General features: G+C 44.5%; 1 protein-coding gene across 36 annotated transcripts; it reads left to right on the plus strand.

Moving 5' to 3' along the window:
* Positions 1-45,615: 45,615 nt before the first annotated feature.
* On the plus strand, positions 45,616-217,086 carry EPB41 (erythrocyte membrane protein band 4.1). 36 transcript variants are annotated; one of them, XM_075909091.2, is made up of 25 exons: positions 45,616-46,299; positions 117,293-117,767; positions 120,282-120,497; positions 124,769-124,873; positions 128,663-128,705; positions 131,993-132,068; positions 134,008-134,226; positions 139,342-139,429; positions 139,944-140,096; positions 141,176-141,273; positions 143,071-143,243; positions 144,185-144,298; positions 145,987-146,112; positions 156,464-156,589; positions 158,062-158,276; positions 165,598-165,654; positions 165,785-165,826; positions 166,668-166,730; positions 171,236-171,415; positions 195,799-196,260; positions 197,518-197,646; positions 204,059-204,160; positions 208,536-208,616; positions 211,241-211,348; positions 214,134-217,086. In XM_075909091.2, exons 2-24 carry the CDS (start codon positions 117,300-117,302, stop codon positions 211,337-211,339), a joined length of 3,435 nt encoding a protein of 1,144 aa, XP_075765206.2. In that variant the 5' UTR covers positions 45,616-46,299; positions 117,293-117,299; the 3' UTR covers positions 211,340-211,348; positions 214,134-217,086. The 36 variants fall into 36 exon arrangements, with proteins under 36 accessions (XP_075765206.2, XP_075765205.2, XP_089629657.1 ...); XM_075909090.2 differs by lacking the exon at positions 45,616-46,299 and adding an exon at positions 46,320-46,464; XM_089773531.1 differs by lacking the exons at positions 45,616-46,299; positions 195,799-196,260 and adding exons at positions 65,891-66,048; positions 173,418-173,468.
* The last annotated feature ends 13,099 nt before the right edge of the window (positions 217,087-230,185 follow it).

Here is a 230,185-nt window from a genome sequence, read left to right on the forward strand (position 1 = left end):
CAGCCAACAGATCTGCCCCTGTATCATCTGAGTCCCAGCTATAAACTTTACTGCGGGAAAATGAGTATTTCCAACTTTTCACCTCTCTTACCACTTCAGAGCCAGCGGGAGAGGGGACTGGCTTCTCTTCTGGCTCATGCATCAGCAACAGAATTGCAAACTAACTTTCAGTGGTAGAATCTATTTCTGGTGCTGATCGAGCAGGAAGAACCCAGCTCAGCTCAGATCCAGGGGGAATTTTTTTCTTTTCTTTTCAGCACCTTCATCTTTAACTGTAAACTGAGCAGATTTAATCTGGAGTTACTGAGACAACAACATGGAAAGCTCTGATTGGGGCCCAGTGTGACAGCCATAGGCTGCATCCCTTGCTGCAGAACTATGCTTCATACTCCCAGCTTGTTGCTAGCCCTCATGACTGCAAACAAAAATCTTAAAATTGAAGCCCAAGTGTAACTAATAGCGAGGTATCTACCTAAGTTCAACCAGCCTGAAGCAATAATTTGGAGAGGTGTGAACGGCCCCAGTCCCTCAGTGGATGTTAACTCTGAAGATTAATGATGGTTACTTCACTATGTAGCACCTGCTCATTACAGCAGACACTCTCTGCCAGTGGGCTGATCCCACAGTGTCTAGTGCAGCTGTCTCTACTCTTTAATTGGTCTGAAGCCAAGGCAGAATTCAGAACGAAGGGCCCTTGCTGCAGAGCCGAGATCCAGCTGGTGGCAAAGGTGGGAACCTTGCCTCTGCTGCCATTGGTTGCTGGATTTCAGAGCACAGCTTCCTTTCAAATAACATCCCCAGGCAGTTAGTGAAGGCCGCCCTTCGCTTATAGGCTTTGAAGCATCGTCCCAGGGTATAAAACATCACCCCTTCCCCCCACAACTGCAGCAGCATCACCCCCGGCACAGCCACTCCTGCAGCTTCGGCCTCCTGTTGTTGGATTCAGACCGTTAGCGCCGTGTGTGCTGTTTCTGTGTCGCTCGGTCAGATATCCACGTCAAGGGCCTTTCCAGGCTGTCAACTCTGCTCCCGCCGTCTCTTTGGTGCAGCTCACCAGGGCCGGGGCCTGTTCTGCCTCCTGGCGACCTGGCTTCGGCGTGTAAAACTAAAATGACGGTTGCACTTTACCTGAGAACAATAAAGGTCTTTTTATTTTGTATACAACCCCCTCACCTGGACTCTGGTGTACTGAATGGTCCCCAGAGGGCCACTGGCAGCATTGAGTGGGGGACGGGTCAAAGCAAGGAGTGGAGCTCCCAGCTGAACAGGGGCAAGTCTCGCTGTAGGACCAATCACCAACTACTTTCAAACCCAAGGGTCTCTGCCATTGGTCCATGCTGGAATCCTCAAAGCCCCAAGATCTCTGCCATTGGTCCATGTTGGAGTCCTCAAAGCCCCAAGATCTCTGCCATTGGTCAGTGCTGGAGTCCTCTAAACAGATTCATTGTTCCCCCCAAAGGAATGCTGTCAATAAATAGTGTCCCTCCAACATCTCATTTACTCTAAATGAGAGGGAAGGAGACCATAGGAGTTCAGTGGTGCTCTGGCAGGAAGGAGAGGTGCAGGGAGAGAGAGGGCACTGGCCCAGCCCATCCCCACTGAAATCTGGCCAGGATGCTGGGCCAACACGCTTCTTGACCGTCAGTGGCTGCATCCTGTGTCACCCCCCAGCTGGAGTCGAGGAGCAACACGCTGGGTGGCTCCGGCTCCTGGCTACCAAGCTACTCGCAGGGGGTGAAGAGCTAGTCTCTGCGCTCAGTGCACGTCGGGCGAGCACGCAGAGACCAGCAGGTGGGCACCACACCATGAAATGAGAGAAATCGGCACCATCTGCTTCTTCTGAGTTGGGTCTCCTGGGAAACAAGCTCCTCCCCTGGCAGGGGAAGGCAGCTGAGGAGGATGGAGGAGGAAGACGGATGAACGGAGAGGGGCTGGCTCATTGGAAACCGCTGGGGTCACCCCCCATAATGTCTCTTAGTTCCCATTCTCTAGTGTGTGCAGCCTTCGGCCTCTAGATGGCAGCAGACACCTCACTCCCTGGGACTTGGGCTCTCCTGTTAGGTGAGCAGGGGGCCGAGACGGGGGCACGGTCCCTTTATGTCGCTGCCTTCCCTGTTCTGAAGCAGCGTTGGCTTTCAGGTGAGAGGCCTCTTGGGATGCAGGCGCCAGGGTAGGGCCTGGACAAGTCAGGTTCCCCAGTCACTGCGGCAGAGCCCTGGGTGCGGTGGGGCCCCTGGGTGGGATGCAAGCTCTGCAAGGGTATGTCTACACTACCCCGCTAGTTCGAACTAGCTGTACTCCTCGTGGAATGAGGAGCAACGGTAGTTTGAATTAGGAAGCCTAGTTCGAACTACCTAGTTCGTGCCGCGTGTAGCTGCGCTGCACGGGGTTCGAATGAGCGGGGATTTAAAAATGGTGGCGCCCCGCTTATGCAAATGAAGCCCGGAAAATTCAAATCCCGGGCTTCATTTGCAATTGCTGTATGCCTACATTACCCCGCTAGTTCGAACTAGCGGGGTAGTGTAGACATACCCCAAAGGATCAGCCCGACATGACCCTTTCAAGGCCAGGCACCTGCTTTTTCCACAGCTTTGCCAGTCGAGTGGTCACCAAGCAACCTCCATGTGCCTGACAGCCAGGCCATCCCCTCGGGCAGCACCTGAGCAAGAACTGCCCTCCCCACAAGGTGCTGCTGATGTTTCAAAAGGCATCCATTTGGAAACACTCCGGCTGTGTCTAGACTGGCAAGTTTTTCTGCAAAATCATCTGCTTTTGCGGAAAATCTTGCCAGCTGTCTACACTGGGCGCTTGAATTTCCACAAAAGCACCGACGATCTCATGTAAGATTGTCAGTGCTTTTGCGGAAATACTGTGCTGCTCCCGTTCGGGCAAAAGTCTTTTTCTGAAAAACTTTTGCGCAAAAGGGCCAGTGTAGACAGCAGAGATTTCTTTTCCGCAAAAAAGCCCCGATCGCGAAAATGGCGATCGGGGCTTTTTTGTGGAAAAGCGCGTCTAGATTGGCCACGGATGCTTTTCCGCACAAAGTGCTTTTGCGGAAAAGCGTCCGTGCCAATCTAGACGCTCTTTTCCGAAAATGCTTTTAACGGAAAACTTTTCCGTTAAAAGCATTTCTGGAAAATCATGCCAGTCTAGACGTAGCCTCGGAGGAGAGGAACACTCACTAAGCTGGGTGGCATTTTAATTTTTTCTGAGCGGCTGCACAAGCCCCCAGCTTACAGGGAACTCTGGTCCTGGGGCCAGTTTTGTTCAACATCTTCATTAATGGGCTGGATGGTGGGTCGGTTTGCACCCTCTGCAGAATTGAGGATGACACTAAGGTGGGGGGAGAGGTAGATGCCCTGAAGGGAATCGATGGAGGTGGATGGTATAAAACGAGCTGGACTGAGAAGGGAATCAAGCCTGGTTATACACAGTCAATTGGGGGTGGGTGAAAAGGGATTTGTCCCCACTGCTGTCTTACTTGTTGTGTTCCCACAGAGGCCATAGTCTGAGCCTTCCACCAAAAGAGATGGGGGAGTGTGACGGACCTGGTGGGGTTCGCACTAGCCATGGGGAAGGGCCCCTCCTCTCGACTGGGGAAACGGCCGCCGCGGGCGGCGGCGGGGCTGGCTCGGCACTGCCGGAGCCCGAACGCAGGGCAGTGCGGGTGAACACGTGCTGAGGGAAGCGGGGGCGGGCTCGAGCCGCGGAGCGGCATCCTGCTGGGGCGCCACGGCCCGCCCAAGGGGCGGAGCCCCGGGCACGCCTCAGGGGAGGCACGGAGGGGGAGGCATCGGGGGGGTGGGGCTAACCACCCTGACGTCATTCCCCGGGGACTTCAAATGTGGCGGCCGTACACCAAGGCGGGGGGGAGCGAGGAAGCAGCCACCCTGGCGTCCAGAGGTTCCAAGACTCCTGCCCCCCACGCAACCAGGAAGGACAGCGTCAGTAGCTGGCGGATCGTGCTGGGACGAACCAGGCATCTCTGACGGGGTGAGTGACTTGAACCGCGGCCTGCCGAGGGAGCCGACGGGTGGGGAGTGGAAGGAGCCCGGGGCGGGGCCTTTCTGGCGCCCGTGGGCAGACAAGTTTAGGGCACCGGCCCCGTCTGCCATGGAGAGGGGCCTATAGGCGCCACACTCCACTTAGGGCTCCGGGCTGGGACCCAGAGGAGAGGGTGGGCCCGGGTCCCCCACGCCCCATGCACCCCAACCCCGAAGCGATCCCCAGGAACCCAAAACCCAAGCGACGAGGGCACTGCGAGGACGGTGTCGCAACCCAGCCCTAAGGATGCCCACCCGCTCCTTGAGGGGCAAGAAAGGGGGCCAGAACCCCAAGGCCTGCAGGAGTGCAGGGCCCCTCCCAGCCCATCGGGGGAAGAGGGACACCGCGGTGGAGGGTATGCTGACCCCCCCCGCCGACTAGGGCAGAGGGGTGATCGCACCCATCCTTTGAGCCGCGAACAGACCTGCTAGGGACTGACCAGACAGAGCTAAGGCGGAGGGTTCGCGGAGCCCCCCCCCCCCCCGCTCCCCGGGGAGGGGAGTTAGGGGAGTGGGGCTCGCACCCCCAAAACCCGCCACAGGGAGGGTCAAAGCTTAGAGGACAGGAAGGGACCTCTCCTCTGCCCGAGCCAGCATCATGTGAGATGCACAGAAGGAAGAGTCCAGAGTGACCTAGACAAATTGGAGGATTGGGCCAAAACGAATCAGATGAGGTTCCACAAGGACAAATTCGAAGTCCTGCACTTGGGACGGAAGAATCCCAAGTACTGGTACAGGCTAGGAACCGACTGGCTAAGTGGCACTTCTGCAGAAAAGGACCTGGGGATTCCAGTGAATGAGAAGCTGGATATGAATCAACAGTGCGTCCTTGCAGCCAAGAAGGCTAATGACATATTAGGGGGCATTAGGAGGAGCATTGCCAGTAGATCTAGAGAAGTGATTGTTCCCATTTATTCTGCCCTGGTGAGGCCACATCAGATGTAGTATGGCTGGTTTTGGGCCCCCAACCAAAGGATGTGGACAAAGTGGGGACAGTCCAGTGAAGGGCAACAAAAAATGATTAGGAGGCTGGAGCACATGACAGCCAGGGAGGCAACAGCGCCACCCAGAGGGAACAGCCAGCATTTCAGCATTACAGAGTCACAGACATTGGGCTACTATATATATATATGATTCTATGAGCCCCAGGCCTGGACCATAGGCACAATGGCTAGAGGCTGGCAATCCCTGGACTAGAGACAGTCACAGTGTTTCTGGCTACCTGTATTTGTATTACTCTAGTGCCCGAGTGCCACTGAAGCCAGAAAGTTTTGCAGAGCTGCACTGGTTTTGCCTGTTTGTGATGGGAAGGTTTCTGCACTCCAGTGTGGGCTGTCCCGGCACTTCTAACCAAGGGGAGAGGAATGAAAAACCTTGGACCCCAAAATGGCCGACTCGACATAATTCTGCTGCACAGTCATTTTTGGCTTGTTCCAACCTCAAACCCTCATGTCTGCTCCAGCAGTCCCGCTTGTGCCCAGTGAGACTGTGGCATCTCTGCTGAGGCAGTCAGGGGTCCCAGTGCCCTGAACCCTGGCAGAGTTCAGAAGGCCGGGTGAGAGGTTCAAGAGTCCAGTCCAAATAGCCCTGCCGGCAACGTCTTTAGCAGCATGGACAGCCGCAAAAACGGAGCAAAGCGGGTGCAGCGTCTCAGTGCACGCTCACAGTGCGAGATGCCGTCTGCTGGGCAGTCCAGCCCATGCCCTTGTCCACACAGGGGAGTTACTCTGGGACAAGGTAGGGTGCGAACTGTTCTGTAATACCAATGCCCAGCTGGAGGATCGCTCTGCAAAAGCTGCACACAAGCTCCCAGTTCCTCCCTCCCACCCTTTGGAATACAGGGAAATATTACCAGCAGGATAATGGGCAGTTTGGCTCTGAGCGGAACATGCGCATGGGATGTGTTTCTGGGGCTCGCTTTGGACTGAGTGCTGCCGCCCTCCCCCGCCTTGCTGACCTTATCGCGCTAACCCAAACCACGTTCCCGCAGTGTGTGTGGGGTGATAGCCTGGGTGTGTTGCCAAGGCCCTGGCTAGGGATAAGGAAGCTGGCAGAGTGGCCAGGTGTTCTCCCCTGTGCTCTTCGCCCCGCACAGCCGGTCCCTTATCAGCCTGCCACACTCTTCCCCGGAGCGGTATCACTCTCCCTTGCAGCCTGACGCTCAGTGGAGCTGCAAACAGGCGCTGGGCTCTTGCCTTTGCCCTCCCACCGGGGTTTTCAGGAGGGAGCTGTGCAAACACTCATAAAAACGCCTGCCCCTTCAAGACAAGCTGCTCTCCCGTCAGCCTGGCCAGAGGTGGGGGGGACTGTTTGTATCCCCTGGAGAGGAGGGAGATAGTCTGCCTGACTCTACTGGCTCCAGGAATAATAACAGTCCATGCTGGGTATCACACACCTAGGCTACGTCAACACTGAAGCGCTATTTGCTCTCCCACGTCTTCACGGCAAACCCGTTATTGCAAAATATACCAGGCTCGCAGGCCTGATGTCCCTGCAGACCTCATCCACGAGGAGTAAGGGACGTTCCGGAATAGCGCTCTGTTTCAAAATGAACTCGAAATAAGCTGCGCAAATTGCGTAGCTCAAATTGTGTCGCTTATTTCGAGCTACAGGTGCAGTGTTGATGCATAGAGCTCTACATGCACACGGTACCAACTAGCATCCCTCCCGCCCCTTGGAATACAGGGAAATATTACAGTCAGGTCACCTGTAATGTGGTATCCTCTGAGCTCTGCTGGACAGAATCTAAGCAGCTCAGTGGTGCACCATAAATCCTACACTGCTGGCAGCTTGTGGAGGATCTCTGTTAGCTCCAACCTGAGCCTGCTGAGTTCTATCCATGCGGCTGTTGCGGCACCCCAAGTAGCTGCGATGTGCAGCACGTTGACAGCTGTGGCGTCCTCGCTGATGATGATTAGTCTTTTGAAGAGAGAACAACGCCTCGCTCAGCAGGAATACGTGGTGAAGCGAGGACAGGCCTGCACATAGTCATTGCTCTTGCTATTTCTGAGCCTGCAGCTGGCAAAGGATGCGCAGCTGGCTAGAACGTCGTGTCATCGGTGACCCTGACATCTTGGGAGCCCAGCAGCAGAGACTAATATTAGTCATTATAGCTGAAGACGGTCTGACAGTTCTATAGCACCTTTCAGTCCATATGGCTCTGGGGTCGGATTCACTGCACCCAGCCCCTGAAATGCAGCCACCTCGGGAGTGGAGCACAGATGTTTAGGCCAGGAAATGGGGAATACTGAATTCAGTTAAAACTGTCAGGGGGATTTCAGAGAGACAGTGCAATTACCCAGTAGAATAGTGGTCACCAACCAGTAGATCAGGATTTACTGGTAGATCTTGGAGCCTCTGACGGGGGATCCTGACTGGTTTGGCCAGGAAGCCCTCAAGTTCTAGCACTTCAGTTGCCCCTCCACCCACTGTCATGCACTGCCCACTGCCTTGGAGCTGCCCCCCTGGAGGGAAAAGAGGGGGGTTCTGATGTCAGCGTGTACCTCCTCCCCCCACTCCTGTACCCTGTCTCCACACAGAGAAGGGATGGAGGGAGCTTGACAATGCAAATCTGTTACTCTCACACAACGTGTGCGTCTCTGCCATTCTCGCAAACACACTGTCCCACGCTCAGCTGTCCAGCACGTATCTGGGGATCGTTGTTACTACTTTTACTGCTTGCTAAGTGTTTTCTTTGGGGGCTTTGACTGGTCTGTGCATTTCATAACTTTCATTTCACTCTTATGCTTAAATTGAATTGAGTTCTAAAATGCCTAACCTGTTGTGGCTGGAGCAATTACCCCGTGGGAATTGTTGCTCCTGGAGGTGGCTGGCACGTCCCTGCAGCCCTGAGAAAGGCAGAGCAGGGGTCTGCACACACTGTCGTTGCCTGCAGGCACCGCTCCTGCAGCTCCCAGTGATCAGTAACGGGGAACCGTGATCAGTAGAAGCTGTGGGCTCAGTGCTGGTAGATGAGGGGCAACATATGGTACCATGGAGCCATTGCTGTACATGCCAGCTGCTTTCAGGAGCAGTGCAGGGCCAGGGCAGAAGTAAGCCTGCCTTAACCCCACTGCTCCACCACCCAGAAGCCATCTTAAACAGTCCCTAGCCAGAGCCTGCTTCCTGAAGCCCTGTCCCAGCCCTGAACCGCCTCCTGCACCCAACCTCCTGCCCCAGACGTGAGTCCCCCTGCACCCAAACTCCTTCCCAGAGCTTGCACCCCAATCCTCCACCGTGGGCTAAGCCCGGAGCCCCTCCCACACTCTAAACTCCTTGGCTACGTCTACACTGGCATGATTTTCCGGAAATGCTTTTAACGGAAAACTTTTCCATTAAAAGCATTTTCGGAAAAGTGCGTCTAGATTGGTAGGACGCTTTTCCGGAAAAGCCCCGATCGTCATTTTTGCGATCGGGGCTTTTTTGTGGAAAACACTACTGTGCTGTCTACACTGGCCCTTTTCCGGAACAGTTTTCCAGAAAAAGACTTTTGCCCGAATGGGAGCAGCATAGTTTTTCCAGAAAAACACTGATGATTTTACATTAGATCGTCAGTGCTTTTCCGGAAATTCAAGTGGCCAGTGTAGACAGCTGGCAAGTTTTTCCGGAAAAGCGGCTGATTTTCCGGAATAACTTGCCAGTATAGACACAGCCCTTGGCTGAAGACCAGAGTCTGCACTCTAACCCCCTATCCCAGCCTGGTGAAAGCGAATGAGATTTGGGGAGGAAGAGGGATGGAGTGAGCAGGGTGAGGCCTCTGAGAAGACATGGAGCAGTGGTAGGGCCTCAAAGCCGGGCCAGGGTATTTGGGTTTGAGGCAGATCTTACATTGCATTTACATTGAAAAAGTGATCTTGTGGTTAAAAAGGTTGGAGACCCCTGCATTAGAATTTGGCCTGGATACCACAGCTAGTGTTCCAGCAGTTGTGAAAAATACCATGGACTCTTTCGTGACGACAAGTGGTCAGGACCTCTTGTTATCCAGCAGCATTCCAGCAGCACCGCACCACACCGCACCCCTTCCTGGGAGCACCAGCTCTGCCCTGATTCAGAGGGAAACACACTTTGATGGGTTCAGTCACAGAGATGCCCTTGAGACTGGCACTTGGTGTATTGAAACTACCTCTGAGCCTGTCTACCTGCCCTCTGGGCCACCCCACCATCCCGTCCTGCCGAGCCAGAAGCTCTGGTTTCCTGCAGCAAAGGCACAGAGTTGTGGTTGCAACCCACCGCAGAGCAACACAGACACTGACAGCAACTCAACTCTAAGAAGGCAAAGCTTCCAGAAGCACGACCCTAATGAGATCAACACTCCAGATAAATCTGTCTGACTCTGCATGAAAGTTTGACACAGAGAAAGCTCATCAAAGAGCAATGCAGAGCTGTTGTCCCCACATCCAGGTAACAATTATTTACACTGGGTTTGATAATAAACAACAGTGATTTTACTATATATAAAAAGTGGGATTTAAGAGATTGCAAATGATGACAGACGGAGCAAAGTAAGTTACTAAGCAAAATAAAACAAGACACGCCAACCAAACTTAATGCTCTAAGACACTTGTTACATGCAATTTCTTATCCTAACAGTTGCTCAAATCACCTTCTCGTATAAACTAGGCAGCCTCCTAGCTCTAGACTCATCCTTCCCCCTGTTCAGTCTTAGAAGTTTATAGAAGCCTTTTTAGGTGGTATCTGGCAGCTGCCCCGATTGTTTGTTTTCATGCTTTTCTATAGATTGCCCAAGGCAGGAATCCTTTGGCTACGTCTACATTGGCAAGATTTTGCGCAAATACTTTTAATGCAAGAGTTTTTGTGTTAAAGTATTTGTGCAAGAGAGCATCTACACTGGCATGTGCTTTTGCACAAAAGCATCCATGCCAGTGTAGACGCTCTCTTGCACAAGAAAGCTCTGATGGCCATTTTAACCATAGGGCTTTCTTGTGCAAGAAATTCATGTTGCCTGTCTACACTGGCCTCTTGCGCAAGAACAGTTGCACAAGAGGGCTTTTTCCTGAGCAGGAGCATCATAGTTCTTGCACAAGAAGCACTGATTTCACACATTAGAATGTCAGTGTTCTTGGGCAAGAACTCCCCGCCAGTGTAGACAGGCAGCATGTTTTTGTGCAAAAGCAGCTGCTTTTGCGCAAAATCATGCCAATGTAGACGTAGCCTTTGTGTTCAGCTCAAACTTGTGGAAAAGTACAGTGTCCAAAATGGTTTCCAGCATGATGAGGTCTGGTCATGTGTTTTTGTAGGACTAACCATAGTCCAGGCTTATAGGAGAAGCAAGATTGTTCACTGATCATAGTCAGTGTTCCCTCTATTTTTTTCATTCGTGTGTGGAATAAATTTTGTAATGTGCACCAAGGCAGGTGTGGACGTGTACTACCAGTAGGCAGACGCTGCCAACTGTGAGTAGCTGTGGGCACTCTGCTAATCAGCTGGGCGGCATCTGAATCTCTCATTGGCAGTCACCCAAGTGCTCAGCTAATAGGGAACACTGAATTTGCATATCTCCTTCCGATCGCTTTTTCTAAAGCATTTTTTTCAAAAGTGAAAGCAGTTTAGAGGGGGTTTTTCCAATAGAACCCCCCTTTTTTAAAGAACCCTGTACACCTCATTTTTTAAGGCAGAAGGGCTCTTTGGAAAAAGGGGGGTTCTATTGGAAAACCCCCCTCTAAACTGCTTTCACTTTCGAAAAAAACACTTTTGAAAAAGCGATTGGAAGATACGCAAATAAAATTAGCACCGAATTTGCATAACTCCTTTCGGAACCCCCCCCCCCCCCCCATAATCTAGATGAACCCGAGGTGGCCAGAGCTGTTGTTGCTGCTGTTATTTCTCTGATCCTGTTTCATCTCAGGAGGTGGCTGGGATTCAGCTGGAGCCAGTGGAGGTGGGGAGGGCATCTGGGTACCTCTCACTGGCCCACCCTGATCTGGAAATTGATTTGTTTAAAGAAGAGCCAGGATTCCAGGAGCAAGGGCGCCATTTTGGGGGCGGTGGAGGGGGGGTAGCAGCCGTGCGGATGTAGCTGGCTTTTCATCCTGTTCCCTGGCTGCTAAGGGAGTGAGGGGAAAGGGCTTGCATTCCTCTCACACATGAGCTCCCTTCACCAGCCAGGTGTGAGAGACATGCACGGAATGCAAGCCCTTTCCCCTCACTCCTTTAGCGGCTGAGGAACGGGGTGAAAAGCCAGCCACGTCCTGGAGCACATGGCTGCTGCCTGCACTATGTGCCTGAAATGGCGTCCTTGCCCAGGAAATGTGGGGGCACCAGCCATGATGGTGCAGTGTGCTCCAGAACCCATAGTGACTGATCCTGTGAGGGGAGGGGGTTCAGGAAGGGCCACCCAGAGGAACTGGGAGGGGTCATGAAGAGGGATCCCCTCATTTAGCAACCATAATTTTGGCAGGGGCACGGGGGGCAGTTCACCTCCTGGGTGCTGCCCTGAATTGCCTCTATGCCTGTACCCACTTTCCCCTCTCTTTCTTGAAGGACCCCAAAAGGAAGCGATGGATGGACTAGCCCATGCCTTCATCATTTTGTTCACAACTTAGGCCTAGTTTCTGATTCACCAATTTTGGTTCACTGATTTCTGGTTCCACACTGTTCTCATTTACCACACGTGATCTCAACACAGTCCTTGAGTTATATCAGGAAGCCGTTCTGTTTGGACTAACTCTGCCTTTCTGTCTCCCTTTCATACCCTTTCCCATCAACATTGGCTGCTGTGGGTTATTGGGACATCTCATGAACTTTCACTTCCTCCCTCCAGCTAAATTCACAATCAGGGTAAATTTGTAGGCTCAGTTATCACAGCGAGACAGCCAGTCCTGTAGTGACTTGCCCTGCCCCTATTGGGTGCTAATCTTGTCCCTTCTCCCCCGCTGAGGGGCTGTGTCTGCAAACTGCACCGTGCCACTGTCCGTGTCCTTTATTCCAGGGGTGCAAGGGAACACTGACCCAGTCTAGTTATTCAGGTTCCAAAGCAACTGGGATAATGAGCTAATAACCTATGGCTCATGGAGAGCTCAGGGCCAACATCTGTGATCTTAGGAGCCAGATTTTAGCCCAATAAGCAAATGTTATTGCTGTGTGGGGCAGTAGAGGCTGTTCTAGAAAGAAAGAAAGAAAGAAAGAAAGAAAGAAAGAAAGAAAGAAAGAAAGAAAGAAAGAAAGAAAGAAAGAAAGAAAGAAAGAAAGAAAGAAAGAAGTGAGGCTACACTAAGTGTGGTTTGTAAAATGATTAAAGACCCTTGAATGAAAAGGTCTCTAGACAAGACGTTATTAGTGTGTCCAACCATCTGGAGCAATAACAGCACATCCAGCTGCATTCGCTTATGGCAGTGATGTCTGAGTCTGTCACCCATTTATCTCCCTTGGTTCCTGCTCCACCCGGGGGTGACTGCATTCCACATGCGGTGCGGGAGAGCTGCTCTCTGTCAGCACTGCATTGCATCTGGCCGGGGAGCTGAGCCAGCCTCTTTGTGGCTCGTATATGAAACAGCTGCCCCGCTTTCAAATGCTGCAGTCCACAGAGGGTTAATGGCTCTGCCAGGCCGGCCACACGCCCCTGCTTGCACCTGCACCCGAATTTGTTTGATTTCCCGAGTGACTGCTTTGTGACTGAGCCACAGCAACGGGAGCCCTTTGTGGTCCTCCAGCCAGACGGTCCCAGATGGTCCCATCAACATTCAGGCAGCGTTGCAGAGGCCAAAGGGCCTGTTCCCTTCCAGACGGGCTATTTGTGGAGATACCCCGGGTGACTGGGGGTCACTTGCTGTGAGAGCTGGGAGCTGTCCACAGCCACCGCGTAGCATCTGGGTCTGAGCTCCGGGACTCCCAGCAAAGAGATCTCCCCTTAGGCTTTTCCACTCCATGTGCTGTTCCCTGTCAGGAGCTCCCCTTATTTGCCGCATGGCCGGCTTTGGAGGACACCTCTGGGAGGGATAATTCATGGCTGGAAATGTGATGAGCTGGGAATTGATTTCTTTCAAACACTGCAGGTGAGTGAAGCGCCTGTCGAAGCCAGACAGCAATGGTGCAAGCCGGTGCTGTATGAGCATCCTGGTCCTGCGCTGCAGCCCCAAACTCCCTACATGGCTCTGCCACTGCCCCTTAATCCTGACCCACAGCCTCCCCTTGCTATTCCAGCCCTGGGCCCCCTGGCACAGCTTGGCCACGGCTCCTCACTCCTGGCTGGCAGGCCCCAGGCTCTTCCACTTCTGGAAACTCTCCTGCTAGCCCCATTATGGCTCTCACCGGCAAACACAATGCCAACTCATCTCTGGGACTCACGCCAAGTTTCTCTTGCCCCATCTTATTCTCCAGGCCGCACGCCAAGTCATGATGCAGCTTTTCTCTCAGCTAGACAGACTAACCCAGCCTGTCAGATGCAAAGGGAGTAGTCTGATGCAGGCCCTTGCACCCTCCTTTCTAAATCCTCTGTTCTTGCCAGACCGGGTAAGCGGGTCTGAAACAGAAGCGGCAGCAGCAGGGCACCATGTCACACACACATGGCAAAGCAAATAAGAAAGAGGGGAGGTGGTTTCTATAGCTAAGATCACCTCCAGTGGGAGAAACAGCCCCCAATGGGATCGTCCTGCAGGGATGATCTAGACGGTGCTTGATCCTGCCAAGAAGGCAGGGGATTGGACTCGTTGATCTCTCGAGGTCCCTTCCAGTTCTATGATTCCCACCTGTCACCTGCTCCCATGGACAGGAGCAAAAGGGGACTAAGGAACAGGCTGTTATGGTGTCAGAGTGTGTGTTGGGCGCAGTAGACCTGCCGGACTCCCAAGGACTGATTCTTGTTTCCATTACGCTGGTGCAAATCCAGAGTAACTCCATTATTTGGTGGAGTTGCTCTGCATTAACACTCGTACACACATAGGTCAGGATTTTGTCCTGGTGCCAAGCAGATACAGCTCCATTGATCTGCACAGGCGTTGCACCTCATTACGCTTAAGTAAAGCTTGGGCCCCCAGTGTTTCAGTGGATTTCCTTGTGGATGCTGGACAAAAGTTAGCTGGAGATTTGCTCCCTGTGTTTTCTCTCTGCATTGCTCCTCTTTCACTCATGTCTTCGCCCACATGAGCTCCAGCTAGCACTGCAGGCAGGCAAACAGCTGCTTCTGCAGAGCAGACACATACCCCTGGCCAATTAATCATCTGCTGGTGCTGAGGGCCCCCTGCTGCTGCTATGGTGGGTAGGGGGGACCCTCTTCTGTGTGGGCAGCCCACATGCATCTAGCAAGCTTCCCGTACCTTGGGCTGTGCAAGGGAGGCCAGAGGGATTACTCTGTCTGCCCTGCAGGGCTAAGTGCTTCTGAAAATTTGCTATAATTAACAGAGGCTCCTAAAGCTGGTACAGGGGCCGGTGCCAAGAATCCCACCAGGGCCCTGCTGTCACACTGACAACATCTGCTGTATTGATTACACAGCCCTCTGCCAACAACTCTCCTCCCCCGGGACCTTCACCTCCTCCCCCTCCACTAGCAGCCAAATGGGGCTCAGCAGTTCTCAGGAACTCGAGCATTGGCCCTGCCCGCAGCCCAGCTGCTGTTCTGCTCACACCAGGATCAGCTCAAAATCCAGCTTCTGGGATCCAGCTGAGAGGCCCCGCCCACTGGGTAGCATACATATCGCCGCCCTCCTGGTGGCTTTATAAATCACATGACCTCCTTGCTAGCCAATAGAAGTTCAGGATTGCCAATTGTGCTTTAGAACTCTGTTTTGCTCAGCCACACCATGTGAATGTCATGCAGTGATGGGAAACCCTGCCTGGCGACTGAGGGGTGCCGTGTCCTCCCGGCGGATTATCAAAAGAGAGAATATTCTCTCATCACAATGAGAATATTGACTCTTACAATGAGGCTGTGTCTACACTGGCACGATCTTGCACAAAAGCGGCCGCTTTTGCGCAAAAACTTGCTGCCTGTCTACACTGGCGGGGAGTTCTTGTGCAAGTACACTGACGTTCTAATGTGTGAAATCAGTGCTTCTTGTGCAAGAACTCTGATGCTCCCGCTCAGAAATAAGCCCTTGTGCACAACTGTTCTTGCGCAAGAGGCCAGTGTAGACAGGCAACATGAATTTCTTGCGCAAGAAAGCCCTATGGTTAAAATGGCCATCAGAGCTTTCTTGCACAAGAGAGCGTCTACACTTTCATGGATGCTCTTGCGCAAAAGCACATCTCTTGCGCAAACGCACATGCCAGTGCAGACGCTCTCTTCTGGAAGAGTTTTTGCACAAGAACTCTTCGGCAAAAGAGTTCTTGCACAAGATCATGCCAGTGTAGACGTAGCCTGAGAGTGAAAGACGGAGCACAAAGCTACTGACTAGCGTGAGTGCTTCTCTTTGTTCTATGGGTCTCTGGCCCACGTGGCTCACAAGGGGACCTGGATTCCTTCAGCGGTACTGCCAGTGAGAGACAGTCATTTGTCCAGTCAAACAGGAGTGCTGTCTTCTGGTGCAATGCAACATCTGTGTTATCTTCACATCAGTGCCAAGGACTCATTTTTTACTCCTCTATAAAGTTTTTCATGACACTTCTGCAGTGAAAGATGCCACCCAGAAAAACATACTTTATCCTCTTCTCATGCCCTCAGCTAGGGAACTCAGAGTCCTTTTATCAGTACAGAGGACTGGCACCTCTCTCCAAGTGCTTCCTTCTTGTCTGGCAACTCAGCTTTCTTTTCTTTTCTTTTCTTTTCTTTTCTTTTCTTTTCTTTTCTTTTCTTTTCTTTTCTTTTCTTTTCTTTTCTTTTCTTTTCTTTTCTTTTCTTTTCTTTTCCAAATAAAAAGTCAAACATGTGACCTGGATGTGAGGGAGGCAGAGAGATTTGCTTGAGTTTGCAGAGCTGTATAAACTCTTGCATTCATCTCAGTGAGGGGTTAACTCTGATCATGTGCAGTGGTGATCACAGAGATGCTACCATTGTTAACTATTTCATTCCTCATGTTGCAAAGAAGAGGACGGGTTACAGATCTGTATTGCTTATGGGGAGTGATGGCTCATTCTGGTGCCACAAGCTGGATAGTGTTTGGGAGATGCCCCTACTTTTTTTTTTAACCTCCCGTCAAGAAGGCCCCTGACCTGAGGAGCCCAACAGAGCCCAGTGGGTTACTGAGGCCCCTTTGAAGGGAAGCCAGGCTCACAGCACCAGAGAGTTGCGGGATCACATACTTTAGAGAACCCTACAATCTACATTGAGCATCATCTCTTTCTGGCAACTCACGTGAGCTGATCTCACTTTGTGGGAGGAGTGTGGACAAGTACCTCCCCTCCCGGTTTAACACCTGCTTAACAAACGTTAATTAATCTCACAGCCACCATAAAGAAGGAAATATTTTAAGGCCTGGCCAGTATTTGTGCATCTCTGCATTCTAATGTTCCAAAGTGGAACTGCTCAGCCACATCTCATGGTCCCTATTTGGCTAACAGCTAATGAAGACTGTCCCTTAATAGGCCTAGGCTATTGAAGCAAGAAAGTCTGAGTTCTGACCCTCTGTCGCTGTCATGGCCCAGCTGAATGACAAATGTGACATCCTCAGTGACTGTGGATATGTCATTGTATCACCCCTATTTTACACATGGAGAGGTCACAGAGTGGAGAGGAAAAGGGACAGGCTGAGGTGACCCGGGGAATCAGTAGCAGAGCCTGGAACAGGGGCCAGGGTTTATTCATGACTTTAATCACTAGGCAACACTGCAGCATGATGAAAGCTTTTTTGCTCGGAGCCCTGCTCTCAAAACTACTGAGTAGCTGAGGAAGGATACTAAGAGCATTGTGCTGGGTCAACTGAATTGGGCCAAACCCTGTTGACCTGCCGCTCACAAGCTCACCCCGTTTGTGTTTGTTTTGTTCTCAGCGTAAGCCCTTTCCCCGCTCTGTCAGCAGAGCCGTTCGCTGAGCAGCCAGGACTCAGCTGGCTGGAAAATTCATGCACAAAGCTGATAAGTCCAGAGGCCGCTGCAGCAAGTACCATGCCAGCTTCACTCTCATAAAGCGGGCCTTGCGGGTAAGCGGCTGCACAGGCCCCGTTCCACACACGGTATGCAGGGCTACCAGCCACACACAGAACAATTTGCCATCATCACCCTCAAGGCAGAAGGTGGACAAGTTCTAATATGGCGTCTGCTGGGCAGGCCAGGAGAGTTGCTTCTAACGCAGTTATTAGAACCCCGTAGTTCTACTGGGCCAAGCGAGAGCAGGAGCGGTGCCATTATGCCATTTCCCATTGCAATCCTCTCGCAGTCGGGCGTGTTCCAGTGGCCAGGGCGGCGTGGAAGTTGTCGCCAGGAGCAGAACAGCTGCTCTACTTGCTTACTCGGCGTGTGACTGTCCTTTCATCTTGGCTGGTTTTGTAACGTCCCGGCTTCACCGGGCGCTGCCAGGCACATGGCACATTTAAACAGCAGGCCACTTCTCGGTATATTCTTAGAGCCTAATGGACACCCCCATTTCTTAACATCTTGGCTTCTGGAATCAAATCCTGTTCTTCCCCAGGAAACTGGCTTTCATTTTCCAGCATTTCACTTCCCCAAGCCGCCTGTGTTTTCCTCAGAGAAACTTTCCTGGGGAGCGAGGTCCCCTGAGTTCTTCCCCTCACCCAGCCACTCACTCCCGGTGTTGCCACTGACAAGTCATTTCACATCTCGGGCCCCATTTCCCTGCCTGCCAGAGGGAGATAAATATCGTTATTTACGTCACAGGGAGGCTGGGAGGTGTAATTCTGTCCGATTTGGAAGGCCCTTTGAGATCTTACATAGAACATGCTGTAGAAGGGAAAATGATTATTGGAAATCCAGGGAGAGCCTCAGATGAGGAAGCAGCAGCGAGGTCCATTAAACTGGGTCATTGAGGGAACGAGACAGCAGGTGCAGCAAGAACCCTTGACCTGAGGGGCGAGGTAAGGGGAGTGTGTGTGTGTATAGTGGGACAACTAATTTATTTGCCTTTTGACTGCCCTCCTGTTAGATGCTACCATGGTTGTTGTGTCAGTGTCATGCCCGCCCTGTCTATGGTTTTGGGACAGATGCTGACCAGTCTTTCCCTAGGACAGGGGCTGTGTGTCCACATAGCTCCAGCCATCCTGCAAGATAACTTAGCAAATGACTGTGGCAGGCCGTATCTGGCTCTTGCTATGCCAGACCTCCTTTGGTCAGGACATTTACCGCTGGCTGATATTAACAAGGGGCACATCTAAGGTCCTGTCCGCACACAAAAGGAAGCACATAAGGGCTTGTCTATACATGGGACTGATTTCAAGCCCTGTGCCACAGTGGCATGTTTTGTGCAGGTGTCCCTTGTGGCTGGTTGGCGTGGAGAGGGCTGCCCAGGATAGAACTGGAGCTGGGAGAAATTTGGAATGTCCATCCTGCAAGAAATGCCATTTGTTTTCTTCCCCAAGCCAGGATGCAACAATGAAATGACAAAGACTTTTCCAAACATTTCCACTCAGCGATGCCCAAGTGTTTCATTTCAATGCTGTTGATCACAAGGGCTGTGTCTAGACTGGCAAGTTTTTCCGCAAAAGCATCTGCTTTTGCGGAAAAACTTGTCAGCTGTCTACACTGGCCACTTGAATTTCCGCAAGAACACTGACGATCTCATGTAAGATTGTCAGTGTTCTTGCGGAAATACTATGCTGCTCCCGTTCGGGCAAAAGCCCTCTTGCGCAAATGCCAGTGTAGGGCCAGTGTAGACAACGTGGTATTGTTTTGCACAAAAAAGCCCCGATTGCAAAAATGGCGATCGGGGCTTTCTTGCACAAAACCGCGTCTAGATTGGCACGGACGCTTTTCCGCAAAAAGTGCTTTTGCAGAAAAGCGTCTGTGCCAATCTAGACGCTCTTTTCCGCAAATGCTTTTAACGGAAAAACTTTTCCGTTAAAAGCATTTGCGGAAAATCATGCCAGTCTAGACGTAGCCAAGATGTCTCATGTGCATGGTGAAGTTACTAATGTTGTAACATGGTTGCCTAGGATAGTTGTTCCTACATTGCACATGAAGTTTAATGCAACAACAGGGATAGAATCGGGGCAAAAACTAAACATGACTAAACTAAACTTGGACTCCAGCCACAATTCAGGTCCTTCCCCTTGTGACCTCAAAATCATAGAATTATGGAACCCTAGAGTTGGAAGGGACTGCAGGGGTCAGCTAGACTGAGATGCAGGGTTGTTGTTCTAAACCAGGGGTGGAGAACCTAAGGCCTGGGGGCCAGATGTGGCTCCCGGCTTGCCTGGATCCGGCCCCCCGAAGTTTGGGCTCTCCCCCAGCATTGGGGAGTCTGCACTGGTGCTCCATCATCCTGCTGTCCTCCCATGGGGCAGGAGCACACAAAATCTACTAGCCTGGGCCCTCAAAGGTTCTGGTGCGGGTGGGGAATATGGGGAGTGTTTTTCTCCTGCTCAGTTGGGGACGATCTCAGCGATGATTTTGTTTTGTTTTGTTTCTCACTTGTGTGCAAACCCCGACTGATTTTTCTGTGGGTCATTGTCCCTGACCCAAAAAGGTTCCTCCCCCCTGTTCTAAACCACGCGGATGGTTATCCAACTTCCTTCTGAACCTCCAGCGAAAAAGCTTTTCACAGGACCACAATGAGATGCTCATTGTGCTACTCACCATCAGTTGTGTGAAGCTTCACAATGTGACTGTCTCTCTCCTTTCTTGCATGCTTTGGCCAACCATCACATTTTTAACAATACTGGCATTTACATGGCCACTAAAGGACTTCAGAGTCCGCTGCCTCTTCTCTTACAGCTACTGTGCTAAGCTGTCAGCAGACTCAGGCAGCTCTTACTCTTTGGTTTACACTTGTTTAGTTTCACAGGGCTGGAGATGTAAGGCCTGATCCATCACTTGGTTGCACCAGCAAAGCCATCATCACAGAGTAGTGAATCTGGCTATACAGACCCAAATGAAAGTTTCGCTTCTGAATCACAAGAGGCAGCCAGGAGAAGAAAGGGCAGTTCAGCCCCAGGGCAGGACTCAGATATTTCCACTCCAAAACACATGCCCAACATTCCACTTGAGCTAGCAAAAAATCTGTTATCTGTTAACAGTTCAGGGTCATAGTTTGGATGAGATCAGCTGCTATTTAAGTACAAAAACAAGTGGGCAAATTTTCCCAGAAAGGTCAGCATGTGGGGTGCCCGCTGGAAGCAGAGGTTTTTGGAAAATCTGGGCCCAGTTATTGGTACTGAGAATGTAACACTCTAGCCATGAGGTCTTCTGAAAAAAAATCCAACACTTACAAGATCCGTGGGACATTTCTGATTCCATCTTACTGAAAACCATGCTGAACACACAGTAAGGAGTAAGAACTTCAGAGTATCTTATAGTTCTACCTTGCCTTTTCTTCTGGAGATTCCAGAGCACTTTATAAATAACATTAACTACACAAATGTAAGTCAGTTATTCTGTAGTTTCATAAATGGGACCATAACTCTAAACCTAGTACAGAACATGTGCTAAACACAATTCTCTGTTACTTATTGACAGATTTTTTTTCAATATGAAAAGATACAACTTAATTTATTATGTGTTTATGATTTTTTAAAAAGTTATTACAGCAGAAAAATACATTTTGTGTCCTTAAGTAACTCAAAGGCAAGTGAATGGTTTTTGCTCTGTTTTATAGATATAATAATCTCTGATTTGAAAATAGACATGGAAACTTCCAGGCCCAAATGTGAAACTTTTCAGAAAGTTAGAAGTAACTGGAGCTCAACTACAGCATCTACCACAAAGTAATAAAACAAGACGACAGGAATCCAGCCACCTCTGAGAAAGGTGGCAACAAACAGCACAACGGCCAGTGAGGGTGGCAGGAGCAGGATATATCTGTGAAGAGGACAGTGGCACGATGTCCTTGGGAAGAGCTCATGAACTCTTCAATATTTGCACAGAACAAATAGAAGCTTGGTGGAAGGTCTCATATGAATGACTTGCATGGAAGTGGAAGGTGGAGAGTTTCTTGCTGGTAAAGGAATTGCTGATTCCAAGAAGTGGCAGTGTTTTAAAGCTGCATTTTAGCCCACTAGGCCATCCCCTCTAACAAGTCTCTGATAGCACAATGCTCGGGCAGGGGGTACCATTTAAACAATTAGCCCCCATCTGGGACATCTCTTTATGCAGTGACACTGGAACACTTCTAATAGTGAGGGTGCTGAAAGCCTACCCCCTTGCCGCTGTCCACCCTGCTCCCACTCCGAGCTGGGGCCACAGCTGGGGGTGGGCGCCTGGCCAGCAGCTGGGACCCTGGGCGCACGACCCTGTGTGTGGGGTAGCAGCCAGGACTCTAGGCATGGGACCAGCCACGGAGCCCCAGGGCGTGTAGCCAGGAGCAGTGCCCCGGCATTGGGCTGCAGCACCTCCACATCCCTAATTCCCACACCCATGCTCTTATGGACAATTCACCACAGTGTCATGCAATAAAGGTTGACACGCGATAGCATAAATCAGTGCTAGCGCAGCAACACTGCTGCAGAGAACTGCGGTGTCCTTCTATTGAAGGGTGGCCACCGAAACAGACTTCCAGAGTACTCAAAGGACGGTCCTGCCAGGCCTTTTCATTCTGGCTACGTCTAGACTGGCATGATTTTCCGCAAATGCTTTCAACGGAAAAGTTTTCCGTTAAAAGCATTTGCAGAAAAGAGTGTCTAGATTGGCACGGACGCTTTTCCGCAAAAGCACTTTTTGCGGAAAAGCGTCCGTGCCAATCTAGACGCGCTTTTGCACAAAAAAGCCCCGATCACCATTTTCGCAATTGGGGCTTTTTTGCACAAAACAAATCTAAGCTGTCTACACTGGCCCTTTTGCGCAAAAGCTTTTGCACAAAAGAACTTTTGCCCGAACGGGAGCAGCATAGTATTTCTGCAAGAAGCACTGATTTCTTACATAAGATTGTCCGTGCTTTTGCAGAAATTCAAGCGGCCAGTGTAGACAGCTGGCAAGTTTTTCCGCAAAAGCAGCTGCATTTGAGGAAAAACTTGCCAGTCTAGACACAGCCTCTGTGTTCCAGGGGGATACTGGGTGATGGCGCGGCATCCAGATGTTACAATGTGAGAAACTTCATCCTCCTGGGGGGAGGGGAGGTTGACAGGTAGGAAAAGAGATTCCAGACACGTGCCATTTCCTCTCAGTGCAATTCCTGCCTCCTGCTAGCCTCGAGGGGTGGCCAGGATACAGTCTCCTCTGGCACGGTCTGGACCCACAGTTGTCAGCTGAGTCCCTAGGTTAGAGATGCTCCCGGATTCCTCACTGACACTAAGCTCTCACTAGGCCCGTCAACAGCAATTCCAGACCCCAGGACAGGACAGTTAATGGGCCCCCATGTACACACAAGCCACACCCGTGTGGACGTAGTCTGCCTGACATGTGCCAGTGCTGTGCCTGTGGCCTGTGCTGGCTGGTGCCCAGAGAGCTGCCAGCTGCACTGCTTGGAGTGCTCTTCTGGCATGGCCAGGGCTTCTATATGACCTGTCCTGTCGGGCTGCCAGCTGTCTAATGGTGCCCCTTGCTCTGCCCCTTCCCTGAGGCCACGCCCCCATCCTGCTCCTTCTCTGAGGCCCTGCCCCATCTCACTCCATTCCCCCCTCCCTCTGTTGCTTGTTCTCCCCCACCCTCACTACCTTTTACTAGGCTGGTTGGAGTGTAGGAGGGGGTGTGGATGGGGGTGCAGGCTTTAGGCTGGGCAGGGGGTTACGTTATGGGAGAGGGGGTGGGGTGCAGGCCGTGGGAAGGAGTTTGGGTATGGAAGGGAGTGTGGGATCAGGCTCTGGAATGGACTTTGAGCGTGGGAGAGGATGGGGGGGTCAAGCCCTGGGAGAGTGTTTAGGCATTGCCTCTGGGCTGGGGCAGGCAGTTAGGGTGCCGGAGGGGGTGCAGGTCGGGGTGTGGACTCTAGGCTGGGGCAGGAGGCTGGAGTGTGGGGTGCAGGCACTGGGAGGGAGTTTGGGTGGGGGCTCTAGGCTGGGGAAGGAGGTTGGTGTGCAAGAAGGGTCAGAGAGGTGGTGTTTAGGTCAGGCCGCTCCCCTCTTGCAGTGGCTTTTTACAGGGGATCTGTACAAGGGTCACAAACGCCGTGCCCGTTCTCCGGAATGTGGCTTTATTGTGATTCACCTGTTCCCCCCCCCCCCCCCGCATTACATCGATTTTCACATTGCATCCCCGTGAGTCCTGTTTATATCCACGAATCGTGCCCGAGGCACTAAGAGGGCGGAGTAGGGGGACTCGGGCTCACCCTCATTCCTGAGTCCCGACCCAGGGCCCTAAGACAGGGAGAGAGCTCCCCACCCAGCAGGTAGGGTAGTTACCCCTAAACTCGGGTTATACGGCTCTGGGTTATACGGCCCTGCCCTGGGCCGCTTCCTACTCTGCCAGTCCCATAACCCAAGTTACCTCACTTGGCGCTGGCCTTTTTGTCCCTGGTCCGTGTCCTTTCTGGAACGCAGTCCTCCTTGCCCTCTTCCCCTCTCGGGACCTCCCCTTTTGAAGCCCGGATCACTCTGCGTGGGACGTCATCCCCGGCGTCCCTCTCCATCGCGTCTGTCCTGGCATCATCCCCCGGTGCCACCAGGGCACATCGCGCAGCCGTGACATCACTGCCCGGCACCGGCTGGGTGATGCCGCCGGCGTCCTCTGCGTCCGAGCCTGGCTGCTTGCGGGTGTTTTTCGCCCATGGCCCCTGCGCGGCGGCTCTGGCCGCCTCCCCGCGGATCCCTTTCCCCTGGCCTCTCCCGCCAACTCCTGTGTGCAGGGTTGCGCCACCCCGCTACAGGATCCACAGGCACCGCCCCTGCAGCGCTCATTGACTGCAGTTCCCGGTCAATGGGAGCTGCAGTCGATGCTCAAAGCAGCGGCAGTGCACGGAGACCCCTCAGGGCTGCAGTGACATGCCTGCCAGCCACTTCCAGGACCAGCGCAGGGCAAGGAGCAGCAGGAAGCCTGCCTGAGTCCTGCTGCACTGCCGACTGTGGTTGGGGGGGCTCTCTGTCCTTTTAAATTGCTCGGCCCCTGGGCAATAGCCTCCTTTGCCCTTTACCAGTAGGCTTGGCTCTTACATCTTACGAGTAATGCTTTCTAGCATTTCTGGCCCACTTCGAGACACCATCCCATCCTGTCAGATGATGACCTGGCCTTGGTCACCTCCCTTCTAGACGACAGCAATGCAATACGGAGGGATGTGCAGCTATTGGTCCTTGGGGAGTACAGAAGGTTGCATAACACATCCTCACCAAAATAGGCACCATGAATCCATCAGACCTGTTGTCCACTCTGTGCTGGCTTCCCATAGTCAAATATAGGATTTTGGGGCTTGTTATCAAGGAACTCAATTGCACGGTCTTGGAAAATCCAAAAGAACCTAAAGCTTTGGGATGATGAGCATCATAGCTGGTGGCTCCACTCCTCAGGCACAATGCAACAGCCTATCACAAATCACAACAACCGTACAGGAAACCCACGATTGGAAGGGCCTGGTCCATGACAGTCCAGTGAAATCCCACAGGTACCAACTATCACAAACCTTCATGCCTCCAAATGTCAGGAGCAAACCAGCACAGATCTGCATTAAATCACCCCATCAAAACAAAACACTCCCTGCACACATATTTTTCCTCTGGGGAGAGAATGAGCAAGATTGACCCAGGAAAGGAGTTAGCCAGGGTGCTAACTCAGGACTGTGGGAAGGTGCTGAGATCTGAAGGCGAGGGGAAGTAAGACTCTAGGGCTGTGTCCAGACTCAGGGTTTTTTTCGGGAAAAGTAGCCTTTTTCCGAAAAAACTTCCCCTGCGTCCAGACTCAAGCCGCGTTCTTTCGAAATTAAATCGAAAGAACGCGGCTTTTCTTTCGATGGCGGTAAACCTCACTTCACGAGGAAGAACGCCTTCTTTCGAAAGTTCCTCTTTCGAAAGAAGGCGTTCTTCAATGTAAATAGGGCTTCTTCGAAAGAGAGCATCCAGACTCACTGGATGCTTTCTTTCGAAAAAGCAAGCCGCTTTTTCGAAAGTTCAACATGCAGTCTAGACGCTCTCTTTCGAAAGAGGCTTGCAGTCTAGACATAGCCTAGCAGAACAGAAGTGACAGGTGCAGGAACAGCTTGTGGGTAGCCTGCCCACCGCACCCCCATGATAAAGGTGGGTCAAGGTGTCCCTGCCGGGCACAGCGATGCCATCCTTGAGCCGTGGCCACTGGGCACTAGACTGTTGCTAGCCAAGCCGATGGTGCTGTTGCTCCTGCCGGACACTGACTGAGGGGCTGGAGGAATATCCAGAGGAGGCAGGAGAAATCTGGAGCCCCAGACTATCCTGTGCTCTGGGGCCCTGCCTGCTTCCACTTCACCCAGGGACCCAGGCTCTGTCCCCGCACAGCTGCCCCTCCCCCAGCACGGGCAAAACCAGCCCCTCGCTGGGGTGGAAACTCTGCTCCTGCCTGGCTGGGCACCTGGCCGAAGTGGCCTGTCTTTGGCCCCGCCCACGCCCGACGTCGCATCTCCACCTGCCTGCCCCGCCCACTGCAGCGGCCTCTCCTAGACCCCGCCCACTCGGCTGATAGGCGGCGCCGGTCGCCAATGGCGACTCCCGGGGTGGGGCCAGGGCGATGCCGAGACGTCAGAAGCGGGGGGGGCGAGTTCCAGCCGGGCAGGTGGAGGGGCTCTCGGAGCGGCTGCTAGGAGAGGCGCCTCCGGCAGGGTGAGGCCAAGGGGGCTGGCTGCGGGGTGCGCGGCCCCGCCCCGCGGCAGGTAAGCAGCTGGGGGGAGGGGCAGAGGGGCTGGGAGAAGTGCAGGGGGGCTGGCACCGGACCCCTGGGGTAGGGAGAAGTGCAAGGGGGGCGGTGGGATGAAAGGGGGGGTAGGGAAAAGTGCAAGGGGGCGGTGGGATGGAAAGGGGGGTAGGGAAAAGTGCAAGGGGGCAGTGGGATAAAAGGGGGTAGGGAAAAGTGCAAGGTGGCAGTGACCCTGGGGGGCAGTGGGATGGAAAGGGGGGCAGGGAAAAGTGCAAGGGGGCAGTGACCCTGGGGGGCAGTGGGATGGAAAGGGGGTAGGAAGACGTGCAAGAGGGAGCTGGGACCTCTGCGGGGAGACAGAGACTCCTGGGGGTAGGGAAAAGTGCAAGGGGGGGCAGGGATCCCCAGGGGGTCAGTGGGATGGAAAGGGGGCCTGGTTTTTCAGAGGAGAAGGGAATTCTACAGATCAGCTCCCTAATTTCTGGGAGACCAACAGGGTGATGTGGGGGTGACCCCGGGGGTTGGGGAGGAGAGTTAGAGGGGTGCAGGAGAGAGATGGGGGTGCTCAAAAGTGAGGCAAGAGGGTACCTGAGGCAATCTAGGGCACACTTATGGGGTTGCCAAGGGGAGAATACCTAGGGGAGGTGGGCAGGGGAAGGAACCTAGAGCGCTTGCCAGGCCTGCAAAGGAATAATTTGCCCTCTGGCCTTCCTACTCTCCTTATTTTCCTAGCAGTGTGGGGGTGATCGGACGGAGGGGGGGGATGTGCCACCAGCGCCACTTGTTGCCTCATCTGGGGTATCCCAAACACGCTGATGGTTCTGGGAAGGCTTTAGGACTCGAATGACTTTGCATCTCTGGTATTTTGGCTATGTGACATTTGCCATTACTCAGCAGTCACAGGGAATTGCTGTGCCCTGTAAGCAAGGCACTTAGTTTTTAACTTGCAGACAGGACCTTATCTTTATATGTTCAGCTTAGTCAGGATATTTACTAGTTTCCCCAACTTTATGCACAGGGGTCTGCAAAGTTCCTGCTTCAGTTTATGGGCAGCCTAGCAGATCTCTAGTTTTCTTTCTCTCCTCTTTCTGCACCCTCCCTCTCCCCACATGCCATAATTCTCTTTGCCTATGTACTAATGTTAAAATGCACTATGAGTTTGCAGCCTTAGCAGGACAGGGAAGGAGTCAGCTGCTGAGCAGGGGTGTGCAGGAGACCAGATTGCTGTGTAGGGAGGCACGCCAGGGCAGCACTGCGGAATTTCTCCCTGTCTGTCTCTTGGAGAACAAACACCCCTCCTTCTGGCTGCTTGCAGACTTAAACCAACCCAACTTCAAGTACTGAAATCTAACAGCCTCTGGAGAGGATCGCATAATCCTGGCACAGGTTGCAAAGCAAATTCTGCTAAGAATGCAATATTTTATATTTAGCTCTGAGTCAATTCAGAAAGGCTGACAAATAAGATGTGGCTGAGCTATTGATAAACAGGTCTGTAAAAAACTTCATTTTTGGTGAAAATTCTGGGAGCAAATTCTGGGAGCAATGTATTCAGCTTTGGATCAAGGAGGTTTTTATAAAAGGTAAATAACCACTTAATGGAGCCATTGGATAATACCTTCCCTCTCTTGCTGTACCTGTGACAAGGACAGCAAGCAAATTGCTTGGATGGGAAAGGAATATTTAAAATACCTTCCTACGTATTTTCAGCCTCACTAATGTGATTGGCCTGCTGGAGATGTGGCGGAGGCGAAGCCAGCACCATATGATTAACCGTGGGTCTCTAGGGCCACCAGCAATTGCTCCTTGCCTTGCGGCTTGGGAAGCTGTGCTAGGCAGTGTAGGTATCTGTACCTTGATGGGACAGTGACTGGATGTGTTGCAAATACCTATGGCTAGTTTAAATGGCATATCGGTCTATTTTTAGGTTGAGGGGATATTTGGAAAGTGCAGAGAGATTCCATGTAGCCTCCACTGAAAGATGCACACTGCCTATTAATGGTATATTAATACTTTACTCCAGGGATTCTCAAACTTGTGATACCATGACCCCCTTCTCAGTTGATCGTGACCCCCCCTCCATTGCTGCAACCAGCCTCTCAGTTGCTCACGACCCCCCTCTAATTTGTTTGCGCTACCCCTCTAAGTTGCTCGTGACCCCCCGGGGGGTCAGGACCCACAGTTTGAGAAATGCTGCTTTACACATTGGAAGCTGGTTAGCTGAAGTCTCCTAACAAGGGGCCCTGCTTTTCCCCCCAGAGGTGTTGAGAGCTTGCTCCTTTTTCATGAGTTGTGGCTGTGAACTTATGAAATTGGGCTCAAAGTGGGGTTTTTTCCCAGCTACTGCATTATTTCCCCTTTTGCCCAGTCCTAGTGGGAAAGGCTCTGGGTAGTTTCCTTACTCAGCTATTAAGACAGGAGAGACACGCATGGCAAATGTGATTTAAAGAGGCTGTTGAATTGCACAATTTTGTCCTCATGTAAGTTGCTGCTCAGAGAGGTCTGGAAAGATGAATCCCATTGCCAGGAAACAGAAGAAAAGGAAACCTCTGGCCTTCCCCAGACCTCACCTATGCATGGAACGTCCACCCCAGTCCTGCAGTACTAACATCAGTCTTGCAATAGTGGAAGCAGCAATGAGCACTTGCCTAAAGACAATGGCTCTTCTGCACGGATACCAGGCTGCAGTGGAGCAGGGTAGTGCACTGCTGTGGGAAAACTTCACTTGGAACGTATGGTGGAGGAGTGCGTGTGTGTGTCTTGAAACTGCACTGCTGCCTTTGTAACCCAGGCCTTGACCTTATAAACCCTTTAATGGAATGCAGCAGGGTGTGCGAGGTTGCTCGGCTCCAGCAGGGGGGTGAGTGGATGCTGCATATAGGAGAAAACTAGGTTTAGTGCTAACAGTAATCCTTCAAATTGGAGTTCTGATCCCCCTTCTTGGCGGCTGCTGCTGAGCTGGTGAGGGGTTTTTTAAGGGCAGGGTCAGGTCTGGAGAGGCACAGGGTCAGAGGCACGCCTCTTTGTGCCAGTGAGATGTTTGTTGCACCGCTGTTAAGAGCCTGTGGCTGGTCCATGCCAGCTGACTCAGGTGGGCTAAAGGGCTGTTTAACTGGGGTGTAGATGTTTGGGCTCAGGCTGGGGACCTGGGAGGGGGGGGGGCAGCCTTCAAGACCCTGTGAGGTGGGAGGGTCCCGGAGATGGCGCTTGAGTGTCTAAACCAATCAAACAGCCCAGCAGCCTGAGCACTGGGAGCCCATGGCACGGGCCAACTGTGGGTGTCCAATTGCAGTGTAGACCAGCCCTCTGTTACTTGATCCCCCTCCTAGTCCTCATTTCTGCTCCTGGGGAGGAGTAACTTGGCAAGCAGACAGCAATGTCTGTAATGCAGGACTGAGGTTCCCTGCTCTGCTCAGTGCTATTTATCCAGCCTTTCCTTTATATGCTGCTCTGGGCAGGATTGTGCCCATTAGGGGAGAATACTGGAGACCTGTGGGCAGGTTGAGAATCTCCTTCTGCTTATTTCCGTGTTTGCTCGTCTCAAACGCCACGTTTGGTATCGGTAGCAAAAATGCAGGGCTACTCCATGGACAGTCATTGAACTCCATTATAGTTCTTCCTCACCCAGTTTCTTTCAAGCTTGGCAACTCCCTGACAGTCTTCACAAAGGGCCAGGCACATGCCGCTACTAGACTGTAACGCTGAGTTACCCAAGGAGTCTCGATTTCTCAAAGCATGAAATGACTCTCTTGTGTGTTGATTATTTGGCCATGTTTTGAATTGTTACTTTCTCCTGCTCTCCTCTGCCTCTTGGTTAAATGAAACTTCAGCTCCGTGGCCAGTCTTTCTAGCAAGGGCTTGAAAGTATTGGCTTAGAATGAAAGTACTTTCTGCTCTGTGGCTTTAGCTGCTTGCCTGATGCCTCTTGGAGCTGGGCCAGACAGACATGGCGGTGTCTAGAAGCAGTCGCTGGTCACGTTACGTTAGCCAAAGCTCAAGGTGTGCCTGGGTCAGTCAGCGTCTTCGTTTGATGGCTGATGATAGAGCTGGGGTCTCAAACTCATGGGCCATCTGCTGCCCAAGCAGTTCCACATTCTGGCCCGCATGTGAGTCGCTGCAGCCCTGAGGGGGGTGTCTGTATCCTTCCCCCAAGTCCAGCCCCTGCTCTGCCCCTTTTCCGCCATTGCGCCCCTTCCCTCAAGTTGCCTTCTCCCCTGAGGAATGTGGCCTCAGGGGTTACCGGTGGGATAGCAATAGGGGTCTGGCCCCCTGCACTCACCGTGGCAGCAGGAGCTCCAGGAAAGCGATGCAGCAGCCTTTGCTCAGCCACCACCTCCCAGGCCAGCCCAGTTGCTCTGCTCCACCACGATGGCAAGAAGTGGAGCCCCCCAAGCCCAGTGCACCCAGGGCTCCCCCAGGCTAACCTGAGTATGGGAGGCCATCCCATCCATAGGGGTGGCCACCATGGAGCCCCTCAAAGCGCTGGGGCAGCCACGCTGAACCGATCTATGGATGGGACGCCTCGGCACACACCTCCCCCAAGCCTCAGGGATGGGCCAGCAGCGATGGGCACAGAGTTAGCAGTTAGAAATTGCTCTAGCCTCTCTGTGCTATGGGGAGTGGCACTGCGGGGGTGGCAGGTGGTTCTGGGGACATATGGGGGGGAGACTTCCCCTCCCCTGGAGCTCTGCTGGAGAGGTGTGCCTTGCTGGTCCACTAGGAGGATTTGAAGACTGGCTCTGGCTCTAAAGTTAATTGTGTTTGAGAGCCTGGATAGAGATAGTGGTGATCGTCTTCTACTACAGGGGTCGGCAACCTTTCCAAAGTGACGTGCCAAGATTTAACCCACCTGCCCAGGCCCGTACCACTCTCCCAGGAGAGGGGGAGGGGCTCTCTCCACCATGCACCCCACTTGGTTTCCTGTCCTGGACTCTGCTCCAGCTTTTCCTGTGGGGAGGAGAGGAGCAGTGTATGCATGCTTCCCTGCGAGCTGGATCTGGCGCGGAGCCTCGGGGCTTCCTCACCTGCACGAAGCAGGCGCTGGCTCCAATCTTGCAGGGGCGCGATGCTGGATTGCCAGCACGGGCTCCCTGTTGCGGGTGGGAGAGGAAGGAGGAGCCCGTTCATTGCGCTTGCCACTCAAGGCATGTGTGCCGTACATAGCTGACCCCTGTTCTGCTACATGGCACTTTTGAAGCTGATGTGTAACTAACCAGTTGTTCTTTGGCACTTGTGATGCCTGACTTGCACTTACTGCCCGACTGGCTATTCACCAGAGGAGGAAGGTGCTGGTGCGTGAAACTAGCCTTCCCTCTTCTGGTATCAAACCAGCCATGTTCTGCAGATCTACAGCTAGCTTCACATTTCAGACAGCACTTTCACTCTGCCGTGCACCACCAGTTGTGGGAGAAAAAAGGGGAAAGCTTTGGTCACAAAGTTCAGGAACTGAAGAGGTTACTGAACCGCCCATGGAAGGCGCTGAAAAGTGACTCTAAAAAGGCACCGTGGGGTTTCATGTCTGGTTCTCAGTGATCTGCCTCTAAAATATGGGAGTTTGTTAGTTTTGGGGTAATATTCTCTTCCGTGAGAGCTCACCCAGAACTGTGTGCTGCAGGCTGGGTTAGGTAGACAGACGGCTATCAATGGTGACTTGTACTGGCATAACTGGTTTTAAGCAGGAATCAGCTGGGCCTTGGTAGATGGCAGTTAATCCTTTTCACACTAGGAGTTAGTGTTGGTGGATCTGTGCTTGGGGCTGGGCTCAAGGCAAGTTTTCAGTAAATCGTTCTGTTGATGTGTTGGCTCTGCAGGGGCTGGACTGCAGATTCAGTCAGATGATCTGCGGTGCGTTGTCAGGCCTGCTGAGTGAAAAGGTGCCATTCTCACAGTCACTCCTGGGAGAAGCAGCACTTCTAACAGTAACGGTAAACCAGCGGACGGTGTCCAAGGCCGATTCTGCATGGAAAAACTGCCAAAGATGCATGGGGCCCTGGGAGCCCTTTCTGCTGTGCACACATACCTGAAATTGAATTCCTGGTCACAAGTCCCCAGTGTGGTGCCCTGACCAGTATCTTGCTTTGGTAGACAGCACAGCTGGTGCCGAGAACCTCTGAAGACTACAAAATCAGATACTGAGTCTAGCCGGGTGCCTTGGTCCCTTATCAATGCAGCATGGTCCTAGTAGCTAGCAGACCCTGCCATATCACTAACACACGTGTGCCCATGGCAAGGAACTCAGCTCAGTCAGTGGTGGGAGTTTCCACTGCCCCCTCAGCTAGATAAACACAACCCCTCAGATTCCTCTCTATACACAAACAAGATCCACATCACTCCTGCGGTATCGGGGTGCTTCCTAGTATCTTGTACCTGCTGGTTTGATCAAGGCATCCTCCTTCATCATACTGGCCTCCTGACTCTATCCTCCGCATGGGTCACTATTGTTGTTTATAGGGAGTGTTCTGGTATTGGGGTGCTCTGGTATTCACTTGGGTTTATCCATGTGTTATCCCATCCGTATCCTGGGTCACTCTGTCACTATCTGTGAGTGCAGGGGTGGGGTGTGTGTTTCTGGTACCATTCCTCTGGAATGTGTGTATGGCCTGTGCCTAGTAATACTTCGGTATCGGTGTTTCTGCCATATTGGCCCTGTTCTTGCCAAATTCTGCAAGCGAAGCCTGCCTCTTACTCACAGCTTCACGTTACTGTGTACATAGGGCCCTACCAATTTTGTGGCTGTGAAAAATGCATCATGACAGTGAAATCTGACGTCTCCTTGTTCCTAGGAGAGCCCCATCAAAGGGAGCCTCCTACCTCCAACTGGACAGGGGAAGGACAGGATCTGTTCCCTCCTCTGCAAACGGTTCTGGCAGTGGAGAGAGGGACCGGACCCATCTCTACTTCTTGGAACCACCTGTGGCTGCAGGAAGCTCTGTAGTTGTTGCCTTCAGAGTCCAGCTCTGAAAGCACAGAAGTGGGGGTGGCAATCCCATGACCTTCCCCCCCCCCCCCCAACAGGCTTGACCCCTCATCTCCTTTTGGCTCTGGACCCCATGATTACAAACCTGTGACTTTTCAGGTTTGACATTTTCCAATTTTCAAATCCTGTGGCTGTGAAATTGGCCATAATGGACCATTAAGGTTGAACCTTTCTAATCTGGACTTCCCCAGTCCCGCATCTTCAGGGACCTCATGGAGCTCTCGGGGGAAGAACTGGCAGTCTGAGGCCAGGAGTGTTGCTGGATTAGGGAAGCCCCTGGCAGGCTGGAGCTCCCGAGTCCCAGTACCAAAACCAGCAGAGCCCTGGGGGGCGGCCAATGGCCAGGAGTGGAGGGGGCAAGAATTGACTTCTCTCTGGTCTGGCAAATTCCCTGGTTGGGTGCTGGACCAAGGAGGTTCAACCTCTATTAGCAAAGTCTTGGCCATTGTTGTCTCGGTCTCAGGCCCACTCAAGGCCTATTATATGTCAGCTTATGTTTTAGACTCTCTTCTAAACTGCACCTGTTCTCGTCCTGAGCTGCTGCTTTTTGTGCCAATGAGGCGCTAGTTACAGTGCAGTTAGAATCTGGCTGTTTTAACCTTGTGCCTGGTTTCCTCAGTTAGGTTTCCTGCTGATCTGTGCCCTGGGTTTCTCTCCTAGGGAGCTAGAAAAGAGGACATGGGGCTCTCTCTCTCTTCTTTGCCCACTAGAGGTTGCTGATGGAACAGGCTGATGGAGCGACGTGCCTCTAGTTTGACTTGTGAAGTCAGGGTCTCTTTCCTCTGCGCTCTGAACAGGAGCTGCTTCCACAGAACGTCTGGGTGCTTACAGCCGCTCTCCGAGTTAAAATGAGTTATGGACCAACACTTGGTCCGTAACTCGGATCCCATAGAGTTACATGGTGACTGCGCTGTTGGTAAGTGCGGATCGCCGTTCGTAACTCAGATCCGCATTTACGACTGCTTTGGTCATAAGTGTGGATTGGCCGTAAGTCGGGGTGCGGCTGTATTCCCCAGGAGTTCTTCACTCTTATAACCAAGGAGCCAGCAGGGGAGTGCCCAACAGCAGAATGAGGGAGTATGGGCACATCTGGTCTCTCTCCAGACTGCATGAGAACCCTCCACCTCATTACAGTTCAGTTGGAAAAATGCAGGGGACTTGACCTTCAGCAAAAGCATATTGCTAAGGGGAATTGGTTTAGAGGCTTGGCAATGGAATATGGGGGAGGGGGGGTCTCAAACTGGATGCCTGCTCAAATCCAGCCCAGGGTAGCAGTGACTGAAAGATGTGAAATGAGTTTGTTGGCATCTCCTTTAATTTCCTAGCAGACAGATGTGCAGATCACAACAACTGGCTGACGCTAATTGGGCACTCATGGTAGAAAAGCCAAGGGCTTTAGGATGGGCTCTGGGGACAAAAAAGAATAAATGTTTTATGCCCCAAGTGGTCTCCCTATAGGCTAGGGGGTGGAACATACAGAGATGGCAGTGTGGAGGAAGCAGTTGTACCCTGTGTTCTACTTGTCTGTGCATACATAAGGGACTGTCATCTGGGTGCCTATTCCAGTGTACAAGTCATACCACTTTTTAAAATTTATTTTAATAGTAACTTTTTACTCTAATCTGGGAAGACAATTTAAATAGCAATAACGTAAATAGCTATTCCACTGCTGCTTCGTGGTAAGTGCAGTTTTAGAGTCACTGGCAGCGAGTTCACACAGCAGCTCTTGGTACAAAACAGCAGGCTGACTTTGTTTAAAAAGAGCTGCACTGCATGTATCCCAGCCCTGGGGTAACAGTAGCATGACCTCTGCCAGCTGGCATTGGGGTTTGCAAAACAAGCTCTCAGGCTTGGCAAATCCTGTTTTTTGTTGTTGTCACTGCTTAAAGTTTACTGTGCTTCCTGGGTTCACTCCCAGCTCTAATTTCAAGATGCAAAGAGCTCAGTCAGTCCATTGTACGTGGCGTCGAGTCCATCGCCCTTCTCCGGAGGAAACCATTTGAATGTTTCATAAGAGATTTTGAGCAGCTTGACAGGGTTTGGCCTCCGTTCTCAAGACTCTTCCTTGATCCAATTAGTGGTGTTTGTCTTTAGCCGCTCTGATACCCCATAGAAAATCCTGAAACATCATTTATGTGTGTGTTCGGGAGGATGAGGGGTGAGTTTCATCATATGGACTCCGGTCCTGAATGCATGATCGAATTCAGAAAGTGCCAAATAAAAACTGGCCCTGATTCTCAGCCCCTTTCAATCTGTGAAGATGGCATTTATATAAACTTAAGTTCCCTGTAGTGTGGGCCTTGTAAGGGGCAGTCTGGCCCCAGGTGTAAGTTACAGCAGTCCTAGATGGTGGTGATTCTAAAAGGCTGCACTGATTGTCTGCTCCTACCTACTCTGGGGGATGGTGGGGAATCCTAGATCAGTCTGATCTGGTAGGTGTAGGCTGGCTGGGAATCCCTTTTAACACCTGGCTGTTCCCTGGGGGGCCAGTGTAGCATAAAGAGGCTGAGGTGTGAGAGAACTGGGCTTCCGAATTTAAAAATTATCTGAGTGGAGCAACTTTCTGGAGTGCATGCCACTGTCAAACACCTTTTTGATTCTTAGCTGGTTATTTCAAATTCTGATAACTACTATTTACACATGTAGCTCTCCCCTCAGATGAAAGGAAACCTCAGATGTTTTATAAACACTAAACAAGCCACCCAACATCCTATTAAATCAGTTAAATAGATGAACCTTATTAAAATGTTCTTTCCTTCTGCTTGTACTTTTAAAATAGTAATTAGGAAATAACTTCTCCCTTTCTGTTCTCAAACAAGCCCAATTCTGGGTACCAGCAAACGTTTTTTCCTGCTCTACTCCTGTTCATCCCTGGTATGTAGCAAGGTAAAACTGGGAACCCAGGCATCCTGAAAACATGCTTACGTGACATGAATAAGTGATTCTTATAGGTGACTTAACTCCTTTCATACAGTCTACTTAGATAGTATTTACTTTTTGCCACAACTGATTTGAGCCAGATTTGAACAAGAGGCATATGCTTTTACAACCCTCTGAGCCATCTCATACCTCCAACTGCCTTGGTTCCTCAATGGGGTTGGGCTAATTGAGGATGTTCTGTTAAGTTTTTTTTCAGATGTAGAAGAATCTCGTAGGTTTAAGAGACCATTGCAGCCCAGTGATGAATCTGATACCTGTGCTGGCTTCTGCAGAATACCAGATCTGCCTGGTATAGGATATGGCCATGTGGATCGATGGCCTGAAACACTGCGACAGGCATTAGTTGCATTGTTAATGCACTAATGTATTTCCCTACTTCTAATGACTCCTGACCAAAAAGTCAGAGATAATGGCTCTCTACATTGAGGCAGATGGCAGCTGATAAAACGAGAGGGAAAACGATTACTTAAGGCAGGCAGCGTTGCCTAACGTAGCCTGACTCCTGGGTTCTGTTCCTATCTTGCTTGTGACCTCACTTAACTGCCTTGTGCCTTTTGTTTCTTCCTCTGCAAATGCTGCTCTTTTGCCTCTGAGCTCCCTGGGAGGATCAGTGAATGGGTGTTTAAGGGCTTTGCATTTCTATAGCCTCCTTTATCTTAGAATCTTAGTGGCGTTGCATTTTAAGTTAGCATTTAAAATGTCAGCAAAAGAACCCTTCCGAAATTAGGCTCCTTCGATAATAATGATATAAGTCTCAGATAGGGCCAGGTTCTACCCTAAATGGCGCCTATACAACCTCCAAACTTCAGCGCTTGGTGCAGGGATAAATGAGGGCAGAAGCTGACCCACTCTTCAGCCACGTTGCTCAGTAACGTGACTTTCCCTAGCACTGTTGATGTTGTGGTAAATGCACATGTCGGTGACGTGGAGGTAAACCTCTCTCGGATGGTACAGATTGTCCTCGCCCAATCTGCAGGCTTGTGAGTAGCCTAATTCCAGGCTGGCAGATGGGGTCAGTGCTGCTTGGGGATTTCCTCAGATGTAGGAGGAGGCTTGAAATAAGACACAATTGTTTGTAGTGAGCTGCATAATGTGAAATCACCTTCTTGCAAACGTTGGTTCTAGGCGAGTGAGACACTTTCTATCCAAAAGAAGCTTATGAAAAATCACAAGTGATACAAAACAGGGCTTGAAAAATCAAGCTGTAGTGGTGCTTTTGTGAGTTGGTACGTGATGATTTTGGGAAGGATTCTTCCCCAAGTAACCACCAATGATTTTTGGGTACTATCATGAGACCCCTTGAAGAGGCCTGATTTTTCCAAAGTGATAGATTCTGCATTCTGACAATCTGATCCTAATCTAAGGGGTCTCCTCTTGGGCAGGACACCCAGTATCATTAAAGACTCTTGAATATCTTGGCTCCTGTGTGATGGCCTAATTTAGTCTTCAAGTAAAGCAGGCATGACCGCACCAGTTAGTGCTAGCTCCTTGCAGCCCCTACTTCCCTTTTCCTCAGCTCTGCCACTCCACTTAAGTCCTTAGCTGTATGGTTGAATCCTAGCAGAATCTGCATAGTTGTGATCTGGGCAGAAAATTGGTGGTAGGTGCCTATTTCGGAGTAGCTGACTGTTCACTTGTGATGAGTGTCTGTTGTGTCCTGTACTTCTAAAGAGCACCAGAATGTACATGTGGGAATTGATAGAAATCCTACTAAGCATGCAGTTTACAAGGGAGAAAAAAAATCTTACAGCCAAGAATCAAGCCACAATTTGCCAGGCATCTTCTCTAGCATCACTCCCCCCTCCCCCCCCCCCCCAAAACAACAACAACAACAACCTGCTAGTATCTTGCTTCTATAGGGAAAACCGTAATGAGAACTATTGTAACTGACACTGGGAAAGCTGACTCGCCAGGAATCTATCAACCACGACTCTAACACAGAGGAGAAGACTATTTTAGGAGTGAACTTTTTTTATTGTTAAGTGAGCAAAACATGGGCAGCTTGACCAACACGGGAGATGAAAATCCAGTCTCTTCCCTTGCTCAGTCAGTACTAGTCAGGCTTCGTTTCTTTCTTACTGTAGCTACTGCATGTTTCTGCCACCTAAATGCCTGTAAGTGATTACTGAAAATGCTAAAGAAATGAGAACAAATGCTGTGTGTACAGTAGCGAACTCTCCCTTATAGCATCCACCCTGCCTTCCTTTTCTAAGCACGTCCCCATGCTCTGTAATTCAAGTTAGTTACAGCCTTGAGCACAACAAATAATGATCCTGTGCAGGTGCGATTGGCAATGCCGGGATTGGAAGACACAGCTCATTTGCACAGGGCAGTTAATTCCCTGCATGTTTTAATCTCTGAGACCATCTGCGTCCTTGCCTAGGCTGGGGAGATGATAGAACTCTCGGGATTTATTCCAGGAGGGGAACGTGAAGCGTACTGCCTGCAGATAACTTCCCTGGGTCAGGGGAGGACAGCCTCATTAGCTTTGGAAATAGCCGCTCACATTGTAGGCAGGCAGGGAGCTTTGTAGCTCAGAAGTGCCTCTAGGATATAGGCTTTCAAAAAGCCACTGTGCTGAAAATAAGTGGGAGAAACACACACACATCTAGGCCCTTGTTAGCACCTTCCACCCAAGAATCTCACAGGGCTTTGCTGGACAATGAACGAAGCCTCATGACAGGGCAAATTGCGTAGCTTATTTTGAAATAAAGAGCTGTTCTGAAATGTCCCATAACCCCCGTGGAACGAGGGTTACAGGGATGCCGGAATAGCACGTCTGTTATTTCAAAAACATGGGCATGCTCAAAAGATGCAGAATAGCTATTTTGGGAGACTTCAGGTCTAGATCAGTGGTCACCAATCAGTAGATTGGGATCTACCAGTAGATATTGGAGCCTGACAGGGGATCCTGACTGATTTGGGTGGGAAGCTATCAAGTGCTGGCACTTCAGTTGCCCCTGCACCTACTGTCATGCTGCTCCTGCCCTCGCCTTGGAGCTGCCCGTTGGGAGCCTCTTGCTTGCTGTGCAGGGTGTGGGAGGGAGAAGAGGGGAGGTGCTGATGTCAGGGTGTCCCTCCTCCCTCCACTCCTGTACCCTGTCTCCACACAGAGAGAAGGGGATGGAGGGAGCTTGACAATGCAAATCTCTGTCACTTTCACACAGTGGCTGCGTCTAGACTGGCAAGTTTTTCTGCAAAAGCAGCCGCTTTTCTGGAAAAACTTGCCAGCTGTCTACACTGGTCGCTTGAATTTGCGCAAGAACACTGATGATCTAATGTAAGATTGTCAGTGTTCTTGCGCAAATACTATGCTGCTCCCGTTCGGGGGCGGGGGGGAAAGCCCTCTTGCGCAAATACATTTGCATACATAAATATATTTGCGCAAGAGGGCCAGTGTAGACAGCTAAAAACTGTTTTACTCAAATAAGCCCTGATGGCAAAAATGGCGATCGGGGCTTTCTTGCGCAAAACCACGTCTAGATTGGCACGGATGCTTTTCCGCAAAAAATGTTTTTGCTCAAAAGCGTCCGTGCCAATCTAGACGCTCTTTTCCACAAATGCTTTTAACGGAAAAACTTTTTCCATTAAAAGCATTTGCAGAAAATCATGCCAATCTAGACGCAGCCGGTGTGTATGTCTTTCATTCTCACAAACACACTGTCCCTTCCCTCTTCTCTCCTGACCCAATAGGTACATGGGGCATTGTTACTACTTTTACTGCTTGCAAAGTGGGTTAGTTTAGTTTTAGTTTTTGACTGGTCAGTGCATTTCATAACTTTCATTTCTCTCTCTCACTTAATTTAATTCTTTGAGTAGTGAGTTCTAACATGCCTAACCTGTCATGTCTGGATTAATTATCCCTGTGGCAATTGTGCTCCTGGAAGTGGCTGGCATGTCCCCTGAGAAAATCCAAGCAGGGGATGCAGTCCTTGCCTGCAGACACTGCTCCTGCAGCTCCCATTAAACAACAGTGGAGAGAAAACTGTGTCCAGTAGAGGCTGTGGGGTTGGAACCTGTAGAGGAGGAGCATCTCATGGAGCCACTGCTGTACGTGCTAGCTGCTGCTTCCAGGAGTGGTGCAGTGCAGGCCATGACCAGGGCATGAGTAAGCCTGCCTTGACTCGGCTCTTCCATCCCTGGGGCAGGCAGCTGTCTGGCTGCTCTGCTCATGGGGTGAGTGGGACTTGAGCCCACAGTCCTGCCCTCCTCCAGGCCACTCCACCTCCCTATCTTCTGAGGGTCCCTTATCCTGCTTTCCTAATGTGGGAGCTAGCTCCGTGCCTGGAGCAGCCTGTGTTGGCTCTCCAGATGCTCCCAGGGTGGGTGGGACGGATTTGAACCCACCACCCTGTGCTCCCCCACAGGAATGCTGTATCCCCTAATCCATTCCAGGACCCATCCCACCTTCTTGCCTTTGGAGGGTCCCTTATATTAGGTGGGCTATCTGGTCATTTCTAGAATGGACAGAGGCAGGGAGAGGACTTGAACCTGCAATCCTGTGGTCCCCAGTGGAATGCCTATTGCCTAGTCCACTCCAGAAACCACTCCCTAAGGGTATGTCTACACTAGCCCCCTAGTTCAAACTAGGGTGGCTAATGTAGGTGTTCGAACTTGCAAATGAAGCCCGGGACTTAAATATCCTGGGCTTCATTTGCATGTTCCCAGGTGGGTGCCATTTTTAAATACCCTTAGTTTGAACTGCCTGCTCGCGGCTACACGCGGCAGTCTGAAGTTAATCCAAACTAAGTCTTTAGTTCGAATTAACTGTTACACCTCCTGCAATGAGGTGTAACAGTTAATCCGAACTAAGGACTTCGTTCAGATTAATTTCTGACTGCTGCGTGTAGCCGCGAGCAGGCAGTCAGTTCGAACTAAGGGGATTTAAAAATGGCGCCCACCTGGGAACATGCAAATGAAGCCCGGGATATTTAAGTCCCGGGCTTCATTTGCAAGTTCGAACACCTACATTAGCCACCCTAGTTTGAACTAGGGGGCTCGTGTAGACATACCCTAATGCATGAGTCAGCCCCATCTGTGGGGCAAGTAATGTTGACTGCCAGACCGCTGCCTGAGTGAGGGCTGTGGGGTATTCCACCCCTACCCCAGCCTGGTAAAAATGAATGATATTTGGGGAGGAAAGGGAATGGAATAAGCAGGGTGAGGTCTCTGAGAAGGCTTGGAGCAGGGCGGGGCCTCAGAGAAGGGGCGGGAAGGAAGCCGAGGTATTTGGCTTTGAGGCAGATCTTACATTGCACTTACATTGAAAAAGTGATCTTGTAGTTAAAAAGGTTGGAGACCCCTGGTCTAGATGTTCCCTTTGAGGGGAAACTGAAGTGAAATGACACGTCTAGGGTTGAAGAGCAAGTGTGTGACTAGGACCCTGGGGCCTGTCTCCCAATCCCTCGCTCTGCCTATTAGAAGCACTGCTTTCCTCACTGCTAGTGTGCCACCATGATTTTACCGGAGAGAGAACAGATGGCCTTAGAGGAAGCAAGGATGGGAATTAAACAACTGTATGAGTGAGACCAGCCCTTCACTAGCTAAGCATCTGGCCTTTAAGGTTGCCAGGTGTCCGGTTTTGAACCGGACAGTCCAGTATTTAAGCTTTCTGTTCGGGGAAAAATTGAGAAAATAGAAATGTCCGGTATTTTCTAAATGAGCTGTAACACAGATTGTGATGTCATGTCGAGTGTGTCCGGTATTTTTGTTGAAACCATCTGGCAACCCTACAGTGACCTTTACTGCTGCTGCCAGGGAGCAAAGGGCTAGGATCGCCTTGCTCGTGCTTGAGTGCTCCTGGCAGATGGCTCTTGGTGTGATGCTGGCCTCAGAGAAGGCAGTGCCCAGCAAGGAGGTGCAAATCCTGGAGGAAGGTGCCTCTGTTAACAAGCCAGAGGCAATCTACTAAGGGCTTGTTGTAATACAGGCGAGGCTGCTGTTCTTTGGGGTCTATACCTGGATTTCTCCATTACAGCTATTCCATTGATCTAATCTGTAGACATGTGCTTTGCAGTGCTCACGTGCCCAAATACTACTCTTCATCAGATTACAGATTAACAGGCGCTTTGTGCAGCAAAGCACTGGGGTTGTGTGGGGTCTCAGCCTTTACAAGGCTCAGGGAAGCTTCTCTCCCTTGTTTCCTTTACTTTACGACAGAGGTTTCAAACTTCACTGCATTGCAACCCCTTTCTGACAACAAAATTATTACATGACCCTGGGATGGGGCACCAATGCCTGAACCCTGCTGCTTTGGCCCTGGACATGGGGCTTGGGTTTCAGGCCTGAGCTCCAGCAATGCTCTGGTGACCCTTTTGGGGTCCCCACCCCCCAGTTTGAGAACCATTGCTTTAGGGACTTAGTTTCCCTTCCTCAATAGTTGATAAAAATGAGGATTCACCAGGCAGGGAATCTCAGCGGGGGTCAGTAGTTGGAAACTGGGCCTGCAGAGGAATCACTTGATGTCTTAGCCCTCCAGCTAGTAGATGAAGGCGGAGCAGCACCTGAGGGGAAGAAGAGTGTCACGTCACCTGTCTTTGGCAAAGATTTGCTCCCTCTACAGCTCCTCCTGTACCCATGGGCTGTGTCTAGACTGGCCAGTTTTTCCGGAAAATCAGCCGCTTTTCTGGAAAAACTTGCCAGCTGTCTCCACTGTACGCTTGAATTTCTGCAAGAACACTGACTTCCTACTGTAAGAAATCAGTGCTTCTTGCAGAAATACTATTCTGCTCCCGTTCAGGCAAAAGTCCCTTTTGCGCAAAGCTTTTGCACAAAAGGGCCAGTGTAGACAGCTCAGATTTGTTTTCCGCAAAAAAGCCCCGATCGCGAAAATGGCCATCGGGGTTTTTTTGCGGAAAAGCGCGTCTAGATTGGCACGGACGCTTTTCCGCAAAAAGTGCTTTTGCGGAAAAGCATTTGTGCCAATCTAGATGCTCTGTTCCGAAAATGCTTTTAACAGAAAACTTTTCCGTTAAAAGCATTTCCGGAAAATCATGCCAGTCTAGACGCAGCCATGGAGTAAAGGTCCCAGGGGCAGAAATTATGACACATCAGCTGTCTCCCTCCCCAGTGCCTTGTAGTAACATGGAGTGGGGCTGATTGTAGGATAGGGAATGGTGATTTGGATGGGAGCAATGGGGAAGTGCTAAGGTCTGTGTGTTTGAGGGAGGAAGGGGAGCATTGGAGGAAGAAGCAGCTAATCCCAGGTAAAACTTGGCAGTGCCCCTCATGCCTGGTCTCTGATTTACGGGCAGGTATCTGTTGGGGGAGCGGGAAGATGTTTATGTTATAGATACAAAACCGGCCCCTGCATTGCCTGCACCCTGGATTTTATAATGAGACTGTGATATCCCCACTGGGGAGGGACACTAAGACTACGTCTACACTGGCATGATTTTCCGAAAATGCTTTTAACGGAAAAGTTTTCCGTTAAAAGCATTTTCGGAAAAGCACGTCTAGATTGGCAGGATGCTTTTCCGCAAAGCACTTTTTGCGGAAAAGCGTCCGTGCCAATCTAGACGCGCTTTTCCGCAAAAAAACCCTGATTGCCATTTTCGCGATCGGGGCTTTTTTGCGGAAAACAGTACTGTGCTGTCTACACTGGCCCTTTTGGGCAAAAGTCTTTCGGAAAAAGACTTTTGCCCGAACGGGAGCAGCATAGTATTTCCGGAAAAGCACTGACAATCTTACATAAGATCGTCAGTGCTTTTGCAGAAATTCAAGTGGCCAGTGTAGACAGCTGGCAAGTTTTTCCGGAAAAGCGGCTGATTTTTCCGGGAAAACTTGCCAGTCTAGACACAGCCTAAGTGGATAGAGACAGCGTGTATCGAAGTGCCTCTTAGCTTGAGGATGTCTGAGTCTCTCTTCCCCCATGGGTTGAGCTCGCTGCTTGTGGCCTGCTTCACTTGGAGGATGGTAGCCCTGGAACTAGTCACAATCTTCAGATCTGTAAGTAAGGCCAGGACTGTACTAGACCTGAAAGGTCGGCTTAGGGTGCGCAGCTGAGCTTGGCGCCATTTCCACAGCAGGAGGTCAGCGGGAGCATTTGCTTCCCTCGTCTTTTCGTACACCTCATGAGGAGTAGGAGTACCAGCGCCGACAGGGAGCACCTTCAGCATTTGATTTAGCAGGTCCTTGCTCGCTAAATTGAACACCAGAAGATTGATCTCCAGTGCGGCAAGTGGAGATGTGACCACAGGGCTGGCTTTAGGCCAATGCACCCGATTCGGGCCCTGCGCCTAAAAGGGCCCCATGCCCTAAACCTGGAAGCATGCCGGGTGCGCTGTGGGAAGGGAAGTCAGCCCCGGAGGTGGAGCGTGGCGGCTTTTGTGTGCTGTGGGAGGGGGAGTTGGCCTGTGGGTTTGGCTGGAAGGTGGGACTCTGCCCTATAGCTGGGGATTTAAAGGGGCTGTGAGTTGTTTGTGTGCTGGGGTTTTGTGTGTGTGTGTGTGTGTGTGTGTGTGTGTGTGTGTGTGTGTGTGTGTGTCTGTGTCTCTCTCTCTCTCACACTCTCTCTCACACTCTCTCTCTCAACCCTAACCCTTTTGGTTTGAATAGGGCCCTGCACTTCCTAAAGCTGGCCCTGTGTGGCCTACAAGCTTGTCTACGCAGTTAAGTTTCACGACCTCTCTTGCTGTGCGCTATCAACCGCACACCATCTTGCCACATGGCAGTCCCCCATATGGATACTGCTATGCGGTATAAATCATGGAGTTTGGCTTGGTTTGCTTTGATGTAGTGGTACATCTGGTGGACTGCAGATGAGCCCTTCAGAACATCGGAGATTGTAAACTTGGAGGTAGAGACCACCTCTCTAACATGTACATAAAGCACCTGAGTAAGAAGGAGCTGGCACTTCTGAGCTACCACAATACAAATAATGCTCATGGGTGCTTCAGAAGAGGGTTGAAAACCCTCTGAGCTGTGTGCAGTGAAAAATGGAAGTTTGGTACCTGCCTGCTTTTATTTCTGGGTTATGATGCCTGTAACAAGTAGCTACAGAAAGGCCTGCCTCTTTATGTACAGGTTCTTGCAAAAGCAGGTCAAGGTTCCACAGCTTATTAAAGCAGCTGTGACCAGTATCCAGGTTACAGATTGCAGTAGCAGACTTCCATCAGTAGAACAGATGGGAGCCTATCCTTGCTGCAGGCTGCTTCTGAGCCTGACTCCTAGCTACTAATGTCACATCTGGTACTGGAGGGCTGAGTTCCTTGTGCTAAGACTCCCCCAAAAGTTGTGCAGCCCCGAAGAACACTTTTACATTGTGATTAAAATATTTTGTAATCCTGGTCGTCATAGTAATGAGCAGCTTTATAGACCCTGGTCTAAGCAGCCTTACTGCCTCGGTGGTTAGCTTCCTAATATAACTTAGGAATTCAAACCACGTCCACGCAGTTAGGCTTCAGAGTGACCTGCAAAGGGAGGAAAAATGGATGTTTCTTTTTGGGCTGTTTTGTGGTGGGTAACACAACTGGAATTCTCTTAGGTTCGTTTGAAAGGGTCTCTTCCCAGCTGTTTACCACCTCTGGAATATTAGGCCATATCCTCACCGTGGGTAAATCAGTATGTCACTGCCAGATAGTGCTGGGATAGGATGTGGCCCATCAGTTCTTGTCTTCCCTTATTTATTCTGGCAGAGCCAGAGAACTAAAGTAGGAGCTTTCTCAGCTGAAGGATGGAGAGATTTATTTTGGTGGCCCCCTCAGGGGCCTTAGACTCCTGGCTGAGAACTGCTGGCCTAAATGACAGCTAGACAAATGTACTGAGCACTAGGCATCCTGAATCCTCGCCCTGAAGAGCATACAGACAAAGCACGCAGGAAGGAGAGCAGGTAGCTTGTGTGTGGAGAGGGTTAGGGTTTAGAGGTGTTTGGAAAAAGTGTTAATTGATTTTAAAGTGTGTGTGTGGGGGGAGGAGAGGTGGGTGTTTAATGCCCACTAGGGAGCTCAGTCAAAACCCATGTGGATGTGAGCTGGAGACTCCCTCAGTCTCTCCACCCCTGTGCCTGGGAGTTTGCCTTTACAGAACTGATATTTTTCAGGCTTCTCCAGACCTAGCATGAAGGGAAGTGAGCCATGCCTCAATTCTCAGTGCCCAAATCCAATGCCAATGTTTCTCTAGCTCAGTTATGCTCTTGACACTTTAGTCTTTTTTTTATTTTCATATTCACAACCTCTGTTCTGTGGACGTGTGGGAGATGATCATCCGAGGTACTCATGCATATCATTAGCTGTGATTTAAAATATAGGACTCTGCATCCCTGTATGCAGTATTATCTGAATTAATTAATAGGACTGTTTTTTTCCCCCCTATACCTTTGCACACTAACAAGAAATATTCCAGATGAATATTGGTATGAACTCTGGTTCAGCCATCTGTTCCAGTCCTGAAAAAGTCAAGTAAACACTCTTGGAGAGTATATATAAACACATAAGTAGGAGCACTTGGCTATGTGTCTTGAGATTTTTGTGGGTGTTGTCGTTTGAAAAGCTGGAACTCCTTATTAACTGATGCCTTTTCTCTCTCTCCTTTGTTTTCATGGCCTGCCCTCCAATGGATTATCGCACCTCACCTGCGGGCTTCATCTGATTGGCTCATCTGTGGGTGAGTACATGCTTCGTTAGGCTGCTGGAGAGCAGAAATAATGATCCATATGCCTTTTCAAAAAAACTGATCAGTTTCAAGGAAACTGGGTTGGCTCTCCTGGCTTAGCCTTCTGATGCATTGTTTGTTATGCAACTGCAGGCTTCCCGTATGGAGTGTGTGATGGTGAGGAACTAGGAGGTGAAGTAAAAAGTGTGTTTTAGGATAATGAGTGTGTTTATGTAGCTATTTCTGGATTTTGTTTTTATTAAAGCGTCTTTATCAGCAGGCAATTCTTGATAGCTAGGATTGCTTTGTATTCTGGCCATCGAGGTAGAACGCATCCTTTCAGTTTTCACAATTCTCCTGAGAATTGTTTTGAACTGGGAAAAGAGAATCCTTCCTCCTGAAAATGGTGGTGTGAAACTGTGCTGTGGTTCTGTAGGAGAGCCCCCTGCCAGGACATGTCGGGTTGGAGGGGAAGCCACCTCAGGATCTGCAGTCCCAGATCTACAGACCGGTGAAGATCACTTCGCTGTAAATGTAACAAACGAGCACACCTTCCAGTCTCTGCTGCTGCTTATTGAATAGTTTAGGTCAAGTCTTGCACTAATTTTGTACTGAACCATAAACAATGTTATGAGCCTCTCTAACTTCTTATGGGTCTGACTCCTCCGTTGGCTTCAGCAACTACATGTGAAATCTGACCCTGCATTCCTCAAGATTGAGCAGTCTGGAACAACTGTTGTTAACTTAGGAAAGCCCCTTGTAAAGAGACTCTCTCTTTGGTTACAGCACAGGACTGGAGGTTTTGGTGCTAGGTGATGTTTTGTCTGATTATTTGGATTTCTGTTCTTCTGAAGCATTAGACAAGATCTGTGGCCAGTAAAGATTGCTCTCTTCTACCAGGAAATGGGATGTAGGGAAGCAGAAATCCAAACTGCTGCATGTCTGGGTGTTTACTGATGCAGAAATGCCAGTCACTGAAGAAGCATTTGAGGGGGAAAGCAAAGGCATATGGGAGCAGATTTGGTTTAATAACCAGGCAAGTGATTTTTACAGGCTTTTTTCAAATGACAAGATCAAGAGGGTTCGTGACTTGGGATAGGGTATAATGGGTAGCTCCTAGTAAACAAAATCTAAATAGTGGCCGCTGGTTATAATCGAGGATATAATTTTTTTGTTTGGATTGTTGGAATTGGTGGGAGCTGAGCACCTCTGAAGGTCAGGGCCACAGCCAACTGATCACTAGCTCTGAACTTGTTTTTATTAGAGCATCTCTTTCTCTCTTGTACACACAACCCTAGTTCATTCACAACAGAATCAACCTTCTTAGAGTGTGCAGTACAACTGCAGGAAAAAGTTCTTTGCTGTTACATGTGCTAGAGAGAAAATTGGCATGTGCAGTGGAATAAGGTTGTTCACTGAAGGCATGTCTACGCTAGGAAATTATTTCAAAATAGCATGCCCACACTATAGGGAAGCCTCGAAATTAGTCCAAGGAAGGCTCCCTTAATGTGGGCACCCTATCTTGACTTAGAGCCCCAGGAAGCACTAGAGTGTAATTACTTCGAATAACTCTGGAGAGTAGTTATTTCAAAATAGCAGCAGTGGAGCATCCGCACTACTACTATTTCAAAACAAGCATTATTCCTTGTGGAAAGCAGTTGTTGTTATTTCAAAATAACATGCTTGGTAGTGTGGATGCTCTGTCATTTTGAATTCATAAGGAAGTTATTTTGAAATAATTTCCTTGTGTAGACCAGGGACTGATGTAGTATTCAATGATGTACATGCGTCTCCTGAAGATATCAAGCAAACTTCCTGCACAGGATGTGTCTAGGAGTTCCAGCTATTTAGAGCCTGCCTGTTTAGGTCTACACTGCAACGCTATTTCAGGATACCAGTGTATCCCAAAATGCTATCCTGTGTTTTAACAACAAGCCCGTTATTTCGGGCTCGCTATTCCAATGTCCCTGTAAACCTCATTCTACGAGAAGTAAGGGACATTTGGAATAGCGCTTTATTTTGTATTTTGAAATAAGCAGTTTGCATAGCTTAAATTATGTATCTTATTTCGAGTCACGGTGCAGTGTAGACATACGCTTAGAGGACCTCTGCTTAGTACAGTATTCGGTTGCAGCATTTAACAATCTGTTGGGATGCTTTTGCTTCTGGGGTTTGCACTCCGGAAATGGTGGCTGGACTTCTTCGTGTGACTAACTCCCCATATTTGTGACTCTTTTCTTGATATCCTCCCCAGGTCTTGGATGTACTTGCCTTTAGGGCCAGAGGGAGGGAAGTTTTCATTTGGTTTTTATCAGTGGGTTAATTTTGTGTCATGTGTGGGGGAGGAGTTTGGTGGTGGGTTTTTTGGCTCTCTCCTGTGCTTTTGTTACCTATTTTGGCCATCTTGTGGCTTATTTTCTAGCTGTACTGTGTCCTAGCAATACTGGTGTACGCAGTACTGTGCAAAATGTGCAGTGTGCCCAATAGGCCCCTGCCTAGGAAGCATATTGGGTACAAAACAAAGGCATGCATGGTAGCGCATGCACACCCCGTCACAGGTGTGAGGATGCCACCTGCTTGGCTTCAGAGTCGTCAGCTAGCTCTACAGTCTGTACATTTTCCCTTCTCAGGGGAGCACAGAGACGGTAAGCAGCCCTTGTCTCAGGACAGTGTGGCCTAAAGGCCAAAGTCAGCAGGATTGAGGACTAGCACCCCGGTAGGGGGATCTGGGCCCACCCTGTTCCATCAGGTCCTGGCCCAGGGCGCTGAGAGCAGCAGATCCGTCTCCCACTCTCTTGGCGGGGAATCCATCTGAAACATGCTGAGTATACCTGGGTGGGAGAGGCTGCTTCTACACCCTTTGGGTCGCTTCCTACTGGTGCTGTTGGGGCATCATCCCACATAGTGGCTGGGTCTCTTGGTTCCCTGGCAGCGGTTTCTTGCTGGGGCCGTGTAGCAGCAGGCTCCTGGAACTTAGATTACCGCTATCTGGGTCGGTGGCTGTTGCAGCTTGGGAGCTCTTGCTGGAGGTCCTTCCCCCTTCGCTGGCTAGCCCAGACTGAGCTGCTCTCCTGCCTTTTATACTCTCCCAGCACTTGGAGCATGCCCAGTCTCGTTGAAGGGGCGGGACTTTCTCCACCCACAGGGTTTTTACCCCTCCTGCTGTAGTGTGGGGTGTGCACACCCTGTCACAGCCATGGGAGAACATGGTGTTTTAAAAGATGTGTTTAGAAAACTGTGGGGCTGATTCCATTCTTGCTTGTACCTCTGCATGCTTGTGGATGTAAATGAAAGTTAAATCTTATGTTGGCCTGCACTGAAGGGACTTTCACTTGAAAAGAATTTAGTCTGAATAAGGCCACTGGTTCATCTGCTTGTATAGGAATGTATATTAGTCACTTCTGCTCGCGAGCATGGTGATAGGTACATGTGCCAGATGGCACAATGTGTAGCAATTTGAACATTAATGATTAACACTCATTTCTCAGGAGGTGACGCATGCAAACAGCTTGCTGACTTGCTTTTGCTGGTAATAGAAAAGATGTCACTGAATGTGGTGGGTCTTAATCTTGGCCAAGTAAGAAGCTTAGAAGGCTAAGTGGTATCTTGTTAATGATGGAAAAGATAAAAACACATGTGGCAAAAATTTCACTGGAACGGGGAGAGTACTGACCTCACCTAGGAGGGAAACAGGACCGTTCCTGTTATCTTTCCTTCTATAAACCTTGCTCATTTTTGTATTTATATCTTAGAACTCCATCTAAAAAAGAATAGGAATTGCTGCAGTAAACTAATCTCCACCTTGCCCTCCCTTTCTCCTTAGTAGATATAATGGAGTTTTCTCCAACTCCACGCTTCTGGTTACACAGTTTCTGAGGTCTCAGAATGCTTCACTCTTATTTGTATTCCCATAGCTCCTAGAAGTCTCAGCAATGGAGTAGGACCTCCTTATGCTATGAACTGTACAAACAGTCCAAAAATATGGTTCCAGCTTCAGGGATCTTACAGAGTATAAAAGACAACAGGTGGATACACACTGACGAGGGAGTATGAGGAAACAATGGAACAAAATTGGTCCCTATGATGAGTAGTGGTCTCTGCACACTAGCACCCAATGGTTGATTTCTCCCCCCCCCTTTTTTTTTTAAATGCATCATCGCAGCAAAGGAGATTTCTGAGGGCTGTGAGAGGACAGTGAAGTAGCTATGCAGCTGTGTGTGGGACACGCAAAGTGTTTAACCATGTAACTGATCGAATTTCAATCGGTTACACGGTTACTGTTTTTAAAAAAAGTTAGCATCCCTAGCATGAGACAGTATGGGGGAAGCATGAAGTTGGTGGTTTGAAAATATAATAAGTAGGGGACGGAGGCAGTGGCAACCGTTCAGTACTGAATGAGAAGCTGCGGACTGGTTGGATGAAATGTTGGGTTCGTAAGGTGATGTAAAAATGGAGGAGCGGGGCATAAATTGAGACTGGTGAGGCAGAAGATGAAGAAGCAACATCAGTCAGGGATTGAATTCCTTTTCCCAGTCTCCCCAGTAATGGCACACCAGGCCCAGATAATGAAGCATTCAGTGGAGGCAGGGGATTACAGAAGAGACCCTGACCAGCAGGTAGTGAATCTCAAGAACCTCCTCCAGAAAACTTCCTCCAGATGTGAATATACTCCTTCGGTGCACTGAGGACTATTGAAATTACAAGCCATCACTTAAAGATGGGGTGCCAGATGGTTTCAACAAAAATACCGGACACACCTGACATTACATCACAATCTACATTACATCTTATTTAGAAAATACCGGACATTTCTATTTTCTCAATTCTATTTTCCTGAACAGAGAGCTCAAATACTGGACTGTCCGGTTCAAAGCCGGACGCCTGACAACCCTTCTTAAAGAGCATGCTGCATGGGGAGAGAGGGTCCTTCTGGTCCTACTTGCAGGCTAGGAGGATCTATAGCAACATGTGATCAAAGTTAGTCTAGAAAGCACCATTTTAATGCAAAGTGGGGAAAGTTGTGCCTCTCTGCCTTAGACTACCAGCTTTTTCCTCTCTCTGTTTTTGGTTCTTGCATGTTGAAGTTCTAAATGTTTTATGTTGAAACTTTCCAGCGAGAGTAGTTTATGTTTTTATCTAACTTCTATGTGGGTATGCTGTGAACATCACAAGTACCTACTCCAAAATACGCAATTTTGCCAGACTCTTTTAGCTTTTCCCACTTCACTCATGTTTCTCACTTCCCAGCAGCTGTTATGTGCTTATAGTGATAGCAGATCACGGAATCCTATTATAAATTTAGATCAACTCCATTGAAATCAGTTTTATTCTGTAGTTATGTTACAGTGACTCAGAGCAGAAGTTGGCTTAAACTAGAGCAGGTTAGAAACAGAAATGTCCCATTTTTGGGGACAGAGGAATTTCAAAAATTAAACAAACAAACAAGAAATGAGAACGTGTTTTTTTTTTTTTTTTTTTTTTTTATGGTTTGTGGGTTTTTTTTCTCTTTCTGTTTGTTTTTTCTCACCTCTAACCTAGCCAGGTAGAGGGCGGTGTGTGTTTTAAAAGGTCTACATATCTGGCATCTTCTGCCTTCTATAGGCTTTGGTAAACTGAGGGGTGGAGGGTGGGGAATTAACAAAGTTTTCAGTGGTTCTCAAACTTTCCAGTCTACTGTACCACTTTCAGGAAACCAATTTGTCCTGTGTATCCCCAAATTTCACCTCACTTAAAAATGACTTGCTTATAAAATCATATGTAAAAGCATCACAGTACACTATTACTGAAGAATTGCTTGCTTTCTCATGTTTACCATATAATAAAATCAGTTGGAATGTAAATATTTATAATACATGGAGCATTATCAACATTTTTACTGACTACACTAGTACCTTTTATGTTGCCTGTTTTAAAACTAGGCAAATATCTAGATGCGTTTATGCATCTCCTGGAAGATCTCCACATGTCCCAGTAGTACATGTGACCTTGGCTGAGAACCACTTGATTTAAGACTGTCTGGCTAGCATCTGAATTAGAATTCATTTAAACAACTGGGGCAGCTCACACCTTGGCAGTTTGGCACTATTGTTTTCAGGCTGTCTGCAAACTTTTATGCAGACACTGCTTTACTGGTTTTACTCATCACCTATTAAAAGGTTCTTTTTTTAAATTGAGAACTATATTAGCAAGCAGTTTTATTTTTGTTAGGGAAAATGTGTCTTTGGAGCTCTGGTATAACCATTCCCGAGATGTGGGCATTGTATATGTGTAGCAATTCTGTGGGGTTTGTGTAAGTAATGTTTAACTGCTTTCCAGAATAAGTTAACTTTTATTGAGGGATAAATTAATAAAACAGACAGAAGGACCACATTGAAAGCAATCAGTGTGGCTGCTGTATTAGGGTATGTCTACACTAGCCCCTTAAATTGATCTAGGGAGGCTAATGAGGGCGACCGGAATTGCAAATCAAGCTCAGGATTTAAATATCCTGCGCTTGATTTGCATGTTCCTGGCTGGTTGCCATTTTGGAAATTGACTAGCCCAAAGTAACTGCCTGTGTCTACACGCGGCAGTGAAATGGGATTCCAATTTAAAACCCCTAATTCGAATTAGCTGGTAAACCTCATTGCAGGAGGAATACCAGGTAATCCTTCTCACGCTAATCCTTCTCACAAGGTTTCTGGGGAGGCTGCCTTATTCCACCTTTTCATGCCAAGCCAGCAGTAAGTGCTCCGGTGTCACTACACTGCAAAGCTTTGTGCTGCAAGGTCTAGGTTTCTGGCCAGATTCATTCAGCATTTGCTCCCTATCGCTCTGTGATGCGGAGAAGACTGGTATCTTACATGGCAGTCTGGATGAAGGATGGGAAGCTATTAGCTGATTTCTCTGCAGTAAACCTGTTTGCTCGTGGCTCGAGCCCCTGCCCTACCCTGCCACCGTGCCCGGACATGCTCTCCGTCCCTCCTATCCTCCTGCTCCTGCAGCAAGGGAAAGTTGCACTCTTCCACCAAATGGGGGTGCCAGACACAAGGTGCTGTGTGAGGCCCTGCCCTGCTCTGTTGCCACACCCGGACTCAGTGCCCTCTCCTGCACCTGCAGGTTTGTGCCCCGTCCAGTCTCTTATCATGCTTGCCACCAAGCCAAGTCCAGAACTTAGAGGTGTACCTGCTGCAAAGTGGCTACCTAATGCCTAACAGTGGCCTTCTACATAACACATCCCTGTTGTTTGTGGACGGACCTTCATTTTGTTTTACTAGGTTAGGCTTTACACTCTACAATGTGGCTCCTGTAAAGTCTGCCCTTCACTTTTCATTATGGGGGAATAGCAGTCAGCCTGCTGTGCGCCCCCTGGGGGCTCCCCCAGCTGTCCGCCTGGCACAAAATGTGCAGGCAAAAACAGACTAGGCAAGAGATGTTCAAGGAGCAAATGCAGTCCGCCAACTTGGACAGGGAGCGCGCGAATGAGTGGAGGAATATGCTACTGGAGGAAATTCAGAGCGTGCAGAGAACAGGAAGTGAGGCACCAGGAAAAAGTGTTTGTCGTCCGTGGTGGATGTGATGAACTGCATGGTGGTTTTCCAGAACACCTGCTTGAATGGGCACCTCTTACAGACCACCATTCCCTCCTCGCTGTGTTCCATAGCCTCCTCTCCCACGGCAATAGAACATGAAAACGGGGTGGGGGAGGGAGTCAAGGACAGCCTCACACTCAACCCACAGGGATGTGTCATGAAGCAAAAGGCTGTCCTTCTCACAATTGTGACCACACCCCTCTCCCCCCGAAGCTCCCGCCCTGGACTTCTCTTCTGTCCCTGCTGTGTTCCTTAAATAAAAGCACATGACTTTTGAATAAGTCTCTTCATTGCTTGTTTGGAAGAGATTGGCAAGGGGTGGGGGAGTTCACAGGTAAGCACACCGAATGCAGGGACACCTTGCTGAGAGAAACCTGCATAACTCTCAAAACTGGCCACTCGTAAAGTTGTCTTTCAAAGCCTCTCTGACTTGCACTGTCCTTATTGCCCTGGTGTCTGGCTGCTCAAAATCCCTGGCTAGCGCTGTGCCTTGCCCTTGCACCCAGACGGATACACTTCTCCCCGGCTTTCACAAGTATTCTGGAGCCCACTCAGGCTGCCATAACAATGGGAATGTTGCGCTCGCTGAGGTCTAAACTCGTTAGCAGACTGTGGAAATGTCTCTTTAAACACCTAAAGGCAATTCTGCACAAGTGCAGAATGGTGGTAGTCTGTAGCTGAACTGCTGCTTACTACGGTCCAGGCAGCCTGTGTAAAGCTTCATGAGCCATAGGAGCAAGGGGTAGATTGGGTTGCCAAGGATCAGTATGGGCATTTCAACATCTCAGATTGTAATTTACTGATCTGTGGAAAAAGTTCCAGCTTGCTGAACAGGCAGGAGTCCCCAAAGATGCATACATCACAACCCTTTCCTGACTATCTTATTCTGAGGTTGGTGACACGGCCCTTGTGATCCACTAGTGTCTGCAGCACCACTGAAGTACCTATCTCATATTGCTGGAAGGGACCTTGAGAGGTCATCAAGTCCAGTCCAGTCCCCTGCCCTCATGACAAGACCAAGGACCATCCCTGACAGACTTGCCCCAGATCCCTAAACAGCCCCCTCAAGAATTGAACTCATAACCATGGTTTTAGCAGATTAAACCACCAAGCTAGCCCTCCCCTCTTTGTGGTGTATATACTTCTTTGTAAGGTGATCGGGTGCCAAAATGGGGATATGCATTCTGCCTATAAAAACATAAGACACGGTCCCTGTGTGGAAGAGCTTACTGCCTAACTTAAGACAAGTGATCTCAGGGTGCTTCAGAGCTGAAATTTGACCCAGTACATAGGGGGGCAGAAAAATCCATCATGAGCCAAATAAGTGATATCTCTGCCCTCAGGGTCATGCTCTCAGAGGGTATGTCTACACTGCCACCCTAGTTCGAACTAGGGTGGCTAATGTAGGCATTCGAACTTGCAAATGAAGCCCAGGATTTAAATATCCCAGGCTTCATTTGCGTGTTCCTGGGCGGGCGCCATTTTTAAATGCCCCGTGGTTCGAAGTACCTGCCCACGGCTACGCGCGGCACGGACTAGGTAGTATGAATTAAAGCTCCTAATTTGGACTACCGTTATTCCTCCTGCAAGGAATTCGAACTAGGGTGGCAGTGTAGACATACCCAGAGAGATTTAGTAATGCCAACCCTAAGCACTCAAAAAATCATGAGTCGGGCCCTGAAATTCATGTTCTTCATATGCCTTTTGCTGTTTGAATGGTTGTCCATGTTTTTTTTTTTTTTTTTTTTTTTTTTTTCAAACCTTCCCTTTCAAACTTGAGGGCTAGAAACTTTTATTTTTAAAAAGTAAAAGTAATAATGGAATCCCAGGAGCTGGAGCTTTAAAAGTAAACAACCCACCAACTGTTATGATTTGAAGTAGTAAGAGTTGATAACACTGCTTCTCTCCCTTTGTATTGCTGCATCTCTGGACATGAAAGTGACCCACTTGCAAACAGTCCCTAGAATTCAATGCATGGAGTTGGCAAACTTTCAAAGGGTCTATCTAAAAATTCACTTCTTTCCATTGGTCAAACATCTCATTTTGGCAAACTTTCAAGGCTTCTGACAAAGCCTTCCTGCATCCCTCCAGTAAAAAAAAAAGCCAGAGTAAATACTGCAAACGCAAAACATACTGTTTACATTGTTTAAATCTGTACATGCATCCAGACACCATTGTGGTGGGTGCATGTTAGCAAATTGGAAAGTATATAAAGTACGGTCAGATCAAGTCTGTTTTGAATCTCTACAGTACCGGACTGCTCACTTACAGCAGTTAGGGTGTCTAAACTACATGGCTCCATCAGTGGAGCGATGTAGATTAGGCTGATTGGCAGAGGGAAATGAAGCTGCGATTTAAATAATTGCGGCTTCATTTAAATTTAAATGGCTGCTGCGCTCTGCCAACCAGCTGATGATCAGCTGTTTGTCGGCAGATCGGGGCAGTCTGGACGCACCGCTGTCGACAAAGAGACTGCCCCGATCTGCCGACAAACAGCTGATCGTCAGCTGGTCGGCAGAGCACGGCAGCCATTTAAATTTATATGAAGCTGCGATTAGTTAAATCGCGGCTTCATTTCCCTCTGCCGATCAGCCTAATCTACATGGCTCTATCGACGGAGCCATGTAGTTTAGACACACCCTCTCTGTAAATGTAGCAAGCTCTGTCATTGTAATGCTTAGTGAAGACACTGCATATGTCAATAGGACAGCTTCTCTTGTTGGACTAGGTACTTCATCTCTCTGAGAGTGCATCTAGACTGCAGTATTTTTCCAGAAAAATGGCCGTTCTTCCAGAAAAACAGTACTTGCATCCACACTACGATTGAGTTCTTCCAACAGGGGTAAACCTCATTCTACAAGGAAGAAGCCTTTTTCCAGAAAAGCATTTTCGGAAAAAGGTGAGTGTGGACGTAGAAGAGGCCTCCAGGAAATAACACAGGTACCCTGATGGCCGCTCTGTCCATACTAATCACAACTTAAATGCGAGATAGTATCCACATTGATTAGACGCTATCTTTCGAAAAAGCCCATTACTTTTTTCGTTGCGCTTTTGCTGTATGGATGCTCTCTTTCGAAAGAAGCCTGCAGTTTAGCTGGAGCCTGAGAGGCAGTAGCATTCTCAACAGGAGAAGCCCTCTCATCAACATAGCACTCTCTACACTGGGAGATAGCTGTATGGACCTATAAGATGCATAGGGTGCGGATTTTCCACACTCCTGAGCAGTGGGTGTTCTTATAGGTGCAACGCTGAAATAAAGCCTTTCAATTTTTGGAAAACACTCCAATGTACAAATCGTGAGTTTCTGGGCCAAACTGCCATTCCAAAAAGGAACATGCTACAAAAATGCATTATCAGGCTTTGTTAAAATCTGATCATGCATAAATAGTTGAAATGATACACAGTAGTGGTGGAGTGGGGAGGGTCTTCTCCATGAAAATGTCCAGAAAAATGTTCTGGCTTTGGCAAAAGTTGATGCAGTGTGCCAAATTTGGGATTATAATGGTAATTTTATTTTTAGCATTAACTATAGGGTTGCAGTTGTGGCTCCATAATAATTCACTCAGGAGAGATTACGCTGTAGAGATGATTTATTGTAGAGACTAATAATGAGCTGAGGTAGATGATCTAATAAATCTCTTCCACCTCATTTCTTAGATCATAATATGACAGGCTTTTAAAAACCATCATCCCCAAAGGTTGCGCTTGTATCACAACAAAGCAGTCTCTGCATAAGCTCTCAAAAGCTATGGAACTATTTTTCACATATTTGTAACTTTACCTCTATGGCAGACTTATTAAAGACTTTGTCAACAGTAATTTTCTCCCTCACAATGATTGTTAATTTGGATACTTCTAAATGGAAGGGAAAATTATACTAGAAACCTGGATCTTAAATGACTTGCTTAGAAGAGAGAGGTCAAGTACCCTGTTCATTGACCAGAAACTTATCAGAATTAAACCAAAGTGGATCTGTCCTATTGTGCAGTGCCAATGAGATTGAGATTTTTTTTTTTTAGACCTCTTCATAGCTTTCTGATACCACTTGAATCAACATTTGTGACTATACCAATGAATGTGAAACGTAGCGCCAGAGCAGGAAAGCCAGTGGTTGACAAGACGAAACCACTTACTTCCCTCCCTCCCCCCACTCCGGTTATTTGCTTGCACTATTTAAAATTGCTGCTGCCGTTAGACCTAATTTGTGCACTAGTGGAAAAAAGACAAGTTGACGCTTCCAGTTACTTACAGCCAGTTCACATCCCACAATATGCCAACATTTTTATGGCTGACATATAACCCTAAGCTTCCATCCTCTAGCACTCCTTCTACTTATGATACTTTAATGACCTCTTCATCATATGGGAAGGAGGCCCTTGAAGAAATCCACAGCAATTTCCACCCCACTATCAACCTCAGCTTGGGACAATCCACACAAGAGAGCCACTTCCTGGACATGACAGTACAAATAAATGATAGTCACATGAACACCACCTTATACCAGAAACCTACGGACTGCTATTCTTACCTATATATCTCTAGCTTCCATTCAGGGCACATCGGCGATCCATTGTCTACAGCCAAGCCCTAAGATACAGTCATATTTGCTTCAATCACTCAGACAGAGACTAGCATCTACCAGATCTTTATCAAACATTCTTTAAACTTAAATACCCATCTGGGGAAGCAAGGAGACAGATTGACAGAGCCAGACAAATACCCAGAAGTCACCTGCTTCAGGATAGGCCCCAAAAGGTAAATAACTGAACTTATCATCACCTACAATTCCCAGCTTAAATCCCTTCAGTACATCATTGACAATCTTCAACCTATCCTGGAAATCGATCCCTCACTCTTGCAGTTCTTGGGAAACAGGCCAGTCCTTGCCTACAGACAGCCCCCCATCCTGAAACAAATACCAGCAGCACACAATGCCCCAAAACACTTACCCAGGAACTTATTCCTGCAACAAACCCCATTGCCAGCTCTGTCCACAAGCGACACAATTACAGGACCTAACCACATAAGCCACACTATCAGGGACTCCTCTACCTGCACAGCCATCAAGAACGTATGGCCTTGCTCGAAGCACATGGCCATCTCCTGAACTGAGACCTTCAGTGTCAGCTCAGAGATTAGGGCAGTGGTGAGGAGATTCCAGAACCTTTCCTTAAGTGGCCAAACGCTCACTCCCCAACCATGCAGCATTTGCTCAGCCTGGCGTTGAAATTCTCCTTGGTGGGGACCAGGCTGCCTGTATAGGGGTCCATAAGCTGCAGTGCCCAGGATGCACATGGGCATGTCCACGTCCTCAACCCTGATGGTGCAGTCGGGGGGGAAAAAAGTACCAGCATGCATCTTTTGGAACTGGCATGAGTTCTGGACGATGCGGGTGTCGTGCGCTTTTCCCGACGAGCCAACACTGGTATCAGTGAAGCATCCCTTGTGGTCCATGAGGGCCTGTGGCATCATGGAGTCTCCATCCCTAGTGGTGTTTAAGTCTCGGCTGGACAAAGCCCTGGCCGAGTTGATTTAGTTGGGATTCCTAGAGCAGGGGGCTGGACTTGATGACCTTCTGAGGTCTCTTCCAGCTCTATGGTTCTTTGATTCTATGGAATAGTACCCCTTTCTGTTTATGTAGTCTGAAGCACTGTGGTCAGAGGCCAGAATGGGTATGTGAGTGCCCTCTACAGCTGCCCCTGCAGTTGGAGAAGCTCATGGTGGCAAGCTTGCCATGTTGGTGTCCACGTTGGCCAGAGTGACACCCCTCCTTAGTAGTACGTAGTTGGCTACTTGCAGGAGTATGGCCCTGACTGTGGATTTCCCCACGCCTAACTGGTTCTTGGAGTGGTAGCTGTCCAGCGTGGTGAGCTTCCACAGGGTGATGGCTACCCGTTTCTGCATGGGGATGAAAAATCGAAGTGGGGTGATCCACTTGCAGAGCTCCAGGAAGATGGCCTTCCACATACAGAAGCCACTCCGCTCCCAATGTGGTTCCACCAGTCCAAACTGGTCTCCCTCCACCAGAGGTGATGTTCAGCGGTCTCCGGAGGATTCAGGGGCATTTGCAGTAGGGATATTAAGGACTAGTCGACAAGCAAATGCTTATTGGATACTCAGTTGACTAGTCAATTCCCCCCCCACCCTCTTACTGCCTCTCAGATTGAGGCAGCAAAGGGAGAGAGGGAACAGGGGTATTTCAAAGTGGTGGTACCACACAGCTGAGCCTGGGATCAGGGAAATTATTTCCTAATGTAGACGTGCCCTTAGGTGCCACAGGACTCCTCGTTTCTTCAAATGAAGCTATCATTCAGCTTTAGATGACTGACTTTTGTTTTTTCCTGTAATGTCTGTCAGTTTTGATCTCCTCATCTACCCCAGATTCTCTTGTTTTTTACTCTAAAAAATCCCAAAATGTTGCACACTCATAAATGGTTCCATTTTAGATGGTTAGCTCCTTGTTTACATCAACTCTTCAGGGCAGGGTGAGTTTTCTTCAGAGCAGAGCACAGTGTAGATGTTTTGTTAGCCAATCTCTAACTGCATGCTTGAATATGTGACCAGACCTCCTGTTTTTCAAAGGGACAGTCCTGTATTTAGTCCTCCTGCAGGTGTCCTGACTTCTTCTTAAAAACAGGCAAATTGTCCCATATTTTTGTCTGCCCTCCCCCGCCATCAGTGTCAGTGGGATCTGCTGCTGGCTGGATCCCTGCCCGCCCTGGTTCTAGCCTACCCACCAGCAGTGAGTGAGGTGGGCCCAGAGGCTGATGATGGGAGTGTGTGTGCAAGCTGGTGGCAGGGTGAAGATGTAGTGTGTGGGGCTGGCTGCTTCCCCTGCTTGTCCGTCAGCCCAGTCCCCACTGTGTGCCTGCTGTCAGCCAGCAGGGCCCCACTCCCCTATCCCATTTCCACCCGGCACTGCTGTGTGCTGCAAGCTCCAGTGGCTGGTGAGCGCATGCAGATGCCAGATGTGGCTGGTTACATGTTGTTTCTGCTGCCCACCCATTGGTCATTTACGTGCTCCCCCTTTCATTGTCTTCTCCCTGCTTTGCCTCTTCACCTCCAGAGCTCTACTGCTCCTCTGTAATTCCCCCTCCCCTCCCCTCACTCCTCCGGGCACCTCCCACTCTCAGCACTCTGCGGAGAACCAGTCTGGCTGGCAAGCTCCTTCCTTCCCTCACTGCCTCTGGCCAGAGCAACTGTGGTGCAGGAAGAAGTGCCCCTAGCTTGGCCAGAACAGCCCCACCTGTGGCGGGCATGGCCACACTGCACCACGGGCCCCCATTGAAGTAGTTAACTAGTTAAATGTAATGTTTAACAGGTTAATTGATTTTACATCTCTATCCTCCAGTCCCAGCTTTCGGTAGTCATAACTTTAAAGCAAGGCCAGAGTTCGGTTGTGCCAGGATAATGGGATGTGCATGGAATGGACAGGGAGGAGTCTGACAGGAGGGAGTTATACGGTAGAATGGCAACAGGGGGCAGCAAGGTGCTAAAATGGGGACTGGATAGCTGTAACTCCACTGGCCTGGCAGGGGTGGAAAAGGGGACAGCTATCTACTACAGGCAGTCCCCGGGTTACGTACAAGATAGGGACTGTAGGTTTGTTCTTAAGTTGAATCTGTATGTAAGTCGGAACTGGCGTCCAGATTCAGCCGCTGCTGAAACTGATCAGTTTCAACAGCGGCTGAATCTGGACGCCAGTTCTGACTTACATAAAGATTCAACTTAAGAACCCCAGGCTCCGCGGCTTTGCTCTGCTTTGTTCCCCGTCCCCCTGGTCTGCAGACCAGGGGGACGGGGAGCAAAGCAGCGGAACACGTGGGCAGCGGAGAGCCCAGATGTGTCTGGGCTGTCAGCTGCCCGCGTGCTCCCCGGCTTTGCTCTGCTTTGCTCCCCGTCCCCCTGGTCTGCAGACCAGGGGGACGGGGAGCAAAGCGGCGGAACACGCGGGCAGCGTCTGGGCTGTCCGCGTGCTCCGCGGCTTTGCTCTGCTTTGCTCCCCGTCCCCCTGGTCTGCAGACCAGGGGGATGGGGAGCAAAGCAGAGCAAAGCCACAAAGCCGCGGAGCACGCGGGCAGCGGACAGCCCAGACGCGTCTGGGCTGTCTGCTGCCCGCGTGTTCCGCCGCTTTGCTTCCTCTCCCTGGTCTGCTGGAGACCAGGGAGAGGGAGGGCCCCGTTCGTAACTGCGGATCCGACATAAGTCGGATCCGCGTAACTCGGGGACTGCCTGTATATATTTCAGAGGGTTTGTCTGTGGCTATGTCTATACAGCAGCATTATTTTGGAATAACTGACATTATTCTGGAATAATTAGCGTGTCTATACTGCAAGCCATTATTTCAAAATAATGGCGCCTGGAGGATGACTTACTCCAACTTCTGTAACCTTCATTTTATGAGGAGTAACAGATGTCGAAGGAAGAGTATATTTCCTTCGACTTCCTGCTGTGTAGACGGTACCAAAAGCTGAATTAAGCTATTTTGACTTAAGCTACGCAATTCATGTAGCTCAAGTTGCATAGCTTAATTGGACTTTAGTATGTAGACAGGGGCAGATGACGATTTTGTGGGGCCCAGGGCAGCACAATTTTGCGGGGCTCCCCCTTTGACACAGCGTATGCGCGGTGGCTCCACAGCGCATGTGCGGGGCTTCTTGAAGTGCAGGGCCCGGGGCCGCCGCCCCGCTTGCCGTGCCCTATATCTGCCTCTGCATGTAGACATACCTTGTGTGTGTTTTCCTGCATGTCTGTCTGTGTCTGTCCCCTGGCTGTGGCTGCTGGAGCTGCAGCGGCCATGGACAGGCACTTTTCATTTGGCCCCAAACTGCTGTAATGAGAGAGGGCTGTGGTTGCCCTGTCCTCCCCAGAGCAGCCTGCATGCTGAACCCCTTTAACCCAGCCTCACTCCAGAACAATGATTTAAATGAAGAAAAAACTTATTTTAGTCGAGGATTTCTAGTACAACAGATAACACTATACCCTACTAATCTCTGGTAGACCATGGTATGGAAACCTTATCTATCCTAGTATAGAAATTATTTTCAAAAGAGACCAACTCAATTATCTTTTTGAGAACAAGAAGCCAAATGTACCTCAAAATTTTTGTGTCCATGTACACATGCACAGGTGTTTTAATTGTCACCTTTTAATATCAAGTTTGGATTAGGGATTCTGTTTTATTTCTTACTTAATGGCCTTTGTCTTCTATCTTTAAAAAAGTTTTGCTTTTGCAAATTGTTACAGCAGAATAAGTCCATGCTTCTCAACTACACTACATTTTTCTGTTTTTACAGAGAATGTTCAAGCTAAAATCTGGGATGCTGTAGAAAAAGTTTGTTCTGATGTAATGGTTTCTAAATTTGTGTATTTCTTTCCTGTATTGTTTCCAGTTTATTTATACAGTTCTACATTTGTTCTTTTTGCTTACTTCCCCCCCCCCCCCCCGCCTTATAAACACTTCCACTTCTCTATCCACTTAGGTGTAGCAGTGGGAGTAAGCATGTCATTTCAACTTCATCTTAAAGGACACTGTTTGTGTGTTTAGAACAGAGATTTAAAGAAACTGGGATTTGTTGATATATCTGGTGGAAGCACTCAAAAAGCATCCATTCCTATAGCACTATATCAGTGTTTAAACTTTTTTGAGACCATGGAACACCAAACAATAATATATTTTTATGCGGAACACCTGTGAAAATGTTCTTCAAAAAAAATTGTTGTCAGACAAAAAAAGACAAAAACAAAGAAGTAATAAAAAACTAAGAGGAGGTCGCAGCACACCTGCGAGTTGTTCACGGAACACCAGTGTTCCGCGGAACATAGTGTAAGAAACACTGGTCTATATAACATGGTCTAATAGCTCACTTCAGGAAGTTCTCTTTTTGTAACACCCAGCTATTAATAGGGATAGACAGCAGCACATTTTTCATAAAAGGCTTTACCCTGTGGGAACTTCATCTGTGACATGAAACAGTCTTTTATCAGTAACTTGCATGTCATGTAGCGCTATGCCACAGAGCCCAAAAGAGGAAGACTGTATCTTGCTATTCTTAAACATGGATTTGCATCCAGCTGGTTCTGTCACCTAAATAGAGGCTTGTCTACAAACAAGCTGAAATAAATAAATCAGTTGTAATTACGAACTTGTACTGAAATAACTACTGATATTATGTGTCCTATTTCATTTAAATGAAAGCCTGGTCTAAATATAAATGTTTTACTGGTTGGTTAAGATGTGATTCCCTCCCTCCCTCCGGCCTTTACTCCAGCTTTACATCATTTGTAGACGTCAATCTTTCAGTCGAACAGCATGGACATAGTTGGATGCTGTAGTGTAAGGGTTGTACCGTGCATCTATATACTAGTACAGTTAAAGAAGTTTTACTTGTATAACTGTCTTTGCGAAAGGCTTTTGTTAGCATAACTGAAGGTTGAGAAGAGGTGTGAATCCTTACTGACAATAGGGCCAGGTCTACACTACTGGAGAAAGTAAATCTAAGATAAGCAATTCCAGCTATGAGAATAACATAGCTGGAGTGGATATATCCTAAATTGAATTTTTGCAGTGTTCCTACTGTAGGAGGGGACTTTCCTTACTCGTAGGTGGAATTCTGCAGTTGATGGAGAGTGCCACTTGTGCTCCATTTAGCAGATCCTTACTAGACCCACGGAATCAAACCCCAGGATATTGATCTCTAGAGCACTGACCTTGGGATAAGTGAAGACAAGCTGTAGCTCAGCTGTCACTAAACTGCAATGTATGCAGCACCTAAGTGTTGTCAGTTCCAGTTGGTGTGGAAGAAAGTCAAAAGAATTCCTCCTTCTCTCCCAGTACTGTCCTTCATGGATTGCCTGGGTAGAGTACAAGGGTAATTGATTTTGTGTGTGGGGGGGGGGGAGGTGTGTCTTTCCCCTATACCCTTCATGCTACAGAGTAAAGATTGATGTGAAGTCAGGATGTGATTAAACAGGTGCAGATGTAATGTTAGGGTGGCTCAGAAGCTAACATGGAGCCAACCCATGTTAAAGGCAATGACAGATCTCTGTTGCACAGGTGGGTGCTGAGCTGGCCCCATGGTACATCCATCTATTGCTGTCCTTCCCCTTGATGCTTAGGGGTGCTGTCCAAGCTGTTTGGCAGTTTCACCATGGTCCCACTGTTATGTGAGGGGCAGAGCAGGGGTGTAATAGAGATGCTTTTGGGGGTCTCATTATCAGGTTGGGGCTGGCAGCCAAGGGCCTGGACCAAGGCAGGAGCTGCCTGCCGGGGCAGGGGCGGCATGTCTTTCAGGACCTTTTCTCCACAGGCTTTAACTGGCCAGCAGCCTTCGTCCCCTCATTTTCTGTATGGGAAAGAGGCATCGCCCCTGTCAGGGAAGGAGGGTTCCAGCAGGCTCTTTCAGGCTCCGCCCAGCCCCCCCCCCCCCCGTTCGGAGCGCGCCACGGGAGGCTCTTCTCCCCCCCCGCCCCCGTTCGGAGCGCGCCACGGGAGGCTCTTCTCTCCCCCCCGCCCCCGTTCGGAGAGGACCACAGGAGGCTCTTCCCCCCACCCGTTCGGAGCGCGCCACGGGAGGCTCTTTCCCCCCCCCCCCTTTTTGGAACGCGCCACGAGAGGCTTCCCCCGTTGGGAGCGCGCCGCGGGAGGCTCCCCTCCGTTGGAAGGCTCCCCTCCCCCCCGCGCCACGGGAGGCTTCCTTCCCCCCCCCCCCGTTCGGAGCGCGCCACGGGAGGCTTCCCCCCTTCGGAGCGCGCCACGCGGAGCGCGGGGAGGCTTTCCCCCCCCCCCCCGTTCGGAGCGCGCCACGGGAGGCTTCTCCCCCCCCCCGTTCGGAGCGCACCACGGGAGGCTTCCCCCCGATTCGGAGCGCGCCACGGGAGGCTTTCGTTCCCGCCTCTCCCTGCCTCGCGGTCTGACGGCGCGCTCCCGCGGCTCCCCTCAGCGCCCCGCTCTCCTCGCGTGCGCGGCGCGCTGCCGTCGCCCCTCCCCCTCCCTTGGGAGCCGCGGGTTCCCAGCCGCCAATGGCGGAGGCGGCGGCGGCCCCGCCCTCGCTGCCCGGCCAATGGAAACTTACTACTATGTTATGGGGGGGGGGGCCTGGGGCCGCTGAGTGAGCGACGAGAGACCGCGGCAGGCTGGGAGGCGGCGAGATCCCTGTGCCCGCTGTGTCAGGCGAGAGCGCCCGGCCGGGTACGGTGCGCGGGGGGCAGAGGGAAAGGGGCGAGCGGGGGCTGTGGTGGGGCTGACAGGCCGGGTGCCTGGGAGCGCCTCGCCGGGCTCCTCGGGTCGCAGGAAGGTGCGTGGCAGGGAGCATTGTGGGATGGATGATGTGCGGCTCCGTAGGGGACCGGAATGATCTGGGCGCTGAAATGGTGGGAGGCGAGATTTTCAGGGGGGGGGGGGGATGATGGTCAAGACCCCGTCCTGTGTGGCCATTTACTGTCAGCCCGCTCCTCCGTGTGCAGAGGGAGGGATGCGCGGAGTCAGTAGGTGTTTCCTATTTCCAACCTCGGCGAGTCTATTGTGTGGGAGGAAGGTGGGTTGGGAAATTCAGGAGGAGGATGGTGGGAATGAAGCTATGGCGGTGAGCGGCTTGAAAAAATCTCCAAATACAACCCATCCGTTGGTTGAGCCCTCCGAAGAAGAGATTTCAGGCACGGTAGATGAACGGAATTGAACGTTGTGATGGTGGAGCAGGTACTATTGTTAATGGAGCTGCTTTGCATGAACCTGGGCTAGAGAGAAAATTACCTGGGTGTAAAAAAACCCCACGGGATTATTTTTTGAATATTGTAGTGATCAAAAGGTTAAATCAAGCTTCTTGTGTTGCATCCTGCATTTAGTCATGGATGTGATTGGTCTAAAATGTGTCTTGATTTGCTTCTGAAAACAACCAGTAGTCATGTTAAAGAGACATTGCAATGAAGAGGGTTTTTTTAAAAGGAGAATTATAACATTTAAAACTAAAACAATTTCTAAGGGACAACATCAATTTAAAAATTAAACATTTGTCTGAAAATTATCTTTCTACTATTTCAAGCAGCATTAGAAGAAAAGAAAAACTCTTCTGGGTTTTCGTTTACCCTTCAGTCTGATAGAGCTACATGTTTACTCAATTACACTTGTGTGATCACTTTCTTTCCTTACAGATTGGGTAAAGCAACAGGTGAGAGTATATTTTTAAAAATGAGAAAAATGTCTCATTGTACAATTAGAGAAATTCCCAGAAGTATTCAGGACTATGGATAGTGTCACACATTATTTTTAACTTTTTAATTGTAAATAGATTTCAGGTAAATAGTGTTCCTTTTAAATCTTTGCACTAGTGTGCCAATATTATGACAGTTGAAGAAAACTGAAATAAAACTCTCATTTTTAAACATTGGTACAGAAGGAAACAAATTAATTTTTGTAACGTTTCATACTTCCACTTATTATTATAGTAATATATTATTAAAATAATGTCCCCGTTCATATAATATTCAGCTAAGTGTATTTAGGTTTATACATTTGAAACATTTATCTTCACAGATTTGTGGAAAGCCCTAGGGGGCAGGAACTACTACTGTGTTTGCACAGTGCACTGTAGTGTTCTGACCTGGTTATAACCTTTTAGATGCTTCTGTGATAAAAAGATAATATGCATATCTTGTAAACAATTATTGCACTTCTAGCTTGATGAATATTCAAATCCTTATTTTGGAAATGCCCCCAAAATTGGATGTCTTGTGAATTTAGCAAAGTGTACAGATGGCTTATTTTGGGGAGAGCATGCTTTTTATGGAAATAAGGGCTTTTTAGAAATCTAATTTTACAGAGGTTCAGTGATGTGCACTTTATCTTTACTTCACTAGAAGCTGTGTTAATTGTGCCAGCATTCTGAGTTTTTTAAAATCTTATTAGTATAGAAAAATATAATTAAAGAAAACTCCATCTGTGTGTTGAACTTGGGTGCTGCCTCTGAATTAGGGAAAACCATCGGACTGTAGGAGTGCACGGATCCCTGAATCCATTATTTTATTTCATATGGACTGTGCCAGTCTATAATTTCTCTGATTGGGAAATTTAAGCTGTAACAGATGCTCAAAAAGCACTGAATTCTTTTTGCAGATTTCTACTGTTTTGGTATGCTTTCAGGCTTGGGACTACATATCTGTCAAGACATATTTTACAATTTTCAGAAGAAAACTCTCGTTAGATGTGAATAAATCACTTTGTGTTCTCTCTGCTCTCTTCTGAAAACAAAAGGTTCAAGAAGTTAACAAATATAACAACGTAAGGGTGGATAAAAATAGCTGATTTTTAATTTAAAAAAATCAATAAAATATTAAATTTATCATTAAAAAGTAAGTTACAATTACATCTCATCACAAACATGCTACATATACAGTCTTACAAAAATGTACTAATGGTTCTAGTCTGTTCAGCCTAACTATGAGCTGTTGCTTCTTGAAAGCTTTGAGCTTTCAATTTCTGTTTCTCTGCAGACTAAATTCCCATGTGCAAAGAGATGCAGACAGTATAGGATTGTTTTTGTTCTGTGATTATGTGGTGGTGTACCTCTGCCAAGCATGGCAGAGTTAGTTAATACATTCTTAAAGACCGAGAGACATATAGGAAAGGATGGAGGCAGTATAGAAAGGAACAGTGGAGTGGGCTGGAAAGAAAAAGAGAAGACATTATTCAGCACACAGCTTCCTATATTCCCCTATGCTTTTGCTACAGAAAAACTGTCATGGCTTCTGGGCATAAGAGAGACCCTGTTTGGGAATATTTTGAAGAAATTTGTTCCCTGGATAAAAAAGAATGAATCAAGTATAAGCAGTGCAAGAAGATGATGCAGAGCCTAGTTGCAAGAATGAAACAGCATAAGGAAACTGCTTATTGGGAGAAAATAATATGAAGCTGTGTCTATAGCTGAGTTGATCAGCTGGTTAGTAACTTAAATAATTCACTTTGCAGTGCATCATTCCTCAAGATGCTCTCTATGCCTTTTAGTATAAGTGTGATTTTAACAAGTGAATTCCCAAGCTTTTTGCTGTGTTGGATGTTGCTAGAAAAAATGGTTTATCTTTATGGCTTGTATAATTAGTTAGATTCTAAACCTAGCTATTGCCCAAATATACAGTTGCCACACTAGGAGATAGGTTTATCACATAAAGCTGGAAGGGACCTTGGGAGTTCATCAAGCCCAGTCCCCTGCCCTCATGGCAGGACTAAGTACCATCCCTGAGCAATTTTCCCCAGATCCCTAAATGGCCCCCTCAAGGATTGAACTCACAACCCTGTGTTTAGTAGGTCAGTGCTCAAACCACTGAGCTTTCCCTCCTGTCTGAGTGTCAGTTCCTTATTTTATATTACATAATATGTGTCCCTTATTTTGGAACATCTTGACCACAGACCACAATCCCAATGCTGTAAGTCTATTCCCTATTTTACTTCAACATAACTCAGCTTTTCCAAGGGAACCCTATTCTATATTTGTTTTCTCAAAAAACAGAAGTGCCAATGTGTTCAGTGGGACTTACTCCAAAATTACATGCTATCTAAGCACAGCCAGTCTTAGCTTTTTTGGTAACTTGATTTAAATCACTGTTTGGTTTTTTTGGTGACTTAAATCACCTGGATTTAAATCACTCTGCCCTGCTAAAGGTATTTGTTTTATTAACAAATTTTAAATTTAAAAAACGGCAAATCCTTCTATTTTTGATTGGTTATTGCATTTATCAATCCAAATAGGAAAAACAGGAATTACTTGCTTTGCTTTTAAATCGCAATTATGAAGATTAGATAAATGCATATCAGAAACAAGCCATTTAATTGTTAATTTTTCAAAAGTGCCTGCAACTTATAAACTCCTAAGACACTTAAGTACTTTTGAAAATGTTACCGCAGTCTGCAGCTCATATATAGAAATTACTCCAGCTGTTGTGCATTAAGGTGGCATTTGTATGAGTTACTGTGATATTTTCAGTTGACTTTATTTGAATTTGCAAGTCTGAAGGACTCATCGGTTACATCAAACCTCATTCTTTTAGTTAGGACCCTCTTGAGAAAATTCAGAGTTGTAGTAGATGTGTACCTGAGATGGTATGCCAATTCCCTGGCGGGCAGACATTCTTAATAATACATTCATTAGTGATCAGAAAAATCACTGTACATTAAAAGCATTCGAATGGGGCTTTTCTCGGGTCTCCCTGGTCTGCTGGGGGGGGGGGAGGGAGCGCAGCTAGTGCGCCCCTCCCCCCCAGCAGACCAGGCTTTTATTGCGGAACACCTCGGGTAGAGCAGCTGGGGTGCTGCCAGGTTGGTCCTATGGGAACCTACTGGGCAGCACCCCAGCTGTTCTGTCCCAGGCTCCAGCCGCTGTTGAAACTGATCAGGCTGATTCCAGGAAGCTGGGGGCAGAGCAACTCTGCCTCCGGCTTCCTGTAGTCAGCCCCTGGTCAGTTTCAGTGGCAGCAGCTGAATCTGGAGCCAGTTCCGACTTACATACAAATTCAACTTAAGAACAAACCTATAGTCCCTATCTTGTACGTAACCCGGGGACTGCCTGTACATGCAAATATATATGCAAATAGCTTCTTTCACATTGACAGGCATGAATACAAAGCACTTCCCACAATGCCCCTCTGGTCTTGGCACCTCCTCTTTGGGGGCCAGATACGCCAACACCCTGAACTCATCTGTTTCGGCCATCCCATCCCCTTGCGTCTTTCAGTGCTCACCCCGCCTGGGAGATGCCTCGCTGTTGTGGATTGTGTTACCAGTGGAGACCATGTTCAAAGGATCCCACCCATGGGCCACGTGGTAAGCCCCACATAAACCCAAACTGCACTTAGGGCCACAAACAAACAGGCCTCATGTTGAATAGCCCTGTTTTAGATCATAGGTAAGCCATGAAATAGAGTTATCCTTTGGGAAACTACATTTCCTTGTAAACCAAGGAATCCAAACAGTGAAAACTTAATTTCTTATGACTACTGGCAGTATGATAAACATGCTAGCAATATGTGAGGATTTAGAAGATTTAGAAGATTCTTATCAAGTGCAGCTTTTGTCAAATCTGTATTCAGATGCAGGTTAATGGATTGGCATCCTCTGCATTAAATGGATTTACTTTGAAGAGAGCACAAATGTGTTGTGTACCTTTGTTTTCAATACAGCAGTTTGCTCTGCCAGCATTTTACTATGATGTTGTTTACATCGTTGTTTATTGGAAAGAGTCCCAGCAGTCAGAGCCCCAAGAGTATGTTTTCAAAGAACATATGATAGCTGAGAAGGATCATTTTTGGTACACATTATGCAAAAACCTGAGCTTTTAAAATGGTGGCAAGACCATTGATTCATCTGGACTAGCAAAATCTAGTCAAAGCTCTGGAGGGCAGAGGGATGTGATTCTGTTTTTGCTGCTCATCTGTGTGTGCCGATGCACCTTAGAAATTTGCCGTTAGGTTTTGAGTACTTTTGGCTAGTCTGTATTAACTAAAATAATAAACCTGTGTGTGTACACGGCATTAGGTTAGTGTCTGGATGTGCTCTACTGGGAGCTGACTAATGCTTGCTGAAATTGCTTTTCACCATGAATTTGAAAAACAACTATAAGAAATCTAAGGGGTGGTGGAACCTTTTATTTTAAATGAGAGAATTATTGGAGTGGAGGGGCATTCTAATCCTGCTAGAGATTAATGACTACCATTATAACTTTATTTCTTGCCTCAGATTTCATTAGAGACATACCAGTTCTTCTTAAACTTCCCAGGCTGTGTTTTATCTCAGCATAGTTTTTCAAAAATGTTAGAAAAAATACCAAGTAGAGAAAAAGGTTTTCAAACTTGCAGTCTTTGATTTTTTTTTAAAGGCTCTTTAGGGAGTGTGTTCAATGTGGATTTCTAATGGAAGCCTGTTTAGTTTGTGATCATTTGTATTTTTTTATTTTGCTCTCTGCATACTTTGCTTCACCTTAGTTTTATGCCACCGTCTGAATATGTGAGTAAAGGTGAGCTCTTTGTGATTGTTTATAGCTGTTGACCATTATAAGATGGTACTTTTCTTTCTTATGGTGCTGCTTTGATTAATAGGAAGATCATTTAAAGCTTCAAAGAGCTGTGGGATGTGTTGTTGACAGGAGTTTCCTTTTGTCCATCAGATGGATTGTATAGGAATGCTTGTGGTTTGTAGTTAATCCAGATAATATTAAAGTTTATCTTTACATTCAGTCATTTGTTTATGCTTGCATTCTGTTTACTATGAACTGTTACTTGCATAACACAACTATAGGTATGTGTGGAAATCTAATATTAAATTTTGTGTGCTGACATACATCTATTCATTTCTGAAGCAGTTCTAGATTGGGGCAAGATTCTTGTTTAATTTGATGTGCTCTTTCCAGACACACTCATACAGGACTTTGCTGGGGTTTTGATATACTGCTTTTATGATAAATCCCTATGTCATCCTGTTAATCATTTTACCTTATCATCCAACTGTATCATTTTATGTGTAGTTTTCATTAACCTATATTGCACAGTGACTTGTTTAACTTTTATATCTGCTGAGATGAAGGACATTGGACATTTGACCATCTCTTTCTGTCATTATTCATGTTTAGTGAAAGTATAATAACTGCAGCAAGCTTAGAACTTGAAGGGTGCTTCTGATATTAGAAAGGTTCAGTGACAGTAGGTTGTAATATGTCTGATCGTATGATGTTGTGTGTTCTTCCCATGCATGTATGTTTGAAGAGTGGTTTCTCCCATCCATTTTTGGGGACGAGTGCCTTGTGACGTTGTATTTTAAAAAAATTCCCTCAAGCTTTCTGGCAAATTAAACACTTGAACTAATATTTCTCCTTTTGAATAGAGGAAATCTGCACCAGTATGTGTAGACATTCCAGTGGAATGTCCATTCTCCTGAAAGCATAAAGTGTCTGAAGAGGATTCAGGTAACCAAAATGTTTTTTGTTTTCTACTCTGGAGCTGATTGGGGAAGTTGTGGCCCATGTAATTCAAACTGACATTCAGACAATGCAGTAAGGGTGACTAGGTGAAATCTGGATTATTAATTTAGTAGACAGTTCTGGAAAAACAAATTACTGCAACTTTCTAGCCATCAGCTTGTTCAGATTTGTGTTGCCAATTTGTATATCTTCTACTGTCTTTGTCTTGAAGTATTCTTGGTAATCGTAAAATAAAGTTCCCCGGTATTCTGATCTCACATAGCCTATTGAGACATGGGAGGATGCTGGTCAGGGCTTTTATGGTGGACAGTCTCAAATCGTGCTCTGTAGGCATCTTATTTTTTTTTTTTTTAAAGGATTGTACACAAAACTGTTAACCATTATTAAGGTTGCAAAGTCAAGGAACCAAAAGTAGGATATGCCATAATTGCAGTTGTCTGTGCAACCTTATCATAGAATCATAGAATCATAGGACTGGAAGGGACCTCGAGAGGTCATCGAGCCCAGCCCCCCGCCCTCAAGGCAGGACCAAACTCCGTCTACACCATCCCTGACAGATGTCTGTCTAACCTGTTCTTAAATATCTCCAGAGAGGGAGATTCCACCACCTCCCTTGGCAATTTATTCCAATATTTGACCACCCTGACAGTTAGGAATTTTTCCTAATGTCCAATCTAAACCTCCCCTGCTGCACTTTAAGCCCATTACTCCTTGTCCTGTCCTCAGTAACCAAGAGGAACAAATTTTCTCCTTCCTCCTTGTGACACCCTTTTAGATATTTGAAAACCGCTATCATGTCCCCCCTTAATCTTCTTTTATCCAAACTAAACAAGCCCAGTTCCTGAAGCCTGGCTTCATAGGTCATGTTCTCTAGAACTTTAATCATTCTTGTCGCTCTTCTCTGTACCCTTTCCAATTTCTCCACATCTTTCTTGAAATGTGGCGCCCAGAACTGGACACAGTACTCCAGCTGAGGCCTAACTAGTGCAGAGTAGAGCGGCAGAATAACTTCATGAGTTTTGCTTACAACACACCTGTTGATACAACCTAGAATCATATTTGCTTTTTTTGCAACAGCATCACACTGTTGACTCATATTCAACTTGTGGTCCACTATGACCCCTAGATCCCTTTCCGCCATGCTCTTTCCTAGACAGTCGCTTCCCATCTTGTATGTATGGAACTGATTGTTCCTTCCTAAGTGGAGCACTTTGCATTTCTCTTTATTAAACCTCATCCTGTTTACCTCTGACCATTTCTCTAACTTGCTAAGGTCATTTTGAATTATGTCCCTATCCTCCAAAGAAGTTGCAACCCCACCCAGTTTGGTATCATCTGCAAACTTAATAAGCGTACTTTCTATCCCAATATCTACATTATTGATGAAGATATTGAACAGTACGGGTCCCAAAACAGACCCTTGCGGAACTCCACTTGTTATCCCTTTCCAGCAGGATTTAGCACCGTTAACAACAACTCTCTGACTACAGTTATCCAGCCAATTATGCACCCACCTTATCGTGGCCCTATCTAAGTTATATTTGCCTAGTTTATCAATAAGAATATCATGCGAGACCGTATCAAATGCCTTACTAAAGTCTAGGTATATGACATCCACCGCTTCTCCCTTATCCATTAGGCTCGTTATCCTATCAAAGAAAGCTATCAGATTAGTTTGGCATGACTTGTTCTTCACAAACCCATGCTGGCTATTCCCTATCACTTTATTACCTTCCAAGTGTTTGCATATGATTTCCTTAATTACCTGCTCCGTTATTTTCCCTGGGACAGCCGTTAAACTGACCGGTCTGTAGTTTCCTGGGTTGTTCTTATTCCCCTTTTTATAGATGGGCACAATATTTGCCCTTTTCCAGTCTTCTGGAATCTCCCCTGTCTTCCATCATTTTTCAAAGATCATAGCTAAAGGCTCAGATACCTCCTCTATCAGCTCCTTGAGTATCCTGGGATGCATTTCATCAGGACCTGGTGACTTGCTGACATCTAACTTTCCTAAGTGATTTTTAACTTGTTCTTTGTGTATCCTATCTTCTAAACTTACCCTCTCTCTGCTTGTATTCACTACATTAGGCACACCTCCAGACTTCTTGGTGAAGACCTTAATTCAGCTCTCCTGTATGTACGCATTATATGTTCTTAATTGTAAGATAGCAGCGTTATTTTTCAACGAAACTCCTTCCTCATTCAGTGCACAGGAATGACCTGATTTATCCACAGAATAGAATTGTGTCGTGAAGGAGACTTGTCTGTACAATTTCTGCTTTATTTGTTCCAGAAGTTGGAATATGTGTACAGAATGAGCCAGGGGATTGCAGGACAAGATTGGATGGTGTTGTGGTTAAGGCAGTTGAAAGGTGCCCTGCAGATTCTATCCTTCCCTGCTTCTGCATTCCTGTGTGATGATGGGAAAATCACCTAAACCAAACTTTTCAGAGATGCTCATTGTTTGCATTTTCCTCATTTTCTGAGTGTCTCACTTCAGACTCTACGGTGTGAGGTTTTTTTTTTTTTTTTTTTTTCAGAAGAGCTGAGAAATTATAGCTGGAGCTGAATTCAATGAAAGCTGTGTTTTGAACACATGAAGTGCAATATAATGAAAAATCAAGATATAAGCATCTCAGATTAGGGAATGCTTTTGACTTGAATCCCTCTGTTTCAGTTCCCTGCCTGTAAAAGGGGATAATATGCATTTCACAGGGGTAAACAAGCAAGGTTTGAGTAGTAGGCAGTAAATAAGACATAAGGCCACATACTGACCGATAACATTACACAAAATATGGAATAGCTGCTCACTCAGCATTGACCAAGCTGTGCAGTATAGGTTGCAGATTGTTGATAATCTACCTCTGGTAAAAAAGGTAGACTGTGATCATGTCCCATTTCTCTTTGCTCCTGGGGTTCCGATATCAGTCTCTTCTCTTCTTGGTTCCTAGTTTCTTTGCCCAGCTAGTCTCCAATTCCTTTGTCCCCAACTTTTAGTCCAGTTTCTCTTTGCTCTCCGGTCCCACTAGCCTTCTGTCTGTCTTTTTTCTGCATTCTCCACAGGGTCCAGCTCTTGTCTGTGCATTCAACTCAAGCAGTGTCCTCTGTGTTCCCTTTCACTGGGCCCAGCTCCGTGTCTACACAGCAGTTAGACACCCATGGCTGACCTGTGTCAGCTGACTTAGATTTGCTAGGCTTGGGCTAAGGAGCTGTTTAATTGCAGTGCAGATGTTTGGGTTCAGGTTGGAATCTGATATCTAGGATCCTGCAAGCCCAAACCTGAACATCTGAACCACAATTAAATAGCTTCTTAGCCTTAGCTCAAGTCACCTGGCATGGGCCAGCTTTGTGTTTTTAATTGCAGCATAGGCAAACCCAAACCAAGTGCTGCGTCTACACTGGCATGATTTTGCGCAAATACTTTTAACAGAAGAGTTTTTCCGTTGAAAGTATTTGCGCAAGAGAGTGTCTATACTGGCATGTGCCTTTGCGCAAAAGATTTGCTTTTGCGCAAAAGCATCCGTGCCAGTGTAGACGCTCTCTTGCGCAAGAAAGCTCCGATGGCCATTTTAGCCATAGGGCTTTCTTGCGCAAGAAATTGATATTACCTGTCTACACTGGCCTCTTGCGCAAGAACACTTGTGGAAGAGGACTTAGCCCTGAGCAGGAGCGTCAGAGTATTTGCACAAAAAGCACTGATTTTGTACATTACAACTTCAGTGTTCTTGCGTAAATACTCGCGGCCAGTGTAGACAGGAGGCAAGATTTTGCGCAAAAGCAGTAGCTTTTGCGCAAAATCTTGCCAATGTAGACACAGCCAGTGTGTTTATGGGAAGGGGTCAATGAGAGAGAGAGAGAGAGAGAGAGAGAGAGAGAGAGAGAGAGAGCCTTCCTGTGCTCAGTTCCAATTCCCAGATCTAGAGTGTCTGGAGCAGCTGGGAATTGCAGTAGTGGGGAATGTCCTGCTTAGGGATGTAAGCGAGTAGTTGAGTACTTGACTACTCACTCTCCTCCCCCCCTTCACTGCCTCTGTATCAGCTTAAAATCCGGGTCCCCCCTGCACTGTCTCTGCAGTGCTGCCTGCCCCCTCGCCCCTGCTGCTGTCTGTCAGAGGCAGCAAGGGGGGAATAGGGGAGGCTGCCACAATGCAGCTTCTTCCCACGGCGGACCGAAACTGCTCCGGCAGCAGCCTCTGTTTGTGGCAGCCGGTGCTGACTGGGGCTGGTGCCAGAGCAGCCTCTGCCCTTGGCTACCGTGGGCTGCTGTGAACAGGGGCTGTTGGACCTGGCGCAAGCTGGGATCGAGCAGTCCCAGCTCATGCTGGTCCAGGAGCACTGCGACTCTACATTTTAAATGTTGTAAGAATCAAGCGGCTCTTACTGCATTTAAAATGCAGAGCTGCAGTGTTACCTCAGTCCTGGTTTGCACTGAGACCCAGACCTTGCACTGTGGCTCTGCAGAGAGCCTCTCCTTATCAGCTAATCCTATTAACTCTTCAATTAGCTGAATACCCACTCCTTAATATACTTAGTCCTGCTTAGCGACTACTAGAGCATGCTCATCAAAGACAGAATATTTGGGGAACTGTCTTTAAGTTGGCCAGATTTGGGTGGATTTTCACCGGGATGGCAAAAAGCAATTCCCAGAAATGTGACGCCCTATTGCAAAACCTTAAGCCTTTGCTCCGTACTACAGCATAGGGTATCTAAAATTTATCAAAGAAACCATTGCTGGGATTTTTTGCAGCATACGTTTTTACAAACATTAATAGAAGGTGGAAGGACTTTGGCCTCATCTACACTATGAGTTTATGTTGAATTTAGTTGTTTTAGGAATTTAGGTCGACTATATAAACAATGAGTCTGCACCACCAAGGCCATTTGGCTGACGTTAAGGGTGGTTAAAATTTATTTCTGTACTCCTCCTTGACAAGAGGAGTAGTGCTAAATTTGACCTTGCATGTTAGAGTTTGGGATAGTGCAGACAGCTAGAACATTTAACTCTGCTGCTCTCCTATGTACACAAGAAATGACCCCAGGAAAACTTGAATACAGAGGCAGCCGTGAGGTTGGGGGGAGGGAAGGGAAGGAGCAGGTGGCTCCACAGGAGTGGCCATGTGTTGGGAACCAGCTTAAAAGCCAGCTCCCCACAGGCACTGGCTCCCTCCTCCCCCCCCCCGTATTGATACAGAGGCAGTAAAGGGGAGAGGTGCATGTAACAGTTTGGATTAACCAAAGAGTCACGGCTTATCAGTTAATCATCTAAACAGGCACACGCTAACATCCCTAATTTGGTAGTCACAAAACTACTTTTCTGCCTTAGCATTCATACTTGGAATACTTGGAAGATCTGTGATTTCATCGATGTGGACTCTCCACTGATGCAGATCGCAGTTTTTCCACACGGTCCTGTTTTGTGCAGTTCTCATCCATGTCCTTCCATAAAGGATCCACTCAGCGCGCTAGAGGCCTTCCTCTTAACATTCATATTAATGAATAAATCAGTCTTACTAATGCTTGTGACTGGAGTTAGAAAAAGCTTCATCTCTACAGATAAGGACATGCTTATAGAAATTCAATTCTACATTAATTTCATTGTAAATGAATCTTACTCTTCTGTGTAGAGCACAAATTGAAATCAGGTATAGAGAACTGATAAAGCAGTTGACTTTTCATCGCACTTCAGTAATATATGTGCTCAGTAAATCTGCAGCTTTCATACAAAGATAATCAAATACCACTGAACTTCCTGAGGTGCAGATCTGTTGACTAGTCAGCTTCAGAAGTATTTGATTGCTGAGCAGCTTCCGAGGGGAGGGATATGGAGCTAACTGTTCTTGTTGCTTCACCGGAAATGGGTGTGGATTGTTAATGCTGTTAGAAAGGTCAAGGCTGCATTTACATCCTATTCTTGCATGTAGTTGAAAAGCGTGGAGGAGCTTGCATTTTACTCTATCATTTAAAAATTAAACATTTAAAAAGGAACTGATTTGTGAAGAAACTAAAAGGTTTGTGCTTCTGTGTGGGTAGTCTTGTTTTGAGTGACTGTAAAACAGTTAAGTTTAGACTGATGCTAGATTTCATTAATTTGATGTATGAATTCTATATCGTACTGAAAAAATGCAGTTGAAAAGCCTGCTGCTTCTCTTGTTTTAACATCCTGAAACTTGTAACTTAGGCAAAACCAGGTAGCGAGAAGAAATATTGAAACTAAGACGATGTCTACACTGGCAGATGTAAAGCACTGGCAGTTACAGCACCACTCAGAGTGCAGCAGTGAAAATGCTGTTGGGTGTCCACACTGTCAACTGCCAGCATGGTAGCATGACCACTCTTGTGGTGCTTGCAGCAACTTTCAGAACAGTGTACTCTGGGCAGCTATTCCATAGAATACCTCCTCCTCTTCTGTTGCTGAGGTTTGTTGGAAGGTTGCGGGGGGCGGGGGGGTGAGGGGAGAGGGGTAGAGCATCCTAGGTCCTGTCCCAATGCCATGTGGTGCATCTCTTTGCATCTCAACAGCCCTGTGCAAACACCTACAGGTTCTATATAGAGCATTCTAAAAACTGAAATACCTTGGAGAATACACTTGGAGAAGTGAAAAAACAGATTGACAGAGCCAGAAGAGTACCAAGATATGAATACTTCAAGACAGGCCAAGAAAAGAAAACAATAGATCACTAGTCATCACCTACAGTCCACAACTTAAACCTTCCAACGCATTATCAACAATCTGCAACTTATACTGGAAAATGACTCCTCACTCTCACAGGCCTGGGGAGATAGGCCAATCCTAGAGACAACCCCCTAACCTCATATTCTTTTCAGTAACCATGCAACCCACGTCCATCATATTCATCCAGGAACCCACCCCTGCAATTAGCCCTGGTGCCAACTCTGTCCACACATCTATACATCACTGGATCTAAGCACATAAACCACCACATCGGAGGCTCATTTAACAGCACATCCACTATTGTCATCTATGCCATCAAATGCCAGCAATGCCCCGCTCCCATGTATATTAGCCAAACTGGACGGTCTCTATGGGAAAGAATTAATGGACACAAATCAGATATCCAAAAAGGCAACACACAGAGCAGTCATTGATGTATCTCAACGTCACTGTATTGTTTCAGGCCAATTTTACAAGCCAGTTACAGAGGGAAGCTTTAGAACTTAACTTCATTTACAGGTTTGATTCCTATCACAAAGGTATGAATAAAGACATTGGCTGGATGGCCCACTACATTCCACATCCTGATGACATAAAAAACCAAACAATGGGTACTTAAGAACAATTTTCATCTTCTCTATCAGCTTCATGTAGCATGGACACTCCATTTGTTTCCCCTTTTCCCCCTTCTTTTCCTTACTCTCTTCCACCTACCCTATTTATTTAGAAACTGGACCTTTAATAACTCCATCCATTTGCAGAAGTGGTTTGTGCCCACGAAAGCTCATGGTATCATCTACTTGTTTTGTTAGCCTTTAAGGTGCTGCAAGGCTATTTGTTGTTTTTTAAGTTTTTCCTGGAAGATGTTTCACTGTTTTGGGTAAGGAAGGTATTTTAGTTGATTGCGGATTCTGTCTAGGCCCTTAGGAGTCTTGACTTCGGGCAACGATGATCCGTTCCCCTGCCTTGACGGCCAACAACACAGTGGTGAAAGAACGTTATTCTTAATGGGACAGTGAACATGGCAGCCTTGCCAGAAAACTTACGTAGATGTGTGGCCCAGCAGCTGCATGACACTTTTGATGAAATCTGAGAGACAGATTAGAGATTGCATCAATGTCCTGTTTCGCATCAGAGAAGTCCTGTGTTGGTAGCAACAAAACAGACCCAAGCCTGCTTTCTGCAACCCTACCACTCCTGACATTCGCTTTAATGATTCCAGAAGTTAAACCCAATCACCAGGCGTGTCCTCCATAGCCTCTGACTACTGCAACTGGCTTGCCTCCTTGGGGGTAGAGCTCTTGACTGCATCAATCTGTGGATGCCAAGTCATCCTCTGTGTCTGAGTCCCCCTCCCCCTCAGCACTATCATCCTCAAGTACCTTTTCCTGGTTTGGTCCACCCTAGAAAGGCCCATGAAGTCCCAAAGTATCCATGGGAGACTTTGACGGGGAGGTGGAATCACCCCCAAGTATGTCATCCTGCTTTTGTAGAACCAGCAGGTTGTGGGCACAGCACTGGAGCAGAAGTTTGCTTTCTGCATCTTGTGGTAGACATTTCTCAGACTTTGATCCTGCATTGCACTGCTTCCCAGTTATGCATCTTGAGATGTGCCCATAGGTATCATAATTTCTTGGCTTGTGTGTAGCTGGCACTTCATTGTTTCTTCTACCCAAATGCTGATGGGATCCAGCACCTCAACATGGATCCAAGCAGGGTATCTCCTGGCACATGGAGCGGGCATAGTTAGCTGGAAAGATATGATGAGAACACACCATGTGTTGCTGAGCAAACAGGAAGGGAGCCTTCAAATTTGCAAAGGATGCAAAGGGCAGGTCTGCGGGTTGGTTACCAGAGACGACCAGAGAGGCAAGAACAGGCATTGAGGGAAGGGTATCAGAGGCCAGACAGAATGCAATACTACACCACAATGTCCACACTGGCACCTCAGCGCTGTATCCAGAGTGCAGCAAGCTCTACACTTCTCCCAAAAGTGGTTTACCCAGAACACAGCAACTAATAGCGTTAGATAGCTCTAAGGGCTTGTTTTTGGCCAGAAAATGTGCTGCCAGTGTAAACTGCATTTGGACTACAAAACAGTAAGAGTGTTTATGCTGTAATGTGGCTTTTGTCAGGAAAACACCCAGTTTTGGCAATAAAAAACTTCCAGCCCTGTGAGAGACTTTTCCCCGCCCTTTATTGCTGATAAAGAGTCACTGTGGGTTCTGCTGTTTTTTGTCGAAAGGGCTAGCTTCCACCAGTATCTCGCAGTGCCTGCCCTGACGGCTGTGCTCAGTGTTTTGTGATCTCTGAAGCCCTGCGGGGATGTGCCCCTCCCCTTTCAAAGCTCTGGGAAGTATCTGACAGCTGAGTGAGCTGCTCCATTTGGGGAACAAACAAAGAGCAAATCATTGGAACACTGTTCTACTCTGCTAGGAACGCAGAGGCAGGCAGATGGCTGCTGCAAGGGGAGAGCTGGAGAAACTGCTGTGCTGCTTTGACAGAGAGCTCATAGAGCTACAAGGGAATCCCAAGAACCGCAGCACTGCACTATGGGGGTATGTCTGCACTACAGCATTATTTCAAAATAGTTAATTCGAAATAGCTTATTTTGAATTAACACATCTACACACAAAATGCATTTCGAAATAGCATTTTGCTATTTCGAAATCGCGCATCCACACTGAGTGGACACTGAATTGCATTGAAGGCCGGCCAGAACCAGGTCCAGCAGGGCATCGGGTTAGGAGTTTATTTGTGTGGCTGGTGCCTGAGGCTATCTGAGGCCAGTGCTTAAAGGGACCCCCACCCCAGGCAGCTGGTTCTTAGCGTTCCCTGCTTGCTTGCCTACCTCAATGAGGGACAACAAAGCATTTGTGTCTAGGCGTGCTCTGGTTGCCCTCACTCGGGACACCACAGCACTCTGCCACATGGAGCTGGAGCTGCCCCTGGGCACTCTGGTGCTTCTCGCGAACGCATTGATGCGAGCCTAGCTGCACTTTCTGCAGGCTGCCATCCAGCAGGTCCATTGGGGGGCTGTCAGTATCCAGGAGGCCCTGTGGGAGAGCTTCCACCCTGAGGAGCACTAAGAGCCTCCTTGGTCTGCCCTACTGGGCGCTTGTGCTTCATTCCTCCCATCGTTCCACTTACCCTCCCAGCCCCCCTTCCTGATGTCAAATAAAATACACGTATTTTCATGAACACAAACTCTCTTTATTTAACAAAACTGGGGGTGGGGGGATTAGACTGGAGAAAGGAGGTGGGAGAGGAGAGCAGAGAGGGTGGGAGAGGGGAGGGGGAAACCTGGGAGGTGGAAGGGGGAAGAAGGGGAAGGGGAAGCTCAGAGCTCAAGGTTGGGGGTCTCCCCGGACCAACTTGATTTTCATGCGAACCTGCTCCTGGATTCACATGTGGCCTTTGGTGGCCAGGCTGGCAGCTATCTTGCCATAGATGGCCACATTCCTCCATCTAGTGCAGAGATCATGGACGTTGGGGGCATCCCCGCCCCCCCCAAACCTAAGTAAGGTCCACCCTGATCTTCACCCTGGACCAGGAAGGAGCCCGCCTTCTCTAGGCCCTGGTAGGCTCCTGGGAGCTGGCAGACTGCTCCTGGGGAGCGGTGGAGGGCTGGCTGCCAGTGGCTTGCTGGCTCATGTTATGGGGCCACTGGGTCAGGGCAGTGACTGTTGGCTCTCGGCCGGCAGGCTTGGAGCTGGCACAGGCACTGTGGCCAGAGTCAACCCCTTTAAGGTCTCCGGGGAAGGAGGAAGGGGAGAGGAGTGTTCTTGTTTGAGGCCGGAGGGACCACCAGGGCCCCCTGGGAAGTCTGGAGGCCCCCTATTTTGAAATAAGAGTCTACACAGCACTTATTTCGAAATAGCTATTTCGAATTTGGTGTTATTCCTCGTAGAATGAGGTTTACCAAATTCAAAATAAGTGCTCTACTATTTCGAATTTATTTCGAAATAGCAGTTTGGCTGTGTAGACGCTAGAAAAGTTAATTCGAAATAATGACTGTTATTTCGCATTAACTTTGATATGTAGACATATCCTGGGATGCTTTTCCATGTTGCTTTGCTCTGTTTGTCACAGGGTGCTAGCAATGTGGCCATGCAAATGGAAGGCAGAAAAAACAGTTTTCCAAATTTGGCAATTTTTGCATGTTGAAAGTACTTTTGTTGCCAAACCTTTCCAGTGTAGGCATAGCCTAAGTGCCTTGCCTATGTGGACTCCTTGGAAGTTACCCTGCTGTGGGCTCTCATACTGCACAGTAACTTGCCAGTGTAGACTTGGCCTATATCTAGGAATGTAAATGAATTTTCACAGAAAGTTAACTATCTTTGCAACAAGTACATCTGTACTTGGATATATTTCATCATTGAAAATTAAACAAAGCCTTTACAGAGACAAATTCTTTAAAAAGAAGGTGGTAATGAATGAATATAAATATGGTATTACAGGTTGAACCTCTCTCAACTGGTACTCTCTTGTCTGGCACATGTTGCCGGACCAGAGAGTCGTGTCAGGGCAGTGGGCTGCTGGCAGCAGGCTGGGAATTAGAGGATGCCTGAAATGCTGGAATGCAAAGACTGTAGCAGGGCTTGGAACAGGGTCCCTATACTAGTTTGCCGCTTTCCAGAAAGACCCTTGCGTAGGGCATCAGGGCATTTCTACTACTGGGAGTTGGGTGTCAATATATAACTCTTTCTGGTGATCCTAGAGCGGTAATTGGCCTAGTGGCACTAGATGGGGATTTAGGAGGTCTGAGTGCTGTTGTCAGCCATGCCCTGGCCTGCTAAGTGACCTTGAACAAGCCCCATCCCTTTTCTATGCCTCAGTTTCCCCCCTCTGTAAAATAAAGCTAACAATGCTGTCCTTTTCTGTAAAGCATTTTGAGATGGATAGATGAGAAAAGTGATCTGTAAAAGTGAAGTATTGTAATAATTAGCCAAGAATCACAAAGCCAAGGTGAAATCCATGTCTTAGTCAACTGTAAGGGCTGTAGGAGACCTTCACACAAAGGAACAGATTACATTGCAGGGCAAATCTATGCCAGCAAATCTCTTCTAGTGTCCTTAGTTGGCAAATTCTCAGGGACAGGGAAGTTGACAAGCTGTAGGTCAAACCAAATGAATATTGGCCATTAATTTTATTGGGAGTAGGTCCTGCACTTAAATTCCTAAAGCACCGTGTGTCCTGCACTGTAGCAGTGCAGAGAGGTGCTGCGGGAGCTAGCAGGGAGAGCCAAGGCATTAGGGCAGCTGTACCTTTAAGAGCACAGTCAAGAAGCTGCTCTGTGCTCCCATGCTTCTACATTTTGCTCCGAGGGGGCAAATAAAACCTCTTTCTGCTCCCCCTCTGCCTTTGTACACTTGGCAGGTGGCTCACCCTCTGGGTAACTGTTACCCCCTTGTCCCTCCCTGTATGGGGGCAAAACCCCCACTCAGACACTGGCAGCCTCTCCCTCCCCCGGTCAAACCCCAACTCCAATCACCTCCCACCCCCACCTGATTTTTCCCTTCTAGACCCTCTTCTTCCTCACCCTAAAGTTATTTGACCCTCCCACCCTGGCCAGTTAATTTCTGCCCTCTGGTCACACCCTGCCCATCCTCCTGTTACGATTTGCCCCCTGAACCTCTTTTTAATGCCTGTAAAGACCTAGGTGTAGCGTTTGAATCCACGCATGTGAAGCAGCATTAGCAGCTCTTACTGAGCACGCTCAGTTCAGTGCACATGCTCAATACACTCAAAGTAGCCAATTCTGACATGCAGTTGCTTCTGTCAGTACACTTAAGGACTCATTTTCTGCATTCACAATCCACTGAGTCAGTTGAGTTTATGGGCATGGTATAGCTGCTGGAGCCCATGATAAAAAGTACAAGTGATGGGGACCAAGCATTGTCTGTGGAAGCACTTTGACTGTGGAATTTCTGCCATCAGTGATAAGGGGTGACTCAATCTGTTTTGTGTGCAAGCTACAAGATATTCCCAACAGCAGAGGCTGAAACATGACTGAGTATCATTGATAAAGAACAGAAGGTAACATTCTCCCTATAATAATAGTTAATTCCAGGAAGGGTGGAAGAGCAGAGCCTTTTTTTTTTTTTTAAATACAGAAAGCTGTTTGTTCATACATTGGTATTCGGCACTGAAGTGCTACTATGGTGTGGATACACTTCTTTAATTGTAGTTGCTCTTTTTAGAGTGTGCACCTGTTGCTCCAACTAGGAGACTTTTAATCTTTCCCTTAATATTTATCCAGGACTCTGAATATATGGAGATATACCTATTTCATAGAACTGGAAGGGACCTTTGAGAGATCATCAAGTCTAGTCCCCTGCCCTCACAGCAGGGCTAAGTACCATCCTTGACAGATTTGCCACAGATCCCTAAATGGCCCCCTCAAGAATTAAACTCACAACCCTGGGTTTAGCAGGTCAATGCTCAAACCACTGAGCTAGCCCTCCCTCTATAGGCATATTAAAGTGAACTTTCTTAGCACATTTGGTGTGATCATAAATTAAACAGTGAAAAAATTACATGTGATGGAGATGCATGGAATATTTGGTGTTAATAGATATATTGCCATGATGGAAATGGTCACTCTTCAAATACATTAATATTTAGAGCTGATTATTCATACTCTTTACATTTGTGTAACCAGTTGTAATTTTATGCAGAGCTAATACATACTACAGGCAGTCCCCGGGTTACATGGATCCGACTTACATCGGATCCCTACTTACAAACAGGGTGAGGCAACCCCGCACTAGCTGCTTCCCCCCAGCAGACCAGGGAGACGTGGAACGGCTTTTCTCAGCAGACACCTCAGCTTGAGAATAAAGGACTGAGGGAAGTGAGGTATGGGAGAATAAAACTGAGCTCTGGAGAAATGTTTGGCTAGAGTTTCCCCTACAATATGTACCAGTTCCGACTTACATACAAATTCAACTTAAGAACAAACCTACAGTCCCTATCTTGTACGTAACCCGGGGACTGCCTGTATATATTTTTTGGCAGTACAGTTGAGAATTAGGGATGTCCGCACTGATAAGCCTGAACTTATCAGTTAATCTTGTCAACTGCACACTCTTCTCCCCCTTCCCCCCCAGCAGCAAGGGGGGAGTGGGAGCTGGTGCTTTCAAGGATCTGGTTTAAAAGCCGGCTCCTCATGAGCTCTGGATCCACTTGCCCTCACCCTTGTGCTGCTCCCACATCCCACAGAGCAGCCTCTGTCTGCAATGATCCTGGGCCTGCCACAGACAGGGGCTGCTCCGCGGCAGCAGCTCCTGTCTGTGGGATATCCGATCTACTTGCGGACAAATGCTGCTGTTGTGGAGCAATTTCTCTCTGTGGGAAGCTTGGACCCCCTGTGGACAAGGGCTGCTGCCACCCCACGCTGCTGCCTCAGTTTTTAAACTGGCTCCGTTGGCGAACCGGCTCCTGTCTGCCACCCTGTGCTGCTGCCTCTGATAGAGAGGCAGCAGCACAGGGTGGCAGGGGACTCCCCAGGAGTGAGGCCGGGAATGCACTGACTACTGGCCCTGCTTCCAGGGACTGTGGAATAGTCATGTAACGGCTAACATTTCATGCAGTTAGCGTGTAATTGAATAGTCATGTATCTAACATCCCTTTTGAGAATACATTTTAAGTTGGATCTCCTTGTTAAGTACAAGCCTCATCTGAGACCTAACATCTTGTTCAATGGCTTATTAGTGAACAGTGCCTCTGTGCTGTTTCTGAAGCTATTTTTAATGTAAAGTAATTTCCTAACTAAGGAATTGTCTTTGAATACACTGGCTTAGCTAATGGTTTAATTTTTAAACCAATTTTAGTTAATTGGAAAAGGCTATGCAGTGACACTTTTACTTCAACTAAATCAAAGTAAGCCTGGTCTAATCTGAACTCTGTTGGCAATCTGTTTTATGTGAAACTGAAGTAAGTGTCCCTATAAGGTTTGCATCAATTTAACTAAATTGGTTTAAAATCACACCTTTAGTTAAATTTCTTATTGTAACAAACACTAAGTAAGGTGGTTATCCTTCTGTATCCCAGATAGTGGTGGTTGTGAATATTAAATTCCAGTTGCTGTAATTACTGTGGATTTAACAAATATCCCCCTCTCTTCCATGCAGGAGTAGGTTTATGGATGAGTGTGAGGCTACGTCTAGACTACGATCCTCTTCCGCAAGGGGAAATGCAAATGGAGTTCTCTCATTTGCATTTCCTCCTCTGATCCCTTTTGCGCAAGAAGTTTTTGTGCAAAAAAGCACTGTGTAGACAGCTCCTTTTTGCACAAAAACCCCCTTTTGTGCAAGAGCCGTTCTTCCTGAAAAATAAGTGGTACTAGACTATTTGTTGTTTTCTAAATTAAACCAATTATCATTCTTAGTAAATTAGACAGTTATCAGAATAGCAGTAAAAAGCCCTCATCTCTCTCAGGCTATGTTTAGACTACGATCCACTAGAGTGAGGGGTCGTTTTCCAGGATAGGTTATAGATTGTTGATAATGCATTGGAAGGATTTAAGTTGTGAATTCTGTTTTCTCTTCTGGGCCTGTCTTGAAGTAGTTCATGTCTGGGTACTTTTTTTGGCTTTGTCGATCTGTTTTTTCATTTCTCCGGGTGGGTATTTCAGTTTTAAAAACGCTCTATATAGATCCTGTAGGTATTATTCTCTGTCTCTGGGATTGGAGCAATATGGTTGTATCTTAGGGCTTAGCTGTATACAATAGATTAAGAAATGTGTCTGGGATGGAAGCTAGAGTCATGAAGGTAAATGTAGTGGTCGATAGGTTTCCGGTATAGGGTGATAGAAATGTGTCCATCATTTAATAGTACTGTAGTGTCAAGGAAATGGATTTCTCGTGTGGACTGACCCAAGCTGAGGTTGATGGTGGGGTGGAAGTTGTTGAAATTCCAGTGAAATTCTTCAAGGGTCTCTTTCCTGTGGGTCCATATGATGAAGATGTCATCGATGTAGCATAAGTAGAGTAAGGATCTTTGGGGGGCGAGAGCTGAGGAAATGTTGTTCAAGGTCAGCCATAAAGATGTTAGCATATTGTGGTGCCATGCAGGTACCCATGGCTGTGCCGCTTACTTGAAGATACAGATGGTCTCCGAATTTGAAGTAGTTGTGGGTGGGGACAAAGTTGCAGAGCTCTGTAATCAGGTGTGCAGTGCTATCATTGGGGATGGTGTTCCTAATAGCCTGTAGTTCGTCTTCATGTGGAATGTTGGTGTAAAAATCTTCTGTGTCCATGGTGGCCAGGATGGTATTTTCAGGTAGATGACTGATGTTTTTTAGTTTCCTCAGGGAGTCAGTGAAAATCTATCATTGGTCACTAGGTCTTAGGTATATTTCAGATTTAATCTTACTGTATATTCTTTTATCATTTTTGCTTTTTGGAGGTGTGTATGAAGGTGAGTAGAAAGAAAAAAATCCACGCTGGAACAATAGTCAACATTCTTTACTTGAGTATTTTGAGAGCCACCTCAATGGTCAAATTGCAGAGTGCTTTAAAAAGGAGTATTTAACAGTATCAGTTGAATAGTGATTTAAAAATATGAACTGTTTTTGAACATATTTTATAAAATAGGCCTATCTGAGAATGGTAAGATACTAGATCCTACTGTTTTTGTACTGATAGTAAGGACAATTAACAGGTCAAAAGAAAGTGCCTTATTACATGGAATACAAAAGTTTAAACATTTGCATACAGTATGTTTCTACACAAAAGCAAAGTGGGGTTTTTTATATAATTCCTGTTTGGAGTTTAATAGGACACTGACAGGTCAAGTCATTTTTAAGAAAACTACTTTCTTAGCTGTGTTACTTTTAATACTCTTAAGTTATTGTAATAAAATAAAAAACACATTTTAAAGTTATTGTTTACTGTCTGCATCCTACTTAGCTTGGACAATGAAAATGAACTCTCCCTTTGGCTCTTTAATATTCATGCAGTGTTTGTATTGCAATTCTAAGGTTTATTTTCTAAGTTAAAAAAATGCATTAATTAAAACTTTAGAACCAACATTTCAAGAGGTAATTTTCCTTGGATTGTAAAACTTTTGTTTGTTTATGCAGTCTAGGGCTTACTCGGTGAGCAGAATCTCCTTTTAAAGTTAAAATATTATGAACATGCAAGGAAAGGAAGATTTGATTTATAATATGCAAATGTGAACGAGTTGGGTTTTTTTAAATCAGATAACTCTCTTGCTGGCCACATTGTCTTGCCTACATTTTCAAAAGAATGCCTTATAAGCCAGATGCACTACCAATCTGACACAGTAGTTTATGTGAATTTATTGTTTTTTACCCTCTAATACTGAACTACAGGCCAGAAATACTTGTGACTATTTACTTAAGCTCTTGTAATGGTTTACAAAAAGAAATTATTTCAGTTTGCCTCTGAGGAAATCTAGAGGAGGTGGGTTTTAAGAATGTTTTCATTATGGTACAGAAAGCTGGTTTTGCATAAGCCATCTGTCTGACCAGGAATTGGTGAGATCACAGCTGCTTTTTGTCCTCTCTTGTGTTTTTCACTCTGGATTCAGTTAAAGGGGCTTCTTGCTATGGTTGTAGCCTTAACAATGATATCAACAGAGCTTGCAGAAAAGAGGATTTGTGTGGTATTTTATTCTCTTGTGCTCTATGAATGTGGATTTCAGCAACATTGTTTTGTTAGCTCTGTTGTCAGCAGCACATTGAAAATAATAGGTCATTTGTCTGGTATTAATGCTGTGACATGCTGGGCACTCCTGGATTAAACAGAAACATAATTTAGCTGCAAAATTCAATTGAGTTTTTGATATTGAGGGTTTTAATTTATATAAACTGAACAGGACAAAGGGTGGCCTTGCGGCCAAAGTGGTGATACTAATCAGGATATGTTTTGGGGTTATCATAAAAATATGTTGCTACATCATTCAAATGTACGTTTATTTGAGAGCACCTGAAAGTGTTAGGTAGCATATAAGTGAATGAGACAGTCTCTGTCCCCAGGAGCCATATTTGCAGCCCTCCTCTTCCAGTTTGATGGAATATTAACTTCAATGGGGCTTCAGTTGGTGCAAAGGTCCAAATTAGTAGATTATATTAAACGACTGGGGCCTAAATATAAGAGATGACAAATGAGGAACAAACAAGGAGAGGACTGTGGTTACAAAACTAGGGTTGTGCAGTTACTAAAGTTGGCTGTGTGTTCTCTGTAGCTTATTTGTACGTCCTTTAAAAAAATGTTTTTGGATCAAATAACATTGTCATTAATTTGATAACATAATGCATGTGTACTTAGTTCTTTTAAAATGGATTTATTTTTATGTATTAATATTTGATTTTGTAGATGTGAAAACAGTTTAAAATTGACTCCTTAAAATATGGTTTCCCTCCTTCTGTATTTGCCTTTCTCTGTTCTCTGCTTAGCTGTACTTTCCTGAGTGTGTCCTGCATAGCTCCTACAATTTCATGTAGTAGTAGCAGTCAGAAATTTGTAAGCTGCTTAATTTTCCCACTTGTGTTAATACAAACTGAAATTGCATACTGGTGATATTGTGGATGGTGTGCTGGGAGAACCCAGGGCTATCACAAAGATGCAGGAGGAGGGAAAGCTGATGGAAAACTTCAAAGCCCTGCCCCAGGTTTCCCCAGCACACCCCCTGTGGTCTGGTTAGCAGTGTCTGGCTTTGGTTAGCTTGTTTTGCTTTAATGTTTCTGGGACATTAAGCTTTTCCCAGTTCAGTATTGTAAAACAAAATGAAACAGAAGCTTCATAGGGTTGTGGGTAGGGACCAGCAATTGGCAGCCGTGTCTGGTGTGGAAGGAAAAAGATCTTGGGCAGCAGGAGGGAAATGAGCAGAGGGAACAAAGGGAGAGGGGCATTGCAATTAGATAAGAAGAGCAGAGCAGCTGTGGTTGTAAAGGAAGGAGGCCTAGAGTAATGGACAAGTGCAAGTTGAGCATAATAAATGAAATATTACTGTTTACATAGCCTGTCGAACAGTTTACAGTCCATGGAGATGAAAGGCATCCTATTAATGCAAGCAGTTAATACAATGACTTGGAATTCATCAGAAGTTCTAGTGACCCAGTCCCTGGCGCACATTCATTCACAAATATAAAGCCAGTTGGTCTTGATATTTTAATTGTAGTTTTTTGGGATTGCATTTCCTCCATCTGATACTGTTCTGTCTATGCTAGCTCAATTTAATTAAGAATATTGATACAAATAACTTTTTGTCAATTGAATATTGCAGGTGCTAATCTGTAAACTGAAATGTCTGCTTTTTGGCCTCTAGAGCTCCATAGAACTGTATCATATTCGTGGGGGTGGTTGGGCAGAAGGAGAGTCCTTGAGAGAGCCTGACAGGAATCTGTCCTGTCCTAAGAGTGGTTGGATTGGCTGACAATGTTGCTAGGTGAGTTGAAAGTACCAGGAATGAGAGATGCTGCGGCGTGCATGTAGGAGTTTAGATAGTTTATTGTCCTTTTTCTTCTCAAGGGAGATGAAGTGATGAAGTGTAGGTGGCTTGTTGGGTTTTAGTAAAGTCTGGCGAAGAGGAAGTGTGCATGGAAGCTTGTTTTTTTTTTTTTAATGAGAGTCTCTTATGTTGAGAATTCTTCCTTGATTTTCTTCTGTTTGTTGTATAGTATGCTGATAAGGTGGTTCCCGAATTTCTTTGAGAGAGTGTGGCATAATCTCTGGCTGTAGTTTATGGGGTATGTAGATTGTAATGGGTTTTTCACCTTCAGTCCATTAGGTATGATGTTCATCTGTTTGCACTGGGATAGGAAGATGATGTCTGTTTGGATCTGTGCGAGTTTCTTTATATAGTTGATGGATTTCCACTCGATATGGCTGAATGCAGTGCCTTGCATGTTCAAAAGGTTCAGAGGGTTAGCTGAGTTAGTCTGTACCTGGAAAAACTTAAAAAACAATGAATAGCCTAGCAGCACCTTAAAGACATGTAGATGGTATCATGAACTTTTGTGGTAGTGACTTCAGTGTCAGTGGTTTTAGTAAGTAAAGGAAAGCAGATGCAAAGACTAGAGCATTTCAAAGTAAGTGGTCTGCATCATGTGCGGAGGAAACAGTGCACACAGGCTCAGGAAACGGTGTTGAGGAGCTGAATGCAGAATATGGGGATTTGCACAACTGTTTACGTGTTTGGTGTGTGAGTGTTTTCTTCTCTTAGAAAGGAGTGCCTTGCATTTCTGAAAAAAGAGAAAAATAGCAACACCAGCCAGTTTCAAGAGCAGCTGGATGACCAAGCATTTCTCTGCTCACTGGCCTTCCTAACAGATACAGCTGCTTATCAATGTGCTTTGTCTCTATATGCACGGTAGAGACCATAGTATTTCTACTCTTATGGGTCATGTCAATACATTCTGCAGAAGCCTTGGGGCTCGTCTACATTGGCCCCTTTTCCGGAAGGGGCATGGTAATTTTTGAAATTGCAATAGGGAAATGCGCGGGGGATTTAAATATCCCCCGCGGCATTTAAATAAAAATGTCCGCCGCTTTTTTCCGGCTTTTAGAAAAGCCGGAAAAGAGCGTCTACACTGGCCCCGATCCTCCGGAAAAAAAGTCCTTTTCTGGAGGATCCTACTTCGAAGTAGGAATAAGATCCTCCGGAAAAGGGCTTTTTTTCCGGAGGATCGGGGCCAGTGTAGACGCTCTTTTCCGGCTTTTCTAAAAGCCGGAAAAAAGCGGCGGACATTTTTATTTAAATGCCGCGGGGGATATTTAAATCCCCCGCGCATTTCCCTATTGCGATTTCAAAAATTACCATGCCCCTTCCGGAAAAGGGGCCAATGTAGACGTAGCCTTGGACTCTTCAGAGTCGCTCTTTAGAAGAACATCATCCATTTTTCCATCATGTGAGCAACTGAGGTGGATGATCTTTTTTGCAGCTTTTTGGAAAGTATATTAGATCTCTTAGTCAAGTTCATTGCTGATTTTGAAAGTGCTGTTATAAAACACATGAAGTCAAAATAGCGAAACAAACTGGAGAGCAACATTGTTGTCTGCTATCGCTGATTTGCATCTACAAACACTGATGTCCATAGTGGGACTCTAGTGTGAGGAAAATCTTTCTTCAGGGTTCTAGCTTGATTTGATTTTTTCTTAAGCCCATTTATTTCTCAATACTAAATCATCCTAAAAACATGATCTGATTCTGGAATTATATTTCTGAATGTGGCCCAAGCCATGGAGATGCACCAAAACTAGCATCTGGCCTACACCTTTAAAAAGGTTGGACCATATGTTGTTGCTGACTTCACCCTGGAGCTCATCTGTGGTGGCCTCGTTTGCTATAGGTAGGAGTTTGATATAGTGGGTCAAAGGCAAGAGCAAATGGAAATACCTCTTCCCAGTAATAGTATAAAGCAGTGGTCCCCAACCTTTTCAGGTTGTCGGGCGCCAGGGGGCGTGGCCGTTCGCCCGCTGGGCGCCAGGGGGCGGGGACACGTCCGCGCCCGGGGGCGCCCCCCCAAGCGCCGCGCGCCCGGGGCCGGCGCTCCCCCGCGCCCCGCAAGCGCCCGTGCGCCATGTGCCCGGGGCCAGGCCAGCCCCGAGCACCTGGCGGGCGCATTCAAATGCCCCTGCGGGCGCCATCGCGCCCGCGGGCACCGTGTTGGGGACCACGGGTATAAAGGCTCCACAGCCAAGGAGAAGGTGTCAGCATAATTATTTGGGTCAGGAGTAGAGTTGGGGGTGATGAAGAGCATGCCTAGGTATTCATTCTCCCAGGAGATCAAAGGGACTCTTGCCTCCTCATTTGAATTGCTCTGTTGTCAGAAGTCCTCTCCTAATGAGAAGTGCACTACTAAAATGAGAGAACCAAAATGGGGACAGAATAAAAAATAATTTCTGCTCCTTATTCCTTGTTGTAACCTGAAGACACTTTTGGGGAATTGCTTTAAAAAAAGGGGCAGTGAAATCTCTGAAATGGCAATTTTCTCTGCAGTTTGTTTTTAAACAGTGAAAAAACAAGCAGACTGAATTAGTATTTTTTCTGTTGTTTTAGTTAACTTAGTGCTCTTGGAAAAAGTCATGCCATGAATGAGAGAGAAGTAAGAACTGATTAAGTGTCATAAATGGTGGTAATGTGAAGGTTTATCTCATTGCACCATATTTAAGTGCCTGATGGAAAAGCTGGCTCATGAAGATCCTATCAGTGACTGGTAACATGGGGAAATACTGGTTTCTGGGAAGTGAACAAAAGTTTTTCATTGAAGATGACTTTGAATCAAATGAGTTTTACAAATGTGCTACATCATCCATGTCAGCTGTTTGTTGATATACTTAGAGAATGAAAACTCCTCCACTCATCCCTGTTTATACATTTTAAAAACTAAAACTGTCTTGTTTCACTGCCTGATCCAAAACACCTGATCGCAGAGTTGGTGAAACAGGCAAAGGCATTCTTTGATACAGTGGTAGATCTTTCATATGTTTTTCTGAGGATGGAAGCCCCAGAAATATCCTAATTTGGAGTTCTCTGCAAACTGGCTTCCACATCCTGCTCAGATTGTTACTTGAAGTGGTGTCATTCCATCCTTTCCTTGTTCTTGGTGGAAAGGGGGAATTAAGTGCAAAACTGAATTTCTTAAATACTTCCTCAGTTTTCGAGACCACTTCAGTAGTATACAGAAGCTTAGATCACTCATCCTCTAGGTCAGTGTTTCTCAACCTTTTTCTTAGTGCCTTTTTTTTTTTTAAATAAAGAACCCCCAGTACCTACAGTTTTCAGACACACAATTTTTTCTACCATTGCAACAAATTTGTTTAAACAACTTAATCATAGCCAGGTGGGCGATGAAATTTTTGCGTGTAAAAAGTACAAAAACAATAAAGTGCTATAAAACTTAAAACAAAAATTCAGTTTTCTCCAAATGTCAGTTGTGTTTACATACCCCCCCCCCAGATTTCTCTTGAGTAACCCTAAGGGTACTTGTATCACTGGTTGAGAAACACTGCTCTATGTACTGTAGCAGCCATTGAACATTTGCTGCAGACTTTCTCTTTTCTGATCTGTGTTTCTTCTTTAGTAAGCTCATTTCTCTTTTGCCTTCAGTTTCCCTTTGCAGTTAAAATAAGGGAAAACATCAGAAGTGTGTTCATTCTCGTACTATTGCCAAGACTTGTGGGAGGTAGTTAGAGGTATCCTTTCAATAGGATTGCAGCCTCGGGGTGATCACACTGGGCCCTGCGCTTTGGGGAGCCTTACAAAACCCAGGAGGTCCAGAGGAGAGGGATCTGGAGCTGGCAGTGGGGGTTGGGTTGGGCCCACCTCTGCACTCACTGCCAGTGGCAGGAATTGGAATGACCCGGCCCCAGCCTGGTTACTTGGGGAAAGGGATGGGACTGCCCCCAGCTCTTAATGGCAGTGGGAAGTGGAGTGACGGTGCTGGAAGCTGGGGGAGAAGAGTAGACTGGGGCTAGGTCACTCTGCTTTGCGCTGCTGCTGCCCGACTCCTGCTGCTGGTTCCAGGACTCCCACTGACTTCAGTGGGGACTGAAGCTGCATGGACCAATCTTGGGACCTACTGCTGTGCAACTGAAGTCCTGTGGCCAGAGCCTGCTGTCCCAAACTACGTGATTGGGCAACAAAATGGCAAATGAAATGTAATGTTGAAAAATGTAAAGTAATGCACATTGGAAAAAATAATCCCAGTTATACATACACAATACGATTGGGATTAATTTAGCAACAACTAAACTTCTCAAGAGAGAGATCTTAGAGTCATTGTGGATAGTTCTCTGAAAACATCCACTCACTGTGCAGCGGCAGTCAAAAAAGTAAATAGAATGTTGGGAACTATTAAAAAAGGTATCGAGGTTAAAACAGAGAATATCTTATTGCTTCTACATAAAACCACGGTACGCCCACATCTTGAATACTGCATACAGATGTGGTTGCCTCTAGATGTGGTTGCCTTATCTCAAAAAAGATATATTGGCATTAGAAAAGGTTTAGAAAAGGGCATTAAAAGTTAGGGGTTTGGAATGTGTCCCATGTGAAGAGAGATTAAAAAACTTCGACTTTTCAGCTTAGAAAAGAGGAGACTAAGGGAGGGTATGATAGAGGTCTATAAAATCATGACTGGCGTGGAAAAAGTGAATAAGGAAAAGACTTATTCCCACAATATAAGAGCTAAGGGTCACCAAATGAAATTAATAGGCAGCAGGTTTAAAACAAACAAAAGGAAGTTTTTCTTCATGCAGCACATAGTCAACCTGTGTAACTCCTTGCCAGAGGATGTGGTGAAGACTAGGACTTTAGCAGGGCTTAAAAAAGGGCTAGCTAGCATTTAATGGACATAATCTCCATGATTAGTCATGATGGATAGGAATGGTGTCCCTAGCCTCTGTTTGTCCAGAAGTGGATGACAGGAGAGGGATCACGTGATGATTACCCGTTGTTTTTCCTGCCTCTGGGGCATCTGGTATTGACCAGTGTCAGCAGAGAGGATACTGGGCTAAATGGACCTTTGGTCTGACCCAGTATGGCCGTTCTTATGTCCCACCAACCCAAGGTTTGAGGTTGAAGTCCGAAGTCCCCAGGAAGGTGGGGGAATTCACTGTTTGTCTGTTCTTCCAATGTTGTGCCTTAGGTATCTCCAAAGCAAGGTAGCATCCCTTCTACAATAGGGTAGCACCCACCTGCTGCTGTTGGCTCCAGGACCCAACACAGAATGGGAGGAGGGGTTGCCACAGACCAAAAGGTTATGGCTGGGGGGAGAACAAAAAAGGCACCTAGTGGTTCCTCATTTGAAAATTGCTGTTCTAGATCAGGGGTAAGCAATAATTTTTGACAAGGGAGCCATTCCAAGATTTTGGAAAATGGTCAAAGGGCCTCACTCTTCCAGGATATTTATGGAGGAATTCCGGTACTGGGGGTCAGGAGTTTGGGTTGTGACCAAGGGTAGGAGGGGATTGTGATCTGGGGCAGGGGATTGGGTACCAGATCTGGGAGGACATATGGGTGCAGAAGGGAGGCAGAGGGTATGGGTACGTGGAGTAGGGAAGGCAGGAGTGGGAAGGGGCAGAGGGTTGGGGAAGGCAGGAGCTGAGGTGCCAGAGGCAGGCACTGGCCAGGAGATTTACCAGCCAGCAGCCCAACCAGACTGCTTGCCTGCAGAGCTAAATGCTTGCAGAGCTTAAAACATTTGTCTGCCTGCCTGCTCCACCCCAGCACGTGTGCTTATGCGAACAACTGAGCTGTGGGGCGGGGCATGGTGCTTCATGTACCGCCTGTTATTCAAACAGGCAGCTCTCATTGGCCAGTTTCTGGCCAGAAACCAACCAATGGGATTGTGCTGGGACTGGGATAGCACCTGCCCTCCACCCCTCTGTGATCACAGTTTTGAAACAGAAATGGGCCCAGCAGCTGCTTTTCTGAGTGGTGTGTGGGGCAAGCAGAGCAGCTTGCGTGGGCCTCCCTGCTGCATCCGCAGGCCGGATCCAGTGGCTTGGTTGGATGTAAGTATGTATTTTGCCCAGGCCTGTTCTAGGTTGTGAGGGCACCAGCACATACTTTATCAGCCCTAACTTGGACTCTCCATTGCCTCAGGGTATGTCTACACTACCACCCTAGTTCGAACTTGGGTGGTTAATGTAGGCAACCGGAGTTGCAAATGAAGCCCAGGATTTGAATTTCCCGGGCTTCATTTGCATATTGCGGGGCGCCGCCATTTTTAAATGTCCGCTAGTTTGGACTCAGTGCCCACGGCTACACGCGGCATGAACTAAGTAGTTTGGATTAGGCTTCCTATTCTGAACTACCGTTACTCCTCGTGGAACGAGGTCAGCAGGGACATAGTGTAGACATACCCTCAGTCTTTATGGAGCTTGTAGCATTAAAGAATCACAGCTGGAATATAGGGACAACAGGGGGGAAGCAATGAATTTTGCTTGTATTATTTAATATAGTTACTAGGGCTCCAGGTTGGGGCAGGGATGTGAGTGAGTAGTTGACTACTCACAAGCGTAAACTTATCAGGTAGTCAAGTTGACTACTTGATTACCCTCCCCCCCCTTGCTGCTTCTGAATCAGAGGTAGTAAAGAAGGGGAAACAGGAGTTGTTGGGGGGAGAGTAGGCTTAAAAGCCTTTTCTCTCCAGCACCAGCTCTGTGGTGCTGCCTGCTCCCACTCTCCCCCTCCCCCCATTGTTGCCCCTCTCCACGGGGAGGCGAGACTGCCGTGAAGCAGTCTCTGCCCATGGCGGGCCCAGGCTTGCCACAAGCGGAAGCCGCTCTGCAGCCCCTGGCCATGAACAGAGGCTGCTGCAGAGCCCTTTGCTTATCGACTAATCATGTAGTCAATACAAATTGTATCAACTATATGATTAGTCAGTTACCTGCCTCTTACCATCCTTAGGTTGGGGAGTGGTAGGGGGTTGGTGCTTGTGGTTAGGCCTTGGCTTACTTCCAGCAGCCCCTGGTCAGTGGCACAGTGGGGATGCTAAAGCAGGCTTCTGGCCTCTCCTGGCACCACGGACCATGCTGTTTCCCAGAAGCAGCCAGCAGCAGGTCCAGCTCCCAGGCAGAGGCATGCAAGTAGCTCTGTGCGCTGCTCTCCCCCGCCCCAGCTCCCATTGGCCAGGAACCAGCTAATGGGAGTATAGAGCCAGTGGTTAGGGTAGGGGCAGTGCACAGAGCCCTATGGCCCCCTGCCGAGGAGCAAGACCTGCTGCTGGCCTCTTCCAGGATGCAGCATAATCCGCAGTGCTAGGACATTCAGGAAGCCTGCCTTGGCACCCCCACTAGTCATTGGGTCACCCTACAGCAAGGTGACCCAGTGCCTGACATTATGTGACCCAGTGCTGGGTCGCAACCCACAGTTTGAAAACCACTTACCTAGGGCGGGAGATTGGGTTGTGGGAGGGAGTGCCAGGTACAGGGTCCGGCCTAGAAGTGCATATAGGTAAGGCAGTTCCCAGGTGGTGGCACAGTGGGGCACTCCAGCAAGCAGTCTGGGTTTTTGGGATGTGGTGAGTGTGACTTTATTAAGAAAGAGTTGTGCTCAATTCCCATTTTAAAGAGACTCTGTTTGGCAGACCCCCAACTTAGCTTGTGAAGATTGTGTGATTTTTATTTTTGCTTTTAAATAGTTTTAATCCTTTGAACATTGCTTGTAAAGAAGGTAAGTTGGTCACCCGAAGAAGTGGGTTGTGCCCATGAAAGCTCATACCTCCATCTACATGTTGTCTTAGTCTTTAAGGAGCTACTAGACTATTTGTTGTGTTTTAAGTTTTTCCTGTTATAGACTAAGTGGGCTCCCCTCTGAAGCTGGTAAGCAATTAGTTTTTGAAACATTATTTCAATCCTGGCATTGTCCCTTTGATGCAGTTTGTCTTGGGATGGGAGAAACAGACTTAGGGGGTTGTATTTAAAAAACAAAACCAAAAAAAACATCCACCTAGTACACCCAAACATTGTTATAAGCATTTAAACATGATATGATCGTAGAACAGAGGCAAATCACAATCCAAGTTCATGAGCTAGCTGTGGCCAGGCATGCTTAATGCAAGCATTTGGGATCTGCTACGGAAAAGCAGTAGCCAACTAAAGCCTCTGAAATCTTTTAGTCTCAAATGTCTTCTCTCATTCCTCTAATAATATGTATGTGTGTGCGCGCGTGTGAGTGTGTTGTGTACACATACTATTATTTAGCAGGCTGCTCTTTATCAGAAGAGTACATAATTAATTCCCCTTTGGATCTTAATTATAGCCTTGGCTTGGAAACAACCAAGAGGGAAATAATAAAAGCAAAAACTATGTCACTAAATGACTGAAAAACTGTGAAGGAAGGTGACCAAGATCTGTTGCTATATCTCCAGTATAAATGAGGCACAGTGTGAGTAAACACATCTGTGCACAGCAAAAAAATCTTTTGTCAAGTGTTGATGTTAAATCCGTTCTGGTTCACTCAACTGAAGTATACTGCCTCTGGCTCTGACCATAAGAAATTTTTCCTTTTAAATCAATATAGTACTAGTAGAGTGAGAGTTTAGAATGTAACTTGCAGAATATATGTCTGTCATTTGAAGCTTAATGTGTTAAAGACATAAAGGGAACAATTCTTACAAGTAAAGATGCTAATGACTAGGATTGTAAAATCCCATTTAATTGGCTAATTGGTTAAACGTATTGTTTAACCTGTTAATTGATTAAAGGGTGGTGAACAGTCTATGTCTGCAGTTCCGCCCACCCTCCTCTCCGTAGTTAAACCTTCACATCCCTACTAATGACTCTGACTTGGATAATGCAATTGGAAAAATCAGTTTTTGTCCCACTTTAGTTGCCATTTAATATGGGTAACCCATGAGCCTTCACTGACATTCACATTTGCATTGTTTAATACAAGAGACCTTGTACATTCTTCTGTATCTGAGACTATAATTCCATTAACTAGGTCTACTGGTGGCTGTGCTGTCTGTGGACATCTGTGAAAAGACTGTGGGGGATGCAGCCAAAGGGGTACAGCAGGAATCAGCAGCAGTGGAGGAATTGTGCCTGACACAGCACAAAGCCAAGGAGTCCAACACTTAATCTGGTGTTGAGCTACAGAGTTGCCTTTTGTATTATAAATTGAGTGAGAACCCATCAGCATCCTGTAGACCACTACAGATACCTTGGAGGAGCTAGACCTCTGTCATGCATAGCAAGGAGGAGAAGCAGGGTGAGGAAGATGTGGCGTGTAGCACTTCTCCACAGTCCAGCCAATCCTGCTAGCCAAGCATAGATGAGCTCAATAAAAAGGGAGAGACCTCCAATAACTATGCATGTATGCATTTTTCTTTATGATGTCTAAATTTAAAGATGACACCCTCCTAATCCACCCCAGGTTATCAAGGTGAAACTATCATCTTTTAATTGTTTCACTTATGTGAAGAGGATATATCAGACCAAACTGAGCTGGAGTTAACATCTGCTTTTCATTCCCTGTTAAATTAGATTGAGGGGGCCCATACAGAGCTGTTTGTACACCGTGATGTTCCTTGGATCTTCTTAAGAGAAATCTATGAAACCTCTGTGGAGCTGCTCTGCAGTCCTCTCTAGAGAGTTTCTAAGGATAGCAGCTTTATTTCTTCATCTGTGGTAACACTTTCCCTTGCCATTCTGTGATGAGTTTGGCTGGCAATGGTGCGGTAAAGAGTATAGTGACATATAGGGCAGGGTGGCATTAGAATACAAGTAGTGACTGTGCTGTCTGCTTTTCTTACCCTCAGGAATTATCAACTGAACCCACGACTTCATTTGGAAAATATTACTCCCTTTGCTTGTATCTGTGGAATAGGGATGGACACTTTATTGCTTTATTCAACTGAAATTCCTTCTCCCTGGGCATGCCATACTCCTAGGCTACGTCTACACTGGCATGAATTTCCGGAACTGCTTAAAACGGAACACTATTCTGTTTTCAGTTTTTCCGGAAAAGGAGCGTCTACATTGGCAGGCTGCTTTTCTGGAAAAGCCCCTTTTCCGGAAAAGTGTCTGTGGCCAATGTAGACGCGCTTTTCCGGAAAAGAGCCCCGATCGCCATTTTCACGATCGGGGCTTTTTTCCGGAAAAGACTACTGGGGTGTCTACACTGGCCCTTTTCCGGAACAGTGTTCCGGAATAAGGACTTATGCCCGAGCGGGAGCAGAATAGTTTTTCCGGAATAGCAGCTGATTTTGTACAGTAGAGCATCGTTGCTTTTCCGGAAATTCAAGGGCCAGTGTAGACAGCTCGCAGCTTACTCCGGAAAAGTGGCTGATTTTCCGGAATAAGTGGCCCAGTGTAGACACAGCCCAGGTGATTTGGTTCTTTGTAGATATTCTCCAAAGCTGAAGTGTCAGTAAGCATATCCTATTAAAAGTTTCAAAACTTCCTTCCCTTATTCCTATAGGAACTGATTCTGTGAAAAAAAAATAGAACTGGAAGGAACCTCAGGAGGTCAAGTCCTTGCACAACCAACCACCACTTAGATTACTTCAGCAGTTGCTGCCATTACTGCCTTGAAGACTGTACCCCATTGTTGCAGAATGTCAGCTCCTGGATTAGGGAAGACATACAGTGAGACTCTGTGAGGTAGTGCTGCATTGGGCCACAAAGGGCCTGGAGTGATGACTTGTCAGATAGCATAGAAACAGACAGAGTGGAGAGAAGACAGTTCCAGCAGGAAAAGAAGAGGGAGATGAACCAGACCATAATGGCTTTCTCAGGCAGCAAACCCAAATGCTGTAGATCTAGCTGACCAACATGTCCCAAATTACTTTCCACCCTTTGCAGTCCTTAGAGGTCCATAGTAGCAGTTCCCTACACCTCATAGTATGCCACATGGCATCATGGAGCTCAGTCTTATCCCCATCATTCATGGGACAGCATGGAAAAAACCATAGCTTCATATACACTCGCTATGGTTTGCACAGGTCTATGTATGTGCAGCTAGAAGTGACATTTGTGCACTGAAAGGGACAGAAAAGTTTGCTGCCTAGACCGTTATAAAGTTAAGTTCTGCTTAACTTATTATGTTAGTTTATACTGCATTGCCTGTTCTTTTGCATAATGTTTTCTGGCACTGTTTTTGACAAAATACATTTCTATTTAAAAATTAAAAAGCTGTATTAGTTCACAAGATATATGCAGAATGTTTAGTGGTCTTCAAAGCACCTAGTGCTTGTAAACATAAAACACTAAAGAAGTAATAGGCTAAGGAGACACTCAGTCCTATTCATAAATGTATAACAAAGACTGCAAAATTTGTAACTTCAGTAAACCATGTTTAAAGTTATAAATGTACAGCAAGCACAATATGGTTCCTAACAACACTCAAAGCCTGGATTAGAGAACAGTCTAGCACAGAATACTGTGACCATTATAGTGTTCTTTCAAATCCCCCTCAACAGTATCATTCCACAATGAGCTCTTATAATGGCTCTTATGTCAGACTGTTTGAACTCAACAGGCAGCTGCTCCATCTCCAGCCTGACAGCAGACTCCCCTGACTCCCCATTGCCTCATGGATATTTTGCATATACACTATGCAGTCTTAACCGTTGGGATATTTTTCTCACTGAGGGTACATCTAGACTGCTTTCCTCTTCCAAAAGAGGAAATGCAAATGAAGTGCTGATTAGCATATCCTCCTGCTTCATTTGCATATCCTCTTCCGACCCTTTTTGCTGAAGAAGCTTTTTCGCGAAAAAACCCCTTTTTCGAAAGAACCCGTATTCCTCAAAAAATTAGGTTTACAGGTTCTTTCGAACAAGGTTTTTTTTTTTCCGTGAAAAAGTCACATCTAGACTGTGTTTTTTGGCAAAAAAACCTCTTCCACAGAAAAGGTTGGAAAAGGATCCGCAAATGAAGTGTGAGAATATGCTAATCAGCACTTTATTTGCATTTCCTCTTTCGGAAGAGGAAAGCAGTCTAGATGTACCCTGAGATCCATTCTATTGAGTAAACCCCACCAGCACCCGTTCAGTTTACCAAAAGCACATTCAGCTGTCATTCTGCGCTGCTGAGCTGTAGTTAAATCTTTCCTGCTGTTAAGGTGGCTGGTGTATAGCTTTATGAGCAAGGGATAGGCTGGCTCACCTTGAATCACTATTGACATGTAAATATTACTAACGGGCAATTTTGTTTGGAAAGAATGCCCTTATTTGCAGTTTTCTGCACTGCCCTGTGTTCTTAAAGATGTAAGTTCCTATGCATTTTCTCTCACCAGTCCAAACTGATATTGGTGAAGCATCCCTAGTGATTCAACAGTGTTTGCGTAATCACAGGAAAATAGTCTTTTCTATTGATGTACTGTGTGGCAGTGTGTGCTGGTGCCAAAATAGGGACATGCTATCTATCTATTGCCCCACTATGGTTTGGGAGATCCACTGCTGCAAATCCATCCAGTATGAACTGCACATTTCTGAGTCTCAATCCTGTGTATCGGGAGATGATTAATGGCCCTATATATTTGAATGACAACAGCCCTCATTGTGGATTTTCCAACTCACAAATACTTTCCCATTGACTGGTAGCAATCTGGCACTATAAGTATCCAGAGTGTGACTTCAGTTCTGGTGCTCCTGCAAAGAAGGTGAGCTTGGACTACAGATCCAGAAATGTGGCCACCTGCATCCAGAAGTTCTGTAGTCACTGCTTGTCATCCCAAATCTGCCTTACAGTACAATCCTGTCAGTTGGTGCTCTTTTCTCTGGCCCAGGGGTTTCACTGTCTGCAACTGCTCTGGGAACGCTACCACCAACCTCCATTTGTTTTTCGCTGTGTCCCTTAACAAACTGTTGTCAGAGAAATCCCCTATTGTGCTATTTCCAAATACTGGAGGATCATGTATCCTGTATTTGCATTGTTCATAGGAACAGCACAGCTGTTAAGTCTCCATACTCCTGTTAGAGATAGTGGTGGATACTGAAATGTCCTGCGTGGCTTGTGGGATTTTAAAAAGTGTGAAAATTATGGACTATAGATAGCATTATGCAGTAGGGAAAGTTACATACTGGGATCTTACTCTCAAGATACCACAGATCCCCCTGCAACTCATTTGGGAAAAATTCCCAAAAGGCATTGCATGTACCATGGCATGTGGCACACTTGATAGGTACCTGAGGTGCATTTTACTTAGAGACAGGCACTTCTGATGAATACCTGCCATACCCATGCAAGCAGTCATGTATGTACATGTAAGTGACATACCAACTTTGGAGCTGCATATTGATGAGTCTTACAAACTTTGGGTGACACAAGTTATTGGGCAGCATTTCTTCAAACTGTTCCTTCGAACAGTTCCTCTCTTCTTCAGTACAGCTTGATGGCTCATCAGTTCAAAGTTGAGAGAGGCAGGGCTGGAGATAAATTGCTAGCTATGGTGTTGTGCCTGTTGATGCTTTTTCTGTTTTCATAGCATCACTGCTATTGATTTGGAAGCTACCTTTAACAGCTATATATGCAAATTTATATTAAATCTTGTAATTTTCTTCTGATATCTAAAATGAATAGCAATAAATAAAAAATTCTGCAATCTTGTAAAAATAGAAGCAACTTGCATGGGAAAACTTATTTATTTTTGGAAGCTTTTTTAAACTAAAAAAACCACTTGTGTGTGTGTGTGTGTGTCCCTGTATTCTGTTTAAAAGAATGTTGAAGCTTTAGGACACTACTGGTTCGAGCAGGCAAGGAAAAGGCAATAATGTTAAAGTCTGAGTGATCTTGTTCCATAAGTAACTTAAAATAATAGTTTTTATGGACTCTGCTCATCTTACGCTGTGGACCAATTTTGAGTAAGTTTTCTTGGCACATAGTGAATGTGTAGGCATTTCCAGCTCTTACAGGTGAGCAGATGAGTGAAATATTGGCCTTCTGGAGGCTATAGCCCTTGTCAGTTAGCAAGATCTTAAACATCCGTGTATCACAAACAGTTTTTGAAATCTAGGCTATTTTCAGGAAAGCATTTTCTGGGACACTTCATAGAGAGGAACTCTATCGGAGTTCTTGCACACCATTAACTTGTAATACATTTTATCCCTCTATTAATGTCAGATCCTTTTATAAATCCAGTCCTCAGTTTGACATAAATGAGCTGCCGAAGGCAGATGGTAAGCTACTGTTTGGTCCCTCATTTAAATAGAAAAGCTGTACCATGGTAGGAGGATGAAGGAGAGGTATAGTGCTGCTGACATACAGTAGATTACTGGGAGAGGCTAGTGAGAATTAAATCCAGGCATTTACAATGTACCATCTGTGTTGTAACACTGGGAGGCTTTATTTTTTCCTCTGTTGCTGAGGCAAAATTTTCAGATGTTTTGGTGACTGTATCTTTCTTCTTCAGGTAATAGAAGCTCACCATTTGATTAAAGGGTCACTATTAGTTTGTACGCTGTTCAGGACACAAAACCTACTGGTTTGTTTGTAAAGGACCCAAAGAAAATTGAAGAATAATGTATAAGGGATTTACCTTCTTAATTTGGGGGGCTCTAAGCAGGGTTATTTCTTTTTTTAGAGAGAGAACACATACATCAGATATTTCTGTCGATAACAAATGGAATAAATATAAAATCTGCACTGTTCTCTTTCCATCACTAAAAGCTTTAGAATGTGGTCTATGCAGAAACAATGAGGAGTCCTGTGGCATTTTAAAAGCAAAATACATATGAATTTGCAGTTTAGAACACCTAACATTGTTCCAAAATAACCAATATCTTGCAAAAATGATCACTTGAATTACTCTCTAAATTGTTTAATTTCTAGTAGCTTTCATATAGCTGGCACTGCCAGACTTTTTTATTTTATTTTATTTGTAGCCTTATTTGGTAATACTTATAAAAAAGCAGTTGCATCTGGTACTATCTAATGATGCTGAGCTCCAGCCTGAGCAGATTTTGACTGTATGGTATTACTGGTTTTTTTAAATATTTTTTTTTTTTTTTTTTGAAATTTACTTAAAAGCAGGCTCCCTATAAGCACCTGATCCCGTGGAGCCACCTGCCCTTCTCTATGCAGCTGCCTCTGATACAGAAACAGCAGTGCACGGAAGGCAGGAGCCCAGATGCATGGGGAGCCAGCTTTTAAGCCAGCTCTCCATGCATGCTAGTTCTGCAGAGCTGCCTCCTTCCTCTCCCCACCCCTGTGCTGCTACTCTACTCGACTACCCAATAAGCTTTTGCTTATCAGGTAGTCGATTACTCCCTAACGCCCCTAGTTCAGGGCTTCCCATAGGCCAAATTGACTTTTCAGGGGTTCTGGAATTAGTGAATTGTATGAACCCCCTTAAGGCACTGGCGTGGGGAGAAAAAACGGGGTTTTGTGTGCGAGATAGGACTGCCAATGTGTGGGATAGGGATGGGTTCAGGATCTGGGATGGAGGTAGGGTGCAGAAGGCGGAGAGGTTGCGAGGTCTGGGTGAGATGTAGAGTACACAGATAGGCTCGGGGTAGGGTCTCTGGCCAGGAGGGGGGCACAGGAGGGGTCTTGGGGCAGGGTGTCAGAGCAAGCTGGGAATGCACTGTCTTGGCAGGGGGAGGGAGTGAGTGAGGGGAATTTGGGTGCGAGGTCTGGGCATGAGGGGTGATGCTTACTTGGCTGGGCACCCTGTTGCAGCAGGGAAAGCCTCTAGGCAGCATGCTCTCATTCCCCCAGCAGGGAGGAGGGAGAGGGTGCTCAGTCCTCTCCCCATGCAGCTGCAGCACCAGGTCAGGCTTCCCGCTGGCGGGATGTGGGGAGCGTGTGAAGAAACCATGACCTTCCATGCCAGACCAGGCTCGCTGCCGCGTCCCCAGCAGGGTGGGGAGGGGTGTGCGGGAGAGAAAGCGGCACCACACAGGGGGCAGTGAGCCCGAGCGTACCCTGAGGGGGCGGCGGTGAGCCCGAGCATGCCCCGAGGGAGTGACACCACCCCAGCTGAATTCCATGCAGCCCCTGCCAGGGCACGGGCAGCAATTTAAAAATGCTGAAGTCTGGGAGTGTCTACTTGGTGCCTCGGACCCAGCCATCTCTCCCCCTCCTGGCAGCAGCTCATTTTCTGCCTTTGCCTTTCTAATCTTGCCACTGTATACCTGTATGGTTTGCTTGTATTCATCCTTTGTAATTTGTCCTAGTTTATACTTTTATATGAATCCTTTTTGATTTTTAGAACATGCAAGATCTCCTGGTTAAGCCAAGGCAATCTTTTGCCATACTTTCTACTTTTCCTATGCAGCAGAATACTTTGCTGCTACTCTACTCGACTACCCAATAAGCTTTTGCTTATCAAGTAGTCGATTACTCCCTAACGCCCCTAGTTCAGGGCTTCCCATAGATAGAAAGCTGGCTGGAAGGTTGGGCCCAATGACTCGGTCAGGATGGCGGTCGGTTTCTAGTGGAGTGCCCCAAGGTTCGGTTCTAGGACCGGTTTTGTTCAATATCTTTATTAATGACCTGGATGAGGGGATGGATTACATCCTGAGCAAGTTTGCGGATGACACTAAGCTAGGGGGAGAGGTAGATATGCTGGAGGGCAGGGATAGGGTCCAGAGTGACCTGGACAAATGAGAGGATTGGGCCAAAAGAAATCTGATGAGGTTCAACAAGGACAAGTGTAGAGTCCTGCACTTGGGACGAAGAATTCCAAGCATTGTTACAGGCTGGGGACCAACTGACTAAGTAGCAGTTCTGCAGAAAAGGACCTGGGGATTACGGTGGATGAGAAGCTGGATATGAGTCAACAGTGTGCCCTTGTAACCAAGAAGGCTAATGGCATATTAGGTTGCATTAAGAGGAGCATTGCTAGTAGATCCAGAAAAGTGATTATTCCTGTTTATTCGGCTCTAGTGAGGCCACATCTGGAGTATTGTGTCCAGTTCTGGGCCCCCAATTATAGGAAGGATGTGGATGCTTTGGAGAGGGTCCAGCGGAGGGTGACCAAAATGTTTAGGGGGCTGGAGCACATGACTTACAAGGAGGGGCTGAGGGAGTTGGGTCTATTTAATCTGCAGAAGAGAAGAGTGAAGGGGGATTTGATAGCAGCCTTCAACTTCCCGAAGGGAGGTTCCAAACAGGCTGGAGAGAGGCTGGAGAGTAGTGACGGGTGGCAGAACAAGGAACAATGGTCTCAAGTTGTGGTGGGAGAGGTCCAGGTTTGATATTAGGAAAAAGTATTTCCCTAGGAGGGTGGTGAAGCACTGGAATGGGTTACCTAGGGAAGTAGTAGAGTCTCCATCCCTTGAGGTGTTTAAGTCTTGGCTTGACAAAGCCCTGGCTGGGTTGATTTAATTGAGATTGGCCCTGCCTTTGGCAGGGGGCTGGACTTGATGGCCTTCTGAGGTCTCTTCCAGCTCTATGGTTCTATGATTCTATATAAAATATAAAATCTCAAATAAATATATCTCCCTGCTTCTGTAATTCCCGCTACAGTGCATCTGACAAAGTGGTATTTACCCCAAAAGCTTATGCCCAAATAAATCTGTTAATCTTTAAGGTTATTGTCCTCCTCATTGTCCTCATAGACTGTGAAGGTAAGTTCAGAGTCTTGATCCTTTTTTTTACGGTGTTCAGTCGCCTGCATCCATTGTAATATAGAAACGATCACCTATAGCTTTGAGAGGCTGAGCACTGTGCTTAACACTGCTCCTCTGGCACAACTGAATTTTCGATTGCAACAGTGAATTTTGTTCATGATGGAGACAGAGCTTTCTGAAGGACTGATCTGAGGCACCTTCAGGAGCTAAGAACCATAACAAATCATGCCTTCCATTCCAACTGCAAGGCATGCTTTGTTAATTTTCACTTCCAATAAACACACAGCCACATACCTTTTAGTAAGTAATCTAGACAACCAGACAACCCATGAAAACAAAATGGTACGTTGTGTACACGCTTCTTCCCTGGGGAGAGAATGAGAGAGAAGACGCTAACCACATGTCACAGACATTAGTCATGTTGCTTAATGCACTACAGGAAGGTGCTCCTGAAGTTATAGGGATGAGAGCAAGATAAGAACTTGAGAATAGAATGTAATTTTAAAATTGAATTGTTCAAAAGAATTCTCATCTTCAGAACTGCATGAGCCAAACTCCTCAATACAGCAGGTGCATCTTTGTTCCAGAAGGTATGGGGTTGGAGAAGATATGAATGGAAGCTTTAAGTCTATCTCCTTTTTAATCTTCAAATCAAGGGAGTATGGGAGTTGGAGATGTAAAATCCTATTTAATTGCCTGACTGGTTAAACAGTGTTTAACTGGTTACCTGATTAAAGGGGAGCTACTCCAGCCTGGCTTGAATGTCCCCCCTTCTGCCACAGGACAAGGTAGCCTCTGCCTGCAGTAGTCCAGGGCTCCCTGCAGGCAGACGGGGAGCTCCTTCAGCCCTACCTGTTAACCTTAATTGAGAAGCCTCACTCATGAAGGGTGAGGATTGCTGGTTAAACCTTCACAAGGGAGTATATTTCCAAAGTGTTTTAATAAAATACCCGTGTAAAAAATCAATCCCCCCCCCCCAAAAAAACACCCCAAAACCCTCTTGCCTTCTTTTTCTGTGAGCCGTGCTATGAAGGTTTCAGTGGAAAAAGAAGGTTTTAAGAAAAGTATTTTAAATAACCTGTAATGGGAAACAATTTAAAAGACTGAATATAAGACATGGCCTTGTATCCTTACAATTTCAGTTGAAAGCATAAAATTGAATTTTGAATGTAGAATTTCAGAGAGAATATAATTAGTGAGTCCAAGCAGAGAACGAGTGTGCACCAGGGACCTTGTAACAAAATATTTGACTGCACTTTGTGAATTATTGTTGTTGGCGGTTAAATGGCTTTATTAAATCTTTATTGGGAAGGGCAGGGAAAGGAAGTACTTGTACGTGCCTGTTTCCACATCCCTACCTTTGTGAAGTCCATTTGGATCAGATCACTGGTCTGTCCCTGAGAAAAGGAGAGGTGAAATGTAATTTCTGGGGGGACAAAGGAAAGACTTGGAGATGTTTGCTCTTCAAAAGCAAGATGCACCTTTTCAGTGGTGGGGGGGAAAAAACGTGATCTGCAGCTACAGGGACTATCCCTTGCTGAAGTCAACCAAGTAAAATGACTGTTCTGGATCCAGAGACTGTATTATTAGTTTGTTCAGAAAGGAAGTGCTTGTTTATTATTGTTGAGTTATCCGGTTTACTTCTCTTAATAACAAACATTTCTTTTGTCAGCCTACCATCCCTATTTTTAACTTCCAGATTCTTGCATTTAGATTTAGATAGAGGAGGGAATTTTGAATGGATGATGTTTTTATAGCAATTCTTGCCCATTTATTTTTTCTAAATGAAATCAATGGGAAGTAACTACAAAACACATTGTTTTGGAAGCCAGACCAAAACATGACTCACTGTTAACTCTTTCGCTGCTTAATATGGATTCATCTCTGCCGTATACTCATTCCCTATCATATAGGAGTGTTAGCAGTTCAGCGAAACAACTCATCGCATTTGTGGGTGGAATTTTGAATTGATTTTTCAAGGCTTGAAAAATTTGAAGGACAAATGGTGTAAGGTTTCATTACAAAAATGGCAGCAGAATAGAGACTTGGCTCATTGTGACAATAGCTCCAGAGCCGGGGGACACCCCAGAGTTGGGTGACAGCAACTCCACAGCTCAGGTAGCAGTACCTCCAGAGCTGGTCAGACAGCAGCCCAGAATCAGGGTAACAGCAACCCTTGAGGCATGGAGGGAGAACAACAGTCCCAGGATCGCCCTGAGAAGTCAAGTGCTGTTTTTGGACATTTTTTATAAATGTTGTATCAAATCTAGCCAGTGTTTTTCTCTGTTTTTTTTTTTTTTTTAAGTGGAAACACACTACGTTTAAGACCAAAAAAACCCCCCAAAACAAAACACAAAACCCCTAGGGTTGTCAGTTCACATGCGTTAACGCCTGCAATTAACGCAGGGCAGGATTAATGCATTAATTTTTTTAATGCGTTAATCTCAGAGGTCAATGTTACACTGCCCCTTTGAAATGCCGCTGTGGCGCTTCAAAGGGGCAGCGCAATGCAGAGCCTGGGATCAGCTGGGAAGTCCACAGCTGACCCCGGGCTCCACTGCCCCTTTGAAATGCATTGAGGCGGCGTTTCAAAAGGGCAGTCACCTCATAGCCGAGCGGGTATTCTAAGGGGCAGTGGAGCCCGGGGTCAGCTGGGGACTTCCCAGCTGATCCTGGGCTCCGAGTGGCACTTCCCTGGAACCCGGGGTCAGCTGGGGACTCCCTAACTGGTTCTGGGGAAGTGCCACGCGGAACCGGGGTCAGCTGGGGAAATGCCGCAGAGAGTCTGGGATCAGCTGGGGACCCTGGACTCCACGCAGCTGCCGCTTTGAAACGCCAGAGGTAGTGTTTTAAAGGGGCAGCCACCACACAGATGAGCCGAAAGAGTAAATTGATAGCTGAAAACTTTATTTTTACTCTTTTGGTGCGCTTTTAGAAAGATTATCTTTTTTTAAAAAAAAATTTAATATATTTTTTTTCTTCCAGATATTTGTAGATGAATTCCTTAATTACTTGCTCCATTATCTTTCTTGGCCCAGAAGTTAAACTGATGGTTCTGTAGTTTCCTGGATTGTTCTTATTTGCCTTTTTATACCTGGGCAGTATATTTGCCCTTTTACGATCTTCTGGAATCTCTCTTGTCTTCTATGATTTTTCAGAGATGATAGCTAACGGCTCAGATAGCTAATGGCTCAGATACCATGAGTATTCTAGGATGCATTTCATCAGGCCCTGGTGACTTCAGACATCTAACTTTTCTAAGTGATTTTTTTAATGTGTTCTTTTTTTATTTTATCTTCTAAACCTTACCCCATTTCCACTAGCATTCACCATATTAGGCATTCCTTCATCATCAGACTTCTTGATGAAGACCAAAACAAAGAAGTCATTAAGCAAAGAAGTCATAATGTAATTAGATACAGAAGTATGAAAGAACATGTTTACCATCCTGTTCCAGGATGATGGGGAGGTACAAAGGGACCAGATCAAAGTAAACATAAATCTCCAGTTCTGCTGTTCTTACCTCACTCCTCTATTTAACATTTCCTCTTTTGAACTTAGTTTTGAACAGCCTCCTTAAATAACACAACAAAAGGTGTTGACTTGTGCGTATGTGAGGTTTTCTCTATGGCAGGAGTGGGCAATAATTTTTGAAGAGGGGCCACTTCACAAATTTCTGACATGATTGCGGGCTGCCCTGGAAGGGGCAGAGCCTTGGACAGAAGGGGCGGGGCCAGGAGGCTTTTCATGTTTCCCCACCCACAGACCATGATTGGCCTCGGCAGGGGGAGCACACACAGTCTTTGCCCCTGCCCACAAGCTGTTTTGAACAGCTGGTGGTTCCCTCTTGTGCCACGCACCCCTGGCAGGGAGAGGAGCCTTCGCATGCCCCCCCTGTGCCCAGGTCTCGATTGGCCCCACGGAGGCTGTCTTGCCAACCCCTGCTTTATGGTTATGCTTACCACTGATTTTATATTTTTAATTGCTTAGTTGGGAACACTAAATTATGGTATAAGAAGAATATTAAATAGAGCATTAAGCTTTAATTTAGTAATGGGTGGTGAGAGATTTTAAAGAGACTGGGGAGGAAAGGCGGGAGAGAGAATCAACTATTTAGGGATTCAGACTTCTTAAAATGTAATTTTGTGAAGATATTTAAAGTCAGCCTTAAATGGTAGTGAAAGGTTAAAGTTTGTGTAGTCAGCTGTTCGGGATAGTCACCTTGCTGTAGACTAATGGGTGAGCCTGTTCTTCAAAGCAAACCCCCATTGTGTGGACTAGATAGCTCAGTGCAGCCAGGACTGGCAACAGACTTAACCAGGCTCTAGTCTCGTGGGGAAAGTCTCGGTTTTGGGCCTCGAAAAAGGGGTGGGGTCTCAGGTGGAAGGAGCTGAGGGTGATGGCTGGCCTTAGCGATTTAAAGGGCCTGGGCTCAGGCCGCTGCTGCTAGCAGTGTAGTGGTAGTGGTTGGCCAGAACCCTGGGCCCTTTTAAATTGCCAGGGTTTGGGGCAGCTTTTCCCTTTTGCTTCCCCTACCTCCCATCGGTCATCCTGAGTGCAGCTTTTCCCAAACTGTGGTTGCTGTAACTGGGAACTTTGTGGTGATACACGGTAGGGATGTTAAATATCGGTTAATTGAATAGTCGATTAACCTCATGAATTCTTATAGGTTATTTGACTATCCTATAGTCCCTGGGGGTGCAGCTGGCAGCCAGTGCACTCTGGCCCCACTCCTGAGGAACCCCCTGCCCCTCCATGCTGCTGCCTCTGTAACAGAGGCAGCAGCATGGGGTACCAGGCGGGAGCTGGTCCATGAGGGGAGTCAGTTTAAAAACCAGCTTCCCTCATGGACTGGCTGCCTGTCGCCCCATACTGCTGCCTCTGATACAGAAGCAGCAGCGCCTGCCCACCTGGCTTCTAAGACACTTTAAATGCAGAGCTGTAGCGAGCCTGCTAAAAAATTTTCTGGCGGTGGTGGTGGGGGGGAAATGCATGTAGTCTATAGCATTAACTGATGATCTTTTGCTAATTTATTAATCAGTTAATCGACTACCCCATTACATCCTTAATACATGGCTGCTCCTGTGTTTCTGACGTCTCCTTGTTTCCAGCTGCTAAAGCACATTAAAGAGAGTTAAAAATACATTAAATCTTCATCTTCCCACATAAGCAATTGCAGTAGTTCACCTTGGGGTGGTGGTAGCTCACAGGTGGTGTGGAAGATTGTCCATCAGTGGAAAATGGGAGAGAAGGATCAGTATCCGCAAGACACTGTTAAAATATGATCAACTTCATGAAAATGTTTGAGAACACCTGACTTGGGATTGCCATAGGATATGGAGCCTGTCACTCATTATGAATTGACAGTTCAAATTTGGCTGAGGTGAACAGCAATGGAAAGTTTTTTTTTGTATACAGATAGCTCACTGGTCAGTGTAAAATGGTGGGGATTTTGGAGAATCTCAGTCCAGCTGTTACTACACAGGTGTTCACATTGCAGAATCCTGCAGCACCACTGACTGCTTGATTTACTGCCTCAGCTAAAAGGACCAGGGCTGTGGAACTACATTCCCCCACCCATTTCTGCAGAGAGAGCCCCTTCAGGCCAGGGCTCAGGTGTCTCGTATTGAAGGGATGATGAAGGATAATTTGAATTGCTCCTTGTCCCATCCAGGGCATTGTTCACAAGCAATACCTTCTCGGAGGAAAAGAACCCACTATATACCAGTGTTTAAATAATGGTAATCTAGTTGAAAAAAGTAAAAAGTGGGCTTTGTACAACAGAGATGCAGTACTTGTCATATTCTAACTTAGCTGTTTGGAACAGTAAATATTAGGGATGTAAAATCCAGTTAATCAGTTAACCAGTTAAATGTTAGGTCAACCTAATGTTTAACCGGTTAACCGACTAAAGCAGGATCCACGGTGGGGACCACTTCCGGCCTGGCTGGAGCAGTCCCCAGCCCATGGGGCTCCCACCCCCAGCCTGAGGGTGAGGCTGTCTGCCAGCTTCCAGCCCTCACCAGATCAACCCCAGTTGGTGGTAGGCCCCCTGCGGGGCTGAAGCAACCCCCTCCTTGGGCAGGCTAGGAGATGCTCCAGCCCTCACTGGTTAACCAGAAAAGATAAGCATTACCCAGTTAGGGTGATGGTAACTGGTTAACCTTTCATGTCACTAGTAAATATAAAGAATTGCAACATTTTTAGTATCGTCAATATTCAATTTTGCTTGTATTTATGGCTGAAAACTTTTTTTTTTAAAATCTTAAGCATTTAGATTATTGTGGGAAAATGAACGTCGACTTTTTTTAATTTGGAAAAAAATGTTGAATATTAAATGTGGTAAAGCCTAAATGGGTGTCCATCTTGAATGTCTCTTAATTCTAAATGAGAACTTTTAATACGTGTTTCTATTTAAAGTTTGGGCTAGCGAGGGGATTGAAACAGATGTATTAGCCTCTGTGTAAGCAATGGTAATTTGTTACTGCAGATGCATGTGATGTAACTCAGAGATTACTTCTATCCCTGCTAAAGCATGATTATTTCAGGTCTCTTTATTCTTTAAATAGATATGCTTCTCATGTGATTTGCATCTCTTTGTGTCAACAGCCAGGCTGAAGTTGAAGTAAACGTGGCATCAGATTAGTAAAATGGACTCCAAAAACACCTGCTGTCCATTAGTAGGATGCATTTCAGAAAGCCTTTTCAGTTTAAATTTGAGCCTTTTTTTGCCCATGTAGTGCGAGTATCATTTTATAAGTGTTGAATTCCGTAAGTTTCAGCAGCTTGGTTTACTAAAACCAAAATGGTTAAAGGTAAGCTATTTACTTGAAATAGGTATATTTTAAACTTGGCCTCAATAAGTACCATTCTGAGGACAATAGTAGTGCATTAATCAGTCTAGATCGGTAAAGGAAATGAAGGGGATTATTTTACTGTGTTTATGTATTCCCACTTCTTAAATTTAATATTTAGATTCTTTAGTCCGTTACAGTGACACTTTTTTTTTTGTTAGGACCTGAAATTTGTTGTTGTTGTAGTAAAACTTTTGATCTTTTAAGAGTGTTTGTTGCATGTAGGTGTTGTAGCTTTGGGAGCTTTTCTTCTGAAACTTCCTGTTAACTGAAAAAAAAAAATGGTGTAGTATCTCAAGAAGCGAGAGATGGTTGCCACAGCATTTTTGTATGGGATGTTTAAGAAGAGGCTTGTTTAGTCATGTCTGTTTCCCCTTCCTCCCTTCCCACAAAATGGCACAGGCCAATTTACTGGAGGGTGAAAAAAGAAGATTTGAGGAAAAAAGTCTAAAACCAGAAATGTGAGGGATGTGTAATTTTATTTCTGTAGACCTGGCTATTTGCTTGTTTGTCTTCTGCAGGCATCATACTAGAAACTGTGTCTCATTGGCTGTTTTGAGTAGAAAAGAAGGCTGCAATTTTAGCTGTGATGCATTCTAAGAACTGCGGGAAGAACGTGCTAAGGAAATTACACTTGCAGTATCAGAGTTAAGCAGAATTGTACATGTATCTGAAATGCATGTGGGTATAATCCCCACTGTAAAAGGTGTGATGAGACATTGATGAAGATGTGTCTATTTTTGAAAAAACTAAACTTAGCAAAGCCTGGTTTTACATAGGAGTGGGATCTGTCAGCGATGATTGCTTTGTATATAAAACTCAGCAGGCCAGAGAACAGAGAGAGCAGCAGTCAGGAAGTGGTGCTTGATTGCTGTTTGATTTACAATGGCTAAATGCATGTGTAAACACTGAAGAAATATTATTGTTTACTTTTTAAAATCTCTGTTACAGTTTCATCATGACAACAGAGAAGAGTTTGGTGGCTGAGGCAGAGAATCCTAAACAACAGCAGCAAAAAGAGGAGGAGGTAGCTGCTGAAACACAGAAGCAAGAGGCTTCTTTGGAGGAGGCTTCCCAACAGGTATCTGAGGGACATAATCAAGCTGAACAGAAGCAGAAGGCTTCCAACGGTGATACCCCCACACACGAAGACCAAAACAAGAACAAAGAGCGCTGCACGTCTGAGAGTCGGGGCCTGTCACGCTTATTTTCATCATTTCTCAAAAGGCCCAAATCTCAGGTTTCTGAAGAAGGCAAAGAAGTGGAAAATCCACAACAGACAGGTGAAGGAGGTCAGAAAGAGAGAGATCTAGAAGCCAGTCCTGATGAAGAGATTCTACTCAAGGCCCCAATAGCAGCTCCTGAACCTGAACTCAGGACTGACCCATCTTTAGATCTTCATTCATTAAGCAGCGCAGAAACACAGGTAAACAAAAGCAAAGTTGATTTGGATTCTCTTTTGCTTCTTTGTCTGCAAGCGCATGTAGTTAGGATTGTTTGTCAGGTTAAGTGAGAAGCAAAGCTTTGTAATCCTGCTATGATAGATTTGATCAATGAACCCTCGACATTCTTAAATATCCCTTGTAAAATTCTAATATTTGACAGATATTATGCTACTTGTGGTACTTTCTGCTCTTTTATATTTTTGTATGCTACAATGTGATCTAATTTTTACTCCTACCATTTTAATCCTAATATGTTTAATCTCCAAAGCATCATATAAATACTAAAAAACCCTCACAATATTCCTCTGAGGCAAGAAAAGTTATGTTAGGATTAGAACTCAGATTTACATCATAATAAAATGACTTTTAGTGCTCATTTTGAAATATTCTGATGTATGCGCTATGGGTGGAAGAAAAATAAATAGAAAACACAATAGATGTCATAGTTGTGTTCAGCACAAAACAAACTGCAGACTTAAAGCAACACAAGTAACAGTTCAGACCTGATGGACCTCAGTTGAGTTTACACTGTTTTCCCACCAGTGCATCAGGCCCTGTTTTTTCTGTGGCCCCACAAATACTAATATTTATCACTTAGAGCATATATAGATCGGGGCTTTAAAGGGCGGCTAAGGATTATAAGTGTACAACTATAATTTTCTGGTTCCCTTAGACACCTTTAAAATCCTGGCCTTAAATGCATAGACTTCAGAACTTTAAAAGGTAGGTATTCTCTCCATTTACTGGTGGGAAACTGGGGAACAGAATGTCAATAATCAAAATGTTCAGAAGTGGCCTGTGGTTTTAGGTACATCATCTTATGGCTACTGGACTTAAAATACAATGGACTTCTTTCTTTTTTACTGGAAGTGCTATGTATCTGCAACTTAGAGTTCAGCTGGCATTGTGGTTGCTTAGTACAGTAAACTTCCGATAATACGGCACCTTTAGGACCCAGGGGGTGCTGGATTATCAGATATGCTGGACTATCAGAAGGGGGGGCTATGAGGGGTCTGGAGTGGGGTGGGAGGGGATGCCACCCCAGACCCGTCATAGCCCCCCCCCCCCTTACGATAGTCCGGCTCTGCCCCAGGCTCCCTGATTCAGCTGCTGCTGGTCAGTTTCAGCAGCAGCTGAATCGGGGATGCCTGCAATAGAGCAGCTGGGGTGCTGCCGGGTTGGTCCCGCAGCGCCGAGGGGCGGCGCTACGGCACCAACCCAGCAGCACTCCAGCTGCTCTTGGGGACGCCTGGGGCAGAGCAGCTGGAGTGCTGCCGGGTTGGTCCCGCAGCGCCAAAGGACGGCGCTGCGGGACCAACCCGGCAGGACCCCAGCTGCTCTGCCCCAGGGGTCCCCGATTCAGCCACTGCTGAAACAGATCAGCAGCTGATCTGTTTCAGCAGCGGCTGACTTGGGGACCCCTGGGGCAGAGCAGCTGGGGTCCTGCCGGGTTGGTCCCGCAGCGCCGAGGGGCGGCGCTACGAGACCAACCCCGCAGCACCCCAGCTGCTCTGCTCCCGGCTTCCCCGAGTCAGCTGCTGGTCAGTTTCTGCAGCAGCTGAATGGGGGAAGCCTGTCCGGCTGCCCCAGCACTTCTGGGTTCCTGATGGTGCCGGACCATCAGGAGTCCCGGAGCATTGGATGCCGGACTAATGGAGTTTTACTGTATTTGGAAGAGTTAGGCCCAATGTTTTATAACAGCTAAAGTTGGTGTCTGTTTCTGAATAATTTAGCCTGGGTAAAGGCCCATAGTCTCCAAGGGTGGGTTATAGTCCCAAACAAGTGTGTATATATCTGGGAATAAAATCAGGGTCCCTTGGTTCCCAGCCTACTGGACAGACTACTGTTGTTGTCAATAGTGTAAATAGAAAGCTCACTGCTAGTTTCTTTTGGCTCGAAAACTTTGAGAAATTTCCACTTTAAATTTTATAGTATTGCCAAACCAAACATTCAGAAATCATGAGTTAGGCTCCCCAAAATCATGACATTAAAAATTGTGATTTTTTTGGGCTTCTTTTGGTTTCTGAACCTTTTTAGTATACTTGTCTCCAATCTAAGATGAGATGCCACTTACAGTACATTGAATGAGTCTTCATAATATAATCAACTTTGTCCCTTCTGATGTGCTTTGATTAACTAATAGTTAATTAGACTGATTTTAAATTTTCATTAGACTTCAAAATTAATATGCATTTCCACTGATTAAATATCCAGTGATATGGAGCTGTTGTTTTAGATTCACTGCAGACTTGGGCAGACATCACTGCATTGGATTACATTTAAATTATATTCAGTGACAAGGGCTAGATATTTAGCTTAAAAAAAAAAAAAAAAAAAGAAATACAGCACCAGAGAAAATCTCTTGGTTGCTGAGCCAGTGTGAGGTGGCTCACTTTGAGGTCTAAATGGATTTAATCACCTGTAGTATATTTATGCTTTGTGACACTACATGTTTAAAACATTTAAATAATAAATATGGTGTTGTGGGATTGCAGCCTGCCCAGGAAGACAGGAGAGAAGATCAAGACCTTGAGATTAAGGAAGGAGACGGAGTGAACGAAGAGTGTTCCAAGGCAGAGTTGAAAAAAGAGAACCCTGAGACAAAAGCAGACCAAGAATTAAAAGTCACTCAGAGATCAGTAAGAAGACACAGAAATATGTACTGCAAGGTTTCCTTGCTGGATGACACCATTTACGAGTGTACTTTGGATGTAAGTCTCATAAGATGAAGGGGTAGGGAGAGTTCAGAATTGAGGGATGATGCCAGTGAAGTAAATGGTAAAATTCCAATTGAGGAGGAGTGTATCTTAAACCATAACAATTATTTAAAATATATTATGAGAAAGTAGAGCACTTTGGACACTGCAGAAAAAAAATCCAAACTCTCTTTTTGCGGGATGCTTTTAAATTGCTGATGCTTTCTCTGACACTTGCCTCTGTTCTTGATGCTCAGGCTGGAGTTGGATTTTTTTTACATCCCCTTAAGATTTGATTATAACTGTAAATATTCAGATCAGAGCCAGAAATTTTTTCTTGTCAGCTAAGGGATTTGTATGCTTTACTGGATTTTCCCCCAGAATACCTTGGAACCCTAAGATCACATGTTGCTGACTAATAACATGAAAACGTATTCAGCAAATCATTAGAGAAAAATTATCACCACTTAAACTTGGTCAAAATACCTGTTTGGGGTTTTTTATTCTTCAAATTCCTCCTCCTCATATGAGTGAAGCTTTGAAAGAGTTAGAAGCAGTGTTTCCTCTAATTATTCCCGTGCATGAGGGATATTAATTTTGTTATGTGCACCAATATGAAGGTGGTACGTGGTGGGGGTGGGGCATAAGAATTTGGAGTGTGTTTGAGGGGGAAGCCTCAGGGCTGGGACACAGGGTTGGGGTACGGGAAGTTGCAGGCTCTAGTCTGGTTGGACTGGTAATGATGACAGGGTGCAGCCTGCCCTAGGGTTGTAGTATGGGGAGTTGATTCCTACCAGCCTCTCTCCTTGCAGCAGCACCTGTGCTAGGGCACAGGTAAAAATTGCAAGCAGGGTGACAATGCCTAGCAATATTGTTCAGAATATAAATAGCATTAAACAAATAATGTTTTTAGCATCTCCTTGCAGTCAATTTCAGAAGCTCTGCTCAATTTCCCTATAGCTGAAAGGTTTTCGGCTAATCATGGTTTTCATATGTATCTCAGGGGATGATCCCAGTGTCATAGCAGTAAGAAGTCAACAGAAATCTAATTCAACATCTGAGTACAAGCTTAACCCGTAAACAATCTGGCACTTAGTCTTTGAGACATAATGAGCTTGTTAAGCCTTGCACCCACTGGTTAAGTATAGTTGCTTATTTGTGACCTGTTTAGGATTCAGGAGCTTCTTGTAAAAAGCAGTTACCTCAGAGGACCCTGTACAATGATGCACTGATCTAAGTGTTTGTGTACCAGTGTTGCTGCCATTGCTATTCCATGGATCAGCAGCTATTCGGGAGCCTGATCCAGTGCTATAGTAGCAATAAGAAACATACCTCTAAAAAAGATCTCAAATGCGAGGACCTGGGTTTTTACATCTTATTCAAAAGAGAATACCTCCAGTGGGAAAGGGACTTTTAATACCATGTTTGGGCATTGATTCATTCAGTACTTTCAGGGCAGAATATTGCTCTCATCCCACTTCCTACAGCACATAGCCTTGGTTGGTGTTGGTTGCTCTCTCATGTACTGAACCAATGCGTCAGCCTTACTTGATTTGTGTTCTTTAAGGGTGTGTCTAGACTACAGGGTTTTGTCGACAAAAGTAGACTTTTGTCGACAAAACTATACCTGCGTCTACACTACTGCTGAGTTCTGTCAACATAACGTCGACAGAACTTAGCAGTTTTGTCGACGCTGGTAAACCTTATTTTACGAGGCATAACGCCTTCTGTCGACAGAGTTCTGTCGACAGAAGGTGTTATTGCATGTAAACTGTCCTTTGCGTCTACACTACCATGTCGACCTTGCTTTGTCGACAGAACTGAATGTAGTCTAGACGCTCTTTGTCGACAGAAGCTTTGTCGACAGTATCTGTCGACAAAACTTGTCGACAGAAGCCTGTAGTCCAGACATACCCTAAGTGATTTCTCATATGCATTCTGCAGTAGGTGCTTGAATTTTTTTCCCTTAGCAATCCTCCTAGAGGAGCACCTCTAATGACCCCTGGAGGGGTGCCTCCATGGTACGGTATAAGAGATGCCACTCACTTCCTTCACTCTCAGTTTCTTCTTGCCACCAGTGATGGTGTATGGAACTGCCTTTACTCCAGCTACCATTTGTTCTTACAGTAACTGTTTTCATTGTTTTCATGTATATATTTCCTTAGTGGTGTAATACCTAACTAATTAATGACTTCATAGAATCATAGAGCTGGAAGAGACCTCAGGAGGTCATCAAGTCCAGCCTCCTGCTCAAGGCAGGACCAATCCCAACTAAATCAACCCAGCCAGGGCTTTGTCAAGATGAGACTTAAAAACCTCTAGGGATTGGAGATTCCACCCCATCCCAGTGCTTCACCACCCTCCTAGTGAAAGAGTTTTTCCTAATATCCAACCTAGACTTCTCCCACTGTAACTTGAGACCATTGCTCCTTGTTCTGCCATCCGTCACTACTGAGAACAACCTCTCTCCATCCTCTTTGGAACCTTCCTTCAGGAAATTGAATACTTGTCTTCCCTTTTGAGACTCTATCTGGGCCCAGGCATGCCCCTTTTCCCAAGCTCTGCATAGGCATCCCCAGATATTAGCGGGACCCGTATCCAGATCCCTCTATGCTGGAGGCCCTGCAGCAGCACAGGACATAATGACTTTGTTGGTGCTGGCCACCCAGGTATCTACAGCTCCCTGGTCATGGGGGAAGCCTGTGCTCAGACCTTTGATGTCTCTGTCCCAGTGGCACCGGATCCTACCAAAAAAAGGTTCCAGGCAGTGCTCACCTGCTTGAGGCTGCCACAAGTCACACTGTGAAACAAATCCTACTGATCCCCCTGTAACTGTTGAGTTGGCAACCCATATGGTGGGGTTCCTGGCACAACTCTCCAGCACAGGAACATGGATGTTTGGTTGCACACACTCCCCACTGAGAACAGGAGCACTGGTATAGAAGATGCCAGAATTTAGGGTTCTCAAGAGGGTACTACATGATTGCTCAAGAGAATGACGCAGATCCCTGTTGGACACTGGTCCCCTCCTCAAGCATCGTTCAGGATGTGTGCTTAGAGCACAGGATCTGGCCCCATGTCATGGTTCTGGTCACTATTGCAACACCATTTGTACAGCCAGCAGCATAGATTGCCAGCCACCAGCTGCTCTGGATCCACTGGATGCAGCTGTTCCAACTGGCAATTGGACTCCTTGACGCCAGGTTCAGAGTCATGAGCACAGCATCACTCTTGACATATCTACAGAGGATCTGTCTCTCCATATAACAGTTGATTGTGTCATGGCCCTGCATCCGTGAATTATGAATCCAGGGCTCACAAGAGGTGACAGACCAGACCTTCACCGTGGGGCATATCTTAATGATGGTACTGCAACTGGTGCAGTGCCACCAGGCACCATAATTGGCACCATATCAGCTGAACCTGTTGGGATTCACCTAGCTGGTCCAGATTGCATGTTCAGTGCCGGAGCCTCAGAAATACTGTCTGCTTCCCTCTCTCATCACCACCAGGAAGCATCAGTAGAAGGGACTCCTGAAGTCCCACAAGACAAGGACGTGCATACCCAGGAGACTTTGGTACCAGCGGAGATGCCAGTTACTATGTCGTTGTCATTCACATCCCCAGACTAGACCATTATGGCACCCCTTCTGACAGTCCCTTCCAAAGATACTAAACCTCATCAAGAGCTATTGAAGAGGGTGGCTTCCAGCCTCCACCTGTAGGCAGAAGAGCTGGAAGAGCCCTGGAATTATCTGTTTAATATGCTCAGTGCTGTAGCACTGGCTGGTGTAGAACTGTCGCTCCATGAAGGGATGGCGAAGATCACAGATGCCCTGCGCTGCGTCTATACTGCCACGCTGTGCCGGATCAGCTGATTGTCGGCACAGCGCGGCCGCCATTTTTATTTTAATGCAGCGGGGATTATTTAAATCCCCGCTTCATTGACTATGTCGAGTAAACTACTTTACATGGCTCCGTCGATGGCCAAGTATTTCATGTAGTCTAGACGCACTCTATGGTGTAGGGCGAAAGGCTAGATTTCACAGAAGGCGACAATATTTCATGGTCTGTGACATGTTTTTAATGGCTGTGAGTTTGGTAGAGCCCTAGATATAAATTGCTGAGGGGATATAGACTGGACTCTTGAAGAGACTCAGCACCCCTTTTTTTCTTCAGAGTCCAGCTCTTCTCGGTGATATGAGTAGAATGGAAGAATTATTGGGGGAGGAAGAGGAGAGCCAAAAAACAATGCATAACATCTAATCCCTGTTACATATTTGCAGAAACATGCCAAGGGTCAGGATCTACTTAGAAAAGTATGTGAACATCTCAATCTTCTAGAAGAAGACTACTTTGGACTGGCCATTTGGGACTCTCCAACTTCTAAGGTAAGAAGATGCTTGTGGAACTACCATCTGCAATCAAAACAACACCCCCCCCCCAAAAAAAATCCAACCCTTTTCTTGATAGGTTAGTGTTTCCAAAATGGGAAGAAGTGTGTAGCGTCCCAAACATTTATGTTTAATCTAGCTCTATTTTCATTTTTCCCTTATGCATTAAAGGCATTTTCTAAGAAAAGTCAAAGTTTGTGAATTGTAAGAGAAATGAACCTTAAAAGTGGTTCCCCCCAGTACTGGCTCCATGGAGCTATCTGCCTCCCCTCCCCTCCCCCTCCCCCCCCCACATGGAGCTGTCTCTGTGGTAAGCCTGGGCCCGCCATGGGCTGAGGTTGTTCCACGACAGCAGCAGCCCCTGTCCACAGGCGGTCTGAGCTCCCCACAGACAGGGATTAAAGTGCTGCTAGATTATTTGTTTTTGTTTTTTAAGTTTTTCCAAAACCATAAAGTAAAACTGACCAATTTGGGTTTCAGTATGAAGAATTTAACTCATATTCAACAAATACATTAAAATTGCATTGTCTCTCTAAATATTTACACCTATTGATTTCATTTGGTGATCCCTAGTTCTTGTGTTGTGGAAACAAGTAAATAGCTTTTCCTTATTTATTTTTTCCACATCAGTTATGATTTTATGGACCTTAATCATATCCCCCTTAGTCTTTTCTTTACCAACTTGAAAAATCCCAGTTTTATTAATCTCTCCTCATATGGCAGCCATTCCATACTCCTAATCATTTTTGTTACCCTTTTCTGAACTTGTCAAGTTGTTCAAGTTAAGTCTTTTAACCAGCATGCTTTGTGTTGTGGGAAGAAAATTGCCAGATCATCGTTCTTTAAAAACTTATTTTTTGTCTTCCTCTTTATATCCATCCCTTTTTGAGATAAGCAGGTTAACATAGGTTTTGGACAGGAGGAATGAAAAAAGCTATTTGCATTGCCTTCTTTGACAACAGAATTATGCACATGCTATTTTACTCATCTGAGGTCTGATTGGGAGTTTGCTTCTGTAATATTTTAAAGACCGCAAAGAGTGCGGGAACACTGTCAGCAGGATTGTTTGGTGACAGATTTATTGTCACTTAAAAACAAGAATTAACATCTTCTTGATACAGATTTTAATCCCAGTCTAGAATAAACTGTTCGGCTGTGTCTAGACTGGCAAGTTTTTCCGCAAAATCATCTGCTTTTGCGGAAAAACTTGCCAGCTGTCTACACTGGCCACTTGAATTTCCGGAAAAGCACTGACGATCTCATGTAAAATCATCAGTGCTTTTCCGGAAAAACTATGCTGCTCCTGTTTGGACAAAAGTCTTTTTCTGAAAGACTTTTGCGCAAAAGGGCCAATGTAGACAGCATAGTACTGTTTTCCGCAAAAAAGTCCTGATCGCGAAAAAGGCGATCAGGGCTTTTTTGCAGAAAACCGCGTCTAGATTGGCCACGGACGCTTTTGCTCAAAAAGTGCTTTTGCGGAAAAGCATCCTACCAATCTAGACGCGCTTTTCCGAAAATGCTTTTAACGGAAAACTTTTCCGTTAAAAGCATTTTCAGAAATTCATGCCAGTGTAGATGTAGCCTTCATGTTTATAGCCACCCTTTGTTCTTTTGGGATAATTGCTTTATATCTGTATGTTTGTTTAATGAAGTGTAAACTGCCAAGTCTGAAATTCCCTCTAGCACGACCAATGCTCTCTAAAGGGTCCTCACCCACTAAAGTGATCTTAACAAGGGAGCTTAGGAAATCATCTTCTGAACCTCCTCCAAAGCGATGGAAAGATTTGGCAGGAGGAGGTGTCTATCTATCTATCTATCTATCTATCTATCTATCTATCTATCTATCTATCTATCTATCTATCTATCTATCTATCTATCTATCTATCTATCTATCTATCTATCTATCTATCTATCTATCTATCTATCTATCTATCTATCTATCTATCTATCTATCTATCTATCTATCTATCTATCTATCTATCTATCTATCTATCTATCTATCTATCTATGTGAAAATATGATACCAAAATATTTCTACCTTCAGAAATAAACCAACAATATCCCTAAAGAAGGGTGCTTTTCCTTTCTGTTTTTCCAATGTGGGAAAGTGAATAGAGAGACTGTTTAGTACTGAAGGAGTTTATATTGGAGTTTATACTAGTCTGAAAGGGAGAATTGTTTTCCAGTGATTCATGAAATAGCATTGGATAAGAGAATCATTAATTACCAAACCCTTCATTGTCTACTGGATTAGGCAGACAGGATGAGTTTCATGAATGCATGACTACACTCGTGCTGTGTTAGAGCCAGGAGCGAGGCTGTTCCATTCTCATCAGAGAAAGCTAACATTTGTAGCATCAGCACTTGCATTTAAAATTGCTATGCTGACAAAACCATAGGCACCCCCCAAATGCTACATAGATAGGCTGTAGGTTTTGCTTTTCATGAGTTTCATAACTATAGTTTTAAAGGAAGAGTAGAAGAGAGCATATTCTTTAGAGGTGTGCATGGGTTAAACATTCCAGTTTTTTACCTCAGAAGACCTAGATTTTCAAATCCCACTTAGGTCACATGACCGTGAATTTTACGACTTAATTCTAGCCTCTAGAAGATGATTATCAGTTTTGCATTGTCTCCATATAGTGTGGCACAGCTGATTGTTTCTCCTAAGAGGAGGCTCCTGACTGAGCTGTCAGAGGTTACCATTGAATGAGGAGCTTTGGCAGGACTGAGAGATAATTTCATTGACCACAATTCTGCACCATTTCCTTGATCCCTAAACATACAAATAAAGGAGAGATGAATTACCAGTGACTAAGGAAACTGGATAAAAATGTCTAATATATTATCTCTTCAAACTAATTATCAGAAATTAGTGCCTTTTTAAAAAAAAGTTTATTCTCTCCTCACTGCCAGCTTTCATGATCGGTGCCAAACGTTTTGGTTGGCATTGCAGATACCTTCACTTAATCCAATGATTGGTACTGTCTGTAATAAAGACTATAATCGAGAGGGGCTTGACTGTCTACCTAAAAATCCAAATGAGTGTGAGCAATACATCTTAGAATACAGAGGGATGATGGGGGAGAGGGTGGGGAGGCAGAAGGGGGAGAGTGTGAGAAAATGTCACTGTTAAAACCAGTATGGGTCTGTGCCTTTTTCTTGCTAATGGCTAGCAGTAGCTTATACTGTCTGATGCTGGAACTTGAGAGAAATAAGGGTTGCACTGTTTCATCGGAGTATTTATTTTAATGAGAAAACTTCAGCCTATTCTGCACCTTTAGATCCACAGAGAGATGGCTTCCATTAGAAGCCACTTTATTACTCAAGACCATTGTAGAAGCTCAGATAAATAAAGCTTTTTGTATATAGAGCTTTCGTGTCCTTTGGCATTTTAATTGATCATGTATGCAGTGTATATGTACTAATTGGCCACTAGGGGACAAAAGTAATGAATTCTGCTGCTTTCCTTCATCCCATCCTTCCCGCTCTCCACTTCCCGCTCTCCACCATTGCCTGTAGGTGAATGGTGTGATGACGTAGTAGGCCGAGTAGGCTGGAGTGACCATGATGAAAAATGGGGAAATGTACATGTGTCTGAGTAGTGTTGGGGTAGATGGATATTGTGGATATTGTAAAATACAGATAGTATACGCACATTACAACAGCCAGTTCAGTTCACATTTGATAGCTGCCTATTTAGCTGATTGGCAGTACTGTTTCCCCTGTGGTGTTTCTTTTAATACATGTCAGCTGTGTGAATTTTACTATTTTCTCTTCTTACAGATATGGCTGGATTCTACCAAAGAAATAAAAAAACAGGTTCATGGTAAGTAGATTGAGTCCATCATGATCTTTTTTTTTTTTTTTCTTAATACACTGCTGGATAATTTATAGCTTTGGCCTACAGTTGAGAATCCCCCAAAGAACAGTTAGAGTTCATGTAGGGGTGGTTGGCAGAGATCAGCTCAAGTTCAAACAGCATGCAATCTTTCTTCTTTTACACTTAATGTGCTGGACTGAAGAAAACACTGGCACTTCTTTACTATGAGGAATATCCTACAATATGTTTTCAGGAGGCAGACAAATGTTTTACTGCTATAGAGTAGTTCAGAATTAGGTAAATCTCTTTCAGCTTGCTAGTATAGTGGGGAAAATAAGTATGCCATGGAGAATCAGGATGAATAAGGAGATCGGAAAGGGGGAAAAGAAAAGTATGTGCCACAGCAAACATATTGGCTGTGTCTAGACTGGCAAGTTTTTCCGCAAAAGCAATTGCTTTTGCGGAAAAACTTGCCAGCTGTCTACACTGGCTGCTTGAAGTTCCTCAAGAACACTGACTTCCTACTGTCTGAAATTAGTGCTTCTTGCGGAAATACTATGCTGCTCCCGTTCGGGCAAAAGTCCTTTTGCGCAAAGCTTTTGCGCAAAAGGGCCAGTGTAGACAGCTCAGATTTGTTTTGCGCAAAAAAGCCCCAGTCGGGAAAATGGCGATCATGGCTTTTTTGCGCAAAAGCGCGTCTAGATTGGCACGGACACTTTTCCGCAAAAAGTGCTTTTGTGGAAAAGTGTACGTGCCAATCTAGACGCTCTTTTCCGCAAATGCTTTTAACAGTAAACTTTTCCGTTAAAAGCATTTGCGGAAAATCATGCCAGTCTAGACATAGACATTGTGGATTCTTCAGAACTCCTTGAGCATCCAAGCAGCTGAGTTGACTAGCTTGAACATTGTCAGGATAAATGTCTCACAGTATAAGCAGAAATGGACTGTAACTTCTTCTGATATTGGGCCAGACCTATGCAGGGACCAGTGTCCATGTAGCTTCATTTTCAGAGACTAGTTTTTCTTCAAAGAATATGAACACTCAAGACTTCTCACCTCAGTGAAAATGAAGTTCTGTGCAGGTTTACAGGGGAGAAGAGGAGAGAGATTTCAACAAATCTGAAAATTCTTCTATGCTCTCAGTGACATAAGAGGCAAACCTCCATTGGAATTAATAAACAAACAGCTCTGGGAAAGCTTCCTCATTAGTCATCCATTTTTAAAAAATATGTAAAAGCAACTTTTTTGTGTACAGGTCTTTAGCCATTCTTCTCTTTTGAGACAGTAGGAGTGAAAATAGAGTATTATGAGACTGATGCAAAAATCTACAGCAGGATGATATTTAAAGAGAACCTTGTTTCACTCAGCTGTTTGAGGTAAATTTAAATGCTCTTACTGGACAAATGACATGATTAAGTTACAGACGTCAAAATTGGAACAATGCTTTTCTGCAAACAAGCCCAGAATATTTGTGTTCCTGTTATCTCGGAGCAACTTTCCTTTTATTTAATCTTAAACTTATGAATAATTTGAATGCTTCTGGCACAGCATGATGAAATTGGCAGAATTTCTCTCTAATTCCGCTATGGTGGTGTGTAAAAGACAGATTTGTAAATGGAATCCATTTGGTTTCTCGAATCCTCCCCCATCTTAGCCCCATTTGGAACTTACTACATCTTTTGAGAAACCAAATCAGGAAAACTTGCCTTCTTGAAATAAGTACCATTTTAAACTATTGAATTAGAGGGCAATGAATGAAATCATTATATTTGACTCAAGTTTTTGCTGCACTTTTAGAAATTCCCTATTGAAGCATTTACTGGCTCTGCCCTTCAGATCAGCTATCTAAGGGCAAAATTGATTATCCCTCCAAGAGGAAAAAGTGACTTCATTCTGAACACTTGAAAAAGTAAATCATTAAATCTGCTATCTTCTTGGAATCTGAACTCTCTGAATTAAGGAGAACAGGGATGACACCCACAAAATGTAATTATTATAAGGTGCTATATCAGAACACCATATTTTATATTATTTTAATGAATTCACTTTTCAGTTTATTTAAAAATCTTTATTTTCAAATACAGAATAACTACCAGAGAGTTTATGAAAGGTTTAATTTTTATATAAACTGGGAAAATAAACATACAGTTTTATATCTTTGCTTGTCAGATGTGATTTACTTGAACAGTAGCTGAGCATGCATTTTGAATATAATTGTAGTGCTCTGAAGAAGTAACACTGATGACACTAACTAGAGCTAAGCATTTGTCTCTGAAAGGGCTACATAACTCTTGTAATTCAGCTGTACTAAAGCATTTCAGTCTTGACCTGCAAAATCCTTGCTGTTTAACCCTGGGTGTTTCTTGACGAGAGATTTACATTTTATATTAATTTATAGGGTGGCTATGTGACATGGGCCAACGTTTAACCACTATACACCTTTCTTCTTACCCAAGGAAGATTAAAAACCTCAGTATTTTGTAGTGAAATGCTAATTCATTAACCCACAGCACAGTTTGACCTCTATTCATATCATCTCTATAAAAACTGCAGTGTTTTATGAACAGTAGATTCCAAAAGAAGTGAATTCCACATTTCTGGGATGTCTTTCATGTCACGGTGTATATGTTCACCTCCACATTAGGGATGTTAAGGATTCTCTGTCCCACCCCCACCCTGTGCCGTCTCTATCAGTTAGAGGCAGAAAAGGGCAGGGAGAAGAGGGGGTACTTCAAAGTGACAGTGCCGCATAGCTGAGCCTGGGTGCTGCTGCGCGTGTTCTGGGGAAATGCTGTGTGGAACCCATGGCTCTGCGTGGCATTTCAAATCGGCAGCGCAGCATGGAGCCCGGGGTTAGAGGGGTTCCCCTCTGAGTTCCCCACTGACCCCGGGCTCTATGCTGCGCTGCCACTTTGAAATACACAAGAGCCCTCGTTGCGGACTCTTGTACATTTCAAAGGAGGAATGCAGAAGTGCCTATTGACTGTTGAGTATTCAGAAATTCCATCAACTACTAGCCTAGTTAATTAACCATTACTTAACATCCTTACTCCCCATAGTCTGTTTATGTGTTCCCATAAAAGATATTTTTAATCAATGTCAATAAAAACAGATCAGAGATGTTATCACTTTTCTTTAAATTACATTCTATAATCAATAATTCAAATGGCAACATTAAAATATAACATCATTTGCTTTAAAGAGAGTCCAATTCAAAATTCATATTTTTATAAACTTCTGTATTGTGAACATTTTGTTGTACATTTTCAAAACTTGTCTGTTTCTAATTACAGGAGGCCCCTGGAACTTTACATTCAATGTGAAGTTTTATCCACCAGATCCAGCACAGCTGACAGAGGATATAACAAGGTAAAGACATTGATTATTACCCATAAACTTTGCTACTCCAATTCAGTACAGTATTGAGAGTGGAAAGTACAATAGAAGTGCATGATATATTTTCAGGTAAAAGCTGAAAAGCTGTTTATACGTATTTGTGTTCAAATATATTTTAGAATTAAATCCATAGGACTAGACATACTCAGGCATCTCTGCTATAGCCAGTCAGAGCAGCTGTTTTTAATGTGTGTCTCTATATGTGGGAATAGGTTGCATATCTTAGTGGCAGCACCATATCTGAGTGTCTATTTGGTTAATATGGGGAACTTTTTGTATATAGGGTTTTTCTTTGTTGTGGATGTGTTGCATTGAAAGGTATATGTGAAAGATTTTTATGTATACTTTTGTGTGTGGGGGAGGGGGAGAAAGGATAAATGGAGGATGAACACATACTTTTAAATGACTTGAACAAAATCTGATTTCCATTATCAAAAGCATACCCTACTCCATTTTGAAGGAGGTGATATATATATTTTTTTAATTCTGTGGTCATTTTTCCTTTCATACTATTATTTAATTAAATTTTTTACAATATTTATACCCCACCTTTCTATTTAAAATATTCCAGGTGGCTTACAAAATTTTAAAAACACAATATAAATATATATAAAAAATTAAAATACAAGTCCCCAAAGGGGGACATAAAACCTGCTAAGATACCTTGAGAGGAGGAACACACACACATACACAAACTCAAACACCAGTAAAAGCACGGGCAAAAAGGGTGGCTTTAGCCTGGTGCTGAAACAGTGCCAGCATTGGCGCCAGATGGATGTCCCAGGGGAGAGAATTCCACAGCCTGGGAACAAAGACTGAGAAGGCCCTGCTCCGCATAGATGTCTCCACAAGTGGAGGAACACAGAGCAGAACCTCCCCAGCTGTCCTCAATCCCCAGGCAGGCTCGTATGGGAGGAGACAGTCCTTCAAATACTCTGGTCCCAACCCGTTCAGGGCTTTATAGGTCATAACCAGGACCTTAAATTGTGCCCGGAAACATAACGAAAGCCAGTGCACCTGCCAAAACACCAGCATAATGTGCTTCGTATAACGAGTGTTAGTTAAAACTTGAGCAGCTGCATTCGGGACCAGTTGATGTTTCCCAAGACTCTTGAGAGGCAGCCCCACATAAAGTGGATTGCAATAATCCAGTCAGGATGTGACGAGCATGAAGCACCATAGCCAGGTCATTCTTATTCAGAAAGGGTTGCAGCTGCTGGGTCTGCTGAAGCTGCCCCAGAAGCACTCCTAGCCACTGAAGAAATCTGGTTCTCAAATGTTAAAAAAGGGTTCAGGACTCCCAAGATGCGTACCTGTTCTTTTAGGGGGAGCGTAACCTCGTCCAGAACAGGTACTACACCACATTCCCAGACAGATGGTTTCCTGATCCATAAGACCTCTGTCTTATCTGAATTCAGCTTCAGCTTATTTGACCTTATCCAGTCCATCACTGCCTCCAGACACCGGTTCAGACTGGTCACTGCCAAACCTGGATCCGATGTCAGAGAAATAGAGTTGTGTGTCATCTGCATATTGATGGCACCATCCTCCATATCTCCTTACAAACTCTCCCAGCGGTTTAATTTAGATGTTAAACAGCATGGGACAAGATGGAACCTTGTGGGACCCCGCAGCACAGTCACCTCAGGGTCGGGCAGCAGCCTCCTAGCTCCACCTTCTGAAAGTGTCCCAACAGGTAAGACCAGAACCACAGCAAAACCATGCCTCCGATACCCAACTCCGCCAGGCACTCCAGAAAGATACCATGGTTGATGATATCAAAAGCTGCCGTACTATTTAGCAGCATAAAAAGTTGCCTTTATCTTCATTTTCCTCAGGAGCCTGAGCTCAAAATAAAGTTATCAGTCTTTGTACTCTCAGTTAAAATCACATCTTCTGCTTTTCCCTGTAGGTATTATTTGTGTCTTCAGCTTAGACATGACATTGTTACAGGACGTCTGCCTTGTTCCTTTGCCACACTGGCCCTGCTAAGTTCTTATACAGTCCAGTCTGAATTGGGAGATTATGACCCGGAGTTACATAACACAGATTATGTCAGTGAGTTTAAATTGGCCCCAAACCAGACAAAGGAACTTGAAGAAAAAGTCATGGAACTGCATAAAACATACAGGTGAGTGCTGTTATTAAGGGAACCAGTCTCTGAACCACAAAATAAATGGAGTAATTAGAATAATAACTATTTAGTATTTTCCCAAATTCTGTGTTTTTAAATTTTCTCTTCAGAGCCATTAATATCTTTTGTGAGCCTCAAACAGAATTACAGTTAGAGAGTTAGTTTAAGAGAGAAGTTTTCAGTTCACAAAGGAAAATAGTCTGCTTTAAATAAATGAACAAACAAACTTTAAGCAAGTACAGAATAGGGTTATTGGGTAGTCAAGGGACTACTTTACCACTTGCTTCACTCCCTCATTGCTGCCTCTGATACAGAGGCAGCAAAAGTGGAGGGGGAAGCAGGAGCTGGTGCTGGGGAGAGTTGGCTTAAAGGCTGGTTTCCCCAAGCACAGTCTTCCCTGGTGCATGGGGCAAGGGAGGAAACAGGGGAGGCAGAGCTGCAGTAGTCCCAGAGCCAGCACAAGCCATAACTACTCAGTCTCAGCTCACACTGGCTCGAGGAGCTACCCCCACTGGCGCTCTGCAGTTTAAATGTTTTAGGAGCTGGGCTGCCTGTGCACCTGGCTCCTACTACATTTAAACTGCAGAGCTACAGCGGGATTAGCTCCTGGACCTGGCACAAGTCAGGACAGAGCGCCTCCCCTTATCGACTAATTATGTACAAATAGTATACACGATTAGCCCATTACCCGCTTCTTAACATCCTTAGTACCGAATGTCCTTTCAGAATTATAATTCACTTGCTTTGCATAAACTATCTTGCTACTGCTATGAAGGAATCAGATGCTGGGAAAGTCCAGAGTTGGTCATGTAATATTAATTGCCTCATGAGGCTACTTATTAAATGTTGCTTTTACTGTTTCCTTCTCCTCTTCCCCTTCACACTATCCTATTTTTGTCCATTTGTCTGCATTTTGTTTTTGTTGTAATCCTAGGGTCTTTGGGGTAGGTGTTGTCTTTGTCTTCTCATTTTAGTTGTTTGTATGGTCTCCAACACAATGGGACCTCTAGACGCTACTGCAACATAAAGAATAACAAAGGAGTTGCTGAAAACTTTGGTGAGTCCAAAACTAGTGAGTTTGTCCAGAGAATATCCAGTAGCTGTTGTTTAGTAAAGGGGTTTTCTTCCCTCCTACTGGAAAAAAACAAAACAAACAGTTTTTAGAAGAGTTCTGTGAAACTTTTAAAAGCATCTTTAAGAACTCCACTTTTGGAGTCTGTATAGTCATCAGTATTATGACAGAGAGTTGTATGGTTTTGATTCCACTTAAAAATGTATAGTGTTAATCTTGTCACTTGTTCTCTCTTCTCCTCTGTTGTCTGTTATTCATTTGTCATGTGAGCTGTTTGTGGGCGGGGCCTTTTCTTCCTTTATGTATGTTAGCCCTTAGCATGCTATGGCCTATATCCTTATTTGGAATCTTCTGGTGCTACTGCAAATAATGATAATAGACAACATTGTACAATATCAAATGTATTACAAGTATGTGTGAGAAGTGTAAATGCTAAGTTCTCAGTATTTAACTTTGGTTTTGATGCTGACATGAGCAGAACTCCTCATCATGATTATTGGGGATGTAAAAACGTTTAAAAAAATTAACTGTGTAACTGGTCAGCTGTGGGACTATTGGCCCCGGGGGATGGCATGGTGTGCCTGGCTTGACTGGAGCAACTCTCTGGCCACCACTCTGGCTTGGCTCGGCACCGGTTACCAGGAAGCGGGTGATGCTTAACAGATAACCAGTTACCCACTCACATCCCTAATGATTGTAAGTAGCATAAGTTTTATTCACTAACTCCATATAAAACAAAAAAAATGTGTCTTTTATTAACCCTTGGGTTCATAGAATCATAAGGTTGGAAGACTCTTCAGGAGGGTCATTGAGTCCAACTCCCTGCTAAAAGGAGGACCAATCCCAATTAAATCATTCCAGCCAAGACTTCCAAACCTCTAGGGATGGAGATTCTACCACCTCCCTAGGTAGCCCATTCCTGTGCTTCACCCCTCTCCTAGGCTGTGTCCAGACTCAGGGGTTTTTTCGAAAAAAGTAGCCTTTTTTCGAAAAAACCTCACCTGCGTCTAGACTGCAGCCGCGTTCTTTCGAAATTAAATCGAAAGAACGCGGCTTTTCTTTCGATGGCGGTAAACCTCATTTCACGAGGAAGAACGCCTTCTTTCGAAAGTTCCTCTTTCGAAAGAAGGCGTTCTTCAATGTAAATAGGGCTTCTTCGAAAGAGAGCATCCAGACTCACTGGATGCTTTCTTTCGAAAAAGCAAGCCGCTTTTTCGAAAGTTCAATGTGCAGTCTAGACGCTCTCTTTCGAAAGAAGCTCTTTCGAAAGAGGCTTGCAGTCTAGACATAGCCCTAGTGAAATAGCTTTTCTTACTATCCAATCTAGACCTCCCCCACTGTAACTTGAGACCATTGCTCCTTGTTCTGTCACCACTGAGAACAGCCTCTCTCCATCCTCTTTGGAATCTTCCTTCAGGTAGTTGAAAGCCTCCTCACTCTTCTTTTCATGATTTAAATGGATGGAGAAAGCTGATACAATTGTATCCTACCCCAAAGGAAGGATTTTAGTTGGCAGCAATTTTTCAGATTTATTACTGGTTATGTTTCTGTGCTTTCAACTTTGTTGGATGACAATATTAAAGAGAATTAACTTTTCCTATAGCCTAATATTTGTGAGAGGTTTTTTGTGACTTCCTTTTTATGCTGATGGGTCTCTCTTGAGCAGCTCTTGTATTATGCTAAAGGCTCATCATACTCAAACTAAGCCTTTTTAAAAACTCTCTTGAAAAGATCTCACCCTATATTGTGCGTATTTATGCTATTATACTGACATGTTCAACTACAGAGTTCACAGTGAACTCTGTATTTACAGTCTAATTCTCTTAGCGCTTTGGTATATAAGTGTTGTACAATTTAAAAGAGAGGTTTGTGTGTGGGTAGTTTTAAGGGCAAAAAGAAAATCCTATACAACATAGAGAATGAACCCAAGCCCTTGGATGGGACTTGAACCTGCAGTCTTTTAATCCCCTCCAAGGCTATGAGCTGAGCCACGGTAATGTCCTAAAAAACTAAAAGGGAAGATGAAGCCCTTACCACGGAAAATGCAAACTAATAACAAGCATAACCCTGTAATATGGTATCACTCTGAAGTCCAAGAGTGATACCAAAGCTATGATGAACACCTCAAATTCAGGTGCTTCAGGGGGTAGCCGAGTTAGTCTGTTACAGAAAAAAACAAAAAATGGTCTGGTAGCACTTTATAGACTAACGAAACATGTAGATGGTCTCATGAGCTTTTGAGGGCACAGGAGTGGGCTGTGCCCATGAAAGCTCATGATATCATCTACATGTTTCGTTAGTCTATAAAGTGCTACCAGGCCATTTGTTGTTTTTTACCTCAAATTGACACTGTCGGATCATTATTTTAAATTTCCTCTATTTGTAGTCAGGGAAAGAGTAAGTGAGGAAGATAAGCCTGTCAGTTGCTCAGTGTCCTCTGCTGACTTCAGGTTATAAAGTACTATTTGTGTTAGAACAGGCAATTAACATTGCTGAATTCCTTTTTGGCTATTATATTCTCTTTAAAACAAGAGAGTCAGACAACATGAAGAATTTCATCTAATTTCATTTGTTCTTGTTGGTCTGTGTTGTATCATGCCAACATAAGACACAACACTAGGATTTACAGTTTCCATAACACACAAAGTGCTTTGTAAGAGAGACATCAAAGTAGCAAACAATAAATGTATATCAATGAGTACTGTCCCAATATAACATTTAGGCACCTCTTTCATAATAGAAGCCTATTAACAGACACTCTTCAATAACACTGAAAGTAGCCCCATTATCAGACTGTTTTAGTTATCCAGAGATTCATTGTATTGCCTCTCCCAGGGACAGGACTCTATCTGTTCCCAGAAAGTGTCTCATTCATCTATCCTGCTCCTAGTAGGAGTTTCCTAATAAGTGATTTTTTTTTCAACTGCTCTTACATTTAATTCTCAGAACAATAGCTGGATTCTGACAATAATTGAGAGAAAGCGCATAAGTAGGTGCCCCAGTTTGCTGTTCACCTTCAGTGGATCTAATTTGTTCACATTTTTTGCAAATGAAGTTGGCTGTTTCGAGAGTCAGTGCCATGGGGCAAGGTGCTTGTTTCTTTTAGCCTTTGTTTACTAGGGTGACTCATATTTCCCAAAGGGAAAATGGGACGCTGTGCAGGACTCCCCCAAGCCTGCTCCTGAGCACAGGACTGACCCACATCCCCTCCCATGCACAGGGCTGGCCTGAGCCACTTGCTCCACCTTCTCCCCCTAGCATTTCTATATGTCCCACTGAGGGGCACATCCCACTTTTTTGACATAGCTGGACAACTGAGACAAATTTCCAGGTTTGCCTCTACCCCTCCCCCACCAAAAGCATTAGGATATCTAGAACACGGTTTTAAAAAGTAACTATCCCAGCCAAAATGGGACATATGGTCATGCTAGATCAGTGAGTGGCAACCAAAGCTAGGGAGTGGGCTGCATGAATGGCCCCCCTTCATCTCAGTGGGCTGTAAGATTGTCCTTACTAAGACAGTCTCCTGGGATAAGGTAATTTTGCTAACTGTACTTGCATTCGTAGAACTTGCACGGTGTGCCTATTGAATTGTAGCAGCAATTTGGATGCAACAGGGAGAATGCACAGCTTTTGCCAAAGTTGTGTTCAGTCAGCATGTGCCCCTGCTTGAAGTGTGTGTCACTTTTGGTAATACTGGTAGGAAAAAAATATGGATAGGATGAACCAGCAGAATCTGGTAAACAAAATGTCTCATGGGCCACACACAGAAACCCCAGTGGGCCTCAAGTTGCCTATCAGTGTGTTAGATACTTCAGAGGCATAAGAGGTTGAGGAATTATCCTAGAATAAATACAAAGCAATATCCTTTTAAAACACAACTCCAACGGTAAAGAATCTGCATTCAGAAAATGACATTAGTGAACCCAGGCCCAACAATTTCTTTTGCTAAATAAAATTCCTTTTGCTGTTCCTTTAAAACTAATCATAATTATAGATAATATTAAGTCTATTGTCTTTTATTAACATAACTTTTTTAGATCCATGACTCCAGCCCAAGCAGACCTCGAATTTCTTGAGAATGCAAAAAAGCTATCTATGTATGGAGTTGACCTTCACCAAGCCAAGGTAGGAGATTTTGTTGTTTTTTGGAGTAGATTTGGGCCATCGGTTCCTTATTTCAAGAGCCTTTATCAAAGACGTAGGTAGGCAGCCAGCCAGTTACTCTTGAAGAGATGCAAGCATAAAATATCTTATGTTGTGAGCACTGGTGTAAGTTTTTATATAAAAATGAAGTTACACGTAGAGTGATCTTCATCAATGAAGACAAAGCCTCACTCTGAAGAACTTAAATTGTTTGATCCTGAAAGGTAATCCACTCTCAGAATTTTGTTAGAATTCATTCTGTATTTAAAAGATTAGTCTCAACACTTTGTGCAGATGGATTTGGAGAATTGATAATTAGAAGGGAGGAGCTTTTAAGCAGAGTTCGAGTATGCTGTTCAAGCATGTGGGACAAATGAATTCAGTAACTATTTAGGAAAAGACAAAAGGAATGTATAGAGAAAATATTGGGTGATCATTTTCTGGACTGTGTAACTCCAATGCTGCAGTATATTGTATTATGTATTAACTTTCTTAGGACTTGGAGGGAGTTGACATCACTCTGGGAGTTTGTTCCAGTGGCCTACTCATCTATAAAGATAAACTGAGAATCAACCGCTTCCCTTGGCCCAAAGTGCTGAAGATTTCTTACAAAAGGAGCAGCTTCTTCATTAAGATCCGGCCAGGGGAGGTACATTACTGTTTTATCTTCTGGTTTTTGTGCTGTATTATGACATAACATGTTCTTCTTGTCTTAAGTCTTCATAAAGGACAGAAAGTGCAGAGGAGATTTAAAGTTGTTTTCATAATTACTGTAATACAGTTGGTTTTTAATTTTAAATGATCCCTTATTTCCTGTTGTCTTTGGCTTTGTAGTAGATTCAATTTATAATATAAAACTGAAATGTATAAAATTTCATTTGAATTATAAATTGCATTTAGTTAGCTCCACCTACTTGTAGAGTATGGTATTCTGTAATCGAACATATTATCACTTGAACAAGACAAGCACATAACAGATCTTTGTTGTAGAAATACAAATATAATAAAAATCCTCCAATATTCCACCATAATCAAAATGAAGCAAAACACTTGATCTTTTTGCTAATACTTGGAAACATAACTTTAATGAGCTGAGTAAAAGATTCTGTTGTGGAAAGCAAGTAGCTGTTCATTTCAAAGACCTTAGATGACCATTCATAATTGAGAATACTGTACTTTTATTAATTCTCAAAATATGTAGCAACGTTATGTTTGTGGGTCAGGATCATGCTGTTTTGACTTGCACATAGATCTTCTCATGTGGCTAGGGGAATGCAGTGGCCTTTGATGGATTATTTTATCCCCCACTTTGCTGGGTCCATGATGAAATGAAGAAGACAACGAGTAGGGAAGCCATAGGAGACCTATTGTCCCCTCTTATTTCCTCCATGGGAAATTCCCCTACAAGTATAATCTAGTCACAGGTCAAGTGTCTGTTTCTGGGTGAAAATCCCTTTTAAAGGGTTGCTCCAGACAAGGCCCATCTAGAAGGTCCTATATATAATATTATAATACATCTACAAAGTTTGTGGACCAAAACTTCACTTCCTTCTTTGGTGGGGCAAACCCCTCATCTCCCTCGTGGGAGAATACTGTAGATGTTTTGTGAGGGAAATTTTGAAGTTGCCTGTCTAGTTTTTTACCTATGTATCTTCCATGTAGGAGGTGATCTTTTCCATATGTCACCTGTAGCTATATTAAAACAGTGTGCATTGCAATTTTCTATAGCAGGAACAATATGAAAGTACCATTGGATTCAAATTACCTAGTTATCGGGCAGCTAAGAAACTGTGGAAAGTCTGTGTTGAACATCACACTTTTTTCAGGTATGCCTTCCTTGCTTAAAATTGTATTTTAAAAAAAATCCTGTTTATTAAATATAGTGGGTTTAAAAAGGTGATACTAATTTTAAGTCTCGGTTTTTGTAATTCCTTTGCTGATAAATTATCTGACTTCCTTCACAGTGATTTAAGATAATAAGACTTGTAAAGAAGTAAAAAGCTTATGCGGACTTTTATTTTAGGATTTTTAAAATAAATCAAGTTAGCAAATGAATGTTTAAGCAAATGAGAACATAACACAGGAAATCCATCAAAATATAGAGGTCTGAAATAGGGCACTGAAAGCATAACATTTGTATCTAAACGCCATAGGAAAATGAGACTAAAGAACAATACTTTATTCGGATATTTGTTGTTTTATGAGGTATCTCTGTCAGATATTGTTTTATCTTTACCCCAGCTGATTTCTTTTTAATAAGAAATGACTGAATAAAATAGAGTCTGAAGTTAAGGGAATCTGTGACAGATTCATGAGAGCTGGGGATGTTGAGGTTTGTAGAAAGATGCTGATTGCTGAGCTGTCATGCATCTTGTTGATACCCACTTTCCAGAGTTGTTGTATTGGAAAGCGCCTTTCAGCTATGGAAGTTTGAGATGGAGATACTAATATGAGAATAGGCAAGACAAAAATTCTTGATAATGGGGCCTTTTTGGAAATGAGTAAAACTTGTGCTAAAGAAGTAACATGAGATGCTTTGTTCTGAGAAATGGTTGCTGAATATTTAAATAAATAAATACTCTCAGGGCCATTCCTTACCTACCAAAAGCTTTTTCTTACAGAAAAATCTAAATGTTACATTTTTGGTTAATATAGAAACCTTGCAAGCTTAAAAAAAGTATACGAGAGAGAGAGCAGTTCCAGATAATTTTGAATGATTACTGGTACGTTATATTAAATGTGCCCCTAGAAACGGATGTTGCTGTCACCATCCATGGGAACTGGCAAAATCAGGAAGTGAAAATGAATAAAGAAAAAGTAAATGATGAATTGTAGTTACCTTCTAGACTGAAGATGATTATGCTGGAACAGTCTTAAGTAACATGATAATGCTATTAGTGCGTGCTATTATGTTAAGAGATCATTTCAAAAAATATATTCAGTGTTTTTCCCTTTACTTCCATTTCTTTCATTCCTTCCTTTATAGTATGAGTGAATAGAGGGTGAATAAAGAAAAGTTATTCATTAGTTCCCATAATATAAGGACTAGACGACACCAAATGAAATTAATGGGTAGCAGGTTTAAAACTAATAAACGAAAGTTCTTCTTCACACAGCGTATAGTCAGTCTGTGGAACTCCTTGCCAGAGGAGGCTGTGAAGGCTAGAACTATAACAGAGTTTAAAGAGAAGCTAGATAAATTCATGGAGGTTAGGTCCATAAAAGGCTATTAGCCAGGGGGTAGGAGTGGTGTCCCTGGCCTCTGTTTGTCAGAGGCTGGAGACGGATGGCACGAGACAAATCGCTTGATCACTGTCTTCGGTCCACCCCCTCCGGGGCACCTGGTGCTAGCCACTGTTTGCAGACAGGCTACTGGGCTAGATGAACCTTTGGTCTGACCCAGTATGTCCATTCTTATGTTCAGGGCTCGACAAATAATACAATCTACTCGACCATGGTGAGTAGATTGTAACCCGGAAGAGCCGGGTTTGGGTGATCTGCGCATGCGCAGATCGCCGGACAGCGCAGCTGATGAGCAGGGATCCCTGCGGTTCGGCGAGCCCTGCTTATATTCTTATGAGTGATTTTGATATATAAAACTGAAGAGCATTTTGACCTTTCAGGTTAACTTCCACTGAAACACTTCCCAAGAGCAGATTCCTGGCACTGGGCTCTAAATTCCGTTACAGTGGAAGGACTCAGGCCCAGACAAGACAAGCTAGTGCCTTAATTGACAGACCTGCTCCACAGTTTGAGCGAACAGCAAGTAAACGGGCATCTAGAAGCCTTGATGGAGGTGAGTGGAGTTTCATCAGTTTATTATAAGGTTTCTGTATTATAATGGCCAATCCTGTATTTTTCTATTGAAAATCATCCTGTAGGTTTAGGCTTTGTAACTTATTAATAATTATAATAATAAAAAATGTAGTGTAGCTGAAGAAGGCTGAGCTAGAGAACCTGAAACTGAGACAGTGCCTTGAATGTATTTCTTAGACATTTGGTTGTTGTAAGGAAGTGCATTTTGTTAATTATCGTTTAATTAAAAATAGTTCTGATTCAAAATATATGAACAAAAAAAATTGTGGAAGAGAAACAAATTGGTTTTGTTATGAAGCTTATAAATGGCAATGAGGTAACACTTCATAGCACTATCAAATAAGATAAGCAAAAAAGAATATTATGAGTTTTAAAAGTGTGCTGAAGACTGGACCTTATTTCTAACACTTGCCTTCAAATCTTTTTCATCTGAATACAAATTATTATGTGCTGACGTAGCACGCATTCGCTCCAAGACTGTGTGTTAGTTTTGAAAGTAGTGTTTGAGAAAATGGCATTAAACATGGCAGTAAAATGTCTGTACCTGCTTGCTTATCCTGTTACCACCCAAAGCTAAAAGGAAAAATTGTACATTTTAATTTTGATGTTGTTTTCGAAAACTACTAAAACAGATCTAACTTTGGGCTCCCCTCCCATACTACATTTGGGATCCAAGTGATGGCATTTGTTTTATGCTACTAGTTTATAAACCTCATCAGTAGTAGTGGTGAGAGAGTTCATTTCAACCTCTATGGGCAAGTACCATAGGAAAAGGAAAAGTTCTACTTTTACTAATCTTGTGTTTTAATACCAGACCTTGGAAAATAAAAACAGCAAATAATGCTTCTGTCTGAATTGAAGTCTGCAGCCTTTTCTATATGCTACACGGGTAGCTTGTTAACATATGCACAATTTCTTCAGCTAAACATACGTCTCAAGTTGAGGTCAGACCCATAGTGGAGGAGAAGCAGGATGATGTGGTGATGGTTGAGATTCCAGAATCAAAACCTGTGGAACAGTTCCGAGAGAAGCCAGGTATAGCTGTGGTGGCCATAATTCTCTGCAGTGCTTTTTCTATCCTTTCCTTTTTTATGCTTGTTCTTGAGCACTCCGAAATGTTTCACAAATTTTGGCATTTTTTGGAAAATATGTCTTTAAGGTCAGGCGGTCGACAGGCTGGGATGGATTTACATCCTAAATTGTGTAGAGTTGTTGGAATAGAATTGCCTGATTACGCTTTTCAGAAATGTATGCTGTGTAGTTGTATCTCGTCAGTCCCAGGTGATTAGAAAGACCAGGTGAGTGAGGGTAATATTCCTTTTTTATTGGACCAACTTCTGTTCGTGAGAGACGAGCTTTTGAGCCACACTGAGCTTTTCTTTAGCTCTGGGAAAAGTACTCTGAGTCTCACAGCTAAATGCAAGGTGGAGCAGATTACTTTGAATGGTCCCTTGGAAAACAGAGTGGCCCATTAACATCCCTGCAGTGATAAGACAAAATGAGATTAGTGGGTTACAAACTGCTGTATCAAGCCATAAAACAGACTTTTAGACAGAAACTCTGCTCAGGTGGAGAGATGTTTAAGATATAGCTACATTACAAATAAGACTTTATTTCTATTTGTGTACTTTATAAATACAAGGTTAGAAAATGTGGCCTTGATTATGTAATCTTCAAACATCTGCTTTAAAACTTTTGGCTTTCATCTTTGAGGTTGCTTGCATTTTTTAAAGTCTTGCTAAATATGTTTATATGTTTTGCCACTCACAACATCTTTTGCAGAACCTAGATTTTTTTTTGGGGGGGGTGCATAATTATTTCCAGTCAGAATCTTCCATATCTGTGTTTGAGTACAGTCCCATCCTACTACCCCACCACACCTCAGAAACCCTGTTTTGTATCCATAATTTTTCTGTCCATAAAGATCTAGACAGGCCTGTCAGTACCTTTTCTAGAGGTGGAGGCCAGTCACTCACATCTTTTTCCACACCAAACCGACATCTGCCTACACAAGTGTTGCCAGCTCCTGATGACTTGAGAAGTGAGAGATTAATACTGTAAATCAACCCAGGCTCCCACAAGGCACGGCAAAGGACTACTAACTAAGACACCAGAACAGAATTCTAATTGTTCTCTAGATCTGTGAACTTGGGGAGCAGCAGGGTCTCAAGTCCACCTGGCCCTGGCTCAGCAGTGCTTTAACTCAACCTTTTTTATACCCATGAATCTGGATCATTACTGTGTAATGGTCTTCTTGAGCTCCTATTGTCTTCTCTTTCTCATAGCATCACCTTCATCTCATCAGACTGCCCTAATATGAGCAGCAATTTCTGATGCAGTAATATTGCAAAGTGGGCATCAACAGGATGCTTAAGAGCATAGCAGTCGGCTTCTTCCTAGAAACGTCAGCAACATTCCTTTTCAATAGAAGCTCCTTCACACCTTTGCTTTTCCTCCTCAATTCTTTATAATACCATATGTTGATAAAACTAATGTGATTATGATAACTTTGATAGGCAATTGCAATGCAGAATTATACCAAAGATCAAACTCCTAGAGTGGCTTAAAACAAGCTATTGTAGTGTGTTGGCTGTTTTTTCAAATGTAGATGTATGCTGTCCTTAAGAGGTGAGTTCTCGTTCACCTTAACCTCACCAATTAGTGACTGTTGCTTCCCTGCAGTCTTCTTTTTGGTATATTAATGCGTTCATAACTTCTTCTAGCCAAACACACTTTTGAAAATATTGAGATGAAATCAATAGCAGAAGAAGAGGAAGAAGAGAAAGTGGAGGTGTTTAAGGTTACTGTTCCAGAATCAAAATTAATGGAACCATTCCAAAAGCAGCCAGGTACAGCTGTGATAGCTTCTTATGTCGGTCCTGCTAACATCACCTCCCACAATACTTACACCTGCTTTTACACATCTTATTTATAATATTCAAGCAGTGTTATGGATTGCCAGTGTTAAAAGTTCTGAAATTCTATAAAATATGGCTAGGATTTTTGCTGTGGAACTAACTCATTAAAACCAGAGGAAACGTGGCAAATACCTTGAATCAGAATGCTGTAACAGCATATGAATCAGACCACTTCAGCAGGGTGGTGAGACATATACAAATATTTTTACAGTAGTGATTCAGCAGTTGCATAGATACAGACACTTGTCAGAGAACAGATGACAATCTCCAAAGGCAAGAAAACTTAAAAAACAATGAATGGTCCTGCAGCATCTTAGGGTATGTCTATACAGCAAAGTTATTTCGAAATAACAACTGTTATTTCGAAATAACTTTATTAGCGTCTACACAGCCAAACCACTATTTTGAAATTAGTTCGAAATAGCGGCGCGCTTATTTCGAATTTGGTAAGCCTCATTCCATGAGGAATAACACCAAATTCAAAATAGCTATTTCAAAATAGGTGCTGTGTAGACACTTATTTTGAAATAGGGGGCCTCCAGCCTTCCCAGGGTGCCCTGGTGGCCACTCCAGCCTCAATCAAGGACACTCCTCTCCCTCTCCCCTCCTCGGAGCCCTTAAAGGGGTTGAATCTGGCTATAGTGCCTGTACCAGCTCCAAGTCTGCCAGCCCAGAGCCAGCAGTCACTGCCCCTGACCCAGTGGCCCCGAAACATGAGCCAGCAAGCCACTGGCAGTCAGCCCTCCGCCGCTCCCCAGGAGCAGTCTGCCAGCACCCAGGAGCCTGCCAGGGCCTGGAGAAGGCGGGTGCCTTCCTGGTCCAGGGTGGAGATCATGGACCTTATTCAGGTTTGGGGGGAATGCCCCCAACATTCTCCGCCCTAGGTGGAGGAATGCAGCTGTCTGTGGCAGGACAGCTGCCAGCCTGGCCACCAAAGGCCACATGCGAACCCAGGAGCAGCTTTGCATGAAAATCAAGTTGGTCTGGCGAGATCTCCAACCCTGAGCTTCCCCTCCCTTTCTTCCCCTTGCTTCCCCCTTCCAGCTCCCTCCTCCCAGGTTTCCCCCTCCCCTCTCCCACCCTCTCTTCTCCCCTCTTCCGCCTCCTTTCCCCAGTCTCACCAGAGTTTCATTCCCCTCCACCCCGTGCCAGTTTTGTTAAATAAAGAGAGTTTGTGTTCGTGAAAATACATGTATTTTATTTGACATCAGGAAGGGGGGTTGGGGAGGGGTAAGTGGAAGGACGTGAGGGAGGAATGAGGCACAAGCCCCCAGTGGGGCAGACCAGGGAGGCTCTTAATGCTCCTTAGGGTGGAAGCTTACCCACAGAGCCTCCTGGATAGTGACAGCCCCCCGATGGACCTCCCGGATGGTAGCCTGCAGAAAGTGCAGCCAGACTTGCAGCAATGCGTCCACAAGCAGCACCAAAGTGCCCAGGGCAGCTCTGGCTCCATGTTGCAGAGTGCTGTGGTGTCTCTAGTGAGGATAACCAGAGCATGCAGAGACAAAATGCTTTGCTGTCCCTCATCGAGGTAGGCAAGCAAGCAGGAAAAGCTGAGAACCGGTTGTCCAGGGTAGGTCCCTTTAAGCACTGGCCTCAGATAGCCTCAGGCAGCAGCCACGCAAAGTAACTCCTGACCTGCTGCCCTGCCGGACATGGTTCCGGACAGCCTTACATGTGATTCAGTGTACACTCAGTGTGGACGTGCTATTTCGAAATAGCAAAAGGCTATTTTGAATTGCATTTTGTATGTAGACGCGTTATTTTGAAATAACTTATTTCGAAATAAGATATTTCGAAATAATGCTATAGTATAGACATACCCTTAGAGACTAACAAAAAATGTAGCTAGTGTCATAAGCTTTCGTGGGCACAACCTAGCATTCATCTGAAGAAGTGGGCTGTGCCCATGAAAGCTCATGATACCATCTACATTTTTTGTTAGTCTCTAAGGTGCTGCAGGACCATTTGTTGTTCTTTAAGTTTTTTCAGTTACATACTAACACGGCTACTCCTGTGAGATTTTAAACCTCCAAAGGTGGTGTATCTTGCTGGAAGTGTTGCAGTCTCATCGTAAGTGTCATGAATCCTACTAGGAATATACAAAGCCTAGACTTTTTCAAGTTGTGCTCAGTGTGACCTGTGGCGGCTGTTGTGCAGCACAGTGTGGGGAGTTAGATTGCAACTTCCCTTTTTCATCACACTGCGATTCAGCCTCCACTAGAGGCAGTTGCTCTTTCCAAGCCAAGGCATTGTTTCACATAAACATCCAAATCTCTGCTTGCCTTAAATAAAGGCAGGTTCTTCTTTGAGAGACGTCCCTGTGGATGCTCCAGAGCAGGTGTCGGTCCTTCCTAGTATTGTTAAGTGGAGTCTTTACAGCAGTGGCGGGGTGTGTGTGTGTGTGCATGCGCGGCATCCGTGGTGCATGGGTCCCGCATGTTGTGACTGCGCATGTGTAGCCCTCTCCCTTCAGTTCCCTAGCTTGAGATGGAGCTCAGCAGTGTTCTTCACCGTTGTTAAATCCTGTAGATAGCTAGTTCTAGTTTTTTCTTACTTCGTTGACTCCCTGTTCAATCCGAGTTCTCGCTCCTTAAAATAAATTTTTTAAAAACTCTCCCCCTCCCCCCAAAGTTTTTTTTTCCCATTTGTTGTTGGACTTATCTAAGTTTTAGTTAACTATTCTGGTTCACTGGGTTTTAAACATTGCTCTTGCTGCAGCAATGCTATGCTTGTATCTGATGGACACTCTAAATGTGTTAGACACTTGAGGGAATCTCATGTCCAGCAGAACTGCCACCATTATGCCAAACTGAAAACACAAACCCACAGAGATAGAGCTCTCCGCCTCCAAATGATCATGTTGGAGAAATCACCCAGCCTCTGATCCAGGTACTGAGCTGGCTGAACCCTCCCTCCCCCCGAAATGATAAAGGGAAGAAGTCTCCCAGGAAACGCACTTCAGCTGTACTTCATAAGGCTCAGTCACCCAGACAGCACACAAGTATGACATCAACATTGAGGGCCAGAACGCCATTCTGTCTGAGTACACATGCATAGGGTGTCTCCGATACTGATCACAATACTAGCAAGCATGGTGAACACAGAACCTGTGTCAAGGCAATAGGCTTGTGTATGCCTGCCTCACATAGCTCAGGAACCAACGTGGTACCATACACTCACGATGCCACCATGTAGGTGCAGAGAACTATTGGCAAGGCAATGCAACAACCATCCGTACCGGGTGCTGGCACTGTGGTAACATCTGTTGGCACTGTACCCATTGCAGCACCACCACCACCAACAGGGTTGGTACCAGCTATGTTGCAGACAGCAATGGCACTGTCTACCCCGGCACTGAGACATCTGCAGCAGAGGGACTTACTTGTCTCCTCCACGTTCAATTCTCCTTTCCTCAGTACCAATATTTCACCCAGATCAGTGATACCCAACTATCTAGCGACAATGACATTGATGGGGGCATAACTTTCTCACCCCAATTGTCACCTGGCACTGAGGTCTCTGTACCATCTGCTCATGCCAGTTTGAGACCCCCACCAGGCAGGAATATCTCACCATTGGGACCATACCCATGCCCCTAGCACTAGCAATACTGGAGCCTATGGGCTTAAACTATAGGAAGAAACATACGTCCCATTATTAAGGACCCAAAAGCAAACTATTCCACTGCAAGAGACCGCTTTGGCTTAACCAGGAGATCTTACGTGATCTAAAATTAAAAAATAAGTCTTCTAAAAAGTGGAAACTAGGCCAAATTACAAAGGGTGAATATAGGCAAATAACGCAAGTATGCAGAGGCAAGATTAGAAAGGCACAAAAGGAGCTCAGTCTAGCTAGAGACATTAAGGGTAACAAGAAGACATTCTACGCATATATTAGAAGCAAGAGGAAGACCAAAGACAGGGTATGCCCATTGCTCAGTGAAGAGGGAGAAATAATAACAGGAAACCTGGAAATGACAGAGGTGCTTAATGACTTTTTTGTTTCGGTTTTTGTCAGAAGATTGATGGTGAAAGGATGCCTAACATAGTGAGTGGTATTGGAAATGGGGTAGGTTTAGAAGTTACAATTAAAAAAAAAAACAAGTACAAAATTTCTTAGAAAAATTAGATGACTGCAAGTCACCAGAGCCTGAGGAAATGCATCCTAGAATACTCAAGAAGCTAATAGAGGAGGTATCTGAGCCTTTAGCTATCAACTTTGAAAAATCATAGAAGTCTGAAGAGATTCCAGAAGACTGGAAAAGGGCAAATATAGTGCCTATCTATAAAAAGGGAAATAAGAAAAACCCAGAAAACTACAGACCAATCAGTTTAACTTCTGTGCCAGGAAAGATAATGGAACAAGTAATTAAGGAATTCATCTGCAAACATCTGGAAGATAATAATGTGATAGGTAACAGCCAGCATGGGTTTGTAATGAACAAATCACGTCAAACCAATCTAATAGCTTTTTTTGATAAGATAAGTCTTGTGGATAAAGAAAGAAGTGGTATATCTAGACTTAAAACGTTTTATAGGGTCTTGCATGAAATTCTCATCAATTAGGGAAATACAACCTAGATGGGGCTACTGTAAAGTGGGTGCATAACTGTCTGTATAACCATTCTCAGAAAATAGTTATTAATCGTTCACAATCCTGCTGGAAGGGCATAACAAGCGGGGTTCTGCAGGGGTCTGTTTTGGGACTAGTTCTGTTCAATATCTTCATCAACAATTTAGATACTGGCATAGAGAGGATGCTTATTAAGTTTGCAGATGATTCCAAGCTGGGACGGGTTGCAAGTGCTTTGGAGGATAGGGTGGTTAAACACTGGAATAAATTGCCTAGGGAGACTGTGGAATCTCCATCTCTGGAGCAGGTTAGATAGGCGTCTGTCAGGGATAATCTAGAAGGTGCTTGGTCCTGTTGTGAGGGCAGGGGCCTGGACTTGATGACCTCTCGAGGTCCCTTCCAGTTCTAATGTTCTGTAATTCTAAGAAGCATAACATACAACCTGCTCTCTTCCACTACCACACTCTCCATGGAGAAGAGGTGCAGGAACCACAATCTCAGCAACCAGGACCTGATGATACGAACTCAACATCATCCCCTGATGAGGCAGTGATGCCACCACCACCAATGGCAGTAGACTATTTTATTGCATTCCAATGTCTTTTTAAAAGAGTGGCAGCCGACCTTAATATTGCCATGGAGGAAGTCACAGAGAGTCAACATGAACTCACTAACATCCTCCAAAAACCCCATCAGCAAAAATCACCCTACCTATAAACACAACAATCATGCACCTTGTAAAATCGATTTGGCACACTCAGGCCACCATTGTGACCACATTTAAATGGGTGGATAGGAAGTATTATGTCCCTCACAAGGACTCCAAATTCCTCTTTATCCACCCACCTCCCAACTCTTTGGTGGTGGAAGTGGCCCACCAGAAGAATCAGCAACCTTGTTCTACCCTGACGAATAGAAACAGCAAAGGGACTGGACCTATTCAGCAGGAAAGTATGCACATCATCCACTCTACAATTTGGAATAGTGAACTGTGCAGCATTACTCAGTAAATATGATTTTCAACAACTATTTCAAGTTTAACACCTTTATTGATGATATATGAAGGGTAAAAAACAGCAGTTTTTAAGGTGATCATCGAGGAAGACCACGCAATATACAGAACACCCTGCAGGCAGCTCTTGATGCTGCGGACACGGCTACAAGATCCACAGCCACTGCAGTTGTCATGAGATGAGCCTTGTTGTTCAACTCCACAGCCTTTCCCCACAAGATCCAGCTGACTCTGGAAGATCAATGAGGTCCTTCATTCTATGAAAGACTCCCGAGACATGCTTTGCTCTTTAGGAATACATGCACTTGCAACCAGGAGAAGACAGTACAGATACCAGCTGTATCCCAGGGCAAGGTACCCACAATATACTTACCAGCATCAAAGGCAAGACCAGCACCACTAATAACGTGGTCAAAATAGACAGCAACGTAGATGCATGCAAAACAACTCTACGAACCAACCAGCTCAGCAAAATAAGCAAATTTGATTGACTGGAAACACTTGCATCCACTCCAGCGCCATCATCCAGTTATAAACCACTCAATAATAGTCTCCTGCCTTTATATGCTGAATGGCATTTTATAACAGCTGACAAACGGGTTCTCCAAACAAACTGATCAGGATATACCATCTCCTTTACCTCCTTCCCAACCACCCACCCTGTCCTTCTTCAGGGACCACTCTCATGATCTTATGCTGAATCAGGAAGTCAAACACCTCCTTCAGCTGGCACCGTCCCTCACAAATACAGGGGAAGAGGGTTTTATTCACATTATGTTCTCACACAGAAAAAGATTCTACATCTCAGAGCCCTCAACAAATACATAAAAAGGCAAAGATTCAAAATGGTAACCCTAGCCATTCCCATTCCGGAACTGGAGCAAGGAGATTGGTTTTCATCTCTCGACTTACAAGATGCTTATTTTCACATAACAAATCATCCTGCTCACAGATGCTTTCTCCACTTCATCCTAGGTCCCGGACACTTACCAGTATATGGTCCTGCTGTTTGGACTCTCCATGACACCGAAAGTCTTTTCCAGAATGCTGGTGGTAGTCACTACTTACCTAAGGAAGCAAGACATCTTTCCTTACCTGGATGATTGCTTGATCAAGGCAAAATCCGATATAGACTCCCATTGCAGTACTTCCCTGGTCATACATGCTTCCACTCTCTGGACCTGCTAATAAACAAGACAAAATCAGTGCTCATACCATCACAGTCCATACAGTTCATAGGAGCACAACTAAATGCAAATCAGCCATAGCCTCCTTGCCAACTGACAGGTTCGAAAGAACCAGGCACCTAGTTACGTCATCAAGCTACATGTCATGCCGCAAGTCATAGCCCACAATTGCCTACAGCTGTTGGAACACATGGCACCATGCAATCCCATAATACCAAACGCACGCCTTTTCATGCATTGCCTCTGGGAATGGCTCAGACTAGTATACAAACCAAACATCTACTTGTTGACCAAGACTCTTTCCATCCTTGTAACAGTGAAAGGTGCAATAGTATGGTGGACAAAACCTGAGAATCCATGCACAGGGATCTCTTTCCTAACTCCAGAACCCATGGTGAGGCTTCCCCAATAAGTCCTTGCTTAACAAATGAATCCCTTTCAAAAAATGGCAAGCACAGTTGTTTTAGAAGACTGGCGAGCTAATGGGAGGATTAATTTCAGTAGTGCCTGTGAGAGATCTAATGGGTAAAGTAGGTGGAAAGGTCCTGAAAACCTGGATGGTGAGAAATTCTCCTTCAATGATTTGATTTAAAAGTTCCTGATAAGACTATAAAATACCAGTCTAGTCAATGAAGGCTGAAAGTGCTTATGACATGTACATTAATACTAAATGGGCTTCTGATGATTTCCCTTAATACAATATATACCAAAGGGAATTAATCATGATCAGGCCAACATTTTCAAATATTACTAGATTTTCCTATTAAAAGCTGACGTTAAGTGCAGGTATCCAGAAATCTTCTCCCAGCCTAGCATAGGAGCTGAAAACACCTCACAAAATATTAGCCTGCCTGAGTCACTGATAAATAATAAGAAATCAGGTCCCGGCTAGCACAGCATCCCACCAGATCTCCTACTGATACTCTCTTTGCTTCTTCTAAGCCACAAAACACCGAGCTTTGAATATCTAACTAGCCACGTTTCCAAGCTTCTGCCTTCTCAGATCTAGTTTCGAAGCACAAGAAGCAAAATGACTGTTTCACACAGAAGTACCTGTTCACATTGCACCTCGGTTCAGAGGAAGCAGAGCACAAGTTAACTTGAGAAAAATTCCACTCCCTGGGCCATGCCCCTCTTTTGGTCTTGGAAATGGAGTCACCTGCTGTATATGGCTGCTGTTCACACAGCAGAGATCTGGGCTAGTGGAGATAAGGAAGAGCCCTGGGGACAAGCTAAACAACCACTGCTTTGTTCTTTGGCGAGAACCTTTGCTCTGCTGTGCCTGCCACCTCTCTGCTCAGTGGGTCCCGCTTGGCTGGGTTGTCATGGGCTCGCCTGCTCTCTGCCTGGCTCCATCTCAGCCAGCTGCGGAGCACACACTTGTCCGGGCTCTGCTCTTCGCCTCACTGGCCCAGCACAAGGGTGCAGTGCCCTGCAGGGGAATTCTGGGGGGCACTGGGGATGCACAGGGGCTAGTTTCCTGATGGTGGGAGCAGCAATCGCTTTTCCTGCAGCCTCTGCCAGGAAGCCCCTTGCCAGCCACCCAGGCACGGTTAATCCCTGTGGCTTCCCCAGGAAGCAGCAGGCATGGCATGTTTTCAGCCCCGCTTCAGTTGCAGCACACCAGGACAGCCACGTGGCTGCCACCAGAGCAGGAACCCACAGTACCACTTACCTTCCAGCAGGGAAGTGAATATTGCGGTGTGGCTCTGCAAAGGAGGTGGGTGGGAGGAGAATTCTTTGTGTGTGGCCGCTCCCCTCTTATCGTCCCCTCTGCTTTGGAAATCATATACAGGATGGGTTTTCAGGTAGAGAAGGAACTGAGGGTAGAGGGACCACACGTGCGCATGCACGCCCCTCCCCCCCCCTTCCCCTCTCCCGGCACTGCTAAAAAGACTCCGGTTGATGGCACTGGGATGCTCATCTCGAAGCATGTCAGTTACTGCTAAGGTGAATAACCTCTGCTTTTATTGGCAAATTAGAGGTTGGCAACTAACATAATGTAATGAAAGCAAACTAAAAATATCCCCTCCTTGTACCTTGGAAAAGGTGGTAAACTAGCTCTGTGCTTAAATTACAGAATATCCAAATATTGTGTCCAAATAATACTTGTGCAAGAGGGCTTATCCCTGAGTGGGAGAATCAGAGTATTTGTGCAAGAACCACTGATTTTGTACATTACAAAGTCAGTGTTCTTGCGCAAATTCTCGCGGCCAGTGAAGACAGACGGCAAGATTTTGCGCAAAAGCAATTGCTTTTGCGCAAAATAATGCCAGTCTAGATGCAGCCTATTATGTTGAGTATAGAAATACATTTTAAGTATAACTAGTAAGCAAAAATGGGGAGCCCTGTGGCAACTTAAAGACTAACAGATTTATTTGGGCATAAGTTTTCATGGGTCAAAACTATTTCATCAGATGCTTGGGGTTTGGAACTAGTGCCATATGAAAAGAGATTAAAAAGACTGGGACTTTTCAGCTTAGAAAAGAGGAGACTAAAGGGGGTATATGATCGAGATCATGATAGGTATGGACAGAGAAAGTGAATAAGGAATAAGGTTATTTACTTGTTCCCGTAACATAATAACTAGTGGTCACCAAATGAAATTAATAGGTAGCAGGTTTAAAACAAAGAAAAGGACATTTTTCTTCATGCAGTGCAGTCAGTCTGTGGAACTCCTTGCCAGACAATGTTGGGAAGACCAAGACTTCAACAGCATTCAAAAAAGAACTAGATAAATTCATGGAGGTTAGGCCCATCAATACTTATTAGCCAGAATGGGTGTCTCTAGCCTGTTTGTCAGGGGCTGGAAATGGATGACTACCTGTTTCTGTTCATTCCTTCTGGAGCATCTGGCATTGGCCACTGTTGGAATACAGGATACTGGGCTGCATGGGCTTTTGGTCTGACCCAATCTAGCTGTTCTTATGTTGGAATGCCACTGTATTTGACAAAGTGGTTTTGACCCATGAAAGCTTATGCCCAGATAAATCTGTTAGGGTATGTCTACACTTGCAGCCTATTTCGGAATAGGATTGCAAATGTAGGCATAAATATCCCGTTCTTGATTTGAATCTTCCTGGCCGAGCGCCATTTTTGAAATTTACAAGCCCGGAATAACTGCCTGTGTATACACGCAGCAGTGAAATGGGCATTCAAAATAAAGCTCTATTTCGAACTACCTGTTATTCCTCTTGCAATGAGGTTTAAATCCTCCGGCCAGGAAGATGCAAATCAAGCGTGAGATATTTAAATCCCGGACTTGATTTGCAATTCCAAATGCCTACATTTGCAGCCCTATTCCAAAATAGGCTGCAAGTGTAGACATACCACTAGTTTTTAAGATACCACAGGACTCCTCATTGTTTTTACAGATACAGACCAACATGGGACTCTGAGACTCTGATATTCCTGAAGAGAGGTGGTTCTTGCAAGTTTGCTCTTGGTAACTTCTACCTTTCCATACAGTTGTTGAGGTGGCATTTTAATGAATGCATAATTTTTTTAGTCATACGTGTCCATGAAAATATTGAGATAACCCCAATAAATGAAGAGGAGGAGGAGGAGAAAGTAGTGACAATGAAAGATCTAGAGCTAGAGCCCAAATTTCTCGAACCAGTCCAAAAGGAGCCAGGTACAGTTGTGATGGCTTCTTACACCTGTGTGGTTTACATTTCTTTCTATTAAGCTCAACCCTGCTATCTCACAACCAACATATTCAGCTTTTCCAGTGTTTCTTATCTCTGCTAGAGTACAAGCAGTGGTGCTAGATAAGATTATATAGTGTCGAGGTGGCATCCTTTAGACACAATGACTTATTGATGTACAGGAGAAATATTTTAAGGGAAGTGTCATACCTCAGATAATTATGAAACTGAAAATTAAATAAACTTTGGTGTCAAGAAGTTTGATGTACTTGATTACCAGTAAAACTCTGTTTGCTGTTTTCTTGCATTTTGCTTTTGATCTGCTATTCGTATTGGTCAAATACATACAGTATTTCTATATATTTTTATTTTATACACAGACAAAAAGTGTTGAATGCATTTTTGAATAGGATGCAAACAGGGATTAGAGGATATCTAAAAAATACAGCCTGTGATCCTTAAATGTGACTATTTCTGATGTCTTGGTTGTAGGTGGGTGAACTGTAGTAAATTAGTATTATCTTGGCCAAAGCACCAAGTGTACATTTTTCTGTTTTGAACAGGCAGTTGACTTCATTAATATGAGCTTCTGTCCAACTAAATTTATTATTTCAGATAATGGGAAGTTTAATTGTATAAACATAAACATTAATATCGGAAATAAACTGGGTTATTATGGATATAGAAACTTCTTAGTGAATTGGCTTTGACACACAGGATCAAATTTCATCGCCTGTTCCTTAAATGTAAGGATTTTTAGAAACTTGGTAGCTCAGAAACTAGCACTGGAGAAGAGAGAGGGATGGTAGGTCTTGGATGTACTTGAGGCTTGTGTGTGAGGCTTGTCATCCTTCTGCTGAAAGACACATGTTTGAAACATATGTGTTCAGTGCTGCATCTTTCACTTATTTGGAAATTAGGAATATTGTCCCTCAACAGCAACTCTTGTGGCAGGGAAATCATTTGTGGCAAAAATAAGTCTGTTTTGAAAGATAACTGCAGACTTGTTCATAGCTTTATAAGGATATACCTATTGATTTTTGAATTGGCCAAAAGACAATGTATAACTTAGATCCACAGATGGTGAGGTGGTAAAGTTTCTGTTGGGGACTTCATGGTGCAGTTAATGATCAGACTTAATGTTTGTTCTTCAAAGGTTTCATAGTGATGAACTTACACCAGTGGCATTTGAAAGACCCAGAAACTCCTTGCGCAGTGTCACAAATAAATTGGCATTTCTGGTGTGGCTTCTTTGCAGAGTGCAAGCTTGCTTTTTTTACTTTCTGTACAAGACCTATTATTAAAACTATAAGGAAAATAACCTCAGCTTTTCTGTACTAAATGCACAACTGCTTTACTTCTTTTTTTAATACAGTGCTCTAATATGGGAGGATTGTCCTAGGGCAGCTAGAAACATTATGCATTTTGAACCTTGCCTTGACTCTTTTTCTCTGTTCAGCAGTAGCGGTGATTACACCTGACCGAAGCCCACGGCCAACTTCTGCACCCGCCATTGCTCAGAGACATGTTGCTGAACCTACCCCACCAGCTTCATCTGATACCAAGGAAATAGTAGTAGTCTCTAAAGTGGAGAAGGAGGCATTGGATACTGAAGGAAAGCGTGAAGAAATGCCATATGAGTTGGTCAAGATGGAGCCACCTGAAGTAGCCAAGGTACACTAGCCCCAGAAAATTACCATACAATGTTTTGTGAGGCCTGTAAGTGATTTTTGTTTTATGTAGAACTAGCAGGTGAGGCCTGTTGTTGACCAGGTAAAGTCATTTTGCGTAAGTTACACTTATAGGCAAGTTCAAGAAATGAAATATATATAATATAACTTTTTATTAATGTATTTTCAAAAAGGAAGTAAAAGAACAGTTTTAAATTTTGTAGGAATTCAAATTCCATTTTATTGAATAATTACCATACATAGTAAATTTGAATCAGAAACTATTAATTAGTGAAGAAAATTAACTGGCGTTGATTTAACAGTAAAAAATTTTCTTTGCACTAAAATGGCATTTGAATAGGCGACTCAATTTTAATTTTGTTAACATATATTTTTTATGAGCTCTAATCTTAAAAGTCATGACTTTTTTTTCTGATGAAACCAAAAATAATTATTTAAACCTTTCGCCCAGAATATTCCGGTGTAAAAAGTAGCGTATTCAGCTAGTTTAAGTGGTAGGATTGTTTATGCAAAATTTGGTATCCATAGGTAATCATGAAGTATGACTTCATTTTGCAAAAACAAATCCACAAACTATTCAAAATATATAGTAGATGCTAGCTCTAAAATGGCCGCAAATGGTGATATTTCATTAGACCAGAAGTTTCTCATTCCTGTGTAGTCAGTGGACTGGGAATAGGATATCCTCCAGCTAATTGGCTGTGATTCCAGGAAAATACCTTTCCTGAACTTCAAGACACAACAAAAATGCTACAGTACATGTGTCAGGGCTGTTCCCCACTCGGGCACCCTGAGTGCAGAAGATAGGGGCCCACGAAGAGCTCAAAAAAACAAAGGAACTTTTGCCTCTACAGGCGCTGGTTACCAAACTTTCCAGAGTCACAGATTCCCTGCCTCTGAGAAACAAACAAACAAGCTGCCACCATCAATTGATTTTTTTTTAACCCCTAAAACCAGGGGTGAACACTTGAACCCACTCTCAGGGGTAACCCAAGCTCTTTTGCCCGAAAAGAGTTTGAAAAAAGAAAAACAAGCTGCAGTCTCTGGTAGCTGACTCCTCAGTCAGAGGCATGCACCTGCACAGAGGCAGACAGACCTTCCAGGACACAAGAATCAAATCATCATCAATCATCACCTTTAAAAAGGTGATCTTTATTACAAAACAAAAGATAAATGTGATAAAGCATGCTTGGTTGCTAGATGTTACTAAAGAAAACATTTTTAATAAATCTCTAAACTCAGGGGTTGTACCATTTGACTGGAGAATTGCTAATATAGTTCCGATTTTTAAGAAAGGGAAAAAAGCGACCCGGGTAACTATAGGCCTGTTAGTTTGACATCTGTAGTATGTAAGATCCTGGAAAAAATTTTGAAAGAGAAAGTAGTTAGAGACATTGAGGCTAATGGCAATTGGGACAAATTACAACATGGTTTTACAAAAGGTAGATCATGCCAAACCAACCTGATCTCCTTTTTTGAGAAAGTAACAGATTTTTTAGATAAAGGAAATGCAGTGGATCTAATCTACCTCGACTTTAGTAAGGCATTTAATACAGTACCACATGGGGAATTATTGGTTAAATTGGAAAAGATAGGGATTAATATGAAAGTTGAGAGGTGGATAAGCAACTGGTTAAAGGGGAGACTACAGCGGGTCATACTGGAAGGTGAACTGTCAGGTTGGAGGAAGGTTACTAGCAGAGTTCCTCAGGGATCAGTTTTGGGGCCAATTTTATTTAATCTTTTTATTGCTGATCTTGGCACCAAAAGTGGAAGTGTCCTAATAAAATTTGCAGATGACACAAAGTTGGGAGCTATTGCCAATTCAGAAAAGGATCGGGATATCATACAGGAAGATCTGGATGATCTTGTAAATTGGAGTGATAGCAATAGGATGAAATTTAATAGTGAGAAGTGTAAGGTTATGCATTTAGGGATTAATAACAAGCATTTTAGTTATAAGCTGGGGACACATCAGTTGGAAGTAACGGAGGAGGAGAAGGACCTCGGAGTCCTGGTTGATTATAGAATGACTATGAGCCGCCATTGTGACATGGCCGTGAAAAAGGCTAATACAATCTTGGGATGTATTAGGTGAGGTATTTCCAGTAGGGATAAGGAGGTGTTAGTGCCATTATACAAGGCATTGGTGAGACCCCATTTGGAATACTGTGTGCAGTTCTGGTCTCCCATGTTTAAGAAGGATGAATTCAAACTGGAACAGGTACAAAGAAGGGCCACTAGGATGATCCGAGGAATGGAAAACCTGTCTTATGAAAGGAGACTCAAGGAGCTTGGCTTGTTTACTTTAACCAAAAGAAGGCTGAGGGGGGGACATGATTGCACTTTTTAAATATATTAGAGGGATAAATACCAGGGAGGGAGAGGAATTATTTAAGTTTAATACCAATGTGGACACAAGAACAAATGGATATAAGCTGGCTAGTAGGAAGTTTAGACTTGAGATTAGACGAAGGTTTCTAACCATTAGAGGAGTGAAGTTCTGGAATGGCCTTCCAAGGGAAGTAGTGGGGGCAAAAGATCTATCTGGTTTCAAGATTAAACTAGATGGGTTTATGAAGGGGATGGTTTGATGAGATAACAGGATCTTGGTATCTAATTGACCATTCATTATCAGTGGGAAATAGGTCAATGGAGGGATGATAGGAGTTACTATAGAGAACTTTCTGGGTGTCTGGCTGATGAGTCTTGCCCACATGCTCAGGGTTTAGCTGATTGCCATATTTGGGGTCGGGAAGGAATTTTCCTCCAGGGTAGATTGGCAGAGGCCCTGGAGGTTTTTCGCCTTCCTCTGTAGCATGGGGTACAGATCACAGCTAGAGGAGCTCTGCATCTTGGGGTCTTCAAAGTATTTGAAGGCTTCAATATCTGAGATATAGGTGAGAGGATTATTCTAGGAGGGGTGGGCGAGATTTTGTGGCCTGCACTGTGCAGGGGGTCAGACTAGATGATCATAATGGTCCCTTCTGACCTTGGAGTCTGAGTCTATGAAAACAAATTAAAACACAGAGAAAAGTTTCTGGGCACAATGTGAAGTAGTAAATGGGGAGGGGAGGCATAGATTCACAAAAAGCAGTTCAATGTAAACCACAAAATAAAGAAAAATTACCATGAACACGACGAGATTTACTTCTAGTTTTCTCTTTGTTCAGTCCACTCCCATGCCCCAAATTCCTTGGAGACATAGTAGTCCTGCCTAGATTTAAATCATTCTGTGTTTCTCAACTCCTGGTTTATCTCTCCCACACAAAGAAAGGCAGGGAATCTATACCCAATTCACATTTCAATCCTTTATTACAGGGGTCTCCAAACTTTTCAGCCCGAGGGCCGCATTAACTATCAAACAGCAGTTCGGGGGCCGACTACACACTTGAGGTCCAAATAAAAAACAATCAAAACATGGATGTTGTTTTTAATTATTTATTTAATATTATTTTATTCAGTTATTATTTAATAACACATTCATACACCACACATGAACACCTGTATTAGTGTGAATGGTGAAATTGTTTCCTGGATGCCAAAATAGCAGACATTTCTGGCTTTAGATTTGTTGTCCCTAACATCAACAGTGACCTGAGATTATCATCGGACAAGTTTGTTCTCAAATTGTTCTTCACGTATTTCATTCTTGAAAATGTTTGTTCACACAGGTATGTTGTTCCAAAGATTGAAAGGTACCTTGATGCAAAAGTTTTGACATTAGGAAAGTCTTCCTTGGGCAAAAACTGGTAAAAACCCACCAGTCCTATTTTGAACTTGTCCCTAAGGAGGTCATTTGCTTGCAACTCAATGACTTCCAGCTGCAGTTCATCTGGGCAACTGGCCACATCTGCTTCAAATGGGTTTTGAAACAATCTCACTTCTTCTGCCTTTGAATCCAAAAAGGTCTCCACGGGCCGGATGAGAGGGCCTCGCGGGCCGCATCCGGCCCCCGGGCCGTAGTTTGGAGACCCCTGCTTTATTAGATTGGTTCTCCTGGCCAACACCTTTGCTAGCTACCTAAGTTTAACCCCTTAGTCACCGGGTGATGTTCAGCACTCCTCCTGTCCATTACAACATGTTATAATTTTCATGTCTTAACTGTACCGATGGCAGTATGTTTTTTTTGTCCCTGGAATAGTCCTAAAGACGCCATTTCCTGTTGATCACCTTAAAGCAGTATGTTAATTCCATTGAGAATTAACCACATGTACAGCTACATTTGCCCTTGTTAACCAGTAATGCTTTTTAGTTTGTGTAAATCAGGGGCAATTCCATTAATGTGAGAGAAGAAGTGGATCTAGACCTTACAGCATCTATAGTATAAAGTGTTTTAATTGATTCATTTTCTCTGGAAAGCTGTTAATGGACTTCTGACAGGCTGCCAGCTAGACTAAAATGTTGATGTATGAATATTCAAACATGGTTTAGACTGTGTTAGATTTAATATTAAGGGGAACTACTTAAATTGAAAAGTGCAAATATATGGTTCTTCGGTGAATGTTCTGTGTAAAATTTATAAATGGCAGAATAATATATGAAAGGATTTTCATCTTGTTTCAAGACTAATATTTTATAATTTTCTTTTGAGTGAGGATATAAATAGTGGAAAATCTAGAGGCAGAAAGGGTAGATTGAGATTGCTTTTTGGCACTGAATATTGTACATTCTATTTCCCCTATTTTTTGTTGGGACTCGTACTCTTACTGTATTATAGATAGAGGGCAAGTCTCACATGATAGATGTAGTCATATTCCAAGGAAGATCTATGTGTATGACATAGGCACTTGAGGAACAAGAGAGGAGACAGCACAATATCCTCACCAACCTTTCAAAAAATTAAAAAATCTTTATTTTCTGTCTTCAAGGAATATCAGTAGGGTTAATAAGAATTCCTGTTTGAAGAAAACTGGTGACAATCTGGAAACATAGGGCCAAATTTGGATGTGGTTACATCTGGTCCATCTCAATCTAATGAAGTTGTACCCACTTAAAGCTGGCAAATTCGGCCCTTCCAAAGCCATAATTGCTTAACGTAGTGTTATATTTTCATTCCACTTTGTAGCCTCTTTGACTTACTAACTGTATTACCTCTTGATATTCAAGTGCCTCTCTTCCTTGCATAGACAACTTTCCATATAGCTACATATGTAAACACACACGCAAGAGGTGAACAAATCAGTTAGTCATCAGTACCCTCTCTTTGTGATTAAGTAAATACAACTTTTGATGCTACACTTGATTTGATGACACCACTGTTTAAAATTGTCAATGAGTGTACATCATTGCAAAATAGCTAAGAGCTCTGAGCTGCTTTTAGTTACAAAGGCATAGGTTAGTAGCACCGAGTCACTCAGAATGAGTTCTGAAGACTAATGGAGTCTTGCAGATAATTGAAACATAAAACAGTTGAATGCCACACAGTGGTTAAATTTAAAATAATTCTGCTTCCATTCACCCAGGCCCTCATTTATCAGACAGATTTTCAGGTAAAACAAAAGACAGAACTATGTAGCACTTTAAAGACTAACAAGATGGTTTATTAGGTGATGAGCTTTCGTGGGCCAGACCCACTTCCTCAGATCAATTTGTGGAAGAAAATTGGCATGACCATATATACCAAAGTGATACAATCAAAAAAAGTGAACACATATAAAATTGACAAATCAAATTTTAGAACAGAGAGGAGGTGAGGGGGGAAGATTAGTGTCTGTGAGGTAATGACATTAGGGGTGATAATTGGGGAAGCTATCTTTGTAATGGGTGAGATAATTAGCATCTTTGTTGAGACCCATACATAAAGTGTCAAATTTAAGCATGAATGACAATTCTGAAGCTTCTCTTTGAAGTCTGGAGTTAAAATCTCTCTGAAGCAATATGCATGTTTTAAGGTCATTGAGAGAATGGTCAGTCTGGCTGAAATGGCAAGCAGCAGCTTTCTCTCTGTGAGAGAGTATGATGTCTGTTTTATTTTCAGGTAGTTACAGTATTAGATTTACTTCAGTACTTAGTGTAGAAAGAATTCTTGTAAAATCCTTTTAGACTCTAGAAGCTGCTAAAGTGCTCCATAATTTAATCTAGTCTTGAGTAAATAACCTGTTTCTTTATATAATATAAAAATTTTAAAAAATAAAATAACTATTTTGCCTTGTCGAAGCCAGACTTTGTGATGTTTCCTGCATTTGTACAGGTTCTGATCCAACAACATCTGTGGTTCAGCATGATTTGAGTTAGCCTGATGTCCACTTACCATGGGTATGGCCAACATTCCTATGGTCCCAAAAAGTTTGTTTATAGCCACCAGTCATGGCTGTCAGTGTTCTGTGCTGTTATTTTACCCCAAAATGTCTTCTAAGAACCCAGTAAGCATTGGAAATGTTGGTAAAGCTGCTAAACAATATTGACTTCCCATGGTTCAGCAAATTCTCTGGTTTGGTATCAGTCAGATCCCAAGGGTGCTGGACTAGAGAAGTTCAACTTCTACTTTATCTCATTTCAATATTCTTCTTGGATTATAGTGGTGGTGGTATTCCTATTTGAACAGGACCATCAAGGTAACCATTCCGAAGTTACACCCATGATAGGCTGGCAGGAGCTGCAGGTGTATTTCAGTGATTCTGGTGTTTACTCTTGTCCATCAAATGTAGGCATGCCATGCTCTGTTACAAGCCTAGACTGCTAGGGTGAATTGGAAGCCCAATTCCATTTAACTTAAAAAAAAAATTGAAAATATTGGTTCTTAGCTCTACAGTTATGGCAAATGAAAGACTAGATCCAGTGCTGCTGGTGAGTCAGTTAGCTGACAAATGTAAATACATGCATACAGACAGGTATATGGCCTGGCAGGTCAGACTAGATGATCACTGGGAAAGAGCATATTTATTTTTTGTCTTTGAACAGTTGTATATCTATTAATTTGAATTTGTTCCCTTTTTTGACAGTGATATATCGTTGGAGTATCGAATTATAGATAACTTTTGGAAACATTGACTTACAAATAGCCTTAAAACAAAAAGCTTATCTTTGTTGGAGATATTAAATAAATGTCCTTTTGGGGTCTTTTAAAACATGGGTGTCAAAGTTGTACTTTCAGTTTCAGAAACCTGATGTTGAACTAACAAATTGTTACTGTTAGTTATGTAAACCCTTGTTAACTCTCTTCAAAAGACTGCATGTTGATTCCTGCATGCTGACACATCATTTCAAAACCAACTTAATATTTCAGCTGTGTTTTGAAACTAAGTGGTTTCCAAAAATTTACTAACAAGAAATGTTTTTACCACTTTATTTCTTAAATGTAGGTGGGGAAAACTCACATCGAGGTCACATTGCCTACCACAAATGGTGACCAGCCCCAGGTTTGTGCTGATTATTATCAGTTAGGTTGTTCTCATTCTTTTTTTTATTTTATTTTTTTTAAAAAAGGTTGTATAGATTCGACATAACTAAATGAACCATTTTTTTTTGTTTTTTATCACTACAAAACAGCAGCCTGCAGAAAAAGAGGAAGAGCCGATAAGAATGAGGAAGGTTAGCCATTTTACACTTTCACCGAACGAAACAGCCATATATCACTCATGCATACTCAATATATTTAAAAAGACAGTACTCCAATTTCTTCATGTGCTTTGAGTTTTAATTTGCAAGTATCTGTTGCTGGCTTTCAAAACAATTCAGCTTTTTAGCCCAATGGCAATCTGAGATTGTTAAATACATTTCTGTTAACGAACTTTTCAATAAGATACAGACTCGGGAATATGAATTGTATTTTACAGTTCTGTACAGAAATGAAGCTAATTACAATCCAGAGGAAACTGTACATTTCAGTATTCCAGGAAATACAGAAATTTCAGTGTTTTACATATCTTTCCTGTCAAGAATCCCTTGAAACTATAAATGATTAAGTACATTAACTATAGTATATGTTTTAATAAAATGATTTTTAAAGGCTCGGAAGCATTGGAAAAGCTACATATAACACCAGGTAATGCAGCACTGTATTCACTTTGTGATCAGGAAGTTGAAAATGTCCTAGTCTTTGCAAATCTTCCATAGCAAATGTTAAACACTTATTTGCTGAGAGCAAGATTGCCTTTGTTGCAGCAATGCAAATAAGCCGATGAAACTCTGGGAACTGTCTCTTTAAATGACTCATTGCATTCTTCCACTGTCTATGAGCAAGGTCCTCCATTTCTTGGCAGTGAAGGTTTCTACACATGTTCTTGTGGTTCTATAGCCTATCTCATATTGGCACAATACTCCACTCCAAACATTTATTTAACTTTTTTTATTTGCCAATTTGCGATTCCCGCAAGAACAGCATTTTAATTTTTTGTGCTTCTTTGTTTTCCCCTTTCTTTCATTTTCACAGAAAAGATCAAAGAAACTAGATGGTGAAAACATTTATATCAGGCATAGCAATTTAATGTTGGAGGTTTGTATGAACTTGACGCTTGTTTCATTTGCATTTGCCTGGACCTTCTGCGTTCTTTGCTGAACTCTTTTTCTTCCTCCTCTGCTGCTGAATTTTTTTTTTTGCATGCTGTTGCATGAAGACTTTATTTTAAAATACTGTATGCTTTTGCATGTCAACAAAAAACATGACGATGTGCAGTCATTTCTCCTACCTTTTTTGGTTTTCATTTTTTCATACTTACCATAAAAATATATGATTGGGATAGTCCTGTGCTAAATTTAGAGTTCCAGTGATTTTTATTGCACAGTTGTTACTTTCGGTCCATGAATAGGAATCTCTACACTGGTACTTAAAATAACCTCACACGGGATGCTATTGTAAAAAGACTCTCTCTGTGTGTGTGTGTGTCTTTCTCTTTCCTTGATTGGGACAAGGAAAAAAGAGGGAAATCAAATCTGAGGCACAATTGAGTATGTAAAAATGATGCGCAACAAATCAGCAAGCGGCATAAGCTAAACAACACTCTTGTTCAGCAGTCTTCACGAGGGCTCATGTCACTGAAACATCTGTGCTTGCTCAAGGCACAGTAGTGAGGCCTTTTTTGCTTTCCAGAAAACTGTCAATAGAATTTACCATCATTGTAGCTGTAATTTTTCTCTCACCACTTTCCTGCTCTAATGTATTCGAGGAAACATGCAGTTCTTCTACACTGGAACAACCCAGTTGTCAATAGCAAGTCCCCTGTTGTCTGATGTAATTACTATCCCTAGTAATGTGTGCCACTGAGTGCATTTCAGTATGCTGCTGCTCAGCTGTCAGTTGCTACGTATTCTAAGGGTGCAAGATTGTTTTCTGTCACCTCATGCATCGGTGTAGATCAAATAGTTTGCTTTATGACACTGAAACTTAAAATGTAGAGACTCCCACGCAAACAAGATCTTGAAGACTAGAACATTCCAATCATATATTTACAGTGTTACAGAGGACACTTTGTGGCTTCTGGTACTGACCCTTCCTGTGTGTTGTGTTTCTATTCAGGATTACAGCTTCAGCGGCTGATAGTGGTTTCCTCTACAGTTGTATCTAAAAATGAAATGTACTAACTGCATTTTTTACTCTTAATTTAAAGCTTTTGTGGCTTTTGTTTTCTGACTGCTACAGTTTGAAGCATTTGGACATCACTAAAATAGTCAACAGGAGTCATCTACAGTCAGAATGCCATGAGGGTTTCACCCACAGTTTGTTTAGGCCATGCATAAGCTGATTGTTTATTTATTCTCAGTGGAAATTCATCTCTCTTAAATGGCTTTTTCCTGCTAGTGTGGTACCTGGCTCTGGCACATGTATTGTATGCTCCCTTTCACCTCAGCCGCCTCAACTCTTACTGCCTTCCCCTGCCATCTGAAACACTTTTGTTGCAGGTATTCACAGACTCTCAGCTAGAAAAGGGTGGCCAAAAGTGTTTCTTCCTTTTTACTCTGCATTTGGCAGATCAGATTAAATCCTGGAGACTGGCTGAGTGTGGGAAAATGTTATATAAAATGTTGTTATATTGGAAACAGTTACTGCTTTAGATCTTGCATTTCTGTGCTTTATACATTTTTAAAAAGCTGTAATGAATGAAGTAGGGACGTTAGCTATCAATTAATTTGAATAATAGTGTAACTGCATAAAATATTAGCAGTTATACGATTATTTGATAGTCCTTGGGGATGGGGCCAGCAGCCATTGTGTTCCTGCCTCAACTCCAGGGAGCCCTCTACTCCCTCCCCACACACACACACACACTGCTGCCTCTGATAGAAGCAGCAGTGCAGGGGTGGGATGGGGTGGGGTGGGTAGGCAGCTCCGCAGAGCCACTGTTGGGAGGAGCCAGCTTTTAAGATGGCTCTCCATGTGTACCGTCTCCTGCCTGCCCCCCTCACCTTCTGTGCTATCAGAGGCAGCAGCATAGGGGTTGGGGCGGGGGGGAGCTTTGCGGGATCCGGTGCTCATGGGGATCTGGAGCTTGTGGGCTAAAAAAATCCAGCTCCCAGTGGACACTGTCTCCCGCCACCCTCCCCCTTGCTTGCTGCCTTTGAGTCAGAAGTGGGGGGAGGGGGAGATGTGTGTAGTCAATAGGATTAACCGATAGACTCAGGCTTATTGGTTAATTGCGTAGTCTACTGAAAGTTGATACCGCTAGGGAAAAAATGCTTTATTCATTAAAAGGGACTTACAAGAACAATTCAAACTTCTGTGGGATACATCTTGTGTACTTGAGCTTCCACATTAACATTTTCTGGCAGGGGATGTCCAGATGTGAACAAAGTGCTTCTTAACAGGGGCAGGCTCAACAAGAGGAGTCCAGTGGCAGGGTTCCTCTGCATTCATTGTTGATTCCAGCTTCTGAGCTTACCATGAAGTCTTCAAAAGGCTTCTTCATGCATTTTTTAAACTAGCAGGCATTCATGTTGTTCTCATGTCAGACAGAAGTCACAACTATAGATGAGCCCAAAGAGAAAGCTATGTTAATGAAGCACACATGAACCTTTTATTCCTGCTAGCTGAAGGCAGTCTCTCTTTGGTAAGCTGCAGGTTCATAGATCCTGGGCGACCAGACAACAGAATAGCCTCTTTTGACAGCTATTAATTTAAAGCAAAACTAGTCTTATATAAGTAAGTGACTTAATTGGACAACTGAATGTATAGAGCAGGGACGAGGAACCTTTTTTGGATCAGGGGCCACTGACCTACAGAAACATCAGTTGAGGGCCACACACAACTGAGAAGCAAAAACACAAACAAATCTTCGCTAACATGGCCGCTGACTGAGAAGGAGAAGGACACTCCACACATTCTCCTCACACACCAGAGCTTAGGGGGGTCCAGCCTAGTAGATTTTGTGTGCCTCAGCCTCACGGTGAGGGGGAGGATGGTGTTTGGAGTGCCAGTACTGGGCGGAGTGGAGGGGGTGGTCCTGAGCCTCCAGGGCTGGATTTAAGCAAGCCGGGGGCTGCATCTGGACCCTGGGCATGAGGTTCTTCACCCCTGATATAGATAATGATTTTTAAACAAAATCAAATTTTCCAATGACTCTTAAGTCTTGCTTGATTTTGGCCCTTTCTTGAGATGTTATTGTTTGGCTTAAGCCTATTATACAGGCAGTCCCCGGGTTACGTACAAGATAGGGACTGTAGGTTTGTTCTTAAGTTGAATCTGTATGTAAGTCGGAACTGGCATCCAGAGTCAGCCACTGCTGAAACTGATCAGTTTCAACAGTGGCTGAATCTGGACACCAGTTCTGACTTACATACAGATTCAACTTAAGAACCCCAGGCGTCCCCAAGTCAGCTGCTGCTGAAACTGATCAGCAGCTGATTCCAGGAAGCCCGGGGCAGAGCAACTCTGCCTCGGGCTTCCTGTAGTAAGCCGCTGGTCAGTTTCAGCAGCGGCTGACTTGGGGACGCCTGGGGCAGAGCAGCACCCCAGCTGCTCTGCCCCAGGCGTCCTGATTCAGCGGAGGACCCGGGCCGGACCGCGGCGCTTCCAGATCAGCTGGAAACGCCGCGGGTCCGGCCCCAGCCCCGGGTTCTCCGCCGCTTTGCTCAGCGTCTCCCTGGTCTGCTGACTCCCTCAACAGACCAGGGAGACGGGGAGCAGCTTTTCTCGCCCCGGAGGAGGCGGGCGGCGGGACCAAGTGTCCCGTCGCTCCAGTCCTCCGGGGCGAGAAAATCCCCGTTCGTAACTGCGGATCCGACATAAGTCGGATCCGCGTAACTCGGGGACTGCCTATACTCAAAAGCTTTGTTTTAAACCAACTATCTTTGCTTGGAAAGGAAGGCTACTTTTGAATTAGTTAATTGAATAGTGGAATTTTGTTGAAGTCTGTGCATTTATGCTGCAACCTGGAATCACAGATAAAAAGTTAGCTCTTTTCATACCCATACCTCCTTAGCTTGGGTGCACCAATTACTTGGGCATTAAGTAGATGCATTAAGTTCAGTTTCAGGAGTTGTTTTCTCATCTCCCATTTTGTTTACTAGTGTGAAACCTCATAGGTAGTTTGTGGAAGGATCAAGATCAGAGCAGAGAAGGTAACAATGTTACTTTTCATATGAGAGGGGAAGACATGGAAATTCTCTTAAAATGTTAATGGCGTCTGTGAGCTTCCTTTAGATAGTCAGATTTAATCGAAAAACATGCAGTGAAGGGTGTGAAATCAAATTGTCAAGTTCCATTTCTTTATATTTTCCTCTTTAGGTGAAAATCCAGGTGTTTCAACTATAGACATCTCTTCCTTCAGCAAAATAGAATGTCAGGTCTCACTGCTGGAAGGGGAGATATCTTCCACTTAATTAAAATTTGTCCTTTAGTGCAAAGGTAGAAGAAAGGAAAGGAGAATATTCCCTTTTATGCTCACAGAGTGAGCACATCTAATGGAAATTGGTAGCAACTTTGTGTGCAGCTTGCTATCTGACAGCACAGGATTAATTTAATGACCTTTTTTTTATGTGCATCTCCATTTATTTTTTTAATAACAGGAACTAGATAAAACTCAAGACGAAATAAAGAAACATCATGCTAACATCAGTGAGCTGAAGAAGAACTTTATGGAGTCCGTCCCCGAACCCCGGCCTAGTGAATGGGATAAGCGCCTGTCTACTCACTCCCCCTTCAGAACATTTAACGTCAATGGGCAAGTCTCCACTGGAGTGGAAGGAGTGAGTACTTATGAAATGTGATATTGACTGATGTTATATTGTAACACCAAAATACTGACTTTAAAGGAAAATCTTTAAATAGTTGAGGACTAAATTTGACTCATTTCTGGGGTTTTAAGAACAACATTTTTGCTGAAGATGCAGGAGGCCCCCGACTTGTGACACAATCTATTGTTGGGGAAGCATCGCAAGCTGTGGGTGTCGTTACTCAAGCCCTCATTTACAATAGACACCGTGCGCCATCGTAAATGCAGGCTGAGGATATATGTTGGGGGTTTCCAGCCCCTTCTGCACTTAAAAAATGTTTGTAAGTTTGGGGGGTCAGAACTCGGGCAGTTGCATGTTGGAGGCCTCCTGTATTTTTTTTTAAAGCTTAAGTCACAGTTCTTAGGTGATAACACTGTAAAACAATAATGCGAGCTCCCCAGCTGGCTTTCTAGCAACGTTAGTTAATGCCGCCACTGAAGGTATATATTTTCTTATTAGTTTCAGCGTTACAAGAACTCAGACTAAAATAGTTATGTTGGAATCTGGTTTATTCAAAATATAGGTGCGGATAAATCTTATCTTCCTAAATGGAAAATGTCAAAATTTATGTGGATTGTAATTTTAAATTTTAGCTTCAGGGATATTGTCACAAACCCTGGAGTGAAAAAAATGTATATTTTGGATGGTGTCTCTGAATCAGAAATCACAAGGCTTGATAAGTCATAGAGGATTCTCATTAAGAGAATTTTGTATGTAACAGCCCTGAACTTGCATCAGGAGCTGCGAGTGTGTACACACAATCCTGTGAGATGTTTTACTAACCTCAGTGGAACTCCTCATGGGCACAGGGATTTACAAGGGGTTGAGCAGAAACAAAATTGCATTTTAGGAAAGTGTTATCCCTATTTGTAGTAGTCATACAAGTTTATAGGCCTCTTACTTAGTTGCATACGAATTTTACGACTTTTCAATATGAGGAAGTTGGAGAGGCCAAGAGATCAGTCAGTATGCTGTCTAATCTCTTCCTTACTGGTAATCAATATCTCCCTGTTATATTTCTACTTCTGTTGTTTGACTCAGAATAAAAGTTCTTAGATCAAACTAATTGCAGCTTCTTGAACAATGATAGTTGCTTAACTTAAAATGAGGAGTATAATCCTAGCTTCATTTAAAATCAGTGCCAAAACTTTTGCCCAGTAATTTATCATAAATCTCTCTGTCCTTCTCTCCTGTCCCAACTGCTATGGAGACTGTTTCTTTGCTTGACCTTTAAACCATGCAAGTATGGCACTTTTAACATGGAATAATCTGGAGAGGAGGAGGAAGAAGGTGTTGAGAAATTAATTGAAGAGGCAGTGAAAATTTGATCTTTTAATGTTTGCTTAAAATATAGGCAAGAAAGAGGCATAGTAGCTATGGGACTCATTCCTTATCAAGAAGAATGTAGTGAAAATCTGAACTGTCTGTAATTAATTGGAATTGCCAATTAATTTGTTAAACACATGAAGCCACTCTATCATTTGATCACTGATCTTTATTTTCAGAAGCCTTTCTGCAGGGTGCTCTCCAGAACAGGTGGTGCAGGGCTCTCCACCCATAAGATGGGGGCAATAGGGATAGTGCGTGCTTATCAGCCTGCAGCTTCAGTGGTTTGCTAGCAATTCTTTCACACTGTAGTAAGGGTGATGCCAGCTCTCTGCAAGTCACATCACTGATACGTGTCTCTGGAAGTTTCACCACCTGTGACATGAACCTTCTGAAAATGGCTTTTTCGTGAATGTGATTTATGATAATAACATGAGATACCTGCAGGAAGGCATGTGGTTAGTGTTTGAGTTTACCTTCATGTCATCAAATGTATAAAGAAGATAAATATGAATTTAATTATTTCTTTTTGCTGCTACACAATTGTTATAATTGCAGAAATCATGGTATTATATAAGAGGTTATCTTTCTACTATTCCTATATCGTGCATTACAAGACAACTGAACTTTACATACTTTGTATGTCCAGGTCAAGAAAGCCACTATCCTATCCTCTGAAAGAAGGGTTGGTGGGCCAGAGGTAAAGCTGGTGTTATAATATGTGCTTCTGAACCAAATTTTGCTGTTGTAATGGCACAAAGCAAAAATTTAACAGCAGCTGCTGAATAATGTTTTTCTTTTGGCAACACGAAATAGTTTCATATCTCACAGCCTCCTTACCTAACACGTAAAGGATTTGCACTGCTGCAGCTTTTGCAGCTTTCAATTTGCTTATTTCGGCGCATGGCTAGTTGAAAAGCTGCATGATGTAACCATGTATTTGGAAAGAAAAACAGTTATGAAAGTTTAACTGTACCCTGTTCTTTTTATGTTGTCTTCCTTTCCTTTCCATTTTTTGTTTTAATAATCATGTTACACTTGCATTTTATTTCTTTTGCTGCCCAGCCCCCCAGCTACTTTCTCCCTGATACTCATCACTTAGGGGTGTGCAAAGAACCTGTCCCAAAATACCAGACTGATCAAAGGAGGTTGGCTCAACTGAGAGAGCTTAGGGCCAAATTTTTTCTTTCATAGATGCACCCGCGTTGGCCAACTGAAAGGCTGGAAAACATTTTACAAATAAACTGCAACAAAATTTCCCTAGACATTTTTCACAAATGCTAAAGCGTTTGTGTGATACCATGTCCATTATAGTTACACATTCTTTAGACCCTCAAGACACAGATGCACTAAAATGGAAAATAAAATCCATGAAGTTTGGAGTGTATTCATATTACATACTCCTGATTTCAAAGGGATTGAACATTTTGCAATCATAGCTAAATATCATTTTGAAAAAAGTAGACAGTTTGATAGTTTTCATTTGCAATATCTTCAAAATAAGATTATATCATCTATATTAAAATCTTGATATCAAACTTTGAGTTAATGCCACCTCGAAGGCCAGTGTAATATAAGAAATTGTAAAAGACTGCATTTTGTATTGTATCATTTGAATTTGTAATACATTAACTTTTCTCAACAATTTCAATTGTGGAGCACTTAAATACTAGATTTTAACTTTAACCTTCTCTCAAAGGAAAATTGTGAATACATTTGAACATTGCCCTAAGACTAGTGGATTCTATGGAGATGGTCACATTCAGAGGCTAAATTGGAGGATATTGCTAAAGTACTTCTATCCTGATTGAGCCTCCACAGTATTTGTTCTTGACAGCAATTTGCCAATTTAGTAATAAATATTTATCAGAAGACCTGTTCTAAAACTTTGTGCATCCCCAAGTACCATTTTGAGCACTTCCCATCTGTCATTTTTGTTCATCTCTCTGTCTTTCTTGATCTTCTACCACGAAAGGAGACACAGGAACGTCCTCTGTTAGTACAGGATGAAGACAAAATAAAAAAGCAGATGCCTACTGAGACTGCATTGCCCCAGCAAGCAAAAGAAGAAATTCCTCCAAAGATTTCTATTCCAATTCCTGAGGAGCAGAAATCACTCAAAAAATGCCACCTGTACTCTAGTACTTTTCCTTCTCTGCGCATTCCCTTTATGATGTCCCTTTTTATGGTACTTGCACTAACTTTGTGGTGGTTGGTCTTTCTGTGATCGGAAACAGGGTGCCTAATTGAAACCTCATGACCACAACTCTTGAATTGTCAACAGCATCTTCTACTGTGTCTTCTATATGTTACCTTCTGATCTGACGTACGAACACTCTGCAAGTGTATTTTTTATCATAATATTTTACTTTTACTTTGTATAGTGTATGATTTGAGATTTGAAAGGAGTGGCACTGGCAGATTCTAAAGGAGTGGCATTAATGCACTGAAATTTGAGCCTTAGTAATCCATAGACTAAAGTTTAAAAAGCATGTTACCTATTGAGTATCTGTCTGAATGTCTTAAGTGCTGAAGCGGGCATGCTGACAGTGGCTATTTTGCTTCTGTAGACTTCAAAGACATCTTGCATAGCAGTTTTTTAAAAGATTTGATTTGAAGATCACTCTTATTCTTAAAACCAGCACTTGCATACATTTATGATGTTTGTGGTGGGGAAAATTCTGTCTCAAATATTTATTCAAAAAGCCTGAGATGATTCACAACAGAGAGTCGCATCCATAACCACTCCTTTTCTAAGAAAACAATATTAGCATATAGTTGGCTTTTCTTTAATTCATAAAGGCTTGGTGTCAGTGGCAGTCTTAGGAAAATTTCATATATTTACATAGGGACAGGCTACTTCAACTGTCCCCTTTATGGAAGATCCTTTTCAGGTCTTACTACTCACTTTGCATAAGCATCACTGTTTATCTTACATAACTGAACTCTCCTCTGAATGAAAATACTGCCTAACTTTGGGGGGGGGGGGAGGGAGAGAGAAATCCTCATTAAAAGCAGTATTTATTTATTGTAAGGTTAAAACCATTTGTTTTTTGAATTTGACCTCGGTGCACTGTAGATATGTTCTTTCAATTTGTGTTGAACTCATTGAAGTGTGTGTACTAATGAACATGTGAATGGGAGTAACATGCTGTTAAGTATATGTCCTATGTCTGCATGTTGACTAATAGCATTGTTAAGTTTATCAAAACATATAAAAGAGCAGTGAGTCCAGACCATAGTTACAGTGTTAAAACCATTATTATTTTGATTTCTTTAACAGAACTTTTGCATGCTGCTTGTTTTTTGTAACACTTTTGTATATATATGGATTATTTGGTTTAAATTATCTATATTTAAGTTTAAACTTGACTGTATTGTTACTGATCGAATTGTATGAGAGCAATGGTTTGATGTTCAGCTGGGCTGAGCAGACTTGGCCCAGAAAGTAGATGGAAGATGGGACTCTTTCTTTTGGGCAGCTACTTCTCAGTATATAATAATCAGGGGACAGATCAGCCAACCTACTAAAGAGTAGGATGTAGTGTGATTGTATTCTATTGCTTTGTCTAGAGGATGAGTGTAAATAATAGTAAATAATATTGCTCAGTATCTGCCATGGTGTTCACACTAAAGAGCTATAAGAGAATGGAAGACACTTGGATAAAAGGGACTAAAATCTATGTCTCTATTTTTCTTTAAAGAGCTATCTAAAATAAGACTGTACATAGAAAGTTAATGTGCGTGTATAGGTGTGTTCATTCTCACACTGGGGAAAGGAGAGGAGACAAATCTACGAGTGTGAACAGAATTGTGCACATGATCTTAAAGTATCTGAACTGCAGCTCTGTGCTCATAAGTGTGTAAATTGAGGTTCTCTGAACAGTCTCTCAGAACTTCAGCTAGGAGGAATCTTGTTAGTGAGCGAAACGTTAATTTTGTTTTTAATCTCATGAGAATGTTCATGATTTTGGCCATTATTGCTTGAATACTGAGTTCCGATAAGTTCACCAGTTTGTGCCCTCAGGATTTTGCTTGGTGTGTATACCATTTAATTGAAAAGTGACATACCTTTTAGTAGCATCATAAACTTTCTGTTAAAAATAAATTCTGATATTGTACTGACGCCAAACAATATACATTGAAGCCATAATATACACATTTTTCCTTTGTAGTTATTTAAACACATTAAAACTAAATTAAGAATCAGAACATTAACATTGATGTGCAGATACAGATTTATACATAGAATAAGGGGAAATGCCACTTAAAAGGAAGCATGCACTGGATGACAAAAGAAACTAAGTGTATACTCTTTGGGATCTTACCTAGAAGAAGGTTTGAACATAATGTTCAAGAGATCTCTCATTCCAGGACAAGCAGAGTTTATATCTCTACTCAGTTCATCTCTGAACTTCCTAAATAAAAGAATCTCTTTATTAAATTTAACTTTGAAATGAAGCTGGTTTCTATCAGCAAAGGACTTTTGAACTACAGGTAGGTTGGGAGAGAGCCTGACACAACATTTCTCAGAACTTCATGTCCTCTTCAGATATAGTAATTAATTAATTGTACTAGGTATTAATAATCTTTTTAGCAATTTAGAGGTCAGCTTCACATTGTGAAGGTGAATGGCTTTCATTTGAATAGACTTACACCAGTCAAACAAATCTGTTTTTCATAGAAATACCAGTTATCTCGTGGTAAATACTGCATTACTTTCAAGCACCAATAGGATGTGGTTTTGTCCGCATTAAAAATTCATGGAGCATGAACATAAGGCCAACTCCAGTATCCTTGAGCTGGCCTTTACATTCACTTCCTGTAAGCCAACTTCTTTGTGATCTGCTTTTTGAGTGAAGGAATATCAAAGAAGAGACTTAAAATTTTGCTTTCACTATGTATGAGGTTTTACTCTTTTTTTTCCCACTCTTGGGCTGGAGAAGTCTTATGCTTCTTGGGCTTCTAAATGAAGAGACATATAGAGTACTGTAACAGTGACTGCAATTTCGACAGGACAAAATTTCAGTGTAGCTCTTGAATATGTATATAAGTAGACCTGTGCTAGGTCTTCACCTGTCCTGGAGAGAGAACCTCAATTCTCTTTGCTTACAGGGCATATTGAAGTACAGTATTACCACAAATCCATATTTTATGGTAAGGACAGATAAAATCTTAATTGTATATGCATTTAGTATCTCAAGCTCTCTTGCAGCCTTGTATTCCTGTGATTCTGTATTGCAGTACATACATAAATCATATACCTATTGCTATATTTCTGTGCTTTCCATTAAGTCACCTTAAGATGCAACACTGAAATAAAAACATTATATGAGTAATACACATTTATGTATATATAAACAATTATGTATGCTTATGTGTACTTAATGTAGTACAGTTTGCAAGGATATGTATTCCTTTTATGTCTATTGCTAGCAGAGATACTTTATCAGTATGAGTTAATTTTTGTAGAACTGAGACAGTCTTAAAAGGTGCTTCAAGAGTTGTTGTTTTCTTGCAACTAAGTATTTCTGGTGTCAGATTAGGTGCAGAAGAAGATCTCTCACACAGTAGCTTAGTTCAGTGGTTTTCAAAGTATGGGTCGCAACCCAGTACTGGGTTGTGGAATGCCAGGCACTGGGTCACTTTGCTGTAGGGTGACCAGGTGACTAGTGGGGGTTGTTAAGGTAGACTTCCTGCCAGTTCAGGCACATGGGCTGCACTATACCCCACAAGTAGCCAGGAGTGGGTTCACCTCTCAGGTGGTGGGCCAAGGGGCTCCATATGCTGTCCTCTCCCTGAGCACCGGCTCCACACTCCTAGGCTTGCGCACCTCTGCCTAGGACTCAGACCTGCTACTGGCTGCTTCTGGGGCATGGCTGGTCTGCAGTGCCAAGACAAGCAGGAAGCCAGCATTAGAATCCCCGTTGCTTTACTGACTGTGTCGCTGGAGGTAAGCCTGTGCCCAACCTGGTGTACCAAACCCTTGCCCCAGTCCTGAGCCATTTCCAACACCTCAAACCTCTCTTCCCCAGCCTCACCCTGGAGCCCACACTCTTGTCAAAAGATATAATTATGTTGGGCCACAGGTATCAATAACTTTCTTCAACTGGGTCATGAGAAAAAAAGTTTGAAAATTGCTGGCTTAGTTTAAAGGTAGATGTCGCAGCTTTCATGAAGAAAGACTGGAAAAATGTGTCTTGCTTTGTCTCTACCTAAGAGGATAAGGTGGAGTGCCCACAAACCACCTAACCTACTGGCCAACTGTTAACCTGTCAGTGTCATACATTAATTCATGGTGGTGCTGATCTTATTGTCATTAGAGAGCCTCATCATTTGTATATGGCCAATTAAGGTCTGTTGTCCAGATAGTGAGGATATTTGTTTCTCTGAAGGGAGAGTGAACGTGTTAGCAGGATGCATAAAATGTAACCTTGCCGAGGTTTATGTGAACAAGATTGAGTTCCTACCTATAATCTTTGATCTCTTATAACTCAGGAAGTTTCAGCAACACCTTGATACCAGTCATTGGGTGCTTTATAAATACCTAGATGGATAGACACTGCTAACGGTGTTCAGATGAATTAGCCTTAATTATTTCCCAATGTTTTTCATTCTCATACCTTCGAGTATCATACCAAGACTTTGCTTAACTAAGATGTCTGTGTGCTGTGTAGTTTATGTAAAATGGGTGATACACAGTCCAGTTAGAGGCAGAAATAAGAGCCATCTCTCCATGGCTTCTATCTATTATAGTCTTTGGGCTGTAAAGTTTAAAACTCCAGAATCCATTGGTTGGTTGTATATGTAATGCACACAGTTAAATAGAAGTCATTTTAAATTCTGTGAATCTTAATTTATTTGTGTTGTATCAGCTTTGCTAAACTCCCTTGTGGAGTGAAATGCAAAATAGTGTGCTCTTACCCACATTTTCTTTCAAACGTTATTGGCACTTTGAAGCAGGTTTGAATTCCCCAGTGGCTGTCTGTTTCAAGACCAGGTATCATTGGAGACTTTTTACTCAGTATGGGTATGTCTACACTACCACCCTAGTTCAAACTAGGGTGGTTAATGTAGGCAACCGAAGTTGCAAATGAAGCCCGGGATTTGAATTTCCCGGGCTTCATTTGCATATTGCCGGGCGCCGCCATTTTTAAATGTCCGCTAGTTCGAACTCCGAACCCACGGCTACACGCGGCACGGACTAGGTAGTTCGGATTAGGCTTCCTATTCCGAACTACCGTTACTCCTCGTGGAACGAGGTGTACCGGTAGTTCGGAATAGGAAGCCTAATCCGAACTACCTAGTCCGTGCCGCGTGTAGCCGCGGGCACGGAGTCTGAACTAGCGGACATTTAAAAATGGCGGCGCCCGGCAATATGCAAATGAAGCCCGGGAAATTCAAATCCCGGGCTTCATTTGCAACTTCGGTTGCTTACATTAACCACCCTAGTTCGAACTAGGGTGGTAGTGTAGACATACCCTATGACTCTAGCATTTTGAAACTTGCACAGAGATTTTTTTTTTCCCTTTCAACTCAGAACTTGAAATGGTTAAATAATGAAGGTAAAATGTATTAAAATAGGTGGTACTTGGATATAATTTTTTAAAATCCTTTATTTACATTTTAACTGGAGACATTCAGATGAGGTCTGTTAGTAGAGAACTAGTAACATCCTTACTTGTACACCTTTAAATAAGAAAATAGACTGTTCAGATAGTATGTCATATAGAGCTTCATGTACCTTCTGCATTTGTATTTGGTGCCAGAGATGCTCAGCCTCCTAAGGCAGCATCATTCCTTTGCACGTAGAGCTAATGGTACTAGTAAATGCTATGAAATCTTAAACTGATCTCTTGACCAGTAATAACCTCAAAGATATAGCAAGATTTATTTGAGCATTATCAATTGGGTGCTCACTTGGAATACAGAAATAGATCTTCTTTGAGTCCTGGTTCTCGTGTGTATTCCACACATGGTATGCATGTGCACCATGCTATTGGGGAAATTTTTAGTAAGTAGTGACTGTTAACTCATACATCAACAGTTGCTATACTTACCCTTATAGCCTCAGTCCAGAGTTTATGTCTACACTTGCACCCTAGTTCAAACTACACAATGGCACCACATAACCTCTTAGGGTATGTCTACACTTGCACCCTAGTTCGAATTAGGGATGCAAATGTAAGCATTCAAAATAGTCAGTGAAGCGGGGATTTAAATATCCCGCGCTTCATTAGCATGATCTCGCCAGCACGTTACTCCGATCAACAGCTGTTTCGAAAATGAAAGTGCATGCCGGGATGCGTTAGTTCGAACCAACCCCTTTAGTTCCATCTAACGTTACTCTAAAAAATGAGGAGTAACGTTAGTTGGAACCAAAGGGTATTTAAATCCTCGCTTCATTGACTATTTCGAATGCCTACATTTGCATCCCTAATTCGAACTAGGGTGCAAGTGTAGACATACCCTAAGAGGTTATGTGGTGCCATTGTGTAGTTCCTTTTTACTGCCGCATTGTTCAAGTCAGAATACTGTGTGTGTCAGATCTCTCCTGGTGCTTATCAGACTATAAATAGTTTTAATATTTAGCAAAGTTAAAGCTTAAATATTGTATAGTGTAGCTTCGGTTCTTCCATTTCTGGGAAGTGTCTACTCATGTTCTGGGACTGTGCCTGGAATCATATAGTTCAGGAATTGCATACCTTGCTTCTTGTTCCATCTCTGTGCGTCACGGGCATCAATGTTGCTTCTACTGTCTGGGTGAAATGCACATCTCAACAAAGCAGCAGCATTTGCCATTTGTTAATACACCAACATAGGAAGCATGTGAGATTGAGTTGGGGGAAGATATTATGGAAAAGCCTGTGATACCTCTCAATGACCCAGGCCAGAGAGCCTACCTCTCCACCAATACATCAGTGTCAACCAACAAGCTCAAGAGTAGACTCTAGAACGGCTAAGCTCAAGGAATCCTCCTCCAGGGCTTTGCACGAGAAAGAGTCACTCTCAGTTACAAACAGATCCCTATCTATATCTTCCCCTAAAAGAAGAGATCCCTCCCCAACTCTGTCCAGAATCTGTGTGTGGCTCCTAAGGTCTCAGGACCATTTAAGACTCTAAGGCAGGAGGGTAAAGCATGCAAGAGAGAGGATCCATCAGTGCTATCATTGCTTCTAACTGCCAAACATACAGATCACTGTCTCCTAACTCATGTAAGAGTGTGCACCTGACTCTTCAGCAGTACCAGTCCACCCTTCTAAGGTCCTTCCACTTCCAGCATCTTAGGAAACACAGGAACGGTCAGTCAGGACATCCTGGAACACCAGAACATGCAGAGACACCTGTTTTTCACTGGAGACTATCTTCTTCATTTTATTCTCAGTCCCGCCTCATTTTGAACCTGGTCCTCCTAAGAGACATTCCTACACCAGAGGGAGAAACTATTTGATAACATGGGAACTCTGCCTCCTCCAATCCACAGAAAGAAGTGTTCACCCTCTAGATCCCACTCATGAAGCAAGAGTCTTATTGGACAAAACAGAATCTCTGACAAGCCCATCAACCCCTCATTGATGAATCTTGACAGGGAGTTGATGAAATCCAGATACCCTCCTCCCAGATATAAGTATTCAGGGACTGCTGGTACCTGATGCAGGGGGTCCTCCTCAGATGGTCCCCTGAAGCCCATATGGCAGGCATTCTGAATACATCCACACAGCCTATCACACCTCTTCCACATCCATCTGCTGGACCCATTCCAGATGCCCTGGCCCAGTCTAAGAACTATGATTTGATTGGAGTAAAGGAGACTTGGTGGGATGACTTGCATGACTGGAGCACTGTCATTGAAGGGTATAAACTGTTCAGGAAGAACAGGCGGGGGAGAAAAGAAGGAGGGGTTGCATTGTATGTAAGAGAGCAGTATGATTGCTCAGAGCTCCAGTATTTAGAGGGAGAAAAGCCCGTTGAGAGTCTATGGGTTAAGTTTAGAGGTGGAAGCAGCAGGGGTGATGTTGTGGTTGGGGTCTGCTATAGACCGCCGGATCAGGTGGATGAGGTAAATGAGGCTTTCTTTGGACAACTGAGAGAAGCATCCAGATCGCAGGCCCTGGTTCTCATGAGCAACTTTAATCACCCTGATATCTGTTGGGAGACCAATACAGCAGTTCACAGACAATCCAGGAGAGTTTTGGAGAATGTAGGGGATAACTTCTTGGTACAAGTGCTGAAGGAACCGACCAGAGGCCATGCGCAGCTTGACCTGCTGCTCACAAAGAGGGAGGAACTAGTAGGGGAAGTAGAGGTGGGTGACAACTTGGGAAGCAGTGATCATGAGATGGTAGATTTCAGGATCCTGACCAAAGGAGGAAAGGAGAGTAGCAAAATACACATTCTGGACTTCAGAACAGAAAATTTTGACTCCCTCAAAGAACTGATGGGCAAGATTCTCTGGGATGCTTACATGAAGGGCAAAGAAGTCCAGGAGAGCTGGCAGTATTTTAAAGAAGCCTTATTAAAAGCACAGGAAGAAACCATCCCGATGCGCAGCAAGAAAAGCAAATATGTTAGGCGACCATATTGGCTTATCAGGGACATCCTTGGTGAGCTTAAACACAAAAAGGAAGCATACAAGAAGTGGAAACTTGGACAGATGACTAGGAAGAAGTATAAATATATTGCTCGAGAATGCTGGGGAATTATCACGAAGGTGAAAGCACAATTGGAATTGAGGCTAGTAAGGGATGTGAAGGATAACAAGAAAGGTTTCTATAGGCATGTTAGCAATAAGAGGGTGATCAGAGAGGGTGTGGGGCCCTTACTGGATGAGGGAGGTAACCTAGTGTCAGATGATGTGGGAAAAGCTGAGGTACTCAATGCTTTTTTTGCCTCTGTCTTCACGGACAAGGTCAGCTCCCAGACGAATGCACTAGGCAACGCAGTATGGGAAAGAGGTAGACAGCCCTTGGTGGGGAAAGAACAAGTTAGGAACCATTTAGAAAAGCTAAACTTACACAAATCCATGGGCCCGGATTTAATGGATCCGAGGGTACTGAGAGAGTTGGAAAGTGTCATTGTGGAGCCTTTGGCCATTATCTTTGAAAACTCATGGAGATCGGGAGAGATTGGAAAAAGGCAAATGTAGTGCCCATCTTTAAAAAAGAGGAGGAGGACAATCCAGGGAACTACAGACCAGTCAGCCTTACCCCAGTCCCTGGAAAAATCATGGAGGGGATCCTCAAGGAATCCATTTTGAAGCACTTGGAAGAGGGGAAAGTGATCAGGAATACTCAACATGGATTCACAAAGGGCAAGTCATGCTTAACCAATCTGATTAGCTTCTATGATGAGGCTCTGTGGACATGGGAGTCAGTAGATGTGATATACCTTGACTTTAGCAAATCTTTTGATACCGTCTCCCACAATATTCTTGCCAGCAAGTTAAGGGAATACGGATTGGATAAATGGACTGTAAGATGGATAGAAACCAAGCTAGAGTGTAGGGCCCAATGGGTGGTGATCAACAGCTCGATGTCAGGTTGGCGGTCGGTTTCTAGCAGACTGCCCCAAGGATCTGTTCTTAGACCGGTTTTGTTCAACATTTTTATTAATAACCTGGATGAGAGGATGGATTGCACTCTGAGCAAGTTTGCAGATGACACTAAGCTAGGGGGAGAGGTAGATATACTGGCGAGCAGGGATAGGGTCCAAAGTGACCTGGACAGATGAGAGGATTGGGCCAAAAGAAATCTTATGAGGTTCAACAAGGACAAGTGTAGAGTCCTGCACTTGGGACAGAAGAATCCCAAGCATTGTTACAGGCTGGGGACCGAATGGCTGAGTAGCAGTTCTGCAGAAAAGGACCTGGGGATTACAGTGGATGAGAAGCTGGGTATGAGTCAGCAGTGTGCCCTTGTAGCCAAGAAGGCTAATGGGCATATTGGGGTGCATTAGGAGGAGCATTGCCAGCAGATCCAGATAAGTGATTATTCCCCTTTATTCGGCTCTGGTGAGGCCACATCTAAAATATTGTGTCCAGTTCTGGGCCCCCCATTATAGAAAGGATGTGGACACATTGGAGAGGGTCCAGTGGAGGGCAACCAAAATGATTAGGGGGGTGGAGCGCATGACCTATGAGGAGAGACTGAGGGATTTGGGTTTGTTTAGTCTGCAGAAGAGAAGAGTGAGGGGGGATTTGATAGCAGCCTTCAACTTCAGGAAGGGGGGTTCCAAAGAGGATGGAGAAAGGCTGTTCACAGTAGTGACGAGATGCTAGAACAAGGAGTAATAGACTCAAGTTACAATGGGAGAGGTCTAGGTTGGATATTAGGAAAAACTATTTCCCTTGGAGGGTGGTGAAGCTCTGGAATGGGTTTCCTAGGAAGGTGGTGGAATCTCCATCCCTAGAGGTTTTTAAGTCTTGGCTTGACAAACCCCTGGCTTGGTTGATTTAGTTGGGATTGGTTCTGCCTTGGGCAGGGGGCTGGACTTGATGACCTCCTGAGGTCTCTTCCAGCTCTCATTCTATGATTATGAGGAGGAGGAAGAGATTCAAATCCGCAGGTACTAATGGTATTGATAGGGGTCTCATCCTCTTCACTGGATGAAACAAATGCTCCATCTTCACCATCTGTGCCAAAGAACCATAGGCAGTGTCAGGAGCTCCTGCGGATGATAGTAAATTATTTTCAGATCGCACTGCAAGACATCCAAGTTACCCGGCATCATCTCCTTGACAAGCTGCAACCCACAGATCCCAGCACAGTGGGTCGTCTGGTAAATGAGGCCATCGTGGAACCAACCAGCATCATTTGGAATACCCCAGCCTCCTGCACCCCCACACTTAAGAAGTGGTGCACCATTTTGTCCCAGCCAAAGGTGCTGAATTTCTTTTCATGCATTCAGAGCTCAACTCACTGGTGGTTCAGGCAGCCACAGAAAGAGAAGGCTGTAGGACTTTAAGGCCACCCTGACTGACATGGTCTTGAAGAGTTTGGACCTTTTGCTACCATTTATTCCTTGGCCTCAAAAAGGTAACACCAGAGGCAAGTGTATAGAACAAGACATCTTCCTCAACCATTCTATCACCAGAATCTGGCTGAGTCTCGTGTAAGCAACTGAGTTCAAAGACCTTGGGGTTTTTTTCATTTCCCGTTGCTTCCACAAACTCCACCCTCCTGGCTATTTTTTATGTCTGTTAAGAACTACCTGCCTTAATTTATGCCAGCCACTTATATCTTTACCCCTGTGTTTGGGGGCTCTCTTACACTTTTTATCCATAATTGGAACTCTGTCATGACAGACCACATCTAAAAATGATCCAATAGGGGTAGTCTATCAGTTTCTTCTTCCTCCCTTCCCTCCTCAGACTTCTTCCTGGTCCCTCTTCAGGGGCCACTGTCTCCATTCTGCCAGGAGGCAAATTCTCTTCTCTAATGGCAGGTATTAAAATGAGTGTCCTCTTAGTATCTTCCTAAATTCTTCCCTAAAGTAACTTCTGAATACCACGTAAACCGACTTTTCCTTTTTACTGATTTTTTTTTCTTCCCGAAACCTAATGCTGCTTTTGACAAGAAGACTTCATTTCCTGGATGTCTGATGAGCCCTCTCAGTATACCTGCAAGGGATCAAACCAATTAGAAAATCACCAAGATTGTCACTATAGCAGAAAGATCACAAGGACAAGCAGTATCTTCTCAGAGAGTGGCTGAATGGATTTCTGGTTGCATCATCATCAAGAGCTACCAATTAGGGATGTGAACAATTAACCTAGTTCTAGTTAACCTCTGGGGGCTAAAGCAGCTCCCTGCCTGCCATTCACAAATTGACAAAACCTCATATGGTACTTCAGGCTTCCTCTGCACATGTGGCTATAGGGACTGCAGTTCTTCATGAATCTTTATGGACTGCATTCTCATATACCTCTCTAGTCTAAGTACTGCTTATTATTTACTCCTGTGTGGAATACACATAAGGTCCAGCACTTGAAGAGGAAATGGACATTACTTACCTGTAACTGGAAGTTCTTTGGGATGTGTGGTCCCAATCTGTATTCCACTACTACTCTGTTTTCCCCTGCTTCAGAATGGGAGAAGCATCAGCCTACACTGCCTCTTATGCACTTGGTCTGGAGCATTAGAAGAGCCATTGTACATATTCAGGCCTATGAATAGTGATTTATGAAAATCTCCAGACTTGGGTGCAGAGTGCACATGCATACCCACATGTGTGTATTCCACATCTCATAGACCTTCCAGATAGAGGGAATTAATCTCCAGTTGTGCTTCAGAGCAGTTCTTCTACAGACTTCTTATTCCTTATTTCCACTCTGAGTTTATGAAGGGTATAATGAGGAATTGCAGGCAATGGGAAACAAGCGTAGGAGGAATAAATGGTAAGTTTTCAGAGTGGAGAGAGGTAACTAGTGGGGTCTCCCAAGGACCTGTCCTGAGACCAGTCATGTTCAACTTATTTATAAATGATCTAGAGAAAGGGGTAAACAGTGAGGTGGCAAAATTTGCAGATGGTACTGAGCTGCTCAAGATAGTTAAAACCAAAGCAGATTGTGAAGCACTTCAAAAAGATCTCACCAAACTAAGTGATTGGACAACAAAATGGCAAATGAAATTTAATGTTGATAAATGTAACTCTCTTGTTGGGTACTAGACTGTTTCTCAGTTACAGTGCTGTGTGGAAAGATTAGGACTCTTAAGCTATGTTCCTTGACAAGCACCCAAAATTGGGGAAAGTGCATTCTGATGAACTCTGTGCCCCGTAGTGTCTGTAATCCCAGTGGTATATGATACAGTCAACAGCCAGTGCATGGAGACTAAAATAAGATTATTTTAAAACTAAAACTCTCTTTTGGAAGACTTTTTCTTTTGTATCTTTCTCAGATCATTTGCTTTGTAAATATGTACATTTATTGTTAATAAATATTATTGCAAATCTGAACCTTCTTCTATTATTCTGTTAACAAACCAGGCAGCATTCCCACCTTTGTGAACTAACACACTTTCTTCCATCCCTGGGTGAATTCTTTACCAAACCACTGTACAATCTTATACAAAAAATGGATCTGCAATCCATTTTTATTTTTGGCTTGCTTTATTTTAGAGCTAACCCCTAACTAATGTAGGGTCCATTAGTACCACTACAGTGACTGGCCCCACTAGGTTGCCATTATAGGCCCCCTACATTATCTGTCATATCATACAGCCATAATAATTTGTTGAGACTAACGCTCATGCAGCATAAGAATAGCTTTAAGAAAACATTTGGCACTATCTCAGATGCTCGGTGAATAACATTTCTTAGTATTCTCTACTAAGACTGATTGTGAACAATGAGTTTAAAAAAGGTACAGTAGTTGCATCTGTTCTGCAGCCAGTATGAGAAACATTCTTTCCTAACTTAAAACTGCATGGAACCTCGGTCAACAATTCTAATTGTGTTGAAATGTATTTTTTAACATTTGGGATTTTTTACATGACAGTTGTTCTGTGGTCTGAATTCAGTGTTAGATTTCAAAACAAAACAAAAAACCCTCTCCTAATAATGTCTGTCAGGCATTGGGAAGTGCTAATTTCCTACCTAACCAACTTCTATTCCCCCCACTTCCACCCTTAGAAAAACTCATATAGTAAAATTATCTGGCCTTCAGCAATGGGCTTATTTTGAAGTTGACTAAAATTGTGCATGAGATTGACCCTACATGAAAGGTCATTCATGAACTGTCTAGAGTAAATATTCTTTATATCACGTCTTCATTTGTGAGTTTATTCTCTTTGCCAGATCATTGTTTCATTTTGGCATTATATGCAGCTACATATCATCCTGCAGAAAGTGAGGCTGGACTGCCAGTAAGATCTTGTGATGGGATATACAACCCCCACACTGGGCAAGAAGGGATTAAGGAACTACTCTTGCTCAGCCAGCTTTGCCCCACCACACTTTAGGAAATGGACCAACTCGAAGAGGCTTTAAAAGGCAGGGGAATAGCTCAATTGGGAGCAGACCAATGTTCCCTCTAATTTTACCATCGATGTGCAGAATTAATTTTGTGATGTGCACAGAAGCATGTGTGGATGTGCACTATCAGTAGAAACAATTGCTTCCAGCTCCTGCCAGCTGTGGGCACACTGTTAATCAGCTGAGCGTCATTTGAATATCTCTTGGGTGGTCACCAAAGCACACAGCTTACAGGGAACACTGGAGTAGACCTGCAGTTCCAGCAGAGAAGAAAGAAACAAAATCTCTCCCTAAACTGCCCAAAGGTCCTTGAGACAAGGGAGACAGCCTGAAATGTCTCTTGTAGAGACAGCCTGAAATGAAAACATCTTCCTCTTCCTCTGATTTGTTTGAACTACCCCAGCAGGGGGAAAGCCCTAGAACTGATCAGGCCCAGGAGACAGGGTCATACCTTGGGAGGAGACAGTTGCCAACTGCAGCTGCAAAACCTTTAATGCTGGCTTTACTTTGATGGCCACCTTACAAGCTCAGGGTAGTGGTAGGAAGTGACTCTGAATGTAATTTTAAATACCTCTGAGTGTCAGATCATTGATACCCCTCAGAGAGCCCTGGGCTGGAGCCCAGTGGAGTGGGAGGGTCTAGACTACCTTATCAATCACTGGCCTTGCAAGTTAGTGACCTAAGTCCTGACCACTAGGTGATGCTTCTTTACCATTTCCTTCACCTTCCTTTCACTCTCACTGCTCTTCTGCATGATTACTAACTTCATTGGAGCTCTACATGAGCACAGGCTTGCAGAACTGCGGCTTCAGCAGTATCAAGAGATAAAGTAAAGGAAATGCAACAATAAAAAAGTAACGATCTCTCCTCAGTTTTAATATCTTCAATATGTTTCTAGTACACTCTCAAGTGCAGTGTTTATTACCAAAGGCAGCAGATACTCACGCCACTGAACAAGTTTCAGGGGGTAGCAGTGTTAGTCTCTTTCAGCAAAATCGAAGCGGAGTCCTGTGGCACCTTAAAGACTAACAAATGTATTTGAGCATAAGCTTTCTTGGGCTAGAACCCACTTTGTCAGATGCAATATGGAAGGAGTGTTAGAACAGCAAATAGGCAACCTCTTATGCCAGCAATACTATCCAGTACAGAGTTGTTCCATAAAGACAGAGAGAAGAGTGCTCTGGAATAGCTTAACTTGGCAAATTGCTTTTTAATAAAATTACTGAGGTATTGACCTTTTTAGTTGCTAAGCAAGTGAAATTCCCTTTGATGCACAGGGATTTGATGCCACTCTGCAACTTACAGGATTTCAGTCTGTGTTCAGTACAGTATTGTTGGAAATTATGAGACTAGCTAAGCAGAATATTATCAGTTCATTGGTGACCTAAAAACAGTCAAAAATAGCAACCTCAGAGTGGATGGCCATAAATAAAAGCTGGCTTTTGCTGTCCTAGTTGTAAAGCCTTAACCCTCCTTGTCTTGGAAAATCTGGAAGCTACATAAGGTGGAAAAAGGTGTTTATACATTTTAAAATACCTATTTACTTCATGATAATGTTCTTTACTTAAGTGCTTCTGACAGCTTTGTTGAGATTGAGAACGTTCATCATTTGACCTGTGGAATTCGTACTGGTGAGTGTAGTTCATTGCAAAATCAATGTCTTCTACTTAATGGCTAATTGTGCATCTGTAGGCATTTACATTGCTCTTGTTTGCTTGTGCATATGCTTATAACTTGGGGATAACCTAATAACAAATGCCCGTGTTCTACACTGATAAGGCTATAAAGAGTTGATAAGAAGTTTTAGCTAGTTAGAATTTGTAAATGTCATTCTGTTCTGTTTGTAGGAAATTGTTTGAAGCTGACATTGTTCCTTTTATTTCATTGTCTTAAATGTTTCTCAAATACACAGTAATTAGCAGTTTTGGTGGCATAACAAGTATTTCATCAATCCATGGGCACTCCCTCCACAGTTCTCTCCTATGGTGAGGTAACTGAAAATTTTGACAAGGCAGTTAGAGCAGTCTCTGTGGAAATGTGCTCTATGCAAGCACTACTTTGAATGAGGGAGGACGCAGAGTAGGAAAACTTGACAGCTAAGCATGAGCAACTGGCTGAATGTGGAGAGGGTTGGTAAGAAATCACCTTTGTATATTTTGCTGCTTTAAAATGCCATTTAAAATCATTATTATATTAAAGCACTAAAATATCTGGTGTTTGGCATCAGTCACACAATTAGTCTGTTATTAATTTATCCCGTATTTGAGTTGCTGGTTTTAGTGTCACTTTTTTCACTGTAACACTAAGTAAATGCAGCTGTGTCCTCAGTATTTTTCAACTTCAAGTGCACTGTGATTGAGATTTCCCAAGATGATTGTTTTAATTGCATTCATTTTTGTTCTTAAGAAATGGGGCCATGCGTCCTGTCCTGTACTCTTTCTACATTTTGTTTGGCTTTTGCAAAATAGTCTGTTGCACATCCCATATGTTTTTTTTTAATTGCAAGTAGCCAATAGAAAATAATGGGGTGATTTGGCCAAACTGCTGATCACCCTCCACATCTGCTGATTTAAGTCAAAATCGAGAGGTTTCAGCAGCTCAGAAATAAGACTTTGAATAGTCCTAAAAATAGTATTGCCTTTGCATTTCCAATTTTTTTAATCTTGATACAATCAGATTTTGTAACAGATGTTCACATTCCCAATGTATTTTTATAAACAGATGATCTGTTCTCCCTGTGTCTAGACTCTATTTCTAAACATAAGAACAAGCACAAGCATATTTGTATAAAAATCTCGGTTTGTAAACAGTTAATTATATCTATTTATAGAAAGAAGTAGCTTTTAATTAGACTCCACTGATATTGGTGGAACAGGAAGGGAAGAACAAAGCGCTTCTGGTCAATTGATCTTATCATAATTTGGTTCCATCTTTTTAGTTTGAATGTTGATGTTTATTTCAGGATGTTGCTTTACTGAAAACCAATATATCTTTACTCTAGATTTCATTTTGAGTGCTGGTATTTTTATATACAACTCACAATGAAAGTTACATTTAGTTGCAAAATATTGTTCTGTTCTGTTGTTAGAACTTAAATACAGCTCCAATTTTCTGTCTTTTTTTATAAACTTTTAGTTTTCTGTATGGGATTTTGTGTTTTTTGCTGTTCGACTTAACCTCACAGTTGATGTTGAAGCAAATTGTTCCTCTAGAGCACATGCCATAGAAGTACTGAGCAATTGCTGCTGCTACTGAAAACCCAGGGTCAGGGCCCTTATTAGTAAAACTTTGTCATGTACAACACAGTTGTAGTTGGCAGGCTGACAGTTCATTAAACAAACATTCAAAATAAGATATAAGCAAAAAAGCTGACAGTTTTTCAGTGTCTCCCCTAACTTTGAAAGGTAGTTGCAATATACACAGTAGTTCCAAATTGGTATCACTGGCTGTTCTATGTACATGTATGTAAAAACAATATTTTCAGTATAAGCTTATGCTTATTATCTGGGTTGGTAGTCCTTATATCATCTTAGTCACCTCGGAATGTTTCCCAAGTATTAACAGGAAACACAAATTATTTGGAATAAGTAGCAATTTGTGATTTTCCTTGTCCATAACAAGAGTGTCATGATCTAGAATTTAGAATAGGTTCACCCTCCCCACAAAAGTGCAATTAAGTTAACTTGTCCTTAAATAAAAAGCAGTCATAGTTCCTAAAACAGATTTGTGCTATCCCATCCCATGGGACCATTAAATCAGGGATGTCAGATTTACGACTCACTTGGTATGTTAATCTCGACCCTTTGGCAGATTCAGCTACTGCTAAGTACAAACTCTAATTTAAAACTAAGATGATAGTACTTGTGATTGTTAAGGGAATTTTTTGAATGCAGATCCATGTGATTCTGTCTTCTGATCATCTTAGTGTTAATGCTTAATGGGCAAGATTTTCTGAAAGCTGAGGTAGAAAGTTGTGCATTTAGTATGCACATGTATTTGTATGTCCTATTTGGGTGTATTTTAACACAGCTAACCATGCAAATTATCTGTTAAATAAAATCACAAATTGGCTAATGAGCTCCATCCTTTGGGGTTTTTCCCAATCCTTACTGAGTGACACAGAATGCAGCAGTAATTTTATTAACTATAGCAAAATCGTAGTTTCTATGTTAAGTCTGTTTATTGTATCCTCCTTTTTATGCTTCTATTAAATTCAGTGGGAGAAATGCTGTGACTCCAGAATAGGACAAGGCTCTAGCTTTGGTTAACAGCCCAGAATGGAACCCAGTCCTCTATGCAGAATGAGTTTGACATGAGTTTATGAATTATATCTTTTTCCTGCACTCACGGGGCATTTGGGAAAATAGATGATTTTGTGCAAGTTTTGTCTTGTGCATGTTTTAACTCTTGTCTTCTCTTCTGTCACTGTTCCTTTTCTTCAAGTTCTGGCTAGAGGGCTCCCAGAGATGTAAGAAGACCTAGTTGAGAACTTGCTAACAAGAGCAGAATGGAAGGCAGAATAGCTCCAGCCTTAGTTAAATCCTCTGGCTTGGCACAGTCTTCCAAAGTATCTCAGGTGCTATAGACACACTTGCTTTCTTCTAGGGAGGCTGGATTTGTTTATTACATGTCTTTTCAATAATGCATTGTTGCTAATACTAATTATGCTGTAAGAGGGTTGGTATTCTAAGGATTTCTGTGCTCAAACTGTTACTGTTACAACCAAGTGTACATGTGTTTCAGTAGTTTTGGACAAGTCATATTGCTGTTTGGCGAATAAACGTAACTTTGTATTCAGCCACAGTGTGGTTAGTACACTTTAGCTTGACTATCTGAAGTTCTATTGCTCCTTATATGATTCCTTATCTAAACAAAGAGTATGTTACATTTATGTGCCAGTCAGTTCACTGAATTTGTCTAGAATAATAAATCTGTGTTCCCTCTAACATTTTCCATCCTTGGGCGGGTTGAAATTTCTTACATGCACCACCGATATTGAGGTTGTATGTGGATGTGCAGTGTGTCCCAGTACAAACAAAAAACCTAAATATATATTTTAAATAGTCCATAGGTAAGGAAGACAATATAGTAAAACAAGTGATAATTAACAAGGAGCAATGCATAAGATGTTTATTTAATATGAAATCAAATAAAGAAAACTAACACTACCCTTGGAGTACGTAAACACACCAAAATGAGGCATAGTGAAAATAGCTATATAAATAAATCAAATATATGACCACTAAGTAAAAGTCTAAAAAAATATGCACAGCTTTAAGATGCTAAACAAATGTATGAGTCAACTAGAAATAGTCATGATCTCTTTGAAAATATTAATACAATATTTAGTGACACTGGAAAGGAGAGTGAAAGGCATTCACTTAGGCTTATACACTTTCTCTGGGGAATGTTTAGGATCCATACTATGCAAATGAAACAGATCTCTAAAACAGATAAAAATTCTGCCTGGAAACTTTTACCTTGTGTGTGTCACTAACTCAAAGAGTAGATGCCCTCACATCACTTGTCCAGAATCCAGTTCCAGTTCAAAGGCCAAACAAATTAAACAGGATCCATGGTAAAGTTCTTCCAGTTTTAACAATTTACCCTGTATTAACTAGCGGCACAGGATTTTAAAAACATCATTAAGATCATAGTTTGCAGATACCTACAATACTAAAAAAAATCTGTTAATGATTTAAGGTAAGAAAGGAAAGGATTCTTTTAATACCTATGTAAACTTTGTTTAAAATGTAATCATGTAAATGTCATGAGCTAGGCCTTTTGTTCCTGTATTCAAAAGCAGCCGCTGGGTTTCCTCACAGGAAGCTACAGGCAAACGAGCTGCTGTAATCAGATCGCTGTAATCAAACATCTCCTCTTCCGTTCTACTGCAAGCTCCAAACACTCCCCTCCCATCCCATCCACGTACTTACTCCCTCTCTCCCTCCTCCTTATGTCCCCTTTCCTGCCAGCATGCTCCTTGTCTGGAGCAGGGAGATTCTGCTGCTGGGAGTGCCCCTCCCCAGCCAGGAAGCTCTCTGTGCGGCAGTCCTGAACCTCTGGGCAGTGCTCAGTGAGCAGCTGCGTGGCCCGCCCTGCCGCACAGCTTACAGGGAACTTAGGTGAGAATGCATCATAATTCTTGTGTGAACCCATAGCTTTGTTTAGTGAGCCACTTGACAATTGAATCAGTTGACTATGAGACTGACTTCTTTTAAAAATGTTTTCAACGGCATCATGTCTTTTACAACCTCTGTAGTAGTTATCCTTGATCAGTGGTTCTCAAATCACAGGCCACTTGTGGCCCAATCAGCGTGTAGTTGTAGCCCATATGACAATCTCATGGCCCTATAGGCAGTACGTGGGTTGCATCTGCAAAAAATGCAGCTCTCTGTTTTATATATATGTGGCCCACAGTGATAAATAGGTGAGAACCTCCATCCTAGAGGCTGCAGTAATAAACAAGGTTCTCGCAGTTAAGTTTCAGAGGTGCTACAAATTGTGAGTTCTAATCAGCTGTACACACGCTGTCTGAATTCTCAGTGACAATGGTTCTCTTTCAGTGGCTCGTGGTGGTCTTGTGCCCACTTCTCTCCCATGCTTTCCACTAAAGTGTTGTTTTAAGGAAAAGAAATGGACTTGGAATATAGTCTCAGTGCAGTGCATGAGTATCTTTGTACCTACAATTTATGGCTGTTCCCAGAAGTCTCCATCCACCATGCAGTAATTACTTTATTAGTTTCTAATTTAAGCAAAGAGCGTGTAAGTCAAGAATCAGCTTTGTGATTTCTCAGAGTGGCAGGGAGAGGCAGCATAGGAAGAACTAGTCAATATGGAAGATTGTGTTTAAGATGTCTGCTGGTTACAATGTTTATTACACAAAGACATTTCAGGCTTTTTTATTATTACTATTTTTTTAAGTCCACCTGGTGCTGTGCAAGGATTTCAGTCGACTTGATACGGTGTCGGAGACTAACATTATTTTTCTTCGTGGTTCAGAATGCTCCATTCTTCCTAACCTTCTCTGGCCTTTTTGTGTATTTTTCTCTTTTTAGAGTCTGAGTGACTTTCCCTCCGAAACAGATGTGGATGCAGTGACAGAGAGGAAAAGTACTAACCCTGATTTTGAATGGGAGGGCTCAAAGCATATGGTAGCCTTTAGTGAGAACCAAATATCAGCTCCACCAGAATCTTTACAAAGTCGTGACTTTGGCACTTCCTCCCTAAGCAGCAAGGAGGAGGAGGGCGCTCCTGTATTCCTTGAGAGCAAGGGTGACCTAACATGTGAAAAGTGGGATTATGCAGGTGTGGAAAAGCTGGCAGATGACTCAGAACAATCTGAGTTGGAGACCCCGACAATCTCTGTTTCACCTCTACTGCACCCCTGTGACAGAGAGGAGGAGGCAGAGACTGTTGAAGACAATTATTTTACAAGCGAGCCACTTAGAAAGCTAAACGAAGAATGTCACGACTCAACTATTGGTAATGGGCTTCCCACGCTCATTCGCTGTTTACAGGTAGTAACTGTGAGCTCTCAATGCCTCCCTTTTCTTCATAGCTCCCTTTTGATTTTTGGAATGAACCCCAAACACTGCAGCAAGCATATGCCACAAATCTATGAAGAGAAATGATGTTTACATGGCCTGAATTCATTTCGCAAACTAATCAGCCAGTTAATCTCCTGTAAAGTCTGTGCAACTGAGCCCCCTCCAATTTAGCCTTGCATAAAGTGACAGACATGTCTGAATGAGAAATGGCTTTTGTCTTCCTTTGACTCAAGTGCCCTGTGCTCTAGATAAGAGAAAACACACAGATTCCAAAGACATTTAATTTTATTCCACAGAATTGGATGGCTATCATGGGGTTTTGGTGTGTTTTACTGCTATATTGCAGAAAACTTGGAAACCAGACTAAAGGAGATGCCGCAGGGCTGAAAACTGTACAGCAAATTGTAGCTCTCTCAGAAATCTACATTTACATTGTAACTGTCATGAGATTCCCAATCCCATTACCACCTTGGCAAGATTTTTGCCTGCTTCAGTGTTGCTGAATATTAATCATTTGTGTTAAAGTAGATGACCGCTTAGCATGCTAACAATCAAGGTGGCAACTCAGACTTTGGGAAGTTGAGTAAAAACTGATTGAGCTGGGAAAATGTTGTGGGTCTTTTGCTAACATTATCTTCTCTTTTGATTAATTACCAGGTGACGGAAGAACTGATTTTTCTAGTTTCTCTTTCAAGACACATGCTGTTTGTCTTTTACAGACTTGTGTCTGACATTGATTTAATAAAAGCCAGCGAACCACAGACCAAGCATTTTAACAATGAAAATGGCTTTGTTTGCATTCAGAATAAAGCTTCAGAAAGCCAGGATTAACTTTTTATTTGGCTAGTCTCTGCAGCATCAATTGTGATATTACAGTACAGTGACAGTCACGGTCTGACTATGACATAGACAGTTGTCTGTGGGATCCTCATACTGAGAAAGCTAATCAATGTTGTGTACTCATGGTTATCAGACTATTTAATCTTTGATTACTTTCTTGGTCTAATTTAAAAGAGAACATTTCACTGTGTGTTTTAATCCTCTAACTTTGCTGGTTGAGTGCTTCATACTCTGAAACATGCATCAAACTCTTTGTAGGGATAAAATGTTCAAGATTTCTAAGATGAGTCTTTCTGATGTTTTTATCAGATCAATGTCAGAACGTATACCAGAAACATCATCAGTAAGTAACTGTGCTTTGTGTTTCTTTTTAAACCTTTTTCACAGCCACCCCTAGTGAAGACACAGACAGTCACCATCTCTGACGTGTCCAATGCTGTGAAAAGTGAAATTCCAACAAAAGAAGTTCCCATTGTTCACACTGAGACGAAGACTATCACCTATGAAGCTGCACAGGTAGAAATGTTTTGCCCAACTCACAGTTTGTTGAATTAAATTTACCATTATGTAAGTGCACATTTTATTAATCCTTAGAATGAGACAGCAGAAGAACATTAGAATAGCCATACTTGGTCAGATCAGTGGTCCCTCTAGACCAGTATCCTGGCTTCCAACAGTGGTCACTGCCAGATGCATCAGTAGGGATGAACAGAACAAGCAGTCATTAAGTGATCCATCCCCACTTTTCCAATCCCAGCTGCTGGCAGCTAGGCTGGGGATACCCAGAACTTGGGGTTGTATTCCTGACCATCTTGGCTAATACACAATGATAGACCTATCCCCCATCAACTTACCTAACTTTTCTATGCTACTACAGAAAGTCAATTTAAGGTACGCAAATCCAGCTATGTGAATAACGTAGCTGGAGTCGACATACCTTAGATTGAGTTACTGTAGGATCTACACTGCGGGAGTCGACAGAAGAAACTTCTTCCATTGACTCATCTTACTCTTCTTATCGGGGATAGAGCACGGGGGCCAACTGCAGGGTGGTCTGCAAGTCAGTCTGGCAGGGCTTCACTAGATCTGCTAAATCAACTGCCGGTGGATCAGTCTCAGAGCCTTGATCCCCATTGTCATGTAGATGTAGTCTATTTTTTCACTGAACCTTGTTATATTGTTGGCCTTCACAACATCACCTGGCAATGAGTTTCACACGGTTACTGTGCAGTATGTGAAGAAAGACTTTTACTTGTTTTAAACCATTAAATTCATTGGATGATTCCTGGTTTTTGTGTGACGTGAAAGAATAAATACACTTTCTTTGTCGCTTTCTCCACACCATTCATAATTTGAGAGACCTCTATCATATCCTCTGCCCCTTAATTTTCTTTTTTTTCCCAAGATAAGTAGTCTGCCTTTTTAATCTCTCCTTATATGGAATGTGTTTGTGGCCCCTCCCTATAATTTTTCCAATACCAGTATATCTTTTATGAGATGGCATGACCAGAAATGCATGCGCTGTTCAAGGTGTGAACACCATAGATTCCAGCAATACAAGAATTATTATTTCCTGCAACCAGGTAGTCTTTGCAGGTGCCAGGAATGTGATCATTTAATTAAAAACAGAGGACTGAATTAAGGTTCTCTTTCAACTGCTTGTCTATGTACATATTCCACATACTGTGTATATGCCACATGGGCCTGAGTTTGGAGTCTTTTGGTTAGCAGTGTCCATTGTGGCCACATATACTCTGAATTTTCTTATGCCCCAGGCAAACCACATTAAAAGGGCAGAATGACCCACTGCCACTCATTTCCTCTTGCCATCTCTAGCTTTGAAACGGAGCTGCTCCTTGTCCGTTTTCAATGTCCTTTTGGCTCTCTGTTCATTCCTTGTAAATATTGTCCTGATCCCCAATTCTCGTTAGGTAGTTTGCCAGTTGGCACCATAGTAGTAATAGTTTTTTTTTCAGATTACATTTCTTTTTTATCAGGAAAATCCTTACTTTTCTTTCTGATTTCCAAGATGGCCAGTTCTAAGTTGTCCGGTTTCAAATATTATCCCTTACAATGCCCATCACATTAAAAGAGTCTGTTAAACAGAAAGAAAAGCTTGGCGTGTTTCATGAATCCTTAAACAGGCTGCATGAAATCAGCCTTTGCACTCCCAATATGTATGTATTAAACTAAAGTTCTGTTTTTCAGAATGTGAAAGCTTGTCCTACATACTGGTATGTGTGCACCAATTTTCAAAAGCACTTCATGTCTGAACAGAATTTCTCATTGGCTGCTGGTGCTTTGATGTGGACTAGACTGTTCTAAGCAAACAACATTTAGCATCTGTCCTGTGAGAGATTTGCTATCTATTTTATTTTCATTCCTGTTTATCACACTTTTCTTGTAACCTTTCCCACTTATCTTTATTCAGAATTTTGTGTACAGATTAAATGATCTTGCCTTTAAAAAAAATTGTTTTCTATTATCTTATCCTGATTTCCTACTACATGGTCTCTATCTAAAACAGGTACTGAAACTCAAAATAGAATGTGAAAGTACTTGTTATAAGCAGACTCTATCTCCAGTTAGTAAATTTGAATAGTAGTGGTGTAATTACTGTAAATTCAGATGTGGCTCCATAGTTAAGGATGATGCAGATTTTTACCTAAAGCAAGGGCACATGATCCAAATTCAAACCACTTGAATATCTTACAAATGTAATTTTATATCAGAGTAAATTTTTTCTGACAAGGCAAATTAAACAGTGGTTCAGAAAAATCTCTTCACTATTTTTACTGATTCTTTTTCTGACTTATCATTACTCTAACACGGACTGGCCTGTAAACTTCTGATTTTTGTAAGATGATGTTCGTGATAAGGAACTGTGCCCTTTCTCACTTCTGGAGATTCGTTGGCAGTGTGTGGTTATTGAAAGTAGTTTATGGGCTCTGTGTGTAAGCTTTGACAAGTAAGGTCACAACAGTAGCATAAGACTTCACGCATTGCACAAAGATACAGTGCATGCCGTAGGAACTCCACTTGGCACTGCAGTCCAAATTCAGACTGCTGAAGGCCTACAGTTGCATGATGCAGACTGTTTAAATTGTGTGTAGTATAGATTCTTCTCTGAGTGGCTATAAACATGCATTCCACTCAGGACTGCACACTCCCAAAGCACGGGGGGGAGGGGGGTAAGGGAAGGGACTTTGCTTAACAGTACCCATAGAGGTGGCTTTTGCTCCTTGCAGGTGTTAGCCCTTTTCTGGCATAGCAAAGACATCACAACTCTGACCTTCCAGTCCTTCTCAGTACCTGTGGCTAAATTGGAGTGTTATTTGTGATATTTACTTCACACTTTTCTATCTTGGTCTAAGATTTTGTTGTTGTGGGATAGTTAATAGTTCCCATCCATACTTAAGAGTAATTATGATAGATAGCTACCATGGGATGCCCTCTTCAGTGTCATTTTTTTCATGCCAGTATAGGTACATGCCATGCACATAAAGCAAGGGCACATAAAGTGAAGTGCAGATTGATTGCACACAACATCCTCTGTAAAAGCCACGTGCTCCCTCTGCATCCAGTCAGCACACCTCACAAATTCTAAGTATTTAAATGCAGTTAACAAAACGACCCCCTATCCCAGGAGACCCTCATGGTTACAACAGTCTTGCGGCCCAATCACTAACTGATGTTGCCCATTGCTGGTTTAAACATTCTGTCATGTGGGATGACTATTCCAAGTAGTTATCCCTACACACAGTGCTGCTTATGCCTGGGAGAAGGTCACGTTCAAGAAAGGTGCTCCATTTGCATATCTTTTAAGAAGAGAATGCAGGTTGCCAGGGACTTGAGACTCAAACACCATCTGAAGGAGCAGATGCTACTGAATATCTGGAACTGCTTAGCTGATCACCTCAGCAGAGTTTTTTCTCAGAATCATTAATGTTCCGTATCCCTCTTGTTCCAGAAGACAGTGTTTCTTGTTGCTAGAACATCTGCAAGGAGAGTAAATGAGCTATAGTGCTAAATGGCAGAGTCCCCATTGTACGCAGTTTTTTACACTTTTGTTGACAGTAGTTTCATTTTAACCAAAGGATTTACTTACTGGTGTTCTTCCCTAAACTAAACTCCAATGCAGGCACCTCGCATGTTGGATGGGAAGAAGTGCTTGGAATTTTAAAGAGGATTTTTCAGCCATTAAGAACATAAGAACAGCCATATTGGGTCCGACCAAAGGTCCATCTAGCCAAGTACCCTGTCCCTGCTACCCATTCCCAACCTTGACAAAGGCTAGGGACACTATCCCTGCCCATCCTGGCTAATAGCCATTGATAGGCCTGTCGTTCATAAATACTTAACAGCCCACTCTATTAGCTTCATTTAGCATGGACTCTCGAATTGACAAGATTTTTTTTCCCTTCCCATTTCCTCCTCATCCCCTCTTTTTCTGCTGTTTATTTGTATCTCTGGACCGCTTGCTCCATTCATCAGTGCGCACGAAAGGTCATGATACTGCAGGACGATTCATTGTTTTTTAAGTTCTTCTTTATTTAGTTTCTTCACGCCAGACATGATTTTATAGACCTCTAAAATATCCTCCTTTGTTGTCGCTTTTCCTAGCTAAATAGTATTGGTCTTCTTAATCTTTCCTCATATGGCAGTTGTTCCATACACCCTAATAATTTTATTGCCCTTTTCTGAACCTTTTTCAATTCCAATAGATTTTTTTTTAAATGAGGCAGCCACATCTGCACATAGTATTCAAAATTGCCTATTGCGGATTGAGTGAAAGATCAGTCTTTGCATAGCCAATTTCCAGGTGGATAACTTCCTGCTTCACAACACCATATGCTGTAGTGCAGACCAGGCCTCCATAACATTATGGGCTATTCGATGAGGGCCCAAGAAACACTGATCACATTCTTCAGTGATATTTCAATAGTAGGAGTTTGCAGGGCTGCTACCTTGTCTTTTGTTTTACCAAGCACTATGCTGTTATCACTGTGTCTGGGTCAGATGTAAGTTTTGGGAAAGCAGGTCTGCCATCTTTGTTTAAATAGATGCCAAACCCCCAAACCTCCCGTGAGTCACCTGAGAGAAATGTGTGTCTGCAAACACTGAAAGAATAACTATGGTTCTCTGACTTTGGTGTGTTGCTTGCACACACAACTGAGCTGAATATATGTCTGCACTTGCATTTGCAAGAACAGTTACAGAACAGGTAAGTAATCATGTTTTACTTTAAGAAGTCTGCGTGTTGGAGGCCAAGTGGTAGAGGAATAGAGCTGGGCTAGGAGCCAAGAACTGGGTTCTGTTCTACCATGGACTGGCACTTAGCACTCTTAGAGCTACTAAATGATGCCTGTAAAATCACATGAATTATTTGGTGCCTAAATATGGCACCCAAATTTAAAAATATTTGTGTCTGCTTCCCCATCTGTAATATGGAATTGATGTGTCTGCCTGCTGCAAGGAGGTATCCATGCAGTGGACCACTTGTTTGATGCATACCTGGCATAACACTCTGCCTCCAGAGATCATGAGCAACTTTAGCATTCCATCTGAAGTAAAGCACTCTAACAGCATCACATGCTCACTAGAACCAAACTGTATCACCAGTACTGGGCATGAGATCCAGAACCTTATTGTGTTAGGTTTGAACCCATATTGCTCAGTGCATTAGTAAGTGAGATCAGTTAATCCAGCTCAATTTAGTCACCATCTCTAGCCCTGATGTCTCAAGAGAAACGAGAATCCTGTAACCTAATTATTTGAGATTAGATGAGATACAGCCAAAAAGTAATGGTGCTCTGGAGGAATTGAAGTTTCATACAGTACAGAAAATGGTCCCATCTAGTGGTCGTTCTGAAGATAACATCTTGCCTAAAATTGTTATGACACTCAGTTCTGTAACAATAATTGGATAGAAGAGGCTGTTACTGTACACTTTTAATTCAGTCATTTGGAGACATGGACAGTAAACTCTGGATGAATAGATAGGCTTTGGAAAACTTGAGAATTGTACAGGACGGGAGCCAAGTAATTAAAGAAGTAGTACACAGTTGTTGTTAATTAGGATTTATTATTTAAGCAGGCAAGGATCTGACACTGCACTGGGCATAGCCAAGAAGAGCTGTACAACAGATAATGTGGTAGGAGAGTGAAGGAGATGGCATTTAATCTATTTATAAATTTGGAATCCAATTTAACACCATCTTTCCCCTCCACTATTTTAATTGAATTGATACTTTTATAGACGTCTCAACAGAAGTGAGACTTGAGTTGGGTAATAGCCTTCACAGATCAGTGCAGGGAAGGTGATGTGTGCCGCACAGGCAGTGTGGACAAGGCTGGTAGTGTTAGAGCCAGGGGAGTGATAGGTGTGGGGATCTTGTCATGCAGCTTCTATGGAATCTGTAGGACAGTGCAAAGCAATTTAAGTAAATATGTTGCACTACCCAGGCTGCCGGAAAGCCTGCCAGTCAGGGCAGTGTGTGCTAAGTAATCTTACCAATACAGCACCCCAATTCAGCTGGAAAAGGAGGAGAGGGAGAAAGCAGAACAAAGTTACTGTGTGAAATGGAAAATAATCACTATGTGTTCTGGGTGAGATCGCAGCTCAGATATCCTAATGGATGTCAAGGCTTCCCTGCTCAATTTCATTGTCTCTGAATGGCAACATGGCTCCTTGGTTCTTTAAGTGCAAATGTTCTATGCTGTAACTTCAGACAGCATTCATCTTGAAACACTTATTATGCTGCTAAAACATTTGTTGAGCTGTGAATGAGTTCACTTTGTCTCGTGTATAATGCAAAGTCTACTTTTGAAATTATTGTATGTCCTCTTACGTTACAGCACTGAGGTCCGATTGCAATGGAGACTGAGTGGGGAAATGGTTGATGGTTGTTTTGTGTGTGTCTTCTAGATAGATGATGGCAATGGGGATTTAGACCCTGGAGTCCTGCTCACTGCACAGACCATCACATCAGAGACCACCAGCAGCACAACCACCACACAGATTACAAAGGTAAAAAGATGATGCTTACAGGACTGGTATGAAATCGAAAAGTCCCATTGGTGTTCATCAGCCACAGAGATCACAGTTGGCCTTTGTCTGCCAAATATTTAGTTGTACAAATATTTTCCCCTGCAATTCTGTTTGTCCGTTTCTCTGCCCTTAATTCTGCCTGCCACCTGTGCAATTCAGCATCACTTGGAAATTAACATAGCCTTGCTTCCTGGAGAACTGTACCACCATGGTTTCAAACTGATCCAACATTAGCTTGGGATCTTGAGGCAGTTCTAAGAACCTAGTATCAATGTAGAATAGTGATAGAAGTGTAGCCGTGTTAGTCTGGTGTAGCTGAAGCAAAATACAGGACTATGTAGCACTTTAAAGACTAACAAGATGGTTTATTAGATGATGAGCTTTCGTGGGCCAGACCCACTTCCTCAGATCAAATAGTGGAAGAAAATAGTCACAACCATACATACCAAAGGTATATATTTGAAATTTGATTTGTCCTTTTCATATGTGTTCATTTTTTTAAATTGTATCCTTTGGTATATGTGGTTGTGACTATTTTCTTCCACTATTTGATCTGAGGAAGTGTGTCTGGCCCTCGAAAGCTCATCATCTAATAAACCATCTTGTTAATCTTTAAAGTGCTACATAGTCCTGCATTTTGCTTCTAGTATCAGTGTGTTAGCCAAATGTTTATTTTCATTTTAAATTGAGCTAGCCTTTCAGTTATTTGCTCTTCTGTACAGTAAAAAGATTGAGTCCTGTATAATAGTGATAGAAATGTAGCCGTGTTAGTCTGGGGTAGTTGAAGCAAAATGCAGGACAATGTAGCACTTTAAAGACTAACAAGATGGTTTATTAGATGATGAGCTTTCGTGGGCCAGACCCACTTCCTCAGATCAAATAGTGGAAGAAAGTAGTCACAACCATATATACCAAAGGATACAATTTAAAAAAAATGAACAAATATGAAAAGGACAAATCACATTGCAGAACAGAAGGAGGATGCGGGGGGGTGGGAAGGGGGAGGAAGGAAGGTAAGTGTCTGTGAATTGCTGATATTAAAGGTAGGGAGAGTGGGATGTTTGTGAGTTAATGGTATTACAGGTGATAATTGGGGAAACTGTCTTGATAATGGGTGAGAAAGTTCAAAGACTTGTTAAGTCCTTGTTGGTAAGTGTCGAATTTTAACATGAATGACAGTTCAGAGGATTCCCTTTCAAGTGCAGATGTAAAAGGTCTTTGTAGCAGAATGCAGGTGGCTAAGTCATTTAGAGAGTGTCCTTTCTGGTTAAAGTGGCAAGAAACTGTTTTCTCTTTGTGATCTTGTCTAATATCTGTTTTGTGGGCATTAATCCTTTGGCGAAGTGTCTGAGATGTTTGTCCAATGTACATAGCAGACGGACACTTTCGGCACATGATAGCGTAGATTATATTTCTGGATGCGCAGGAATATGTGTTCTTGATCTTATAACTCACTTGGTTAGGTCCAATAATGGTATCAGCAGAATGAATATGTGGACAAAGCTGGCAACGGGGTTTGTTGCAAGGGAAGGTACCAGGGTTGGTATTAGTGTGGTATGTCCTGTGGTGGTTGGTAAGAATCATCTTGAGGTTAGGTGGTTGTCTATAGGAGACTATGGGTCTGTCTCCCAGAGCCTCTTTGAGTATGGTATCCTGTTCCAATATAGGCTGTAGTTTCTTGATAATGTGTTGGACAGGTTTAAGTTGGGGGTTGTAGGTGATGACAAGTGGTGTTCTATTGTTGGTTTTCTTGGGTCTGTCTTGAAGTAGATGGTTTCAAGGTATTCGTCTGGCTCTTTCAATTTGCTTTTTTGTTTCTCTGGGTGGGTAGTTGAGATTTATAAATGCTTGGTAGAGATCCTGAAGCTTCTGGTCTCTGTCAGTGGGGTTAGAGCAGATGCGGTTGTATCGAAGGGCTTGGCTATAGACGATGGATCGTGTGGTGTGTTCTGGATGGGAGCTGGATGCATGTAGGTAACTGTATGAGTCAGTGGGTTTTCTGTAGAGAGTGGTGTCTAATTTTCCATTGTTGATTTGTACGGTGGTGTCCAGGAAGTGGATCTCTCGTGTAGAATGGTCCAGGCTGAGGTTGATGGTGGGGTGTAGGTTGTTGAAATCTCTGTGGAATATCTCCAGTGTTTCTTGGCCATGTGTCCAGATCATAAAGATGTCATCGATGTACCGTAGGTAGAGGAGGGGTGAAAGGGGACGGGAGTTGAGGAAACGTTGTTCTAGGTCAGCCATAAAGATGTTAGCATACTGTGGGGCCATGCGTGTACCCATGGCTGTGCCGCTGATCTGGAGGTATAAGTTGTTCTCAAACCGGAAATAATTGTGGGTGAGAACAAAGTTACATAGGTCTGCTATCAGGTTGGCAGTAGTGTCCTCTGGGATAGTGTTTCTAATTGCTTGTAATCCGTCTTCATGTGGGATGTTGGTATATAGAGCTTCTACATCCATGGTGGCAAGGATGGAGGTCTGCTATCAGGTTGGCAGTAGTGTCCTCTGGGATAGTGTTTCTAATTGCTTGTAATCCGTCTTCATGTGGGATGTTGGTATATAGAGCTTCTACATCCATGGTGGCAAGGATGGAGGTCTGCTATCAGGTTGGCACTTTCTCACCCATTATCAAGACAGTTTCCCCAATTATCACCTGTAATACCATTAACTCACAAACATCCCACTCTCCCTACCTTTAATATCAGCAATTCACAGACACTTACCTTCCTTCCTCCCCCTTCCCACCCCCCCGCATCCTCCTTCTGTTCTGCAATGTGATTTGTCCTTTTCATATTTGTTCATTTTTTTTAAATTGTATCCTTTGGTATATATGGTTGTGACTACTTTCTTCCACTATTTGATCTGAGGAAGTGGGTCTGGCCCACGAAAGCTCTAATAAACCATCTTGTTAGTCTTTAAAGTGCTACATTGTCCTGCATTTTGAGTCCTGTATGGAACTTATTAATTAATGCAGAGTTTGAGATACACGTTGGGAAAAGTTGGCAAATGAAACTTACCTGTGAAAAATTATCAACTTGAGAGAGTAGAAAGGAGTTTGAAGACTTCAGTTTAGTTCTAAGTTACAGGAAAGTCCCCTTGCTCTAGAATCATGTCACATTTTTATCAAAGGTGTAACAAAACCTAAATTGCTTAGGAAACGCTGTCATGGCTCCAATAAAGGACCCATTGCTGTGGGCTTCTTGTGTATATATATATTTAATTTGAGGCGGTGTTGCAGGGGTTATTTGGATTTGAACATTCCTCTGAATAAAAATCAAACAATATTATTGTGCTAGTTCCTGAGAGTCAGTAAGTAAAAAAAATCCGCCTGAGTGCATTGTCCATGTTGAGTGAATCATAAAACAGGCTGCATGCTCTTGGCACTAAAATACCAATTAGATTTTTTTAATGATTTTCAGCTGTAATTATAGAACATGTTACATTCACAGAGTCATAGGGTTAGAAGAAACCTCAGATCATCAAGTACAACCCCTCCTAACACCAGGACCAACCCCTGGCTGGGATGATTTAGATGGATTTTGTCAAGTAAGGACTTAAAAACCTCTAAGGATGGAGACTCTACCCCCTCCCTAGGTAACCCATCCCAGTGCTTCCCCACCCTCCTAGTAAAATAGTTTTTCCTAATATCCAATCTGGACCTCTCCCACCACAACTTGAGACCATTGCTTCTCGTTCTGCCATCTGTCACCACTGAGAACAGCCTCTCTGCATCCTCTTTGGAACCCCCTTTCAGGTAGTTGAAGACTTCCATCAAATCCCCCCACCCCACCCTTCTCTTCTGTAGACTTAAACAAGCCCAAATCCCTCAGTCTCTTTTCATAAGTCATTTGCTCCAGCCTCCTAATCATTTTGGTTGCCCTCCACTGGACTGCCTCCAATGCATCCACATCCTTTCTATAATGGGGGCCCCAGAATTGGACCCAATACTCCAGATGTAGCCTCACCAGTGCCAAATAAAGGGGAATAATCATTTTCCTTGATCTGGTGTCAGTGCTCCTACTAATGCACCCCAATATGCCGTTGACATAGTGTCCATTTGACATGATTAACATTCCAGCCTTCAAGACAAGAAAGATTAGTATTTGTATGTATTTATTATTAATATTATCGCCATGCATGTTTGGTTTGGATGAAGGGAATATTGTCCTACACTGAGCTGAGATTTTTCTGTGTGTTCTTTCACTGATTGTTGTTAGCTTCACCATAACGTTTTGATAATTGTCATTAAGTTTAGTTTAATTTCCATCTTTGAAAGCCAGCATCAATTCACTTTGTAACTCTCTTGCCATTTTTGCACTGTAGGCTACTAATAACTTATGTTCTTTCATACTAGACTGTAAAAGGTGGAATTTCAGAGACCAGAATTGAAAAAAGAATTGTCATCACAGGAGATGCAGACATTGACCATGATCAGGTGAGCGACTCTGTTTTCGCCTAGACAAGACCATTTTCGCAAAGAGCTAATCAGTTGTTATAACCTGCAAATTATTTCTGTGCTAAAATGTTTTAGAAGGGTAGCCGTGTTAGTCTGTAACTTTAAGGTGCCCAGAACTACTTGTTTTTAGAGACCAACAAAAATATGTAGTATCATGTGCTTTCATAGGTAAGACCCACTTCATCAGATGAGTTGGAGTGAAAATAACAGAATCCATGATATATATAACAGCAAAAGAAGTACCTGTCAATTATAGGACCTGTGTTAATGAACCTAATTAAGTGGGCTTGATGTCCCATTCATAGCTTTTGATGTCAAAATGCAGATTTTAAAGGCAGGGGAAATTGGCTTTGTAGTGCATTAACCAGTTAATGTCTATTCAAGCCCAGGGTAACAGTGTCAAATTTGTAGATGAATTCCAGTTCTACAGTCTCTCTCTCTCTCTGAATTTCACCACCATTAACACCCATGTTTTTAGACTTTAAAGCCAGATCCCCGTGAGCCACCTCCCCCCGTGTGCTGCTGCCTCTGTACCATGCAGTGGGGAAGCAGGTGAGAGCTGGTGCTCACGGGAAGCCACCCCTCACCTCCACCACCTCCCCCTTCCCGCTGCCTTTTAAGCCGGCTCCCCACACATACATGTTTACCTAAATAAATGCATTTTAACATCCCTAGTTAACAGTCTTCATAGCTCTTGCCCCCTTTATGCTGGGTATTCTTGTTTCCTGCTCCTTCGAGAACTCTTGTTTCCACATAGACAACATGCTCCAGGAGTTGGAGCTCAGTGATTAAAAACTAAGTATCTGGACCCAAGCAACAGTACCCTGACTAGAAATGTGGTAACTTTTCCTAATGGGAGATATGAGCTTTTCCTAGAAATTACAGAGATATACAGTTCTCAAAACCACTGTGCTGCTACCTAAACCTGATCCAATAAACTGTTCCTCTTGTAAACTTCCTCTCTCCCATAATAATAATATTGTGAACTCACATGAACACTAAGCTGGTTTTTAGGCTCTTTATTTGGGTGTCTAATGGGGTAAATTATTTATATAGCATTCAGAAGTACTGCAGACACTCAACGCTAATTATAACGTTTCTGTTATATATTTGTGCTCTTAGAAGCAAATGCCACAGAGCAATTATCCAAACCATGGGAGCGTGCATCAGATGAGATCTTAGATTCTTTCCAAAACAGGTTGTTCTGTGATTTAACATCCTAGACCCATTATTGCGTGGTCCTCACACAGCATTCTGAATGGAAAAGCTAACACATCTAAGCAAATTCGTCTCTAATTTTTCAAAATTAACATTCCCATGAATGTCTGTGAAGCCATCTTGTTGGGGTCTTTCCATTTGTACGATTGCTTCCTGCATTCGTGGGCATTGTCATTGTTGAGAGCATTTGCCATCTAAATAATCTCATTCAGCCTGACCTAGTATTTGTTCTGGTACAATTTCAGGTTTTTATTTTACTAAAAAAAACAAAAAACCACAGTCTCCTTTGTGGTAATAATTTCATCCAAAATCATCAGATAATCAACAAAGTACTTTTAATTTAGATCCTCTGAGAACTGGGATGTGATTCCTTATCATACTTCCTTCAGTGAATTTTGTTCCAGTTGTCACAAACCAATCTTTTGTAGAACCTAGTTTTGTGAGTTTGAGACCCTATTGTCAGCAGCAAATCCAAATGCTCTTTGTTTTCACTTGGATTTTGTCTTTATGCCTCTATGTGCATCTTATTTAGATGAAATTCAGTTTTTCCGTTCACTAACATTTTCTTTTGAGAAACAGTTTTTACTCGCTAATATCACTGTGTTCTGCAAAGAGTCCACTTCTCCCAGAAACCTTACTTGGGCCAGACTTTCTGTTGTTCTTCAGTGTCTCTGTTTTGTTAATGCTTTCATGACAACTTTATTGCAAAGGCCAATAATAATGCACTCATTAGCAACTGGTTTCTTGTAAAGCAAATGTGCCTTTCCCAAGTCCATTGGAATTGGATGGATCAAAATTGGATTGACTTTGTCAGTTTCTATTTCTTTATGGTAGATTCCAGGAGGAGTGCAGATTTCTAATGCCTCTCCACTCCTCCCACCAATCCCGCTGCTGCCCAATGATATGAAGAATTTCACACCTGCCAATGCCACTTGAACCCCTAAGTCTAGAAAGAAACTAAACAGAGAATTTTCTATGAAATCAGCATTGTTTTCAAATTTTCCCGGAAGCAAGTGGCTTCATTTGCTCCATTTTTGTCAGAAAGGTGTGAAATAAATACGTGTAAAATGGTTCATTTCCTGCATCCAGGCACAAAGCAGGTTTTTAAAAAGGTAACAAGGGTAAGTCCAGTAATTCCAGTTCTTTTGTTGTTTTCTAAAGTGCTGTGAAGATGGTGGTGGCTAGAGCAATAGGCAATACTGCCGCTGTTGGCATTGTAAGAGATTAGTAGGAATGGGGCATCCTTTTGTGCTATGCTGCACAGTGGCATGAAGACATGATTTCTACCCTAGGGCTTCCAAACTACCTAGACAAAGAATTTCACTTTAAACTGTTCAGCAGCAGGCAGCCCAACATGCTTCTCTGAAGAGCCATTTCTTTTTCAGGTTCTAGTGCAGGCCATCAAGGAAGCAAAAGAGCAGCACCCAGACATGTCTGTAACCAAGGTTGTTGTCCACCAGGAGACTGAGATTACTGACGAATAGCAAGGTCAGGTAAGCAGGTAGAAGTTAGTGTTCCGATCCAGTATCTAGAGACTCTGGGCTCAATTGAGGAGGGATCACCTGAAGCCAGAGAGCACAAGTCATCACAATTTAATGTAAAACCTATCAGCGCCTTTTCAGATTTTCTTGGAATCCTGGAACTTGAAGTGGAAGGTGCACAGGTATACTGATTTGCATAGCACTTGAAGTATCAAGGTGTCTTACGGACCTAAACTACAGTAGAACCTGCCTATCTGGGAATCACAAAAATCATCTCTTTCAGTAGTAGTACAGAGAACAAATATTTTGACTTTATTTTGTGCATTTTAACAGCACTTTGTGCACTGGCATCTTCTCTGTGGATCTATGAGTTAGCTGCCCAAAATACACAACTGCAAACGTGTAGCATGTAAGGCCTCCTCTGTACTGACTCTCACCATCTATCTACATCAGCTATGCAAATAGCGTGGTTGAAGTTGCATACTCATCACGGCTTCTTGCATGCGGTAAGATCAAAGGGGGCTGCTCTCCCACTGGCGGCAACTACTCTTCGCCTTGATGGAGTACCAGCGTCGATGGGAGTGCTCTTGCCAATTGATTTATCATGTCTACAGCAGATGTGATAACTTGACAGCTGGTGGATTGAGTGCTGCAGTGTCGATCCAGTGTAAAATGTAGTCAAGAGCATCGACTTCTTAGATTTTATGGTAATCACTGCACAGTAGAAATCATTTCAACAGATGTCAAATTCAACTTGATGTGGGCGGCCTTAGTGTCTCTAGTTACAGATAAGTATGAACTCATGAGAAATACAGTGGGTTAAACTGTCTGAGGGAGAGAATGAAGATACTGATTTTTGTTTAAGAAGGAATACTGGTGTGTATGCTACAACAGTCTGAGAAGAGAAAATGATAAGCAATGAAGCAGCAGGTTAATTTGGATAGGCTGGATACAGTTAGCCAACTTGGAATTTGACCAGTCCTGTGTCCACACTACACGGCAGCAGGGCTGTATTATCAGCTGATGAGTTGTGCTTGTTTGGGCGTTAGCCAATAGCGCAGGTCTTGCCAGCCAGCTTGTTCTGCTACAAATAACGTTTGTGAGTGTGGGCAGATGCAGAGTTTAGGAATAACCTGAATTAACTTGCAGTGAAGACAATCGCTTAACTGTTTGCAGGGAGTTTCATCTGTGACCATGGATGATGATCTCCATTTTACATTGCATCCTGCATATCCAACACCACATTGCTTGGACATTGGTTTAGTACTTGCTCGGAAGGAAAAGGCTAGGGTGTTAAATGTGAACCCTTATCTCACCATTCACTGAATTGCCAATGTCACTTCCTGCAGCTCCTTGCTTCTTCCTTGGAGGACTCCTATGCAAGGACTGTGCAAGTTTGGTCTGGCTTTGTTGTGAAAACTCACAATGAGTTACACAATTGTGCCAATTTAATTGTATTAGCATAACACCATTATCAAGTACTATCATCTTTCTGTTTAGATAACAACCACCAGATGCAAGTGAAATTTCCTACCCTTGTCGATGTGAATAAAAACGTATTGACACTGATCATGCTAGAGCTGTATATTGAAAAGGCATCGTAGGCGCACATTTACCTGCAATGGCTGTCTTCCCACTGGCTCCCACTCTTTGTTTTGATAACATCGTGCAATGCAGGCAAATGAGCCCACAGACTAAAGTGAGGAGCCTTGAGCTGTCTGCCAACACCCAAGGAAAGAAGCAGTTTGACAGTGTCCCAAGAGCTGCTTTCTGGGTCTCCTCTCAGTACTATTACGATGGTGGCTTGAGGAGCAGTGGGGTGCCTGCTAGCCGCAGTGGCACCTGTTTTTTCAGCTACAGGGACTGTGGAAAGTAGCATTTTGAATTGGGAATCCAAAGGAGACCCCCTCTTCAGCTCTGGAAGTGAAGCTGCTTCTTCACCCCGGACCCTTTCTCTGCAGCAGGAGTCATGAGTTGGGCTCTCTCAGTCCTAGCCCTGAGGCCAGAGCAGAGGAGAACCGTGTGGCACAGTATCAAACTGCTTGTTTTCCTAGTCTAGAGAAGTCCCCAAAATACGAGTTAAGCTTTCTATATCTGCCGTGAATTCTAAATACCTCCTAGTTTAGCGATTTGGAAACCACAGTAAATTGTTAAAGCTGCTTTAAGAATCCATAGTTGCAGCTTTATTTGTCAAGTTAGCATTTTATTCCTAGGGCTTTGCTCAGCCTCAGTGATACTGGTGCACCAGATAGTATGCTAGATAAGGTAGAGTTAAACAGTCTCCTTGCATGTGAGATCCATTCAGAACAAAGTATGCAGATGAGAATTTGAGAGATGGAGGGTGAGGATGAACATGGGAGCAGCCAAGAAATCACTACCGGGCAACAACAGCAAAAGCCAAATTTGGTAGTGGAAAAGGCCATTGTCTGCCGGTCTTTCAAACCTTCATGCCTAACGTCAAGTCCTATCTCCTATTTAGGATCCTTGCGCATTTCAAAAGTGTGGTGGATGCACAGTTCTTGTTGACTTCATTGGGTGTGTGTGTGTGTGTGTGTGTGTGTGTGTGTGTGTGTGTGTGTGTGTTTGGAGCTTGTGAAAAATCAGGGTGCCTCAGTGTAGCTTTAGGAGTTTGACTTCAGACATATGCTGGAAAATTACAATTGATGCTTTAATGAGCTGAGTGTCAGGGGCAAGAGGAAAAGCACCTTGTGAATTTGGGGTGTTAAAAATGCCCCTCACTGGGTGCCACTAGGAGTGCTTGCGCAGCTGGCTACTTACCCTAACCTTATCTTTCTAGGAGACATTTCTCCCTGACTGAGAGAACACCAGAAAAGGAGAGGAGAGAGAGAGAGGTGAAAAAACTGCAAAACTACGGGAAACTGCCGGGAGCACAAAGACCACAGATTTACAAGATTCACTCTTAATAACTGAACATTCATATCACTTACTAGAAGTTACGCTTTACCATTTACTTGGGATTTTTCAGAATACAGTGAATCCTTTTGAATATTTTTATATTGTACAACACAGTATGCCATACGTCTCACTGTACTGAATGTTTGTTTGTTTTTTTACTGATTTTCAGTTTTGCATTCCCCCATCCATAGTCTCGTTAGGTCCTCGCAAGAGGATTGGTTCTTAAGTCTTACTCCTTCAGCCTCATCAGGTATACTGGGGTTAAGCCATGCTCAAAATAACAGCCGTGTGAACGATAATGATTGATGGGGCTTTCTTCAGAAAAAAATAATTTTACTTAGATTTCACTGTGTGGCTTTTCTAGTTGCCTCTTGGAATTGGCCCTAGATATTTCCAGAAAACTTCACGCCATGATAGCCATGATACCCAGGTGCACAAAACAGAGTTTCTCCCTTCACTCTGAATTTCCTTGCTTTTGTGGATTTCAGTCTCTTGATGTTGTTTGAACATGAGGGCGGGGGGAGGGAGTTTGTGGTGTAACATATTTCAGAAGGTAGTTAGATTAAGGAATCCTGGAAGTTGCTTCACATACTGTGAATTCTAGATCTCTAAGAACTGTGATAGCGCACCTCAGACTGCATGTCTACTGAACGCTACCTACCTATTTTTGCTTTCTAAATGCCATTAAATATGTCTATAGAAGTGTGTGGTTAAGGGGTTTGGGCTGTGACTACTATATGGTAGGCCGTGCAGCATTCACAATAGTTGATTTCTCAGTGTCAGATTTTCTCAATTATTTGTGTTTAATTTTTAAATAAGTGTGTAAATCATGTATTTTACCTAATACTATTTAAAGCTAAGCACATTACCCATAAATCAGGGCAGGGTATGTGTGTATATGTATGTATGTAATCTTAATTTAATTTAAAATCATCTCTTAGACAATCTCACCTTCCCAGACATGCAAGCTCAGTTTGAGCTGGCTGTCCAAGACATCCTCACAGCTGTAGACTGTAGCAACCACTGGGAACAAAGTCAAATCATTTGGAAAGGGCACATGTTCAACCACTGACATTCCCCCTCTTAACATAAATTAAGGGTCTGTAGTACATTGGCTCCTTCACTGCCAGTGTAACACCAGGGCCAGCGTTGGCTGCCGTTTTCAGCTTCTGGATGATGGGCGCATTCAGATCTATAATGACAATTACACAACTGCTGGTTTTAGAACACCTCGTGTATTTTTCCCGAAAGGCACTGAAAACAAAGTATTTTTTCTAGATACTTCTCTCATAACCACTATAGCAACCTGTGGCGCACTTAGTAGTTTTTTTACTTGTAATCTTTTTAAACTATTTTAGGGTGAACGTGTGTGAATGGAATTTTCTAACTGGAGATGATCCATTAATTTATAAGGTGATCACTGTGGTGTTAATCGTGACTTTTGAAATCCAAGAGTAATGCTTTTCTGGAGGTAGGGTGTCTTTCCTTTCGTGAGAGCAGCAGGCGAACAGAGCCTGTTTGGATTTAATGGAAAGCGCTTAATCATGCCCTGGTTTTTCTTTCCAGCAATATTGTAAAGGTTTGTAACGAGTAGAGTTGTGAGCAATATTTTTAAAGATAGGGCTTTGGAGCTCTAATCCTATCTCTGGTGTGGTGTATCTCTAGCCAGGAGGGAGAAGAACCCTCTGCTGCTAAGCTACATTCCAGGGTGAGAAAAAAATGGCAGAGAGAGCTCTACTTTAGTTTGACTGTGTTTTTGTTTTAAAGGAGGTAGAAGACTGAACTAGACCCGGTGACTTGCTGTTGGACTGGAAATTGCCTTTAAATGGCACTGACCATATAATTAAAATTGCAGCTCTTGTTAAAGTAGATTCATATTGGCTGGAGACACTTTCTTTGAAAGGATTATGGAGTTGCTTGTCTACTGGTGTAATCCTCAGCATCTACTTTCCCACAGAGGCAGCTGTTTTGGGGGCTGCTACTTTACCTCCTGTGACTTTTCACTGGCAGACATTTAAACGTGCAGTTAGGTGCTGAACTGCAATTTAGAGTCCCTTTCAGTCCCTCAGGACTGCTCCCTTTGGCCAACAAGCCTGGTTTCCTGCTCTGGGTGGGACAATGTGATCTTTAGACTGGAGCCACAAACCTCTCACAGGCCCAGTGGGATTGGGTGCCTATAATGGGATTGGGATTGCAGTGAGACAAACAGTTTTGTCGAAACAGAGCACTTTTCATTCATCCATCCATAAAGTACAGAGGACAAAGGCTTAGTAAGAGGCAGGAATCAGCCTCTCTAGCCATAGCTTAGGCAGGTCCAGTTTATTTCACATGCTGCTCCTGAATCTGAGGATTAGTTTGTATCTCCACAGCTCTCTTGGGTCTGCTGACAAATCTTTCTCTCCCCTCCCTTTCTTAGAGGCAAACCCTGCAACTGGCTGCTCTCTTATTCAGGCAGAGGAGAGAAGTATGAGAACAGCTGTGTAACTTTGCCATCATCTGGTGGGTACAGCTACCAATCTGGCAGTCGTGGTTGAGCGTTTGCTGGGATGCCCTTTCTCTAGGTCATTATTTTGCTTGTCTTGCTTGGCTGCACAATGTTCATACAAGAGTTCCCAGTTCATCCCAGTTGGCTTCATGGGACTTTGAGCTACCAAAAGTTTAATCTTCCCATAGCACTTAATTAAAGGCATTTGGTGGTGGTTAGGGTTTAGATATGCCACAAAGGAAGTACTGAGGACCTTGACACAGCTGTATCTTAATTCACACACAACCTTGTTCAGTAAAGCAGTAGCAGCACGAAGTTTGATCTTTTTTTTTTTTTTTTTTTTTTTTTATCTCCACCTAAGGAACAGAGATCGTGAATTAGGTCTAAGATCCAGAGGAGTTTCTTGTTGGTGAGAAGTTTCCCTTTCCAAACAATGGTGCACAGGCATTTCCTAGCATGTTGCCTTTGACAATAGAACTGCTTCTTTGAAAGGGACAAGTAGAATAATATGTGCTTTTAGGTTGCTGTGCTGCTCAGGTTCCCTTGATAGCATTAAGTGTGTGTGTTTCTTATGTTCACCCTCTGATAAGATATGTCAGTGCTATTGCGGGACAAAATATGGTCCAAACCAAACTGGCTTCAGAGCTCAGGCAAAAAGCTTCCCTTTGGGCACTGCTGACCCCTCAGGAGCTTGATAGTTAATCCCAGGAGGGATTCCTAGCTGCCACATCCATGCAACTCCAGCACCCTTCCGATGAGCAAGTTTTTACAGGCAGAAGGTTCTCTGAGACTACGGCTACACTGCCGTTCTTTTTCGGAAGAAGATATGCAAATCATGCTCGCATTTGCATTTTCCGATTCTTTTTGCAGAAGAGGTTTTGCCGCTATTTGGCCCCGTGTAGACGGGGCCAAATGTCAGGAAAAAAACCTCTTTCGCAAGACTCCTTATTCCTCATAAATCAAGGTTTACAGGGTCTTGCGAAAGAGGATTATTTTCTGACATCCAAATAGCGGCAAAACCTCTTCCGCAAAAAGAATCAGAAGAAGATATGCAAATGCAAGCACGATTTGCATATCTTCTTCCGAAAAAAACCCGGCAGCGTAGCAATAGCCTTAGTCAATATTTTGGAGAGGAATAGGGGTTGCTGGAACTGCTTGTTCCCTTTTCACAGATGCGGGGAAGAGAATAGCTTTGAAAACGTTCTTGAAGATCTCTTTTGATACCTGCTACTGCTAATGAAATTCACTTCCACCTTTGCAAGAAAAGGCTGCAGAGCTGCCTGTGACGCATCCCACTTTTCACCTTTCCTTCCTAAAATGAGTTGATCACATTCATGAGTTTTAAAATTTGGTCCATTGTAACTAGTGAATTTCCAGGGACCAGTGCCGCTCATGTCAACGTGACATGTGAACAAGGGTTCTATTTATAAGCTATGAATGTTCCCAGCTATTCCCAGTCCAGGAGATCAGCCAGAGACGGACTTGATTGTATAGTATACACTTTACAGAAGCTATTTATATATGAATGAATGTATAGCAAGGAAGGAAAGAGACGCATGTGACCTCTGAAGAATTAAACTGGAAAGGCAGCTTTGGTTTCCAGACAGCAATCTCCAAGCAATACAGTTGTAATAAAGGACTGAGTGCTGAGCTTAGTGAGCACTAGTTTACTGATTTCATATGATGTACAATTACTTTGAGATGTTAATATCCCAACCTGGGTTTTTTTTTTTTACAAGTTTAATCAAAAGTTAGTTGCAAATATGAAGGAGCTTTGTACATTTTTAAAGACAATTGTGAATTGTTTAGACTAGCTGTTTACATCTTTTCTTTACAACAAATAGGAAAAATTGCAACAGACTTAAAACTGGCAAATCTTTATAGATTGAATAGTAAATGACGAGCTGTTATTTTGGACTTTTGTAGCAATTCAAAGGGAAAGTTGCTGTAGTATTTAGATGTAAGGGTTCAGTATTGTTTCTTGTATTGCATTTTTCAATAAATTTTCAAACAATTGTGTGCTTGTCTTTTTAAAAAATAAATCTTCCGTTGTCCGGCACGTTCTACTCTCTCGGCAGGCAAACTCTGAGGGTATGTCTACACAGCAGAGTTATTTCGGGACACCAGAGTATCCCAAAATAGTCTTTTGAATGTGTCCGCTATATCGAAATATAGCGGACACGGTATTTCGCCATCCCTGTAAACCTCATTCTACGAGAAGTAAGGGATGGTTTGAAATAGCGCTTTATTTTAAAATTTGGCGGTGTGTAGACAGTGCCAAATGATGAAATAAGTTATTTTGAAATAGACTTGAAATAAGATACGCAATTTGCATAGCACAAACTGTGTATCTTATTTCAAGTTTCAGGTGCTGTGCCTTGAGTGACTTATTCTGAGATAGCTATTCCAAATTAACTCTATGGGCCAGAATAAGCGCATCTACTCAGGAACTTAAATTCCTGCCTTAAATTCCTATTGTACCTTATTCTGGGTCAGTTTTTATGAGTGTAGACAAGACCTTTTCTAGATAGCAATGATATATTTGCTGATTTCACCCTACAAACTTGAGTTATATGAATCTTCAAAGTAAAATCCCACATCTTGACTGATGCAATGAAACTGACAACCTCTCGTATAGGAAACATTAAATTGGCAGAAGAATTTGACTGTTGATTTAGTTCCTGCCTCTCGGGAAGGTGGATTAACTACAACTGCAGCACTTCAAATGTAGACAAGTCTGTAGTGTGTTGGAAACACTAACTATATTGCAATGAAGGTGCTAATGTGCGAGAGGCAAACATAAATCCTCCCCCAAGAGCTTTGAAGTGACACTTTCAAGATAACAGCTGGCCCAGGAATCACTTTCCTCTAGCTTCATTAGTCCCTGCCCTGATGAAGTATAATGAGTTGCACCTGTTCTCTGATAGCAGAAGTATGGCTCCTCAGGTGAAGCGGGGAGGAAGAGAATTGGAAGCTGAGTTTGATAGACATGCCATTGCATCTCTTCTGAGGTCACTGCAGGATATAAAAAAGGAGTCATATAAAAAATGGAAACTAGGACAACTAACAAAGGATGAATATAGGCAAGCAACACGGGAATGCAGGGGCAAGATTAGAAAGGCAAAGGCACAAAATGAGATCAAACTAGCTACAGGCATAAAGGGAAACAAGAAGACTTTTTATAAATACATTAAAAGCAAGAGGAAGACCAAGGACAGGGTAGGCCCACTGCTTAGTGAGGAGGGAGAAGCAGTAACAGGAAACTTGGAAATGGCGGAGATGCTCAATGACTTCTTTGTTTTGGTCTTCACCAAGAAGTCTGGAGGTGTGCTTAACGTAGTGAATACAAGCAGAGAGAGGGTAAGTTTAGGAGATAGGATACACAAAGAACAAGTTAAAAGTCACTTAGGAAAGTTAGATGTCAGCAAGTCACCAGGTCCTGATGAAATGCATCCCAGGATACTCAAGAAGCTGATAGAGGAGGTATCTGAGCCTTTAGCTATGATCTTTGAAAAATCATGGCAGACAGGGGAGATTCCAGAAGACTGGAAAAGGGCAAATATTGTGCCCATCTATAAAAAGGGGAATAAGAACAACCCAGGAAACTATAGACCGGTCAGTTTAACGTCTGTCCCAGGGAAGATAATGGAGCAGGTAATTAAGGAAATCCTATGCAAACACTTGGAAGGTAATAAAGTGAAAGGGAATAGCCAGCATGGGTTTGTGAAGAACAAGTCATGCCAAACTAATCTGATAGCTTTCTTTGATAAGATAACGAGCCTTGTGGATAAGGGAGAAGCGGTGGATGTCATATACCTAGACTTTAGTAAGGCATTTGATATGGTCTCGCATGATATTCTTATTGATAAACTAGGCAAATATAACTTAGATAGGGCCACGATAAGGTGGGTGCATAATTGGCTGGGTAACCATAGTCAGAGAGTTGTTGTTAACGGTTCTAAATCCTGCTGGAAAGGGATAACAAGTGGAGTTCCTCAAGGGTCTGTTTTGGGACCCGTACTGTTCAATATCTTCATCAATGATGTAGATATTGGGATAGAGAGTACGCTTATTAAGTTTGCAGATGATACCAAACTGGGTGGGGTTGCGACTTCTTTGGAGGATAGGGACATAATTCAAAATGACCTTAGCAAGTTAGAGAAATGGTCAGAGGTAAACAGGATGAGGTTTAATAAAGAGAAATGCAAAGTGCTCCACTTAGGAACAATCAGTTCCATACATACAAGATGGGAAGCGACTGTCTAGGAAGGAGCATGGCAGAAAGGGATCTAGGGGTCATAGTGGACCACAAGTTGAATATGAGTCAACAGTGTGATGCTGTTGCCAAAAAAACAAATATGATTCTAGGTTGTATCAACAGGTGTGTTGTAAGCAAAACTCGTGAAGTCATTCTGCCGCTCTACTCTGCACTAGTTAGGCCTCAGCTGGAGTACTGTGTCCAGTTCTGGGCGCCACATTTCAAGAAAGATGTGGAGAAATTGGAAAGGGTGCAGAGAAGAACGACAAGAATGATTAAAGGTTTAGAGAACATGACCTATGAAGCCAGGCTTCATGAACTGGGCTTGTTTAGTTTGGAAAAAAGAAGATTAAGGGGGGACATGATAGCGGTTTTCAAATATCTAAAAGGGTGTCACAAGGAGGAAGGAGAAAATTTGTTCCTCTTGGTTTCTGAGGACAAGACAAGGAGTAATGGGCTTAAAGTGCAGCAGGGGAGGTTTAGATTGGACATTAGGAAAAAATTCCTAACTGTCAGGGTGGTCAAATATTGGAATAAATTGCCAAGGGAGGTGGTGGAATCTCCCTCTCTGGAGATATTTAAGAACAGGTTAGATAGGCATCTGTCAGGGATGGTGTAGACGGAGCTTGGTCCTGCCTTGAGGGCGGGGGGCTGGACTCGATGACCTCTTGAGGTCCCTTCCAGTCCTATTATTCTATGATTCTATGGAGTCTTCACTGTGAAACTTTTCCGGCTTTCCTGCATTTGCAGCTTTGCTTGCAGTTCAGGCAAATGACCACTAGAGTTCTCTGCAGCTCTGCGCTAGACTTAGGCAGTAATTGATTGGCTTGTGTTTTGCTGGGCATGCCAAAGCCACCTCCAGTGTGTTTGTCCTATTGGTATTAGCCACCCCTCCTGATTAGGCTGGGACTGCATATTAACTCTGCCTGTTACAGGCCCTTAACAGATTGGTTATTCCAGAAGCTCTTTGCTGGTAACAAGGCCCTGTCAGATGGGACTCTGGGAATGAATCTCCTGGAGGGAAAAGGGGGAATGAAGAAGAAGGCAACAGCCATGTAGTGGCTTATTCATAGTCATTGTCCTTGCTGCGTGCTCTTAGGAATCGGGGTAAGGCTGTCAAGCTGGCACTGATGGGAGGCAGCCCTAGCACACTGGAGTGAAGTGTTGCCAAACCTTAGGGCAGAGCCCAGAGCAGGAATTTGCAAATAGGTGGTTGAGTGCAAACATTTTTCCTTATATTAAAATACTCACACAGTTCCCCGAGTGATAGAAATGTAGCCGTGTTAGTCTGGGGTAGCTGAAGCAAAATGCAGGACAATGTAGCACTTTAAAGACTAGGGAACGGCTACAGAGCAGGACAAAAGTTGAATTAAGCTCTGCAACTGTAGATGCAATCGAAATAGCTTAATTCGGCTTTCGGCACTGTCTACGCAGCAGGAAGTCAAAGGAAGAACACTCTTCTTTCCACTTCCCTTACTCCTTGTGAAATGAGGGTTACAGGAGTTGTAGTAAGAAGTCCTCCGGCTTGCCACTATTTCGAAATAATGGCTTGCTGTGTAGATGCTCTTTGTTATTTCGGAATATCGTCAGTTATTCCGAAAACACCGGTGTGTAGCTCTAGCCTGAGGCTGTGGCCTCCCTACAGACATCCGTGAGTAAGAAATTAAAGAGGCTTCCCTGAATTCATCTTGTAAATAGAGTTGTAGATCAGAACCCAGGTCTCTCTGCCTAAAACTTTTCAGAATTGTACTCTCTGTTGACTGGGAGAGGTGAAGTTTCTCATAGATTAGTTGCCATGCCTCAGTTTCCCCAACTGCAAAAGGGAGATATTTACCGAGAGGTGGGGCAAGGGGATTTCCAAAAGGTATTTAGGCACTTAACTCCCATTGAAATCAATGGAACTCACTATCTTAAAACCTTTCCGAAGCCCCACTTGGAGGGTTTCATGCTTATAGAATGCTGGAAGTAGATGCATGCTCAGCATCAGAACTCATCTGTTTCTCTCTTACTGACATCATAGCGTTGGCCCTGCTGCAAAACTAACAACTGCCTGCTGGCAGTGTGCTTTCTAGCCCTTCCAGCCACTAGCTCCCCATGCTCAGTAAGTGAAATGAAAAATCAGCCAAAAATAGTTGGGTAAAGGCCACTGCCATGACTCGATTCTTCAATAATCCTTCAGAAGATCTTGATTTACTTAACACAGCAGACTAGCCTAATGCGCTTTCAAATAAAATACCATGGAAAATAAGCATGTTAGGCTGTTCAACTCCCTTTCTGCTCCAATGCTGGGGTACACCCAGGGCTCCTTTATCTGTCTAACCTCATTAGAATCACAGTGTGCATCCAACCTTCCAAAATACTCAGTTCTGCAGGAGGGGGCTGTTTAAAGAGGATGTGGAATCTCCTCTCCAGGCTGTTGAGCTGGTTAGACTCGGATAATGTGCTGCAGCTCCGCAGAGAGTTCTAAGGCCAGTGAACAAGAAAGTTGCTGAGAAAATGAAAGCAACCTGTTTAGTGACACTTAGCTGAATTAGCTGCCCATCTCGTCTATGGGCTTAGTCGTTCACCAGAGGGAGAAGACAGACAGGTATGTGGGGAAATGAAAGGCACAAGTGGGAGGTGCCTTCCTCTAGCACGTTCCAAAACCCCACGCGCTCTGCACAACTCAACAGCCTTGTACTAAACATCTTGCCACATTTTTCTGGGAATAAATCTATCCCAAGCAGGCAGCTATCCCAAGCAGCTGCACAAAGGAGAAGAGAGTGTTTTAGAGGGAGATGCCTCCATTTCCAAAAGGGTCTGGAAATCAGGCCCCTTTAAGAAGTATTTCAACATAAGCACCCAAAAGTTACTAGAGAAATCTCTTCTAGCAGGAGCAGTAACAATGTGGTTTTTCTGTAGCCATGTTAGAAGGCCTGTGCTAGGCCTGAACCCAAGCCGCCTTCTGCTGCCAGCCTGAAGAGCAGCAGCCATTAGCTGTAAGGCCTGGAGTCACATACTCACATTCCATCTATTTTGTATTAAAATAATGTCACCCCAAGCTGTGAGGAGGGGGCTTTGTCCTGATCGCTGCCCCACTGTCACCAGATAAAGAAACAGATCTCAAGATGGGTAAAGAAAACGTAAGTCACATCGTTCTGTCTGGCAAGAAACTGCTTATCAATAGAGAATGTTGTGGAATCCTCATCCTATGATCATTGTCATTACGCTTTCCTATTGTCTGACTGTGTGATCTCTGTCTGATTTGTAATTGTTCCTGTCTGCTGTATAATTGATTTTGCTAGGTGTAAATCAAGTAAGCTGGTGGGGTCTGATTGGTTAGGTAATTTTGTTATGATTGGTTAGTAAAATTATACTAAAATAATATGGTACGGTATAGTAGGACTCAGGTTTCATTATATAAACTGGGGTCCAAGAAGGAGACCAAGAAGAAGATTGGAAGTAACAGAAGCAGAAGGAAAGAAGAAAAGGCTGGAAGAAGACCAGGAACACCAAGGAAAAGGGGGAAGACCTGGAAAAGAAGAACTCATCTCTGAGACACAGCTTAAGGCCAGAGAGACTGATATTGCCTGGCCAACAGGGGAAGTCTGCCTGCACCCGGATTGGTGAGCATGACACTGTGTGCTTGTGATGTGTAGTCTGCTTGCTTGGGAATTGGCAATAAATAGAGGATAAGGATATTACTGCATGAGGCTCTTTCAGTGGCTAAAGATCCTGCCAGCCCGCAGGAAGATGCGCCCTGAGCCCTAGGAATTGGGTAAGGGTGGGTGTGTAAATTAACAGGGTTGCACCTTGAGCCCTAGAAACTGGGTAAAGGTGTGTGTCCCTACAGTGTGGAAGGGATAGAGAAATTTGTGTGGGTAACAGAGCCTGCCCACGAACCCTGAGCTGCTCAGGCACGGCTGTTTTACTGGGTTGAGAACATTATGGCCCCGTCTTTGGTTTGTTTAAAGAAAGCTTCTGTGTGTGTAAAGCATGTGAGCAGGCAAGCGAGACATAGAATCCCAGAGCTGGAAGAGACCTCAGGAGTCATTGAGTCCAGCCCCCTGCCCAAAGCAGGACCAATCCCAACTCAATCATCCCAGCCAGGGCTTTGTTACCCCTCCACTCCCTCCCTAGGAAACCCATCCCAATTTTCCCCACCCTCCTAGGGAAATAGTTTTTCCTAATATCCAACCTAGACCTCCCCACTGTAACTTGAGCGCTCCTCCTTCTGTCACCACTGAACAGCCTCTCGCCATCCTCACTGGAATCCCGTCAGGAAGGTGAAGGCTGCTTTCAAATCCTCCCTCACTCTTCTCTTCTGCAGACTAAACAAGCCCAAATCCCTCAGTCTCTCCTCATAGGTCTCGTGCTCCAGCTCCCTCATCATTCTGGCTGCCCTCTGCTGGACCCTCTCCAATGCGCCCACATCCTTTCTGTAATGGGGGGCCCAGAACTGGGCATGATACTCCACATGAGGCCTCACCAGAGCCAAATAAAGAGGAATAATCACTTCTCTGGCTCTGCTGGCAATGCACCCTACTATGCCATTAGCCTTCTTGGCTACAAGGGCACACGATTCATATCCAGCTTCTCATCCACTGTAACCCCCAGGTCCTTTTCCGCAGAACTGCTGCTTAGCCAGTCAGTCCCCAGCCTGTAACAATGCGGGATCCTTCCATCCCAAGTGCTGGACTCTACACTTGTCCTTATTGAACTTCATCAGATTTCTTTTGGCCCAATCCTCTGATCTGTCCAGGTCACTCTGGACCCCTATCCCTGCCCTCTAGCGTATCTACCTCTCCCCCTAGCTTAGTGGGGGGAGAGCATCCCCTCCCCTCCCCTCTATTTAATGTCATTCACTTAGCAGAACTCAGCTCAGGCCCATTCTTCAGTCCCACTTGGATCCCATTGCTCGCTCCGAGATGCTCCCTGTGATGTTCTTCCTACATATGGCACCAGGACGGTCTCTCCGCCTAGGGCCACCCGCCCCCTTGCAGAGGTTTCGTTAGCCAGACTCCGCACCCACCAAGGAGCTGTCATTATACTTCATGTGACGGCACCGGCCTGGGCTCCAGCTCATGCAGGAAGTCACAACAACACGCCCACTTCCTTAGAGTCTCTTGCCTTTCTCATGGGGCCTGGCAGCCTAGACCAGCTGGCCCAGGCACCTGGAGTTAGCCACTAACCCCTCCTAGGCCAGCGTGCACTGGGCTCACTTTGCTCCCCAAGTAGGGTTGCCAGATGGTTTAACCAAAAATACTGAACACCCCCTCTCCCCCCCCCCAAAAAAGGGAAAAAATTCTGTTGAGGGGGAGGGAAAAAGCGGGAGACCTAAGTTGTTGAGGGGGAAAAAAAGCACTTTGAGAGTTAAGCAAAAAATAAAAAAATAAAACAGCATAAAAACAGCCTGGCCCCTTTCAGTGCGGGCAGAGTCAGAGTGGGGGTAGGAATAGGGGAGCAGTTGAGCACTAAGACCCAGGGAAAGTATTGCTTCCCCTTGGTCTTTAGGCTTTTTTCTGTCGGCCATTTTGTTTTCTTGATCAAGCCTGGGCGCACAGACGCTGAGGCGCTCCATCTGCAGCCGTTCCTAAGGCAGGTGCTGCTGGGCGGGGTGAAAACGTGTTTATCCATCGGCATGCAACGGAAACGCAGCCGCCTCTGGCTCCTCTGGCAAAGAGAGAACGGGGATTTCAGAAGCACAACAAAGCAGGGGAGGAGGGGCCCCTCAGAGCACACGTCAAGGATCCGTTCTGGTATATTGGGGGGGAGATGACCCCCCAACCTGCCTCACCCAGGAAGCTCACAGCCAGCCAGTTGGCTTTGTGAAAGGGGGCCCCCGCCCAGCGTGCCTGGAAAAGCGGGCGGGGGGGAGGGGAGAGCTTGTCTCTGGAGAGCGCGGGATAGTTTGGTTCTCACGACAGCGTTGGTTCCGGGTGTCCTGACGTGCCGTCCCCACATCTCTGCTCTGTGCCCACAGAGACACGTGCCGCGGTGCCATGGGACTGGGTAACTCCAGGCCGCGGCGCGGGGCCTTTGGGAACAGCACGGCTGCCGGCTCTGGGAGCGGATAGTGAATGAGGCTTGGGGAGGCTGGGACAGGCCATCGGCCGCCTGCATAGAGCGTGCGAGGCCTCCCAGGCAGGGCTTGTGCTGCCAGGGGCTGGGGCTGTTAGTGGGGACGGGTAAGGCTGGGTAAGGCTGCTTCACACCCAGTACAGTGCCAGACACTCCTCCCTCCTGACGGGGCATCGCGGGAGAGGACGCCATGTGTGCTGTACAGGGCCAGGCCTGGAGTCAGCTGCTGCAGGCCTCCACCTGTCTGGCCTCGGAGAGCGAGGCCTTTTGGAAAATATTTGTTCCGGGCTGTCAGGGGCACAGGGATTGGCAGCACTGGAGCCTGAAGGTCTCTACAGCCCGGGGAAAGGCCGTCTTAAAAGCATCATGTAACTTAGGACTCAATGTAAGAAAGTGGCCATGTCCCCCTGGCCGGCCTGGGGAAACTGACCGGCAATGCTACTATGGGAGAGGCGCCTCCGGGAGCCCCCCGTTCCAGAGCACACCACCTGCTTTGGTTCCGGATGAATTGCTCCGCTTTGGGAGCGCACGAGCAGGCTGGAGCAGCGCAGCTCACAGAGCAGCATCCTGCCGCTGTATCACAGGGTCATTTTCAGAGATTTTATTTGGCAATAGAGAAAAAACAACCCCCCAACCTGCTTTGAAAGTGCCCTGCCAAAGGCCGCGGTGGCGTCAGAAGCCAGCTCAGGTGGGCAAGTCCTTCCCCAACAGGGGCCCGATGCCGACTCTTACACCAGGCATCTCCACTGGGGACCCTGACAGCCCTTTGCGCCCCACGACTGCGGCAAGCTGCCCCATCCGCCTCCCCTGTCGGACGAGCTGGCCCACCTTGGTGCACTGCCGGGGCCCAGATCTCCCACAATTGGCAATTCAAGGCAATGAAGCCATTTTAAAACAAGCCCATTGAACAGGGTTTCCGTGCAGCGGCCTCTGCGAGTCCGTGCCAGGCAGCGAGGAGAAAATTCCAGTTCAAGAGTAGAAAGTCCCACGCTGGGTATTTTTAGTTTGTTCTCTCTTACCAGGGCCTCAAGCAGCCGGGTTGTTTTTCTGGCAGCTCCGTCTGTGTAATTGGGGTCAGAGCTGGCCTCGGGGGATTCTGTGCAGAGCCCAGCATACGGGGCCGGTACTTGTGACATAGGCAGGTCTGGGGCCAGAAGGCTCATTCGCAGAGGAAATCACTTCCCCGCAGAACCTGCTGCTGCTCTGGAATCCGGAGAACCGGAGACCGAACTCGCTGCCTCCAGATCCAGGTGCCTCGGACAGTCCTGCAGGCAGGAGTCATCATGGACACTGCTCCGGGGACAACCCGGCACGTGCTCCACAGTGCGGTCGCTGAGGAAGGAGGCCACATCCTGGCCTTGGCTTCACCGGGTGCGGCTCGAAAAGCTTTCCGGGCGTGGAAGCGAAGCCGCACTCCGGGATGGGGTGGTGGACGTGCCCCTCGTGCAGCTGGTCCCCGGGCGGGTCAGAGTCTTCTTTGCGTGCTTGCCCCTAGGTGAGCGCGCTGCAGGCCCGATCGGAGCCGTTTCCCTCAGTGGGTCCTGTTGGGGCAGCTGTGGACCCCCCCCCGCCTGGTGTCTTCCTGGCGCGATAGATGGGGCACTGCTGCCCCACCCCCTCTCCATCCCATCTCCCGGCCTGTGACGGTCGCTGGAACATCCTCACACTCTTGTTTTGCAAGCGTTGGCAGTGGTAGCCAGTGGTTGGAGCTGTTAGAGTGAGTTCAGGGGGGGGGCCCATTTACAGTTCCCCTGACTGGGGCGTGCCGCCGTCTCAGCGGCTTGTCTTGCCAGAGCTGCAGGACACCCCATGCCCATGGGCCAGCCGCGCGCTTGGTGCCCCGTGTACCTTGGAGAGGGCCATCAACTGATAAGTGCCCTATTGTCAAGAATAGTGATAGAAATGTAGCCGTGTTAGTCTGGGGTAGTTTTCATATTTGTTCATTTTTTTAATTGTATCCTTTGGTATCTATGGTTGTGACTATTTTCTTCCACTATTTGATCTGAGGAAGTGGGTCTGGCCCACGAAAGCTCATCACCTAATAAACCATCTTGTTAGTCTTTAAAGTGCTACATTGTCCTGCATTTTGCTATTGTCAAGAGCGTCACAAGGGCAAAGGAAGCCCTTCTCCTATGGGATTCTGTATCTCCCACCGCACCCACCCACAGGCCTCGGATCTACCGAGGGTGCAGAACAGCCTAGTGGACCATCTCAGCCGCTTGTTCAGCTCCATGAATGGTCCCTCAGAGCGGACAACACTGTGTCCATCTTCGGCAGGTGGGCAGCAACAAGGAGCAATGGGAAATGCCACCTGTCTGCTCCTCCCACGATCACAGCCAGGGCTCCATAGTGGATCTGTTTCTCCTCGCCTGGTCGAGCCCCCTCCTCTGCGCCTTCCCGCCCAGACACAGGGTCCTTCTCCAAGTCCAGCAGGACAAGCTGTCTTCATCCCAGTCACACCAGCACGGCCCAGGCAACGCTGGTTCACTGCACTGCTGAACCTGTTCAGGCAGGTCCCTGCTTCCGGGCCTCATCTCCCAGGACCACGGCCACCCATGACGCCCCAGCCTGGAGCTCCTGCACCTCGTGGTGTGGAAACATCACGGTTAAGCTAGCGCGAGTGGCGCTGCTCGGATTCCGTCCATGGAGTCCTCCTTGGCAGTCACAAACCTGCCACTTGGGCAACATATATGGCAAAGCAAAAGCGCTTCTCCATTTGGTCCATTGCCACCATCCTTGACAACCTCCTGTGCCTAAAACGGCACGGCCTGGCCATTTCGTCCGTCCAGCAGCCATCTCGCCATTTCAGCCGGGGATCGGGGTAGGTCTGTCTTTGGAAACCCCATGGTAGGACGGTTCTTCAAGGGGCTGGACAGGCTAGACCCTCAGGCCAAAGATCCAGTTCCCCAATGGGGTTTGAACCTGCCTTTCTCTAAAATCATGGAACAGAAGCCTGCCCCCATTCTATCTTTCTCGGAAGGCAGCCTTCCTGGAGGCCATAGTGTGGACCTGACAAGCCTCTGAGCTCTGAATTCTGGCCTTGGAACCACCGTTCACCGTCTTTTAGAAGGACAAGGTGCAACTGCGCCCTCACCCAGCCGTCCTGCCTCAGGTGGTCTCCCACTGGCAT

Source organism: Pelodiscus sinensis, chromosome 26, assembly GCF_052426305.1.
Source record: "Pelodiscus sinensis isolate ZL-2025 chromosome 26, ASM5242630v1, whole genome shotgun sequence".
Classification (NCBI taxonomy): Eukaryota; Metazoa; Chordata; order Testudines; family Trionychidae; genus Pelodiscus; species Pelodiscus sinensis.

Bases quoted from the DNA above. Each gene is read 5' to 3' on its own strand.
- EPB41 (XM_075909091.2), top strand. From the start codon at position 117,300: ATGACAACAGAGAAGAGTTTGGTGGCTGAGGCAGAGAATCCTAAACAA. The intron at 140,097-141,175 runs GTACATTACTGT...AATTTTCTATAG, and splicing joins TTAAGATCCGGCCAGGGGAG to CAGGAACAATATGAAAGTAC. The intron at 143,244-144,184 runs GTGAGTGGAGTT...CAATTTCTTCAG, and splicing joins ATCTAGAAGCCTTGATGGAG to CTAAACATACGTCTCAAGTT.